General features: G+C 38.5%; 1 protein-coding gene across 10 annotated transcripts; it reads left to right on the top strand.

Annotated features, from left to right (window-relative positions):
- Positions 1–212: 212 nt before the first annotated feature.
- On the top strand, positions 213–190,897 carry TAFA2 (TAFA chemokine like family member 2). Of its 10 annotated transcripts, none has more exons than XR_003990601.1 (8): positions 483–1,398; positions 45,263–45,315; positions 135,256–135,362; positions 165,194–165,346; positions 166,354–166,478; positions 179,814–179,922; positions 181,174–181,422; positions 188,728–190,897. XR_003990601.1 is itself a non-coding variant. In XM_030479859.1 (6 exons), the coding sequence occupies exons 3-6, from the start codon at positions 135,257–135,259 to the stop codon at positions 188,737–188,739; spliced, it is 396 nt and encodes a 131-aa protein (XP_030335719.1). In that variant the 5' UTR covers positions 483–1,398; positions 45,263–45,315; position 135,256; the 3' UTR covers positions 188,740–190,897. The 10 variants fall into 10 exon arrangements, 2 of the variants coding, with proteins under 2 accessions (XP_030335720.1, XP_030335719.1); XR_003990600.1 differs by having other exon boundaries at positions 179,814–179,932; XR_003990602.1 differs by lacking the exon at positions 179,814–179,922 and adding an exon at positions 178,997–179,179.
- Positions 190,898–243,793: the final 52,896 nt, after the last annotated feature.

Raw genomic sequence — 243,793 nt, 5'->3', positions numbered from 1 at the left:
GCACTGCGCTCCTCCGCCACCCCCAGGCACGGATGCACGGACCGAGCCGCCACCCATCACTCGGGCACCGCCCGGGGAAGGGGCTCGGCCGCGGCCGCGGCTTTCCCGCCGCCGGAGCTGCCGTGCGTGACTCCCTTCTCCCTCTGGAGGGAGACACAGCCCAGCTTTCAGCTGCCGGCGCCGCCGCGTCTCTCCCGCCCCTGTTCTCCCGCGGCCCCGGCTCCACTGCCGCGGGGGAGCTGCCCGGCCCGGCCCCGGTGCTCCCTTCCCGCCCGGCGCCCAGCGTAATCCCGCCGCAGGGAAAGGGGGGTCCCGGGGGATCCGCGGCGGGGATCTCCTCCTCTCCCCCGGCCACGTGCGCCTGTGCTGAAACTTCGCACCCCCCCGCCCCGCCGCTCGGGAGGGACCGAGAGGAAAGGGGCGGGAGGGGGGAGCCAAGCCGTGGGGGCGGGCGGGAGGTGGCCCAGCCCCGGTGTGCACGGGCCGCGCGGGAGGCGGCGGGCGCTGCCGGCGGAGCCCCACTCCTCGGCCAGACAGAGCTGCTGCCTCGTAAAGGGGCTGGGGAGGAGAGCAGCGAGGAGCCGGGTGGACACCGGGGAGAGGAAGAGTGTCCTTCCCGACTCCCGCGCAGGGCGCGCCAGGAGCTGAAGCTGCCTGTCCGACCGCCCGGGGCGGCTCCGCGCCCCTCCGCGGTGCGGGGCGGTGCGCGCAGGCTGGGCACGGAGCGGCTGCTGCCGCCGCTGCTACTGCTGCCGAAGGTGAAGCTCTCGCTCTCCAATTACTTTTCCCAAGAGAGAGAAGGAGGCAGCAGGAGGGGGAAATCGTGCTGTGTGCGAAGGCAGACCAATCAGAGATGCTCTAACGGAGGGATTGCTGCAGGACGCGCCGGCTCTTCCTCCCTTCCTCTGCCGGCGGGGCTGAATCGGGACTGCACGCAGCTGGCGGAGGGGCCGGAGCCGCACCGGGCTGCAAGACTTCTTCACCCTCCGCTTTTCCGAGAGCTAATCCATACTCCGTCCTCTTTTATTTTTTTTTTAATTATTATTTTTAATACTCTGAAATCGTGCACGAGAAACACTTCAAGTCTTCCCTCCTTCCCTTCCCACGTACTTCACCCTTCCTCTCGCATCTCTTAGCCGGATTCCTGGTGTATTCATTCCCAGAGAGGCGCGGGTTCACCCGGACCCCGGCGGACAGTTGCCCGCTCCAGCCCGGCCGACCCGACCCGACCCGACCCGACCCGAGGGGAGCCGAGCGAGGCGCCGCTCCGCTCTGTGCCCACGGGCGCTGGCGGGGCGCGGGGCGTGTGCCGGAGATGCGCGGCCGGTAGGGCTGGAGCTCCCCTACGACGGGAGGCGGCTGATCCCTAGGTGTTCCCAGCAGGAAGCGCGGCTGCAGGTAGGTGAGGGGAGCGCTCCCGGGGCGTGTGTCTGTGCGCTGTGGGGGGAGCACACACACCGGGAGGTGCCCTCCGCGGCTGCGGAGACCCCGCGGGGCGGCGGGCGGGGAGCGGCCGCGGCGGGGCCAGGCGCGGGGCGGCTGCTGGGGGCGAGTGGGTGTTTGCACTCCCGCTGCCCGGAAGTTGCAGAAAGCCGTTGCGAGAAGGCAGGAGCTGCTCCACCGCCCTTCGCGGCTCGGGCCGGGCGCCGGGGCAGCTGCTCCAGTCCTGCGCCGGGCTGGTGTTTTGCGGTTTATTTTAACTTCATTTTATTCAAACGGACGCTTCAGCGTTTTAGCAGAGCTGGGGGATGGGTGGGGAAGGGGTAGGGGAACCCACCCGTTTTTCAGCCCAACTACTTGTATGGGAAGGGTGGCCGCTGACTCGCAGCCCCCCCCGTGTACTTAGGGCTTTGCTTTGCACCCCGGACGCTTATCGGCCGCCTTCGGAGCGAGGAGTCCCTGTAGGAAGACCTTACAAAAAGAGTTCTTAAAAGACTGTTCATGGCTTCAGTTCTTTCTGTGTGTAACGCTCTCCAAGTTGTGGTGTAGATAGTATAAAACATACCTTGTGTCTCCACGTTGCTTTCTTTGTATTTCACTGAACTCATTTACTTACTGGATATGGTGTAGGTTCTGTATGCCACAGTGAGAGGGCTTTTTCTTTATTCCGCCCTTTTTGTAGCTTTGCAAGCGAAAGTTTTGAAATAACATGCTTTGTTCCTGTGGAACTGTAGGATCGGACACCAGGTTATCTAGGCAAAGAGTGAAGAGCAGTAGCTTGCATTGCTGTGTTAGGAGTTGCCATGCATGGCTCTTATTGCTTAAATAATTTTAAATTATATGTGTACTTACAGTTGTTTTTTTCCGGCTTTTCCTTGGAGATAATCAGTGGTTTTTTTTCAGAGCGCTAAGTACCTCAGTTCTACCAACCCACCCTCCAGTAGACACCGGCTCAGTATTTAAAAAACCATGCTTTGACTCCTGCAGAACTATCAATTTGAATAATAAATATACTCCCTGAAAGCCCTATAAAGCATTCTGGGTGTTAGGGTCTTCGCACAGCAGTGGATACATTTAAATTACTATTGACTAAATGATAATTGTTATCTGGTATCTCAGTCTTACCAACTAGTTTCAGACATTGGCATTTAGCCTGCAGTATGTTTAACACTTTAAAGCTGCTTTATGGGCTGATCCGAGTAAAGTCAAATGGATAAATTAAGATTTTTTTTTTTTCTGTAGCATAGGGTAAACACTAGAAAAATAGTAGTTCAGTGGTGCTAGAAATGTAGCTTAGCTGAAGTTAGGAAAGAGCACACTAAGGCAGTTTTATCAGGGGTGGCAAAGGTTACATCTTTCATTATACTTTTTCACAGTAATTGTGCAGTCATTTCATACTGATGCCTAAATTGGTCTGTGAGTGGTTAATTAACAGTAGTAAAGTAATTCACATAAATTTCGTTATTAATATTTTATTTCAGAGAGCTGATACTGCTGAAGCAATACTGAAAGCTCTGTGTTTTCTGGTTGCATAAAGTGCCAATTTCCAAAAGTACAGTACTGTTATTCATTTAAATGTAAACTACCTAAGTGCCATAATTTCAGTGGAAAGCTTTGCTCAGTTTGTTAGCAGATAGCAAATGAGGATTACTATTCACTGGTTCCACATGTCGTTTGAACGTAAGGGGGCTTTCAAAACTGTGGTATTAATTTTCGATATGCTGTTGGTAGTGGGTGACTTTGAGATAAAATCTTGATACCGGTCATGCTGTTTTAATCAGAGAATGACGACTAATCTGGCAGTTTGTTATCATACTGGACATACAGGATAACCTTTTTACCTGTCTCTTCTTATGATCTGAAGGATCTCAGCTTTATGTGTAGATGCTTGTAATGCACTTGATAATTCTGATGGGGAATGCATGAAAAAACTTGTTCTGAATAGAAATAAATAGATGTGTGTACAGATGGATATTGGAGATTGCTTTTACTAGCAGGTTGCAAAGTGATGATTCATTGAGCCATATCTAGATTTACATAAAACAAATAATACATTACACAGAATTGTGGTGACACAGAAACATGTAGCCACCAAGAAGTTTCATAATTTTGTCACAGGTGATGGCAGACTTGATAAAAGACATCTTTACAAATGCAGGCAAAAACATCATGTGGTTTTGGTGAGCAAAACGTACCATGGAATTTTTCAGACCTGAGCATCTTCGCACTTAAATTTATTGCTGGCTGTATAGTGCTACTAACCAACCTGTGTAAAGCTTAAATAGTGTATTAGAAATATGTTGCATTAATTATGTTGTGTGTTTTCCTTACTATAAATAAGTAATGGAACAATGCAAACTAGTTATCACACTGAAGGAAATCACTGACTTTGGAAGACAGAAAATCATATTACTTAATACTCATGTACACAAAAATGTGATCACCATCTTGAAGAATTATTCTGAATGATACAGCTATCAGTGAGCAAGCAGTTCTGGTTTAACTTCTGCAGGATTGTATTAGAAATGCTTCATTAAGTCACATTATTCTGCAGCTGTTTGTTCACCGAAAATTAGAATAAAAATCCGGAAGTTTATCCAGCAAAGCAGTATTATTTCCTTTGCTAAGTACTGAAAGTTCAAACAAACATGAAAAAAAAACCATTTAGCATTAGTGTTCCAGGAACACTGAGTACATCCTATTTTTGTGATATATGGATGGCATTTACTGATGCAATTCATCAATGTATTTATTATTTAGACGTCATCAAACAAAGAAGATAAATGAAAGTAAACAAAGACTGCATAATGGCACAGAGGCTAAAGCAAGGGAAGACCCCACAAATCTAATTTATTAATGTTCAGTCTCATATTTACAGTCTATATTTAAACATCTCATTTAAATGTCTTTGTCTCATTGATTTTCTACTACAGCTCCAGATAATTCAGGGAGCAATAGCTTTTCATTTGAAAATGCATTTTCCATTTACCTTTTGAAACACTGAATTTTAAAAGCATTGAGACAAAAAGTTGTGTTTGGATGAATATAACGGAAGTGTCCTGTGCTAGCAGTGCTGAATACTGACCAGTCCCCGTTCACGACCATTTTTATGCATTAAGAGGGGCATCCCAAACTGATGTAGACTTTTGTTGCTCCTTTGGAGTAGTTGAAGCTCTGACATTTGAACCAGCTGGAGTTTTGCTACATTATCCTTAGATCACTGAATTTAAGTGTGTGCTTTAGAAGGATTTTGCTTACTTTTATTTTTTTTTAGGATAGAAAACATTTACACAGTATAATGAGCTTCACAGAATCCACTGTAAATGCACACCTTCACATTTGAAATACTTTTGAAAAACAGAGGCCCACTCTTGGAGCTATTTCAGCAGGAAATTTGGCCCAGTGATTTGGTTTTGTAAGCTGTTAATGTGTACTTCAAACCACTCCTCCTCATAACTCAGTTCAGATGTATAAAACTCATCATGCATAGGAATGAATATGAAAACATCAACAGTAATGTCATTCATTTTTCCTGGTGACAGCTACAGAGCTGCCTCCTTTTGCTCTGGGTAGAACTCTGGAAGATAGTGATTTTTGTGCTTTAATTCTTTATACACCGTTGCCAGCCACTCTTGCTTATCTTATGTGGTCAGTTATTTATTGAAAGAGAAGACAAAATAATAATGGCCACCTAATGCAATTTTTCATACTGCTAGTGCAAAACGGTCACATTTTTAAGATAAACAGGGTATTTTTATAGAGCTTCCTTTATGCACTGTGTTTTGAAAAACACTGTGGAGGTAGATGAGAGAAAATAAAGACATGGTGCTTTACGCTGCTTGTTGTGGCAGGACACTACACATTACACATTACATAAAGTGGGATGAAGTCACTAAAAAAAGCTTTCTTATTTTTTTCTTTAGATACATCAGGACACTGATTTGTAGAATGCATTATAGCTGTATCTGTTGCGTGAGTAAGCACCTACAGGAGTAGCTCCTGTATCTTTTGCAGTATGGAAGAATCACATACTTACATGTGTAAAAAGTGGGAAATTGTTTTTTTTTTTCCACCTTGTTTAAAGCTTATCAAACCTCCTAATCTGTGCTATGTTAATAGCGTGCATTTTCCAGTAGCCTCACTTTATACCTTGCTAATCTCGTAATATGAAACTTCAACACAGGTCTCTTGGCACCAGGACAACGTTGTGTACAGCCACCTCTGCTGTGAGCATCCCTTTAACAACACCAAGGGGAGAGATACACTACAGGTTAGCGCACAGGTGAAAGCACACAGAGCTTTTTTGGACTTTGTGGATGTTTGGTAATCTTCCATGCTTAAATCATGACTTGTAGCTAAGGCTGTGTTTAAGGTGTTTTCGACTGACAAACTTAACAAGTAAATAAATGCACAAGCACAGTTCAGCAAACCTATTTCGTTGTATAAATATCATTAAGAAATGGGTTGGTAAGTATGAAATTTTTTTGAAATAGATAAGCAAATTTTTAGTCTTGGTTGTATGCGGGCCTGTCTCTGTGGGGAAGATTTCCTGCCTCTGTTGGAATATTAAGATCCAGTATTTGAAGATGAGGTACTGGATTAGATGGACCACTGGCTTGATCCAATAAAGCAGTTTCCTTCTTGAAATGCAAGGAGGCGGTATTGCAGTACTGATTATTTTAACTGACTTACTGGAACCAAACTGCAATTGCTTAGTGTACTGTTTTTGCTTTATTTTTCCCTTTTAAAAGTAGGATATAACAAATTTCTAAAATAAATCTCTCAGTAACATGCAGTCTCACACCAGCTTTTTTAGAGACAGGAGCACAGACCTGGCAAGTCTCTCGCGTTCACAGTGATAGTCTGTTATCGGATTTCTTCCACTCCCCCACTGCCGTTTCTGCATCACATATTGATAAGGCAAAGCTGTGGCTTCCGGTCCATCTTGTCACAAAACAGTTGGCTATGGCGTGGGCCTCTGCTCGCTTCTGTCTGACGTGTCATGTCTTGGAGCAGGGGAGAGGGGATGGTGCAGCCCTTGGGTCACCGAATGGTTTTTCGTGCTCACCGGAGCATCTTTATGCAGGACACTCTTCCTGGTTACAGGCTTTCCCTGTGGCTTCTCCCTCACCACGTGAAACTACATGTATGAGAGAACCTGTCCCAAAGCCTCTGATGTGCGGTTTCGGCCTGGGTGCTGCCTTCTGCCTTGTGACTGTGCAAATGGGAAATCTGTGAGCACCGCATTATAACTATGCGCTCTAGATCCCCTTTCAGTTGAGACTTTTTTGGTGCTTGTTCCCATTTGAGATGCCTTTTTGGCCTTTTGAGTTCTGGGCTCAACCATAATTCATTTTTGGCTGTTGTGTCATTGCACTCAACATCACTGCAAAGTAACACAAAATGGCTCGATGGCTCTCAGGAAAGGTACTGGCTTTCTGTGCTGTTTGTATGTAGGAAACTTTGAAATTTGGGTTTTTTCCAGTAAAGGATGAAAGTCGGTGCCATCTGAAGCTTGTCTTGTGGTTTATCTAAAATGAGTTAGTACTCTCAGTTAGGTTCTTACCGCAGAAATGTGCAAGTTACAAAAGTCACCACTAGCAAAAATTAGGGTGTGCTGCTGCGCGCACGGAGAGGCAAAACCTAGGGTCTGATGATGCAAGGCATTTCAGCTGGAGGGATGTGGCTTCATTGGGACTAGTCAAATTAATTATGTCCTTGAAAAGTTTTTTGAAGTGAGCCTGAATAAATGTTGCTAACTGCTTGCAGTGATTTGTGTTGAAGGCATGTAGGTGGGGTGCTGTTGAGATGACTGTGTTTGTGTCTGTACTCTGGGTATAAATTTAAGACTGGAGCTTTGTTTCGATGGCTTGTCAGTCCTGCACCTTTTGTAAACATTCAGTCCCTCAAATTCAGAACAGAGACTATGTATCAGCAGGTAATTTTCATAAAGATGCTACGAGTAGCTACTGTGTATTATAGTATTAGAAACTATAATTACAATCATGTAAATTTCCAAACATGGTGTTACTGGTGTGGCACTAAAGTAAAATATCACTTTCTGACTAAGTATATAAGGCTATGGTATTCCTGCAAGAAATGAGGTCATGTTTAAAGTTAAATTGCAGAAAAAAGATCTGTTTCAGCACCATCACAGGAGAATACCCTCTCTGGGCTGTGCTGTGCTGTGTGTTTATTTCGCTATGAAATTTTTTTGTCTATGTTTTGTAACAAATAAGCTATACTTAAATAAGATGGGAATTTTTATCCTGAGGTCTAGTAATAGCAGCGAATAAAGTGAGATAAGTTCTGGTTTATAAGCTTACTGGGCCTAAGACAGAAGAAGTATTGTATTTGTATGCTAACACAACATGCTATAAATTCAGATATAATCAGCCAATATGCTGACACTTCTTGTTACATGATTCTTCCATTTCCTGTTCAATCTAGAATCATGAGGGATATTCCTTGCATTGGAATTAAGATAATACTTAAAACACATTACTGCCAAAGTGTCCAAGCCTTCATAATCAAGGCATTACATTGGTATTTGTACAGTGGATATTCAAAGAAAGAAGTAGCCATGAATCCTGGAGCCAGTTGAGCTTCTGACTTAGGAAATTTTTTTATTTATTTTTGTTTTTTCCCCAGTGCAGGTTCATTTTCATTTATGGCAACAAGTTTTTATTATTTTCTGTTTATAAAGATTTTATAATTTGATTGTTCTGGTTTAACCCTGGTAGGCAGCTCAGCTCCACTCAGCCGCTCACTTACTCCCCCTCAGTGGGATGGGGGAGAGAATCAGAAAGGCAAAAGCGAGAAAACTCATGGGTTGAGATAAAGACAGTTTAATAGGTAAAGCAAAAGCTGCACATGCAAGCAAAGCAAAATAAAGAACATATTCATTTCTTTATACCTGCATGCAAGTGTTTAGCCATTTCCAGGAAAGCAGGGCTCCATCACATGTAACGGCTACTTGGAAAGACAAACGCCGTAACTCCAGGCATCCCCCCCTTCCTCCTTCTTCCCTGCAGATTCTACTGCTGAGCATGATGTCATATGGTATGGAATATCCCTTTAGTCAGTTGGCATCAGCTGTCCTGCATCTCCAATCTTCTCACTGGTGGGGCAATGCGGGAAACAGACAAGAAGACCCTGATGCTGTGGAAGCACTGTTCAGCAGTAACTAAAATACCTCTCTGTTATCAACGTTTTGGCCACAAATCCAAAACACAGCAACTTACAAGCTACTGTGAAGAAAATTAACTCTGTCCCAGCCAATCTCCAATGCTTATTCTTTACTATTCATGTCATGCTCAGGTCCCACACTATCCAATACATCCTCATTAAGCACCCCCCTGCCCTTCCTGCCCTTTGACATATACACAAGTCTGTGGACCAGCCCTGTATTATTTCCATAAAATGTCCATTGAGTTAATTTGGTCCATGACTTGGGTTCTATCTGTTATGGTGATCACTCAGGACAGGAGAGGTGGTGTGCTGTATGGAGTCATTGGTCACCAAAGCCAGTTCATTTTGGGTCACTGCTGCAATTGCCTGCTTTTTGTGAGGCTCATCCTCCATTGGTTTAGGTGGTTCCTGCTATAGTACTTGCTATTACATGTAGTTCAAGTCATGGGTTACAACAATTTAGAGGTATTTCGGCTACAGTCTCCACTTATAATGCCTTTGGACCAGGTCAAAGGGTTTGACATTGCAATGAACTCCTCCCTTTGCCCCAGTGACAGCAGGGACTTATCCACAGGTCTAAGTCTCTTCAGGGGTATACCTGCTATGGCGTGGACGTAGCTATGGTCACTTTGAGGTGTACCTGATCTGGTGTGGCCTTATCTATGTTCCCTCAAGGGGTGTACCTGCAGGGTTGTGGCCTTATTGACGGCCACTTACACAAATCCAAAACACAGGATCTTCACAGCACCTTATGAGCTACTATTAGGAAAATTAACTCTATCCCAGCCAAACTCAGTATGTTGATAGAAATATTTCTGGTGGTTGTATCTCAGATTTTGCGTTACCACATAGACCAGCTCGTGGTAAACACCTAACAAAAAATATAACTTTTTGGTAACTTTCTTCTCCTTTTAAGATGCTTCTGCCTTATCTGGGAATCTGAGCCCACATGCTGTAGTACTTTAGACGTCACTTTGTGCTTTTACATGACTGTATGAGGTTTTAAGGGGCTTTAACCCTCACATTTGTACAGACTGGTGTGGCATGCATCTAGTTGTGACCATGCAAATACACAGCTGCCTGCTTCCATTCTACTCATGTTCACATCCTCTCATGTAATTGTTGGGGTCGCTGCTTAGGTGAAAATGTACTAGGAGAAAGTTTAAGCTTAGCTCAGCTGTTTTGAGTTTCTTTTGCATCGCGGCTGTGGTGTAATTTTTTTTTTTTTAAACAGTATAATTATTCTTTAATGTTTAATGTTTCAGGTTTTCTTTGGAGTTCCTTTGATTTGTTGCATTATTATAAATGTGTATTTGACATCCGGTGAATGCACACTTCATGCTTTTAAAAAACGAAGTATGCTTTTAAAATCATATTCAGAGGAATGGGTACTTAACAGTTACTATGTTTTCTTATCAGAAGAGAAATTACAAAATTGTTAATTATTCACCTATATGAATTCTACATAAACCCCCTCTGCGAGAAGAGTGCTGACAAAGCTTTCACTACAGCTGCACGAATACATCCAGTCTCTTTAATATAATACCTTACTCACATTCCCACTTAAAAAATTGAACTCCCAATAATGACACTCTTATTCTTCTCTTCCTCATCAAGTCCCAGTTGCTCATAACCTAACTTTTTCTTCTCTAGCTCTCCTTGCACTTCCTTTTCTTTTCACCGTTCACTTCATCTGCATTGATGTCATATGATCTTTCCGAATGTCAAGTAAATGCAGACTGCAGTCAGCATTACCAAATTACTTTCCTGCCAGAAAAGTCTCTTTTCATGTGCCATGACCCATTATCACACAGTTAGCTGCAAGTCATTCTGATTCCCAAATTTACAATATATTTTCTATTTAATGAGCTATTAAACATCATGCACTTTTTAACTTCATCTTTTCTGACTAACTGCATTCCTCCTGATAATTATAGCTTTAGAAAGAAACAATTAATTTGAAACCAATTCTGCAACAGAAGTGACATTATTTAGATAGCATTCCTCCGGATCCATGCTCTAGGGATTATCTCATTAGAATCCATTTATATTTGGAAACTCCTTGAGACCATTATATCAGTCCAATAGCCACCACGTTGTCGTCAATAATATAGACAAGACTACAGAATATGCTGTTTTAATAAAACACAAAATGGAAGTAGATATGTGGATGGATGAATAGTTATTTTTGCTTTAACTAAATAAAATCAAATAATTTTATGCACTTTCTCCAACCCAGGAGAAAGATTTGAGTAAACTTGAGTACAAACACAAGTACTATTTCATATGTGTTGCATACATGTGGACATTTTAGAATCTGTATATTATTCTTACATATTCTTTGATAATGGTAATATTCAATTTGTTAGAATAATTCTTCAAATTTAGTAGTTGCCTGATAAAAAGTTTCCAAGAATTGCAGATGACTCAGTAACTATGAGTTCAACCTTTGTTGCTCTCAGGTTCCATTACATCTTGTATTTATTAAAGCCCATAATATCTACCAGTTCAGGCTATATAATCCTGTTTTTGTGGTTAATTATACTTAGTTAATGGATATAAACTAAATGTATATGCATTCTGCCAATAGCTTAGTTTATGGTAGATCCCAGTAACTTTTCATGAACTTTAATATTTTTATTTTTCTTCTGCTACTTACGGTTCCACTTTAGCAAAATATGGAAATGATTGACATAAGGAAACTTTGTCCATGACCCTGCCACGGCAGTAGCTAGAAATGTACATTTTAAAAAGTCTTAATCTTTCAGGTTTGAGCCTTATGTTCAAGCTGCAGTTAAAGTAAGTCTCTGTTGATAGACTTCCTTCATTCATTGTGTATTGGAGCTCATGCCTAGTTCTCACAGTTACTTTGTGGGAATGATGTTGAAAATGTTCTTGGGGGAAAGTCTCCTTTCAGTGAATCAGTAAATGTTAAATGTTCATTGAAAATGAGTGCAATATACCTATGATTGAAAAATGTGTCGAGGGGTTTTGGAGCTACGTGGAATCCTCATCACCTTCATAGCTGAGGGACATGATGTGCATCTTCTCTGTTGGATACTGTGAGTTCACAACTTAACTGTGCCTTACATACCTTTGCACCCCTTTTTGAGTAAATATCTGAGTTTAAAGATGAATAAGCAGTTGAGCAGATTAGCTTCAGTTCTCCCCTTATTTTTCCTGAAGCTGGAAGTTTTTGGTTCAGCACTGCTTCAGTTCACTTGCAATCTTTTCTGATTTCTTGACATAGTAACATGACAGGCCTAATTCTGTCAGCTGAAATAAAATATTTCTTGCTAGTGAATGTTTAAGGTGATTCAAAGCCAGATTTTAAAAGCAAAATATTTTTTATTCCACCAAACTTCCTACACATTAAGCAAAGAAATAAAAGGCTATGTATACCCAATCCTAACTAAACTTTTCTATTTTATTGGAAAAAGGAAGAAGCTATGATTGGATTCTATGTCCACAGCTACTCTGAGTTGCATGTTTCAGTCTCTCTGTGTCTTTTTTTCAGTGTCTTAACTCAAGCAGTTGTTGGTAATTCATGGTCTCCTTCCTGGAGAGATGAATTATAGCTGTCTGGTTTTTTTAATTTCTGTATGTATTCTGGTCTTATCCAGAAGATCTGTTTAACTTTTATCTAGCACCTGGAAATAAAGTATTTTCAATTAGTGGGCAAACTATTGTGAGTGGAAGTTACTATCTCTCCATGGATATATTTATTCTTCTTTTTATTTACAGCTAGTACTTCCACTTGCTTATAAGATACATTTATGTCCTAATAACTGTTGTAAAAAAGTTATGAACTGATGGTATATGAATAGCTATGTGATGGTCAGAAATATATCAGTCTACATTATCAAGAGAAACCGTGAGATAAACATGCAAAATTTTGCAGTATATACAATACTTGCCTGGTTCAGCAGTGAGCTGTGGAGCTCAGATCACAGTGATGACAGATTGTAAAGATTTAAAGGTGCATCTTTCTCTGTGTTACCACTTTTTATGTTGTTGTTTGTTAGTTAGTTAACATTTTCTCAGTTGGCCTTTGCCAAAGGATGAGTCAGGCCTTCCATAATGATTTCAGGTATTAGATTATGGATAATTTGGATTTTGGGGATAGAAGGGGTGTTGGAGTTCTCTTCATAATGATATGTTGGCTCCCACAATGTGATTATTTCTAGCAAGAATTATTATTTGAAAATCCTTGTTCTCTTTAGTCTCTCCTTTTCCTTTGTATCAGGAGAATTCTTGAACTTCATTGTCCATGAAATAAGAAGTCTGTGATTGGAGCACACTGGAAAAGGAAATAGCGTAATGGACAAACAATTTCTCTGGTTTGTTTTTTATCAGCTGAGGTTCTCCACTGACTATGGTCCCAATAAAGACATTTAGCTTTTATCCAGTAGTTCTCTTTTGTGAGGGAATACAGAAGTTGCCAGTGTTTCCCATGACAATGTTACAGGAAGACTTATATAACACTAATTCTGCAGGCATTGAACAGTCTTTCCTATTTTGGAGGAAGGAAACTGTACCTGGCCTCTGCCTTCTGTTCTATTTTTATTTTGTGCTCTTCTCACGTTTGTTAAAGACATTTCATTACTGTTTTCCAGAAATGTCGAACCATACATTGGAGAAAGGCATCTCTTGCCTATGCCTTTCTGTGGAACCCTGGTTTGTAAGGCCTTTTCATTCTTAACTATTGTAAATACTTTCTAACTGAAGAAGACAAAAACATAATTGGCGAAGAGGAGAATGATGAAGAGGTTGTGTATGTCCTTACTTTTTTAATTTAAACAATCTTTAACTTTGGCTTCTGTCCACAAAATACTTTATTTGAAAAATGAAACTGAATCTATAGTTCCATTAGATTTTTTGCCATTCTTTTTTTCCTTTTTAACATGTTAATTGAGTGAAGTAATGTCTTAGATCAGTAACTACATAGTAACAATTAAGGATTTCTACATACTTACATTCTTCTGCAAAAATTGTATTTCTAAGTTAAGCATCCCTCACCCCAGTGAATAGTAACACCAGTTACTTTAGTACGGGTGTAATAGGTGAGCACAACTTTTTGCTTTTCTTTTTACTAGCATAATAATTTATAGTGGCAATTTTCCATGAGAGTTTTAATTTACCAGTTAAATTTCAAACGAGCTTGTCATAATTCCTGATTTAGATCTAATTTTTTCCCTTTCTTTGTCATGAGGGCACTTCCTCCTAGCTTTGAATGCTTTTGAGCCCCTCTCTCTCTTTGACCATAGCATAATTTTGCCATTCCATAGTATACACTGACCTTCAACACCAAGCTTCCTCAGCCAGGTCTAACTGATTTTGCGACCAGATGGAATAAAACAGCCAGAAAAAAAAAAGTCCAAATTTATTTTTAATACTAAGGATCAAATATAGCAAAATATAAAATGGATTTCAAAACAAGGGCTGTCCTTTCTATCTTACTCTTCAGTTTATCTCTTCCGTTTGGTAGCCTAGGTTGGTTTGGCTTCTGCAGTTGCTCAACAATGTGTGTAACACAGTAGCTTTTTGAGAAAAAGTTAAAGGACTAGAGAAACGGACACCACAAACAGGACAGAGATGCAGCTAATTTTGCAACTGCCAGCAGTCCTGTCATTAATGTTGGTTATTAAAATAGCATCACATTCTGTCGTGATTAACTCCATATGTTCAGTTTCTTTGCTAGCCTTCAGACGAGCTTTCAGACTGAGTACTGCATACCTGCTTTTTAATTTCACTCGGAGGTGATGAAGGAAGTTTAAAACCTGCTCAGATGGCCTAGATCTGTCGGAGAAAAGAGAGTCAAGCCCTTCACATAACCATTGCAGATACTCTTAAATTCACTCTATGTATCTATCTCATATAATAAAAACTCCTTGGGTGGCTGATTTTGATTGAAAAGGTGAAGGTGGAGCCACCTTTCAGGATTTTCAACACTAATAAAACTAGTAGTTGGAATCTACCTCTTTACTGATATTAGCAAGTCTGGAAAGTGGAAACCAGCTACAGTTGTGTTTTGCCACCATCTTGTGTTACTTGGTTGGCCTGAATACCTTTTTCCCTGGAATTAAATTTTATGATTTGGAATGATACAGCTAGGTGTAGCAATATCTCATAGGTCTCATAGTATTATGTTTCTTTACTTGTTTGAAAGCATAGTAGTAATTTTATTTTATTGAAGTTATTCTTTTTAATCTCGAAGCCTCTTCTCAAAAATGTATTAAGTCCCCTGGTATTTGGAGAAGAGTAAAGTGGTGCATTATCAAATAAAATTCCTGAGCCAGCACACAGAATCTGAAAAGAACACCGTTTTAGACATCTCTCTCTTTCTCAAGAATAAAACCGAAACACCCCCAAATAACCAAAGAAACCCACCACAAAGCACAAACTACACAGGATTAAAAGTAAATATGCCTTTAGTTGCAACTCATTTTGTTGTTAGATAATGAACCTATGCAAAGCTACAATGTCCTATTTTAGAAGCTCCTTCTTCAGAGACTTAAGCAATGTGCAAGGGATAAAACACTTTGTATGTCAACTTGTTGCTTCTTTGTGAAGTCTGTAGAAGAGTCCAGTGCTGCTTGGTTTTTGGTTTTGGGAATTCGGTCATAGCGTACCAAAAAGGAGAGAAGAGGCAGGATTCAGCTTGAGATTGACACTTAAAATAAGTGTCCAATTGTAGCTATCTACATCTGAAGGAGCTGCTTTAGCTTCATAGTCGAGGGAGATCCAGGGTAAGGTTCAGGTGCGTAACATAATTTAAAACACTCTGGAGTATCTTGTCTGGCCTCCAAGTGCTACATTATCTGATATGAATCGGATGCAAGATGCTTTGCATCATACCTGCCAGTCCCTTCCCTTGGACATCTCAGATGACTCTGCATGGTTGTGGTTGGGCGTCTGAATCTTGTTCCTTATCAATAGACCTGTAGAATGATTTAGAGTGATTCTAAACCAGATACCTACTTTGGGTCAGCTGAATTGTGCTTCAAGTCACACCAAATGGGTCACGTTGAATAGGTTGCCTTAAAGGTGTATTTTATCTATCTGTAGTGAGCATTTTAAATGTGTCAAAGTATCTGAGATACTTGGATGGGATTTATAGCATTGTATCAGATCTGTGACATGTCAGATGTCACGTTTAGTCAAATGAACTAAGTACTTGTATTTCAATGCCTAAATGTAGGTGTCACAATTTCAAACATATCAGTACCTATGTTACTGATAGGTGCTGACAGAATAGGAAGAATAATAGCATTACATACAACAATTATGAACTTAATTAACCTTGGAGGCAATTTCTGCTAAAAGTTTTATTTTCATCTCTTTTTTTTGTCTATCACTTAGTTATATAGTCTAATGCAAATCCTAATGTGTGAAAAAATACCTCTCTTCCAAATTGAAAGGCTGGATCTTCAGCTGAGGACTGAAAAAATCTCACAAGTTGTGAGCCTATTAGCCAGACTGGGTAATCTAAATTTAATGTTTCTGATAATTCTAAGAGAAATAAATAATCAGAGAATAGCTTTTTAAAAGTAGGTCTGAAAAGGGTGATTTCAGCTTTCTTTCTGAATCATGAAGAGCATGACATTGATTAAATTTTATTTCTCAGGTCAACTTCTGTTGCTGAGAGTATCATTTAGAAGGGTAGTTAACTTCAGAATAAGCATTTGTTAGACTATGGTGTAATTGGAGGAAACAAGAGGAAGAGTTTCCACATGGATGAATAAGCGTATACTGAACGTGTGCAGAAATCTGTTTATGGAGTTTCAGAGAAATAAACCAAATGCCAAGTCCTGAAAGAGGCATATTCATTTTTGTGGCAGTGGCACTTAGCATAACCAGTCGGGAGTGAGGTGCTGAGCAAAGATAAAGATTTCTCTGTCCTTTACTTTGGTTCACTTGCAAGACTGACCCCTGCTAGAGAATCTTTTAGTCCTTAGTCCTTACTACACCTGCCTCGTAAGGTCTACAACTGTGAGTCAGTAGGTTGTCCTAGCTGGGGTGGTCCATGTGTCTTGACCTATGAGGAGTGGGAAGTATACAATTTCTAACATCTGCTAGTGTTTTATCAAAATAAACCATGAGAATTTTATAAAGGTTTCCTTGTGATTTTGATTTTACCATAAGCCACTTGACTGTGATTCATTAAGTTTATTTAGTTTTGGCTCTCTGTAAAATATAGGTCTACTGGCATCAGTCTCCGAACTCCCATTGTGCGCATTGGAACTGCATAGAATCAATTGACAGAAGTGGGAAAAAAAAAAAAACTACCCACCAAAAGAAAACAAAACAAAGCAATTCACTTTCCTTTGTCTGATGGGAGTAAGTAACATAAGAAGTACACCTGCTTTACTACTTCTTAGATTATTAAACTCTTTACTCCAGAATTAGAGAGAATCTTAAACATAGGAAGTAGTTTTGCTTATAATTTATATAGTGAAGTGATTCTTAGTGTAGACAACAACACTTGAAGTCACTAGGTGAAAAAATGCTTGGGCCCCAACCTTGACATGATTAGGCAATGTACCCTCCCTCCTCATCCCATATCCCACTCTTCTTTTCTTCCCCAGAATTCCTTTCTTCACTCCTCACTATCAGCAAAATAATTTTTGACTCTATTTTAATTTGCTGAGTCTCTTCAAGGCTCTTTACTATTTCTAGACTATGAAAAACCTGCCTTGATTCCTCCAATACCATATTTGATAAGCTCTTGTTATTAGCAGAACATCAATATCTGAATAATTAGAGATGAAACATCCAGAGTACCAAGTAATGCAGTTTTCTAGCTTTCTAATTAATTGCAAGACACATGAAAAAGTTAATTGTGGTTGGAAAGATCCTAAGTACCATTTCATGAAGAGTTCTTTTGATTGCAAGAAATGATGTAAATAACCAAATATGTAATATTTAAAAAAAAGGTTTCTCATGCTACTTATAATACGGACATAAAATATTTTGTGCAGGTAAAATTGTAAGCTCTTGCAGGAATTTAAGGAATTAATAAACATTATCCTTCTTATGTATTTAGCTGTCTTCTTTTATAGTAAAAGAAAAAAAAGTTCTAAAATTTGTTTTCAAAATGCTTATGCAGTGAAAAAAAAAAAAAAATGAAAACATTTAAAAATTCCTAGAATGTTACTCGTGATAAGTTGCAATAACTGTTATCGCAGGCTTCAAAACTAATGATCTAATCTGTCTTTAAATGTTAGAGTGGATAGATAGACTTAGATTGATGGGTACAGTTTAAAACCCTAGGGCCTGTCTATAATAGCACAAATTAGCATCAGCGATTTGTGCAGCTGAACTCGTGGTGAATGCAGTTTAGGTAAAAATGCACCAGGACAAAGTTCATCCTTCATTCAAAGTGACCATTGCATATTGGACCAGGTTTTGACCAAGCCATGAGCCTGCATCTGCCTGGGAGCCCATGAGCTCTGCCTGTGAGGATACCATCTATAAAAGCAAGACATCTTAATGTTAGCAGCAAGGCTGTACATCTGCTATTTTTACAATTTGCTGAGTTCATACAAATCCTTTTCACAAAAACAAGTACAAACAGCTGCCCAGCAGTACTTGTGCAAAGTGGAATATTTCTGCTGAACCTATTCCACTCCAATCTCTGTATCCCATAGATGGGATAGAAGTACTTGAAAGTCGTAATGCAGCATGGTCTCTAAGAAGCAGTTCACATGCTGTACACAGGCATATGTACCTGCTGTAAACAAACACAGACTTTGAAAAAAACCAGAAAATAAAGCTGTTATCTACTTTCTGATTATTTACATGGTGGCTTTTGGAGGACCCATTTAATCAGAATGCATATATATATTGTGTTTGTAGTGAATATCTGTCAAGAGTCATTAAGTTATTTCTCAATAGTAAGCAGTTGCATTTTTAACTTGGTTCACTGTTTGCATTAAATTTGAAGCATTAACCTTTGTAGCTTTTGGCAGGTTTTATTTCAATTGCTATATAGATGTATTTACAATCAGCCCTCATTTTTGTAGTAAAAAGGAGAAAGAACTTTGGAAGCCCTTCTGAATTGTTTCACCTTTCATTTCCTTACAAGCCTTCCAAAATGAGTATACCAGCATTATTTTCTAGAAGAAATTTTGCTACTCTTACTTAGTTCTTCAGTGTCATTTCCATAGCAGGATAGAAGAGAGCATCAGAAAAATCTCTCAGTAGAATCTTGACTTTCATCCTACTTCCACTCTAAGTGTAGACCAGGAAGTCTGCTTCCTGGGGAGCTTGCTTGGTTTTTTTCTAGTGTCCAGCTGACCTGCTGGACTCCATCAGCCGTACTGCTTAGCACTAATGGAAATGAAACTTTAACATGAGGAGACAGCAGATTTTACCTCAGGTGGTGCAGATGTCTTTCTTGGAGCCAATAAACCCAACCTTCCTACCCCCTCAAAGCATTGTCAAAGCGTTTTTCAGGTCTGCATTTTCAGCTGATGCATGCCCATGATATTTTATATCAGGGATACGAAGTCCTTACATCTTCCACTGACCTCAGTTGTAATTTGCAGTTCTGCAACTGTAAGTGGAAACTTTCTGTAAGCACTAATTAAGATCGCATGTGTGAATTGTGAGGCAGCCTGCATAACTTGCTATCATTTGTGCATGTAAAGAGATTATGTGCATACAATTCAGCCCATATGCTGAAAAAACAATGCTGTACTTTAATCAAATTCCCTAGTTAAATCAAATTTAACCTGCTTGTTAATCCACCTGCCCTGATGACTCCTGACTCGGATCTATATGAAACTCTTCTCTACACTAAAGAAGTGGATGTTGCCAGGTCAGAATTTTGAAAGAAATTTGGAGATTCAGCTTTCTTCAAAGGCAATCAGGAAGTCCTGGAAAAAAGGAGATGAACCTTAGTAAGGTTTGTATTCAAGTAGTCTACTCAAAGAAACTAATCCCTATCTCCGAACAATCTTCACCTAAATAATGTTTTTGCACACCTCTACTATAATGATATCTGCAGTGGGTTTTATTTCTGCAAAACATTCCCGAAAGTCGTTTGCTGATTGAGTAGTGTGTTATGTGTTGAATTTCTTTTATCCCCTTTCTCTTACATTTAATCGAAATTTTTGACTTCAAGCCAAATGTGATTTAGAGCATTTTTCGGTCTCCATCACTGACCAAGCTGTTGTAGGAACTACATCCTCACTGTACAGAGGATGAGTTGGCATTTCTAGTTCAGATTATTTAGTTCAGTGATTGTGGCTATTATGCAGTACAGGTGACAAGAAGGACCTTCACCTTTGTGCTTCATTAGAAAGCTTAGCTGGTCAGGAGATGCTGTTGTGTCAGCTACAAGGTTAGAATCACTGTGGATTTGGATGCATGGGAGAACTGTTACAGCCTTAAGATAAAAAGGTTCTTTAGTGCAAGAATTGATATTCAGTGCATTTTTAGTTGAGGCATTCACTTGGCATTCAATCCCTAGTGAAACAACCTCAAAGCAATAATCACATTACCGAATCAAAACAGAATTTGAATAACTTTTTCTGATCTAGACAAAGATATCAGGACAGCCGCATGTTATTCTGAGGACCAAATCTGAGTTTTCTTGCAGATGCTTTTGATTGCTTCATAAATATGCCTAAGCTTGGGCTGCAGCAGCAGAAATTCAGCTGATCGAATTTGCGTGTTTTCCTGTAGTTCAGGACTAACAGACTTTGGTCCTTCATATGTGTTGAATTTTTTGGAATTCTACAGAGGAATGCTTTTATGACATTGCCTGTAATAATTGGAAGTGCTGTATTTCCACATCATAGTTTGGAGAGCAATCTTCAAGACTGTGGAAAATGAGAGTTTAAATAGCTATGCAGTTATGTATGATGACCTGGACAATTTTTATTGACCTGTTTTAATCTTAAAGGAAGAAGTATCTCCTTTATCTCCTTTTATAAATCTTACCTCACTTACACATTCTGTTTGATTTCATGTTATTGCTCTATTATTGATGCTTCTATATATAGGAAATATACCATCCTCTGTCAGGGATATATACGGTGTCTCTTGTACCAGGTGCAGTGGAGCATTACTGAGCCCTAGTGATCACTTACTCAAATTGGAGCACCTCATCCTGTAGGAAGATTGGTAAATCAGGCTTCCTTTTTTTAATAGGTTTGGGCTGAAAGTACTCTTTTTCAGCCCTTCAGTTTGTAAGACAGAAATTTCTCCAGAAACAGTACAGAGAAGTTGGGTAACAAACTTGTTCTTTGACATGGGACCTGTTAAAGTTGAAGGAAAACATACTCCATGGGAGACAGCATCCACCATTTGGGAGCTGCTTGGGGGAAGCAAACTCTTGGAAAAAGTCGTTGACACTCTGAATAAACACTGAACACTGATGAGTACTCCAGTGCAGTATGCAACACTTGTGCTCTGAAGCCAAGTAAGTGCTTTCAGAATCCTTACTTAGTCTATGAAAATTACCAACTTCAGTTATAATGTGTCCTCAAAAGGCTTATGGAGAGACAATGTTCATGAGATGGTAGTTCTGTAGAGAAAGGTCATCTTCATGTAATCAGAAAGTGTTTTATAATAAACGTAGGGACCACGTAATTGAACCTGTGCAACTTGAAAGGAGTATTAGATAGAGGAGTGTGACAACATGTTAAAAATAAATAAACCCCATATTGTTTTCCAGTTCAGAGCTCAAGATGTGTTTTTAGAATAAAATGTGTCCTCAATGGTTAATTTGAAATAGAAAATAAAACATTAAGGATGCCTTTCTGTTTTTGACCTTTCCCACTTCATGCATCTCAGCATAATATATACAATGTAAATCTGTTTAAGTAGTTTAGGAACAAGAAGCAGGATCTTAAGTGCTGGAAGGAGCTGAAAACTGAATTGAAACTTTTGGCTGCCCTTCAAGAACTTCCAATCCACAAAATTTTAGATCAATGAGCTTAGCTCATCTAGAGACTTCTCAAACAAAGTGGTGTGTGTACGGATCTGTGGCCTTAACATACATGTTTTCTGCACTGCGCCTGTGAAAAATGGATCAAATACTAGATTTCATAATCTGCTTTCTTTGATTGCCTAGAGCAGAAGACTGTTCATAAAAAAATTGTTTTGCTTCTGTTTTCAAAGTAAATTGGCTGCGATTCTGGGGAGTTTATTTGAATTGAGATCTTTTGGTAATGTCCTTGACGGAAAAGTAATACATAGCTTTTTTCTTTGTTTGGCTATTTTGAGGCCTTTCAGATGTAGCTAATGTTGATTAGATTTTTTTCTTGCCTGTTGAAATCTATGGCTCACCTGCCTTGATTGTTACAGACAGGGAAAAGAGTCAGCTTCTCTTTAGAGTGCTCTTGGGATATTTATTTACAATTCAGCATCTATCCAAAATTGTAATTTGGGGTGTGGGGAAATGATTTCCGAAGTGATGGATGACATTTGTTTGTGAAGCCAAACAGACGACGAGTTATTTTCATGGTCACATTGAGAACTCAGCAAGAGCTATTGCAAGGGCAGAAGCAACTCTGACACCCTAAGTGCTGGTGATTGTGCCCAAATTTAGCTAGCTGCTTCCTGGAATGTGGGATGCCCAGGACTAGGGTAATGTTTTGAATAGGCAGTGCCAGCAGCTGGAAAGAACACAAGAAAGTTAAAAGGAGTTGTGAGGGAACAGAGGGAGCAAAAAGGCTATAGATACCAGTACATCAGTAGTTTTTGCTTGGAAGTATGTTTCAGTCAATGAAATTTATTAGTAAATGGTCTGGAAAGAGGTGGCAGATGACCCAGCTTCTGTTTGCAGTGCTTTTACTCCCGAACATATAAATGTGTGAGACTTGTTTTGACATGTGAAAGGGAATTAGTCCGAAGTCATAAGTAGCTATAGAATTTGTTGGGAATTGGATGTGCGGAAGCTGAGGCGTGTGTGGCTGTACCCTTCTCCCTCCCATAGACCACTCAAATCAGTGTTTAGCTGCTTTGCTCACTCCCCACGAAGAGCTGACCTTGTTCTGGCTGGCCTTGTACTTTCTCATTTCTTTGTCTGTCTTAAAGCCAGCAGGCTCTCTCTATGGAAATTCACTGCTAGGACCCTTTCAGCAGATGTCTTACATGGCTTCAGCAGCTCTTTTCCACTGCCCTTCTGTGGCATCATTAGACTTTTACCCTCACATTACAAAGTGAAAGCTGGGTTACTCAACTTTCTTGCGATGTGTAGCAATTTGAAGGCTATTTATAGTTGGACTTCAGAGCATATGGAGTGAGCATAGCCAGAATATTTATGACCTTCAGATCACTGCCCTTTTTTCACTCAACCCCCAGATTTACGTAAGACATTGTAGCCTTTTATTTTTGAACCAGAATCTGTCCTGGTGCATACTGTGATTATACAAGGAGGTTTTCTCCTGGAAACTGCAGATAAGTTAGGCTGCTTTCTGGCAGCGTAACTTCATAGAAGTTTTCACAGTTTATAACTAGATTAAAACTGTGAGAAGGGCACTGTTTGTTCAGTGTGTAAGGGAAACTGAAGTTGGGCTTGGGAGATGGTATCACCTGCAAGACACGCTGAGAAGTCAAATAATAGTATTGTCAAGGGAATGCAGCAAATGATGTCTCTATCTCTGCCAGCTTTGGTGAGAACATTTGACAGTATGTACTTGCTACACTTCCTTATCGGAAGACAATTCTTGCTGCTTTAGCAAAAATCAGGCTCAGTTTCACCAAACCAGGTGCCGAGACCTCTTTTAGAACACTGCCTGTGCCACTGAGTAAGCAGAATTTTTCATGGCTGTTCAGCCTCCGAGAAAGGCTGGGAAACTTATCCTGCAATGTCATGGGGAAAACCGTAGACTCAGCAAACCTTTCTACCTTTTATAGCTCAGATTTTAAACCTATGCTTTCTGGCAACTTGTGCCGTTCTAAAAGACCTCAGACCGATGTTTGAATCCTCAAGGCTCAAAATCTCCGTCAAGGGCTTTCTAAATGTTCTACTTGCAGAAGTGGCAAGACTTTGAGATCTTCGTACAAAACAATCATGCTTAGGCCTGTGTTTCATTTCAAATAAAAATTTTGTTTAAGATTTGTTAAAATTAGCAAGAATTGTGACAAAGCTTCATGTGGCAGTCTTGTCTCTGAGTACTTTCACTCTTCTGAGAAAAAAAATCTTTGTAAATAGATATGAAACCTAACTGTATGGTATTGTAGTGGCTATGTTTTTTTTGGTGAGCATATGATTTTGATGGGCATTTTGAGTGTCTCATCCAGCATTCACTAGAAGTTATCCGGGTGGAGGGATGATCTATATTCAGGGCTTCTTAAGAGATCTTGTTTCCCCTGTGTAGGGACACTTTCTTGAGAGTATTTTTTAAAGATTACTCATCCTAGGTAGGAGCTAGATTCCTTTGACTGACATTCCCAGTGAAAGTTACAAGTGAAAAAAACCATTGACTACTACCAGAGAGTATCAACTCTACTTCATTTTCATACTTTTGGAATTTGTCATTGTTCTGGTAGTGAACGGAATAAAACCCTCTTTCTCCAAAGTCAGAAATCTGTTTGGGACTTCAGCTATAGTTTGAAATAACAGGTGTGGTGACTTAAACTGGCCTTTGGTACTGGCGGTTACTTTGGTTCAGCTTCACTTTATGTAATCATTCTGGAATGGAAGGCTGTTTGCATAAAATTGTCAAAAGGGCATTGAGGAAGGACTTCTTCATTTCCCTGGTTAGTTCCTTGCCATCTGTCTGCAGTGTCATGACCACCTCTAGTTAATTATTCCTTCAGGCTCACAACAGATCCTATACCTTCCAAGATGATGCCCTGGGGAGGTTATGGCTTTCTTCAGGCACTCGACAGAGCATGTTCTTTTAGCTGAGGATCTCACTCAGACTCCAGTAATTGAAAATCATGTCATGACTCCTAGGTATTTGTCCCATATGCTTAGCAATGTGGGTTTTAGGGAATACATTACAACATGCTTCCAGGATCAATTAGGGGGTTTTTTAGTGCTTATCATGACAGATTTGGTGTTATGATTAAAGGTGGTGCTACTGACCTTTTTTTACCATATCTTGCGTCTTGACTACCTGAGAAACTAGTAAGACAACAAGCACAGTAGATTACAAACTTTCAACCCAAATTAGGTGATAAATACGGTGACCTACACTTTCTTCACATAACAAAACTAAAGAAAAAGAATATTAATTACAAAGATGGAAATCTTAGTGGTCTATCAGGAAGAGCCCTGTAATGTTCTTGATATCAGCATGAATATGACAGGCAAGTGACATATGTAATTCACAATGTTTGTAGGGATCAAGTTTTGTAGTCAGCTGTCTTCCATGCAGGACTGATCAGCCAGGGATCAGGAAGTTTTCCAAGTGCCCTCAGTTGGACAGAGTGCTGAAGGAGAAAGAACGAACTCCCAAAGACCATGGAGAAAGGGGGTGAAAGGAGAGGAGAATCAGGCTAGGTCTTGTAGGGAGATGGAGGTTGTTCTTTGCATGGTATGTGGTTGAGCTGTAGAACTGTTTGCTGCAGGATGTTGTGGACTCCTTAAAAGTTTACATGGCTTCAGAAATGGTCACTTCCTTGAAGAAAATGCCACCAAGTCTTATTTTAAAAACAATAATGCCCCCTCTGCCTGAGGAATTAACTGAGATACAAATTGTTAGAGATTGAGAGCATGTTCTGGGGAAATTATCCCTGTATGTTTACCCTGTTAAAAGCTCTATATAAACTTCTTACAAGGCTCCTGCTGACAACGGGTAGAAAGTATTTGCTGGAGGAGATGTGCTTTCAGTCTGACCCTGTACAGTTGCTCTCATGAGCAGGTAGACTAGGTTTCAAGAATGAGAAACCTGTGAAGAGTGGATGGCCCTCTGGTAAGGGAAAGGACTCATGTCAGCTTTCTGTGGATTTATGGTAAAGTAGAAGTCCTCAGAAAAGATGTGAATTCTGAATGATGCATTTTCTTGACAAGAGAGGGTGGCAAAACACCTTTAGCTTTTTACCTGGTAAGGATGACTCTTGGTATGATTACAGGTTGCTTGGACCAGGTTCACTCCCCATAACATCTCAGTCCAAGATTTGGCTCTGTAGGAATTGTCTCTTTGGAGGACCTTTGAGCTTGCTATTTGGGAGATTTTTTTTTTTTTTTCTTCTTCCTAATTTATTTTGTTTCTCTGATTAAGTGTGAATGTGAGGAATGATGTGGAGCCACATGGATAAAAACTGTTACACCTCTTTATTGATGTTTCAGTTGTTGATTTTCTTTAGTAATAGAGCTGATTTTGAGTTATTTTAAAAGAATCATGCCAGGCATTTGTATTTAATGGTGGATTTTAAGCACAATTTAAGATGCTCATTTAAAATTACAAACCCTTGCTGTTTCTTTACTCTAAATGTGATTCACATTATTTACAATTTCTTCAAGACTTGACATTAATCTATTTTTCAGGGTTCCATAACTGAGATCAAGACAAGCTCAAATCAGAAAGTACCAGTGACAATGGTGGAATATACCTTCCACTCTAGACAGAGGTCCCGACTGAGAAATACAAGACAGAAACTGATTTTTTAACAGAATGTTTAGGTTAATAAAAGGTTATCAGTCTTGAAAAAGGTCTCACAAGCTTATGCTTAAGTTTCTGTCTTAGTCAATCAAAAGTGGATGGAACAAACTTTTCAAAATACTTGCTTTCAGTGAATGGGGTTTTAAATTTTAGATTAAGTTTTAAGCTTTTTTTCAAGATGCTCTTTTTATGTGTTGCATATAGTTTGTTTAAATACAGATCTAAGAGTTCATAATATCTAGTGAGACTCAAAAGTAGTCTTTAAATGTATGCTTGAGATGTTTATTGCTGTCTGGGACTTAGCCATGCAGCTCTTAAGGAAATCTTCCAATGGACTTTGGAAATCAATACTGTAAGAGTGACCAGAACATGCAGGTGTACCTACATGCATTTCTTATTTATGCATACCATGACAATGTTATTGGAGTGGAATGACTGATTCCCATCTCAACCCGACAACTGTGAGTTCTCTTCAGAGCTACATTAGGCTGAGATTTTTCTCCAGTCTTTTACCATTTTCTGTCATGGTTTTGGTTTGTCAAACATAAATTTACTAGTGAGGTTCCTCTATAGATGTCATCACAAGAGCCCTACTTACATGTGACATTTTGCTAATCTTTTATGAGTCATTACACTTGTTTTGACTTTCTCTATGTATAATCATTGCAGAAGAGAAAAATACCGAGAAGTATAATGTTTGCTTCACCTCTTCTAAAGCCTTTACACACAGTCCTTCAAAAAGGGAATGATGGAAAAGATCAGTGAACAACAGTATGAAATAATGTAGCACTGACATTTGGAGATTGTAATTTACACAGCATAACCTTTTTATTTTACATATCCTGAAATACATTTTCACCTGATTTACAGGTTCAGTGATGTTGTAAGGAGAGGCTGAAATGTGAAATGGGATGCAATCTGAGAAACAGATTTGGTTGAGGATAGAAAGGGATCTTTTAAAACATAAAAATGTTGTTAGTTTTTGAGGCAAACATCCATGTATTTATTTTCAGGACTACACAGAATGTTTTAATGTTACAGAAATGAAATTACTTGACTTTTACTTTGAAACCACATTTTTCTTTTGAAGTGTCCTGCATTCTAAAATGATTGAATAACGTGACACCAAAACTATAAAAAAATGCCCTTTTGGCTCAAATGAAACTTATGAGTTTAAACACAATTTTTGTAGTTCTTTCTTGTTTGCTGAACAGAAATTTTTTTTTTTTTTTTTTTTTTTTTTTTTGGCTTCTTTATCACCTTAGCTACAAACTTCAGTATTTGTACAGATCAACTGAGGGATGCTATTTGATACATTATGTGGGGCCTGGCCATTTTATCTTATGTTGTGTAAATACAATGGGATTCTTTTGCCATATAAGTGAAAATCACATATCATTCCGTTTTTTGTACTTGTAGGTGGTTATGCAGTTGCTTGGGAACTAGCTTATATATCCTGGTTCTCTAGTTCTAAATGAGTTCTCTAATTACCAGCAATCTTTTTTGACATCTGCTACTTGATTTCTGGAGGAAGAGGGGTCAGAAGTGTCATTTCCTTCCCAAAGAACTGTTCTGCAGGGTGAAAGAGAGAGGTTTGGGGGAACTTCTCTCGCTCTTCCTCTTCATTCATTCTGCAGATGGCCTTGTAATATGTAATACCTTGCAATGCACAGTACAGCATTCCCATCAATGTCCCATTCAACAGTTATTAAAAATAAATATATAAGTCATGGCACTGTACCATGTTGCACACCTATGATTAGTTAGTTAACCATCTTATCTCCTAAATTCTTCATAGTAAAGTTTCTCATACAGTAAGTATGATGTAAATTATTCAACCCTGCTATACAGTTTTCTGTTAAAAATACCAGGAATTCAAATAAGCCCAGGTTATCTGTGGGTCCTGAGGGAACTGGCAGAGGAAGCGGCTAAGCCACTGTTCATCGTATTTCAGAAGTCATGGCGGTCTGGTGAAGTTCCCACTGATTGGAAACAGGGAAATGTAACCCCCATTTTTAATAATAGAAAAAAAGAAGACCCTGGGAATTGCAGACCAGTCAGCCTCCCCTTGGTGCCTGGCAAGATCGTGGAGCAGATCCTCCTGGAAACTGTGCGAGGGCACAAGGAAAATGAGGTGGTTGGTGACAGCCAGCATGGTTTTGCTAAGGGCAAATTGTGCCTGACAGATTTGGTGGCCTTCTGCGATGGGATTATGGCATTGGTGGATAAGGGAAGAGTGACTGATGTCATCTAACTGGACTTGTGGCTGCCTCATCCCTGGCAGTGTTCAAGGCCAGGCTGGACAGGGCTTGGAGCAACCTGGTCTAGTGGAAGGTGTCCCTGCCTGTGGCAGGGGGTTGGAACTGGATGATCTGTAAGGTCCCTTCCAACCCAAACCATTCTGTGATTCTATGAGTTCTGCAAATCTTATGAACAATAATTTTACACAGTAATATTTTTATCTGTCGTCAAGAATAGATCCTATGGGATTCCACTAGAAACAGCACCACTGGAGAAAAATTATTTTTTGAGATCTCTCATTTAATCAGTTTTTAATCCATTTAAGGTGTCCTGAATTGATTTTTTTTGTAGTGCATTTTCACCAAGATGTCAGACAGTGCTGTGTCAAAGGCCTCATAGATGTCCAACTATGGTATATCAACTGAATTTGAAAATGTCCAGCTTCTGAGGATATATTTCTAGTCTATAAGGAGTTTAATTTGGAGTTATTTAATGAGATTGAATCTAATACAATCTACTTTCTGATTGAGGGCTTGATCAAATATCTCTAAATCACTTCCAAACAAATGTACTTTACCAGGGCAGCTTGTGAGTCCTGTAGCTGTATTTTATACCGATGCAGTAGAGAGACTACAGACTTTTACTTTTCTACATGCATTGCTTCAGCCTAACTCACTCCACCTTAATATGAAATAGCATCTTGTACTGAAAAACTGTTATTGTTTTTGGTGTGTGGCATGCTAATTTTAAACGTGGTTGTAGGCAGGAGTATGTAATGTGGCGTGCATTGGCTAACCTGTATGGCATCTCATCTGCCTGTTTTAGCAAGTGTCTCCCCTAAGATTACTTTAAACCTGGAAGATTTTATGGCAGACTCCTAAATTTCCTAGTTTATCGACATTCCCTGGCTTTAAGCTGAGCTACTGCTAATTATGGGTTGCTCTTCTTGTATTCTGTTTACAGAGAAAATGATTAGGGAACACTTACAAATTATGCTTATTTTATAATGCTGAGAGCTTCCTGTACAATTATTTTCAAACATGCACATGAGTGTGTTTGTGAACACATTTAGAAGAGGCTTCCACTCAGATACTTATATTTATTGAATGACAGAATGAGATGCATCTGTAGAGGGAGGAAAAAGCAGATATATTCCTATGCAAATTATTCGAGCTGATGGAAGAATCACTGAAGAAACAAAACCTGTCACACCTTACATGAATTTAGAGTGATATCTGTCTGACCCATCTGCACCCATATCTGTGCTAAGTGATTCATAATACTTACGGACATTCTGTTTTTAACTAATCTGTCTTCAAAGCTTTCTGGTTCCTTGGTCTCTAAACTTGAGAAATTCTCTGAATTCTCTTCACGCGTAATCCTAGACATTTTGAAGAGTATAAAGCTGTTGATTACAGAAGCTGTATTCAGCTGCTCCTTTTTCCTACCTTCATGCTGAGGCACTGCCGCCAAAACCTGAAGAAATATGTTTGTAGTTCAGTAAAATAGATAAAAACTATCTGCAGATCAATGTTTTTCAATGATAGCTTCGATATTGTTGTGTCAGCATTGCTATTCTAGCATGAAAGATAATCTAATCCTTCGTGAAACTTCTGACATATTAATAAAACCAAGAGAAAGGAAAAATTACTTACTCATCAGAAGGTTCTCAATATCTTATAAGTTCTGTTTAATTTATGGGGCAGTTTACAAATAAAGAGAATATACATCTGTATGGACCAGTCATATAGTTTTCAAATAGTGGCCTGTACAATTTGTTTAAATAGATCTGCATAGTGTACATTCTGTCACTAACACAACCTGATTATAGCTTTCCATGGGGGCACAATGATTAGAAACTCTTCATGTCTGACGTTGCATTTGATTGTTTAAGGTATGTGGTTAAGGTTATTATTTTTATCTGTCAGGTTGTTTTTTCACTTTACTCTCTTCTTAATTTTTCTGGTTTAGAATGTGGATTTGCTGCATAATCTCCTGTTTCACAAGAGTGTGGAAAGCAATTAAGAATACTTTTGTAATGGTTTGGCTCACAAAACCTTTCCCCTGAGATAATTTCAACATGCTGAAAGCAAACTCTGATTCTTGGCAGTGGAAAGAATTGAACCTTTTAAAAAGCAGGCTCCCAGTAAGCACAGTTAAGTTATTCGACCAAGCGAAGGTTGAATTTAGCCTCTCAAATAAACAATTCTGCCAGCTGCATCAGTACTGCACTGGTCCCAGATTCCCACTTCTTTGATCTGGCATGGCAAATTCATGAAGAGGAGAAGGCGAGATTCTGCATTTATTTTATAGTTTGTTAGACGGAGTATAGACTGAGGCCAGTCTCCACAGTTCCCTGGAATGTCAGGAGTACTTGTGCAGAGATTGTGGGGAGAATAAAGCATTTGTCCCTAAATTTATTTGTATGTATTGTCACCTGGCCTCTGTTCTTCATACCAGTCCAGTCTTCTTCCTGCCTTTTGCTTTCTTTTCTCCATCTTTCCCTCCTTTCTTCTGTGCTGTGACTCCCACTTTACACACCTCCCACAGCTTCTACAGTCAATAAGGACCATAGGGCACATCCAGAAGGCAGTTCAGAGCACTGACATCAGGTGCTTCAAGCCATCCTGCAGATGATCTGTACTTTATCCTCATCAGTCTTCAGAAATAAATCTTTTCATTGAAGGGGGCTGCCTAGAGTGCCTTAAGTTTTGAAGAGGGTTTTCTGTGTCACCTTTGTGCCACTCTAAAATAGGGGTCGCGTCTCTCATCTAAGAGAATGCCCCTTGTTTAATTTGTCTTTTGCACATGTAAGAGGAAACCTGAAGCAAAACAGTCAAACTTCTGCAGAGCAACACTGAACAACATAACTGTTGATTGAGTCCTTTTCAGTAATTCTATTTAAAAATCGGCCTGGAGAAACCTTGTCTCTTTTTTGAGCTTTGTAGTTAAGGTTTAAAACTACATCCAATCAAAACTTCTCCCTTTGTGTCCTTGTAAGATGCACCAAGTTGCACGCAGAAGGTAGAAGTTATGGTGGCAGCTTTGTATTTCAGATCTTTCATGTTAGGACTTGTTATTACACTGTGCCTCTGGTTTGGTTTTTTTTTGCATTTGCTACGTAGATAAGGAAGTGCAAGGATAAAACTCCTGGATTAAAAAAAAAAAGAAAAGGTAAAAAGCAGAAGTTTGCCGCATAGAGACATCTGTAAGTTTTATTTCAAGTATTCAGGGAATGTTTTGTGGAAGATGAAACAGGTGACCCTGCTTGAGCAGGGAGTTTGGACTAGATGACCTCTGGTGGTCCCTTCCAGCCTCAATCATTCTGTGATTCTGTAATGCAGTAGCAGGTTATCTTCTTCTGATGGGACGTGGACATTCGTGTTTATTTGCCTTAACAGAGCCACTAATGGTATTTCCGTTTGATTTCTGCATCCCATAAAAAGACGCTGACCTCATCCCCTGTTCATCTTCACAGCATTGTGTTTCTTGCACTTTGAATTGCTGAAATGACTGTTACAAAGATGCTTCAAGGGCACATGGTAGAACTGGGGAAAGAAATTGCATCCTTTTCTCACTAAGGACAAGGATTAGGTGAGAGTTTCAGCGAAGAGAGAACTGAGGTGGAAGAACTCTCAGATCCTATGATGAGATTAATGGACCTCACCAGGAAGTTAAGGACTTACTTAGCAAAATATTATGGACAATCATGCTTTCATAGGGGACCTCTCAATGTGAGCATCAGCCTGTGTACTTGATCTGAAGTGACAACAGCTCACATCTATTCATCACCTGTTCAGGAACATAAAAGCATGTCATGTTTAAACAGCGTACAGCCATGAGAGAAATGGAAAAAGATGAATTTTGAACTGTATTTCCAGAATACATATGGTCCACATAAAAGTACTGCAAATTGGATTATGTATGTACTTAAATATTTTGTGTCCAAACATCATTTTATTCCAGGTATTTGTCATGGGGATAAATATTACACAGAGAGGTCTATTGGCTTAGAAACAAGGATGGAAAGGTAACAGAGCAAATATGCTGTAATGCTGAGTTGAACACTATAATTTTTACCTGGTTGAATTTATTTCTAAGTTATCATTATGATAGTGATTGTGGCCTAATATCTGTTAAAAACTCAGAATACTCCAGATAGTGGGAAGAAGATTTGCAGTTTCCAGAACGGCTGAAAAATTATTTTCCAGGAATTAGTGAAGATTGCTATAAATCTTACTGTAGTTTATGTAGAAGTAGTTTCTTAATTGCTCATATATAAGATATGTAGTGGGGCATATAATTCTAACATACGTTCCAAGAATTCTTGAAAATTGTTGGTGACTAATAAACGTAATAATAAGGAAAAACCCAAGATGATTAATGAAGGAAAATCTGTAGCAAATAATCTTTATGAACATAACAAAAGAAAATTAAAGAATAATTTTGGTCTAATCTTGGAGCAGAACAGATGTGCACGTTGGTAGTGCAAATGTTCATGCGTGTTCTTCCTTTCCTTTTAGTTGGGAAAATAACCAAAGAGTTGGTTGAAAAGGGCATTAGTTTCTTTGTTGTCAGTGAATCCTCAATCTGTGGAATATCCAGATGTTTTGGGGGGTTATCATTACTGTGCAGCTGGAAGGGGAGTAATCCATTATCTGCATGACTGTTTTCAAGATAGTGACAATACTTCATTAGGAATATTTGGCAATGCGTAAAATGCCAAAAAGGGAATATTGACAGTGTATCCTTTTTTGGATTTGTTAATGCTAATTTTAACATGCTGTTTTAACACTCTGGTTTCAAACTAATGGAAGTTACTTGCTTCTAGTTATTTAACCAGTTTTTAGGCTGCTACCTGATATGAGAGAGATAGGTTACCTCTTAGTCTTGGGACCATAGGATCACAGGGTAATTCAGGTGAAGGGGCCTCAGAAGTCCACTCCTGCTCAAAGCAGGGTCAAGTCGCAAGTCAGACTGAGTTGTGCAGAGCTTTATCTAATCTTGTCTTGAAAACTTCCAAGAGGGGAGACTGTACAACCTCTCTGGGCAAACAGCTCCACTGTCTGACTGCCCTCAGGGTGAAATTTTTTCCTTAAATCCATTCTGAACCTCTCGTTTCTGCTTATTCCTGTTGTCTCTTGCCTTCACGCCATGAAGAGCATGGCTTCATCTTCTTGTTAGCCTCCCTGTAGGCATTGACAGGCTGCTGTTAGGTACCCCCAAAGCTTTTCTGTGCTGGTCCTGCTTCCTCTCATTGTAGTGCAAGTGCTGCAGCCCCAACCATCATGAGGGTCTTCTGCTGAGCTCCCTCCAGTTTGTCCATGTGTTTCTTGTATTGGACACAGTTGGATGAGGTCTAGTAGGTGCTGAGTGGAGGATTAAAGGAGGATGATCACTTCCCTTGATCTGCTGGCTATGCCCCTGCTAATACAGGCCAGGAGGCTGCTGGCTGTCCCTCCTGCCAGGGCACAGGGCTGGCCCATGCTTTGCTGCCCACAGCAGGGATGTTTCTGCAGAGTTGCTCCCCAGCCTGTCCGTCCCCATCCTGGGCTGCAGCAGGGGTGCTTCCTTCCCTGAGGCAGCTTGGCTTTTCTCCTTGCTGAATTTCCCAAAGTTCTTTTCAGCCCATTTCTCCAGCCTGCTTAGGTCTCTCTGAAAGGCAGCTCTGCCCTCAAGCATGTCAGCTGGCCCTTCACTAATAGGTACCATCTACAAACTAGATGCCTCCTCCAGAGCATAAACAAACTAAACAGGATAGGTCCCAGACTACACCCCTACAGTACTGCACTTCTTACTGCCTAGGATCTTGGACCCCACTATTGCATGGTCAGTACCGCCATGCCTGCCACCCACTATCACATCCCCAGCTAGCTCTCCCTTGTCAGTGAAAAGCAGACGCTGGAGAGCATAGTCCTGCTTGGCCCACCCAGTACCAGTATCAAGACATTCTCCCTGACACCTTCAGAAATCTTGACCACTCATATCCTGCCAAGATGCCGTTTCAGCAGATGTCAGGGAATCTTGAAAGCTGTATAATGGAATTTTTTCAACCACTTCTTTTAATCTACTAAAACAGTTCAGAGTTTCATTTGTCAGTTTTTAAGACAGGAAAATATTAAGGCATGCCCCTCCCAGGAAATTTTCTCTGTAACTCTGTAATAAATCTTCACAGATACAGAGATACGAATGTTTTTCTGTTCAATATTTGCTTTTGTATGTTAGGTCGTGATTGGCCCCTCGCAATTTTTGTCTTTAAGAATTACGAAGGTGGGAATGATGGAAAGCTACTTTCTGTGATTGAATGCTACTTCTAGTGCTTCTAGAAGAAGTTTTTTATGATATGATTATAACAATTATGACAGTCTGATGTTGTGTGCACTGAAGTTTATGTCATGAGGTATTCATTTAAGTGCAAGTGACAGCAAAGAATCAATGACAAATCATTTGTCTGTAAACATAACTTTTCTCTGAAAATGAAAAATGAAAAGTAATTTCATTCAGTGGTATAAATTAGCTCTGAGGCCTGGCCTTACATTTTGATTTCATTGAATGAAATTATGTTAGCCAGTCATCATTACTGACAGGTTGAAACTTTGAAAAGACCTGGATATGGGTTATTGAAATGAGGAACAGAGTGCAGCTGGGCTGAGCAGAGCAGGCATGCTGCTTCTAGAATCTTGTGTCACCAGATATTCTGTCTTCAGATCCTAATTCTCTCAGTTAAACCTTGGGGAATAGAATATGTCAATTCCTGCCTCAAATTTAGCAGTGAAACTAATGTTTTCCCTATGTAGAGAGACTTGAATAAATTAGAGATACCAACCAAATATTGATTCTGTTAAGGCTGAGTTTCAAATTAATTTTAGTTGTCCATGTAAAGAGCTTTATGAATAGATTTAAAAACCAAAGTGTATTAGAGCTGGTAACTAACACCTAAAATAAGAAATTGAAACTCCTGATAATGTAATTGTATATTTGAGGGTGGCAGAAATATGCATTGGAGAGAAACTGCATGATGCCAGTGGCATTTCTGTTCAGAATCTCTTAAAACATAATATTATTCATAATTTTTTATTCAGGAGAGGTTGGCACCATATTCCCTTGTTAACATGTTAACTCTTAATAGCATTTTAAACAATTGTTGGATTCACTGCTGTTGCTAATTTGCTATTTTTTAATAGGAAGTTGTTGGTGGCTAAAAAATGTTTCATGTTTGGATATTTGCTTCTTTTGCTGATCTTTTCATTAAGTGAGTTGGCTGCTTAAAAGGGGTTCTGAAGAACATTAGTTTTTTCTCAGGGTGATAGTTACATTATAGTCTTGTTGAGTTAGATAATTAAGGGGTTTTGAGTGTGAAAAAGGCAAGCATTTAAACAGTTTTCAGGATTCTTAGATGAATATGTGTATTGCAGAAAAGCAACAGCTCCAGTGGAAGTTTGAAGAAGGCTTCTAGACCATCATATTTTGTAAAAACAATTTACTTGATTTTGTAAGAATATATTTAAAACAATAGAGATTTTGTAGAATCTCTCATTTCACTATAAGCAGAACTTTGTATCTTGCTACAAATGGATCTCTGTGTAAGTAAGTTGGTAGGGTGCATATTTAACGTTTTCTTTTTCTTGAGTATAGGGGTGTTTCAGCTTTTGGGCAAAGCTAGTTCTTTTTGAGAGAGAAAAATTCAAGAGGCCAAGCTGAACATGGCACTGCTTTATGTGCGAAATTGTTCCTACAGCTTGAGTATTGACTTAATTTGCCCTTCACAAATATGCACTCTGTGTTAATATGTTGTTTACAATGTACTAATGTTTCCACAAAGCCCACTGAAGTAGAGCAAATTGTCCCATTTCATTAGTACAGGATTCTAACTTTGAATAATTTTATTTCATGTCAAATAGCTTTTTAGCTCTGCATCATCAGTGTAACCAGTATTTATTGTTTTGTAGAACAAGTTGTTTCTGTTTCCCATTTGTCATCTTTGTGCCTTGCTGACTCACTCTAGCCTTTATTCTGTGGTCTCAAACCATTCACACTCCTAAAGGGATTGCAGCTAAATGTAACAATTTGCCTTTATGTTTGATTTTCATTCTTTTTAGATATCATGGGTAAGTGGAGTCATGCAAAGAGGTCAGTTCAGGATACCACATGAATACAGTTTCTGTCTTTATGTAGAGAGGAGTAAGCACTTTTTTCCTATTTACTCTGTTCAGGACAGGAGAAAGTTGTGTTTCTTATATTATTACATGGCATACAGAAGCTATGGGCGCACTGTTGTTCCACACGCACGGCCAGCACACTCATAGTAGTTCCACACACATGTTCCACACACACAGGTAGTGCTGCGCTTTGCGATGACTTCCAGTCTGGTTCTGTATCTTTGCTCCTCAGGTGATGGTTTATGGCATCAATATATTAATACCGTTTTGAGGGGTACAAGCTCATCTGCTTTACATGGAGCGATTCATATGCTTAAAGCTAAGAATATATTTAGATGATATGCAGAATTATGAATTTGTTCAGGTGCTGGGCTGAGATGTGTTTGTTCAGGCAGCTTGAGGAGACTCTTTCTGCCAGCCCTGCTCTTGCTGTGTGTATCTGATGGTCCTGTAAGAAAATACATGATGGAGATTCTGAGTGTAATGAATATATTTTACCACTAGATGGTATTGTTATATGTGATTAAGTATTTGCTTTGTGCTAGGGGATGCTGAAGGGAAGAGGATCTTTAATGGCTGTTAGTCGTGGGAAGGTGCCAATAGCTGCTTCTGAGCAAAGTGCAGATGGCCGTAGGAATAAGGCTTAGCAGTTAATTAAACCGTAACTTACAATTTTTTTCCCTGTGACTTCTAGGCTTGATTGAATAATGCAAATCTTTGCCACTGAGTAACTTCAGCGTGTATGCTGACAAAACACTGGAAAGTGGGGAAGGTCTTCAATTGCTATCATTCATTCAATTGCTAACAAGCTACAGGACAAGAGATAACAGCCTCAAGCTGTGCCAGGGGAGGTTTAGACTGGATATTAGGAAAACTTTCTTCACAGAGAGGGTGATCAGATATTGGAACAGACTGCCCAGGAAAGTGTTGGAATCACCGTTCCTGGAAGTGTTCAAAAACCATGCAGATGAGTCCCTCAGTGATATGGTTTAGTGGTGGTCTTGGTAGTCCTGGGGTAATGGTTGGACTTAAAGGTCTTTTCCAACCTAGCTGATTCTGTGTTTGTTTTCCGTGATATTTTACTTGTTGTCCACTGAGGATTTGCTTTTCATTAAACAAACATCTGCTTGACAAAGAATACTTTTTCAGGGAAGGTATGAGAATGGAAGATTCCTGTATGCACAGGAGCATGAGAAGATGTGACTTAACCTGTGCAAGGCAGTGAGACTCATGTGCCACTTACCTGCCAGTGAATTATAACTTTTTAAAAATCCAGAGGGAAGGAATTCATGACATTCCACCATTTGTCCACGTTATTATGCATCCCATTTCTTAAAGAAAAAGATAAAAGGAATTACCAGCTGTTAATTGTTTGGGTTCTTAGGATGCTTTGTTCTATGAAGTACCAAGAATGTCTGCATGAACTGTTTTATCTCACTGTTGTGTGAAAAGCATTATTCACTTAGTTTGGGTTAGGAAAGCAGCTTCTGAGCACAGCAAAACAGACTGCTGCCTTCATTTGGAAAACTCTACATAAACATGAAGAAACATTTTGTATCTTTTTATAATGACTTTGACACTGCCTTACAGCTTTGTTTTCTTAAAAAATATTGTGAGAAAGCATTTTATACTTCAGCTGATTTGGAGTTTAAATTTCTTTATCATGCCAGGCTTTGTTCGAAAGTCTGCTGATTTCCTGCTTGAGTCACAGGCAGATGTATTGCGGGACCTCAGTGCTGTGACTGATGTTTGCATTGTTCCCATGCTGTTACTGTGGCAGTGCTACGCTGCTGCAGTAGTAGACCAATTCCAGTTTTCCTGGGAATTGTATGAATCCACAGCACAGAGTTCATATTAGTTCATGTATTTAGAAGCAGCTTTCAATACAGGAAAGTGGCAGTCATCTGAATATTTTTCAGTCATGCTGAGCCCTCCCAGCATCCTTGCCAGCCACCGGCTGATCACAGTAATCTTAGGGGAGACACATGTACAGAACTCACAGTGTTGCAAGGAGAAGGTGGAGCTCTTGGTGCTGTTCCTCAGTGATGCTCTTTGTTTTTATTAGACTTGAAGGCTTAGCATGTTTACAGTCTATGCAAACCAAAGTGCTTCCCTGGGTGCATGGCAGCAGGCTCAGTAGCAACCATTAGTGGCATATGGTTGGTCTTCTTCCCCTTCTGGCATGTGGTGCTGCCTTAAAGGCTCTCTCCTGCCTGCAGTGAGCATCTGCAGGTCAGTCAGGCAAGCCCCCGGTGCTTGTCCATGTCGTGCCAGCTATGCTGATGGGACACTACAGGCTTCCTCTCTGCACGGCAGCCAGGTCTGATCTTGAGAAGGGCCTCCAAGGATGCTCTGAGAGACATAATCATCTCATGTGCTGCAAGCAAGGTAAAACATGATTTAAAGGACTGGGTTCCCAGCAGGTATAAACTGCTCCAGTTCTTATCCCAATGGAAGACCTGGCAGAGGAAACTTGGTATCAAGCTCAGAATAATTACTAGGCTAAGATGATCTGCAGATGGCAAAGTCCGAAACAGAAATGCTGCACTATGCAATGTTGACAACCAACCTGTAACAGAGAAATATATTTCGTATAAAAAGTCACTAAGAATATTTTAAAAGAACATAAAAACTACTGGGATTGTAAAATGTCATCATACTCATTTCCTGCATCAGTTTCTTCTTGCATTTTCTCCCTTCGATTGGGTAGTGCTGCTTCTTTTTCCCTGGATTTCATTTTGCTTCTTGTTTCAGTTAACTTCATGGTGCTGTTTATAAACATTTGAGAGCAAAAATGGAATCTGCCTCAACTTCTGTGATTAGCTGGTGTGTGTTTTCTTTAACAGTTTTCTGGTGAGAACCTTTGGAAACTGTTGTAGCAGTTTTGTTTTCAGTGAGGGAATACACTGAGATTTTCTTGTACTATTGATATCAGAGGTGGATTGTAGTTGCGGAGGAATACCTGATCAAAATCTGTAGCTATTTGTTATTTTTTAAATGAGTGAATTTTGGATTGCCATTTCTTTTATCTTTTAACTTTGTGTCTCTGACAAGAAACAGTAAAATCTTAACCAGTATAACAACTAACATACATAGTGAGTGATTGCACTTATGATTAATACAATGGTATAATTGAGTTCTACCAAAAGACTTTCAGGAATACAGATGTTTTAAGTGCATTGCAAAAAAACCCCAAACAATACCAAACCTGCCCTGAAAGATTTTCTTTCATCCTTTTCCACTTCTAAACTAAGTTAGACATAAATAGTTATACATGGTAAACGTGAAATCTATAACACATGATCTAAGAACATTCAGCACAGGATTTCTTAATCTGCAGGAAAGTCTACTGATTTTATGTTAAACAATGCTAAACTAGACAATACTGTAACTCGTATGTTATCCATATTATTTTTAATGATGCATATGTAGTCCTGGTAATTATGAATTAGATCTTCAGTGACCTGTAGGGAGTTTAACAAAGGCACTGAGAGAAAATCCTGCGATTTCAGTGACTTGCTGGCTACCTTTATTAATTAAGGCTGGAGAGCACATTGTAACTGAAGAAAAGGAAAACATATTTTCCTTATTTTCCAAGATTTGCTGGCAAATGCTGGATAAAATGATCAAGGACAGCATCTGTTACTGGAATTGCTATGGATTGGAAAACTCACTTGTAGGCAGTCTGTCCTACAGGAACAGTTACAACCATCTCACACAGAGTTCTTGGGGATGCTCAGTATTGGATTTCTGCTTTACCACTCTCTGATGACAGTGCTAAGCTGTGCATGCCCAAAACTTAAAACTATTAGTAATGATTCAAATAATCCTTCATCTAAACAATCAGATTCACTGGCAAAAGGACCTTGGGTATTGCCTCTGACTTCTAGTTTGATTAAAACCTTGCATTCGCTGTTAGTATTTCATAGCTCTTTTGCTCAACCTGCTAAAAAAGAAGTTGTATTTTCCTCTAGCGCATGTGCACTTAAAGTGTACCACGTATTCCCTCTGCACGTTTAGCTACGGTGTTGTTATAGTGCTAATATCAACGGCTTTGATTTATATTCCTTTAGCAATACTGCCTAACTTCTTGTTTGCTTTCTTTACTACAACTGGATACTTGGCTAAAGGCTTTAAGGATTTTTCTGTAATAACTTCCAATCCCTTTTTATTCTGCAGATACCTTTCTTTTAGCTGATACTCTATCAGTTTGGTTCTTTGTTCCAGGGCTTGTCAGTCTGCATTCATCTACATTTGCTTTTGGCAAGACCAGGGTCTTAAATGATAGAAATCTTTCCAGTTCCGGTTTCCATAATAATATGTTGTGGTTCCTCATCTAGTAACATTTACAGAATTTGAAATCTTCCCCTTTAACACTGCTTGGGTCTTTTAACAGGAGGAAAAAAAAAAAAACCAGTAAAAAAAAGGAGAGAATAAGGCATTCAAGGACACCTCTCTGACTTCTGTAGCATCTTTTTGTTATATTCTTGTATATATGTTTATGTCTAAAATTTGAACAAAATCTTAAAATTGACATAACCTTTTGGATAAAAACATGCACTTTGTGCGCTAGATTATTCATGTCCTTTGTTGTAAAAAGCTCATCTCAGGTATAATTTTTTGGTCCTAATTCAACATAATATGTAAGTCCCTTTCTAACTAAAATGCTGAAAAATGTTTAACATTTCTTGAATGTAGTGAATGGACTTGGTTAAAAAGCTGAGCATTTGCCTGGAGGTCCTTCTGATGCTTCATTTGAAGCCTGTTTAGTTTCCTGGCAGAGACACTCTGTGGCTGCTCCAGGTGTGGGGCATTGGACTCTCCAGTCCCTGCAAAATCCTTGTGAGGATGATGCCGAAGTCCCTGTGTGGTGCCCTGCAGCCCTCCTTTTTCTGGGGACACTTGGCCTGCACTGTGGAAGAGTTCTTTGGCTCCATCAGCCTTGGCACTGTTCCTCGTCAGGCAAAATCTCTTCTGCCAAACAGTTGGATTTTGAGGGTAATATAGCAGGGTGGGAGGCAGAAGCTAATAGGGCAGGGAGCTAAACGCCTTTGGTTTTCTGAGGAGATGTCAATGCTTGCTTGGGTTCTCTAATGCTTGTTTTGTGGATGCAGCTCGTAGTGTCAGAGTCATGGTAAATAGAAGTACAAGAACACCAGGTAAATTTCTCAGTTTGGAAATGTTATCTTTCTTAATGCAAGGTGTTAAAAAAGTTTGCTGAATGGCATGTCCAGCATAGAAGGTGAGACAATAATTATCCTACTTTCTAAGAAGGTATTTTAAAAACCTGAGAACAAAAATGAGTATAAATTGTGAAAGGTCTCTTGCTAAAAGGTATTTCCACTTGAATCTTCTACAGCCTTTCTGATTTCTGCCCTTTGGCCTCCTTCCAGTTGAGTGAATGTCCTAGTCCTACACCAGGGAAAGCTTCACACTGTTCCATCAATTTTTTGTCAAACGATTCTCCAGATAAAATGTAACTGACGTTTTTTCCATGGCCTCTTTTTCACCCTGTCAGAACGGTCAGAGCAGCAGTCAAACCATCAGGCCACTGGTATGGAAACACACCATGCTGGTATTTTTGGTAGCACATCCTTTTTTTAGGGAGATGTGCAAGGGACACTTAGGTGTAGGGATTTCTTCCCATCCTTTCCTGAGGAGATGGCAAGGACATTGAGAGGGGCTATCTGCAAATGAGGTCTAATGTCTCCAGCATGACCATCACATGGAAGGCCTGTCAGAGTTTGGGCCCTTCCTCATGTTTATCATTCCCCACCATGCACCTCATCATTCACTTCATATCATCTGTGAGATCACCTCTTGGGGAGAGTTGTTTTCGTCAGTGCTCAGGGGGAGGGTTGAGGAGAGCGTGGACAGTGCTCAAGACCATGTTAGGTTTATTTGACATTGCCAGTTTATGCTGGGCATTGAATATTGTTCATCCTGCTTATTGCTCCACTGCCCATTTTAATCTCCTGTCTGTCACTCTCTGGTGTCACAGGACCACAAGGACAGGACTCTGGGGATTGTGGAGGTGGACATGCCACCAAGTCTGCGATGAATTCATTGTTTTGGCTGGTGTCAACATTAGTTCAGCATGTGATATGCTTTCCACTGGATCTGTTCAGCTTGGTTAACCTGTCTCATTTATGACTTTCCTTTGTCATAAATGACATCTGCTCCAACTCATTCTTGCATTTGCAGGCTTAGCCTTTATTTTCAAACTAGAGTTGAAGATATTGTGAAGATATGATGAAGAGCAAAGGAGAGAAGCTTTTTGGTTGATAGCTTTTTAACAAACAGCAGGATCAGAGGGGAAGGTTTTCTCAAGGAGACTCAGTCACATAATCCATCCTGGCCCAAGACAAGATTAACTGAACCTAAAGCATCCTGGGCCACCTTTGTGCAGCCTGTTTGTTCATGAAAACTTGCAGTGTTTGGATTGGCCTTTATCACAGAAAATGTTCCTCACGCCAACAAAAAGAGAAAGGCAAACAGCAGGGTGGCCTTGGGTAGTTTAGAGTGGAATCTGAAACTTTCAGGCATGAGATGAGTACCGAGTTACTTGCTTGACTGAAAAATTATTGCTTTATTGTGACCTCTAGAGGAGCACTGATTGTGGCTGTAGTTGAATCAGCAAGAGAGCTTTGGGGTTGTGGGAGCTGGAAAACGGTGAGATTCCCCTGGTGCTTGTGTGCCATGGCCCTGCAGAGTGCACGGGGAGTCAAGCAGGGCTGAAGTGCTCTTCCTCCATTGCAGTCCCTGCCACGCAGCATGGCATCCCTGCCGCTCCAACCCCTTCAGGTGGTGGTGTGGAGCACACCCTTTCTCCATTGACCTGCCCCTCATTTCCAGTAGTCCCCATTTTGGAAAATCAAAATGGTATAGCTGCCTCTTAGCACCTTCCTCCTGCCTCTCTATCTCCTCTGCTTTTCTAGATTTCTTGGGGTGGGAGTATCCTCTAACCTAAGGATTGCTCAGCTTTCCTTGAAGTGGTAGTAGTTTCTGGGTCTCCAAAGAAGTTAGGTGGATGGAGAAGTCCCAGAAAATGTTAAACAGATATATGCAGCACTAAACTGCTGAATTTTGCAGGAAGGGAAGAGCTGGAGGATGAGGGTAAACAAGCTCTTCTCTCAGCCTGTGTTGTCAGTAAATTTTTATAGAGTTGAAATTTATTCTGGTGTCAACCTCACGTGGCTGTATGTAGTGGGGGAAGGATGCAATAACCTGCTTAAATAAAAGCCGTTTGGCAATGTGTAAAGCCACCCTTCTTTTTTTAATCCTTAATGAATGTTTTGTCTTGTCACACTACTCTTCCGTTGTTAGCCCTTTTCATGCTGTTCTTCATCTGAATGATCCTGTGCGTGTTAATTTTTCATAGAGGGAGACAGTGGGAGACAAATATTTAGTCAGAACTCCCTTTGTTTGTCAATGTACAGAACTGATGTGTCAGTTAAGAGAGAAAAACATTACAGCTACCAGTCCCTTGCTCATATTTCTGTTAAATTTTTTTTTTTTAGGCACAATCTTTACTAGCTGATTGGTGTTTGTTCCTGAAGGCAGCTAGAGAAAAGCCCACCCAGGCTTTAGGGTGTTTGGCGTGTTGCTCAGGCACATGCCGCGGCATACCCCGCTCCCTCCTTACAGCCTGGCCTGGAGGCAACATCAGGGACCACTGGGGAGGGAGGCAGAGCAAAATATCTAATGTGGCATCCTTAGGCCACCAAGCAGCGGTGTGTGGTTCCTTTTCACTGATCATGAGGGCGTGCAGGGAGTTTCTGTGAGCTGGCAGTTGCAGAAATGATTTCTAACGAGTGCAGCCCTTTTCTGGTGTAGAAGCACAGGCTGGGTAGAAGGAAGATGCTTAAGAATTAAGGCAAGCTGTACTGCAACAGAGGAGCAACAGAGAGCTTTCCTTGTGAAAGCTTACGTAGTGCTTGAAATAATATGGAGGAAATGCATAAAGCAGCCAGAGCTGTCTGACTGCAGAATCTTTGAACAAGAAGTGATGTTTGTACATAATTAAGTCAAATCTGCAATGTCAAATGCAACGAGAGGTTTTGATACGTGTTGTAACATACTAAGTGGAAATCTGAGATTCTGAAATATTTTCAGTCTAAAGTAGGACTGCATAGTGTAGACATACTTTGTTTCTCAAGACACTTGGAAATTATGGCATTTCTTGGATGTTTATTTCAGATTTTCTGAAATCAGTGAATCAGGAGAGAAATGCTGTAACAGAAGGAAATATATAGTCAAAGAGGAATTTAGTGAGAAAAGTAAAAAACATTGAAAGTAAAAGGGCCTGGTATTTTAGTAACAAAATCTAAATATGATACCATTGGAGGAAGGTATGATTGGCTTATAGGAGGAAAATATATAATTTTTAAAAAAATACAAAATGAAAGATAACTTCAAATTAAAATCAGCATTGTGCAATGCAGAATTACAAATAGAAAACTGGCAGGAAGCATCCTGCCAGTTGAAATTATTATGTTATCTGCCAGTTATCTGTTGAACTCTAAAAGGAAAACCATTGGCAAAACTGGCATTACAGTGATCTTTTAAATCAGCTGTAGGCTCACATAAACTGAATTAGCAGACATGATGTTGAAAAGAAAAAATATCAAGTTCTGATTAACCTGTGTTGGTGCTTTTTCTCAGCCTCACTTCCAGAAAAGATCTAGCAGTAGAGTTAGGAGGCATCCTCGGCAAGTGTAAGTAATTTGTTTACTCATTTGCATGATTACACAATCAGGTTTACATACTACATGTGCGTGCAGTGTTTGTGTGCATATATAAAATAATCATTCCTCTTATATGACATTGATTTTTCTCACAGTTTTATAATGATCACAGCTTTTATGCCTGGCAAAAAAAGTCTGCCTTAAAGAGAGTCAGACAGAATAACTGTGTCAAATAAGATTTATTTCAAGGAATATAAATGCAGCTGCCTTTACTCACGCAAAAGTAAAGACTTAAAAGAAGTGTTTACAAACTCCTTTGCTGGCTTTCTTGCCTGGCCAGAGCTGAGCCAGCCAAAGACTTCCACAGATTGAAGCAGCTGCAGAGGCTAAATGAAGTTTTTAGGTGAACACTTTGAATTGAAGCTGGATAAAGGGTTCATGAAGTAATTTGAACTCTCAGTGTGTGTGTATGTAGTATATAGGTAACAGTATTTTACCCATTATCAGCCTTATTTATGAGCTGTACAGTCTCTTCAGTGGTTTACCTGCTGCAGCATAGACTTATACACAGCCACAGTCACTTTGAGGTGAAGCTGTTCCAGCATGGCCTTGTCCATGGGCCACAGTGCCTTCAGAAGTAAACCTACTCCAACATGGCCTTACCCTATGGCTGCAGTCCCTCCAGGGTGGTACCTGCTCTGTCATGGACTTATTCATGGCCACACGCTCTGAGGTGCTCCAGCATGACCTCACGCACAGCCACAGATGCTTCTGGGTGTGCCTGCTGTAGCATGGACTTCTCCATAGACACAGATGCTTCAAGGTGTATCTTCTCCAGCATGGTCTTATCCTTGGGCCACAATCCCTTCAGAGGTATACCTGCTGCGGCACAGACATAACCATGACCACAGGCGCTTCGAGATGTACCTGCTCTGGTGTGGATTTAGTCACGGCCACAGGTGCTTTGGGATGTCCTGCTCCCATGTGGGCTCGTTTGCAAGTCACAGTCTCTTTGACTGGAGTTCACAGTGGAGTTCCAGCCCCAGTACAGCAGCACAGAAACAGCAGCGATGCCCCAGCCATCTGCCAGCCTAGGCACATCACCATTGCTGTTACCAAAATGTTCCCAGGCACAGCAGAGTAAGATGATCAGCAGTACAGCAGGCAGTGAAAGCAAAAAGCAGCCACTAATGAGCACTAGACTTCAATTTACAATAAGGCAAGCAAGCCCCATGGCAAGCACAGAAGCCTATCAGTTAATAGCTGAACAGCAGTAACAGCTAAAAATTCAACCTAGCAGGTTCCAGTCAAACCTGTCATTATCTGGAACTCTTTGAGCCCCACGTTGAGCGCCAAAAAGGACTGTTATGGTTTAACCACAGCTGGCACCTAGGCACCAACAGCCACTCACTCACTCCCCACAGTGGGATGGGGGAGAGAATTGGAAGGGTAAAAGTGTGAAAACTCATGGATTGAGATAAAGACAGTTTAACAGGTAAAGCAAAAGCTGCGCACGCAGGCAAAACAAAACAAGGAATTAATTCACCACTTCCCGTTGGCAGGCAGGTGTGCAGCCATCTCCAGGACAGCAGGGCTCCCTCATGCATAATGGTTACTTGGGACGACAAATGCTATCACTCTGAACATCACCCCCTTTCTCCTTCTTTGCTCAGCTTCATATGCTGAGCATGACGCCATATGGGTGTGGAATATCCCTTTAGTCAGTTGGGCTGAGCTGTCCTGGCTGTGTCCCCTCCCACCTCCTTGTGCACCCCCAGCCTGCTTGCTGGTGGGGTGAGAGGCAGAAAAGGCCTTAACTCTGTGTGAACACTGCCTAGCAATAACTGATAATACATCCCTGTGTTAGCAATGCTGTTTTCATCCCAAATCCAAAACATAGCCCCATAGTGGCTACTATAAAGAAAATCTTTATTCTCTAATCCAGCCAAAACCAGCACACATACATGCCTGCGTTTTCTCAGCTGTAATATTTAGAAATTTTGGCACATTTTTAATGCTTTATAAATGTGTCTGGGATTTAGGGACGACTGATAACCCTAGCCCAGATGCTCTTGCTTCAGCTGCTGCACATCAGCATTTCATAGTAGTCTCATCTGGGATTCTGGACATAGAAATGATCTTATTTGGAGCTTCTGAACACGTGTGCTGTGTTGTAGAGCCATGCATTATTTGACACTTCTGGAAGGTCTTCTGGGCCTGTACCATCCATGTGGTTTATGCATGTGCAATGGTTCTGATCCCTCTCAGAAGCCAAAGGTTTAATGCGCATGTGCTTTACGCTGCACACACATTGCAGCCTGAGAAATTCTGTATACGGAGCTTGATTCTGGCCCCACTGGAGTCCTCAGTCATTGTTGTCAACTTTGAGGGTTAGATTCAAGTATTGTACTTTTCCCGGATTGAAATGTGGATTTTTTCTTTTCAGGTTAGTCTTTAATTTAGTGTGGCATGACAGTCCTGGCAGCTGGACACTCAAGTTTTTCAAAGAAATTGTATTCAGCATAGCTTATACATTTATTTCTATAACCGGATCATTCTTTCTGGTCAGCACCTTTCAAATGCTTTTCTAACATAAAACTGATCTCTTTTTCTGGTATTTTCTCACATGACATAGGTGCTGCCAGTAAGATAATGCTTTTTATTAAGCATTATCTTCTTCCCACTCAGCCTGTCCTTAGTGGCCTGCGTTTTTCTTGACCTGGAAAGAAAATACTGAAATAAAAGTATAATTCTTTAATGAATTAATGTGCTGTAGATTCATTAGTATTTTTGTAGAAATTATTCTCACTTCATTAACTTGCTCTCCCCTTCCACCCATTTTTTATAAGAATTATTATGAAGCCAGAACTTGATTAGTGCTGCCTTTGTCAATTCAGGTTATTAATGATTAGTTAATTCTCTCAAGAAATCTATTTTTACTGTGGCACAATTCATTTTAAGCCATTGAATCTCATGTTTAAACATTTTAGTACTTACTTTTCAATTATGTAGTCACAGTAGAGTAAAAAAACCTTAAATACTTTCTTAAAGGTGACTTATGAAACAGGAATGATTTATGTCTAATTTTCACAGCTCTAAAAATAGTGCAGAATGTTACACATTCTGCGCTATGTATGTGATACAACTCGTGCAAAACAAAGAGAAATAAGTGGGATTCTAGACTTAACTTTGAATATCACTTCTGTAGAGGAACAGAAATAAGTAACTGCTTACTTAAAAAGAAGTTTATTCTTTCTCCACTAGTAGCAGAGAATTATAAAGGTGATTTTCTTGTTAATAATTGAAGTCTTGTCAATATTTTCATAGTGTTTGAAGAGACCTTTTCCTTCAAAAATTTGCATTTTTGAGTATCGGTTGTATTTCTAGAATGACCTGTCCTGGTACATGAAACTAAATGTACTGTGCTAAAAATGAGTGGAAATTTAAATATGAATCAGTGTGTACAAGATGTAAGACAAAGTAAATAGACAGTTGCTGGTTGGGTTGTCTTTTTCTTACATCTTTGTGGAACTACAGTCAAGAATAACTAATGTGTGCTTTTTGGAAGTTTAAGATTGCCCTATTTACACTTTGTATACTGTATGTGGATGTTGAGAAGGGAAATAAATAGAGCTCACTGCAGGATGTATGTGAGAATATGCGTCAGGTCTCCAGGGACTATTTGTATGGCTGTAGGAACAAACGACGTAGTCTGGGGAGGGACCAGGACTCATGTTTGAGGAGAATATTTTCTTACTAAGCCCTTGCATTGCAGTGCAGAAATAGCCTTCTGCTATTTCTGTCTCAGGACTGTCTGAGGAGACAGACTCTACAGATGAGAACAGTTGGAAGTGTCTTTGCTCACAGCACTAGGGTAGCCAGCCCTTTAAGAGAAGGTGTAGAAGTATAACAATGTCTGTAATAGTCTGCAAGAGACCCACTACCACTTAAGCAGCCTAACTGAGTAAAAGATGCAGAGACTGAGCTCATGATGCTTCAGAAGCCCCGTTCTCCACCCTTTCTCTGGTGACATTGAAGTGTCATCACAGCTGAAATCTCCAACTAGGACTCCCTGAAGTCATTGCTTTAGCACACAGGGCTCTCAGGCTCCCTCAGCTGGCTCTGTGTCCTTTTGTTTTATCTCACACTGACAAATCAAATAAGTAATTAAGTGCATATTTTTAGTTGCTGACTTGCAGGATCAGATAATGAAAGGTTGCATGTTGTTTTAGGAGATTGTCTGCTTGCTGGTATTGTTAAAAATACTTGATTTCCACATTTTTTTCAGGGCTTCTCTTATCCCTTCTACAAGTTACATGCTCCCAATTCCACCTCATAATTTTTCATGAATTAGTACTCAATCTTAAGATTATTCTGCTGGGCAGATTTGTTGGTCTGATAAGGAGTGACTTTGTAAGTATTCTCCAGACATGGAGAGTATCATTTATTCAATGGGCTGATACGCCGCTATTATTTCATTTCTGTCCATTGCCTGCTCACTGTTGATGTCAGATTTTTAGATACACCAGCCAAATTTACAGGCTTCCCTTTCTTCAACAGTTGAACTCCAAGTACTTACGTAGTCTGCACCTACTGTTCTGTGTGGTTTTTTGCTATTCACGTGCAGTGCACCTAGAATGAAATCTCATTTATTTTGTCAAAGTAAACAACAAGTTTCCCATTCAGAATTTGTTAGTTGGCTAGACTCCCTGTACAAGTAGTACTTTTGGTGGTATATTTGTTATAGCATAGTGGTGATATCCAATATAATTTTAAATTTCCGGGGTTTTATGTAAATCCATTAAGTACCTCTAAGCAAACTTACATTATGTTGTCACTTTTTGACAACATAGTGTTAAAACCACTAGAACTGGGTTGGCTGTTTCTGATGAATGGTTCCATTACTGAACAGGGCTCTGGAGATTAGATATGCTGAATGGCAAATTCTTTTTCTTTCTTAATTCATTTCTGTGACATGGTTAAATAGACTATGTGCTATCTGAACAAATTCGGATTTCCAAGTATTCCCAACATGCTTTTTATCAATAGCTGTGCTCTACAAACTTATCAGTGCTTTTTAACTGCTTCATCATTTTCTTTCTAATTGTTAGTTGGGATAAAGTTGCTTCATGTTCAGAATTTTTCTTGATTCTGTCTCTTTTGTAATAGTTCCCCCCCCCCCCAATCATACTTAAAAAATGATTTCTTCTTCCCCGTTCTCAAGGATTAACTCGTCTGATTTTCATTTTCTCTTTTCATTTCTCTTGTGGATATTTCACAACTGTCCATATCATTGTCTATATAAATCACTAGTTCCCATTTTCAGCAAGGTTTCTTTTTACTTTCAAACCTCCAATCAGTTTCTCTGAACCTGAACTTGCATTATTGAGCACTTACAGAGTAAATTCCCGTCCCTACTGAATTCAGTGGGAGTTTTGTCGTTCATGTCAATGACTTCAATGCTTCACTCACGGTTAACATGCATTAGGTTTTAATTATAATGCCTTTTAGGCACCTCCAACCTTCTTCCTGCTTCATGGCTTTTAATTACTTCCCAGTGAGCACACTATTTACTCCTCCTAATTCCACTCAGCTTGATTTTTCAAAGCGTTCCTTTTCTTATTGCTTGTCAGTACACAGGAGAAGGATGATACCTTAGGAAAGTGTAAAGATAGCCAAAAGGGAATTATGGTATTACATTACGCACTCCTTTTGCAAATCATTCTGTGAAGGCAATATGCCTATTGATTTTGATGGACTTTATGGGAAATGTGGACTTCTGCATGCCACCCAGTGAAGGAATGGAGCCGTATAGAAGACAATTATCACACCTCAAGCACAAACTGGTAACCTGTTAAAGAATAAAGAAAGGAAGAAAAAGATTGTCTGTGACACACCTTGTGGTCCTAAGATAAGGAAATTCTAAGCTCTTTTCCCCTAGGGAATACATAGTAAGAAAAATGATTAATAGCAATTGCATATCAAAGTAAGACAAACTGGATTTATGGTCAGCTGTTGTTTATCACTGTGTTGGTGACAGTATCATGTTTACCAAAGTACAGTGGCTTTGTAGTATTTATTGGCTTGCTTCCTTTTAACCTTTTGAATACTGGTTAGACAATTTTGCTAACTACATTAATTTAAAATTTTCCATGTCCAAAGAATTAATGGAGATTAGAATTAACCTCTATAAGTGAAATAAACCTGAATCACTCTTATTTTCTTGTGGCTTATCTACAGTTCTGAAGTTGCAGATTAATTAAACTAGTAAGAGAAAGAAGATGGTTTTCTATGTATATCTGTGCATCTCATGATCATATGTCTCATTTCTCACATAGGACAGTATCTGTAATTTGCTACAGGTTTGTATAATACCTTGGAGAAAAAGACCTGGTGTTACTGGTTTCTGTATTGTCTGACCTCCAAAGCTGCTGCTTCTTTGCTACATGAAACAATGCTCTGTTGGGTCATGAAAAGGACAGCAGTAATGGTGCTAAATTTCTCTGAGCACGATGTTCTACTGAGAAACAGAACTACTGGGAACAGCAGCTCAGTATCATGACCTGTGGCTTTATATTGTGGCTTGCAAAATGTAACTGGTCAGTAGCATCTGTGAAGAACCTATATGTACATCTGCAAATCATCATATTGCACTATGTCAGTGCATGAGTTTCTTGCATGGCAGAAGCAGGTGAAGTGGAATACCACATCATCAATCAAATGCTGAATATGTGAGACTTAAAGTGTCAGTACGCTTCTTCAGGAGTAATGTTTAAAAAAAGTAGTAAGAGCACAGGAAGAGAATATGTTGCTTGTAAGTGTGTAAGCACAAGTAATGGCATTGACATGTAGTCAGATAATAACAGTCATAGAATCGTAGAATGGTTTGGGTTGAAAAGGACCTTAAGATCATCCAGTTCCACCCACCCTGCCATGGGCAGGGACACCTTCCACTAGACCAGGTTGCTCAAGGCCCTGTCCAGCCTGGGCTTTAACACTGCCAGGGATGGAGCATTTACCATTTCTTTGGGCAGCCTGTTCCAGTGCCTCACCACCCTCACAGTAAAGAACTTCTTCCTAATATCCAACCAAAATCTCGCCTGTTTAAGTCTGAAACCAGAACCCCTTGTCCTGTCACTACATCCCTGATGAAGAGTCCCTCCCCGGCATCCTTGTAGGCTCCTGCTCTGCTATGAGGTCTCCAAACAGCCTCTTCTCCATTGAGGTTATGTTCTTTTTAGAAAACTGAGCAGTTTAAAAAAGTTTTGTCAGGATCAGTCCCAGATAACTGAAGAGTTATCTGAAATCAGCACGTATTTTTCAGACTTCAGAATTCAGCAAAGTAATTCTTGAAGAAATGTTTATTGTGCAATGATGAGAGCAACAATCCCCTTGTAGAATTATTTTTTCTCTCTGAAGCATTGCTGGAGACTAGATTGCTACTGCATGCATCCATTCCATCATTATGGGGTGTCCTGTCCCTGTCCTGTCTATACACTGGAAATAGAGAACACAGTGCTCTGACAATTCAATCTAAAAACAGCTTTGACAACAAACAGGGGAAGATAGATAGCTTGCTTAGTAGTGGGCAGGGCAAGAATGCGTTCTCATTTGTTTGTTACTGTGGCTTGTGCTCCCAAGCTAATTAATTTTTTAACATAACTAATCTACCCTTTGTCGTCTTGTCTTTGCAGAATTTAGATTTTGTCAGTCTTGAGCCATACATCAATCACTTTGCCTCTTAAGTACTAAAATGTCAACATCAATATTCTGAGATTTCAGCTGCTTCTTTCATGTCTTTTCTGGTGGGCAACACTAGCTGAGCCCTCTAAGTTGAAGTAATTCTGTAGTAACAGCTAGAATTAGGTCACTGAGGAATTTGTAGATACTGTGGTTTTTCTGACAGTTAAGTAAGTGTCTGTATTTTTTTTTTTTCTAGTGTTGGTATAGGTGACTAAGCATCTGCATCCTTCCCTTCAAAACCTAGGAAAGACAATCCTGGTTTCCTTGAGGCCTGCTGCCTAGTACTGAGACCCTGGCAAAGAAGTTTGAACAAAATATTGTGGCAAAGAGGTGAGGGTTAGCACTGTGGGATTTGAAAGAGGTCCAACTTTTTCAGATGACAGCTCTTTTGTAGTAGATGTAATAAGTGACACTAGGGTAGATACTTCTTTTGGTAGTGGTAAGAACATTTTTCTCGCTCAACAGCTTATATTGAGAAGTTGTCTTGTCCCTCTCTTTTGCATTCTGTCTTGGTGTTTGGCCATCAGCACAAGAAGAGCAGTGAAGAGAAGCTTGGAGTGTGCTGCTGTGACAGGAATTTATTGCTGCTCCATTTTATTTTGTAGAAAGCAGGTTCTTTTCCATCTTGGTGCCACCATGTAGAATAGAACCTAACCCCCCAAAGTCTTGTTTGCTTTGAATGAGCAACACTTAGATTGTTTCCTGAGTGTTGCTCATTCAGCTTTTATGTAACAGACTGGAATGTCTTCTGAAGGAAAAAACCCCAAACACACACAAAACCAATCTCAAGCCAACAACTCAATAAAACTGGCTCCTGACAGAAAACACTAATGTACTTCCCATGTATTTAGGTATAGATAGTGCTGGCTGCTTTGGAAAAGCGATTGTCAGGTTCACAGGAAACACAGGTTTAAAGTTCCTGTGTTTGCCTCTTGTAAGGTCTTTCTGGTGTCTGCTGTTGCTGTGTGTGGTAAGGCAAGCTGCAGATCCACTGTCTGGAACAGATGTGGTGAGGTTGAGGGAAATAGGAGGAGACTTAAAGCTTCTGGATGTGGCTCTTTGCTTTAAAGAAGTCATCTGATCCTCCATTGCCAGCTGGTGGAGACTCTGTTCTGCATATAGGGGAGCAAGGAGAAGCTTATAGTACAATGACTTGTTTTTTTCAAAGGTTTTCTATGCACTTTCTAGATCTTAGACGAACTCACTGCTCTGATTGTTGCCTTCTGGGACCTGAGGACTTCAGAATACTTTCCAACTAATGGATTGGCTAGAAATTCTTAAGAGTGGGAAAAAATATTTATCTATTGCAAAGAAGAAATTTGTTGCACAGAGGTGAGATAGGACAGCTATAGACCAACTCTGTCATTGAGTTTAATCCCCTGCAGTTACTGAGGATTATTACAATTATTACAACAGATGTCTTGTTCAGAGGTTTGCAGAACAGCTGTCTCATAGGATCTGATGTTTGCAGAACATCTGCCACACAGATAGTCACGTCATCCACCATGAAGTGATTCCTACTGCTCTGTGACAAATGCTAAGTCAAGACCAAAGTAGTGAGAGGCCAAAAAGAGACAACTACAGTGTCACAGTAAAAAAAATGAGAGAGATTGAGGAATTGCCCATGTCCTGTGTCTTTGAGATGACAATAATTTAGCCAGCTACAACTCCTGGATGATCCCAAGAGGCAATCACATTGTCAAAAGTCCAGTTCTTCTGGAGGAAAAGTTTAAATTCCTTCTGATGTGAAATCTGACTGTCATTTGAACTTGTAGTGAAGATGTAGCATCTATGCTCCTGGATCCTGCCTGTCTTGTTCTTATCTGGGGTAAACTCCAATGCTTCAGGGAAAAAAAAAAATAAAATAATTAAGCTGTCCCTCAAAATGAGTCCATACAAACAGGACCCAGCTTCCTCAATGTGCAGTGTTTTAACTTTCCACCACCCCTTGGCTAATATAGCATCCATCTTCATTAGTGTGAGCTATCTGTGGTTTAAAGCTGTCAGAATTACCTAGCAGCACAATTTCATTTGAGAAATTACTAATTTCAGCTCTTTTACACTGTTGTTCCAAGTCTAGATCCTTGTAATGAAATGAGAAAATACTTGTTGGTAATGTCAGCACTTTAGTTTATTACTTGTTTGCATTTATTCCCCTGAAACTTGTGAACCTGTTTGCACTAAATTCTGCTTGCAGAAATGTATTTTCAGAAAATGATCTAGAAGAATATTTTGAAGGAGAGGGTTGCATCTAGTGCCATTTCTGTTCCCAGTGAACTGGGACACTACTGCATACATATAATTCCATATACTGCATGTCATCTAACATAATACTTGGTTCAGTATCCAATTTTTCTTTTGCATGCTAACAAAATAGTACATTAAAAGAAGTCTGCTCTGTTTTGTTCATTAAGGTTCTGAAAGCTTAAATACATCAAGGGATATTTCTTGTAAAGTGTACACTGGGGGAGATCTTTAAGATTAAAATAGGTAGTTCTATGGCCTGATGAAGCTTCTTTGTTAAATTCTGTTCTTTTAGTAAAAAATAATAAATCCTAAATATGTTTTCAAAATCTGGGATTTGTCTCTGTTTGTCAAGTCAGCAAAAGAAAGTTCCTATGTAGATGGCACAGCAGATGAGATCATGTTGTAGTGAAGTTGCAACTTCTTCCTATAATGGATTAAGAAATGACAGCTGTGATGATTGAAAATATAAGGCAAGGGTTTGTTCAGGTCCTTGGATGATATTCTGGTATAGGAATGGGAGTTACACTGATGTAAGACCTCTGATAAGATCCAGGAATACCTAAGATTACTAAAACTAATTAATTATGTGTTGGGTTCCTTTTTCAGTAAGGGGGCCTAATCAGGTGTTTTGCGTGTGTTTTTTATAGTTTGTGATCTTGTTTCCTGTCATATTAATGCCACTCCATACTAAGAAGCAAACATTAATTAGTACATCATTTACATTAGGAAAAGCAGAGGCTTGGGCAATTAATAAAATTTAAGAGAGGATTTTATCTGGAGCTGTTTGTGGGATTTCCCAGTAGTGCATCTTTATATGGTACATTTTTACTCTCATCTCAGTTTATGCTATATTAAAAGTATCCATAAACAATTATTTTGGTGTCTTTAAAAGTGTGACCTAAGGTGTATGAGGCAGTGCTCAGAAGCTTTAAACAAAAAGACAGTTAATACCAAATTCAGCAGGTCTTTACCATTGTCCAGTTCCAGGTGGATAAATCACACACCTCAGTGATCTTATGGTCTCCAAAGATACCATGTTGCCTAGTGTATTGAAAAATTCTTTAGGATAATGTTTTGTCACAGATTTTTAGGAAGTACTGGGGCTTTTTCCTGTCTTTCCCACTTAAAGCATGATTCTACAACTAACCTATTAGTCACATTGTCAATGGTTTTGTAGGAAAGAGGGTCTCAGGCGACAGTGTTGTGTCTGTCAACACGAAGGAGAAATGCTCCTGGTTTCCTGTCTTTGTGACATGTCACGCATGCAGATACAACCTGCCTACAACCCGCGGGCAGCTGAGCGTGGACCAGCCCTGTGCCCTGCAGCAGGGACAGCCAGGAGTCTTTGGTCTTTGGCAGCAATGGCATAGCCGTCAGATCAAGGGAAGGGATTATCTGTCTCTATTCAGCATTTCTTAGGCTGTACCTAGATACTGCATCCAGTTTTTGGCCACCCAGTGCAAGAAGACATGGATAAACTGGAGTGGGTCCACTGGAGGCCCATGAAGCTGATTGAAGTCTGGAACATTTGTCCTGTGAGAAGATGGGGGAGCTGGGTGTGTTCAGCCTGGAAAAGAGATGGCTTCAAGGCGAGCTCACAGCTGTCACCCCATACCTAGGGGTATGTTAGCCAGGAGACAGATTCAGGTGCTTCACAGTGGTGCATGGTGGGAGGACAGGAAATAATCAACATAAGCTGCAACATGAGGTGTTCAGACTGAATATAAGGAAAGAGTGTTCCTGTGAGGCAGTGGAGCAAGTTGCCTGAAGAGTCTGTGCAGTCTCCATCCTTGGAGGTCTTCAAGACCTGACTAAATAAAGCCCTGGCCAATATGGTGTGACTTTGGGCCTGACCCTGCTTTGTGCAAGAGGCTGAACTGGATATTTCCTGAGGTCTCTTCCAACTTGTGTCCTCTGAGATGGAGGTAGGGGAATGCACAGTCCTTACTTTGACCTAGAGCACCTTTTTCATCCTTCCCAGCACTAAAAATTGTATCAGTTTCTTATTTTAAAACACAGTCAAGACATGTTGTTGGTGCCATTTTATGTCACCTTTTGTTGTTAAGACACTTGCCTAAGAGTAGGAGACCTTATTTCATGTCTGTGGTCTCCTCAGGCTGAGGAGGTTCAAAGTCCTATCTCCATTTTCCCAAGAAACTACATATAACCTCCAGGTTACAGTCTGCATGTACCATGCACCTTCTCTCTTCCTGAAGCAGTGGATGTGCATAGGTGAGAATGAAAATCCAGGGATTGGAGAGAAGCGACAGAAGTGGGTGAGCTTTGCAGGTGAGTTAACACTGCAGGAACTGCCTGTCTGGGTTTGGTCCTGGGTTCCAGGGACTCTCTCAAGTGCTGCACCTGGGTTTTAGCTGGTAGCCATTTATTTCCACATGAGCATTCATGGAAGAGAAATCCACATCTTCTAATCCAAGAAAATGTCTTAATTGCTAAGGCAAGGAACTACGCTTGCTTGTTTACGCTCTTTTCCTTCTGCTCTTTCCAGTCCCCATCAATCTTTCTTACACTCCTTACTATACAGCTGGAGCAAAAGGAGCATATCCTTTGCATAATTCCTACCAGTTCCACAGAAACCTGTATTCTGAGGGCAAGAGCCTTGTCCCTGAAAGATGAGAAGATGTTTGTATTTTCTCAGGCTGCAGAAGCCTATGAACCCATCCACTTGCTGATACCTCCAACTATGGGGCAGTATGAGTCTTTTCCTGCTCAAACCGCAGGTTTTGGATAAAGTTCGTAACGGCTCTTTTGCTTTGGCAAGTTTTCTACAGTTGCTGTGTATTATGGTTGCTATAGACGCTTCCCAGATCACACCTCTGATAGGAGCATGAATGCTGCCTTTATGGAAGCCCTGCTCCTGTCTTGCAACTTGCAATCCAGTTAAGAATTTTATATCCTGAATTATTTATGGTGATCAACAGTGGCTCATGGTGAGGCTATATTTTTAGAAGTATTGCGGATTTTGATCAGGAAGGACCCTCTTCTAGAAAATATGCAATGTTCTTAATGTCTTCAGCAAAGGTATCTCCACACTCAGTGAAGTCACTGAAGGGCAGCTAGCGGTTTATCTGCATTTGCAGTTGTCAAACACTGCTCATGGCTTCAGCCCCCGAGAAATCCATGGGGCTGTTTGTTTTGCTTAGGGAACAGAATATCAGCATTTACTGAGAAGTACAAGGTGGAAATAGTTTCGTTAGAGGGTGTTAAATTTTGTAGTTCCTTCATCAAATGTGTCAGATTAATAGGAAGAAAGTGTTTTAAATAGTTGGCTTTAATTAGAAGAATGGAGAAGTCTACCAGCAACAATAATGCATTTTTGGTGACCAAGTGTCTTAAGTCATTTAGAAGTTATTCCATTTCTCTTAATTATGTTCTCACTTACTGAAGTTTAATCTGTTTAGAAAAATACAGGTCTTAATGGTATGCTTCACAGAGCACAAATTATGTTGCAGGATTTTTAAAATAATTCTTTATTTTCCAGTCTCGCCATTTTGCTATTACATTCCGTAATGCTTTTAGCATCATTTGATACATCTGGTCACAAAGTGTCATGTTGCTCTTAGATTTACCAGTTGGTAAGTATTTGCATCTGTTACAAAGGCTCCTTTTTACAGTCTCTGTATCATTGCCAAGCTGAGACCTTGATCAGCAGTAAAGATACAGAGATGGTGATAAATGCTTTTGTCATCTCAAGGACTGATTACTGTAATTCACTCTTTTAGGTACTCTCAGCCCATGCTGTTAGAAAATTGCAACTGACACATGCTGCCATGAGGATTCTCTTCAAAATGAGAATTCAAAATTTGAATGTATTACACTGATTAGTAAATAAAAAAAAAAATTAGAATTTTTAGTAGAAAAAATAATATTCATTATTACATGTATTTGGAGGATCTTAGAGCATTACTAATATGAGCCTATCATGTAATCATTTTGCTGTTCTGATCTTTCCTATAGATCATCCAATTTACTGAGCTGTCTTGATGAAGTCTATTAAGATTTGTACATCATCAAGACAGTAAATTATCTATTGATATTCTCTAAGCAGAATTTGTGTTGTTTTTCAATCAATGTGAAAATGCTTTGTATTTACTTGAACATCTGAATTGCAGGGTTTCCTATGCCTGTTTTCAATTTGCAAGTGTATAATTATGGGCTTGGATGAGTCTTCCTGAAAGCTAATTAATCACAGATTGAAATTCACCAAATGACAGTCCAGATTCAATGATAGTTTTGAATATTAAAATTTCATAGAAGATATAGTGTCATTTTTACAATTTTCTTCCAGCTATTTTAAATTTTGACAGAAAAAAAGAGAAATAATTCTTTTTCTTCTTCTGAGCAAGTCTCTTTTTCAGTGTTACATGGGTGAGAAAATCCTGGTTTTTAGCTGTCCTAAGCAGAATAATCAGAGTGGTTCTAGTGTCATGGGTAATAGTGCTAGTGTGATTATGTATGCCATCAGCACTGTCTAATTAGCAACCTTATTTTAGTGAAGTCTTTTTCCCTCTAAGAGGAAGCTGAACCTCTAAAAAGTAATTTTGAAAGGTCAGTTTCAAAGGAAAAGCAGCTTATGCTTTGTATTACAATGACTAAATGAAAGCTTTCCATTCTAGCAGATTCTTGGTTGCCTGTTTTTTGGTGACAATAAAATAAAGGCATACAGTAAAACACAGACTTTGGAAAAGCACAGAAAATCCACTCCAGTGGATCCACTGGATCAAACATATTTCTGACAATTTAGATTTTAGCCTGGGCTGTATAGCATTTCGTTTCAGTCTGCTGTGCCTAAGGAAAGCATCTTTGAATGCATTCACTTGCTATTTGAAATATTTTTTGATCAAAGAGAATATATAGGCAGGCGGGCTCCAAAATGTGGGAGCTGGGACCTGGTTTGTACTGAATAATTACTGCTAGGCTTTTTTTCACCTGCCCCAGTTAGGTGAGGAACCAACAGAAAAACATGGCAGTTTATCAAGCCTGTTGCTTGTTGAAGAGAAATACACTATTTGCACTGAAATGGAGAAGGAAGAGGAGTGTAGAAGCTGGGTTTCTCTTTAAGAATGAGACTCAAAGAAAAGGCACAGGCTTAGAGCCACACTCAGGAAATGAGGTGTTGCTGTACAGATTTCTCTTCCAGCTTAAAGCTCTGAGACAAGTTAAAGGATTTTCTACATGAGATGCTAAAGTAGCCAAGAAGGACTTTAAAATATTTCCTTCTTGTAACCTGGTTTCCAGCCTTGTAACTAAGGGGTTGAATTGTCTTGCTAAAATAAACATGTTCTGTTTTGTGAAGCACTGTCAGAGTCTCAGGCTGATAGATGGGATATATTTTCTCTCCAGGGCTAACTAATATATGTAAAGCAGAATATACAGGCGTTTTCATCTGCATAGTGGTATATAGATGTGAGATGCAGGGAGCGTGGAGCCTGGATGTGTCCCCTTGGGGCTGCGAGGATGGGTTAGCTGAGCCTGGCTGTGGGGCAGAGCCAGCCACTGCTGCTGCTTGTCATGTGAGAAGCTGACAGCAGAGACCAACCCTGAACCAGTGCAGTAAGGTAGACAAAATAACTTACTTCAAACCAGATACTCCTCCAAACATAATAGAAGGATTTTCTTCTCTTAAAGAAAGTCTCTTAAAACTTACTGCAGAAAGTAAAAAGGCTCCTTGGGGGACCCTTTAACTGGGTGTTTGGTGTTTCGGTGTTTGGCTGCATTTATATTTTTGGGCTGTAAATTCTTTAGGGTGGAAATCACATGAATTTACATTTAGTTGTGTGCTGTGTGCTTTTCCTGGAGTTTAATTATAATATTTGCAAGAAGTCATCTCTTCACTAGGGAAACCTCCTATTTTCAGCCAAGTTAATGTGGAGCTTGGCCTGTATAAGAGCTGTGGGATTTGAGCTGAGGACATCATATTTTGGCGAATGTCAAAATATATTATCATAGATTTATAATATGAATTATTCATCTGAGATCCACCTTGGTCATTACCTATTTTGGGAAGTTAGTGTTTTTTGATGTGTTTGTTTTACTGTTTACTAAATTAACAGCGTTCCTGAAACCATCATTGTTGAAATAAGTTTTCGTGTCCCAGTATCTTGAAAAAATAAGTATTTCATTTTAATAACTGTTTAGAAGGGAGGGATTAAAAATAGAAAGAGTTTCTGCATTATAAAGTTATTTTGCTTTGCTTTATAAACTTGGAAAGCAACAGCTTCAAGTCCTCAGTAAATCTGTCATGTTCTGAAACATTGACGTAGCTGAAATCTGTTAATGTTTTGTCAAAATTCTGGAAAAAACATATCCTATACCAAATATCTGTCATTGTTCTATTTATTACAAAATATTTTTTCATTTTCTTCCTTTATTCTAAGAAAAGGTAACTTTTTAGCTCAAGTACTGTGGTAATCCTATGTGAGAGTGTTTTGTGTTTTTTTCCCCACATGAAACATTTAAATACTAAAAGAATATGATCCCTTCAAAGGGATTTCTGTATATTCTGTATATTCTGTATAGATATCTACAGGATAATCATTGTAGAACTAGTTGAAATTTGTCTCCTTTAACAGCCAATTTGATGGTGTGTTCAAATAAACTCTTCTTTGAAGTCATATTTCTCGCTACTGGCTGGCTTGCTAAACTTCTTAATGTCTGCTTCAGTTCATTAGGCAACGATGTGTGTTTCCAATGACAAAAGCTATAAGCTTGACTTGTGCTGACAGTAGCAGTCTATCAGTCCATGCCATTGTTGCTCCTTACGTAAGCGAATGAGGAAGCTGAAGCAAGAGCAGGGGATTGTGGCCATTAACTTTTCTTCAGCGTGTCCAACATTTTAGTGTTTAGTCTTGGTAGAACTTCTTCTATATTGCAGTTTATAGCATTGAATTAAGGAGACAGGACCTTGCTCTGAATCTTATCACTCTGAATATTAGGAAAAATAGGTAGGGAATTATAATGACAAAAGAGGTATGCTTGCAGCTGTGTAACTGAAATAAAATTCCTCTTCAGCTGACACAGCATCAGTGGTACTGAGAAATCAGTTTCGTACTGATAAAGGTCATGTTTCCAGATGGGGAAAAGAGTTAGTGTAGTAGATAATGTGCAGCTGCCCCTTTTTATGGAGAAATCAGTTTGGGAGGGCTGGCTCCCTAAGCTGAGGGAGCAAGTGCGGCCTGAATTTTACTTTTCCACAGTTCTCTGAATCACTAAGAGGTTGTTCTTACATCCTCTGAATGTAGAATAGTTTTTATGTAGTTGCTGATGCTTTTGTAGATCTGATAGGGGTCTGTTCTGTTTCACTGTTTCAATGTTGAGATTAATATATCTCCACATGAATATATTCAAACGTTTAGAAATGTATAGTATCCAGCTGTGGGCTTCTTAAACAGCATCTCTTTCAGTGTGTGTTACGAGAGACTGTTTGACAATATTCAGCTATTAGTTCTAATACATAAGACCAAATGTTATTCTAAAACCTTACCTTTTAATCCTTGTGAGAAAATAAGTCACCTCTTAGGGACTGGCAGAAGCAGACAGACTGGATCCCCCACCTTGTTGCAGGGTCATGGAGTTGGATCAGCATTCTTCAGCAAAGGGATCTCATGTTTTCCAGTTCAGTTAAAGCTGTTGAATTTCAGGGTACACAGGGTAGTCTAGCTGCTTTTGCAGGTATATTAAGGGTACAACTGTACAGGAGCAGTCCCTGTTCCTGTGGATGGATGGTATTTAATTTTTGATTTGGGCTAACAGGGCTATTTTTGTACGGTCCTTTTTTTTACAGTATTATATTTTAATTGATATAAAGGCACCTTATAGTAAATAAAGTGACTGTGTTTCTCTAATGCTCTCCAAATATTCCTGTATCAAGTAAATGCAGTTTTGACTTTGTGTGCGCTGAACAATCATTCAGATCTGTGTCCTTAAAGTAATACTTTTTTGTATCCATCATTTTTGCTATTTGTTACACACCAGCATTTATACTTGAACCATGGCAACCTGAGTGCTGTGAATGTCATTGGGCACTATGAAGCAATGGGGTTAGGAAGCTTGGAATTTTTAATAGAGTTTTAATTTCTTTCACAGTTAAAAAACCAAAAAAGCATTTAGATAAAAAACCAGGGTTGTGATTATGAGCTATTACATGAAAATTAATATAAAATGTTCCTGCTGTTAAAAGTCCCAGTGCTACAAGGTAAGCCCTGGGTAACATGTCTCTTTCATAGGACCAGCACTTCAGAAATATCTCACATTCCTTTTCTAAGATGATCCCATGCTGTCAGACCGGTCTTTGTCCAGTTTTTCATGTTTATTTTAGAAGTTGTAGGTGTGGGTATCTCTGTGAGTGTTCTTGGAGAAAAAATAAGCTAATGTGTTGGGGTGTAGAACAGACATAACATCAGAATATCCCGTTCAGTTTTCTTTCTTGAAAAGACATTCTTGAACATTTGTGTGTCTGTTTATCTTGAATAAAGCAGTTTTGGAAAACATGATTAGTGACATGACAGCTATGAAACCTGTGACATGGAAAACGTTGGGAGGCCAAAGAGACGTCAAGCTTCTGAGTTAGTTAGCCCTTTATTAGGAAGTGTACAGCAATTCATGATGATGTTTCTATATATACCTTAAAAATTAATGAAGCCCATCAAGAGAAACAGGTTTTAAACAGATCAATATAACATACTGCTCTTTTAATAGAGGACAAATCCGAGACAAAGAAGATAGTTAAGTCCTATGACTAATTTAATGTGACTTTAGAACCAACCCATTGGGGGCTCCAGAATTGTTCCTGTAGAAATTTTGTTTTGTAATATTTTTGGGATCACACATGTAACTAGTGTATAATTCTTAAATCTTACTTCATTAACTATCTGCTGCATCGTAAAAGTCTGTACATGAAATGATTAGAAAAGCTCTGGTGTTCAAAAATAAAAGCTGTCCAAAATATTTGGTGGAGGAGTCCATGAAAAGTATTATGTTCTAAATTCTACAGTTTGTGAAGGAAATAACTATAATCCAGTGGATAAAATATGATTTCAAAGTATATGCTAAAAATATAAACAATTAAGGAACAGCATGAGAAGATTTCAGGATTGCTTTATTTATCTGTGACTGTTTTTTTCTAAGGAACTCATGCACCACTCATTTGAAAAACCTCACGGTTGGAGTCTAACTTTGCCTGTATCCCATGAAATCCCTTATTTGCATCATCTCCCTGTGTGAGTATGGGCTCACATGGAGGAACTTCTGACTTGTTAGTAGAGTTGATATCTGAGCAGGGGATATAAGTCATGGTTTAAGGTCAGCCAACAACTAAATACCACCCCTCCCATCATGGTGGGATGGCGAAGAGGATTGGAAAAAAGGTAAAAACCCATGGGTTGAAATAAGAACAGTTTAAGAATTGAAACTAAGTAAAATATAATTAATAATAACAACAACAATAATAATAAATAATAGGAAATAAAAAGAGTGTGGGGAATAAAACCCAAGACAGACAACTATTGCACAACACAATTGCTCAACACCTGCTTACCAATGTCCAGCCCATTCCTGAGCAGTGACTGGTCTCTCCTGGCCAACTCTCCCCAGTTTCTATACTGGGCCATGGTATGGTGTGGTATGGAATACCCCTTTGGCTAGTTTGGGTCAGGTGTCCTGTCTCTGCTTCCTCCTGGCTTCTTGTGCCCCTCCTCACTGGCAGAGCATGAGAGACTGAAAAGTCTACAAGCAAGCACTACATAGCAACAGCACACACATCGGTGTGTTATCAACATTGTTCTCAGGCTAGAGCCAAAACAGCCCTTCAGCTACTAGAAACAAAATTAACTCTATGCCAGCCAAAACCAGGACAGTTAAATTTTTTTTTTAAAGGTACAATTTCTCATACTCAGCCATTAGCTTATACTTAGCTTCCTTGTATAGAATAATAATCATGTTCCAAATACAGTTTTGACCGATCATTAGTAATTTACAGTTCCTTAACACTTCTTTCAGGACCCTCAAATCTTTATATCCTATATTAAGACAACGCGTCTGTGTGAGAATCAAGAATAATGCATTTCTGCAGCCCAGGTAATCATCTGCCACAGCATATCTCAGTGAATGTTCATGAGATTGCAGTAAATTCTTGTTATGATTTTTAATTTGTTATTTAAAGCAGTCAAAAGTGTGATGATAGACATTTTACGCAACAAGGTCCTTGTTTTGGCAGAATAAGCTAAAATTACATTATGAGGTAGCTGCAGAGTGTCATAAGGATGAGGGGTAAAAGTGTTAAATGAAATAACAATTGATTTTTGTGATGAAGTAGTCTCTTCTGGAGTTTAAAGCATAAGATATTCTTTGGCTAAAGCACTTGACTGGACTCAGGAAGCAAGTCCAAATCTCCAAATCAGCGAATTTATAGTATAGTCCTTAATGTGGGAAAATGGAACATGAAGGGGGCAACTGGATCATCAGGCAAGCTCCATAGTACAGCATCCTTCCCATTAATTGATTCATCTCTAGGGAAATGCCTTATTTCCCTGTTCTTTGGCTCCTCTGCTGCAAAACAGGATTAACGTTTTCCTTGCTTATATGTGGGAGGATGCCATTTTTAATTATAGCATTATGCTCAACAGAAGGATAAAGAAAGTCAGATCAATAAACAAATTAGTAAGAGCTGTTAATAAAAGCTAAGTTTGAACAATTCAAACATGTATAATATCATGTGTGACTGTCACAGTTCTACTCTCTGTGCCTTTTACTGAACTAATGGATTTGGGTGGTAATTCTTAATTCATCCATGAGTCTTGCTGTATATTGAGAATATGAGAACAGTTGTACTGGCTCAATCCAGCCTGGACTTCTTTGGTGGATGGAGACCTGTGGAACAGCAGAGAACAGGACAGGCTGTCAGAGGTCCTCCTGCTGATTATACCCTTGCACCAGTCTGCATTTAGGGATTTTTTTTTTTGAATCAGAGGTTGCATCTTTGTGTTTAATAGACTGTGATAGTTTTCTTGCATGAGTTCACCTAACTGAACCCGTAGAAACTTTAGATGTCTACATACCTTGTGACAGTGATTTCCATAACTGTATGCTCTGCCCAAACATTGCTATTTGTATTCCTTTTTAACTTTGTGTTATTTCATCTGATACTTCTTAGTTAGCATTCATTTATTATGAAAAAAACCCCAATGGGTGATAATTTCCTTCTTGCCATGGCAAGCCCATTGTTCTTATATTTTAACTGCTATTTTTCATGAAATCATGCATTTAATTCCCACTTTCAGTTTCACTGGAGGGGATGGAGCCTTCAGGAACTGTAGAATACTATCCTGTTAAGCTGCATAGCTTTCTGACACAACAGAGCAAAATGCAGTTTTAATATTTCAGTAGGTGAAAAGAGAGAGTTCAAAGAGTATAGGCAAGCAAGGATGAAAATATGTTGACAGTGCATGAAATCCCTGATGTGGATTGCTTTATGAAATAAAATGATTTTTCAGGGATGCGAAAGGGGCTGTTAAGACCTCCAGCTATAAGCCCTCAGGAGAAAAAATCATTCTTTTGGTTTTAGCAGTGCTCTCCAGCTGAAAGAGGGTTGGATCATTTTTGATAAACATCTTGTAGTGCAAAGAACCATAACAGAGGCTATATTGATGCTGGTAATCTGCACTGTTTTTTGATTCTTTATTCACCCTTTGCAAGAAATTAAAATAGATTAATAGAAGGGGAATTTTTAGAAGAAAGGAGCAGAATTCAAGAAACAGGACTGACAAATTGGTATTTACACAGTCGTGTAATATTTGTCAATGAAGAATAGAGTATTACAAACTTTTTTGATGCCTTACTGAAGAATTAATTGTTATCCGTAGAGTGAGAGCCCCAGTGGAAGCAGTGGGCTTCCTATTTGTTATATACACCTGAGGCACAAACAAGAATGAAAGTGTTCAGTTTGATTCCATCCTACAGACACAGTTCTGAACAGGTTGTTTTGTACTTTGTGCTGTAGGAACACCAGAAAGCACTCTGCCTTGGAAAAGTTGAGGCTAAGTCTTCTGCAATTCATGAGAGAAGAACGGAGGTGCTGATATCTGTCTGCTGCTCGCTGAGGCCTTGGATGAGGTCTTCTAGCACTGCAGAGACCATGGCCTGTGAAAAACCTTCCTAGTAGGCTTTGGAGGGACAGTTATGTTGGTTCCTGCCTTCTCAGCTACTCAGAAAGCCAGCAAGAACATGCTTTATCATAATGAGCAATTGTTGTCTGTAAATCGTCTCCTAAAAAGTCCTCCCATCACTTGGCTGGGGGTCATGGTATAGAGGGAATTAAGTAAACCTGCATCCCAGTCAGATTGCTTCTGGCACTTAACAGGTGATAGATGTTTGTGCTTCCTTGTATGGACAGAGTGAAGTGCCCAAATAATGAGCTCTTCTTTACTAAAATAAATAGGCTAGATACTTGAAAGTACTTTTATGAAAAACAAATACTTGTTATTAAAATAGCTGAGAGATGGTTGCAATCTTTGACTTGAGCTTATATTTATGGCTGAGTTCCCTAGGTGGAGAACTAAGCTGAATGACTTCCTAATCTTCTGAGAATCTTCTGAAGCCTATCCATTCTTTGGATATGACTTCTGGGAACACTTCTGGAAAAATGAAGGTAAGATATTGGGATGGATGCATCTCTTTAGAGAATCTGATATTCTTATGGAATTTGTAAGAAGCCTCCTTGAAATACAGTCACACAAAAGACCCCAGAGTACAGCAGCCAACACAGTCATCCCCCAGCACCTCTGGCTCCAAACAGGAAATAACTGCCTTGGAAAAAATAACGAGCATTAAGAAAGTGCTCTTAGAGGAACAGCATTGGTTTGTTGTGCTTACAAGTAGGCACCCATCAGGAGTGTGTAGGGGTGGTACTGCAAGCTAAGTGTGATATTTGTATGATAGTCTCTTTGAAGTAGTACAAGTGCTTGGTCCCGCAAAATTCACTGCAGATCTCCAGAATTTAATGCATGAAGATGCCATTTCCATTACATATTTATTATTTTGCTAGCATCTGCCTGATTTTCCACCCCTAAACATTGCTGAATGAAAACAATGAGAAATTTTGTCCAGTGTCCTGCACAGACAAGCTCTAAACCAGATATCTTGCTCAATATAATGTCCTTGTTCGTGTGAGTTCTTTAAACAATGCTAGCCCTTCAGCAAACATCTCAGAACAAACACAAATACTACAGGGAACTCAGCTCCTGATATTTCTAATGTTAAAAACAAGCACATAAAACATTTTTACCTCCTGGAGATGTGCTTTGCGGCAGACTCAATTCACCACTATAAATGAGTTTGATTTTCTTTTCCCGATTTCTTAATATTTATATGTCTACTTCTCAATGCATCACATTCGTGTCTTAATTGCAAGAATATATATGAATGGTAGTTACATGTTCCACCTTTGTTAACATGGTATCTGAGTGTTTCAGAATTTTAATTTATACTGTAAGACATTTATTTATCTTATTATGCCTTCCAGTTTTGTGGGTGCGGTCTCCATGTAAGAAGACTGGCTGGGTTCCCTAAGGTCCTGTAGGAAACTTAGAGTAGTTTAAAGAACTGAGGCATATTCTTCTAAATTTGCAGCTGTCGGCCCAGCCACTGAACTCTCTTTTCTTTCTGATTGAATGTTTGTTGCTCAAGATAAAGAAAACAAATGACGTAACTGTTACAGAGCACTGTGCTGTACTGAAATTAACTTACAGGGGAGGATTCATAACATGGGATTCAAATTATTTCTGTATCTGTATCTCTTGTTCATAGGGGTGCAGATATTCTTGCTTTTGATAAGAGAATTGTGAGATACAAATACAGAACTGTTTCCTTTCAAGCATGCAGACACCAGGCATCCATTTCTTCTGAAAATACTTGAGCAGGGAACACTTGATTATTTGAAAGAAAAGGACATTTCACAACCTGAGAACCCAAGTGGCTGGAACTGGTGAAATCTCTTGCTGAAGAGGTACTGAGCAATCTTTAGATAGAGGAAAATGGGAATTCTTTGAAAGATCTGTATTTCTGTGAAAGTTAAGATTATAAGGGGATAATGTCCTTGATATAATACTTTCACTGCTAAGATCAAGAGGCTTGGAAAAGTGTCTGTGCAAGTATATGTGACAGAGAGAGACAGATTGTTGGGTGCAGCCGTTCAGTTAATTAAAACATTGCAGCTGTTCCATTATTATTTCACCTTCAGGTATGACTGTATTATATAATACCTATTTAAAGGAAGCTTATGGCTCTTAGGATCATAGGGTCACAAGTAATTTAGGTTGGAAGGGACCTTAGGAGGTCAGTCAGTCCCTGCCCAGCCTGGGCTGCTGCAAGGGCTCTTCCTTCCCCAGGGCAGTGCTTTGCATTTCTCCTTGTTGAATTTCATGAAGGTCCTTGAAACTCCCGTCAGCCCCTTTTTCCTGCCCATCTGGGTCTCTCTGAATGGCTGGCCTACCCTCCAGCATATCAGCTGGTGCCTGCAGCTTGGTGTCATATGCAAACTTGAAAAGAGAGTGAACTCCATTACCTCTTCTGAGACACTAATAAAGATATTAAGCAGGACAGGTCCAAGCATAGACCCCTTGCAACTCCACTTACTGGCCTCCAAGCAGGGTATGACCCGTTTACCAGTACTCTCAGAGCCCTATCATCTCAGTGGATTTTTACCCATCTTCAGAGTGTAATGTCCTAACATTTGTAAAGGTGTTGAAACAGTGTTGAAAACCTTTCTTCTAAAGTTGAGGTAAATGACATCCACTGCTCTTTCAGTGTACATATGCAGTCATTTTCATCTTCATTCTGTATGAAATTTAAATTGGGAAACAAAACTATGATGGAGTTAGTATGCACATCTGGACAGAGAGGACAGAAGCAGTGAGAACATGGTGATGGGCAGCCCTTTTCGTCAACAGACCAGTGAGTTCTTTTAGAAGAAATTCTTCACTGCAGGGGTGGTGAGGCATTGGCACAGGTTGCCCAGAGAAGCTGTGGCTGCTCCATCCCTGGCAGTGTTCAAGGCCAGGTTGGATGGGGCTTTGAGCAGCCTTGCCTAGTGTGAAGTGTCTCTGCCTGTGGCAGAGGTTTGGAACTAGATGACCTGTAAGGTCCCTTCCAACCCAAACCATTCTGTGATTCTATGTTTCTGTTGCCTGGCTGCTTCAGTTCAGCTGGAGAAACCATGTATGCTTAACACCACTTCACACTTAAATATGTGCTTAGCTGTTGTGTGGATGTTAAATATGTAAGCTCAAGGGTTGTGCAGATATTAATTCATCTTTCTACTCAGTCTTGTTGGCTTCCTGAAGACAGTATTGATGTTAGACAGTGGCCACAGAATATGATGTTTAGTGCGTGCACGTGCAGAAGACCCAGGAGTAGCTGTACAACTTTGTTACAAAGTTGTGAATCAGGCTACGACACTACTGGAGTTGTGGTAGAGTAGAGATAACTCACACTCAGAGAACTGATTAGCTACACCACTACAGTAATCATCGTAAAATAGAGATAACCTGCACTTGGTGAATTGATTAGCTTATTTATAGCTGGTGTGATCTTTGAGTAGCAGTTCTCCTGACATATGCTTGAGGATATAACTTGCAATACTACCCCCATGAATGAACTAAAAAATAGTTAAATTAAACCCAAGGAAAAATAATAGTTTTCCTGGATTATTGCATTATCAGGAGAAAGTGGACTTTGCCACACTTTGCTAAATACCTGGCTCTTATATTGCTCTTCACAGCTGACTGTGCATTGCTATGTCTAATGGTATCTTAATTTTAGTACAGGTAACGTGTTTTGAAAGGGAAAATGAAACAAAAAGTCACACTTCTGCTTAATCAGCCTGCTATAAAATTCTGGCTCACTAGGACACAGACATATTAAGAGTGAGACTAAAATGTACATCCCTCAGGTGATGTGTGAGGGTGGCATTTGAAAATTCTTCTATGCAAGAAGAGTTAGTTCTTATCAGCTGGAAGTGTTCTGTATGTCCTGATGAAAGCTAAAATGCTGAAGTAGTGACTAGGTTTCTTTTCATTGTGTCTCAAATAAAGAAGATTAAGAAAATATGTAATGTGCATTAGTGTATGTGTAGAGAATGTCATTGATTGTCTTGATGATGTGCAGATAGTACTTTACAGTAATTCCAGTACCACTAGTGGAATATTAATGGCATGCTGCTTTGAATCACTATCAATCATAGTGATTTGCATTTCATTTGCATAATACTTTGCATAGCAGTCACATATTAGTCACTAAATTTTATACTGCAAGAATGGTGGATTAACAAAATGATTGTAGGAGCATTGCTCCAGAGAAAGGAGTTTCTATTTGTTCCACTGTTTTCCAAAATATTTTGTCATCATGTTTTTTAGAATATGAATATTATTTTTATCAGGATTACTAGCAAATCCTGGATGGACCATGTCAAGTTCCCTGTTAGTCTCATTCATATTTATTACATTTTATCTAAGCTTATCATGACAGGTTTACTTTGTGGTCAAAGCTATGTACTTTGAATATGACTATTAAAATACTTAGCATATTTTGCATTGACAACAGAGACCTTAAATGCAGTAGCCCAAAACCTGAAACTAGCCATAAAAGCTATTGATTTGATATCAATAGTTAAAAGCATTTGAAAAATATTGCAGTACAGATGTATTACAAAATGTTCTGAAAGCTTCTTGATTGATAGCTGGCACAGATAAAAGGGAAGGTTTCTGGGATAAGAACTGTGTCCAGTGTGCACCTACAGTGATTCAAGTGTGTAGGAGACTCAGACCAGAGGCTAAAGACAGCCACAGAAGTTGGCAAATAAGGTGGGCTATTTCTGGCTAGGAAGAAAACTTGCTGGTTGTATGCGTTTCCCAGACAGCTCTGTTGCAGTTCCAGTGCACTATTCAACCGCAAGCTGGTTATTCTTGAAGTTTATTTTTATTATTTAGCTTTGGCTTTCTGTGAATTAACCTCTTGGGATAGATCTATGCTCAGAAACAAAAACTGAACTTGAGAGTTTTAAGCTTTGTCTGGCCTGCCAAGTTGTGGGCACACTGCAGGTCTCTCAACACTGACCCTTGTGCTTAGGGAGAGCTGAGCCTGGGCTTGCTGCTCATGGCCTGATCCTTGGTCATGACCTGCCTCATCCGCCCAGACCTCATAAATAAGTATCTGGACTGAGCAGGTTTTTTTTTGTTTTTGTGCTGTGGTGGTTTTTTTGTTTGTTTGTTTGTTTGGTTGGTTTTTGTTTGTTTGTTTTTTGCTTGACGGTAGGAGTAGCTGCTCTTGAGAATGGGTTCAAACCTAAATATAATGGAAAATATCATCGTATCCCTAGAAGCTTGACCTAGAAACATCAAACTCAAGAGCAGCTTTTACACTGAGTTAAGTAGTGATAGAGTGAATGCGCAGTGTGTAGTACTTTGCTTTGACCTCATGCATCTAGATTTTTTGTAGAGATACTTTGTGGGGCGGTACTGCATAGAAATCCAGACTGGCCACAAATTTCCTTCAGCTTCACGATGAGGGAACATGATTTCTGTCAGAGTGTCTATCTTCCTAACTTCAAAAGAGTATAATGTGCAGAGAATTTGGACTCCATTGGCCCATAGTTAAATTTTTGGTTGTGGCAGGTCACTGCATCAAGTTCAAACAATGTATATGCTGAAGATATCATCCGTGAAGTATTCGTTTCTTTTTAGTTGAAAGGTTAGATACATTTGCATTGACATGGCAGGGTTTAAATTAATGTAAGTGCTGTTATAATGTCAGTAGACTTTTTTTCCTCTATTTATTTATAGATTCCAAAAGAGCTATTACAAATCTCAGTAGAGCTGTCTCCTAGAGTTCCAGTGACACCAAAGCCGTTCTGTTGTTAATAAACCTTCCTCACAGCTGGGCTTTGACATCATGAGAGTTCCCAAAGAACCTTTTTCCTTTCAATGGAAGATGTACAATTATTTTTGAAACATTTACTATTTTAAACCAAATTTTTTGTCTTTGAAGAAACAATTTTTCACATATCCCAGAAGACCTCTCCTCAAGCAATGTCTTTGCATGCTTCTTTGAGTTCTTAAAAGAGATTTCCTATCTAGAACTTGCTTTGCACTGGTTGATAATAGACATTTTGCAATGCAGCCAGCTATTTTTTCGTGCCCAGTAATGAAGGTGCTTTTAGTAGGCCATAGGTATACTTCTGCCCTTATTCTTAACTGCTCCCAGTTGAGAGGTCACCAACCTCTCACCTGTTGGGTTCATACTTCCCATATTGACATAAGAGAAATTCTGGGGGAAAACCAAGTAGATCTAATCTCAATGTATATGTTTGAACTGAAATCATAGAATCACAGAATGGTTAGGGTTGGAAAGGACCTTAAGATCATCTAGTTCCAACCCCCCTGCCATGGGCAGGGACACCTAGACCATGTTGCCTAAGGCTCTGTCCAACCTGAACACTGCCAGGGATGGAGCATTTACCACTTCTTTGGGCAACCCATTCCAGTGCCTCACCACCCTCACAGTAAAGAACTTCTTCCGTATGTCTAACCTGAACTTCTCCTGTTTAAGTTTAAGCTCATTCCCCCTTGTCCTATCGCTACAGTCCCTAAGGAAGAGTCCCTCTCTGGTATCCTTATAGGCCCCCTTCAGATACTGGAAGGCTGCTATGAGGTCTCCATGCAGCCTTCTCTTCTCCAGGCTGAACAGCCCCAGCTTTCTCAACCTGTCTTCATATGGGAGGTGCTCTAGCCCTCTTATCATCCTCGTGGCCCTCCTCTGGACTCGCTCCAACAGCTCCATGTCCTTCTTATGCTGAGGACACCAGAACTGCACACAGTACTCCAAGTGGGGTCTCACTATACAGGAATTATATGAATTCAAATAGCCACTGGCTAAACATAACTTGCAAGAATATAGGATGGTAAAATGTTTCCTAGATGGGTTTAATCTAGGTTGCAAGGCCCCAATAGAGTTATGTTACATATCTGTATAAAACTGCCTGTTATTTGCATGAAGGTTCATCTCAGAAGCTCTAGTACCATTAGGGAATAATATATGTAAGTAAGTCATAGAAATTAAGACTTGAATATCAGTCTTAATTCTAAAATTCTGGGATTTTTAATGGAAAACCTATCTTGGGAACTTTTTAATATACTTCCCCATATACATGTACCCCATATATGAAAATTAGTTCAAAGCAAGTATATTTTATCTCTAAAAATCTGTAAAGGAAGTACTCTAGATGCTATAATTTTCTGATATATATAAGGAGTGAATGAAAACTATTCCTCACCAAATACACCATGTGGCCCTTCCAGATACCAACTTCTGTTGCCAGGTGTTGCAACTGTTACTATTAGGGAATTTGGGGCTGCACTGATGGGACTACCCTGGGAGACTGAGGAACCAGGCAAATCTCAAAACTTCAAACAAGGCTTTACTTGTGCTCAACAAATGGAAATAAAACATTAGTCAAGCAAATTAGCCAGGCCTTGGGTGCACAAGGCTAATGTGCTTGGCCTTGAGGGCTGAAGTGTTTGGTGGTTCTCAGCTGAGGTCAAGATGTCCTGACTTAAGAACTCTTCAATGGGAGAAACTGGAGCTGAAATGAGTGTGTTCTTTTTTTCCCAAGCTCCACTTACATCACTGACATTGGGATAATCATTTTCCATGGGTCAGGACAAGTCTGGTCCAAAAGATTACCTCATCTTTTAGCAGGTGGGAATAAATCAGTTCCAGCTTGTCTGGCAGGTGTTACCCTCCAACAATTGTCTTTTCAGATAGGTATGCATGTTTGCAGACTTGTGCAGGTTATCTAATACTTTCAAGTAGTTGTAGACCGGGTGCTGTTATCTTAGTTTTACTATTTTTATACAACTATGCCAAGCAGCCAAATGTTACAAAATAATTCACCTTCTAACCTAAATCAAGTAGTCTTGTGGTATGCCTGGGCACAAACCAACTTGGATATGCATCATGTTCTGCCTTAAATCAAGCAGGTTTGTAATATAGCGATAGTGAAAGGAGGATATGTTATGTTCACAGGTAGGCCCTCCTGCTGTACAGGGCTAGATTATCATGCTATATTGATGGTACTATGTTGAATTTGCATTTTCAATTGGACTTTCAGCAATCATGCTGAAAGGGAAAATGAAGGGAAAAGCCATACACCAGTAGATTTCTTTACATTACTACAGTTTTGCCAGGGAAAGTCAGATTACATCTGTTTTTTGTGAAGCATCTAGAGGTAAGAGTAGCAGTGAAGAAAATAGGTGTGACAACAGTCAGTTTAACTTCAGAACCCAAACTGTTATTTAAAGATCTGGTACACACAGTGGATGTGAAACTTGTGCATTCAGAGTATAGTAAAATCGGTTTTCTTAGTATTAAAAAAAAATTCTATGTCTTATAACATAACTGAGCAATAGTCTCCAGTGTGCTCCCACAGGATTCACTCTTAAGCCTTACCAATTTTTTGTCTTGTTTTGAAATTTTATAAATAATAGAAGATTTTCCTTGCTTTACAAATTCAAACAAGGGATAATATAAGAAAAAAATGTTGGAGAGTATGTGATTTTAGAACATAAACATGCCTTTTCTTAATAATTAAAAATTCAAAAAGAATGGCTCTATATCAAGTTGGACTTTGCATTTAAACAATCATAAATAGTTTTTCATACAATTCCAAATACTGTAATAGTAGAGATGAAAATAAAATAAAGTCACATTTTTTTCATGTAGAATTTCACAGAATTCATCCTGTGGATTTGCAGAGGTCTACTTTGCTGAAATTAATTAACTTTAATTCAGATCCAGTATTAACTGAACCAGATGTTATTAATAACACTTTAGAATATAAATGTTAATTTAATAAAGAATGATGGATTCATTTAACTCAGCATGGTCATCCTCTTTGCTGAATTTTCTCATTTGCTTTCAGTTTGCAGAGTCTCATGGCACAAATCAGGACTAGGTCATGCACGGTTGCTTAGTGGTTTCTTAATTAGTATTATAACCTATTTGCTTTGTTAATAGCTTTGCATTTGCAAATATTGTATCCCATTTTGCCAAGGAATCGTCACTGCTGCTATTCAAGAATAGGCCTTTAAGGAACCAATAGAAATGAAATCCTGTATAATCTTGCAAACCATGTTTGTCATGTTCCGTGATCCAAGTGAATGTTTTTTATTGCAGTTTTCTTGTCTATTGTTCTGTAAACCTGGACTGACATATGACCTGACTACTAGACTGTATCTTTAAAGGTGGTGCTATCATTTCTTGTGAATTTAGCTAGAACATATTAAATGCAAAAGTTCTTGCTACACATAGGCCAAATGTGTAATCTCTGCTGTTTTCTCATTTCTGTTATAAAGGGAAAACTCTGTGCTATCAGAAAGAAAATACCTGTAGAGTGGTGAGATTGCTGCATTGCTTACTGTTTGCAAGCTTTCTTAAGACACCCTGTATTGCATTCCTGAGAAATGCAGATGTTGATTTTGCGCAGTAATGAGAAGCCAGACGTTGTGACACACCAAGTCATACCAAGTCATTTCGTGGGCAAATGTTCACCATGGCTTCATGATGTACAGCTGTGTTGGACCAGTGGGGCCGGTGGTACTCTGCTGTGCTTGGTGCAACACGAAGTGGGCTCTGAGTGTCCCTTTGGCTGGGTACTCCTGGGCACTGATACAGTACAGTGAAAGACTATAATTATCTACTTTTGAAAATGACAGCCTAGTTACACAGAGGATGCAGTTACTAGTTTAAATGCTTTTGTGTATTTAGGAAGAAATCTTATTTTAACATTAAAAATTACCAATATTCATTAACTAGAAAAAAAGATCTACTTTATTTCCTCTTTTCTTACGCCATATGAATAAATTGAGTCATGTTGAATAATTTGAACTAATGTCGGTCTTGTTTAATGATTATTCAACAGTTCATGAAAGAGGCTACAGAGTATAACAAAACCAGAGTACGCTCGCTCAGCACTTGGTCGAAGGTTTATTTGCAGTTCATGCTGCACAGATGAGTAATAGTTTGAAAGCGCAGATGGAATTTAAGGAACAGCAAGTTCAGTGGGAAAGCTACTGTATTGAAGAGAGGGAGAAAAATGAATGAACCAACAGCTTGAGAGAGAAATATTGAGATCCAGCTGGTTATTACACAAATTATTTCAGCCTCTCATAGCGTATAAACTGTGAGGACAAACAGCAAATGTTTTGCAGGATTGGCTGCTTCTAACTGTTCTCTTAGACAAGAAGTGCCCCTCAAACCTAATTAAAACACAGGTTTCTTTTTTTAATTGAATGATGTTTTATTGGGAGTTAGTGGAAGACAGAGACAAGGATCTATCTAAATAGCAAAAGGCAAAGCCAAAGGACATGAATAGAGCAAAATCAAGTAGATTTTAACCCCAGGGTTTGTTAATTCCAAAGAGGGATTAAAAAGCCAACCTGGTGAGAAGGGCCAGTGGGAAAGGCAACCTGCTAGGCTCACCAGTTTGCAAGTTCTGCTTGTGTTGAGTGCTTGCCTCTTAGTAGGACTTGTTTCTGTTCGACTCCTTCAACAGCATTTTTCTTCTGCATCCTTCTGGGAAAGGCAGAGCACAGAAAAAAGTCTTGCTGCTCTTTCCCAGAAAGAGGAAAAGGAAGAATACTCCCAGCTAGCCTTCAGCCACCTGCTTCTTTCCTTGAGCTGTGTCCGCTTGTCACTCCTTTTGCATTTACCTGCTTCCCAATAATGCTAAAATTAAGTTGTGTCTCAACTCATGCCTGTGGATTGTAAACTTTAGCTCTTGACTTATTTCATTACTTGGCGATCTGCTTACTCTAAACTTTCCAATCTTAGCTGAACAGTACAGTCTCTCATCATAATCTAGTAACTGAGCTACTTTTTACTTTCTGATTTTCACACCACAGTTTTTTTTGAAAAGTTTCATTCAATAAATAAGATCTGATAAGCACAAAAATGTAAAATTTGATTAAAACAAGTTTTTGTAGAACATTTACATATTTTATATTATTGTTTGAGCTCACTGATTTTTAATATTTCAGTAATAAGTATGTGGCAGATTTTTTAAGCTAAGTTATAAAACAAAGAAAATTATTTTTGAAGTACTAAATTCCATCTATATGAAATTCTAAGAATAATGTGAGATCCATCATTCAGAACAGGAAGAGAAGGCTTAGCAATAAATTCATACCTTCAAGCACTGATTTAAAAAGAGAGAGAAAGAGAAGATTAAAATTATATAATCAGATGAATTAAGACTATAATTTATTGCTGTGCTTTGATTTATCTCCTGCTGTTAGAGATTGTCTTATAAGTGAAGCCACTATGGCTGAGCATTTAAATTCAGATTTTATAGGTCTGAATGTTTTTTACCTCAAAGTTGTATGTTTCTATGTATTTAGATTCTCATTTGTTAAAAAAACCCAAAAAACAAAACCCAAAATAACTCAGAGCTTTCAAGGTTATTTGCTGAGAATAACTAATTTTGTATGCAGTTTTCATTTAAAAAAAAGATATAATTGTAAAAGCCCCAAACAAATAATTGTGCATCATAGTGTGGTAATCTTCTATTTAAAATAAACCTACTTCATGATAAGGTTTCTGTGGACCTTGCTGTAGGAGGTGAGAGTCTTTCTTCATAAATAAGAGGAAATAAGTAGTAAGTTGTTCATGATTCTTGTGTGTGTTTATTGGTTCCCAAACTCAAGAAAAACACTTCTGATTTCTCTCTTTCCATGAGCTGGGCTATTTCTTTCAGAAGCATATTGAGATTTACTGTTCTAGCATATCGGTCTTTTGTTTCTTTAATTTTATAAACAGTGTTGGTTGTTCTTTTCAATTTTGAAGTAATACTATTTTTTGGTTTTGGTCTGTCGATCTTTGATGGGAAAAATATTTTAAAAGTCAATTTTTAACACTTTTAAAAAGGAGCCTTTCTTTATCCAGTCTGTTGAGGATTTTTTTCATGGAGCTCATGCTTCCTAACAGACAATAAAGAAAGTGAAGGCTTGTCTTCTTTTTAAGGAAACCTTGATGTTGACAGAATCAAAGAAGAGCTGCTTTTTGAAGGAATCGCAGCGTGCGATTATACCTTCCAGCTAAGAGTTTATGATTGAAAACAACTGGAGAGGACCTTGCAAGGTCATCTTGGAGGATTTAATAGGAGAAGATCCAAGCATTTTTATCAAGAATCTGTTGGTTCATTTTCTGGACATAAGATAATAATGGTGTTTTCAACCCTTATGTACGAGGAGTCCTCTGAGTCTCTAGCAGGAGTTTGAAAATGAAAAAGAAATGCTAGTGCCATTCAGGGAAAGAATACCGATTCTCCATGGTTAGCAGGTCGCATCTTGTAAAGACATGTCTATAAAGTAGTGAATTGCCATGCAGATGTGCCCAAGAGGTGCTAGTGGCCAAGAGGTGCCCAGCTAGTCGGCTTTACTGAGAAATTGGGAGTAACAGTGCATGGAGTGCTGTTGAGGAAGTTAAGTGCCTTCTAGTACGTAGACTAGTTTTGTCCACACTAACCTGAGCACCTCTGTGTGGGACTGCTCAGAGCTCTTACTTTCTTAAGTCTTTAATAATAGCGGAAGACTGGCAAAATAAAAATGATTATGCATGAAATACAGAGGTACATTCTTTGTCATTTTCCCCTCGGTGGTACAGTATCTCCTAGGTTAATTTCTGAAGTCCTGTTTTCTCCTTGCTCTCTCAATCCAGAAACAGAAAATAAAGTCTGTGCTTTCAGCACAGGTTTGATGTGCTGCTGCTGCTAGTGCAGAGGAACTCAATTTAAAAGTCCTAATTCTTATTAGTTTCTTTAAGCAGACAAAACAAAAGGCTCTGATTCCCCAGCCTGAGTGAACTAACAGTTAATAGGGTGAGAAGCCTAGATGTTGGCTTGTCCTTGTCTTTTCAATCTAACAAGCAGTTTCTGTCACATTCAGTTCATACTCAAGGGCTGTGGAGAGGAGAGGCTTGCAATGGAGGGCATGGCACGGCACGGCTCCTGTTTCTGAAGGCCTTCGCAAGTGTTGAAATGCTGTCACTTCAATGGTCTTGTCTTTTCTAATGTCGCCCTTGAGCACTGAGTCCTTTGTGAGAAGTTTTTGCTGTTGTGTTTTTCAAAGAGGTGTCAGGGAAATACTGTTTATCTTCTTCTGTCAAATCTTTTTTATTATTTAGTCTGAGTAGCTCAAAACTTACACTTTTTAAATCATTTTTTGATTTCCCTTTCTGCAGAAGAAATAGGTGCATCCCACTTGGGCTATGTTGTGTCAAGCTTCTATGTGTCAACACATAGAGAAGGAGATTAAAACAAAAGGGATAACTTTTGCTCCTCATCTCTGATACAAGTGTCCACCTTTCCCTCAATCAAAATTTTGTAATGAAGTGTGTTAAGAAGAAGAAAAGTTTAGATATGCTTTGAAATAATTTGTTAAATCAAGAAGGGTGGGGATTCAATGGGTTTTAAGTTTAGGCTTGGAGGAGGACATTAGGGGTTTTACCAAGGGTACTTTTAGTGGTGTGCAAATGGCAGACAATGAAACGCAAATGAAAGGGGCTATATGAGGGTGACTTTATATGCTGGATGTCTCTGAAAAAAAGATTTTTTAAATGTATTTGAGATAAAATGATGAAATGTGAAAATAGTAGCAAAGAATGAAGTATTTTAATAAGATCAGCAATCCATAGGTAATTACATGTAAATGAAAGTAAAATGTATTAAAAAGCAGGTAATTTGTTCTTTTAAGACTAAGCTCAAATCAACATTCTTAGCAATGGAATTCATTTTTTCTGTCTGTATGTACAGTGTTCTTAGGGGTCTGGTATTTTGTCACTGAAATACTTGGAGTTTTTATCAGATTCTGTTCAACAGATTACATAAGGAACTTAACTTAAGAAAATAATTTATTTCTGCCTGATTCTGGAAAGGAGCAATATGTAGATGGCTCCAGTGCATTCTGCTTTTCTGCTTTTTAAACATTTTACCACATAAATGTTTTTGCCACCAAAGATAAGAAAGTTTTAAAATATTATTTATCTTATTGATCTTTATGATGCTTCTGAAACTTCAAATCATTATTAGTGCTTATAGATATCATTTCATTTAAGTTCCCTTATCTACATGGAGTTTGATTAAACAGAGTAGTTTTCATTAATGGCAAATCCTTCATAAATTCCAACTTTCTATAATATTAGAGATTACTGGGAGATTAATTAGTATGAGATAGCTCAGGTTTTCACTGTTTATGGAAGAAAATTTTGTTGCCTTTGAAATGAATCTCACTACTGATATGGTAGGTATGTCATAGCTGGAAGTATTGCACTGTCCAACCTCACTGAAAAAAAATACAGGCTAAATAGTGTTTGACCAATTTATTCCACCATTCTGGTGTGGTTTGTTGTTCTTTGATGACCCCAGGAGTTGTAAAAAAGTTTATAGAGTGAAATTTACAACATAATAATAAACTTGACACCATTATACAATTATTTATATGACTCTTCTGCTGGGTACTGATTTGCCATAGCAAAAATCAGACTGAAGGGATTGTTAAAACAAATCTATGCAATGCTGAAACCTGTGAAACTGAGTAACATTACGCAAATGTTTGGTGAGACATACTGCCCTAATTACCAAATTAAACAGGCTTGTGCAATCAGTATTTTATTGGCTAGAGAGAAAAAAGAAACAGAAATCATACTGCCTTAGAGATCACCAAAAGATAAAGTGAATCCTCCACTAAGGAATATGCAATAATTCTGCCCCATGCTGTAGTGGGGGTAGCTGCTGCCTTACCAAGCAAGCATCTCATAGCTCTGCAGACCTGATCTTGGGAGAGTCAAGCTTGTGGTTTTGAACTAGTCTAAGCAGGTAATCGTGGCCTAACTTTAGTCAATGGTAAAAAAACCCATTAAAACCAGGTAAAAACAGGCAACTCCAGAGAATGATTCATCATGTGGCCTATTTTGAAAGTATATTTCCCCCTGATCTGGCTATTTTTCTCCACTGTCTGGATTTGTTGGTTATATCTTGATTACATCTGCTGTGCTTTACTGGCCCTTTTCTCCCTCTCCAGACTTTTGGGTATTTTACATGATCTAAATCTACTTCTCCAGTGAATCTGTACTGCTCTATGGAAAGACATGTGCTGAGTCCTGGCACTTGGGCCACAACAACCCCATGCAACACTGCAGGCCTGGCGAAGAGTGGCTGGAAAGCCGCTCAGTGAAAAAGGACTTGGGGGTGCTGATTGCTGGCTGGCTGAACATGAGCCAGCTTGTGCCCAGGTGGCCAAGAAGGCCAGTGGCATCCTGGCCTGTATCAGAAATAGTGTGGCCAGCAGGACTAGGGAAGTGATTGTCCCCCTGTACTTGGCACTGGTGAGGATGTACCTCGAACACTGTGTTCAGTTTTGGGACCCTTACTGCAAGAGACATACTGAGTTGCTGGAACAGGTCCAGAGAAGGGCAGCAAAGCTGGTGAAGGGTCTGGAGAACAAGTCTTATGAGGAATGTCTCAGGGAACTGGGGTTCTTTAGCCTGGAGAAGGCTCAAGGGAGACCTTATTCCTCTCTACAACTACCTGAAAGGAGGATGGAGAGAAGAGGTGGCTGGGTGCTTCTCCCAAGTAACAAGTGATAGGACAAGAGGTAATGGCCTGAAGCTGTGCCAGGGGAGGTTTAGACTGGATATTAGGAAAAGTTTTTTCACAGAGAAGGTGATCAGGTACTGGAACAGGCTGCCCAGGGAATTGGTGGAATCACCATCCCTGGAACTGTTCAAAAACCATGTAGATGAGGCCTGTAGTGATATGTTTAGTGATTACGGTGGACTTGGCAGTTCTGGGGTAATGGTTGGATTTGATGATATTAAAGGTCTTTTCCAATCTACCTGATTCTATGATTCCGTAGGACCAGGACCAAGTCAATGAAGCCCACTTGAGTATTAGGGAGGTACTGTAGGGCCCAGTCCCGGCTTCTTGTATAGTTTACACATAAAACTATTGCTGAATAATATGCTCTGGAAGCTGAGACTGGAATCCAGAGTTTGTACTTGCTGATTATTTGCTCAGTAAGAGATGGCAGGAATTTGGATAAACGGATTTTGTAGATGCCCCATTTTGACGAAACTGATTGAATGGTGCCTAAATCCTATTCCTGACATGGCTATCAGCCTTTTTGAGAGAAGCAAGTAGGCATTTCCCTGCAGGCTGCCTGCATTTTCAAGTAATTAATCTACTTAAAATCTTCTGAATCTAGATAAGACATTTTCTAGAAATTTTTTTAGCTACTGCAAATACCTCCTGACTATGCAATAAAAGCTTTAACCCCACCCCTCTAATCATTGACTTGCTCTTAGAACAAAAGGATTGTGAATCCAGACATGACATCTTAAGGTCAGACAGCCTGCATTTCTGGAAATAAAGTATATGGTGCTTAAAAAAGGGGTGCAGTTTGTCCTTCCAAGTACCCAGAGCACCTGTATAGATGTTAAGGTCAGTATAGTAAATCCTAAAAGCAAAGTAAAATATATTTATCTTCATGCGCAATCTAAGTCCGCTACTCCATCTTTAAATCGTTCATTTGTATTGACCCGATTTTAATTACAAAAATCAGATCCTCATGAACTTTTCTGGGATGATTCTTTATAAAGTACTGTAAATAGGATTAATTTTCTAAATCACAACCCCTGGGAAAAATGTTTTGAAACAATTTCTGTGAACATTGTAAGAATGAAGAAATCATAGTTTTTACGTAGACTCATTTATTTATAGTCAGAAACAGTTTTCCCTAATCAAAGAGCAGCTTTACTTCTTACTGCAGTTTTTAAGTGTGTTTTTGACACACACACTATATTAAAGGAGGTAATTATCTTGTCTCTTAATCTTAAGGCACAATAAAACTATTTAGGAAAAAAAAGAGTGTAATTTATCAGTTGGAGACATGAGAAACCCAATCATTTGTATTCACATTTCTCTCTGCAACCAAAAGAAAATGGTCACATTTCTTGAACTTTGTTTGAAATGGTATAAAATCGAAATGCTTCATAAACACTGTGAACCAATAGCAGATTAGTTTTTACTAATAAAGTCTCTCACATTTCTGATTTATTTGTTCATTCCATTTGTTCATGCCACCTAAAATAATCATGGATGAAACTGTTCCTAAAAATATATTTAAACTATTGTTGTAAGAGTATTTATCACCTACATCATATATGTATCTATGTCTTGAAGTTGCTTCAGACAGGACATCAGGTAAGACTTAACAGGAGATCTAAAGCATGATAATTTGCGCTGTGCAAACATAAAATTTGTATGACCAAAATGCTTCAGAGACCATTAGTAGTAACAGGTTTTTTATCAGTAAAGTGGTAGTTTTTGCATATTAGTAATGCTTTCCTACACATTTGAGATTAGTTCTTAGAGCCTCTGTTTCTCTCATTCTCTTGAAGGTGTAGTAGCTATAGTTGGCAGCTCAGTATCTTGTCATCCCACTAAATCAAACTTTAAGAAAAATGTGCTTGGTAGTAGAGTGAAATTAATGCTTTGGTTTGCTGAAAGATAATTGCTCAGAAGGCACGATCATGCAGAGGAATATACAGTGCATATCACTTTCTTGAGCTATTTATTTCTACTCACATTTTCATTTACAGAGAAGCAAACTCAAGTCTGAATTATTTCAAAATGCCAAATATCTAATGAAACAGTCTTTGATCATTGCAGAAGTACAACTGAGAGACAAATATGTCATAATCCATTTAATAAATGTGCAGTGTAATTCAATCTTCAGTATTTCTTCTATTTACACTGTGACCTCTATGTAAACCTGTAAATGGCTCTCCTGTGTGTATGGAGATTGCTTTGTACTAGCCACCTTTGCAGCATTCTATATTGCTTTTGTACCCCAATTGTTTAAAATACCTTTCCCAAAATAAAAGTAGAAGAAACAAACATCTACAAATCCTTGCCCTAGAAAGGTTAGAAACCTATATTCATTCAATTTTCTTAGTATGCCTTATCCTGACTGGATTGTGCAAATGGTTCTTGTCGACTCCAGGGTGCCAGAGTGACAAAACAATATACCAAGACTTAATCTTTTTCTTATTATGAAACAGTTATAGCTGTTGCAGTTAAGGTTGAAGCTAGCTTCCATTACAAGCCTGATCTACAACTCCTATCAACCACTTGTCCCCAAAACAAGCCATTCCCCATGAAATTTCATGTCACATCTCATGCAGAGTTAAATGTTTCTGTGAAGGCTAAGGGAAGAATACAGAAAAGGACGTTTAAAGTTACAAAGCTTGGTTCTCTGCTGCCATGAGCTACTTCTAGTCATCATAAACAATGAATGTGTCATGCGTTGTGTATGTATATATATTATTAATGGTATTGCTAGCCCTGCCTGTTGTCAGATTCCCTAATAAGTCCTGTCATAGGACCCCATTTTCAGTTTCTTATAGCTTTGGTAAATGTTTACTGTCTTGGAATTTTGTTTCAGGCTGATATGTGTAAAATATCAGCCAGCTCGATGCAGTTATTGAGAAGAAAGACACTTGTGCAGCATATAAGTCCTTAGTTTCTGTGAAATATTAAACTGTGTTTTAACTTATGGAATAGAATGTAAATGAGCCTCCCCAAAAAAGTGAAAAGAAATCTCAAGAACTGGTTCAGAAGAGGAAGAAACATATACTGTGTGATCTTCAGGTACGTGGGCAATGTCCTGTGTTGACACTGGTAGAGAATAAGCATTGTGTTCTACTTGGTGAAGCTGACAGCAGATTTCAACAGGCCCAAATACATACCTGAAGGAAAACTAGCTTCAATAAATATTCAAAATGTTCAAAGCTTTTTAATGGCTTTCTGTTTAATATCACAGTTCTATGATATGAGAATAAGTTGCAGAAAAGTATACGTGTTGTTCCCTCTCTCCCTACAGTATGCACTGGCATTGTTAAACTACATTTTTTTCTATTGCTTGATCAAATTATTATTTTAATTCAATTAAGAACCAGTTGTAGTAATTTCAAAATGTAGTCAAATGTAAAAGAATGCTTTTTGAAATTCTTAGTCTTCCTTATAAAATAATTTGCTTTTGTAGAATAATCAAGATTTACACCTTGAATTCAAATTTATCAATACCCATGGTAATAAGCTTTCCTTTTTCATAATGACAGAATCTAAATGTGAAAGGGGTAGAAACATTTTAATATTTGCCAAATTTAAACAAATATGTCTAAAACCTGTTAGACCTCTTTGCTTGATCTTAGATACTTACAACACTTTTAACTCCCCTTTGTAATTCATTAGAGCCTGCTGGCAACTGTGGGTGTTTCTTTTGTGTAGGAGTTTCCCCATATAACTGCAAGTTTTGCCCTGGAATAACCCTCTTTTATTTCAGTAAGATCTATAGAACAGGTTAACAATTGTGACAAATTGATAGCTTCTTCTGAAGCTCACAATCTTCCTTTGGATTAGCTGCATGAAAACAGTAAAGCTCATTTTCAGTCCTGACTTAAAGTTACTACTGAAGAGCTTTTGCACTTAACTCTGTGTGCCATCTAGCTTCTCATGAACAATGTTTTCATAATGAACATATGAATAAAACTCTCAATTTCATTCTTCAGAATCTGTTCCATGTTGAACTGGTAGAGTTCTCAACTTCTAGCTACTCAAGAGATACCAAGTATCTATAATCTTCATCCTTTTAATAATGTATGTAGTTATTTTGCACTAAGGAATTAAAGAAATCACTCGTTATGTTGTAGTACTGAAGAAAACAAATAGCAGAAGCTATGCTTCCTGTTGTGCTTGGAATGGGTATGTCATGGAAATTATCTAAAACAAATAACAATAAATACACCAAATTGGGTCTTTTATACAACTCAATATATGGCTATACTGTGGAAGTCTAATTACTGTGATTGATAATAGCAGGCATTTATTGCATGTCTTAGGGCAGCTGTACAATGTGTAGTGCTTGAATTTTGGTCGGCCATATTAATTATTAAGTAGAGCTCCTCACTGATTTATTTGCACTGTTCTGTTTAAAAATTGATGGTGTGTAAGGAGATGGTCTTATCAGGGCTGAGAAAAACCAGAGCTCATAACTTTGTTTAGAACTGTAAGATGTAACAGACTGTGATCTTCTTAGGATGAGACCTCTGTCAAATGAATGTCAAACTGTAGTCCCTTTCCTGGGAAATTAAGAGATGGAATTTTTTTCTCCATTAACTTTACATTAGAGCATTAGAGTGGAGTGGTATGTTTTTAACAATGGGAACACTTTTTTTTTTTTTTATTCTTTACATTTATTAAACTAATTTATATCTTAAGAAATGTTTTACCGTAAAAAATTCTTGTTCCACTATTAAGTCGAAGTGTGAGAATATAATAAAAGATACGTGGGAGTATGAATCTTAATTTCCTTAGTGCATTCAGAGATCGATGTATCTTCCTCAAGGTTTCAAAAGTTTGAATTAATTCAGTATTTTCTTATAAATTGTAATCTTGGTTAATTTACTGTCCTGTATTTTCACTGCTATTTGTAGCAGATAGTCCTGGTGAAGCTGGTAGGTGTCTGACAGTGAAATGCAAACATTCAACAATAGGCTTAATTTGCTTGACAGCATCTTTAGATAATCTAAACATTTCCTTTCAGAACATGCATAACTTTAGCGGTAGGGCCATGAAAGCCTCCTGGGCAAAGAATTAATTTGCAACATTGTAATAAAAAAAGCAGTGTGTGTGTCAAGGGTATGCAGTTCTTCTGTTATCTGGGAAAATTCTACTGCAGTGTCTGTCTGCAGCAGTGTACTTGCAAATCTGTTCTGCAGTGAGGATCCTCTCTTCAGAGTATAGATTTGAAGGATTTGTTTTCAGACTCTCAAGGATGTGATGAAAAGGAATTTTTAAATATCTTTCTAAAACAGAATTTAGGGTCTTTGTTTATTTTTCACTAGTTGAGGAACCTCCCATAGTCATCAGTAAAGCATTTAATCTAAGGGAGGCTGAAGAAGAAGGGACTGATGTAGAGCCACTCAAGAATGACATAAATACAGCTGGTTCCCTCTTTGGGCAGGGAGAACATTTAGGACTTTCTAATCTTGTCTTTTTTGCGAAAAATGGAACAGTTCCCAGTGGGATCTGAGTCAAGATTCGTATTTTTAATGATATGAGGTTTTGGCTACTTCAGTACTAAGACTGGATTATTTCAGTAGTGTTTTGGAAAGGAAAAATGCAGGCAAGGCTTTCTTTGGTTTTGCTATAGTGAAAGCTGTAGTCATTGGTTTGAGAGGCATCCAGATGAATCTATACAGGAAAGCAGTTTAAAGGATAAAACATAAATTAAAGGAAATTCCTTTAATTTATTTTTTCTCCATATCTATAAGCTGGAAATAGCATGTGAACTGACATGATTTTTTAAGTGCCTGTATGTGTGGAATAGAGATAATATATACATGTAGGCATATTTAGGCATATACACATAAACATCTATGTGTGTATATATATATATAAACTCCAAATAACAGGCTCATTTTTGAAAAAAGATATTTGAGAAATTATGGAGTAATGTTACCATCTCAGTTCATAATATTTAGGCATATAAACCACACCTTTTTCTATGAAGATATTTTGCCGTGACCTAAAAGTTTTTCATATATATCTAACAAAAAGTACTTTTAAATTCATTCATTCAGCAGAGTTCAGCTATTCAGTGCCAGAGGAGATTGGCCTCAAAATGTGATCCCAAAATAATGAGGGCTCAGTTTCATTGCCCTTTTGCTGCTTTCTCTCTTTTTCTCCATGCAGAAGAAATGTTAACGCTGACCAAGCATGTCCACATTTAGAAAATAAAAGGCAACTTCTGTTAGTCAGCTTCATCATGCCGTACATAAGAATGTGATAGAGTGGTGATTACTGCTTGATCCATCTGCGTGTGTTATGATTCATGCTAATGGAACGTGCAAATGCTCTGACAAAGAGGAACGTAGTGCAACAAATTCATTTAGAAGACATCCTTCAAAAGTCTCTTGTTCTTTCAGCCCTTGAATATTATTGTTTGAGTCAGTGACAATATAAAGCCAAAGCTGGGACAAGTCAACTGACAGCAATATACCAAGTTATGGTAACAAATGATCAGGAGTCTGACAAACATCGTTATTAGAATTTGCCTAATGTACTTAGTTAAATTATTTGACATAGCATTATGCTGGAAACAGTTAATAAAATAAGAATGTATAAGGTAGAAAAGATAACATCAGCAATGGGATTATTTCAGAAGCGTAGTTACCTAATCATATTATTTTCTTGTAGATTTTCACAAATCCATGGCTTCTGCACTGCTTAATATGGGGCTTAAATGCATGGCTGTCAAAATGAAATAGTTTGGGAAAAAAAAAAACCCAAGATACTTTGACTTTCTTTTTTGCATTTTGAAAACATTTGGGTGGTATTACAATAATAAACTCCCCACAAAACTGTGGAAATTGCCTGGTTTGTGGTAAAATTCTAAGTAGGAGTTTTTCAGATGAATGTGAAAATCAGAGATCTGAGTTTCATATCTGAAAAATTGGGCAGTTTTCTTGTTTTCTTTTGTTGTGCCTACGTTCTGTCTTTAAGGCTGTTTATATCACACTTGATTAAAGAAATGCCAGCGTTTGTTAAAAATGTATTTCTGTATTCATAGCTTATAGGTAAGGTGGTAACAGTAGTCTCACATCCAGTACATTTTGATGCAACTGAAATCCATTTATTTTCTCTAGAGCTTCTTTTTCCTCCCGTCCCTTCAAGAAGTATTATCCTTTTAGTAATTTATCCTAATACTTATCCTGTCCTATCTATCTTAATGTTTTCTGGGAAATAATCCTAATAAATAACTCCTAAATATTCAAGTCAGTCATTTATATATAAAAGGCACTTATTTATATGTAAATTTTGATTGACCAGTTTGGGAATGCTCGTATGTCTCCAACCATTATTAAAAGTTCTGGAACAAAATTGAAAAGCACAGCTTCCGCAATCAATCACAGTCGCACCATTGCATGTGCAGAACAGCTGTGCTTGCTGGGGGGTCGTGGTGCAAAAGGGAGAAAAGCTACCCTGCTGTGAGGCAGTGCACAAGGTGCCCTGCTGGCTGCTCTTTCCATGACCCAGAAGAGCATTTTGCTTTTGATGTGACCTAAAGAACCAGAGAGGAACAAGCTGGAAGCTGGAAAGGCTGTTAGCTAATTCTGAGCCCTTAAACGACCATCCCTGCCAGCAGCATACAAGTGACTGTTTCTACAGCTGAGGTCTGAAAATGCAAATTCTTTTAAATGCAAACTGTAATCATTAATTGTATCAATAAATCAAAATGCCTTATTGTATATTAGAAAAGGCTAATTTCCAACACACAGTCAGTTTGATTTCACATTGTAGTTCTGGAATTATTTGTAATATTTCAATTTAATTTGCAGAGTTTTTTTTCTTTTTTTAGTAACTAATAATAATATTTTAAAATATTGTACACAGAATATAAATAGAAACAGCAATTTACAAGGCACACAAATTAGTAGATGTTCCTTACCTTTATTTTATTTGATTGGATGACTGTGGTTCTTTGAGTTTATCAAAGCAGAAGGTCTTTAACAAAGAAGTAAGGGGGTGGTGGATAATTTGGACTATACGGAGGAATGAGGAATGTTTAGCAAGGAGTGTGTTCTTGGTTGACCAAGGCTACTGTAAATATAAAATGTCTTGGAAGAATCTCAAACCAAAATATTGTGGTTTTGAACTAAAAATTAAAAACTATTATGTTTTAAATCAAAAGGAAATAGTTTGCTTTTTTAAATTTTAAACTAAAAAAAATGTTTTTGTAGATTGATTTTGAAGCAAGATAGTTTTTAAAAAGTTGTGAATTGAAGCAGGCATTTGTTTAAAACATCTTGATTTATTCAGCATGATTTCAGTAATTGAATGGTTTTCTGCTTACGGAATGCTCTGCAAAACAACAGTTTTACTGGGAAGTTTCGTGGAGCTGTAGTTACCCTACAGTGCATTTTTCATCCTATGTACAGCACATATAGCTGTCACATTCCAAAGCTCATGGTAAGAATAGACTCAGTCTAAATAAAGTGATGAGATTTTTATAGCTGCCATTAATTTTTGTGAACTCTTTTTGCAGTTGGATGGCCAAATATTTCTTCCTGTATTGATACGTGCAAATAATCTTAATCAGCTGACCAGTACAGGATACTAAAGGATGTGTGAAAATGTGTTCTTCAATCTAGGTTGTGTTAGTGCCTTGCTATTTACAACTCCTAAGGATCCTCAGGATGGGAGAATGGATTGTTTAGTGAAATAATAACAGGCTTTGAAGATTTTCACCTCTAGGGCATTGATTTATGTCCCGGGTTAGGTTGGCACTGTCTGAATGGAGTTATCACCAGAGACCTTTTGTTTGGCCTACGAGAAATGAAAGTCCTAAATTTGTAGTGGATAGCTGTCCAGATCACAAGAATACAATCTTGTGTTGAACTGATTATAGTCTTTCAAGTTTCAATAAAGAGACAAAGATTAAGTAGACATGAAAACTCCCTGCATATACCTGGTGAGCCATCTTCTTTGTTAAGGCACTTTGTCAGGATATCCTTGACATGCTGCTGTCACCATGCCCAATACCTGTTTAATCAGTAATCAAAAAACCTTCAGGACTTGAAAAAAATGCAACACTATCTTAAAAAGGCCAGGTAAAAGGTTCAGGATGAGAATTTCTACTGTATAGAAAACTCTTATTCCTCAGAGACCTGGGGGGGGAGGTGGGGGAGAGGGCAGCAATCTCAAACTCACAGTCTCCTCAAACAGTTGATTATCACGTGTCTGATTTCGGTGAAGAAGCAGTAAAAAGTTGCACACGTCAATCACGTTTATATTTTTGTATCTGCTGCACTACAGACTGATGCAAAATAGAAGGTTCACTGGATAGAAGCAATCCATGCTAAAATATGGGGAAAATTCTACTCCAGATTGGCTAAGCAGGATATTAAATACAAGAATAGTAACCAGCCCACTGAAGAGGGGGCTAGTTCATAACTTAGTGGAAGGAATAGTAAAACTTTGTTCTGGATTTGCTAAAGATAAATTAGCTTGGGGAGAGAGAGAGATTGAATCTGACTGGAGCTCTCTGTGAGAAAGGGTAGTTACTGTACAGCTATAGAAAAGACAGAGCCAGAGTCTTTCTGGACATGCACAGTGGTAGGATGGGGGGCAATGGATGTGACTTACAACATGGGAAATTATGCTTAGATAGAAGTAATTTTATTTTTTTATTTTTCTTCCCCAGAAGGATAGTCAAGCAGTGCAAGAGGTACCTGAGCAATGAGGGTTTTCAAATGTCGGGATGCTCCCAAACCAAAAGATAGTGATCCATAAAAGCCAGCTGCTGCAAGAGTTGGAAGCACTCAGATTCCCAGGACATGCCCTTGAGGAAATCCAAAAGCGAATGGGCTATGTCTCCATGGGAGCTACAAAGGTCAGATCTTGAACCTGAGGGCTCAGGAGTGTCAAAACTGTCTACCAGGGACAAGCATTAATCAGGAAGATTCTCTGAAATATATCAAGTAAGGGAGGATACTCCTTGACTTTGGGTTCCTAAAGCAGCATTTAAGAAAACCAGAAGACTCTAGACAATTAAAGGTATTTATCTATTTATTTATTTATTTATTTATTTATTAAAAAGATCTTGGCAGCTCTAGGCCCTCCTTAATCCTTGCTGGTAAACTACATGGGCACCTATATACTTGTGGCCATGTAGCTGCACAGTCCCCGCCTTCACTTTTTGTAGGAAATTATTAAGACTCAGTGTAAGATCTTGTGGAGGAGGAAGGTAGGTTAATTTTAAACAACACTGTTTTAATTTACATTCATTCTGTCACAGATTTCACTCATTCCTACTCTCACCCCCACATATTCAACAGCACTGATACAGGTCTGTCAAAGTGGTTTGGTCAAGTTAACTTGCTGTGACACAAAGGACATGGAATGCTGGCTCCTGAATCCTTATCACAGCATTTGGGTTTTCTTGATTGGTGATGACAAGCAGGATTCTGACCAGGCCTTTTATATCCTTCAGGATTCAGCAGTTACTATGGCACAATACTTTTGCCGCAGAACTTCACTTACTTTATATACTGTGATACATAGCACAGGCCTCAGACTCAATGGAAACATCCCATCTCCAAGTGTTTCATTGCTGTTACCTGTGAACTCGGTAGTCAGTACAGGCCATTCTTTTAACCCTATTCTGATGTTTCCTCTGGTGCTTTCTCATGTATATTTGCATCCCACTTAATATTTGCATTGAATACAATATTTCAGTTCAGGGCACATTAATTTGTTGAGCAAGAAGGTGAAATAGAGGAAAGGATAGGAAAATGCAGAGCTTTGAGAGGCCTAAATTTAAATTTTATATGGGCCTGTGATGTGTAGAAAGGGATTCTTACACTATGAACAAGAATAGTGACCGTTTACTGAGTACATATCTGGGGCAACAAACTCCTTAGTGCTCTGCAAGGTGACTTGGTTACATATATGGGACTTGACAGGCTCCCAGTGGACATCAGTGAAGTTTTTTCAGTAGAATGGAAACAGAATAACAGTAATGTTTCACATTACAAACCAGAAAGGAGACCTTCTTGCTAAACTGGAAAAATACTGGATTTTCTACAGTCATTTCTCTAGTTGATTCATTTTACCAATTAAATCACATCTTGTAGAATAGATGCAGCTACTATATTTACACCACCATCTCTTTTTATTGTGTAAGCTACTAAATTGGTGATTGGTTCTTTGAAATTAATTGTTTATTACCTCATTTGGGTGTTTTTTCTTCATCTTTCTTATTTGCCAAGTCAACAAATCGCCTCATTTTTATGAAAGCCAGCTTTTAACATAGGCTGGTTTGTTGCTATCATTAAATAAAAGGCATTAAATGATTACTGCAGCTCTAGGGAGTTATACAGTGTAGTTTCAACCTTTAGCGAGTAAAACTTACTACATTTGCAGAATTTTGCTGCTGAAATCTGTTACTAGCTTCATCAATTGGCACAGCAGTATACTAGAAAAAAAAAGAAACTAATTTTCTTGGAGTAGTGCAGTGATAAAGTATGTGGCATTGTCTTTTGGAGAAAACAAAGCTCAAAGGGAAATACACTGTGGCTTGTGTTGCCCTTGGTTTTCTTTTCTTTTCTGGTTTCTTCCAGGTTCAGTTTGGAATGCTCAAGTGGTTGTTTATTTAAAAATGCCTTGAGGATCTGTTTGGCTGTACAGTTTGTATAGATCTAAATGGATTTCCCCCCCCAGATTTCCTCTTCTATAGGAGCTTTCCCCCTCCCACTCCTCCTACTGAGAAACCTCTCTTTTAGAGGTGATGCAGGAGGTAGCAAGGCCAAGTGGAGCTAGAGAAAATGGTTGCTGCAGCAACAAAGTAAATTTGGCCAGGCAGCTGGGACTCCTGTAAATTGTATTTCAGAGGCAGCTGGGTTGGGTGAGGTCCCTAGGGCACTGGATGTGCTGGCAGGGAGCAGTGGAGTAAGGGAAGGGGCAGGGCTAATGGCTCAATTAAAGCAGGAGGGATCCGCTGCCTACCTGCTGCTTTCTGAGCAGACACAAGCTGTTCTCTGTGTGTGTGTGAAGGGTGTAACAACAGGTCTGAACCAACATGTCCTATTTCTCTAAAGGGCTGTTTAAGAGAGTTTGTCACTAGGAAAAGTCCAACTACAGCTTCTGGCTGGAGAGCCTGCATTGAGCATGAGCAGGGCCAGCCCTTGCCTGTTTGCAAAATAGTTGTTTCCCTTACTGAGTTTACTGAAGGAGGGCTTACCTATTTTGCAGGCAGAGACCTTAATCTCCTCCTGGAGTTGTTGTCAGAGCATTTTCTGATTACAGAGAGGTACCTTAGAATAACTGTTAATCACGTTCAGCTCTCAGGATGGGTTCTGCGCTTCTCTTGTCAGATTAAGGGCTAACAAGATGATTGCTTTCTCTTTGAGCTACTCATTGGACTCTGCTTATTGAGACTGCCATTGCTACTTTATTTGACAGCCTTAAGCAAGCCTTTGAGTTGCTGTCTGTACTGTCTGTACCCATCTTTGGTTTATTTTGGCCAGCAGGTGCAGGGACAGCGAATGGAGCCGGCAGCCCTATGCCCTGCCAGCAAGGATGGCCAGCAGCCTCCTAGGCTGCACAAACAATAGGTTGAGGGAAGGGATCATCCTCCCTTATTCAGCACTCATTAGACCTTGTCTCAGTGTGTCCAGTTTTGGGGCCCTCAGAGCAAGATACAAACCAGAGCAAGTTCAGTAGAGGGCCCCCGTGGTGGTCAGGGTGAGCATTTGCCCTGCAAGGAGTCTGAAGGACCAAGGCTTGTTCACTGCCTCAGGCAAAGGTGGCTTTGGGGAGACCTAAAACCAGCTTATTGTTACCTACATGGAGGTTAATGAGATGATGAAGCGAGGCTCTTTGAGAGACTGAGAGATAATGGACATAAGCTGAAAGATGAGAGGTGCAGACTGGATATAAGGAAAAACTTCTTTTCACCATGAGGCTGCACAGGGCAGTTGTGCTCTCTGTCTTTGGGTGTTTTCAAGACCTAATTGAATAAAGCCTGAGCAACCTGGTCTGAGCTCAGAGGTGACCCTACTTTGAGCAGGGAGTTGCACTAGAGACCTCCTGCCTTCTGATGTCTCTTCCAGCTTTGTCAAACTAAAATAACCTTTCCTTTGCTGGTGGGAGAGGAAGTAGATGAAGGAGGATGAAGAGAGAAACTGCTTGTGTGCCTAGGCCACCAGATGCGGCTTTGGCACAATATTGCCACTGCATGTGGCTTGTACCGTTCTGTTAGTCTGCCAGGCAGATTCATTCCTGAGGGATTAACCCCGTGGCTGGTTTTGTGAAAGTCTATTTCTCAGAGGATTATTTATAATCCAGAGGAAATCAGGCACTAATGGACTAATATCAAACATAACATATTTTTTCACTTGTACCCTGCATCAGTGTTGCAACCCTCAAGTCAAGCAGTGTTTCTATGAGAGGCCGGCTTTTCTCATGCCTTGGACTGACTGTCTCTGTGGCTTTGCGACAAACAGGGTGGTGGTATTTCCATGCAAGAATTTGCTTTCAAATAAGACTATGCTTTTGTTCTGTTATTTTATTACCTGACTGTGCTATATTCTATTCATTATATGAAACATTTTTGTTCTCCAATATGATCTTTTGCATGCATGTGGCTCAAAAATATACCTTTTACCTGATCAGATACTTCTTAGCTCCTTTAATGCTCATGGGTCATGGAACATTAGGCACCAAATAAGGGCTGTCTCTAATAGTGCAGAATGAATGGTCCTCCTGCTGCAAGGCCTTACTTATCACTGTCATAAAAGAAGCAAAACAATACACCATGGTGGGCACTGTTTTCTGCTGCTCAGAGAAATCAGCGAGGCATTTGGAGAGAGATCCTTGCAGCTGTGTCACTAAAGAACTGCAGCTCTTTTTGTAGGGAAATGGGAGTGCAACCCTTTGGCACCTGTATTGTTGTGAAGCCTCAGCTGCTATTGTGAAAGACCAGGATGGAAAAACAAGAGGCTAGGAAAGGAGGTGGCTTTATTTGTTATTACAGAAAGCCTCTCTGCTCAGAAGCTTTTGCTTTTGATAAAAGAAGAGCTCATCACTTGTAGATTGCTGTTTCGAAATTTAGAAAACACAGTAGGTTAGATTTCTTTTGGGGTTTTTAATTTAGTAACATTTTTCAACAATCCTAGGAAATAGGTTATACCATCACGTGGATTCGCACTAGAGGATACAGGATTTATTCGCTTGTGTTCCAAATGTCTAGCCTGTAGATGTCTTTCTCTAGTTTTAACAATCTACATACATAGCAGAGGAAAAAAACCAAAGTTATAAATGTAAGCTTGCATCTCTGTATTCATTGAACCTAGTGTAGACACTGATACAATTTTTCAGTGATCAGTTGACCAGATTAGCTCATAAACAACCAGCAATATCTTGCTAAGAAGTGCTGTAGAATTTCCTTCAGATTGCTTTCATAATGTTTTTGAAATCAACTTCATTTGAAAAAGGTTTTGTCAATACACATCATGTTAAATCCAAGTGGGACCACACATTTAACATTTTGCTTTAAATTAATTTAATTTATATGAAAGGTTGCATAATTTTGCAGATGTCTGTGTAGATGAATTTTTAATCTCTTGTCAATTAAAGACAAACTAGTCTGTTCCTTTAATTTGAGAAAACCTGTGATTCATTATACAAAACAAGATACCCTTATCTCAGCAAAAATGCTATTTTTATCAAAATTAAATTTCAGCAATGAAAGGGTTTGCTGAACTTGCCACTTGCTTAGTCAGAAAGATTTTCTGCTGTTATTTATTGTGCTTTCATAGACACATGTTCACTCAGAGACGCACACACTTCGTATATTCTGTCCAGACTCTATCAGCAAGATTTTACTATCTAAAGAGCTGATATCGGATTATGCTAACTTCCTGAATTTTCTGTATTTGGAGTTGATCTCTTTGTAGGATCTGATTTTCAGGAGAACATATGTTATAGTTCTAAGCTTTAATTTATGGCTCAGTTCTCCAAAGCACTAGTGCTACCTGTTAAGCTTTCACCAAACAAGGGATGTGAAGTGTAATAAGGAATGAATCTTTTACTGTTTCTCAGTATTTTAAGTATAGAGCTCACTGCCGTTAGTGTTAGAAGTAAAGTTTGAAACTGTTGAACTATTTGAACATCAGCTGATCTTAGAGAATTATGCAGTTAGAAGCCTAATCTAAGATTCACATTGTGTTCTAGTACAATAGAATACAATATCTAATACAATATGTATTCTAATACAATACAGCACTACATCAAGAAATACCAAGAGTTGCTTAAAGTGCTATACATATCAAAATAAGAATTGTCTGAAGGAGAATGATATTGTATATGAAACTCAATTATGACTGTACTCTAGATTGTACATGTGATAAAAAATAAGTATTTGCAATTTAATCAGAAAAATAAATACTAGAATTAAGCATTTAGAACAAGAAAACTGAAAAAAATCACATAAAACAGCTTGCATATCAAAATATCATCAATAATGTACAAAACAGTAGATCAGAGTAATTTTTGATGAAAGCATTTTTAATTGGAAAACATTGGTGGAAATGAACTTAAACTACTTGTTGGAGATAGATAGTTTCTTGATTAGTTTCCTGGTTTAAAATAGTTTTGAAAAAGTTTTAAAATTGTGGAAACAACCCACTTTGCCATTTTCCAAATGAAGAGTTTAGTCTTTCTTAACTGAAACAATTGTTTTGAAACATGTATTTATTTTATAGTAATATCAGCAATGGAATGAGAATTTTTAAAATGAAATATTTTTGACTTGTGAAGTATGTCTTCCGTTGGCATTTTCAAGTTGCAAAAGATTAGAGATTTTGGCCTTTATTTTCCTGTCTGTGGGAAAGGAAAGCAGTTGAAATAATGAATATTTTTGTGTAGTAGGAACTAGTTTCCCACAGAGATCTGTACATGAAAAGAGACAGCATGCACTAAGGAATGCACTGAGTACATAAATATAAGGCGAGCTTGAGGCACATGTGGTCAAGAGAGGAGATGGCCTTTCCAAACTGTTTGACCCTTCCTGTTTTAATATGCCTAGATATCTCTTGAGTGAACATAAAGAGAATAGGCAACTGTTGATAGGAAACAACCAAGGGGGAAAAAAAAAAAAGAGCTTTGAGGGTCAAGGGCTCCAAAATGGATTGAGTGGGCTTAGGAAAAGGGTGTGGAGCAGAGCCTGTCTTAGAGAGCCCATTGCTTTCAGAAGACATCTGGTGGTGATCTGCTCAGAGAGGTGAGCTGATGAAGGATCCTTGCCATCATTTTCTTGCTCCTAGTGGCATTGATGGCCATTATGCCATAGCCAGGAGGAGGACGATGTGTTGCAATGAGTTTGTGGGGCCTCAGAGAGAACACAAGTGGAAGAGGTGGGGAGACCTATGCATCCAGAGTGTCAGCAAAAGGATATGGAGGAGCTGGAAAGCAGACAGTGACCTGGATCTCTTACGGTACATGTGTGCTGTCAGTGAAGGCACATAAATCAGGCGCCTATGAACTGGTCCACAAACAGCATGTGTGTGCCCGCTGCCTTTGACGGATTTGCCAGATGATGTCCTAGCATGCCACAGGAAGAGGTCTTAACCAGAGGCTGGTCCTCTTAAGGAATTGCAAGTACTCTGCCAGTAGAGGGGAAAACAAAGTAGGAACTTATGATAAATCAGTACAGTTTGGAAGATAGGAAGGGACAGACAGATATGTAGAAAGTCAAGAATCTCCCAATGGCGTGAGCTAGGGGAGATGCCAGGAGACAAGTGTATTGCAGTATAGAGAAAGTAAGGAAAATAAAGGTGGGGTCACTGTAACAGGGAAGAGAGGTAAGAAATGAGAAATACGGGAAAGAACTCTTTAGACATACTAGGTTAAGTACAGAATAACAGAAAATAAGAACCAGAAGAAGTCTACTAGTCCAAACCCGTGCTTCAGTGCAAGGTTATACCTAACTTACTAACTTAAATCATTTATGTTACTGTATTTCTGGTATGATTTCATGAGAAGCATTCAGCATCATTTTAACAAGTACTGTATTGCCTTAGGGGTCTTCTCCTTGGAAAGGCAAAGAATAACTACCTTCAGACATTAGTTTTAGCTTGTCTTGCAGCAGCCTCCAAAATTACCTCTCCAAGTGAAAGTGAAATTAAAACAAACGTATCAAATTCCTTCACTAAAAATCTTGAGAAAGAATACTTGCTCAATTTAAAACTTAGAGAATTTAAGCGAATAACTGAGAGAGCAAAGAGGATTACAGTACCACAGCAGAAGTGTAAGCACATGAACTGTTCAGAATGAATTATGCTTAGGCAGCTGCTTGTTGCAAGAGAACTTTTTCTTCTTTCTGCTTTTTATTTTGAGTATTTCTGCCTTTTAGATTTTATCTTCATCAAATGAATTAATATAGCCTTTATAAAGAAATAGGAAACAGTATCAAGTTGCATTGTTGTATGTGCCAGAGAGGTGGATCAATGGTTATTAAAATTTCCAGATTAATTTGCATTCTTCCACTGACTTGGTCTTTGGAGGAACAACAGATTAGCCCTTGATTACTAGGGGTTGAACAATTCACAGTGAATAATTTATTTTGCAAATAACTTATGACTTAGAATAATTTATTTCCCTAAATGAATTCATTGTATGCTGTACAGGGCTTTTAGGTGAACAGTTTTCATTCTATAGATTATTCATTGGCTGTACAATTTCCATAATTACATAAATTTGTATACTGAAAACAAGATAACAGATCAAGTTACCTCAGTCTCTTTACCCTGCTACTGGATGCCCTGCTATGGTAGAGGTTTAGCAAAACTGGAAATCTGCAAGAATCAATAGGAATTCTGCAATTTGGGGCCAAATTACACAATTTTCAATGACTTCTTGCTATTCCAAGTATGTATTTTTGCTAGGAAACATTACTTTCAACTTGTATCTGGTCAGCATGGACAAATGGTTATGGTGACTATGGAGCTGTGTGATACATTTGCTGTTTATCTGCAGATGGCTTAAGTACAATGTTTGCTGCTGGTGTTGAACAGCTTTTCCAGTAGTTTTGGCAGTTGCTTGTAGTGGCTGAAACAGCAGTAGAGTGATGGAGAGCAAGGACAGCATGCCCAAGAGAAGCACACAGAACAATTGTATCTCAAAGACTCTGTCTTAGATCAGTTTTATTCAAGACGAAATACATGGCTGGAGGCAAGCATGGACTGGTGGGTGACAATAATGGTGTAGATTTGGAATGATTAGCAGTGGCTTCCGAATTTGAGAGTAGCAAAGACTACTTTGAGATTTATGTAGCTCAGCATGAAGCCATATACCACTATGAGAGCTCTTAAACTAGTAGTGTGTGATAACACTCTCCATAATTGCTACCATTCATATTACTCTCTAGGTAGCAGTTAAAGTATAGGTAGGTTGTTTAAGCTCTTGGGATGGAGATAGATAGAGAGAGATATATATATATATATACACACACACTGATAGAGAATCCAGGCACTGGCTCAGGCCTGTGTAGATTTGAGAATGTGGGACTGCAGAATTATAGTAGCTGCTGATAAAATCCGCATTTCTCTTTGCTTCTGCCTCAGGCATTTGCAAGGTCCAGGTGATCACAGTAGAAGTCCGGGTGGTCTGATTTTTTTTTTCCCCCCTTGGAATTTTAGGAATTCAGTTCTTTTCTCAGCAGACGTTAAAGTGGTGTGATTATTGCTGCTGTCTTGGGAGACTCAGTTGACCTTTCACTATCCTAACTGAGAGGCTCGCTTGTTACACAGTTGGATTGAGGAAGAGAGGTGTTTAACTGTTGCTTGCATCCTGAGTAACTATGCATTTGGGAGACTGTAAGAGAAATGGTGCTATCTCTTGACAAAGATAGGGTTTGCTGAACAATAGTTCCTGGAATTACGGCTGCCTGATGTGTGCTGCAAAATACATGGCAATGCAGAGAAAGCCTTACTGCAGTTTGAGGAATAATGTTTGGAGACTTTCCAGGATTTGCAAGTGGCCAGTGAGATATTGATGCAAAATTAAAATCTGTAGGAATATCCCATCAGAGATATTTTGTAGTCTTCTTTTGAGAAAGTAAGGTTTCTTTCATTTGTAGTTCAGATTATTGAAAATTTCAGGGATTAGTTTATGAGTGCTTCATGGGCTACATCATAAATTCGTAACACATACATAGATGCAGTTGTCTTACATAATCACTAGACGCCATTCCCTGATGTCACCCAAATACGTTTGCAGCGTGCTGCAAAGCTGAATCTTGGTTTTCTTTCCTTTTATTGACTACCATTCTTATTCCCAATATTAATACAGTGGAGTCTAGATCATAAATAAAATGGATTCTGCAGGCTACCACAAAATTAACAGTGAAAATCATTACTACTTTTAAAATTACATCTTGAAATCAACAAAAGAAAATACTTGATGATTTGAGATATAAACCTGGGTCAAGTATTTGTGTGTGTGCAGAATTAACCCACTAAATTCTTCAGAAATCCCATAAGTACATTTTTTTTTCATAAGGGGAAATTGTTTCTTCTCCTGCCATTCTGCGCTATGACTTAAAGCCCAAAGGGTTTTCTTCCTAAATCATCTATTCAGATCTGTACGATGGAAATATATTTAAATATAAAATTTTAATCTTACTTTGCATTTGAACTTTTAAATGCTTTTCCAGGAAAGCAAGTGTCTCGTTAGTCCTTTTAGCCATTCGGCTGTAGTGATCTGCAAGTAAACAAGAATCCTTACATCATTACCTTTCTTTTTTGAAAGGATTAATTATATCTACATACCTTTTATAACCCAGTATACATCTAGATGGACTGAGTCATGCCACTTTTAAAATGTTATACAATAATTCACTCAAGTGCATTGGGTTTTGTCAATGTCCATTCTGCAGTTGGACTTGATCTTAAAGGACTTTTCCAACCTAGTGATTCTATGAAATTGTTCTGTTGTCACTGAAATATTTAAGTAAGAGTATGATGATAGAATGGGAATTGGCATAGCTGAAACCTAATGGCTATATTCATACTATTCTCTTTAGCCTTTCTAGGGCTTAAAAAAGAACCAAAGACAATCATGACATGTTGCACAGTTTGGAATAGGAGTTCATCTTCCCACTTAAAACATTGTTTGTTTTTAGAAAGCTTCGTATAATTTCTCTTACTTTACTCATGAATATTTCATGAAAAAAATCAAGGGAGATTTCATGTACCTTTCACTGATTTTTAAAGTAAAATTCTTTACTATGGGATTTTATTTTTCTTCTTTTTTGTGGCACTTTGTACAGATTTTATGAAAGTTTTATTAGGTTATTATTCGTTAAAATCAAATTTACACTGAAAGTAAAAATAAAAATACTTCTATTACCTTAGAAACCTATGCAAATGTGCTGAATTAGAATAGCAAGAAAAAAATGTGATAAGAACTACAACTTAAACAACAAATGTCTACCAAAACATTTGAACCTAGCAGTTGGGCACTCAGACACAGATTAGAACTTGCAGTGCTCAGAACTTTCAGCTCAGAGCAAGGAGCTGTGCTTGGCAGCCCTTGGTGAAATTGAAGGTCCAAAATGAATTTAGGTTGGATGGCAGCTACTGTGGGGGGAAGGGAGGGGTGACAGTGTGTGTTGCTTGGAGGGGTCTGCACAGGTTACTAATTCTATTTGGAAAGTTCCCTGCATTCAGCAGTGCAGGACCTGAAAGCAGTGCTGGCACAAAGCAGAAGGTTGACCTGTAGTCATACAGTGATGCATGACAACACTTTTTGAAATGTCATCATTGCATTACCTCCTTTACTTCCTCATCCCTGAGACCCTCTCCCTCCCCATCCTCACCTCTCTGTGCTTCAGTGTGATCTAGCCTTGTTTCTTTGGGAATTTGAGGAGTTCACCCCTTTTCATTCCTTTTTTTTTTCCTTCTCTTAAAATTGGCCAGGTACTGGGAGTTTACGTGTCATGTCTCCTGGAGTTCTGGCTTATGTTGCTGCAGTTCCTGTGGAAAGGAAGAGAAACAGAAAGGAAGGAAGTCTGCTCTCTCTTCTATTCCATGTCACTAAAAATATTCACCCCTCATTTTTTTTGAGTGTACACCCTCAGTTTCCACTGTCTATGGCCTTTTAATCTTTGTTCATGAGAGTTAGTGCTTTTTATTTGCTGAACTAAAGTACCCTGAGGTGCATGGTTAGTTTTTATATTGAGAAAACTGAGCAGTTAAGGTCACTGGTGATTTGAGTGGAGCAGGTGCATAATTGCACTTGAACCTCTTCCAGTGTTTTATATTTTTGGCGATGTGTAGCTAATCCCTGTAGTGTGAAAGCAAAGAAGGCGCCTCTCTAGGAAAGCAAAGAGAAGCTTGGACACTGATGTTGTTAACCAGTTTTTCCAGCTTCCCTTCATAGCTGGAAAGGCTAACTGCTCTGGACCGAATGACAAGGTTAGTTTGCCCTATAGTGTGATTCAAGCACTACAGAATAATCTCTATTGCTAAAAATCCTGAATTTATTGTGAAGGAACTATCTTGCAGCAATTGCTGAGATTAGATATTTGCCATGTTATGAAGAGTGCAAGAGAGTGATCTGACTAAGCTGAATTTGTTTATGGATTAGGGACTATAAAGGCTGGGACCAAGCAGAGACATGAAGTTGTACTACCAGTTCATTTTTCCTTTGTGATGCTTCAGTGACTGAAATAGAAATCTCTGCATCCAGTTTTGCAAATCATATTTTTATCTTGTTTATAAAGTGTAGTACTACAGTTTCCAGCCTTTTTCAGATGCTTATCTGAAAAGCAAAAGCACAAAGAAGTATTACATTCACGGATCATCCATGTTTGATATCTGGCAATCTTGAAAGGGTAAATATGAAAGCACAAGATGTACAAATCATCTGGCTAGTACAGAATGGAAAAACTAAAAAAGTTTTAGAAACTCTGGAATAATAATAGTCATAGGAAGTTTAGCTTAATTTTTTTATATAAATCCTTTACTGTTGTGGGGATCATATTCATAATATACCGGCATAGTCTTATAAATATTTGAGTTGTACTGAATTAAAATAAGGTTAGCATAAAACAACCTGAAGGTATAGGATGAGTGACTGGTTAAGTCATAGGATCTAACATTGACTTGTACTTCTGATTTTTTTTAGCAGATTACCAATGGTACATTTTTTTGCATTTCAGAAACAATTAATTTGTTACTAAGGTTTGCTCCACCTCATTTCAAACAAGAATAAAGAAAAAGTGTGTCACTGCTTTGAGAAATGGAAATGTTACAATATGTAGCAAATGGTCTTTTGGATGGGTGTTAAAGAGTGATGTTCTCATTATGGAGAGTTTGGAACTGACTAGTGGCACCTTGATAAGACAGTTTTATGAGTATGTAACACGACAAGTAGGCATGATGTTGTGGGACGCGGAAGAGAAGACACCTGTCAATGATTTTAAACTAGAAGTGAGGAGATTCAGGCTGGACATCAGGAAAAATTTTTTTATAATGAGAGTCCATAAATACTGGTACAGGTTGCCCAGAGAGGTGGTAGATACACCATCCCTGAAGACATTCAAGGACAGGCTGGATGTGGTTCTGAGCAACCTGATCTAGCTGAAGATGTCCCTTTGATTGCAGCAGGGGTTGGACTAGATGATCTTTGAAGGTCCCTTCCAACACAAACTATTCTACAATTCTACAATTCTGTATGTTTTCCAAGATTAGCAAATAGCTAAGTAACCACTGAACCAATAATTCATGACATATTTGCTCTATAGCACGATTCTCATTTTTAGCAGATAACAGCAATGCTAGAACTTCGACAGGCTAACTGCTGGTGTAGCAGCATCCACCATGCATGAAGAGGCAGGGTTATAACAGTGTGAGCCCAGAGGGGAGTAATTGCTGGCTACAAGTCTTTCCTTGAGCTGCCTTGCTGTATGCTTTTGTATTTCCAGCATCCTTTTGGATTCTCCTTTGATGAAGGTTGTCATAGAATCATAGAATGGTTTGGGTTGGAAAGGACCTTAAGATCACCTAGTTCCAAGCCCCCTACCATGGGCAGGGACACCTCGCACTAAGCCATGTCATCCAAGACTCCATCCAGCTTGGCCTTGAACACTCCCAGGGATGGAGCATTCACAACTTCCTTGGGCAACCCATTCCAGTGCCTTGCCACCCTCATTGTAAAGAACTTCTTCCTTATATCTAACCTAAATTTCCTCTGTGAAAGTTTGAACCCATTACCCCTTGTCCTATCACTGCAGTCTCTAATGAAGAGTCCACAGTGCCTAATGAAGAGTCCATAGTTATATTTTGACTATTTGGATTCTTGTTGGTCTTTTAATCCTGCCATCCTCTGCTGACTTGCCATTTTCTCAGTAAACTGTGTCTCACAGTGGTATCCTGGGAAAAAAAATCACGATATGCTTCCTGTTACATAGAGGCCAGTGCCATGAGCATTGCTGTTTTTAGAACTTTGTTAAAGCTAAAGCTTGTAAGCTGTTCTGCGTTCTTTGGTCTTGATCTGGTACTTCTAGATGTCCTGGGATTTGACCATGCCATGCCTTTGTCTTTGGTAAAGTTTAAAAAGTCTTTTCAACTATGATCTATCATCTCACTAGTAAATGACTTACAAATAATGATATTGTATGGACTGTGCTCATTTCAATGTATAGAAACTGGAAGCACTGAGAACTTGCATCCAAACCCCACATTTTGTTTTTTATTACCTCACTGCTTGGCCCAATTTGTAAAAAATTGATTCTTGTTAAGTACTTTTTTGAAGTTCTTAATTGAATAGAACCACTTATATACTTAAAGTTAAGCTCCTTGCCAAATGAAGACCAAAGAGCTTTCAAATAGGCCTCTGGAGCACTTCCAGAGCAGATACTATTAGGAGTATCGCTTTATCCTTGAATTTGTAATGTAGCTTCTGCTTTCTTTGAATATTACAAGAAAGCTTTTACAAGACAAAAAGCAAAAAAGCAGTGTAATACTATAGAAATGAATTAATGAATTGCTAAGTTACAAAAAGACCCATAAGTAATTTTTGTCATACTTGACCAGCTCAGCTATTGGCCACTGTGATTCAGCCATTTACTTCCAAGTAGTTCTATTACTTGGCCATCATAAGAAATAAACAGAAAATAATAGCTGACATAAAAAAATAGCTGATATAAGATTTCTATTTAGGAATCAGAAAAGATTAATTGAAAATAATTATTTTTATTAGCACATAATGAAATCAGACAGGATTATTTGATCCTGTATTTTGAATTGTGTAACTGTCCTAGTGCCACAATGCACACAACTATACCAGAAGATCATTCCGAGGCAGCAAAGTAAGCAAGAAGAAAACAGAAATGAAAATTATCATAAGGATTTAGTCAACTTACGCAATTTTATGGAAAACTCATTTGGTCAAAAAATCAGAAAATGGAATTCAAATTCACAAATAAATTTACTTTCACCAAAAATCACAGAAAGTATTTGCAAATTATTTCTCAGTTGCATTCCGAAGAGAGGTTTCTAAGAAGATCTTTCTTCAAAGCTAGTGAAAAATTAGGCTGCAGTGTGATAAGGGGGAAAGGTCTTCTCTTAGACTGATAAGTCTATAAATGGTAGGGGGAAAAATTACGATTTCTTACAGTAGGAAAAGGTCATTGGTGGAGTCGAGAAGAATCTCTGCTAAGCCCATCTGTTCAAGATGTTCATATATGATCTGGAAAAAGAGGTGAATATCAAGGTGATAAAGTGTGCTGATACTAATCTATTCAGTGAAGTGAAAATGGAAATTAACTGAGGAGAGTTGCAAAGGATTTCACAATACAGAGGGACGGTGTGATAAAGTGCCAGGTGAAATTCAGTGTTGATAGTGATGCACATTGGGAGAAAAAGCTAACTTTACATAGATAATGGTGGGCTCTGAATGACTTATTTCTACTCGAGGAAGAAATCTTGGAACTATAATAGATTGTTCTATGAAAAAGTCAGCTCTCTGCTTAGAAACAGTCAATAATACAACAGTGCACGAAGACAGCACATGAAATGAAAAGAATTGTTAGGAAAGGAATAGAGAAGAAAGCAGGCAACATGATTATGGCATTATACAAATCTCTCATCCATCTTTATCCTTAATAATTTGTACACTTCTAGGGTTCTAGTCTTGAAAACCATATAGAATAATTAGAAAAGATAAAGAGAAAGAAGATGTGACTCATGAAAGGTGTGTAGTGATTTCTTTAAATACATAAAGAGTGATTTCTATGGCAGTGTACTTCAACCTGAAAAAGAGACATTTGATTAGCCCTGTGCTGAAGTTTTCTGTAGGTAAGGAGAGTTTATCATGGAATTACCATTATGTGCTATATTTTATACTGTCCCTTAGTTATCATTATTCACCATTGCCAGAGGCAGGATATTGAGTTATATGAATGTTTGATCTGACATATCTGTCTCTTCTCTTTTTGTTACGTCTTGTTCCTATGAAGAGAAACAAGATGAAACATTTTCTTGTGATTCTGTGTTCACTTGTCAACTAAGAGTGGACCAGATTTTCTGGATTGGAAAAAAGTTATATGTCTTTCTGTCTGTCTATCTGTCTATATATCTGCACAATAGTTATCTTGACCCTGACAGTATAATCTGTATAATCAGTATCATCTGTTGAATTCTTGAAAGGGAGACTTTTCTTCTCCAAGTATGACATGATAATAGCACATGCTAGGGAGGGAAAGACAATGAACTACATATATAATTTTATATTTTACTTAACCTCTGGAAGACAGTTTGAAGTCATAGAATCATAGATTCATTTATGTAGGAAAAGACCTTTGACATCATTGAGACCAGCCGTTAACCTAACATTGCCATGTCCACCACTAAACCATGTCCCTAAGTGCCACATCTACCTTTCCATTTTATTTGCTTACCACTACACTATTGTATATGATTAGTTGCAGTTTGGCCAGCTCACTGTTGTAACCAAGATTTGCATTTGAGATTTCTGTTGAATTAGAAGAGTCAACATATATTAATATTGCAGAACTTGAATTAGGAAGAGGACAAAGGAGATACTCACACAGCCATAATCTTTTACAAGTACACAGCAGTCTAAGTAAAGCCTAGTTTAGGGTCAGTAAAGTGTTTAGTTACATGAAATGAGTAACACTGTGTTTACATTATATAAATTCTTAGACTAAAGTAAAAACAGCTGTCATTGAATATTTATGACCTAAGAAAATAAAGAATTTGGTGGATGAGAGGTATTTTTGGAAAGTAATTTGCAGCGCAAATTCTGATTAATTTAATATATATATACACACTCTTTTGGAAATAAACTATTTTGGATTAAGTTCTTGTTTTAGAATAAGAAGATGCACATATGGAATTCATCTGATACAGTTAATATCTTGTAAATAAACACCTTTTCCCAGTGACTGTTCCTAGCTTTTAGAATAACTGTTTAATAATCTTGCACTTATCTTCAGTAATGAGTAGTTCAGTGATATTCTATGTACCTCCCTGTGTATGTCTTCCAGGTTCAGTTCCACTCTATATTTCAAGTCTGAACCCAAATTGGTGAAATGAAAATGGCTAGTTTTAAATGAGCATATTGGTGTGAAAGGCATCTCTGGAGTAAAATGAAGAGAAGATAACTAGAGACATACGTATTTCTAGAGTAGAAAGTAAATAGAAATGACACACTAAGTCATGATGTGGATGCGTGGGAAAAGATTTGCTAGATGCTGACATGGCATGCCGAAGTAGGGAAAGGTTGACACATAGATAAATATATTCTGTGAACACCAAAATGGCTCAGAATATGGATGTCATGAATCAAAAATCTAGAGTTCTTTGAATGTGTCAGTAAACAAGGGATCAATAATCATATCATAGAATGGCTTGGGTTTGAAGAGACTTCAAAGATCATCTAGTTCCAACCTCCCTGCCATGGGCAGGGACACCTTCCACTAGACCAGGTTGTTCAAAGCCCTGTCCAACCTAGCCTTGAACACCGCCAGGGATGGGGCAGCCACAGCTTCTCTGAGCAACCTGTTCCATTGTCTCACCACCCTTACAGTGAAGAATTTCTTCCTAGTATCCAGTCTAAATCTACCCTCTTGCAGTTTCAAGCCATTCCCTGCTGTTATATCATTACATGCTCTTGTAAAAAGCCTCCACCAGCTTTCTTGCAGTCCCCCTTTAGGTACTGGAAGGCTCCTAGAAGGTCTCCCCTGAGCCTTCTCTTCTCCAGGTGGAACAAACGCAACTCTCTCAGGCTGTCTTCATAGGAGAGGTGCTCCAGCCCTTTGGTCATCTTTGTGGCCCTCCTTCTGGGCTCACTCCAACAGCTCTGTGTCTTTCTTCTGTTGGAGGCCCCAGTGTTGAATGCAGTACTCTAGGTGCGGTCTCATGAGAGCACAGCAGAGGGAGAGAATCACCTCCCTCAAACCTGCTGGTCACGCTTCTTTTGATACAGGATACAGTTGGCTTTCTGGGCTGCAGGCACACATTGCTGGCTCATGTCGAGCTTCTTGTTAACCAACATCCTGAAGTCCTTCTTCTCAGGGCTGCTCTCAATCAGTTCTCTGCCAAGCCTGTAGCTGCACCTGGGATTGCCTTGACCTGTGTGCAGGAGCTTGCACTTGGCATGGATCTGTGCCATGATCTTTCCAGGCGCAGATAATGCTTAGCCTGTAGTTTCCTGGCTCTTCCTTTTTTTCTTTTTTAAAAATGAGGCTTCTGTTTCCCTTTTCCGAGCCAGTGGGAACTTCACCAGACTGTCACAACTCCTCAAATATGATGGGTAGTGGCCTAGCCACTTCATCCACCAGTTCCCTCAGGACCCATGGATGCATCTCATCAGGTTGCATGGACTTGTGCACTTTCAGGTTCCTCAGATGGTCTTGAACCTGATCTCCTGTAGTGGGTGGTTCTTTATTCTCCCAGTCCCTGCATTTGCCTTCTGCTACTTGTGTGGTGTGGCTGGAGCACTGGCCAGAGAAGACCGAGGCAAAAAAGTCATTGAGGGTAAAAGATGATCCAGATGATATAATATAGTTAGAACTGTGAAAGAGAAAATGACAAATTCCTTCAACAAAGACCCATATTGGTACCTTATTAAAACATTGCTGGCTAGAAATCAATGGTTTGTTCTTATAATGCAGTGTATTTAAAAACAAAGTCCTGCAGAAGTCTATGATAAGCCTGTGCTCTTCAGCATATTCATAAATTTTAATTTCACAAACTCATAAATTATTCAGAAAACGAGATGAGTATTGTAGCGACAAAGTTTGCAGACAAGACAAAGTAATGCTTAGTATTTAAAACAGTCTGTGATGAGATTCTGATGGTACAATACTGAGTTACTGGACAATAAAATGGCAAATGAAATTCAATGTCAATAAATACTAAGTGATGCATGGAGAAGAAATGGTCTTAACCACACATACAGAGTAATGACCTCAAACTTGCCATTACTATTATCATTTAGCAACATTAGAATCACAGCAGATATTTCATACAGAATGTCATCACAGTGCTGAACTAGTGTTCAGCAGAAGTAGTAGATGTAAAGAAGAAGTAGATGTAAAAAATTTAGAGGTAAGTTTTTGAGAACAAACAATAAAACTTTATTAAACTACTGCAGTTACATGTTCTACAAGCTCTTTTGAAAACTACATGCAAGTTTCATTCAATCTGTCACAGAAAGGTGTAGCAGAACTAGAAAGGGTACAGGAATTTAAGCAAATATGAAGCAGAGGCATGGAGCAACTGGCCTATTAGAAAAGACAATGGAAATCAGGACTCTTTCATTTGGAAAACAGACAGCTGTGAAGAAATGTGAAAATTTGTACAAAATCATAAATGACCACTGTTTCTTGTTGCACTACAACTAAGAAGCACCAGCTTAATGTAGCAGTTTAAGACAAAGAAATGGAAATGCTTTTGTAGATAAGTAAATTCTGAAACTCACTGCTATAGGATATTTTGAAAGGCAAACACAGAAAGTGTTTCTGAAAGTGATGAAACTAAATTACAGAAGATAGTGCATTTATAGTTATCATTTTTAATTGTCTTGGTACAAAATAAGAGCGAATCCCTATATTGTTGGCTGCTATATGAAGGAAACATTCTGTGTGAACTCTGTCCTCTGTTGGTGATTTTTCAATACAGGACAGTAGCCAGACTGAGCAGTTTTGAAGTTGGCTTGTCTCAAAGTTCACAAATGAACACAGTGGACCTTATTCTCAACAGCTTTGTTCGCCCTTCCCCATGCAGTCATCAGCATTTATGCAAAGAACATCTAAAATAGCACCACTGTTCTTTGGAAGAGTACTTTTTTTGAATGGAATAGTGTTCATTTGCTTCGTAGTAACTTGTAATTGCGGTGTTTTCTATTTGGGATGAAAACAGTGTTGATAACACAGGGGCACAGGGATGTTTTAGTTATTGCTGAACAATCCTTACACAGCATCAAGGCTTTTTGGGCTTCTCATGTATGCTGCCCTGCAAGTGAGTGGCAGGGGTTGCACATGAAGCTGGGGGGGGAACACACAGCTGGGACAGCTGGCCCCAGCTGACCAAAAGGATATGCCAGACCGTATGACATTGTGCTCAGCAATAAAAGCTGGGGAAAGAAGGAGCAAGGGGGGAATGATGGCATTTGTCTTCCCAAATAACCATTAGACATCATGGAGCCCTGCTGTCCTGGAGGTGGCTGGACACCTGCCTGCTGGTGGGTGGTTGTGAATGAATTCTTTGTTTTGCTTTGCTTGTGCATGCAGCTTTTGCTTTACTTGTTAAACTATTCTCTCCCCTTTACCTTTCTGATTCTCTCTGCCACTCCACTAGGGGGAGTGAGTGAGCGGCTGGGTGGGGCTGTGCTGCTGGCTGCAGTTAAACCACAGCAGGCAGTTTTACACTACTGACACCCATCTAATGCTGTTTCCAAACAGCAGGTCTAAGTCCAGTATCTTGTTTTCTGTGAAGATTCAGGCATTTAGACACACTGCTCATTGCATCCGAATCCCTTCAATAATGATTCCTTTTGTGCAAATTATTTTTTAATGGTTCATTTTGCTAGAGAGCAAGCAAATTCTTTTTAACCAAAAATACCTGACAGAATTGTATAGGTTCAGATTCAGCATGCATTTTACAATTTTACTCCAGCTAACAGAGTTTATATAAGGCAATGCTTTCTCACACACTGCAGAGATATCATGTACATATTGTTTACTTACAGGGTTATATTAATACTTAATTATGTGAGAAGCAGTGACAAAGCTGGGTAATTATGCTGAAAGGACAATATAATTATCCAGGCTCAGCCCTTTTGAGGAAAGGACTTTTCCTCCCTTTGAGGAAAGAAAAGGAACGGCAAAACTGGAAAGTTTATAGTTTGACAGCTGTATTTTATCTGCAAGGAATTTCCCTTGTGCTTGGATTCTCTTTAAAGTTACCAAGGGACTTGGTCTTCCGTCTCCTTTGTGCAATGTAGAGATACTTAATCTCCTGCTAAATGAACTAGCTGGAGTAACAGAAGCAGTCTGGCTGTAGAGGCACAGAGCTGTTTAGGCTGGCTGCTTCATTACATACCATGTACAGGTCTGTCCCAAGCACTGGGGTTGCTAGTTCCAGAGGGACAAGTGAGACTATAGGCAAGGTAATTATCTTTTTTTTTTTTCCTTTTTGAGTGCTGCTTCAGCAAAGCAAGGCTTTCAGTATGTTGCTTTTAAATTACAGGAATCATCGCCAAGATCTGTATTTGAAAATACATGACATTTTAAATGGAAAGATTGTGTTTAGAACCGATAACATTTCAGAACTCTCCTGGAAAGATATCTAAATTGCACATTCCAAGCAAAGAAAGGATAAGAGGCTGAAAGGAGGGGAACATGCAGGAGGAAGAATGCTTCAGGTCACCACCACTATGTGGGGTTTTGTCCATTAGAAGTCAAATACACCTGCTGTATCCGTGTCCAGGTAATTAGATTAATTTCAATAGGAGTTTTATTAGGTAGATTATGTAATAGAGATTTCCATGCATTTTACTTAGAGTTGATTTTTCCTAATAATCATTTCAGAATCAAAATTTCCAATTCATATTGGTGAAGGAAGATGCTTAACTTCACACCTGAAACCTAAGTGAAATAAAAACTGCAGCTGCATTTGTCACTGTTACAAATTGTGATAAAATATCTAGGAATCAGGACTGATTTCCATGTGGGTGCTATTTTTGCATTGCTTCTGTCTCTGAGTAAGAAGGTGAATTAATTGAATACTGTGCCTGAAAAAAACCCAGAATTGATTACAGTAGCAAATGAAGCCCTTTTAGTTAATGAAACCCACTGTATTTTTAAATCATGGTGTTATCAGGCCTATAAAATGGGAAGAATATTGCAGTGCATTTTTCTTCTTGGATTAGGGTCAGGTCTACATTCCTGGAAAGAGTGTCTCAGTCTTTAGGACTTGCTGGTGGTGGGAATTCACTTTTTGTCAAGGTAGAATCAGTGACTTTTACTACTTTAGTGAATAATGTCAAACTTATTCTTACAGAATAAATTACGTCTTTGTAATATCTGAATATCTTTGTAAAATAATAAAAAAATCAACATTTAAGAAAAGCAATATGTAAGTGACTGAGTCCTCTCTCTGAAAGTTCTGGTCTGTGATAATTTCAGCTCCTGTTGACAGATCTCCTTGAGATGTAAGCATTTGTATTGTGATCATTATTGTTGGAAATAGAAAGCGTTACCTGCCAGACCCTCTCCATTGATAGCCATGTGAATTGGAGAAGTGTTCTCCCTCGTCTGTGTATTCTCTGTGTGTTCTTCAGAGGGCAGGAGAGGAGGCTGACTCTATCTAACTGCATTTCTTGAGAGAATGGATTGTGTTCCCTAAGCTTTTTGGGTGTAGTGTTTTTGGCCTTCCATGACAGAATGATCAAGACTAACTGAAATGTTCAGATTTATTAGGACATAGGACTGGTCCACACCCATTATAGCTCCATCGCAGTGATATGGTGGTACCAAAATAACAGTACTGAAATGAGAACAATTGGCCCTGTAAGATCAAAGTTTTGTCATATGAATTCTCAAAACTGTGAAATGAGCCTTAAACTAAAATCTGACATAACAGACTAATTTCTATGTTGTGTCACACCACAGACAGCTTTGATTTCCATGTAGCTAGAGGAGACCTAGCTCGAGGCAGAAGATATGTTTTTGTTTCCCATTCAGGCTGTGGAGGTAAAGATACCACATTTTGAACTGGAAATGGTATATTTTGCCCTAGTATCAGCCTGCATACATTTCTTTGCACTTAATTATTTAGGTAGTGTCTTTGATTCTTTTCACCTCTAATTTTAATGTTGGCATTTCACCTAGATTTTGCTGACATTGATATTTTCCTCTTTGATACTAGTTCTTACTTTTGTATGCTTCATTCTTAAAGCAGCAGCAGTGAATTCAATTAGGTATTAAAACCAAGGATATTTTCTTTTTTTTTTTTCATTTAACTGTCAAAATTATGTTTCTATCAAGCCTTTCATTTTTTATGTGTTTTGTAGGTTACAATTTTTTGAGCCAACCACAAGTCCAAAGAACCACTCTAAGCACTGGGGAAGGAACCAGTACAGTCCGTTCAGTGATTTGCTCTGCCTATTTTGTAGTAATAGCCAAATTTTAGGCATCTGCCTAGCTTTGTGCCCAATGAATACCTTCAGTAAAACTGCTAGGAACTGGTTATTGAAATCCATCCTATAGGTTGGAAATTCTGTGGCAGTTGCCCCAAATGTGGAAGAAGCCATGCTCTGGTATTGCTGAGCTGAAAGTTCGACAGAGCCGGCATGCCACAAACAGTGCCATCCTCAGCTGCTCATATGGGGCAGGTACCACTTGTACGAAAGTTTAATAGTACCATTTAGATGACAACAGAGTTTGACTTTGTAAATAATGGGCTTGTAGTGTTCTATGGTTAACAGGCAGATGAAAGCACGTATCACTTCACTTGAAATCCATACCAGACAGTTTTGAAGATTGCAAGCCTTTTCAGGCAAATTATTTTGGTATCCTATTCCCACTGGATGCTTGTAAGTAAAGACTTGCCATAGCTAAAATGGCATTGCATTGTTCTCTGGCCAGATAGGTTGTGGCCATAATCTGGCATTTGTCAGATCTCCTGACAGGCTTATGCACGGCCATTCACATGTACAGGATCTAATGCATTCTGAACATTTAATTGGCTGTGCGGATGTTCTGTCTTTAGCATTATTTTTGTAAACAGCTTTCCGTTTGACAGAATATTGCTATTGTAACTGCTAGGGAAACTAACCGGTAATAACCGATGCTATTACAAGGCAGTTAATTTGCAAAAGGCCAAGAATTAACAGTTTTGCTATTTATGTGGCACACTGATTTTTCTGCAAAAGGAAATCCACATTGATGAATAATTTAAATCCCAGTCTCCCTGCAAGTCTATAATCACGTGCCCTACAGAGACTGGAGTACATTCTACTGTGAGCATTGTGCAAAAGATTAGTAGTTCCATGGTAGCAATGCTGCTATAACAGTGTGAATTGCACTTTTAATTTGTCTTCCCATCTGACAGAGCATCTCATTATGCTTTACAAAATCTATTTTTAATTATACTTTTTAAATTCTCAGTTGAAGGATACTTACAGAAAAAAGGTGAAGATTAAATAAATTGTTTCAAGTCATATCAGCAAATAAGTTTAATGAGAACGTCCTTTCTTCTTGCATTTGGAAAAGAATGTGCATTTTATTCCCACCATGTTTAGTTCTAGTCTGTCAAAACCAGCAGTGGCTGGATACAATTTCTTTACAATACAGTCTAGATGTGAAATATATGAGAAGCCCTACTTTGTGTGTCATAAAATTATTCAGGCTCTCTAATAACTAACTTGTTAGCTATCTTGAGGCTAAAAAGCATTTTATATAAAACCTTATATAAGATGAAAACTTTTTTTTTCTTTTTCCCACAAGTAGCACTAAGCAGAAAATTACTACTTTTTGTTAATCAGATTAAATTGTGAAGGAGTGTGCACACAAGGTTCTTAGGCACACATTTTATATAACAACATCACATTTCTTTCACTACTTCTTTTTGCCCTATTTGCTCTTTCTTAACTACATTATTGAAATTTAGGAAGCATAATAGCCCATCTATTTAATAACACATCATTATTGTCCCATAGCATAATGCATACTATTCATTCTCTCATACTATTCATTAATCCATTGTATTTATTCTCTCCTAGTCTTTGTATAACTATGTAAAGAGTCAGACTTTCACTGTACAAATGAATAGCATTTTGCCATGTTCAGAGATCCCAATTATTATCAGTGACCTGTTAATTTGATAGTTCGGTTGTTGTTAGGATTTCATGTTACTTGGACACTATTTATTATAGCTCTTGTTTATTTCTCTAGGCATCAGGTGTTAGAGTTAATACTGTGCTAAGCACAGTACAAAAGCCGTGGACTGACAGTCTCAAAAATATTCCAAACTCATTGAAAATAAGAGTGATTTGTTAACAACCAGCAGACATTTATAGAAGGCTTCTGTGTGAGTAGGGTTATATTTATGTGAAACAACTGTATTTAATACTTTCTCTTATAAAATATATGGGCCATGTCCTTCGAGGTAAGGGGAGGTTTAGGAGGCCATTGCCAGGGCACTTTGCTTATAACAATTCTTTTCCAGTGGAGCGCACCTTGTGAGCCATAGCTGCTGATGTAGCTTTGGCTGAGGGCTGCCCATACCTCAGTGGGGTGGCAGGAGCTTGCTTTGCTGGGGGACAGAGCTCAGATAGGTCAGGGCAAACAGGCTGCTTCAACTCACGTTCCTAGCTGTATTCCTCCGCTGTATATGGGTTGGCAAGAGGTGGTTCTACTGCTGGTTTGGTTTTTTTTTTTAATTTTTTTTTTTATTTGCAGAAGTGATTCTAAAATATTATTTTATAGTTATTAATGATTAGCAAGCCACAGTTTTTGGGTTCAGATGCTGATTTGAACTTCAAAGAGTGCTGGGAGATGTTTGGACTTACATATCTGATTTGTGTCACCTACTGTTCTTTCTCATCTTGTTTATTTGCCAAGCTACAAAAAATGTAAATTCTTTATTTTTTACACTGTTGTTTTAGGTCACTCTTCATTTTGCAGCACCCATATATTTAGCTTAGCAGTTAAAGTAGAATAAATTTAAAAATGAGTTTTTATTATATACTTTTCTTACTTGTATTACTGTAAATTATCCATATTTAAAACTAATAAGAGAAGATATCTATAATGAAAGGGTAAATAATAAAGTCCAAAATGGACACCTGTTTTTATTAAGACCTCGTGTCTCATAGGAACAGTTCCACAGATACTGGAACACATGCTAAGTTTTAGATGCAGGAAGTTGTCCCAGTGCAGAGTTCTACGCTAGAGTGCTCAATGCTTTGCATATCGGGCTGCTAACTGTGTACATGCTTATGAGCTGATCCTCTATGTGTGTAGTGAACAGTGTTTAGACTTCATAAAACAAGCATTTTGGAAAAGCAGCCTCACTACAGTTTTAAAAACAACTTTCACCATCTGCCTGGGAAAAGCAGTGGGTCGGTTTCTTGTGAACTTGGCAATTAAATATGCTAAAATATAGTAGCAGCAGGATAAAGATGTTTGCCATACGTATTAAGAACAAAAACTAAAATCCAGCTAAATAACATCAGACAAAGAGCTGCCATCTGGCTTGTAGTCACTGGGTATATTTGCAATTTATGTTAATACTACTCTGACACTCAGTGGCATAATCAAAAGCAGTGGTTCCATTTCCAAAACCCAAACTACTTTCCTCCAAACTACTATCTACAAAATATTTAGATGGACTTTCAGAGAAATAATAAACATATGCATCAACCATTATGGCATTTTCAAGGATTTGTCATAAATACCTTCTCCTTGCTCAATGGATGTACAGAACAAAATCTAAGAGTAAAATCAAGTCAGGGTATTTGCATAAAAGTTGAAAAGCTCAGATTTATTTAAAGTATATTGACAGAACTTGTGTATTGTCCTGAAGAAATAAAGGATCAGAGAATTGACTGTTCTTTTCTCTAAATTGTGAAAATTCAGTATTTTGTCTCAAAATTAAATTTTGCCTGCCAGACAAAGGCTATATATGCAGTTAAAACTTTAACATGAGAGATACCAGAATTTTGCATGGCAGAATCATCAGAGGTTTGCATTACAAGATGTCAACTGATGTAAACAGAGTATCTGGTTAATGTATTTTTAGTGGGATGGCTGCCTCACTCAGATCATTCAGCTTTCAAAGGAATACAGGTCTTTTCTGTCTGTTCTGATGAATAATTACTCATGTCTTCAAATTGGAACACCTTCAACCAGAGAACATACAAAACTGCTATAATTCAAGAACAGATTGTGACCAAAAGTTGAACATGAAGTAGACTTATGTTTTATTTCTAAAACTCACTTCTTCCAATACGTAGAAACCATATTCTTCAGCACATTCACATGACTCCAAGCTATCTGAAACTAAGGCAGAGCTTCTATGACAATATTTTTTTATTACGTAGTCTGCATAGATTTCAAATAATGGGGTTTTAATTTAATCTGCATTGAAAAATACTAGTTTTGGGGTTATAGGAGATTAATGTTTTGTATTTAGCTAATTTTCGGAATCAAGGATTTAGATGCAATAGGATTAAAATAAAATGTGAAAATACTGAAAGAGTTCATTGAGACTGTTCAGTATGCTTCCATTCAACCTTCTGATTTGCACTTCTTCTCCCTATCTGCAATAGGAACAATCATTATGCCTTGTGGCAATGTTCTATCTCCAACTGCCAGAGTAGAAAGGATAATGTGCTGGCGGAGGCAGTGACCACTGCACACGTAGGGCAATGTAGATGTAGTTATATACAGGGGAAAGGGCAGAAAAGGTGAGGTTCTGTGAAAGCTCAAGATCTCAAGATACCATTTGATTTTCATCAAGTTTTCATTTCATAAAACCTAAATGAAAGTGGTTTGCTGTTGCTGAAATACTTTTTCTTTGGGGGGGGGGGGGGGGGAGTTGATGTATTTTGTGTTTGCATTGAACAAAATATTTGACCAAAAGAAAGCACCATATTTCTTTTACAGACAGTATAAAATAGCAAAGAAAAGGCCTAGAATCAGTCCTCAAAAATGAGAAGAAACATCTGCTTCTGCACAAAATTCCTGTAAGACATAGGTCATCTGCGTTTAGGTATCTCTTTTTACCTTGAGAAATTTGATCATGAGGTGAATGTGTGAATGGCTTGCTCCGAAGTGTTTTGTATCAAACATAGTAATTCAGAGAGTGACTTCAGTCTGGTGGGTGGGATGTTCACATAGGAGGCGAAATATGTATTTTTGATCTTGCAATGAATAATAAAGTTTCTAGGGGCAGCATTAGCTAAAGAGTCTTAGGACTACCATATACTACTCATTGAGATAAATTTGTGGAAGATGGAAGGTTCATATTCCTTGAAGGGCTTGAATGTGGATTTACCACAGTCTGGATGAATGACTTAGGCTGTATTATTAAATTAAAAGTTCTGTTGCCTTGTCCTTAATTTTGTGTATTTAGTTTGATTTATTTTTTTCGCTTCTAACAGCTGTCTATGTGACGTCAGTGCAAATTTCTGCATAGTTTTTAATCAATGAAACTGTTTTTTCTCAGCTAGTTACAGAATTTTCCTCCTGCTATACAGAAATAAACTCCACACCTCTTTAAATGTATTTCACAAGCTGAACAGAAGAGTTAGGGTGGTTTTTTAAGTTAGTTTGAACTAAAATTCTCTTCTGGAGTTGAACTTTGCTAAGGCACTGTGGTTCTCTGATCGCAGTTTTTGTAATAGGCTCATCTTAATTTTTATCCCCTACTTTTCAGATCATTAATGCAGGTATACCTATTGGCATCACTCAAGCTAGAAGTCAACAATAATAAAGCATAACATTTTCATTTTTAAATAATATTTGGCAACAATCATATTTAGAGGAACAGATGACAATAAAGAAGAAAAAATACGAGGTGCAGTGTTTTTGGTGTGGAACCTCCTTCTTGTACTCATCTATGATGAGTATTTCTGAATTACAGCAATCATGAGAAATATCCCATTTATCTTCTGCCTCACGTAGAAGATTTTCATTACAGCTGAACAAAGAATTGATATTTGATGAGCTTAATCTGGCTGACAGTGCACTGCAAATATATAGTGGTTTATATTTATTGGAGCAATACTTTTTGGCTGACTTGCTTTCCCTCTACATTCCACTGTTTGTTCATGTAAATGCTTTGCACATCTTGCAGTTAATGAGATGATGAATAGTTTTAAATGACTGCTAAAGTTTCAGGTCATGGCGTACAACTTAAGTTCATCAGCTCTATTTTATCTTAGGTGGAGTACAGTGAAAACACAGGATTGGAAAATGACTCTGGTCTCATTTAGTGTTCAAAGAAGTGTCCTTTAGCCATTTGCTTTCTTTCAAGTAGATTTTGGTCCTCCTTTTTGTACTGAAGAAGCTCGAATTGCCACCATCCAATACTATATATTAGACTGAATATACAAGAGCAACACAGGTACCACTGAAAATACATAAAGATAATAACTTTGAAAATTCATGGCTCTTCTATTTTCCAGAAATATGTCATGAGAATTCCTCCTCATTCCTGCCATTTGCAGGAGACTGAGTCTTAGCAGCGTTTGGGTTTGAAAATAAAAAAAAAAATATTCATTGCTGTGATACCAGTGAAGCAGGAGGATCACCTCCTATTACCTATTAAAAATCAGAAGAAAACAAAAGAAGTAGACTAATTTCATACACTTTCATTTCCATTTATCTTAATTTTTTTTATTAAATATATGTATTTCTGTGATAAGTAATTTTCATCATTTAGGCAGCATTTTTTAATTCACTTGTGAGCTAACCCATCTTGACCTTGCAATTTAATTTTCCTCTGTGAAATTTCATAACTTACATAAGGAAATGAGGGGAAAATTCTCCTTTCCAGAATTTGTGATTTGTTTTATGCAAAATCTTTATATTCCCAGCTAGGCATTTATATTAATTAGACATGAATGACAATGATGTAAGTGAATTATAATAGTTAATGTAGCTATTCAGAATACATTTCCATACAGCCTCTGTTGATAATTTGAAAAAAGGAGGATGAATTAAATACATAACCTACACTGATTGTTCCCAACCCAAAAATTTTGCAATACTTGCCAAATCTGATTATCCAGAAATTTAGGTTCATCTTTCTCAAGTTCTCAGGGCTTTAATACACGGAAATGGATCCTTTTGGTTTTTTGCCTTTAGAAATAACATTTTCTCTGCAACTACAAAGGATAATTAAAATTGCCATACTTATCTAATTATTGGACTCTGGGAGCTTTCAGAGAAACACCAAAAGGGCTCAAGAAAACACTGGGGGACCTAGGCTTGCTTCACTATGCAGCAGGGTACCGAGATGGAGGCCCATTGTTATCAATTGCAACTGCAAATTATGGAAGGAGGGATATAAAACCAGCAAACATCCTTTCTTGCATCAGTGCCATAAAAAGGGTTTTCACCTTTTACTGGAAAAGATTATGGAAAATGCAAGGCAGATAGCTGTTAAAATGAAACAGAATTCCCTGTTGCAGAAGGAAATACACTTTGGCTTAGACTGAACTTTGTTTCTCTTAAAGTTATGAAAGCTGTGGTGATCTTCCAAAATTAAAGCAACTTATAAAGAACTGCTGATCTCAGTGTAATACATTTAGTTTCCTGCAAGTCTACCAAACGTATAATCGTTTCCTTTGATGGTGATGTCAGCGCAATATCCGTAATTGTGACTAAAATAGTATGGAAATATTACTATATCTGTTTTTTCTTAGTAAGTATTGTATGTACAGTACTATAGCTCTGCTCTAGGAAATTATAATGATCTCTTATTAAAATTACATAATGATTTAAGAGAAAAAACATTCTAAACCTTTCAATCTCACCATTTATTCTAAGAGGTTTTCTGCTGTCTTTCATTTATGGCTCTTTCGATGTTGTACTAGCTAATTCTCATTCTCATCTAATGACCCTTTTCAAGTCTTGCTCATTTAGAAAATAATGCTCTCTTAGCATAGGAGACACATGGAAAGACTTTCTAAGACTGCACTAAAAGAATGGCAGTGGCCTGTACTGCTCTTGTATGTTACTGAATTTGGATTGTTACTGACAGCAGAGTAGGCATTACTTGGCTTAGTTCCTAGACAGTTCCAATTAATTATTATAAAATGAAGAATGAAAGAAAAAGAAAAAAGCTCTTTTTAATCATAAATACTGCAAACACTGGCTTTAACCCCTTCTTTTGAAACAAGAGGCATGGAATCCTGAGCATCTTTGTGCCTAATACTAATGCTGTTAATGCAATTGTCATGAAAAGTATAATGACATAACCCTCCGTAATAATGAAATACAAATTAAAGTAAATAATTTTTGTTTGTTTCACCAAGCATACATAAGAATGCAAATACAGAGTGTCTTAGAAACAGTTAATCCTGTTGTAAATATGGTAACATCTGAGGATTTTCTGGGCCAAATCTGTATTATAGAACAAAAAAACCTCTTGAGTCAGATTTAGTTTAATAAACTTCTAATTTAAGGACATTTTACATTGCTAGGCTGGAATAAAAGAATTTTAATCTGATTATGAATATGACCTTTATTTTTTTTTTTTTTTTTTTTTAAGTCAACTGAAGTGTACTTGGCCTTAACTTAAGTCCTGTCTGGTAAGGCAACATGAAGCCAGTGCCTTCCCTCTGGGCCATGGGATGTAGGCAGGTGTGCAGTGCAGTCCTTGCTGGTCCTAGATGGACAGGGTCTGTCCCATCTCCAGTAGGTAATTTCTTAGGCTTTCCCTTTTGGCCGGTTCTTTTCTTTTGTTCATCTAAAAGGGTCAACCTATGCATCTTAGTGTGGCTGTTGGTTGTGTGGCTTCCAGACTCAGGGAAAAACTGTCAATAATCCAGTGGCTGAAAATGGCAGTGATAGAGCCAGTAAAGTGTTTGACAGTTTTACAGTGAGTTGTACTTTCCTTCTACAGTAGATTTGCTTCTAGGTTAGTTAGTACCCAGTGTGAAACAAGACAGAAAATCTCTTGTCTTTAATTTTCTGCACTGAAGGACAAGGGTTTCGCTGTTTCACAAAAATGAACAATTCACTGAGTAATTGGAAGTAATTTATTCTGTACTCCATGCCTCTAAATTAGGGGGATGTACTGCAGGTAGCTGTTCCCTGATTTTGGCACAAAAGCTATCCTTCCCTTTGCTGTGGTGTCACAGTAGGAATAATGGCCCTAAAATGCAGATCAGAACTTGTTTGATGGCCTCATGAGTGACAGGTCCCTTTCAACATGCCTTTGAGGTTTGCTAAGAATCTGAAAATGCTTTTCAGAATAATCACAACCACGAGGGCATCTTATCCAAGTATAAAATAACAGTGATAATTATCTCATTCCGCATGAGATTGTAAGGCTGTGTCTACACTAGCAAATAGTTCGTCTTTACAGAAGTGATTCTGTAGACTCAAACTGTTGTTGCTGAGGGTGTGATATCCACATTGTATTCATTTAGTGGAGTAGGAGGTTTTTTTTTATCAGCTCTTCTCTGAACTGAACACCCCTAAACTGTTGGAGTGTACTGTGTATACTCTTGGGCTCATCTTCTGCTTTATTTTAATCTAAAAGATATTAGTTTCGTGTCCTCCAGAGTCATTCCATGATGTGATCCAGATCATTGTAAATGGAGACTACTTGAAAATTTGTTTGAAAAGTGGAGTCCAGCTCCACACCGAAATGCAATATAAATATAAATGCACCCCATAAGAGTCTCTGCTCCACGGCACTAGAAGAACAGCACACTACTGATTTGCTTTGTCATTCATCCTCTTCTTGTGCTCTACCCAAGCTACATACCATGCAGCATGAGGCTGGGTACAGACTTTTAGGAAGTGCAGGTTATGACTGGCTATTTAATGAGCTCCTTGCCATATTAAAATGCTATTTCAAGGCTGGCATAGTAGATGACAAAGTGAGTGCATTGTTTATCAAGGTACACTCAGATGAAACTCAGGATTGTGTGGTCAATATAGCTCTTACATAACTGATGGTACCCTTCAAAAAAGTGTGTTTGAATAGAGGCTGGGAAATTGATCTGATTTTTCAAGGAAGACTGGGTGCCATTTAGATACTTCAGCCATTATTAAGCAAATCTTGGCCTGGCTTGAATCCATTCATCGCAAGTCATCACAGGAATACTTGTTTGGGTTTTTTGGTTTGGTTTTTTTTTTTTTGTTTGTTTTGTTTTGTTTTGTTTTGTTGTGTTTTGCTTTGCTTTGGTTTTTTTTTTTTTTTATTTGGTTATTAATAATTTCTTTTAGTTTCAGAACACCAATGAGGATGTAAAGACTGAGAGGAGACTTCAAATTTGTGATATAGCATGATTCTCAAGACAGCATTAGTTTTGTAGTCTATGTGACAGATCAGATAGCATGCCAGGATCAAAAAAATACCGGTATTTGATAATTCTGTTCATGGACAGAAAAGCTGCTGAAATTTTCTACAAGTAAGTTAAAAATTCAGATTTTCCTTGTGTGCCTACATGGGCATACCTCTGCTGAGCACAAGGCTCTGTATCTGGATTATCTGCTGGACTTGGTGTTCAGCTTCCTCAGCTGGTAGCTGAAGATTGTTTGTACAGGCTGGCTTCCTTTTCTAAGCATCTCTGTGAGTGAAGTCTTTACCTATGCGCTTGCTCAGGAGCAGAGATTTGGTTTATGTACCAGATCCATATTTATGAAGAGCCTGGACTAACTTCTGTCTCACTTTTTTCCCTGGAAAAGTCTGTTAGGTCTTTACATTCAAAGAATGGAGGAATGTGTTCCAACTAGGTTTACTCACAGTCGACAACTTTCCTGTGTTCCTAGTGTGTTATGTCAGCTCTTAGAGCTATTTTGGTCTCAGCACAAACAAGCTTCATATTTTTCTGTGGTTTGAGCAGCCTGCCATTTCTTATTGACACTTGAACCTTTGCCTTCAAGTGTGGCCCAAAATGTGTAGGCATCAGGTATAAAACATAGACTGGGCTCAAACCTACCTATTATTTGTCAGAAGTGCTATGCTGCCTATTGACAGATATAATTGTCATGAAAATAGCAGGGGGGAATTTAGACTGAGTCTTGCTTCCCTGTTCATCTGCAGAGGTCTGTCACAGTGTTATTTACCAGTATAATTCTTTGGAAAAACAAAATTTAACCTTCAGTAGGGAAGTAATGCATTAGAACCTGAATGGTTCCTGTCAACATACAAAATTCCAGGTCTGGCAAAATTATGTAATGTAACACCTCATCCATATTCTTACATCTCTGCAAGAATCCCAAAATTAGTCCTCTGGTATTGCTTGAAAGGCATTATGTTTAAGATAGTAGTCACTTTAAATGTATATAATAAGAAGAAAAATTTTTAAGTTCATGTATTCACACTCTTAAAATGCATGTAATGGTATTATTTGTTCTGTTTTTATCCTAAAATGCTTAATTTCTGAAAGTACATAGGTTTTGTTGTCGGTCTCTTTCAGAAAACAAGAATCCATATCTTGACAATCATGATGCTTGCCACTTTTACTTTTCCATAATGTCAATGTATAAAACAGGATGACAATAGGAAGATTTTCAATTTAAAGCAAGACTGATAGAAAAGAGAGTGAGGGAGTCTTAATCATGGAATAGTCACCCATGCTCAACAGTATGACTTTAATTCACTGAAGTTAGTCAAAAAGCAATATTACTACTGAGTGGTCCACCAGTATAGTACTGTGACTGTTGGGGTCATCTTAAAGTTCATGACACACAGGTGGCACTTATGCATCGAGGATGTTGAAAAATAAGGAGGAATATTCATCTTAATCAGTTTTTGGATGGAACCCAGTATGGGTTCAGGTTATTAGTGAGGAGCCTTCTAGTTTTTTCCTCATAGGGTATTACAGTGACAAATGCTGTGACTTCTCTCTTCTTTTTTTTTTTTTTTTTTTTTACGAGAGTGAGATGACTTGGAAAAAACCACTTCATTAATGCACTTGGAAAGAACTTGCTTATAGTTTTCTTCTTGAAAAAACTAACACTTGGCTTCCTGTACTAATGTACAAAAAAGGAATCATGGTATTGACATAGAGACAAGACTGGAAGAGATTTCCTGAATCACTGAGCTGAGTGTCCTGATCCTGCCTCCTGGCAAGACAGCATCTATTCCATTTCTTATGGGTATGTTTCTTGCCCTCACCTTGTTTATTTCCTTTCCTTGGTCTCTCTGTTTCCCTGCAGCCTTTGCTTTGTTGCACAAACCAAGCTCTTTCAAACTCCTCCTATGGTAGAGTCTTCATTCCTGTGACTGTTGTAGAAGACTGTCTTCATATGTTTTGTGAGTTCAGTTTTTCTTCTGTGAAGATGGTTGGCCAGAATATATAGGCTCATACTTGTCTTTCTGTGTCTTTATTAGCAATATATCATTTAGTAATTTATAGGATTTGCCTTTTTCACAGCCATCTTGTGTCATGTTGGTACTGAAGTGCTCTTGCTGATCAGCTAAAATAAACTAATTGTTTTTTACACGTTGTTTCAAATGATGAATTCCCAACTTCTAGCAGAAATGCTATTAATCCCTGATACTCCCTTTCAGTACGACTTGCTGTTATCGCACCTGAATCCACCTTTCAGTTCTTGTAGTAATCCACAGAGTCGTCGGCTTAATGTGTAAGTAAGTTCTGGAGTGACACTGTAGAAAATGCTTTATCTAAATCCAGACAAATTATACCTACTTCATTTCTTTGTCTGGAAAACCAGTTATTATCAAAAAAGCTGTCAAGGTAGTCTGGCACAATCTACCCTTGGTAACACTGCTACATTTTATCCTATGTTCTATTTACTTCTGTCTGTAATTTATCTTTTTCTTCAAAGCCTGTTCTAAGCTCTTGCAAATTGAAGAGGTCAGACTAATAGGCTTATGCTTGCCCAGATCATTTTCATCCTTGCTTTTAAATATGGCACTTCAGTTGCCATTCTTCACTAACACTTGATGCTTTTTCTGCCTTGATAGATTTGGAGGCTTATCTCTGCCACTGCAATGGCCTTTATGAAATCGCAGTATACCTAGTGATTCAGGTCTCAGTAAGACATTTTGTTCAAAGCCCATTGAACAGTTATCCTTTTTTCCCAGTTAAACTTTTGATTGGTTAGTGAGATATGAATAAAGAAAATTCAAATAACCATCTGCAAGAGGATCACACATAAGATATAAGCAAATACTACTGCCGTGATGATTAAGTGAACAGATAGTACCACCTATGACTTAAAGCTCCCTTAAGCACAGAAACTGGGAGAGAAAGAGTTTAAAGTGGCATAATAATATCAGAAAAGAATTATCTGAATTGGATCCTAAGTACTTTCTAATACTGAACACTTAACTGTAAGAGCTTATTTCACAAGGGTGTAGGACACCATTGGACAGATTAAAGATATTGGAATATCTTGGATGTTTAAATATCCTGAATGTTTTATGTTAGCACTTAAAACCGCAATGGCACACGCATGTCTAGTGCTAAATTATTTTATATTTTCAGAAATACATAGAAGTACAGAATCTAACCCCACAAAAATTCACGAAATTTTCTTTCCATGTACTTAGTAATGTGTCAGCATCAGTGTTCTTCAGGTGAACACTCTTTTGCTGGTCCTGATGAAATAGACATGAAAGAAATTTAATGTATACTCAAATAAATTCATCTGTATTTTTTGAGTTGAAGCTGGCTAGGAGGGCACTGCATTTCCTGTTTACTCTTTGCTTTCTTTATTGCTTTCAGTTAAGTGTTGCATCTGAAAATTAATGAAGGTGAAAATTACAGTCAGTTGTGTCTAGAAAGAACTGGTGATAATCTGGATGCAGGCGAGATGAACACTGTTAGCAGTTTAGAGAGAAGGCCATTAATCAGTATCATCTGAGTTTTCAAGGCAGTATCATTGCAACCATACGTACTGTTTTGGAAGAAAAACGTTTTCTCCATAAACTCTCAGGGTTTCTAGCTGTGAGGTGGAATGCAGCTAGGTGGCTAAAGCATTTTATATCTCTGGCAATTTAAGCATCCATGGTTATCAGATTTTGGAAACAATAATATGTATGTAAATTTCACATCCAAGTGCTAGAGATACTGTTGGCAAATGTAATTATCTGTATGTGCATTTCTCTCCAATTTCTTGCTACTGGGAAACTAATTGCAGTACGTAAAGAAAAATGGTGTTTTTTTGGTTTACTGCATATTTTCATATTTTCCATAACTTTTTTTCCCCCCAGATATTTGAGATATTTTCTTTTCTTGAAACTGTCTCTTTTTATAAAAGCATACTCACTAACTCACTAATCGTTTTTCAAGAAATCACATAGGTACGTACATCTCTAGGATAGTATGAGCTTAAATTTAAGTAGGTGCTTAAGTCACACTGGTTTAAATAAAAGACAAGTGTGGGCATGCATGTCAATCATACGCTTAAGTACTTTTGGGAAGAAGAATTCATTTTCCTCAGTGTCTGAAGTCTTAGCACAGTAGCCTTTCTAAAGCCCTCCTTATGGCACTAAGCCTAAAATTCTTCAGTCTGCTTCCCCTGGTAACACTTCAGCTGAAAGTAACAGTGACAACCTTACTGTACTGATCTACCAGCAATGGTTTAACTATTTCTGAATATTTCTCAATAGTGGGACTAAGCTATCTAGGGCTACTTACTCTGTTATTAAAAGATCCACACTGGTCAACAACAAATTTTTGAACACCCCCTTTCCCCCGCCTCCAAAACCCAACACCACCCACCCCTTTTGCTTTGCATACAGAGACTTTCCATGTGGCTCCTACATAAGACGTGCATGCTTTGCTAGGCTAAATGCCTATTGTCTTTCCTTCCTTGCCCACCTAGATCAAAGACAGTAGCTTATGAGAACAGGTCTGTGTTTTTCTCCCAGCTTCATTTCAGAATCAGAATGCACTTTGTGTCTGTTACAGGCTGTGATGTATGAAGCAGAAAGAAGATTGATTTTCACAAGCTACCTTGTACCTGAAGTAATGAGAGTGGCAAATTACTTGTTCACTGAGCAAACATGACAGGAATGTCATAGAGGGAATTTATATGTATGCAAACACACATGGGTCACATCGCTGTTTTACAAAGTGACCTTACCCACCAGAGGGGCATTTTAAAATCTGCTTTAGCTTACACAGGAAAGGCTAAAGAAAACTGCAAATACCTGCATTGCGTGGGATGTAGAAACTAACACAACTAATAAATAATGTAAGATTCAGCAGAGTACGGAGCATAATTTAAATGACTGCATTATTTCTGTACAAGAGACTCGGGGTCAGAAATCAGTAGTGATTTCTACTTCTCATTTAGGGTTTCTCTGAAGTAGCAAATAAAATATTTGTCATGAAAAGAAAAGTAAGAGAATGTGAGACTAATTTTCTATCTATTTTATATCAAGTTTTTGTCTCTTAAACATTTCATCAAGATTCAGTAGAGAAGTAGGCTTCCACTTCACTGTATGAGCACTTGCATTCACAGGGTGTATGTGTTTGCAGAAGACATAGATCTTACTGACACTGAAAGTTTCTACATATGTAAAATGGAACGAATGAATTTTGAACAGCTTCACAGAAGCTGATGTTTGTAAAGAAAAGAAAGAAAAGGAAAAACAGGGAAAAATGCTGTTACTTCTAGGAAACAGATGAGAATTTTATTTGTGTATAAGCTCTTAAGGGAAGAATGAAAGTTATTATTTCCCTTTTTTTTTTTCCTTCAACAGTAACGATTACATGAGGTTACACTTCACTTAAAATAGGAAGGCAAGGCAATTCAGCACTGGCCATACAATGTAAGGTAATTTCCATGTGATTCTCCTCTATTGCTGAACTGTTGGAAAGGTGACTGATGTCAAGCCCAAAAGCAAAAAAGGAAGAAAGTAGAAACTCAGGAGTTTATGGATGCTACAGTGCTACAGTGAAATTGAAGACAAACATCTGCACATGGCAGTATCTGTACAGCCAAATAGATAGGGCACATCCACTGTTGGAAGACGCCTGACAATGAGGTGGAGCAATGATAAGGAGAGCCTGTGCAACCTATTAGTGTATTCACAATTTGCTTCTGATAAGCCATGGAGGCCAGGGGTAAGGATTTGTGCTGACACAGCAGTTTGTGAAGCTTCTCTTCAGGTGTGGTTTCACCCTGAGGAAAAAAATCCTACATTTTTAAACCTATTTTTGTCACTGATTACTGCAACAGTCTATTCTTGAGTCCATGATACCAGACTGGTGATGGTCTCATGGAGTGCACTTCAGGGAAAAGGAATCTTAGGGAGCAAAAGTAACAAATTCTATGAATTTATTCATTGTGTTATGGTTTTAATGAAGAGCTGGTCATGGCAGCGTCATCTCGCACTCAGCCATTGCCTGTTTGAATTATGTGGGCGATGTCTTTTTGTTTTATTTTGAATGTGTCCCTGGAACCACAAAACCAGCTATCTCGCTTTTTCCTTGCCTTGTGAAGCACATTGAAAAATGAACTCAAACATGGTAGCCTTTCATGTCCTTTTTTGCATGAAAGTGCTGAGAATTCCTTGGATTTATTTCCAGTATGTTGGAGTTAGATACTGAGGACATTTTTGTTACACATGAAGTTTGTATTTTTGTGCACAATTCATAGTCAAATGTAGGCATCTCCTACATCATGGCTATTCTCAGTTTTGGTCACCTTTGGCTCACATGGCACTACTGAAGGCTGTGAGGATCACAGTGAGGGAGAGGTTCTGCAGAAAGGAAAGTAAATAGAAGAGGAAATGGTCTTACAGAGAAAACCATTCAGGTTAATAGCTACAGTTTGTCTGTGGAGCTCTGCATCACCTCTAGTAAAAGTAGACCTCATTTCAGAACTCATTTGTTCTATTTAACACAGCCTGTTATGTTAGTGTAATAACAGTACAGTAATGGACTGAATTTTATTTCCTGGATGCACTTACTTGGCATGGATCAAGGTTGCAAGAGGCTAATAGTTATATTTCAGAGCAAAGGTCAAATGCTGTTTAGTTCCAGTGTCTTCTCAGTGCTCTATCATGGGCTGTTTTGCAAATCTGCAAAAAAATAACCAGTTTCTCAGCCCAGGTGATAATGCATGCACACAGATACCAAGCATATCTCCCGGCCTCCCCTTGTTATCTAGCTGTTTGCCTGCTTTGCTGATGAGATGCATCCGTCTGAACCCCGAGTTTCTTGGACTACAATCCCTTTATTTTTATTTCTTGGGCTGTATTGCTGCAGTGTGGCTTCTGTGTGTGTAGCAGGACTGCTGGGAGCAGAGTGCGTTGCGCCTTTGTGCTTATGCAGCCACTCATCTGTCCTTGGACTGACCGTTGTGAGTAGCCAGTGCACACAACTGCAGATCTAGTGCTATACTGCATAATTAGTTTGAAACCTAACATCATCTTCCAACTTTTTATTTGAGCTGCTGTATGTTATGAATACTTTAACTGCTGAGATATTTTTTTGTACTTCTGCTGATGGTGTCTGAACTGTTTGCCCCAAGCTTAGAACTGCTACTTTCACTGAGTTTTCTGTTAATTGTGCCTTTTATGGGACTGCTATATGAAAAAGTTACAATTTTTGTCCTTCTAAAGGCGGATACCACAAATAAGTAATGCAGAATAGTGCAATAGGCTTGTGGTACAGAAATGGTGTAGTTTTCCTCCTGACTGGAAAACGCGGCAATGGCATTGAGCCCAGGTTTTCTGTATTAAAGCTGAAACCCTTCCTTTACTTTGCAGAACAGTCTCTTCTGCATTCAGTGTTGGCTTACTCCTCTTTGGTGTGCTAAGCTGTGGGTAGGGGTTTGTATCTTCACTCTGCCACCTACCCTGAGGGACTGCTGTTCAGAAGCAGATAGGTTGGTTTTCTCTCTTTCCTCCTACTACTACTGTTTTTCCTTATGTATCTGCATTTTCCGCCCTTCATTTGTTGCCAGCCTTGCAGCACATTGAGTGAATATGGCATCAGTAGAGCACGGGAAAGAACTGTGTTAGATTCAACTTTGCTTAATGGTGCAAATCCCACTGGGTTTTGAGCAGTGTTGGGTAGGTGAGGAAGAATGATTTGATTTTAATGAGAGATGACTTGGCACCAGCATCATAACAGATACAGCATGAGAATCCAGGAGGGAAAGTGTTAATTCATATTCTGTTCACAGAGATAGCTGTGAAAGAGCATATGGTGAATGTGCATTCCAGTTTCATTTCTTTTGTTCTTATTTACAGTGACAAACGGTGTATTTCCCTTTAGCTTTGATTACTTCATAAACCTGGAGCTGATGATGAATATGCAGTTTACACTCCAAAGGCACTGGAATCCACGCAAGAAGGCAGAGCTTGGTGTGGTTCACAGCACACTGTGACCTCCACCCTGTTTATTAATCAGTCAGGCTTTCAGGGCACATCCACCATCCTAGATACAGCACTTGCTTACTCCTCTCTCTTTTTCTCTGATAAATGTGATTATCTGAACATCTGGGAAACACACTATAGATGTGTGATTTCTGTCAAAGGATGCTGAATTCTCTTTGCTCTGAATTCAGGCTTAAAAGGGTTTGGTATACTCGTCAGTGGGTTCTTAATTTGTGTCATAGTGTTTTGTTATGCGCAGCCTGGTGTGGAAATTCATCGGTGCTTAACAAGGTCTCATCAGTCTCCTGGAGAGCAAGATTAGCAGTTTTTAGGGAAGTGGTCTGGTTACAATTCTGGAAATCATGAGTGGAGTTGTGGGGTGTGGAGGGAGTTGCCTTATCAGTGTGTGGTGTTCTGTTAGAAAGCAATTTGCTCAGAGGCAAGGATTTGCTTTGAAGGAATGGAAAGAGATTTGGGACTTTGAACAGGCTGCTGGTTAATTCTGTATTAGAGCAGTCTGACTTTCACAGATTTGTGGTTGCCCAAGATAGTGTTGTACATGAACAGAGCAAAAGAGATGCTCTAAAAGCCTTTGGGCTTCTTATGAACGTGGTAGGAGACAAATGTGCAACCATAGTGAAGCAATGCAGTTTTTTCTGCTCAGAAAGGCACCCTAGTTCCAGGCATTACAAAACAGGAATAATATTGTATAAGTGATCAAATTTGAGCTTTTCTAGTATAAGTAATTTGAAATAGGCATCACTGTCCTATTGACCTATCAGCAGAAACATGACCATTGTGCCGAGCTTTTTTTTTAGCCAGCTCCCTAGGGCTCTTCTACAGAGAAAAGTGAGAGAAGATTTCATTATTATACCCCTTGCCATTCTCTGCGCAACCGTAATCCTTAAGCACTAGCGCCTATATTCCTGAACTTGTCTTTTTGTCAGGTGGAGGGGTATTTTATCTTTGGAGGAGGTTACTGAGAAATAAGTGATGTATTACCTTGTGCTTGAACCACCAACAGTGGCTTGCTGTCACAGTGAAAACATCACTAAACAAGATGAAAGTAGCTGTGTGCAATTTCCCTTGGTGCAGTAAATCAAATCTTTTCATTACCCAAAGATAGACAGGAGAGAAACTAGTGAATCTGCCCTGCTCAAGTCCATGTTTCTGAACCACTCATGACTTCCTGACAGGATTTCTCTGCAGGAGGGTTGGTATGTGTGCTAGAGGTCTATTCAAATCTGTTATTGCTTTATGAATCATGGGCACAATCCAAAAAGAGCTGCAGTCCCAAAAGCTAAAAACTCCTCTGCACGGTCAGAGAGAACCACATTGACCATGACTGGCCCTAAACACACCAGTGGAACTGCTCTGCTCATCAAAACCTGCTGCATAGCTACTTGGATTCATCCTTCTTGCCAACTTTGGGATCTGCTGTGGTTATGAACACTCCTTATACCTTGAAAGAAATGTGATGAGTGGAGGAATTATCTAGGGTCCTAACCAGACTGGAGGAATGCTGGTGGACCAGGAAGGGAGGTTATACAGATGCTCTATATCATGTACCTCATTTAGAGCTAAGCAGAATTTAAGACTTAAGGGCTGTCAGCCAAACACTCACAAAAACTTCTTGAATTCTCCTTCAATTAGATAAAAAGTGTTTTTTAAATAAGTCTTAAGATACTTATTTTTGTGCATTTTTGTTTTCAGGATGAATAAGAGATACTTACAGAAAGCAACAAAAGGAAAACTGCTAATAATAATATTTGTTGTAACACTGTGGGGGAAATTAGCATCTGGAGCAAATCATCATAAAGGTAAGAAATTCAGTTCTGTTCTATTATACTGTCATATTTGTGGCCTCTATCAACAAATTCAGAAGCGTCCAGTTCATGTGAGCTTTTTCCTTATGTATTTGTGTCTCCTGGTATTGGTTCACTAATCAGTACCTCCAAAGGAGGAGTCTTTTCAATGGCAGACTTCTGTTAATTTCTTGAGAATTTAAGTCAGTCCCATTTTCAGCATTCTCTGATTTTAGGTCATTTTGTAATGATGATAAAAAAAGATGGTAATGTAAAAAAATCGAATAATGAATACTGCTTGTCTCATAAAAATAGATACATCAGATAGTGCATATGTGTGCTACAAATGAATTCCTGGAATGAGCATTAGAAAAAAACAATTTTTTTGTGTGTGTGTTTCTGTAAACCCCTAGTGCAAGGAACAAGGGATGCATGTACTAATATCTTCTTAAAGACTAATGTAACTTGAAATGTGATCTGCAGTGATTTTGAAGTCTACTTCTCATCTTCATGTAGTGTCTATTGGGTGTGTATCTACTTACTCAAGACAAGAATAAACTCTTAACAACTTGGGTAAAGTAAGAGTGGAACATGAACATTACCAAGAGCTAAGGAGTTAAATACTGGGGAAGGATTCCAATAAAATCAGTCATTTCATCTCTCTGTGTTCATGTACGTTTTATAATATTCCTCTGATGACAGGATTTCATGGCAGATATTTTATATATCTGGCGGCTAGATATTTTTCTGCTCTGTGAAGATATCTTATTTTAAAATACCTCACATATTAAGTACTTCAGGAAGCAGAGGCACTTCCTGCAAAGTCTTTGTGTAAGTTACAGTTTGGCTGCAGACAAAACAGATTCTGATGTGGTCCTACAGGCCACAAAAGATGGGCATCATGCCAGCCCGGAACCATGCTGACACCCTTTGCTCAGCTTTTGTTCCCCCTCCAAACCAGAATATGCATTTGTGCTGTGGCTGGCCAGTTTAGTTGTGTATTGGAAAAGAACCAATGCATCCTAGCTTGGATTTAGAATTCTTTCGTCTTTGATTTTGTTTCTTTAATAATTAGAAAGCCCATCTCCAGGCCATTTTGATTCCATCCCCAAGGGCTGGTCAAGCTGTGTTTGCCTTTTTGCCTTACTTGAATTCAAACTTGGCCAAGTTATGTTTGCTACTTCCCCCCTCCCCTTAAAAAAAAAACCCCAAAACCCCACAATCTGATGAATAAAACTTGTCACCAAGTATTTCATGGAAACAAATTATAATCTTCAGGACTCTTTGGGGAATTAGTGCTTCATAACTGAGAATCAAATGATACCCCACCAATTTTAGCTTTCCAGACATATTGATGGAAGGGAAACTCCAGCAGAGCTATACCATTAATTATCTGGACATTACTTGGCATTTGAGCAGCAGCCCTAGAGTAGAAATAACTTGAGAAATACTGAATTTGATGTTTTTAGATTAAAAAAATATGCACATGAGCTCCCTTGTGAAATCAGGTTATTAGCTGTAGGGACTTCCTTACATCCCTGCAAGTTAACAAAAAATTTTGATCCTTCTTTTTCTTTAATTTGTAACTTTTCACACCTTTAGCAAAATATATGAAGTCTTGCAGGGAACAATAATAATAAGAAGCATGACTTGAATGTCTAATTTGGAAAAGTAGTTATTGTACATGTTCAGATTCTTTTGGCAAGAAAAATATTCAGAAAGATGTTGGCTTGCGGATTTAGTAGATCTTCAAATCACTTGCACTCACTGTATACGGGGGATTATTTTAAAAAGCACAAATCAGAGTTACACAGCTCAACTAACATTGATTTCCAAAGATACTGGGAGTTTAAGTTCCCCTTGTGTCACAGAAAATCTTCCCCCTACTCTCTTAGTAGAAATGGAGCTAAGGTCCATCCAAGGAGAACTGATGCGGTTCACCTTTGCATGGTGTTTCCAAATACTGAGAAATATTATCCCTACCATCATTAATCTTCATTCATAGAAGTCCTTACTAGCATATTCACATGACAAATGCTAATGACTTTGAAGGAGCCCCTACAATTTCAAAAATCAATAATCTACATTTGAAAAAATCTTTACTTTCCTATTGACTTGTCATACTATTCATTAGTTGCAACAATTCTTAAACCCATATAACTTTCAGAAGGCTACTGTAAAAGAAAAGAAAAAGAAGCAAATATCAATGTGCGAAAAATTGTTTAATGAGCATTCTGTTCTCCAGACAGACTTCAGCAGGTATATAAACAGCTCACTCTGACAGGCCATCCCTAGGCTTATTGCGCTTATTTCAGGGGTATGGCACAAATGAAAAATCCCCGGTCAGCAGCCAGAAAAACAGGGGCCGATGCAGGGCATGGGGAACCAGGCTCTGAAGTCCAGTTGAGCAACCACCAGGATTACAAACTGGGATTTCAAATGACAGCTTTTCAGTGTCAGGTGTGTGAGTGCAAAGTCCCTCCTTCTTTCGCTTGAGATAACTGCTTTGGACACACTTCTGCTCCCTTTATCTTGGCTGATTGTTAAAGTTTCATCAGCCTGGACAGAAAGTCCAAGAACTAAAAGAGATAAGCACTCAACAGCATTTAAAACAAAACGGAAAGCTCACATTTTTTTCTGCCACACACAGGATTCTGAGTTCTCCTGCATAGTTCTTGGGTGCGCACATACTTACACTCCATTTATCCTGTCTTCTGGAAAAAAAACAGGAACTCTGCTTTTTCTTCTGCATTTTGCTGGGGACCCTGATGTGTGATGCATGCATTACCAGAGCACATGCACCTGTGAATCAGCCTGCAGTACCAGATCCATTTGTGCTGCAGTAGCTATGTATGAAAAGACAAGTAAAGAGTGGCATATCAGTCTCCCAAAGGATGTTATCAAGGTTATGAGTCTAAAAACTGATATACCTTGACAGTGGCTGAAAAAAAAAAGGCTGATCCTGATGCTGTTACTCCTTGCTAGCCCTTGGAAAACAAATAGACCTGTGCAAGCATATAGTGTTCATTGACAGAAATGGCAGGCAGGCATCAGTTCAGCATCACTGCCTGTTTGCTCTTTCTGTCATAGGGAACATGAATTGGTTTGGTGACCATTGTATCACAGCCTGTGTTTAAGGTTTCAAGTGTTGGACTGGTCCTTTTGAGAAAGAAATACACTGATAGCCCCTTGCAAGCACTCCTTTGTAGACAAGAGGATGCTTCAAGACAAGAGTTTCTACCATAAAACTAAAAACTCTTTCAGAATTTGGATTTCTCTGAGCTTCTTGTGATTACTAAGTTTTTTTCCTAGATTTATAACACAATAAAATAATCTAAATAAATTATGGGTGCTTTTGAATCTGTGAATAGTTCAACATTCATCAAAATAAAAACTTAATGTTAATTTTGAATCCCTGGCAAACAAAAAAAAAAAAAGAAAAAAAAAAAGAAGTTATTTAAAAATATGGCTCATTGTGAACGCTTTCTTGCCAGAAGGAATTCATTATGGAACCAGAAAACACTCCAGGTGGCTAAATAAAGTAATCAAGTATTTTTTGACTTACTAGATGAAAAGGCATGATAATTTATTTTCATTTTAAAAATTTCACTCAGAAGCTGAACTTACTCATCTGATGCCTATCATATAGTTAAACCAAACTAAACTCTTTATTGTTTGTGATGCAGAATTGATGCTCCTATTTGTGACTTTGCACCAAATTAGAAGCCTGAGGGAACGTCTTTCTATTCACAAGGAGAAAATGAATCTTGGTTTTTCCTTGCAGAGTAGAAGCTTTTTTGAAGCCTAGTTGAATGAAGGAGCCACTGAGCTGCTTTTGGCTTGTAGCATTTGTCAGGGCTCTCTCAGTGCAGTAATGCTAACGCGGCACTGAATCAGCATATGACAGGCTCCTGGCTCTGTCTGACCCCCAGGCTATGGAATTGATTTGTTTTGAGGAGAGATAATATAGCACTTTGTTAAAAGCTACGGTAATGGCCTGCGTGCATTGCCTCAATGCCCTCATGCCCGTTTCATGCACAAGGGGTGAAATTCACTGATGAGTTAGGACAACTGCTTAGATGGTTTAATAAGTGATTTATCATAGGATCATAAAATCATGGAATGGTTTGTGTTGGAAGGGACCTTAAAGATCATCTACTTCCAACCCCTCTGCCATGGGCAGGGGCAAAAGTGCATCCAGATTGTACATCCAAAGAGCAAAATTTAAACAAATTAGGCTAGAAGCGATCTATTTCTAAAAATAGTTTCAAGTAATCAGCTAACTATACCATATATGTAGATAGTGAAAACCATGAAATGCATTTCAAAAGCTAACAAATAACTTTAATTTATTCTGTACTTGCAACAACATTACATTTTGCATATAAATGATGTCAGGGCTATTCCAAACCTTAATGTCTCTCCAGTATTTGGGGTTCTTTTGCATCACTAGAGCAGTGTGAGGGACTTGAAGCACACTGGTGAATCTGGTGCTATGCTTTCCAAAACCTTTAGTGTTGTGAATTATGACTTAAAGATGCCATTGATCCTCTGATTCTTGCAATAGATTTCCTCCTAGCCAAACTTTCTTCTTACAGTTATCCACTGACTGATATTCATCTAGTAGCCTATGTGTAACTCTATTGCTTTATGTGTGACTTCATATTCAGATGTCAGTATTTAAAGTCCAGTACGGGCTTGCACTCCTTAGATTCCCAGGGCAAAGGTTTATTGTCAGTAGTACTACATATTATGACATGGATAAATGCACCTTGAAGTTTACTAAAGGTGATGCCTAAGTGGAGATGCTTATGAGCACTTATGATTAGTTCTGCTTATTTGTCTTACCAATTTGCTGTTTTCTGTATGTTTAAATCTGAAGCAGCAGAACAGAAGACCTTGTTTTTCTTGTGCTGACTGCTTGCTATAGACCAAATGAAACTGTCTTGAGTGGGCTGAGAGAAACCTCCGGAGCACATGGCTGGCTGGTCAGGTAGAAAAGGAGAAAGAGGCTAGCTTTCATAAAGCCTACAGCAGGAGCAAAGACTGAGAGACAGTTTAGAAATCCGTTGAAGAGACAAGCAGCCAGCCTTTTGATGTTATGGAAGGAAAGGGACTTGAGGAGCCAGATGTGACTATGTTGAGGTCTTCTATTTCTGTTCAGCTTTGCTCAGTACCACTGAGTTTTCTCTGTTTTAAAATATATTTGTGTCTAGTTTATAATAATGACTTTGAATTATTAGTCTTGCTGAAGTTTTAGGGTACTCTGTATTAAAGGTCCACAACAGGCCTCTAACTGACTATGGTCACATTGCATTTTGTATGAAAGAAGTTCTTGAACATTCCAGAATATATGTAACTGGTTCTGCTGCTGGGAATCACACTGGAAATTTCAGTCATTCAGAAGGGCTTTGTTAGCCCCTTAATCTGGTATCTTGTTATTGCATTAACAATGTACAGGTTACTGACAACAGTGTGCAGAAACTTGGGTAAATACCTACAACATATTGCAGCTGAATAATGCTGTCTAGTAAGGAAAATTAGGGGCTTGCCTATAATTTTGTTGTTTAAGATCTACATTCCTAGAGTTATTTTCTTTAGTTCGCACTTTTTTGAAATGCTTGTTCCATAATATTTGGTAAGGGATCTGACCATGTGGGTGAATTGTTTGTGTTCAGTATGCACCTTCTGGTTGTGTGTGCCTGTCAAAGGATATAAGAATTGTTCTGCATATTCCCAGGTTCTTTACTGGATAGATAGGAGAAAACTGATGAGGGGATTTGCAAGCACACAGATGTATGTATGTATGTGGATGCCTTAGGACCTACCAGGTGAGGCTGGAAGATGTCAGTGGGTTCTGTCCAAATATTAGATGGAGGCATCCACTTATCTACTGTTGATCTGTCAGTCCTGCTTCATCAAACTCTGCTGTCATATTTGCTAAATGTGTCAAACATGGATAATCTTATCTGTTGTGGAAGTTTGTCCCAGAGATAGATTCACTTAAATGAGAATGCTTTGTGTGCAGCTTTCACTAGCTTAATTCTGAGCGTAATTAATGTTTAAATATAGAAACAAAGGAAGATGATGGTTATTTTAGCAGACATGGGGAAGAAAGATATTAGGTGTTCTTATCCAGCTTGGGCATTAATTGAAAGTTTCAGTTATATCAGGATCAGAACCTGATCCCAGAATTGCCATTTGCTTGAAGATAAAATAGAACAGTCAAACACTTTCATACCGGTATCTGTCACTGCAACCTAAAATGTTAATACAATATATGTTAGAATTCAGTAGATAACATTTCTTGGCCTTCTGTCAGGGTATAAAGGAAAATAATTTTCTCTGATTGCCAAGATGCCAATGGTTCTGATGGTTCACTGGGACATGGGTGCAGAAGTCATGTCAATAGCAGAGTTATGCCTATTTCTTTTCTGTGCTGCCATCTGCAAATGACTGCCTTGTTTTTTGCCCCTGTTTCCATCACCATTGTGGTGATGAAACTTGGCTGTCCTTGAGGCAGCCATAGATAGAGAAGTTGGAGAGTCACAATGAGATGTCATGTGTTTTCCTTTATCATGGCCACTTAAAAATATTTCTGCTTATATTGGGCAAGTATTATGGTTTCTTGATGTTTTTCTAAGACAAGTAAAAGGGAAGTGCTTAGCAGTTCTGTATTTCGGGCCTGATCTTCTAATCCCAATGTCAAATTTGGATCCTTTCCTTAAATACATTCACATTTTGTGTTGTGGTAGAAAGAAGATGATTGCACAAAAGGTTATATTCTTGTAAAAGTTAGGTGGTTGATTTTACAGTTTGAAATACAAAACTTCTAAACATTTCATTCCTTTCATTTATTAGTACTGTTATCTTTCCTTCAATAGCTGGCTTGCCAATCAATTGGGCTTTTTTAGCTAATTTCTGGTTTGGAAGATTAAGCTTTCATTTGCTATTTTTTGTAAGGAAAATACTGTAAGATGTTAGGACTGAAAAAACACTAAAAGCATGCTTACCGTGCTGTTGCTTTTCCTATCATGAGTAAATGTTGACATTTCCCTAATATGGGAATCATACCTACTTTTCCAGTTTTATGTTCTTGGTTTCAAATTAGTCCCGTTGATTTGTTATGTATACTAAGTAACGCATTCAGTAAATTCCTTTACCCTTACACAGTGTGCTTACATTTGCATGCCACTGTTTTGCCTAAACCTGTAAAAATAGTGATTCGTAGAACTCGTTAAAAACTCGTCAACAAAGTTTTAAGTTGACAAGCAGGTATTCTTTATTGCGGTGCCAGAGAACACGGGGGATAGCTCCTCCTAGCATGTTCTGTCCGAGCATCAATCAAACTGTGATTATATTGTCATTAGTCATACATATTCATTATATTGTATACATATTCATGAAGTTGTTTATACATGACATCACATTCCTAGAACATTCTTCCCGCGTGCGCACTTTATTATGGTAGTGGTCTTTGAGATCTTTAGTGGTCATTTCTTCATCATCCTCCTCTTCATCACCTTATCTTTTCCTTGAATTCTTGTTCTGGTAGTCTTTGAGGTCTGCACAGTAGATAAGTGCTTACGCCAGTTTAATTAGTTCGGTAACACTGCTGACATAAGTGAGTGATTTCTTCTCGTCCTTCTGCTTATCAGTTAACTTAGCTACAGCACATCCTGAACATCTGCTAGTTTCAGACACTCTTTATCTACAGCCCTTATTTTGCTTACAGTAAATTTTATACGAAGGTCATAAGGTTCTAGAACTATGTCAGCGACAACAATTTATCTTATACAAGGATCCTTATTATGTTCTTTTGGTTGGGCTTTTTAGGTTTGGAAAGTTTTGTTGTTACGTACAAAGCCAGCAAGCTTAATGTTACTTAAAACTGATTTTTTTTTATTTACTATTTTGGACTTCCTCATCTCAAATAGTATGAAGGAAACTGTTAGCCCCTCTAGATAGTCATCTCTATTCAATTAGTTTTGGTTTAATAGTACCACTTTCTTGGATCTGTTGATCAGAGTTTTCCTTGTTGTTTCATTAACTTAAGTGCTCAATTAATGTAGCATATAGTAGTATATTTTGGATAGCATTTCCAAATTTAAAATATCATTTTTCTGGGCTTACAGTTATATTCTTATATTTTGAGTTTTTCAAAGTATACTTATATTCTGAGTTTTTCATTTGCCTAAATGTATAGCATGTCATAAATAATATCTTGAATAAACTTTTCCTTAGACTAGAAAAGGAAAGCAATGGATGTTAGATCCAACTGTGATCAGGGAGGAAGAGAAGGATTTTTAATGACCTGGAGATTCCTGTGATACACCATGAAGCAGGATGCTGTGGCACAGTAAGCCGATGGGGTTGCTATATCTGCCTGTGCCCAGTCCCTAGACCCTTCTCCCTTTCTGGAAACATTTTTCTCATTGACTATATTGGCTACGCTGTCTTTAAAGAGGATCCTTCCAGTACAGATGGGTAGGATAGGAGTTGTAAATGGGAAAATTATTACAAAATTTTAATGGTAAATGTCAGAGTGAGTTTGCACAAATCAAACCTTTTGAGGAAATGCCATTCTCTGTCTATTTATATAAATTCTTAATGCTGGTGACAAGAGTCTACAGAGTTACTCTGAAAGTGTGAAACCTTATATGCAGGAAAGCTCTGAATGTGCTTTCTGGTTGAGGTTTTCAGCCTTTGAATTTGACATGCATTGTGGAAGAGCTGTGTTGGGGACTTCTGACAGCTTTGGAGCTCAGATGGTAGGATTATCTTGAAGTATATTGAAGGTCATTAGTAGTACAAAGTTTATGCCTAAGACCGTGAAGCCAAATTTCTTTGGCAGAGGAACCAAGCAGATTTTTCTCCATTGGTATGACAACTTTTTTCCCCCTGTCTTTTTCCTCAGAGAAACACTCATAAGATTGTATTAATGTCTGGGACTATCAAACAAGAATATAATTACAAAGAAAATCTGAACAGTTTACAGTTTCTCTGACATTGTATTTTCTCCAAATTCAGCATGTTAAGATTGTGTCTTTTTTATAGGTCAAACATAATGTGTCAAATATTACATTATAATTAGATTCTTAACAGTATCCAGATATGTAAAATTACTGTAATGGCAGGATTAGGGCAAATTCTTCAAAGTCCAGATCTGGTTTCACGTATGGAGGCCATGTATCCCAGTGCTAGTCTTAGGATTGTCTGCACTGCCCCTCAGTCTTTCCAACATACATTCCATACATGCAGTATGGAATACCAGTAGATACCAGCCCCATATGTGTGCTGTTATCTACTGCACACCATCATTATTCAACTTACGGGATTTCACATACTCAGGTTGGGAGGTTTGTATCTGGAAGATCGCATGCCATGTGGAGATTATTTCTATAGCATTCAGGGGATATGTTAATCTAATTTTCATCTGCATTAATTTTCTGCTGATTATGTCTAAAGACTATGCCCTTCTGTCTTGACATTCTTCACTGAATTTACTCTATAGCAGTCTTAAGTGATTGCCTGTACAATGTCATATTTTAGAACAGCTGTTCTTTGGTCATGCAAGTGCCAAGGAAATGTTCAGAAATAGTCAGCTATTCTGGGGAGTATCAGGAGAAAAATCCTTTCTCTGTTTTGGGTTGGAATCTGTGAAGTTTCTTTCTGAACAAAAATTTTTAGTTCTGTTCTAAGGAGGATTTACCATTTTAAGGTTCACTGGGGCAGTCTTCCACTGTCGTAGAGATTTATAATCATAGAATCAGTTAGGTTGGAAAAGAACTTTAAGATCTCTGAGTCAACTGTAAAGGACTTGATGTAAATTTGTAAAAGGGCCTCATCTTTTCAGAAGGTAAGGGAATTGATCTGAGCCTAAGCTGCGCAAACCAGCAGCTCCAAAGCAGCAAAGCCTGTGTATGTGTGCATGCATATGAGCATGCCTATGCACACAGAGGTATGAGAGACTTGGATGAAAGAAAAATACACAAGGTCATAATCACTGATGAAATAACTTACGTGGACCATTCTAGTGTTTTTAAAATGCTTATCATTTATTCATGGGAGCTTTGCAAAATACTAGGTGCTTTTCAAACTTAACTGAAAACTCAGGGAATTTTCCACAGCGTCCAGTTTTAGGCATCTCCTTAGGTGCTCTGAACCACCCTTTAGAGCTCATTCCTTTCACAAAGTGGGAACTCAAGCTTTCAGTGTAGGTGTGAATAATTCCCTGAATTCATATATCGAAGAGTTTGCAACCTATTGGAAAACTTCTGGAACTTTTGGGAAGTCTCTTAGCAGGAGGACTCAGTTTGGATATTGTTCTTTTATCTGCCTAGTAATTCTTCTTCTGTACTGGGATCATAATGTCAGAATAAAATTGTAAAGGTCTAATTTTATTTCTACGGTTCAAATGGAGTCTCATGTTGCAATTCAGAAGCCAGTGAAATTTGGTCTGTGACAGATTCATTTATATCTGCATATCATTCTGCAAATGTCACCCTGTTATGTTAAAAAAGGTTTGGTTGTAAAACTTGGATTTGATGTTTGCTCCGTTTCTCCTTGTTCAGCTAAAATACACAGAAAGGAAGAATTCTTGAAATTTGAAGAGGTATAATATAGAAATTTTGACCTTTCCTTTAAAGTGTGAAAGTACCATTTAACTGTGACCAAGAAAAAAACTCTTCTTCACATAAATGGGAGCAAATCCATGGTATACTTACAGGAGAATGGAGGCTGGCTTGGGGGTTTAGATGACAGAAAGCAGGAAAATCGTAAAAGATCAGTCTGCTTTGTGCAGCTCTCTTTTTTCTGTCTGTAGTGATGAGTAGGCTGAGGCAGGAGCTGCCAAGTCAGTCTTGTTCTTTTTTTCCCCGTAGATTTGTATAACTCTTGTACCCAAATTGTTCTCCAGCAAATGCAGTAGACTTAGAATTCTTTTTGCAAAATACTTCTGGCTTCAATAACGAGTGTCCTTGAATGACTGAAGTATAAAGCTGAATGCATGGGTTATTCTGGGTGAATGCAGAGCTATGAAAAGGATATGCCTAAGAAAAGCATTCTGTTAAGACCAACACAAACCTTGGGTGCATTGTGTCGCTATATTTTTAGGTGTAAGGTATTAGAATTGCTTCAGATGAGTCTGTGCTCCAGGACTATGTGTGAGAGGCGAGCTAGGTCTTATAGGAGACTAAGTTGCTGGGAAGGTCAGAATTTCTAGGATCCAGAATTTGAACCCAAGATTATGTATGTGTCTCTTGAGAGGAGAGCAAGGATGAAGCATTTAATCCTGTAAATCAATCTCAGTGAAAAGAATGAATGATAGAAAACACTGAAATCATCATTAGATTCCTTCAGTGAGCTGGAAGACTAAGGAAAACCAAAGTTAAGTTTTAAAAAGGCGACAACAGAAAGTATTGTACCTATGAACAACAAAATGAAAAGTTTTTTAAAATAAAATACTTATTTAAAACTTTGCTCAGTTTTTTTTAATGTTATGAATATTTACTACTGATAGAAATGAAAGATTGCTGCTAAACTTTCATCTAAGGTGCATTGGCATGTGTCAGATTAACTGTGGAAATTTTGTGAAATAGAACCCAGAAGGTGTGCTAACTGCTAGACACTGCAGAGTGGAAAGTAAATATATTTCTAGTGAGTGAATATTGAGAAAATGAGCATCTGGAAGAAATGGGAATTTTGGATTCTTAATTGCATCATTCACCCCAGAACATCTGCTAGAGATATTAAGAGCAAATATAACTGTATTTGAGAGAAGATGCAAGTTTAAATAAGGAAGGAGGAAGAGTAATATAGTGCCGTCTTGTTACACTGCTGCATGCTGTGCACATGAAGGCTGTGTAAATCTCTCTTCTTCGAGTTTTGGTTCAAAACCACCTTGGGAAAAGAAAAATATTGTTTCCATGACTATGTTTACCTTTTCAGAGCATGGGAAAATCCAGAAAATCTCATTTATGATAAGTAAATAATCCATATTTTTGCATATTTCGTTTCTCATCATAGCAATACATAGTATACTAGAGAGCTGGGTTGCAGAAGACAAAGGGCATCCTGCAGAGGTTATGCCATTCTGAGAAAAGAATCATCTGAGAAAAGAATTAACCTTTCATCCTGCTTTACGCCACTCCGGTTCATAATATAGTTTAAATGAACACAAGGGCTTCTTTACTCTTTGCTGTCACACCAGCCTGGAAACTGGTCTTTGGGGATGAATAAATGAAGTGTAGGCAGGCCCTCTGCCTAACATTAAGGAAGAAGATATGATGTGATGGGATGTAAGCAGCTAGAAAGTGGGGAATTAGGGGGTTCACCTAACATCAGTGCAAGTACAGTGCTCACCAGTCTAATCTTATGCCTTTCTTGACTTTTCAGTTTTTGCCCTGCATTATTAGATGCATTTTCTGCTGACCAATTTAAAGACAGGATATATTTCTCACCCTCTTTCAATGTCACAATATTAGTGTCGTTACATTTTCCTGGGTTTTCTGAAAAACAGTTTGCATAGAGGAAAATAACTGAAGAAAAGAGGTTAGCTACCGGAGAGGGGTTGGTATATTGTAGTTCACAAATCTGACTTAAAACGTACATGTTAGAGAAAAAGAAGGAACTTTTAAACTTGTGTCGTTTTTATTTTTCTTAAAAAAAAAAAAAAAAAAAAAAAAAAAAAAAAAAAAATACCAGAAGGACCACTGCCTACTATTGCCTGTAAAAATGCCATATTCTAGAACATTAGGTATAGAAATACCCCCAAAATGTTCAGAATCAGTAAGCTATTTTTGGAAACAGCAAAACACAAAAATCTTTTACTTACTTTGGACTAAGACCTCCATTAATAGATCATAGAATCATAGAACAGTTAGGGTTGGAAAGGACCTGAAGATCATCTAGCTCCAACCCCCCTGCCGTGGGCAGGGACACCTCGCACTAAACCATGTCACCCAAGACTCCATCCAACCTGGTCTTGAGCACTGCCAAGGATGGAGCATTCACAACTTCCTTGGGCAACCCATTCCTGTGCCTCACCACCCCCACAGTAAGAACTTCTTCCTTATATCCAACCTGAGCTTCCCCTGTTTACGTTTGAACCCATTACCCCTTGTCCTATCGCTACAGTCCCTGATGAAGAGTCCCTCCCCAGCATCCTTGTAGGTCCTCTTCAGATACTGGAAGGCTGCTATGAGGTCTCCACGCAGCCTTCTCTTCTCCAGGCTGAACAGCCCCAACTCTCTCAGCCTGTCTTCATCTGGGAGGTGCTCCAGCCCCCTGATTATCCTCGTGGCCCTCCTCTGGACTTGCTCCTTCAGCTCCATGTCCTTTTTATGTTGAGGACACCAGAACTGTACACAATACTCCAAGTGAGGTCTCACAAGAGCAGAGTAGAGGGGATGATTATCAACATGTTATAGGCATTTAGAAGTTGAGGGTTTTTGCTGAAAGTCAGAACAAGACTAAATTAGAATAGTCTGAATTGCGTATGAAAATCATACTAATTTTTTGTAGTTCATGTGGATCACATGGAACTCCCATTTAAAACTATCACACTAAATAGTGATGTAAGGAAAAAAGCATGTAAAAAGTCCCACTTTGACAGATCTTGGCTGTCAGAGAAGCTCTCCTAAAAATCTGTTAGGTTGTCCAAACGTATCTGTAGGAGTGGTTATAAACTAATTTGCTCTTTCGCTGGGTGCTAGGTATACAACAGACTACACTTAAACAGCATTATGGCTCACACTAAAAGTATGAGAAAATGGCAAATTATGGTTTATCCTAATAAAGTTGTAGGAGATGAATGTTAAACTATAAAATATCACTCAATTTTTCATAACAGTGATCACTGAGGGGTAACAATTTCAATAGTTTTTAATGAAGTTTCTTATGTTTGGCATTTATTTCGTATTTTATTTATTTTATGGAAAAATCTCCTAGGTTCATGCATAGCAAAAATGAATAATTAAGGAGGAGATAGATGGGACACATGAGATTTCTTTCTTAGAGACAACCTAGAGAAAAATGTGGAAATGTTATGTTACAGCTATAGAGTGGGATTTGTAAGCTTCAGACTATTTCTGTGTCCCTTTATTAAAGTGAATTGTCCCCAACAGGGAAATAAATCGATGATGTATTTTAAATCTAGGAAGTCTGTCTGAGTCTTCTAAGTTTCTTTTTAGTTTGAAGGAGAAAGTTCGCTGTTTAAAGAGCTTTGAAAATCAGTCTAGATTCGCTGCTACCATAGCTAGTAACATTTTAAAAGCTGAAATAATAGCTAGGGGAGTATGTTTCTCAAATGTCCTTTTGCTTCTTCCTCTGACTTTAGTGTTATATTTGGACCTGCAAGTCACTCCTCTGTTGAGCCCTGGCAAATGTCTGAGATCTTAGATGTCAGCTTTACAGTGGAGTATAAATCAGTGGATATGTTTTAGCTTGGTTTAGTTATACACATACATTGTCAGTCCTAGAGCAGACATGGTCACAGAGCACTGACCTTCTGTTGGGCCTGTTTCAGTGCTGTGGTTATGTCAGATCCTCATGAGGGCAATCTCCCAAAAGAAATGACTAACCAGGGACCAAGTCATGTCACTGCTGATGTAGCTCTTTCCCTTAGAGATGGATCTAATCTCGAATGCCTAAAATTCAGGGTGTGCTTCTTCCTCTGCATTGATCAGACAGGTATGTCCAGCTTAGATTAGATGCCAAAACTATAGATATCCAAGGTATGGTGACAAGTGTCTTTGCTTTTATAGAGAACAGTGGAAATCCCAGTTTTAAATTGTTTTAATAATATAATAAATGATGGTCTAAAGATTCAGAAAGTGAACAAAAATGTCAAGATGCATTGCTATGTTAAAGTTTTCTTCTACTTAGAGATACTTTCTTACATGTCCTTGACTATATATATATGTGTGTATGTATGCATATGTATAATACCTGAAAAAAAAATAAGCAGGGACAAAAGTCTCTAGTTTGCAGGTTCAAACTCTGCTGTTGCATTGCTTTTGAGGTTCTGAACCATGCATGCATTGCTGAAATTTGGTTTCTGTTCACTCAGCTGACAGCATATTCGTGTGTTGGTAGACTCTAGAAATGTCTGTATGGGAAAGGAAACGTAGATGAATGTGCAACTCTCTTGGAGAGGTGAGACAGAGGATCAGAAATAATCAGATAGCATCTGTATTATGCAGCATGTTTGCTAAAGTAAAAATCCAAGTGAAGAGCAGTCCCAAACCACAAGTATCAGAATAACTGCATGTGAAGTAAAAGGAAATTCACAGTGTCCATGTCCACTTTTTTATTGTGGGTCTTGTTCCTTAGAAATTATAGGTACCCAGTCATAATATAACTCCTAGGCAATGTAGCACTTTCATGTAAAGAATCAGGTGTTAAAGCAGAGCTGTACCACTGAAGTCAGGAAAGGCTGGCTCACTCTGCTGCATCTTCAGTTTCTGATTTCCCCATCTTTTTATTTTATTTTACAACACTCTGCTAACTACAGCTGCACCTGGAGGATATGTGCTAGGATTATTCTCAAGATTTCCCTGACTTGTGAGCCCGGTAAAGATAAAACTCCCGCTAGATTTGTGTATGTGATCAGACAAGGTATATCTCATGAATGGCGTTTTGTCAGATTCTACAGTGTATCTCCTTGCTGTTCTGCTTTTAAGCTGGTGAATTGAAGGGGAAGGCAATTCTTGTTTTGTGACAGTCTTCCACATGCTAAAGAAGATAATGCTTGGCTCCCTTCACAACATATCAGCGCCACAGACCTGGACAGCTATTTAGCGCTCATCTATTTTTTTCTGGTGTGCATTTTAGAACTAAAGCAGTAAAAATATTTGTTGTGAGTCACTGTAGATACTCCTGAGTAATTGTGGGTAGTTGATTATTTCACTGTAACAATTTCATCTAACCTTGAAATGAGGCACAGCCTTACGGATATTTATAAATGGCCACTCTTCTGTTGTCATTTTTGACACGTTGTTAGGCACTGGAAGACAAATATAGCACACTACTATGTATTGTACATGGCATTCAACTTCGCATTTGGGACTTTGAGAGTATATGCAAACTAGGCCACAGAAAACAACTGCTCCTCAATCTACTAGTGTTTCAGTTATTTAACTAAAATGCAGTCTTCAGAGCAATCTGAAGGTTGAAGTTTTGAGGTTCTAATGTTGACCTATGTTAAAGTAGAAAAAAGATAAAAGACTATGCAGCCATAAAAATGTATATAGCCATTATATGGGTGCTGCAGTTTTATGTGCAGGTGATCATTTGCCTATATATGAGCTTCCTTGGAAGTTCCTATTAGCAACATTTGAATTAAAATTCGACCATTTAATTTTTTTTTTTTAATATATATATATATTTTTTTTTTTTATTTTCATTGGTCCCTGAGGGGCTACTTCTCTCCTTTTCTCCCCTCACCCTCTCACAGTGGTGAGAAAGACGTGAGAACTGTGGACACCTCTTCAGACTCTCCCTTTGGCATGAGTAGTCTCTGGCACCAACAAGACACCTTGGAGGGTGCCTTATTCCTGGCAGCTGTGGGAGCATTGCTCCAGCTGTTGTGGGGGAAGGATGGATCTGGGTGTTGGGTAGCATGGCAGAGGAGGAGCTGTGGAAGCTGTACCCGATGGGGGGTGGGAAGCTTGCCTTAAACAGCAGCCCCTTCACCAACCCTGTCAAGCCCAGCAGCACAGCACAATAGCCTTCTTCCTGCTCCATGGTAGGAGGCATGGTTGCAAGGCCGGCCTGTGAGTCTCTTGTTCAATGCAAGAGACTTGACCTCTCTGGAGTAATGTAAAATTAGTTTACTAATTAATTGCCTACATCCTGCTCCATGCTTTTTATGGTCCTGGGAAGCTCATGCCCAAGAACTGCCAAGTTCTGCTGTGCTCTGTGCTTGTGTCTCAGCAGTGGTCACCCAGGGATACACAAGGTGCCTGGCTTATTTCAGGGATAGGCAGTAATGAAAAGGGATCCTGAGCTGGCATGGCATGGCCTATTGCATCCCTGGGTGCAATGTATGAGCTTCCATAGAGGTACAAGCTAAAATGCAAAGCATGACACCATGTCCTTATACTCTGAAAAAGTCCCTGAATAATTATGATTCCTCCCCACCCCAATCTTGGTTTTTAATAGGTTTTTCTTGAAGGTGTGAATTACTTCGGATGCTTTCGTTACCTGCCAGCTTTTACAAAGCATGCTTCTGGAGTTCTGGGAACTGTGATATTTTTGCAGCTTCTGACTTTGGACAGCAGTGAGAGTGGTATATATGTTTCCTATGAACAGCTTCTATTAAACAGAGTTCCTTCAGAAACAAGTGCCAGGGAGTCTGCTAGGAGCATCTTAAAAGATACCTTTTCAACAAGAAGAGATATCTGAAAGTATTATCTACTGGGAATCCTTGAGCAAAAATATCCTTGATTGCGTAGCTCCGAATGGCTCTCCTGGCAGTTTCTCCTCTCCTACTTTACATGTTGAAACGTGCTTTCTTTTCTTCTGTCTTGAAGAATAGCCAGCCTCTTCCCAGGCCATCCAGTTTCAATTGATAGACTCTGTCTAGATACTTAGTGATTAATCATGCGCATGGCTTAGAGACTTGCTATTTATAAGGAATTGATAATGTAGAGGGAAGGTTGTAGCAGGGGAGATCACTCTAAAAGAGGGGATTTCACAGGACTAGACATGTGCGTTGTTAGCAGTTTTTTTCTAAAAGTTAAGTTCTTCCCCTGACTCTGCACTTCAAAGAGCTTGCCTGTGGCTCTACAAAAGCAAGCTGAAACTTAAAATTAAGATCTTTCAGGTGGTGAACTGTGTGCTGGCACATCCTACAGAGTTTCTCTTAACATATGTGGGAGAGTCCAACGCACTGTGGGGAAGTCCTAGAAGGGAAGGGTGGAAAAGAAAAAACCCAACCAACAGTTAAATAGTTTTCAGAAACGCAAGTGTGCATGTATGTGCCTGCAGTTTGTGGGAGGAATATTCCAAGGTATAAAAAGTATTTTGGTGTAATTTACAGACTAACTGAAAATGCATTACAGAGCTGCAAAATGGAATGTGATGTATTATAAACATACATTACAAAGTTAAATAAACTTGAAATTAGTACAGACATACCATTCTATCCAGTTATGAAAATAGATAAGACAAAACAAAACAAAGCCAAAACAAACCCCCCAAAAAGAAAAAATGACACACCAACTAAAACTCTGTCTGTAAAAAGTGACTAGCCAAACAGCCAAGCAAGCAAGCAAGCGAAGGTCTTGGAGAAGTTTTAAAATGTGGAATTTCAAAATTAAAATTTTTTTATAGGTAGGTTATGTTAAATTTCATCATGTATTTATGTGATGAATGTACACACACGTGAATGTAGAAAAGTATTTTCAGGTTCCTATGGTATGTTTTTATTTAAATATCCTTTCTAAAGGAATGGGTGCACAGGTGTATAACTGCCTTTCTGCATGGAAGAGGGTTAATAGAGTGACTCAGTATTCTGAATGTTATGTTTGGAAAAATCCTGCACAATCAGAATCTTGAAGTTGGCAGAATTTTTGGATTTCTACCTTGACCTCACTGTGTGGTTTCTATCAGGTCACCACTAGAGTCCCATAGTCCTACTGTTATAGTGTGTATTCTAGGTTTGATCAGCTTAATACTTCTTTGATACAAATATTACGCAATGTTGATATGCATCCTTAAAAAAAATTCTCTGTGCTGCTTATTTGGAAGTCCTTGCTTTCTCATTGCTCTTTTGTGGAATTTCTTACTTTCCAAATAAATTTGTGGGGCTGTTGCTTTTCTAACCTTGAAGAATCTTAGCATGGGGTGAATAAGAGATGCTAAACATAAATTTTCAAAAAGAAAAGTGTAATAAAATACAAATACTTTGATGATGGAACTCATAATGACTTTCAGGTGCTTAAATATGAAATGACCTTCTTATTACCATAATCTATTACCTAAATAAGTTTCTTCACTTAAATAAATAAATAAATAAATAAAAGAATTAAAAAAAAAACCAACAAAACTTTAATTGTGGAAGCAAGGTTGTGCTTAAGCCGCTAGATGTGTCTGAGATGGAAACAGAGCATAGGGACCCAGCTGCATCCTTCTTTGGGGAAACCATTATTGTCCTAGGCTTCAGCCGCTGTCTCCACAGAGCACCTAAAGTCCACTGAGGTGCTTGAGCTAATAGCCATGAGAGGCCTGGAAGCAGACCATTTAAAAGGACTAGTGAGTTTGCCTCTCCATCTTGTTATACTAATCCTATTTCATAGAGACTCCCATGCACAGCGCTTTTCTTAAGACGTTACTTCAGGTGAGGGTTGTGTGCCAGTGGGTCATGCAAATATGTGGGGGTAGAAAAAACTTTATTATCTTTTTTTTTTTTTCTGATGCATCCCTGAGAACATGTTGTCATCTAGTACAATGTGCCCTGAGATCATTTGGGTCAGCTGGAAAGAAAAGAAAATTAATAACGAGAGACATCTAAGGAAACAGGGGAAATGTATTCCCCTTAATGGTGTAAACTACAGTCTTCTGAAGCCCTGAGACTCAGGAATAATGTGGGGGTTTTTGCATTCTGTCAGATGCTGAAGGCTGCTCAGAGACATGTGCTACTGCTTCTTGCTGAGTCAAGATATTTGGCAGAAGGCCCATAGAGAGAGTAGGAGAGAATAAAAAGTCTTTGTGCCAAATGTTCTTTTGAGTGCCTGAGAGCTGGATTGGTCTTTTTTCTCTGTGAAATCGTACCCATATAATCTCAAACCTCAGCCTGGTAATTTACAAAATGTCTGCACACTTTAATATATCGTTTGCTTAACATGTTTGATAACAACCTCAGAGATACTGGGGCTTTTGACTTCTTCTGGTATTTATAAACTGCGCCTCGCCCTGGGTGTTTCTCTGCGAGCTCTACATAAGCTCATCTTGTGGATGGTGTCAGCCCGCAGCTGCTAGAGAAGAAACGTGGGAGGCGTCCTGCCTGCAAAATCAATGCAGCTCCATTTCAGGCCTGTAGGGAAACATGCAACCTTTGATGCCATCAGCATCCTCTCATCTGCTCCACTGCTCAGCAAAACGGGGTGGCTAAGGTGGAGTGGCTCCTCTTTGGGCACTTGCAGCGGGAGGTGTGAGAGACCGGATGGGCTAGCTATGGCAGGTGAACATATAAAGAGCTGCAAGATCCCAAAAGATCACTGCTTGTGATCTTGTCTCTGAGCCTTCTGTGGTTTCATGAACCTAGCGATCATCTGACTTTAAAACTGAAAGCAGGACTAGGGAGGGCAACACTCTAGGCTGAGAGGGGGTCATATGAAGAAGAGGGAATTATCCTTCAAGCTACTTCAAAATTAGTTGTGTTTTGAGTTCCTGTGTCTTTGGCTAAAACTTTGGTGTGAAGGCATCATTTGTAGCCATTGCTATAAAAAGGTTCTGACTTTTGTGAGAGAGGAGGTGAACTTATTTGAGTAAGACTGGCTCACTCCTGCCAAAGGACTGATTGAATAAAATTCTCAGTAAGGCCAGGAGGATAAAGTCAGGTGGCTGTGAGCTCTCCAGGTCCAGGAGATCCTACATAAAGTGCTCCATCTGTGGTTTTATGTTTGTAAAGATTGTGTGACCAGCTGGGACTGTTCCAACTTGCTGTGTTACTCCAGTCAGTCTTTTTCTTTCTTAGCGGAGATAACTCAATCCTTCAGTCCATTTCAGTGCACAGGTTTTGCTATGGGAATATCTGAAGCTTGATCTTACAGGGTCATTAGTCAGCTCTTCTCAGGGGAATGCTAGTTTTCTTTGATTTTTTTCCAAAAGGGAAAAAGTCTTCCCACACAGATGGCTGTAACTGGTGGTTGGCAAGCAAACTGATGGATGAGATTTTTCTTTGGCACTGTGCAGAAAAGTATACTTGGCAATGTAACTGTGGCAAACCATTCGTTAGCTTGGTTTTTAAAGGCTACCAGAGATGCTGTCTGCCTAGTGTTGTCGTATGAACTTTGCTTACCATCCTTTCCCCAACTGGACTAACCAGGTTAATGGCATGGTAGAGGCAACCCAATGAGAGGAGCTGGGCTAACATCTGCTAACAAGAATCACTTTTATTTTATTTTAAAATGGTTCTCTCAGAAGAGAAAACACCACATTGAAACCAAAAAGGACAGGAAGGGCTGCAGTTAGCAGGATCTTTTGAGTATGTGTTGCCTACAGGCGGCACTGCAAAAACTACCAGTCCAAGCAATGAGCTGGTTTATAACAATTCACTTGAGAACCTGCCCCAAGATGCAAGAGACGGAGTAAGAGAGAAATGAAAACTAGTGCTGTACTTTTAAGGTAAACTGATTCTCCACTGGTGTAAGTAGAGCATAGTGGGTGATCTGTCTGTTAGACTTTTTTAGTGCCCAAGCTGACTTGGCACTAAAGTCACCTTTCCTGTGACTTTCGATGGCTATAGCTGAGGTTCATGGAAATGTGAATGCAGTAATTAAGACCTCGAAGTCCTGTCCATAAGGTGTGTTTGTAGTTATTTGGGAAATATTGGCATGGCAAGGAGTTGTCCACATTATAGTATTACCCAAATCAAGCAAAAAAAGGTCTGCATGGCCTATGGTGTGGGATGGGCTGCTGTCATCAAACAGGGTGACTGTTCTGCTTGACTCACTGCAGTGTTTTGGCATGTGTCTCTCTACAGCTATTGATCTGCTGATCTAGAGGTAACCTGTCTAATATGAGTGAATTACCTTGACAGTCTGTGTACATTTCTTAGAAGCAAAGGTTGAGGGTTAAATGTGATTTTGCCAAATGCTGCCTCTGTCTTCCTTGCCTTTTTTTATGCAGGTCAGAGAGTACAGCAGCTGAGTAGATGTGAGGCTGCTGCAGCTTATTATCCCCAGTTTCTGCCAGTGGGGAGGCTGAGCATGTATTCTCTTCTTAGGCACATATGGATAAACATATAGACTCACATATGGACAGTACAAAGGGAGCCAGCCACACAGATCAATGTATATAAAACAGAAAGCTTTTCCTGGCACCCATGACAATGCACACAGCAATGATACAATGGATGGCCCAGTCCTCTTCCATGGCTGATTAGGATTGAAGTCTGCTAATGGAGGGAGATAGATACATTTATGTATACAAATACACAAAATGGATCACTCCAATAGCTGTTCTTAGACACTCAGCCTGACTGGTAGCTGGTCTCAGGTGCCCTCGTATTGCCAGTTGCTTTCACTTGAATTCACGAGCCCATGAGGTTTGTGATCCCATGCCAGTTGCAGGTAATCAGATCTCTTAATCTGTCACCAGCTAGTCTGTCTTAAATTTCCCTGGCATTCATACATACCCACTCAGAGAAGAGAGTTCACTCACAAAAAAAGATAGAAATGGGATTTAATGAGAGTGGAGGATAGCTTGCCATGTTTGAGCACAAGTCTTAGCCAGGCAACAACAGGTCTGTTGCTGTTTATACTTCACTGGCCCCTCTTATCCTGCCCACTTTATTGTTTTATGCTTGTTCCTCCCCAGTCCACCCTGACAGCCTCTCATTCCTCTCCCCTGGTCCTTCCACTAAGCATCCCATAATGAGTCTTAAACATTTCCACAAAATGTCTGATGTCAAATACTACACAATCTCAAAATTCTGCTCCCCCTTCATCTGAAAACAGGTCCTAGACCCCTGTTTGCAGTAACTGACTTTAGTCTGCAAGGCTTTCTGAGAGGCAGTTTCTTGTGTTGACTCACCTTGGTGGGTTTCACATGGGGCCCATGGGCTGATCGCTCCCTGGGGATGGGGCTGAGATCACCAGGTCAGGGTGCTCTGTTGACACTCATTAGGATTCTTGGGCTCCTCTGGACAACCAAGGCCTTTGCATTTAGTCAAGGTAAGGGGCAAGGGATATTCAGCACATCCTAAGTTCTAGGTATTTGGAAAAAGGACCATCAGGAGACATAGAGAGCTGCTTCTTACTACAGTAAATTCTCTTTTTAAAAGTAAAATTTTAAAAAGAGAATTAACTGCTGGTTTTAGTTGTGTACTACTTCTAAACTACGTAAATGTTTTAATATGAGTGGATCGATGGAATAGATAGCTAAATAAGGTTTTAAGTAGCCATATGAAATGTAATGATAGTGTAGAATTACCATTTTTTCCTGCTGATTCTGTAGTGCAACCCCGTGTGTCATCTGGAAAATAAAGCAGCATGAGTGCCTTTCCTGAGATGCACCACAAACTGTGCCATGCCTCATTGTCACCACTGAGGACACAGAAGTTACTGCTGTGTCTGCAATTGATTTTTCAGTTCACTGGCCAAACAAAAAAACCCCAACAAAACACAAAAACCCCACAAAAAAACCAAAAAACAAACCTAGGTAAGGTTTTTTTCCAAATAAAGTAAATTTTGCTTTGTTTTGAAAATTTTTACAGTTTTAAAAATCCCTGGTTTGTCATAGCCATAAAAGATGTTGTATTAAAATAAAGTTAAGAAAATGTGGAGACAGTTTTTTTACCTCCCCCTCTGAGGATTCATACTTTTAGGTTCAAAGTGTAACCAAATTTGACTAGATTTCAAAAATAGTTGCACTGCTTGAATACTGAACTTTTAGTAAATGGACTCTTCGATGAAAACCACGACAGCTGTTATGATGGTTTAAAACATGATTTAAGAATCTTAATTCATCATGCTTTTCAGTCATATATCTAGACTATATATCATCATTTGCTTAATCACCGTAATAGGTGCTACGTATGCAATCATCAGAATAAATATCTCAGTTGCAAACCCAGATGTCACCTTTGTTGAAAATAAAGAATTTCATTTTATCATTGAAGTTGTGATCCAAAACCACTGATCAAACCAACCACCTGATTTCAAAGGGATTTGAATCTGATCTTTAAATGTCATGTTCAGTAGAATTCCTCTCAATGTGTGTCCACCAGTGCTTCTTTGGGAGTCAGTGACTTGGTGCATGCCAGAGGTAATAATTGTAACTGTTACAGGAGATGCCTCTGCTTTCCCTCATGTCTCTGCTGCCAGTTCTCCTTCTGGCCCATGGAGCTGAAATGAAGATGTGCTTTGGTTTGTGTTCATACAAGCAAACTGAAGCTCGTGTTCCCAAAATCTTGTCTGCTTTTTCCCCAATTACTGTAATGACTGGTAGAATCAAAGGTTTTATGTTTAACAAAAAGCTTCACATTGCTTATGTTCTTAGATATACAGTTGCAGCAATATCAGCCCAACTGCAGATAGAATATGAATAAACTAAATTCAAGTTTTTCCTTACCAGCTGTTAGATGGATATAACAGAGTATATTAAAAAAAAATTGAATTAATTGAATGAAGGGACTGTACAGTGTGTTTCTTTTTATATATCTTTGTCTGAAGTTTAAACAGAAAACACATGGAAATCCTGGTTTATCTGTGGTTGTATTAGCTTTTGATTATTTAGATGTGGTAGCTACTCTTATTGAACTATTGAAAAATGCAACAATACTGTATGTGTGTGTTCTTGTGTGTGAGAAATTTTGCAAGTTTATTTCTATCCTTCCTATATACAGTGACACACTGAGACTGATGTGACATATTGAAATTGCTGAAGTGTAGCAGAAATATAACCTACATTCTTTTCCATGTCAATCAGAATGAACAAAGCAAATAGAGTATGTGAACAAGAAAACCCGCTTTTTTCCTGGTCACTTAAGAATAGGACAGTGATTTAGAGCCTAATCTGGAAAATGTTACATTATAACCACTAATTTTATTTATTTTTCTGATAGCAATAAGCTCTGTTTACACACTTGTTTGAATACTGTGGTATAGAAGAGTGACAGATTACTCAGGGAAACAGATGAAGCAGGTTGATAATCTGCTGAAATATTGTTTGTTTTTCCTTGCAGATAGATAGTTATTAAAATAGTAATTCCGTTATAGTCCTTAATGCAGTTGCTCGTGTGGATATGGTTTACATGAATAAAGACTACTTATGTGTCTACTTTGAAAGACTGGGTTACTATAGTATTTCATATGGGATATCTTCGAATTATACCCAAGATGACAAAAAGGCAAAAGTTTGTATAATATTAGGTGTAATATGGATTGAAACTCATGGCTAAGAGTAATTGCTGTTCCTCTCCTTATTGCTGATCTGTTGCTTCTTGTTTCAACTAAAGCTTTGTTTTTGTGAAAAGCTTTAAAACCCACACAGACACAATCAAACAAAGCTTTGCACACTTTACATAGTCTCTCTGATCTCGGAAGAATTATCTACAAGAGAATGAAATACATTTATTTCAGATAAGAGTGCAGAGATGCAGTGCCTGTAAGCCAATATACGAGTTGTTTTCCACAGTAGTAATCATGTATCTACAGAGAGGCTGCCCACTCCTGTTGCTTCCCTATGGCTGAAACTGCTTCTCACTAGTCTCTACACCCAGTTGTGAAGCTAATCCTGCAGAGAACTAACCCCACCAAAAAAAAGAAAAAAAAAAAAAAGGCATATTATTCTGCCAGTCCATATCCCTGGTTTACTGTTGTCACCATCAAATGAGAGTGTTCATGTAAGCAAGGGATGAAGGAGTGTGGGAAAAGGGATCTTCTTTTTTTTCCAGTAGATGTTAGTCATTAGATGGGTTTAGCTGTATCACCCAGTTGTGCTAGTGTCTTTGCAGAGAGCATATCATAGAGCCTTCTTGACGTTTGTTTGGTTGGGTTTTTTTCGCTGTTTGTATGTAGCTACTGCAATCTAGACCATGACAACATGATTTCTTCCTCTTCGTTAATGGCCAGCGTATGTGTTGATGCATGACCTGTGCAACTTACAAGAAATAAAAGATTCAAATGGCTGAGAAGATGGGTATCAGAACTGAATACCAGTGTTTCAGTGGTGGGGCTAGGGAATAGCAATGATAACAAACAATGGAATTCAGAAGACTTTCCTTGATTTAATGCTAGGTTTGTGCATAACTTAGTGCCAGATGCACCATGAAAATATGACTGAAATGTCATTCATCTGAAGAAAAACAAATAAATAAAATAGCCAGGAAGGGACAAGAACAGGTAGCATTTATATATGTTTAAAGGTCTTTGCTGTGTATGTTTAAACATAATCTTTAAGTGCATTCAATTTTATGTAGAATAAAAAATAGTAATTACTTAGCTTTATTTTTTTCCCAGGATCATGATTATGAACATTTAAGTTTTTGCTGTACCACTATCATACTGATTTATGAGATAGCTATTGATGATTTTGCTACATGAAAAATGCTATGAAAGTGGCAGGTTAATTACAGGATATGCTGTTAATGGGTGAAATACGGTTATGACTGTTTTCCTAGTTATGCACTCATAATACAGTGTTACATCTTCTGGAACATAATATATACATATGTTACGTTACGCATAATCATCAGGAAAACTTCACAATCTGTACACATAGATATCTCTGAGTCTATTTCTTCAGTCCTTCACATTGATTTCAAGAAGGATTACTTGCAGTAGCAGAGCTTTCAGGACTGGGTGTTTGCAGTGATTTTGAATAATGAATTTCTGTAGAATTCCAGAAGTGACATTTAGTTCCTCAAACATTTTCTGCAAAGCAAGCAGCATACTTTGAAGTCTGTACTAGGAGAAAAAGAAACAAAACCAAAATGTGAATCTCCTAATGTACCATCCTTCTTTCACGAAATGGTTCAGTGGTTTAATGAGGTTAATTTGTATTAGGTTGTGGGAAATCCTTTATCTACTGTATAGAGGCTTTCATTTCACATGAATGTGACAGATACTGTACTTACTGCACTGGAACTTAATTATTTGATAGCATAAGGAGCTGAAATCCCTACATTTCCTCTCAAGGAATATTCTTTGCATACTCTAGATGGTAAATAGAAACTAGAGGATGGTTGGCCTAGATTTTCAATGCTTGAAATATCTTTGTGTACTTTTCTAGGCTGTTTTAGTTTTATACCTCAAAAATTTCAAAGCAGCTTTATTAAAGATTCCCCAAATACTATCAATATTATGTGATTATTTTTTCATTCTTTACCATTTTTCACCTTTTCACCCTTTGAAATCCTTTTCTGTGTAGCACATGAATGTGACTGTTTGTTTAATTTAATTTCACTCTTTTTCCGTAGAAGTCTTAAAATGCCTGATATTATCTCCCTAATTACTACAAAGCAATTCTTTCCAAAGTTTTGTTTCAGTGTGAACTTTTCCCTCACAGAATTTTGCAACAGCTTTTTTCACTGGTTTCCATTCCAGATAACTCTAGGTGCACATTGTACTTTATTTACTCTTAGCAGGCATGTTATGACATTTCTGTAGACCTGGTAGAGCAGTGTAAAGCTATTTGACAAGAAAGTGAGGAGACAAAATTTCAGGATCAGTGATACACATCAGAATACAAATAAGGACTGAAAACTAATGTAGTTTTAAGGACGTAGGACGAAGTTCACCTACTACCACTAAATTTACTTTCTTTTGTAGATTCAGTGTCTGGGTTTTTTATGTACCCTTCATATAATACATATTAGTGAATTTCTGTTAGCCTGTGTAGGTATAAGAGATGTAATTGCCTATCAAAATAAAAATCGATGTGATATTACATATGATGTGAAAAGCAGCATATGTTTGTTCTACTATATATTATACATTCAAAATATATCCTAGAATATTTTTTGCCATATTCACAAAAAGATCCCAATCTTGCAACTGTTTTAGTGAGAAAAAATAATATATTTGTTTAAGTTGTTTTATTGGTATATATACCACTGAAATTGTTTGGAAGATAATTAAAAGTAATTTTTACAGCAGACTGTACTAGTAGGTGTAAAAATATTTGCTCATCATCAAAGGTATGAAAATATCAGAGATTACAAAGTACAGGCAGGTAGTGTGAATTGCTTTCCTCATCCTCTATTGAATTAGAAATGATAAATAGTTAAAAAACAAAGAAAAGCAATTTTATGCAAAAAAGAAAAAAAGAAATTCCTCCTAGATTTCTGATTTTTATGTGACATTTCAGCATATCACAGTATGATGGATCATGGGTTAATTGTTCACATTGTGTTATATCATTTCTTCTGTAGTGCTGCATGATATGGTGGAGTATAATCTAACCTAACATAGTACGATGCAGTGAATGATCACAAAGATCACAGACTGTTCAGTGGACTTTTTTCTACTGAAAATTGCCTGAATGAAATGTTTAGTAGTTTATGCTTTGCTGATGAAGAACTTGCTGCTGCCAGTGGCTTTTGCCTCTAGGCACATTCATGGGGTCCATAGCCTATATCAAGTTTGTTTTCCTTCTTCAGGCTTTATGGGAACTTCTGCAATAGTATTGTGCAATAGTAACTGAGTGCAATCAGAGATCAGTGTTTGCCTGAAAGCCTGTTAGTACAGCTTTCTCATGGATGCTCCTGTTTATTGTTTGCCATTTGGAATATAAAAGGTATCTATCTGAAGCATTCATTACATAGGCTTTGCATAAAGCTTACAAAAAATTTAACAGCAGCAGAAGTCAAGAACAAAAGGGTACTCTTAAAACATGTAATGCTTTGCATAATTGATATTCCTCCCTATCAAGTTGTAAGTCAACACCAGCTAAAAGTTCAGATTTCTTTCAGTTCTTAAAAGGGGCCTATAAGAAAGATGGGGAGAGACTTTTTAGCAGGGTCTGTTGTGATAGGATGAGGGGTAATGGTTATAAACTAGGAGAGGGGAGATTCACGCTGGACGTGAGGGAAAAATTCTTTACAATGAGGGTGGTAAAACACTGGCACAGGTTGCCCAGAGCGGTGGTGGATGCACCACCCTGGAGACATTCAAGGCCAGGCTGGATGTGGTTCTGATCAACCCGCTCTAGCTGAAGATGTCCCTGCTCACTGCATGGGGGTTGGACTAGATGTCCTTCGAAGGTCCTTGCCAACCCAAACTATTCTGTGATTCTGTAATTCTATGATTCTTTCTGATGGAAATGAACTATCCCCAGAAATATCTGATCTGGTATCAGTAACCGCTGAAAGTTTAGTTAAAATTACTTTTTCTGAACTCCAGATCTTTTGGTAACTGGATGCTGAAACAGGAAGTGTAGTTTGGTAAGCTCCCCTCTTAACAAGTTGTTCTTCTCATAGGGCTCCAGTAGCATGATCCTGGTGATCAGTTAGAGCAGCATGGGTGAGGGTGATGGTTACTGGATATGGGATAATGAAGATTGTCCTGCTGCCTCCTGTGTTTGAGAAACTTGGTACCCCATGTTCCCAGACTTCCTTTGCAGAGCCAGGCAAAAATCAAATGTGACTCCTTCGATTTTATTTCTGGGTTTTGTTTTGAGGGCTGTATCCTGCCAGTTCTTCTCTTTTCATCTGTAGGAAGGTTTTGGGATATCATATCAAAAACTGCATCTGCCCTGGACATGAAGTCTGGAGACACAGATTCTGAAAAAATGTGCATGCATGGATGTTTTAACACTGAAACACTTCCATTTCAAAGTTTCTCCCTTGGGGTGAAAAAAATCTTGGTAGAGCTATACAGCTGTTTATGGGAGTCCAGAAATTAATATAGTTTCTAGGTTAGTTTTATGTTTCTGCTTCCTGCTTCACTGGAACTGTCCCATATGAAGCCTTCTCCAACTGTTTTTCTCTAGCCAGTGTTTTCTGCATGAGATAGTTATACTACATTTGGAAAAGAAATCAACTTCACATTCTAGTGTTAGTACCATTTTAATTCTAGTTTCATGCATGGCAGATTGCCTTACAGAGCCAAGTTTAATGAGGTAGTATGATGCTATCTCACAATATTGTCAAATTGCTCATCTTCTTATTTTCACAGCTCACCATGTTAAAACTGGGACCTGTGAAGTGGTGGCACTCCACAGATGTTGCAATAAGAACAAGATAGAAGAAAGATCACAGACGGTGAAGTGCTCCTGCTTCCCTGGGCAGGTAGCAGGTACCACCCGGGCAGCTCCTTCTTGTGTTGATGGTGCGACTATTTCTATTGCTCCCTTTCGCTGTGTGTTCCTAGGGGGTTTTGCTGGCTTAATTTCATCAGTGAGAACCACTCCATTGCAATTAACTATTTAAAATAAGAGTAGGAAAGCTGCTGCATTTTGAAGGGCATGCCCAAGGTGAATGAGAAGAAGATGGGAAAAATGAATTAGTTGCTATTACTCTGTAGAAATGCTAAGCAAAATTATTAGATGCCAGTGAAAGAGACCTCTTGAGAAGCTAAATTTGATCTAACTGAGTGCCCTAGGAGCTGTATGAAATTCACTTAATTAAAAGTGTTTATGCAAATCTATATGAGCATATAATTTTCATGTGTTGCAGTCTACATTCTATTTATATATTTATTTTTATTATACAGGAACAAACAAATAAACAGAATACAGTTCTGGATGGTTTTTAGTCTTTTTAGACCAACACTATTTTTCATATTCGCAGTGCAATATTAATGTTTTACTTAACAAATCTGGTATAGGCTCATATGTTTTACTTAGGAAAATACTAGCTGATTTTTCAGCAGGATGGATTCACTCATTACATGATATCTTTACTGTTGATGTGTTGTTGGCTGTCAGAGAAGCTGTAAATATGTCATCATTAGGGAATAATTTTAATAAGGCTATGCTAGACTATATAGCAGATCAGGCAAAATACAGTAACTCAAAAGAAGAGATTGTACTTCAAACTTTGAATCTGTCTGAACAAATAAAAATGAGTACTGAAAAGGAATGCTTTGAAATTAGTTCCTGAACTGCAGTAAATTAGGAAGAAAAACATAGTAAAGAGAATGACTTGAAAGCACATAGCACTTTGTGCAAATTGAGACCTCATTTCTTATGAAGATTCTGACCTGGCTGAAAATCACAAACTAGCTGTTAGTCAATATATTTCTAACGTTTTCCTGGAAAATAAATGTTGCAACACAATGACATTAAAACGTTCATTTCAGCAACATGCAAATGTGTTTGTTTTCCTTTCTTGTAGCTTCAATAGTGGAGCAGAAGTGGTGGTGCCACATGCAACCATGTCTTGAAGGGGAGGAATGTAAAGTTCTTCCAGATCGTAAGGGATGGAGCTGTTCCTCTGGGAATAAAGTGAAAACAACTAGGGTAGGTATGATACCAACCTGACATGTTACCAACAAGTTTAAAAAAAAAGTGCACAGGAAATTTGGTGCACATAGAAGACATGAGTTGAGAAGACTAAAGTAGTGTGGGAAGAGTCATACTGGGATTGGACTTCCTGGTCCTGCACGCTTTTCTCAGCCTACTTTGCAATTGCTTGAACATGGTAAGCAGTGTGCCAGACTTTCTCAGGTAAGCAGAGGAGATAGTAGAGTTGACTCCTTCTTCAACTACCAGTAATGATCAAATGTGTTATAATATGATATGTATTTATCTTTGAAACCAGTTGTACAAAGTCTATACACCTTGCTAAGCTCTTCATTCACAGAATAGCAAACAAACAAGCGTATTTTTATCAGTAACATGGATTTACCATGTTTCTACATAGAAGCTGCTGAGTATGGTAAGTATTGAGTGCATCACTACAGTACAATCTGGTTCTTTCTGTCTTGTATGACTGGGATTTACTAAAAAATTTTGAGAGTTCCTTTTCTCCATTTGACACTTTTTATATTATTGGTTCAAAACTACATTAACAGAAATACATATAACATTCATCATATACAATGCCTGAAAACAAAATTAAAGTGCTGTCATCTCTGCTTTTTAGTGGCTAAGAGAAACAGGAGAATAACAAATTCTTCAGATAAGCATTAAGCACTCAAACTTCCTAAAACTACAGTGTTGTATCTCTGTAGAGTCAGCACAGTTCTTCATCAACATGAAACAGATTAAAATGCACTCTGAAGACACATGTGTGTGTGTAAGCATGAACACCTACACCCCATCATACATACTGATGATTGGCTTTGCTTTTCAGTATTTAGTAATTGTCTGCATTGTCAGGCCGTAATTGGCTAGTGTGGTATTTACTGTATGCAGGTGTTTGTGTCTCCCTGTCATTTTATTGCAATCTTCCTTGCATAGGCACTAAATTTCTGGTACACTTTGGTTGTAGTGAAATGTAGCGTGTGCGGGGTAAATTATATTCCTTCCGTTCCACAGAGAGCTCTACATGTCTCATTTTCTGTATGTATAAGTCTTTAAAGCATTTTGACATTCTTTGAAGGAAGGATAATTCCTGAATGTTTGATATACAATTCCACTCCTGAATCCTTTCTCAGATACGTTTCTTCTGAAGCTAACCTTGCTTGAGTGCTGCCCACACTTAACTTTGTACATGCCAATGCAAATCTGATTATATGCATGTAAAATGTGTGCGCATGTATCATATAAACAAAAAGAACTAGATAGAACTTAAAAATAGGAATAGAAATAGAAAAAAAAAGTGTGTGCTTTGAAATTTTTCCTGGCTAGTATTACATGGCACTATTACTGTTAAAGAATGCATACCATTTTATACATATTGTGGGTATTTGACAAGCAGTAAGTGAAGATGTGGGTCTGGATTACATTTGCATAGGAAAAAAGAGGCCACAAAAGGGGGAAATATCAGTTAGAATCACCTTGAGGAGATTTCTTCCTAACATTTTCTCAGAAGATAGTTTCTTGTGCATTGGTCAAGGTTACGAAGTTCTGTTTGCTGTGAGGATGTGAGCAATCTAAAGAAACCCAAGGCCCTTGTTCTCAAGGGCTTATGCTTCTGTTGCAGACTGGCCTGGCTTTTTTCAGGAGTTGGACTTTTCTTGTCCAAATATCAGTTGATGTTGCCATGAATGACAACAATCCTCAGGACTCATTTCATGCATCTTCAGGAGTGATGTTATGAAAAAGCCAGACCTTTTTTGTATTGGCCATCATACGCACTGATTCAGTACAATGGCTACCATAACCTGCTTGCAGACCTACCACCACTAAAAGGAGAAAACTAATACTCTTAAACCCCCCAGTATTTGTCCTGCCTTCTAGTTCATCCACATACTGTATGTCGTGCCTTTCTTAGTTCATTTCCCACACAGCTGCAAAGCTGTTTTGAGACAATAGCAAACTGGAATTCAAATTTCTGACCGAAAATTGGTCTAAGCTATTGAAACCAGGTGGCAGGTGAATGAAGGTCTCTGTCTTTCCAGATGTTTCTCCAGATATTAATAGTCTTAATTCTGATGTCCAGAAAAATATAGATTGCTTTTGGAAATGTGAGTGCTTCTTTGTGTTAAGAGAATAGCATATTATCAAAAAGCAAGTACTCTTCCCTAACATGTAGTAACTACAATATTTTTGTAGCTCCTCTTTCTGCTCCCCAAAGTCTATATAAACAAAAGGAAAAACTCTAAAGTGCTCTGTGGTTTCAAAACCACTTTTTTGAGAAAAATAAAAAGAACTGCATTGAGAGTCAGTGTTAAGAAGTAATGAATAATAAGTGTCTAATTGTCAAATGAAATAACCCATATGTGATTATCATGTATAATGTAAAAGCATAAAGACCACAAAGGGAACTGAACATCTTGGGGGACGTAAGTATATTGCAGAAGAGCCTTGCAAAGAATTTCCTGAAAGGTCTAAGAAAGTCTATATTCACGTCCAAGCATTTTCTGTAAGTTGGCATCCTTCATGTTTAGAAAAAGTAACCCAATTAACTGCTGAAGTACTATCCTGTCTTCTACAGGATACCAAGTTCAAAAGCAGCACCTACGTTTCCACATCTCGAGCTGTTATTAGTTAAGCATTATGTTAGAGATAAAACCAGTGGAGGTAGGAGGTATTTTGCTTGTCCACCTCTGTTAGCATATTTAACTACACTATTGTAAAAAATGATGATGCCAAATTCTTAATACCTGTGGTATCAGTCACTAAGCAAAAAGGCCAAGTGAATAAGGAGAGAAAACAAATTGATTTTTAAAAATGTGGTCTGCTTGATGTTTTGCACTTTGTTCAGATATGGGGATCTAATGAGGTAATACATGAATAATAAATTAGAAATAGCATGAATGTTATGGTACTCAGAATTCAAATGTTAAGAAAACTCAGGTGGAAATTATTTACCATCAGAATGCAAAACCAAGTATTATGGAAAGATTAAACTGTTTTTCCTAATCTGTCTGCATATTAGTGGGAGAGGGCTGACATTAGGAGTTACCATGGAAAAGGAATAAATATGGGAGGTTAAGTGTGAATAAGCCAAGTACTGAGTTAACTTGTGCTGGTTTAGAATTGACTATTTTTAGTCTATGTGGCCTGCAGGAGAGGGTAGGAAAAAAAAGACAATGATAATTTAACTAAAACAGAAATTTTTTTACTGCATGGACAGAAATGCATGTTTGTGTTCCTGAGCATTATACCACAGCAAAAGAGGATGTTCAGGAACACATTAGGAGAATTATGAGATGATTATGTGCATAGGTGAGATTTACCAGGCACATTGTGGCATTCCTCTCCAGACTGAGAAGCTGTGAGGGGAAGCAATCGAATATTTTTCTATATGGTTGGCAGCAGTATTTTGATAAACATAAAAATTTGATCATGATGCCCTATTTAAATGATGACAAAAATGTTTAAAAAAAGGGGAAAATACAAAGAATTATTATTTTTTTAACTTTGAAAATATCTTTTCTTCTCACAGCCTTTTTCTAATATAATTGTTTACATTGAAAAAGTAGTCTTAGCTGTGTTTCCTTTCCTTTTTGCAAAATAAGGAAAATGTCTGTTTAAACCAGAGGAATTTCCCCAGCACCTGAAAACTACAAAATATAGCAGCATTACATATAAAATTGACAATGACATTAAAAAAATGCTAAGCCTTTGTACTAAACAAAGGAGCCCTTTACAAAGACTAGAAGACAACATTTTGCAGTCAGATAAGAGCTGAGGAGAAAGAATTTCATATTTCTCTCAGTTATGGTGCATATTCCATGCAGGAGGTCTCTGGATAGGGGTTTTTCAAGGCCAGATACAGATGCCAGGCTTTACTTGTAATAGAGGCTGTCTTTGAATAAGAGCGCCAGAAGCTGCATGTGACCTGCATGAAAGTGCATACTGCAGTGTCTCCGGAGATCCCTGTCCCCCAGGCATCCATCCTGGGACTAGCTTGGAGTGTGTCATGGCTCCTGGGCAGCCCATAAACTTGTGTCTTTTCTATAGAAACTGAATTATAGGAACACAAGTAAAGTGGTGCATCCTGGGTCTCATCTTGAGATCCTGGAGCTGTGACATGGCTGAAAAAGTGCACACTGGAGTGGGGAAGTGTCCCTCAGCTGATATTTTGTGAACATGTAGAGAAGGATGCATTGATATTTTTCATGTGAAATAGAATAGAGTAGAATAGGACAGAACAGACCATTTCAGTTGAAAAGGACCTACCACAAGTATCTAGTTCAGTTGCCTGACCAGTTCAGGGCTGACCAAGTCAAAGCATGTTAACAAGGGCATTGTCCAAATGCCTCTTAAACACTGTCAGGCTTGGGGCATTGACCACCTTTCTAGGAAGCCTGTTCCAGTGTTTGACAACCCTCTTGGTAAGGAGGTGCTTCGTAATGTCTAATCTAAACCTTCCCTGGTGCAGCTTTGAACCACTGCAGTAATGAAATAGTACCCTGTCCTTAAGCTTTTAGTTTGACTTAGTAGAACTACTCGTGGAATGGGGCAGTTTAACATGAAGTACTATTTTCAATATGTGGAGTGGAATTTACTGGACTTTGCAGGGGTTCAAACTCTTCTAGAGTGAGGTGAGTAGCCTGAGCTCTAGGGTATCTTTTTAGTATTGGAGACAATTGTTCTATTTCAGATGGCTATTCATTTTGTCCTAAAATAAATCAGATTAATTATCTTCTGGAGGTGCTTATGTCTCCCTCATAACTCTAAAAGAAAACTATGATGATTAGCTTAGCGCCTAACATTGAGGAAGTTAATGTTAAATAGGAAGATGCTGGTTTGGATAGAATGTTGAATAGGAAGATGCTCTCTACAATGTGGTCTTCAGTGGAAAGAAGAGCAAAAAAGCACCTTCATTCTTTGTCAGTTTCTGAAGCTTTGGATTGTGGTGACTATCAAATGCAATATAAGAGAATTTTCAAAAATATTCATGTTCTTAAGATGCACAGCTATGAGCTATGAAGACAACATAGTCTTCATGAGTCTATGAAGACAACATACACCATAGTATGGATCATACTAGGATAAGCAACATGTTCAGTATCTATTATTCAGCAAAAATTGGCAGCCAGTATATGTCCTCTAGAACTGACTTGTTGGTATGATGCTAATAATAATACTTATATTAATAATATAAAAGAACCAAAACCATCAGGTGTAATGCATAACAGGTATTGATTATTAACCTCTGAAAATCTCTAGAAGGTGAAAGTGAACAACATTCTCCTATGAACAATTGAAAGGTTTTTTTTCTGACAGGTCATCTTTTGGAAATGAGCATCCAGCTTCTGGAATAGCTGAACACCCACACTTTTATGAGAGGTAGAAGCAACTGCGATTGTCACTCTGAAAACTGGCTATTAGTTTTAATATGTGGGGAAAAGCACACCGCAGAACAGAAAGAAATCAATATCTAATATATTACTATGTAACTATATGCCAAACCAATATTAGAAATTGAGTACTGGGGGAAAAATAATAGTAATAAAAAAAATATTACAAGGACAGAAATAAATCCATATTGAGTATATTTATCTACATTCCAAATCCAAATTTGCTTTCCAAATCAATACCAGAGATAGACAACTAGTGTGAAAAGAACAGAAATATTGTCAGGATGGAGAGAAATCCATACTGAGAGTGTTTATCTACATTCCAAAACAATATTGGAAAAAGCCTGAAGTCAGATATTTGTAATATTCCACTTAATCTAATTTTACATTATGGCATCCAGAGTTTAAAAGAAACTCAAAATTGAGTAACATCTTTGGAAGAGGAGAAAGCATACCATCCAAACACACCAACTGGCTGCACATGGAGCCAAATGGCGTTTAGTGTGTGCATTCCACTACTCTGAATCAATGCAGTTCTGTTGCTATCTATAAATACTGCTTACATTTTTACACTACCTACTCTTTCTCACTTGCAGATGCTGGATTGTTTCTAAATTAATAACAGCTGCTAAAAGGAGAGGCAATAATTTTATTTATGTTTCGATTTATAAAATACGCTGTTCGTAGCCTTTCCAGTACAAGGAATGAGCTCTGTTAGCTACCTTTACATAGTAATGCTTTGCAGTGGGCTACTGAGATTCTCAGTATTGGGAGGCAGCATTAGTGGTGACTCAACTAGTACGAGTGCTGTCGTAACTACTGCTTGAGTAAGACAACATAATACAAGAGAGCTAAAATGTGTCCCTGGATATGAGAAAAAAATGGCATTTTTCTTGTAACTAAGCCTGACATCAGTGTAAGCAATGCAGCTACATTAGTTGTTGATCTGTGCTTCTCTGCATGAGCAATGGGTGTGTGGTCTCTTTAAGCATCAGCAGAGGGGAAAAAAATGGAACAAGTATTACTGGTTTTTCTGCCAAGGTTGAACAGAAATATTGCCACTGCGGTAGCCTCTTCACTCACATATTCATTCCTCTTCCTCCTCCAGGCTTTTAAACCAGCAGTAGCAATGATACATAATTTAAAAAAGCAGAAATTCATCATATAAATATGACATTTATGACATTGTATAATTATACAATATAACCTATTGTACCTAGATTATTCTACAATAGGCCAGACTTAATGGTAGTTGTGGTCAGTCAGTGCTAATAAGGCAATGTATTTCTCACATGGCATTTTTTTCACTGTAAAACTGCTACTAACTTTCATCACATGAAAGAATTTGCCTTTTGCTGTGAGACATGAAATCTTACAGGATAAAGCAATGATGTGTCAATAGCAAATCATGATAAGAAGTGCTTCTCCTAATATTATTTAAGGGGCCGTATGAATAAATTAAGAAACAACCTCACTATATAACAGCTCTATTCCCCTGCCTCACTTCAGAGCCTCTGTCTATAGATTCCTCACCTTCTACCTTAATTTCAGATAAAGATTTATAGGAATAATACACATATATACAGTGACTAGCAATACCTTGTGGTGCATAAAAAGACTGTGATGGCAATATAAGTAAGTACATAGACTGTAGCAAAATAGTACCCATGGAAAAGAGTGATTGCACTTGTGACAGCCTCTATGTTGCTATGGCGTCTCTTTCCATGCCTTTGGCTAATCTCTCACTAGGAGAAATTTGCAGCTGTCTCAGCATTTTTCTCATTGCTAACTCACAAACTGCTGTATCTGTCTGTCATTAAAATAGCCATAAGTGTTATGTATGCATTTCCCTAAAAACACATACCAAGTTTCAGGGGGCAAATGAGTTGGTAATAGAAATAGGATGGCATTTTCTGAGGTCAAGTTAGCTTTTTATGTTAGTCATTAATTATTATTTTGATCTAGCATCACAATTCTTTCATATTGAAGCTCTGTATTTTTTGTAAGACACCTACACTCTAATCTTCTGGGACACTTGGATATTTTACTAAAAAATGTTAGCAGTCCAGCCAACACATGTTACAAGGAATCATCAGTATTCATGGCTATGCGATTTGCTGATTTTCTTAAAAATAGCCACTATACGCCAAATTTACTTATTTAATGTGAAGTTGGTGAGCCTAGTTCTGTCCGATGAAAAGGTTCCTGTTGCAAATCTACATTTGACAAAAGTTTAGACCTATAGCTGGATGGTGATCATTTGTAGGTCACAGAAATATAGACAAGTAATATTCCTTTCCCCAAAGAATGTACTTAAAAATAGCCACAAACTCATGTTATGGTGAAAAGGATTGAAGGAGTAAGTGTGATGTGAAATGTTATAAGCAAAGCCGTAGTCTAAAACACCAGCAAAACTTGTTGGGCAAGTGAGGATAATCCAAACATTGAACACCCAAGACATCTTCAGTCTCAGATTTTGTTTGGTTCTGTTCTGACTTTGAGTCCTATGGATACTGATATTAAGAACTGAAAGTGAGGAACATCAGCAGTGTTGTGGTTTAAGCCCAGCTGGCAACTCAGCACCACACAGTCATTTGCTCAACCTCCTCCTTCTGCCCTCCAGGCAGGATGGGGAGGATAATCGAAAGAATGTAAAACCCCTTGGGTTGAGATAAGAACAGTTTAGTAACTGAAGTACAGTATACTACTACTACCACTACTAATAATAGTGGTAAGGGAAATAACAAGGGGGCAGAATATAAAGCTAAAAGGGGAAAGGAAAAAAGAAACCCAATAAACACAAGTGATGCACAATGCAATTGCTCACCACCTGCTGACTGATATCCAGCCCAACCCGAGAAGCAATTGGTCTCTTCTGGGTAACTCCCTGCAATTTATATACTGGGCGTGACATGCTGTGGTATGGAATACCCCTTTGGCTAGTTTGGTTCAGGTGTCCTGTCTCTGCTTCCTCGCAGCTTCTTATGCCCCTCCTCACTGGCAGAGCATGAGACTGAAAAGTCCTTGATCAGGGTAAGCAATACTTAGCAACAACTAAAACACTGGTGTGTTATCAGCATTGTTCTCAGACTAAAGCCAAAACACAGCACTGCAGCAGCTACTAGGAAGGATTAAAAATAACTGTTACAGCTGAAACCAGGAGAAAAAGAGAGAATGGGTTAAAGGTACTATGCATAGGCACAGCACTTTTGAAAAGAAGGAGCCTGTTAATGCAGTACTTGAAGGAAAATTTCTAAAAGCAGAATAGTATTTTATTTTTTTATTAGCAGCTTTTGCCTAGAAGGTTTGCAATTTTTTGTTATTTTTTTTCCCTTGCTGCATCTCTTTGTGAATACACTGAATCTTGTCTCTAGTTATTCCGAAGGGTTACTCTATTTTTTTTGTGAGTAGACACACTGTACAAATCATGAGAAATGAAGTATTTTGCAATCCCTTCATCATACTCACAGAGTGTTAGTAATATATGATGTGGTTTATACATTTTTATGAGGGAATAGTTTTTCCTGAGGTAAGACTGCAGCTAGCATCCGTTGTAAAACACCATTTTAGCTTCTGCAGAACCTGAAAATTAACAGAATTACTCTGAAATCAAAGAAAAATAGTTCTGCAATGTTTAAAGAAAATACAAATGGATTTCGGTTGCATGTCATTAATTAACTAATCAGTGATTTTTGCAAGCATCACTTTCTTCCACGTGGGAATCCTCCACTCCATGAGACCAGCCAAGAGGTTTTCTGCCTTTGTCCCAAAAGACTCAACTTGTGATTTATTTTTCTTTCTTTTCTTTTCCCCCCAATTTGTCCTTTGCTGGCACATTTGAGCTATTGACCTCATGCCTGAAGAATAATTTTCTGCCTCTGTGATGGCAAATGAGAATGAGTTTTGAAGGCTATATGTAAATTACTTGTTTTCTCCACTTCTCCATGAAGTGGCAAAGACCTGATAACCAAAAATCAAAGATGTTTCCACTCTCATTTCCAGCTCCATTCTGCCAGTCTCTTTGCCCTTTCACAGCTGTGCAAGAAGAGCTCTGAATATCTAGAAGTGGGTTTTAGTTTTCCTAGAAAATCTGTCAGCTTCTGCTACCTACCCCACAAGTTACCATATAGGAAGATGATATTCAAATGCCAGTTTCATGTGAGTCATGCTGGCATGCTGGCATGATTCTAAAACTAGTGCTTCTTCCTTGTCTCACCCTCCTTTGCAGTCTGCAAGGGCTTCTTCGGATTGTTTATGCAAGTCAGAAATGGTACATTTCAGCTCAGAGGGACTGGAGTGTTCCGAAACCTTATATTACCTACTACTTAAATAGCTGCAGGCAGAACTCTTGCTTCTTTCCCTGAGTATTTGGCACAGGCTTCACAAACTGTGTATCACTGCTTAGTTGCAGAACTCATATGCAGAAAAGTGCAACCCAACTCTTCAAAAGGTAGTACTTTCAATTCTCCAAAGTCCCATAGTTTTCTTGAAGTATTTCCTTATTCATTAGGACTGTTTATAGAAAACCTCAGAATTACCATCCTGTCACAGCATTGCTTTTCTGCCCTCTAACAGGGAAGGAAGGAAATGGATGATGATCAATATCAAGCAGAGAAAGTTAGTCATACAGAGCATTTTGCACAGTCACCGTTGGAGGAATGAACAACTCTCAAATATCTGAGGTTACTTAGATATTATTCCCTTGCAGAGCAAAGTGAGCATCGTTGTAAATCTTACTTATTTCTCCGTAAGACTAATGAAGATAGTCCTGTCCTATCTGAGAACTGTTCAAAATGAAGAAAAAATGTATTTCAGGCAAGAATAAATGGAAGACTGATGTCTAGGACTAAATTAAAAATCAAAAGGACCAGCATAAAATTAATTTCCATAAGAATTTCCAAGTTGTTAATTTTTTTCATAGCTTGTCGTTTACTCCTTCCACCTTGGTGAACACCAAATTAATCTTAGGAAATACACTACTGCTTTGTATGGCAAAAGGCTCCAACTTTAGATCTGCTATAAAATGGACTTCGAGCTCTCTTCTGCTGCATTATTGGCATATACAGATGATTCTTTCTCAGATCTTACAGTCATGACTATCATTAATCCCCTTCCATATCTGCAGTAAGAAATATCACAGAGCTCTGAAGTGGAGATTCTGGGTAAAGCTACAAAATACACAATTCACCATGATGTATTTGTATGGTGTGACCTGTAGAATTATATTGGCAAGACCTCTAAAATCAGAAGTGAACCCAAGTGTGTCTCCAGTTTGTAAAGATGGATATGATCTCAAGGAAACAATGGATTGTGTCTATCAACATGTATCTACAAACTCAGCAGCAAAAGAAGATCTGAGAATTTTAATGGAGCTGCATATTTTAAGAGGTCCAAACCTGCTTTGCCTCTTCAGGTTCAAGAATGCCAGAAAATATTACTGATGCCAACCAGCTCATTCTTCATCTTTAATTTAAGCCTTGTGGCTCAGGAACTTGTCTCTGCCAGAAGAAGAACAAAAGACTACCTCTGCTTGTGCTGTTACTAATGCAGGCAAATGCACAGAGTACTTTTTCTTCTAAAATTCTGAGATCACTCCGTCCTGCCTCTTTGCCATCTCTCCAGAGTTGGCAAAACCAGAGTATAGTAAATTTATACTCTTCAAGGCATTGTTCTAATTCTAGTTGTTAATAATTATTGTTCAATATTTTCAGAATATGAAAAAGGAACAGGAGACTTTCTCCTAGAATGCAACTTGGCAGATTTGAAGGTGATTACTTGCAAAGCAAATTTCTTTTGGAGAGCTATTAAAGAAATTACCAGAGTCCTTTTTCTCTCTTGACCTTAAAGCAAATCATTAGTACTTACATTCCCGAAATTTGAAGGTAACAGTTAACAACGTCTTCAGAGCCTTTTGGTCTTTCCTTCATTATTTGAGATTTTAGAATATCAGTGTCTAATTGTGATTAGCTACTCCAGTTCATTCGTACTTACCTTGTCTTGGTTCACATGCTAGTCAGAAGATAATGAGAAGATGAAGATATGAAGACAACTGGCCAGGTTCTTTATGGAAGACAAATTAAACTGAATACCAAAGCACATTCTTCATTAGATTTCTAGACTTCATTTCCCCTTTGACAAGATACATCTTTTCTGTGTACTCTGAGGTTCAAAAACAGTATGAAGACAATCCCCACTCCTCCTCCCCCAGAGGAGTTACAGGAAATTGTAACTTTCACCTGGAAATTTCCATAATACTCAAGCAAGAAGACATTTATGATCCATTCAGGAATGATGCTAATAGCATGCATCAGTTTATCATGAGTTCATGGCAAATGCAAGGCCAAAACACCAGAGCCATGATTTTCTGGAGTTAACACCAGTTTGTTATGCTATGTTCTTTCAAGAATGCTACAGGAGCTTGTGACCATTACATGTAAAAAATGCAAGAGAATGACGGTGAAATTTCATCATCTAAATGCAAGTCGATATGCTCTCTGTTTTGTGTTCAATTTATCTACTTATGAAATTGACAGTACTAGTTGCTTTTTTCCCTTCTTCGTCTCTGAGGATCAAGATGACTACAGCTGTTAGTTGGGAATCAGCAACCATAATCTTGACCGCTTCTTAGTGATCCAGACTTTATGTATTTTTTCCTAGGCAATGAGAAATCCTTCTAATTGTTCATCTATGACAGCTTTTACATGAAAAGCCCTTGAGTCTTCCTTTTCCCAGTTCTGTTAAGACTTGAGAGAGTGTGACAGGGATTTTGCTGAAATCCTCCAAATCTGCCAGCTTTCTTCAGTTTCTTATCTGTATTAGAGTGCTGGCGTGATGGGTACTTAAACTGGAGAAAGTTAAAATTAAATTCCCTTAAAATAATTTTATATTCTCTGAATGGGTACCCACTACTCTGTCAGCACTCACAACTTTGGCTAAAATTTCTCCAAGCCTGAGAAAGTCTTTTCTTCATGTGGAGATTCTAAATGGATGCAAAGAGAGAGGAAAATGATCAAAGGGTTCCAAGTCGATAACTGATTCATTGGTTTTAAACATTTTTTTTCCTGCCTGGATATTGCTCTGCTGTTTTCTAACTTGTTTTTTAGTTGTCTTATATTCCCTCAGCTGTGGCAGTATTCCTGGAGCCAAATGTGAGTGCACTACCTCAAAATGCCAGCAGTGGAAGCTGGTAAGCAAGTGGGGGAAAATCACCAGAGGAATCACTGAAGCTTGGGACAAAGGCAGAAAACACATCAGTACTGCACTAACAGAGCAGCAGGTACCCTCATAGAGAAGATATAATTACAGGTAAGGAAATAATTTACATTTCTATTCTGGTCTCGTCCAAATGGCTTCTTACTCTCCATTTAAAATCCCAGAAAAAGGAGCACACCATAAACATCTGAAGAAGAAAAAGATAGCAAATGTGATGAGTTTAGAGTACTTGATTTTTTTAGTGAGGCTAATTCGAAGTTCAATCTTACCAAATTTCTTGGGAAAATGTATTAAAAGTGGAAATCCGTTGTATCTATTTGGCAATTTAAAACCTAAGCCTAGTTGGCAATTTAAAACCTCAGCCTAGTTTTAAAACAAGGCTTGGGGATTTTTGGTTGGTTGGGTTTTTTTAGCTTTTACGTTTTTAGTACATTGAACACAGAAAGCTGCTCGCTACAGGTTTTGCTTTCCGGTCAAGAGCAACAGTAGGCTTTTCTTTATGTAAGCGAGGTCAGATAAAGCCAAAGACAGAAAGACTCTATTCCCATCCCTCCTTCTCCATTTACATTCTCACAGTTGGAAGGGTAGTATGACTCTTTATTATGCTTCAGTTTCCTTATCTGTAAAAAGGAAGGAGGTTGTTTTTATTTCCCACTTTAGATGACTAGATGGAATAAGTGGTGTAAAAGAGAAGAGAATTACATTTATTTAATTAATTGTCTTGCAGTCTTTTATGCCGCCATGCTGCAGTCCCACTATGGAGTTCTGATCACCACAAAAACCTCAAGAGGATATATCCTTGTCTGAATGGCTACAGTTATTATCTGTTACAGAAAGTAAAATAAGGTTTATAATTAAGTCTTCTTTTAATATAAAACTGTTGTCTGCAAATGAAAAATTTTGTTGTTAAAACAATTTACCATAAACTTAATTTCCCCTCTGTGTTACAGAAACATTGAGAAAGTTTAGGTGTGTGCATTTTAGTGGCATTACCTTTTAGAAGAGAATAATAATGAAGTACATTCAAAAGACTAATGAATTAGATTTAACTTTGACATAACTCATATGTCATCATCAGATATACACTGTGATCATTGTCCCAGTGAGTTGTATCAATTAAGTTTATTTTGTAAACTATCGAGTTCAAGGAAATGTGAATACAGAGCCATATAAACTTGCTTCATAGTATTTAAATGTGTAGAGATTTTATTAAAGCTACAAGTAATCAAAGTTATGAGTTTAATCTTGTTATGTATATTTCTGATGATCTGGAGCACGACATTTAAGTTAAAAAGCCTAAAGGAAAAAGAAAAGGAAAATAGTAATCTTTTTATAAGCATTATTTAAATGAATTAGGTGATCTCTTGAGATGCTGTGCAACCCTTTTTGAAAGCAATCATTATCATCAGGTCCAAAAACTACCTCAAATGTCTAGATAAGGAACTAGCTGTCTGAATTGAATCTTGTGTTTTGAAATGTGTCATCTGTTACTTTATGGTTTTTCCTGTAACCTACTGTAACCATAGAAATAACTGTAAGTAGAGTTCTCAAAATGCTCACTTTTTTTCAGACTTTAAACTTTCTTGTATTTTTGTTTGGTTTGTTTGTTTGTTTTTTAACATTTTTTTTTTTATTTTTACTTTAAACATATATGGGAAGAACACACTCAAACCTTTCATTTGTAAGGAATCGTATTCTGACTTCATGGCTCTTTTCTATACCACAGGTCTATCCATGGACTTATTTTCAAAGAACTTTTTAATTACTGTTTTATCATAGTTAAAGATTACTGCTATACTTGCAAAAATGAGTGCTATCAATCATTTTCTATTGCATTTTGCTGAAAAATCAATGAGTTTGAATTTGACTACATTTAAACCTTTTCCTTTGGGGTTACTGTTATTGCTTGTGGGTGTTTTTGAGACCATGCTCTTTTGCTAAGAGAAGTTGCTCTGATTCTGAAATATGTTTTTTCCTGTCATTTTGTACTTTTCCTTGTAAGTTAAAGAAAACTCCATCTATCCCAGTTTTGTTTTCTGTAACTAATTCCATAACAGTGTAGTACTTGACATGTGTTTGTTTCTTAGGCAAACGTGTAAAACTCCTCGAGTCCGAATGGAGACGTAGAGAAAGGAGGTTTCTGCTGTGCCTGATGACAATTTTTGTTTTTTTCCACACACACAAAATATTCTGGCTCCACGTCGGAGCACTAGTTGTGATGAATCCTAGACTTGGTCGGATTCTAAGGAAGGGACAGAACGTTCATTGAGGAATAAAGAGTCAGACCACTCCAGAAAATGTGTTCCAGCCCTGGTTTATTACTCACAGAGCAGCAGGTGTGTACAAATACAGGTTTACACAGTACTAACAGGAATTGTTGTACCTTACTCCTCACAGTAGTTGTTTAGTTTGCTGCAGATGCCCAGGAATCGTGGCTTATTTGGGCAGAGCTTCTGGAGGGTGTTTGGAGAGACTGCATTGCTCTCCTAAGCAGCCTCAGTCTGTCAGTCACATGCTTCTGGGAGCCTTAAAATGTCTTTCTTCACTCACCCTCCCTTCAAACGAAGACCCAGTTGATGAACTTAAGTCACTATCATGGGAAAGCAACAGATGCTTTGGAGAAGAGAACAGCACTTAGAATGAAGTATGTCTTGGTACATCGAGTTAGGTGTTGCTTTGTTGTTGAAAGCTCAGCATCCTATAGGGGATTACTGAAAATTCAAAAGAAGCTGAGAAGGGGGTATTTCCACTATATTCCTGAGATTGCGAGGTGTTGACTAATCTTAAAACCATGTTTCAGATAAAGAACTGCCAGTTTCAGGAACGTATGCCATGCTCCAAAGTATTTTTCCTTTACCTATCTTCCAGTCCTAATTTTATTTGAAGCAAGTGGAAAACTCAATTTACATGTGAAAGGTTTTCAAAGCCTTTTAATTTTAATTAAAATTTTTAACACTGATTATCGGGGTCTTCACTTTATAACCAAAAATCTCCTGCTGAAATCATTAAGAGCAGTGAGGAAACAAGAAATACAGGATTATACTTCAAATGGCGTTGTGTGAAAAGAGTTTTCAATATGTTTGTTTCTTTTTAATGGAAGGTCCTAAGCACAAGAATTTTCACAAATGCAATTCTGATTAGTCACAGTATAATAAAAGTATGAAAGCAGTAAAAACTTAATTCTTGTGGTTATCAAAGACATGGGAAACATTTGAAACATTTAAGTGTACTGGGAAATGTTCTGCTTAATTAATAAAATGAGGCAGAGATGTTTACCAAAGGATAGACCTGAGGATCTAGAATTGTAAATTGCTCCATTACAGGCTTGGGAACATGTTTAGACTAATGCTTTTTATACTGTAGTGCTGAAAATAAAGTTAAGGCAAAAATATAAAGCTCTCGAATCCTGATATCAAAAGCTAGGTAGTGAAAAAGTTTTATGAGCAGGAATGAAACATTTGGAGACTTGAAAAAATTTCTATCAATATGTAACCTTCTTGAAGATAAATGAATCCGTACAGTTATCACTAAATATCTGTTTTCCAAACTACTGACAAATCACTCACATTTTGCCTTTTATCATTAGCCCAAGTCAAATAGTGGTCTGTGATACTGAAACAAGGGCCTATTTCCTAATTCGCAGTTCTCTGCTGCAGTTACTTTATCAAGCATACCCTTGAATGACCTTAACATTTTTCCTACTTTTGAAAAGATTTCTTGTGCCCCCAGAAACTTACTTATCTAGCATGCTTATGGTATTCTATGAATCTAACTAAATACCATATTCACCCAAATCCATACATATCTACTGTGAGCTGCTTATGCATATAGGAGCCCTCTTGGAAAAAAGCTCATTAACAGGTCTTCTGTCCAGTTTTCCCATTTCTTTAGAAAATGAATTAGAATTCTCAAGCTTTGAGGAAGTTCTGAGCCTGACCTCTGTTAATATTTGCAAAGTACTTTTGATTATCACTAGTACAAGGTAGTAATAATATATCAGAAGCACCTTCCAAGCTTACAAGTTGAACTGTTTCAGTTCATGCACAAGTGGCAATGCAAAATGTTATTTGCTTTTATAAGCCACATATGAATGATAGTGCATGGCAAAACACATTGGATTTTGAAGTTCCAGGAAATAGTGTGCTTCCATCTGTTCAAAAGATTCATTTCCAACCTCGACCTCATTTGCAGAGGGCATAAGTGGAAAAAATGCATTGGCAGATGTTTGTTTCTGGTTGTATGGGCCCTTCTGTTTCTGCATTGTAATATTCATATTAGGTATTCAATACTGAAACAAAGTTATTTGTATCATGAAAAAGACAACTGATACAGCCTTCTTCAAGTCCATTCCTTGTTAGGAAAGGTTTGCTAAAAAAAAACAACCAAAAACCCAAAACAAAATTGTCAACTGTGTTTTAATAATTTTTTTAGTCTGTTTATGTTCAGTATAAGAAATAATATAAAAATAAGGATATGAAATGGATGGAAATGTATACTGCATACAACTAAGGGCTGTCTTGGTACAAGATCTCTGTCTCATCTCAGTGTCTTGAAGGACAATCCATAGCTAGGCATTTCTTCAAGCCATTTCTTATGCCTCTTTCCTCAAGCATTTATTTAAGGGATTCTTGTGACATTCTCCATATTTAGTTTATCTCATGATGGTCATTAAATACATTTGTGATATCCTTTTAATTTTTTCTAGAAATCCCCACACCATTTTTGTTTCCCGTAGGCTTTTAATATTTTATAGAAGAATGGTAGGGGTGACAAGATAGCTTTTCTTTGTCTCATGAAATTCCACTTAGCTCAGGGTTTGCTAAAAAAAAAAAAAAAGATAGCTTGATGATTCTTGAGTGTGCTTAGATGACACTCAGGCTGTGACCACACACACAGTCCTGTACAGTTGGTGGAACAGTTCTAAGTGAAAAGAAAATCTCCAGTATTAAAGTCTTTCTGTTTCTTTGGGGAAAACCTGGAACAAAGGGTCCATTGTACTACTGAATTATCTGTGGAAGGAAGAGACACTGTCTTAAGAATTTGCCCTTTTTTTATTTGCATTGCTACATAGTCCTGACAGCATTATAATAGGCTTCCTTCCAACAGTCCTTCCCCACTAAGTTCTGTTGTTTACTGTGCACAGTGGAAAAGAGACAGAATTGAAGTTGCAAGAGAGGCAAGTTGCTAACTTTCAAGTTCTTGACTTGGCAAACTCAAGAGTCTGTTTTTAATATGGATTTTGTGTATGGTTTGCGATAAACACAGAAAAAAGAGCTGGCATCCAAAAAAATCTTGAGGTACAAAATTGTGTTAGGAAATGTTCTGGTACACACTTATTTTAATATACAATATATTGCTACCTGTTTTCTTCTTACAATATTAAATACTAATTGCTTATGTGCCTCATTTGCATGTATAAACTATTCTGTAGTTGGCAAATAATTAGTGATAGATTTTTTTCTCTGAAGAAACAGAAGATTTGTACTATACCTGTGATCTTGTAATTTTCATGCTTAGGTGCCTGAAAGTAGGGAAAAGTACTTTACTGTTCAGGGAATATTCACTCAGCCATTCTTTACGTCCTGTAGTCTTGATTTTCCTCCCTTCGTCTTCCAAAGCAGAAGGAAATTTTGAGTAAAAATATCAGGCTGGATTTTTCTTGGGAATCCATTCTTACAGAAGAGACGGTATTATCTGCTGTATTCATCAGCTGTAGGGATTTCACAAGTGAGGACATTTTTCACCCATTGTCAGCAGCACTGTTATGGAGGCTGCCCAGGGCTGGTAGCTTTTCTAATGCGCTGCCTTTGAGGTCTTTTCATCTCTGGTCCATTCTGGGTTGCCCCAGCAAAAATGTTCTACCCAAAGACTGAACCTGTTTCAAACATTTAGTGAACAGAAGAAATGTGGAAAACTTCAGTTGCATTTAATTATATATTGTTGTTTTAAAATAAAACAAGTGAGTTCACATACAGTTGCAGACAATTTACAGCAGCCGCTCACTAATTTAAATTAAAAAGTCTGCAGCTGCTGAGTAATTATACTTTAATTGCATATGTAGTACAAGAAAGTGAAGAGAGTCTAATGCATTGTATTTATGATATAACAACCATGTGAAAAAATACACTAGCATAAAGGGAGTAATTATGTTCCAAGAATGAACAAATTAATTCAAATCAACACCTAGGATACTAAAGGTTTTATGTCCTTTTTTTTCATTTGTATTGTTAAACAGCAGCAAAGTTAATTTTCCATACATATTAATTATTAACTGAAAAATTTATTAGACTTGATTAGCACCCATTCAGCGTGTTACTGTTCTCTTAGGATTTTAAAGATAAGACACATACATCAGTCCCCCTTTTCCTATAAAGACCTTTGGCACAATAGCTTGCTTCCCAGCCACTCAAACCAAATAGCTTTTACTATATCCAAAATTAAGCATTTCTGGGAATACAAACACTACATATTAGCTAAAATTTCATTGCTTCTTTATGAAACTGCCTTTAGCATCTGAGAGACCTATTCTTTCCCTAATGTGTATGTATATGACTTCCATTTATGTTAATATCTGGTCTGTGCTTCCGCATAACATAACAAGTATTACCTTCTTAGAGACAAACATGGACCACTGCGTGTGTTACTCAGAGTAGCATTGTGTGACCTGGAAGTTAAGGGAACAAAAGAAAAGAAAAAGAAAAAAAGAAAGAAAAGACAAATCAATAAAGAAAAAGAGGGCAGGCAGAATAATGAAAATTCTGGCAGGGGAAAGCAGTTAAAAACTCCCATCATGTAATCGTAAAAGCTAGGAATATGCAGCTTGACTTTCTGTGCAGTCTGTATAAGCAAAATGACCTTTGTATATGATTGGCCACCTGTTACAGAGCAGAGATTTGAATGGCTATCTGGGTTTTTTCTTCTTTATCTCACCTATTTAATCTATGTAACAGTGTATGTTGCTTTTATAGGGATATTTTGACCACATAGTTGTAGAGCTGGGGGGTGTTGAGGGGGGAAGTGGAGCAGATAGGTGTGCAGATTATGATTTTACTGAGTCTTTTTGTGACTAAAGAAAAGACATTTGCACTTCCAAACAGCCATATAACTGAGCGGTCATGTATGTGTGAAAGTACTGCTTTTTGCTAGCCGCAGTTTATCACCTTAGCCTATGCAATGGCAGAGCTGGATGTAATAGAAATAATAAATCGCAGAATGGTTGAGGTTGGAAGGGACTTCTGGAAGTCCACTCCCCTTCTCAAGCAGAGCCGCTTAGAACTGGTTGCCCAGGACTGTGTCCAGATGGCTTTTGAATACCTCCGAGGAAGGAGGCTCTACAACCTCCCTCGGCAACCTGTTATAGTGCCATGTCACCCTCACAGTAAAAAAGTGTTTCCTGAGAGGGAACCCCCTGTCTTTCAGTTTGTGCTTATTGCCTCTTGTCCGGTCACTGGGCACTGATTGAAAAGACCCTGACTCCATCTTCTTTGCACCTCCCTTCAGGTATTTGTACATGTTGCTGAGATCCCTCCTGAGCCTCCTCTTCTGCAGGCTGAACAGTTCCAGCTGTCTCAGCCTTTCCTCATGTGAAGGTGCTCCAGTCCCTTATTTGCTTTACTGACCTTTTACTGAACTCTCTCCAGTAGCTCTATGTTTCCCTTGTACTGGGGAACCCAAACTGGACACACTACTGCAGGTGTGACATCACCAGCACTGAGCAAAGGTGAGGGACCACCTCCCTTGACCTGCTGACAATACATTGTATAATGCAGCCTGGGATACCATTGGCCTTCTTTGTTGTGAGGCAGATTGCTGGGTCATAGTCAACTTGGTCTCTCAGAAGTCAGCTGGCACCCTCTCTTTTAAATATCTACTCTGTGGGTGTGTAGGCAAAATTGAGAATTCAGCTGAATTCCAGTGACCATGCCTGTCCAGTTGTGCCTCTGAGGAAACTGTTCTCTGATTCTGCTTTGGTTTTGGTCTACTCTGGAAAAGTAAGAAGATTTGACCCTGCATCTCTATGGCCTCTTTGGGAGTCTCACACCTTTGATCTGTCTTCGGTGTGCTTTGCATCTGTTGATTTGCCACAGGTTTTTTATGTATATATCTCTATGTCTGTCTATATATAGAGAGACAAATATCTCTTGCTCTCACGTGAAGCTAATAAAAATCCATCTGCAGACACGATCAGAAGATGTGTAGTTTACATTATGTAGCTCAGTGGCACTTGGATTCATGAGTAGAATTCCAGCTTGTTACGAGAAAGCAAAATATAAATATCAATAAGGTGCTGTGTCAGCTGTTTGAGCTTTGGTGCTGGGCATAGAAATATGTTGCCTGATTTTTAAATTAATTCTTCATCATTTTTTCAAGCAATCTTCCACTATAGAATAGGCTACATGAGGCTGTTTACAACAGCAAGAACCAAACAAAATAAGAGCAGTGTAATAAAGAAAACCATGTTTCATAAAAATCACAAAACAGAATTTTATTATTGTCTTCTTAAGTACAGTTCCTAGAATCAAGTTGGTGAAGGCAAACCAAAGTTATGAGCTCCTTGAACAGTCCTTTTAATATTCTGCTCTATGTTCATGCTCTGCAGAGCCAACAAGAGCTGTATGCAGTATTCAGTTTTGCTGAAGGCAAAAGAATGTTTCATCATTAAGGAGCATGATCCTTCTCTCTGTGAAGAAAATGAAAAGCATATGCCCCTTGATGTCGTAAAGTGTTACTGTGACCATTCCAGTGGGTTGCTCCTCAGCATTTGGGATGTTGTCCCCTGACACAATTTGATACTAAAATGTTACGTGATCATTAATTGTATCCACTGACACAGCAATCGTCAGTTATGTTATTTTTTTTAAATAATAGTTTTTTTTCTTTTAATATTTAAAATCCAAATCAGACACAAGGAAGGTTCAATTACTGTGAAATGCTTTGTCTCCCACTCTTTCTCTGTGGTCCTTCCGTTCCACTCTTATTTCATGTTAGGTTGGGTGAAACCACGCTAAGTGAACTCCTTGGTAGTTATTTTTACCTTGTGAATAACAGGATATCTCTCTCTTGTTTAGGTATGCATGACTTCTGTCCTGTTTCTCCACTTAGTGCTTATTGCTTGCTAGGATGCATTTAGCCCTTAACAGGACATTGCCTTTTCCAACCTAAACAATTCTATGATTCTATGACTGTGTTTTAAAGTAGCATGCAAAGAATGGAACAGCCCATCTCCAGTATCAGTCACTGTTATACACAATGGCTAACATTTTAAAAGCATAGTTGTTATCATACAGAAGTTCTAACATTGAGAAAGATTAACAGAATACAGTTTTTTTTTCCTTAAAACCAATGCTTTTGACATTCATGGGTTGGTAATTTGTGACCTTCAGATTTTTTTTATCCTATTTTTAAACAATGTCTCATTTCAGTTTTATCTTGTCAAGTCCAATTCCAGAAAATCACTTAAAGGCAGAATTTATGTTGGGGAACAATCCCATATAATACCTCTGGGAATTATTCATTTATTTAAAAACAATTGAAAGAGATTTGCTGGACACAGATCTTGTATTTCAGTCTCAGTTTCCAGTACTTCGGAAGTAGATTCTGTATATACAGTTTTGATTTTCTGATTTTCTTTTTCTTTACAGGTAACCCGATAGCTAAAGACAAATCAAGTCAGTCTCAAGGCTGATAACATTAAATACAACACACAGGAATTTCATTCCTCCAGGCAATCCTTGAAGTGAAATTTTATACTGCTGGGGTGTATCCTTCAGAATCAATTGTTTCAATGAGAACCTGGCTTGTAATCAGCAACAACCTTGAGATCAAAACTACTGGGAAGTTATTTGGAACTTCTGTGTCACAAAGATTTCAACTGATTGAACTGTGTACACTTGTAAAATTGCACTTGCTGAGGAATTTGCAGCTGTAATCACGAGAGTTGATATTTAAAATGTGCAGAAAACCAACAATCTTTTGGATTCTCCATTCCAGACCAGTGGCTTTTCATCTTGATGAAGTCAACCTCCAAAATGTATTGGTTCCTTCTCTCTAAAATGAACCCTGGTCCACATTCAGATCGCTGATGGGACTGCACACTGCTTTAATTAAATTTCTGTTGCAGAAATTGTCCTCTGGCATGGCACAGTTTTAGACATTTTTATTTGTATTCTAATCTTGGAGCTTTCAAAGTTACATATTTCAACATCTTGAAGTTGCTTTTGTTATAGGAATGGAAATATATATACATTGTTAATAATTATTGTTGACAAGTAATAGTTATCTGAATACATCGGTAATATTAGAATGTGTAGTCAGGTTGACATGTTTCCCTAAGGCTAACCAACTACTGCAGCTCTTTGGCGATTAAAAAAGTAGTGGTCAAAACTCAGTTACCACTTCCATTATAAGGCATTTTATAACTTTAAAATACACATTTCCATTTAGTTTGAAGGAGATGAGTGTTCCTGATATGTACTTTACTTTCCCAACCTTTAGTTCATTGAAATTCATGGTAAGCATTCAATGACAGTATTCATCCCTTTTTATAAAGGTAGGCAGGGATGTTTTGCAATTATGAAATTGGATGGTAATAATTCAGAATTTTGGGGGTGTTTTTTATTAAAAAATAAAATCTCTTGCTTGAACCTAAGTACTGTTGGGTGCTTATGTAGATGTCTGCTCAGTCTGTTTGCTATAAAGGGAAAAAGCCCTAGTGCCCTCTCAGATTTACAGTTTGTGGGTATTTTGCTTGCTTGCAGTCGTCCAATTCAGATCTGATCCTTGGCAAAATCACATTTACTTTTTTATTTTTGTTTCAGTAGCAATTTTTGAGCTTAGTGATGTGCTGTTACATGAAAAGAAATCCTCAATATTTAAAGGCCTTAAGCATCTATGAGCTTTTTTCTGGGTTAGTACAGAATGTATAATTTTATACTCCATTTAATGTATATTGTACCATCTGTAATATTGATACAACAGAAATTTGGCAATTCCATCTAGTGACACTGCATAAGCATGCTGACTGGAGAGGGTGAGGGAGTTCTGACGGTATGCTTTGGTGCATTGAAACGAAAACCACACACACTTAATGGTAGTCAAAAATATACAGGGTGAGCTTATTTAGAAGTCCTGTGTGGTTACCAGACTCTCAGAAAAAGAGGGAAATGATTTTATCATCACAAGCCATTGACATGGCTAGGTAGTTATATATTAAGTTCCATGATGGATGAACACCCTGGAGTGCTCTGCCTATCACAGTAGCTCCTGCTGTTCCAAAACCATTTCATTACCTCTGCTGTATTATTGCACAGAAGAGCTTAAATAAAATAAATGACTGTTGGGAATAAAATTGAGAAGTATATTCTATCATTCTGCTGAGAAATAATAAAAAAATTTGGCGGGGAAAGATACTCTTTTCTGATTAAAATTTAATTAGGATAAACTAGCAGCAACTAGGTATCTCAGTATTTTAGGATGGATAAATATTGTATGGATTTGTGCTAACAGGTGCAGGACAGAAGGCAGCATCTTAAAGAGGTTGTCTGGGACAGTGCGAAGTGTAAATGTGCTGTTTTGTAAAATCTGAATATAGCCTCTCTTTGGTCAAAAACTACATCATGCTTCTCAATATTTGTTTTCTTTGTTTCTTTGTTCTTAAGCCAACAATGAAAATACTGTATAATATACAAGTGTACACATGCATATCAATAAGTGAAAATAAATGGATTTTCAAATATACTGAATAGATTATCTGAAGTAGATTAATGTTGTGAGTATTCATAGAAAGTGAATAAAATTGTAATATAAAATAGAGTTTTTTCTATGGATGTGCACTTTGGAGATCTGTTCTGTTTACCCATGAAAAAAATATTCTTTTTCAGTGCATAAGAATCTCAAGGGCTATCTTAATTTTGTATTTCTTCAGTAGAGCTGGGAATATATCCTACCACTTCGAAAGGTCATTTTCCAAAGGAAACTGATATCTAGCACAACTGTTCTAGCATTGTCATGGGACATTCTGGTGGGCTTTCTGCTGCTCTTAGGCCAGACTGAATAGAAGTGGATTATTTTTTTTTCCACAAAATGGGAATCCTAAAAAATTCTCATTTAGATCATTTCTGTAGCAGCAGAACATGGTAAGCGGTCCTGAAAAGGTTACATTTCAGGTTAATTTGTTGAACTGCTTAAAAGAAGAAGAAACCAGCAAGCCAGATCAACAGTGAATTCTGCTTGTGCATCTTGAAGCAAGCTGTGAACTATAGTTCAGCTGTCAATAGTATCTGTTTTAGTGCTGCCTTTGCAAATGGAGTGTAGGTGACTACATCAGCTGTGGGCATTCATGTTGTAGGCATGTGAGATGAATACTGCCGCAATTACTCCTGTATTCTTTACTATAGTAGTATTATACTACTTCCCAGATTATTTGATATGCCCAGTTCATCTGATTACAAAGATGATCAGGCGTTATGATTAGAGTGAAATCCAAGCTACCCTTTGAATTCAGCAGTCATCAAGAACTCTGAACTGCGGGAGAACATGGGTTCCTATTCTGCAGTTCCATGTGGCAATGCACTAACATGGAAAGAAAACTCATGACTTTATTCAAACCTTTCAGATCAGTTGGATCAGTTCAACAGAATATAAAGGAAATCCTGATATGAGTCTTAGGGAAAAAATTTCCAAATCAGAACTAATAAATCTAAAATTTAGCTTAAAAAAAACATTCAAGACCATATGTTGGTTGTATCTGGTTTATTGGTCATAACTAAGTGCTAACCCTTGAAACAGCACTGCTGTAGGTGCCACTGTTACTAACTTTAAATCCACCTATTATTCTGTATCCTTTCAATCTTCCTATTTATCCTATATCTTTTAAATCATGGCTCCTTCAACTCTGCTCAGTCCTTCACCAAACCAGTGCAGCTTATATATGCTTTAAAACTGGAGACAGAGTGCATCAGATAGATAGATTTTTTTTGAAACTAAAAATCTACTATAAAGCATGTTATTTTGTTAGGTTTCATAAAAATATATGCAGGTGTTTTTTGCTCATTATAATTGTATAGCTGGCTTTTCTAGTTTCCAGGTAATGAATGGATGTCTATAACAACAAAACAAGATGTGATTGGCATCCTTTTCTGCTGATTTACTGCCTCCTCCTTCGTGCCTTGAATTTCACACATCTTTTGTTAACCAAGATCCTGGCAAGGAAAAGGAGAGCAATTTTGGCTTGTAAGAGAAGTGTTGCCTTAATCTCTAGTTCTTTTTACCAATAGTTAGCTCTGTATCAAATATGTCACACCTAAAAAAATCTGATGGCATTGAATGGTTTCTCATGGTTTCAGTGGTTTATTAAATTGAATAATAAGAATTACCTAATCACTTTGTTAGTCTTCATAATATGATTTGTACCCTGAGAAACTTTTCTATTTATTCTTTTATAGAATGAGGAAAGATTTCAAAATTGCATTTTTATCTTGTTTCTGTAAGAGCTTATGTAACTTTCTGATACTGCTTAACAGTCAGTCATTGCAAATGACAGCAAAAATGTCTTCCATGGCTGTTTTTCATTTTCTGTATTCATCTGCACTATTTATGCAGTGATTACAAGAAATAGTACATGAAAAGGCTGAGTTTCTCAGAAGTTTGTTTTGATAGGTGATGACAAGTGTTGCCAACATCTCTTAATCCAAAACTAACTCAAGACCATCTAGCAGGAGGACCACTGATTGTGACAGGTGGAAACTATTGCATAAGAGAATGACTGTTATTTCTCTGATTGCTGTTAGTGGAATGCCAGGCTAGGCACAACCATTGCAGTATGGTTTCATCAGCAGAGAATTCTCCAGCCTTATGTCTTAGTATTTAGATCTGATATCTAGAACTCACAAAATGTACACCATGTCTCCATATAAAGGAATTGTCTTAGTCTGTTTCTCTCTTTACGATTAATTCTGTATGCCTTGCCAATATTTGGGTGTAGAGAATATAATCCTTCTTATTACTGACGTGGAGTTTGGCTCTCTCTGTTTTTGTTCTTTTTACTTTTCTTTGGTAATTTTCTCTTTTCCTGGGATCCAGTCAGTTCTTACAAAACTTCAATAGTGATGAGAAAAGTTTCTTAATAAATAGTGGCTGAACACAGGCTCTTTGTAGTTCATGGAGAGAAGAGAGAGATGATGTGTCTTATCATTTTCTCTTAAAATGGTTTCCAGCTTAAACTATTATTTCAGTCTGAACAGAAGCATTTTTTCCTAGCTATAAATGGTCTGTGTTTCAATATGCTCTCTGATCATAAAGCTGATGAAATGGTCCTCTCTGTGTGGCAGATTACATCAGCAGAATTTACAAATGGAAGATGATGGTTTTGCTAATGTCCATGGGCAGGTAGAAAGAATTCGGTCCCAGATGCTCTGACTTCATGGCAAAAGCAACTCAAAAACAATGCCTCCATATGCTGTAATTGCTGGAATTATTTTTCAGGCATATTCCCTTGTCTTCCCTCATATGTAGAACTCATTAGATTCCTAGTGGGAGAACATATGGAGAGGAGAGATGATGGAAAACGTTGTAAAACAGATTGTGTATTTAAATGTATATTATAAAAGACCTCTGTGCACAGGCAAACTTAGTGGAGAAAGTTCAAACTCTCTCTTTCCACTTCATAGGGAGATCTACATTTATGGAACTGTTATCTCAGTGCATTCACAGACACTTACAGATGATGGGTTAAAGCCTGGCTTTAGCGGCGCTAGTGGGAATTTTGCTGCTAATTTGAGATCAACTCTGTATTTCCTACATTATTTTTCCAAAATTCAGTTAAACTATAACTGTGTAAGATCTCTTCACTAATAGGCATGATGAGAAGTCAAAGTTCCACTTGTACAAATCTGTTGGCAGGATCAGGCCTTTGGTTGTGGGTTTGTGATTTCAGTGTCAGCATAATGACGTTTATGAGTAACTTGTCTGTGTTTCACAAAAAGAAGTGATAAAGTTTCTTGAATCCAGCTCAGCCGACTGATGGATGGGGATCCTGTCAAGCATAGAGCTCTTTTAATGATTACTGAATATTAAGAATTAATTCTTTATCCTTTCTTATAGTTAAGTAAAGCACAAAATATTATACACTGATGTTTGTGATGCGTTTTTAATTACACTTATGGCTCTTGCCTGTTTTATGGTAAGTTTTTTCTCATTTTTTCCTCAATACTGACCATGAAGCTGGTTTCAACAGAGAGCGTTTGGTGTACTATAAGGAGTCCCAATGGAGGAGGTGGGCGCTAGCAGAAGTTACACAGTGGACAGATGAAAGGTGGGTAGACCTCTGTCTGGGAACACCATGACTTTACTGCAGTGGCTGCTGAAATATGGCCTGTCAGCTAGAGAAACACTTCTGCAGACATCATTGTTGCCCAGCTCCCAAAGAAAGAATTGACAGGTTATTTTTTATTGCATGGAGTTGAATCAAATGTCATACCAAAATGAACGTTGGAAGAACACAGAGAAACAGTGTGAGCATCTCTTGGAGTGTGGCTCTACAGACGTTAAATTGTCATATATGTCCACAGGATGTTTCCACCTAGGTTGCCTTTCTAAGAGGAGACACAAATGGCTGCTTAAGTAGCAACTGTAGTAGACATGTGTGTATTTGCCTGCAGATATCCCTGTCTAGAGTCAACATGTAGTGTCCTGTCTAGAGAGAGCACCTCTAGAAATTCAGATCCAACCCTCCTCCATTACTGCTGAAGTTGGACTCTTGTTACCATACTGTTCATCTAAGTCAGAGTTGCACAGTATGCTGCTGGCAAGCTGCACCACTTGCCTTGCACCTTTCAGAGCAGAATAGTTGCTCTGACAAGCCTCAACAGGAAGCAAAACATGCTTTACCGTACATGCTTTTGTCTTAATTAGATGACCCTGATTGTTCTATATGTTTTTTTCTGACAGCTAAAGAATAAACATTTATTATTAGGTGAAATTTTAAAATTCACCATTTTACACAGGTCTGAACAACGCACTTAAAAGATGTATTTTGCAGCTTCTTATGTGTTTGTCCTGTTACAATTTATTCATTTGTGCTATGTATGTATGAGCCTCTCTGTCAGCTACTGGTGGCACCTTTAAAAATAGAGTCGTTGGTTAGTGATTTTTTAGTCACTGCAGGAAAATGCTCTTTTGGTTATAAGTCTTTCATTATAATGTTGTGTTTTTTCCACTCTGTCAGTAGCAGCAATAGAAACTAGATGATAAAGTAGTAAAAGAGCTTTGAAGATGTACGGATTTAATTACTCTCAGGCAAAGAGCTAGACCTTGCTCAGGTTAAGGAAGGAAGTTATAGCTCCTGTGTGTAAGATTGGTTTCCATCATTCAGAATTTCCAGCCCTTTGCTTTGATTCAAATTTGATTATTCAGAAATTTGTGCAGTAGTAATATTAATATAAAAGATTAATATCTACTCGAAAGATGGATCCTTAAGTACTGATGTATGCAATGCAATATCTGGGATATCTCAAATTCTGAGCTTTAACTAATGTTCCTAATGGATAAGGAAAGTAGCAAGTATTTTAACCATTTTTATGTCTTTGGAAGGAAATACAGATATGGCAGAAGACTGGGAGCTAAAGTGCTTACTGGAGTTCTGTTAATGATGTGTTTATTGCCCAAGTCCATATAGCTTACCTCACATTTTGTAAAAGCATGTAACATAAGGACCTCAAACCAATCAATTTCTGCAATTAGCAGTTCTGAAAGGAAACAGAAAACGAAGTTCAAGGCGTTTGTACCCGGGTTAGTTCCACTGTCTTTAGTGAAGTTATTCCCCAGGGAAATCTGGTCTTAAGCATTGTAGCTAAATGATTTAGAAAATTAAGCTGTGAACACCTAGATGAAAGGGCATATGAAACTCCAAGGACTTGGGTAAGAACTAAATACAGGTGACAAAAAACTTAGAAGTCCTTTACAGTTTCACGAGATATCATATTGCTGTATAATTGTGGGAATTACATGGTCCTGATCTCAACAAAGGAATACATGAAATTCAGTCCTGCTCTTTGTCTTGCATAAAACAGATACAAAAGGCAATTTATGAAAGGTATTTGGCATAAAACTTTTCCTCTCAAAGTCCTGGTGCAAGGTCTTTTCTCCATGCCTCTGCTCCTTAAATCCTGAAAATAGAGATTCCTGACAACTTCGCTGGTGACTGAAGCTTCTTATGGACGTCTGCTCAGGTTTAAAGTTCATACTGACTACCTTTGCCAGCTGTTCCAAAAACGCTATCACTGGTTCAGCCTCCTGCCTGTCTTCCCTTTGTGGTTGGTCCATATAGTCAAAAACGTGCTTTGTTAATATTGTCTTTAAATTTGAAGTATTTGATCATGTGCAGCAATTCCAAAATGGCATTTCTTACCTTCTGTCACACTTGGATATTATTAAAATATCCTGAGTAGTCATACACTCAGTCGACTCATTCACCATAAAGAACTATGATGCCTTAAGCTACTTTTTACCAGTCAGAGTGTTGTCAAGGTGACCTTTCATGCTGTTTCAATTGCATAGCCTTGCCATTATTTAACTATTAGGATGATGGAAAGCTTGCACTTTGCTATTTGAGTGGCAACATTTCTAGACACAGGGCCTGAAAGAATGGAATATATGAGGGGCTATAATTAATGTGTCACATTAAGGAGTTAAGGATAAGCAGCCAAAGAAAGACTAAACCTGGTGAAGCAGAGCAGCTGCAGTTTAGTCTTGAAAACTAAAAATCCATTTGCAATGCCTTCTCGAATCCTAATACCTCTTTGCTGGTGTCAAGTCATTAGCGGTAGCTCATTTTTCCTGCGCTGTGTCTTGACCATCTGTCATTATTGAAATATACAGGAAAATACAGCCTCTGGAATGCCATTAAAATTCCTCTCAAATTTAAATATTAGTGAGGTCAATACCGTATTGTATTTTTACCTTCTATTTTAAAAAAATAATTTTTTTGTTTTAAAGTTTTTGCATATATATTTATACGAATAGAAAGAGTTAGAAAACACTGAACATCTGAAAGCTCCTTTTGTTTGTGTGTGTGTAGAAATAATGAGTGGTTAAAAAGTTTTAAGCTGTACAAAAGCCCACTAGGGACTAATATACTAGACCAGAATTAGTAATACACTAAGAGTTTGAAAGATTATGGATACACTAATTCTTGCCTACCCAGGACATACTCACTGTCTAGAGAGGAAAGGTAAGCTAAAGCAAATAGGACCTGTTGTACGCTGCTTTATAATTCTGCATATGTATGTCTCTGTATGTCTTCATTGTAGGGCTTTTGTATGATGTAAAGGCAACATGAAGCAATTATAGAAGGAAGTGAAAAACCCATCTTTTGGGAGGCAGAGGGGTGAAAAAAAAAAAGGGGGAATAGTAATCTTTGTTCTCTTCATGGCCATGATAAACTGTAATGATTTCATGATTGTGATTAAAGGTGTTCTGTCTACATGAAGCTTGACTCATGTTGACAGAAAGCAAAATCATTAGAAAGATGTGGCTGTTGAAAAACCTTTTGTCTTCACAATGGTATTGAAAGAGGATGAATATCACAGACTGTGGAAGCTGTGTAAAAGCAGAACAGGAAAACGTTTTTTTTTTCCATCAGCAGTTAGGTGATTTATATACATGAGTTTCATTAACATTAATGGGAGTTACCTGCCTCATTTTTTATGAGCCTGATGTGAAGTTAATGGCAGTCTTCCTATTGTCTCTAGTGGGCTGTGGATCAACCACTAAGTGCACAAATGAGTTTGGCTGAAATATTGGTGCTTGTAGGCTTAGAATTTCAACATGCTTCATTCACAGTAACAACAAAAATTGCTGTGTGAATGCCTAAGAGTGTGAGCTGAGGAGTTTAATATTGCAGAGTGTGCTGATCTGTGTGCACTTTGGGGGATCCACACAGACTGCAGAGATGCCGGAGCCAGTTTGCAACGAGCTAGTGTGAGAAGGAGCAATAATCTGCCCAGCAGCATGAGCTGATTTACTTTTCAGAAAACTGAGTGGGAGTAGATGTTACGGGGCCTGTGGTCTGGACTACATGATGAAGGAATAGCAGTACCATGCGGTGCTGTACTGCCATCAATAATATGGTAATATGCAACCATGCTTTATTGAAATCTACTGTGGGATCTATGTGCTATGCTTTGCTCTGTTTTCATATATATATATTTAATGGTAGAATCATATTTTCTTTGCAGTAAAACTTTCATTATGCTTTGCAGTTCTGATAGAACTAGACTGTACTGTTTTTTCTTCTGCAAGGAAGGGAAGGAGTCCTGGTATCACCAGCAGAACTGTAAGGACTTCTGTCCATGTTCATATTCCTTACTATGAGCCAACCACTCCTGGGACAGATGACTAGCCTCACCATCAGTGAAGAACATTTCTGGCCACACACACACTAGCCAGTATAAAATAGCTTGCCTGTAGATTAGGAAATTCTCTTACGGCGACTCATGTTCATGCTAAAGTATTCCCAGCAGTGCCAGGTTTCTCCTCATCACAGTGTCACATGGGTGTATGCATGAAAAACTGAGATTCTAGTAATATTAGGGGAAGCTAGATACTCAGGGCTTTAAGACACAGAGGGTTTCTCCTCCCAGTCTGCCAGACATGGCAACTGATGGTCCCAGTTCCAGACCCAGGCTGTAGCAAGGCTGGGCATGTACTTTGAAGACACAAATATACACATAGTACAACACAGATCAACATGGGCAAGAGATGGTGCCTTTATCAGCACCTACTTAAACATGCATAAAGCATGCATGTAGCAAAGACTGCCCAATTTCATCCTCCTCTCTGGCTGATCAGGGTTGAAATTTGCCAGTGAGGCCTACCCAACCCCCCCCGTCTCCCAGTTCCCAGGTGCTCCCACATCTGCAAGTCCATCGAGTCTTCACAAGCTATCAAACAGGCATATGACTTTGCAGTGGAGTGGCAGTACTTCACCAGGACAGTGCAAAATCAGGCCTCTCAAATTAATCCATCCAACCCCAAAAAATGGCCTAATCCAAATGGCCCAAATGCATCTTTATAGCTTGTTTCAGTTGAAAGGCACAACAAAATGCACTTAATTTCCTCCTCAGGCTGAGATTTTGCTATGGTCTTTCTATCTGTACAACATCGTGAAATGATGCAGAAAGAACTGGGGAAGGTGTTGTATGATATTGGTAATCCTTCAGGTGGGGAACAAACAAGTACCCAGACATGGGATTTACTATCTAAATTCACATATTTTAGGGCATGCACAGCTCAAGTAACTGCAGGAGGAACAGAGCAAGTACTCCTCACTTGTTCAGCTCTGGTATGGCTCCATGCTGTGCATAAGAGAAAAGGTAGGTACAGGGAAGAAAACAGAGATCTCTGCCATTCAGTTTGTCTGTAGGAAGTTTTAAAATCTTATTTACAAGCTGTGCTTTAGTTTTAATTAACTCTTGACCCCTTTTTTTCTTTTTATATTAAGCATTGTTTGGTCATTTAAAAAAAACACTTTTATACCTTATTAGCAATCAGCAGGTTAAACTGCACTTACCTGGAATATTTTTATTGCATATATTTGTAAGTTTAATAAAGTTCTGCATTTGTATTAAGGACTTGTTTTCTGCTTAATTGTAAGGAAATGGGAAACTACAGTAATGCCAAAGGGTTTTATTAAAGTATCAAAAATCAGCAAGCAACCTGCACAAGCCAATTAAATAGCATTCAATGTCCCTGAAGTAGAAAGCATAGATGCTTGCACTTAAATGAATACTTTCTTTGACAAATCAACCCTTATACAGTCAAACTCATAAAATATATCAGATGCAGTAGACTAAGTGCAGATTAGCAGTCCCCTCAACATAGAAATTAAAATAAATTAGACACACCATCCTTTAAAAACGTTATATCAATACAGAAGGTTTTAAAGTTATTTCCATTAAAATATAAGCATTTGCAATCAATGACTGATCTAAATCAGCATGTGTACTGTAGACGTAAGCATTCACAGGTATGCCAGGTTTTTCTTGCTTGCATTCACCTTGAAACTGCATAGCTTTCTAGGTGCTGTGATAGTGATGTGGAGTACACTGCAGTATATGAAGCCCACTCCACAAGAAATACTCCTACCCTTGGTGATGCAGATGCTTTGGTGCCTGACAGCTGGCTCAGCCCCTCTAAAAGTTGGTTCTATATGATTAACATCGGGTTGTACTTACAGAAAGCTCTTCCAATGGATTCCGCTTTTGACTTCACAGCAGAGACACAGAACTGGTGAATGCGCTTAGCCAACAAAAATCCCTATCACATTAAGACGAGTTGTTCCCCATGGTGCGTCATGTAGCTATTCTTCATACAGTTCCATACGTTACAAGTAAACCTGGGATGGCCCTGAAAGCATTCTTGTGTGAGAAGTTATAATCAGTAGAATGTGGGTACTCAGTGCTATATGCTTTTTAGACAAATTTATGAGGACAGGCTGGAAGTATTTTGCTCACTGTCTGTGTGCTGGTTGTAGTTCCAGTAAGCCTTACGTGGGCCAGAGAAAAGCCTAATAACCATTACAAATTAGCCTAATTCCTTGCAGTCTGGCTCTGAATCAAAGTGTGGTTTCCATTTCCCACGGATTTTTTCCCCCCAGTGGATCTTGCAAGTTTGTTCACTCTTTCACTCATTTCTCTTGGATGAACATTTGTATTTCAAAGTCATCCTCATTAACATACTTTACTGGCAGCTTTATCGCAAAGGTAAAATGTTCATGAAGTCTTTAGTCTTCACTTTTAAGATGACTCTTTATTGTAGGACAGAAACATGCAGTATGATCTGTGGGCACTATTTTTCTAGCACTAAATTTCACTTAGCTCTTTAGTGGATTGGCAGAGCTTTTAGTTTTCAGTACCTTTAGTAATCAGTTGTATAACCAAAAGGATTAAGGCAGATCTTGCTTAAAATGCTCAGCAAACAAATGAGATTTTTTTTTATGGTTACATCACCATTACAATTTACCCTTCGTGAAAGCATAAGAAATGAGGCTCAAAGAGTGTTTGTTTGCCCCCACAATGTTTAATCTCCTCAGTCCACGTCATGAAGTGAACTGAGGTAATCTAATATATGTTAATGAAAAATACCAGCTAAAAATATTAATGAGTATCACACCTGAGCAACAAACAAAATATGTGCCATTATTTGATCTACTTGTATTACATACAAATTTTAGATTAGATAAAGATTACCCTCTAGAGAGGGTAGTGAAATTGTTTAACTTGAAAGGATTTTAAACATACATAGCAGATTCTGATTGGAAGTTAATATACAAAGTCTCAACCAGTGCAAAAAATAGACTCGTGACCAACATCCAGCTGTATTTAGTGTTCTGTATGTGCATATTCTAGTATTTAAATTCCCTAGTCTGTATTCATCTTTGCAAAACAAACTGTAATAGTATATAACATATAGTAATATATAACTTACTTTCTTGGAAGAAGGGAAATAAGACTCACTCATGGACAGACAAAGATAAAGACATCCCATACCATTGTAAGAAATTTATGTACCATTTTAACCATCTTACTGAGATGGCAACCAACAAGACAAGAAAGAGTCTATACACAACTTTTATATGACTTTTCAAGTAAGATGTATATTTGTCCTTTTTTGGTTCATGTATGTCCACCAGCAATAAATGCTTTGTTAACTGCTTCACAGCTCTTTATTGCCATGGACATAATTTAAATGGAAAGAACAACCTTGTTCTCAGGACAACTTTAGGAAGTGTAAATCTCCCACACAACAAAACCCTCCTTAACTCTACATTACTTTTAACATATTTACTTTTGGATAGTTTCATGTCCTCACAAAGCAAGCACGTCATTCGAGCATCCCACCAGCTTCTGCATGTTCAGCATAGTGAGAATTTTCCTGTGTTATGAATGACTGCTTTTAAAGGGCATCAATTGCTCACCTGAATGCAAATCAGAATCTTGTACACATTAAGTTTTGTTGTTCTCTTCAATACTCAAAATGCTATATGTATGGAAGGGACATAATTTTGTCAGTAATTGTTCTGATTGCTCTGAATTCTTGCATTATTGTGTATCTTTTACATTGTCTTCCACATTTACAGAAAATTTTAAGGTAAGGCTAAAGGAACTAGGAATAAAAATATGAACCATTCACAAGCAGTATGGTATGAGCTAACCAAATTAAACAGGAATAGCTCAAGCAGAGTTTTAGCTACATCTGAGCTTTACTCAGGTGCATCCAGATGTTTATGGCTTTTCATTTCTGCTTCTTATTGCTGGTTAAACAGTTCCCAAGCAGCATCTCCAGTTTATAATCAGCTGACTTTGTGCACCGTTTCAGCACCATTACTGTGAACTTTCCTTCCTACCCATTACACTAAATAGGATATCATGGGAGCTGGCAATTCTGCCTTCCCCATCTTTCTACCAATGGAAAGCTCCTTGGCACAGTCGTAATTCTCACCAGTTTTCAGATACCCTTCATGCTGTGGAAAGTAGGTTTAGCTGACAGAAGTCCATCCCAGAAGGTCACAGTGAATTAGAAAAAATTATACAAACAATGAATTTGCAAGCAACACTGTTAAGGCAACCTAGAAAAGCAAGTACTCCAAGAGTCTGCTCTTGAATTACGATAGATCATTGTCGAGAGAGGAGCTATTGCTACAAGTCCAAGATCTGTTGCCTCATCCACACCAGCTAAAGAGGCTGACAGCTCCTCTGAGTGTATGGCTCCTCCCTGAAAATCACCCTCTTCTTCTTTCATACTTTGATGACATTTATACCAACATTTGTCACAAAGTGACATTCTAAGATAATTTGGGTTCAGGCTCAAGGGACTGAGGTTTGAACTCAAAAGTTCTTGAGGTAAAAACACCCCAAACTTCTACACCATGCATCTATCCACAGTTGTGACTTATAGCCAGCTGAAAAGAAGTATCTGTAGACATGACATGTTTACAAACTTTTCAGAACCTGCCCACCATCTTGGCTGCTTTCAGACATGCAAATGAACTTTCTGATGTACAAAGTTTTTTAGGATCATTCAATTCAGTCAGGACAATTGAAACCCCAGGAGGTCTCCAGTGTAACCTCTGGCAGAAAGCAACATCACCTCTGAGATCAGACTAAGTTACTGAGGGCTTCATCCAGACTAGTCTTAGAAATCTCTAAGGATGGAAACTGCAGAACTTTTTAAGTAAACTTTTCACTTGTATTTTTGTAAGAAGTCTAATTAGAAAAAAGGGTTTTTATTGTATCTTTATGCAGGGAATATTAGTATAGAGAAAGTTTCTGACAAAATGGACTTGACATCTTTTCCCTATTCTATTGCTCAAAACATCCATTTCTATTACTCTTTCCTTTTGTTTGCCTTCCTCTTGTGCCAGCTTCTCTTCCATTACATACAAAATGCTGCAAAGAGCCATGGCATGAGGCATGCATAAATTGGCAAACATCTGGCAGGCTTGCTTTGTTGGGAACTGTAGAGCACCTGCTGTGTTGTATAAACATCACAGTCCCAGTTTTTTTTCAAGTCATGGTTGAGAATATATTTTTCCTTATTTTGTTTTGACAATCCCAACCAAATATTTGGGTAACTAGGATGAAAAAGTAACTTTCCCAAAAACTAGTTTGAGCTTGTGCCCACTGTCTGCTTTGGTAACCTTTTATTAAAAAACCCCAACGTATCCATGGTATCACATGTTGCATTTGCAGTTTTGAAAATTTTGTAATACAGCAGTAGTGAACAAGAACTCAATCCATAACTGTTCTCAGTGGGGTACATGTTTTCTCTATTTTCAAAACCAAACCAGGTCCATAAATCCTTATCTGTTTTCTTCTGCTTGTATGGAAGAACCCTCTCCCGTCAGTTCAGAATTTGCCTCAACTTTCTGCAGATTCACATTCTCTCTAGTGGTCTTCTATTCTGCTGAGCCAGAGAGGGGAGCAGGATGAGGCTGCTGGTGCTGCCTGTGTTTGTGTGAGTGCTGTGCATGTGGATAGCTGTATGTGTTTGTATATATGTGGTGCATACATGTGCTCTGTGTGTGACTACTGGAAGTCCATGCTCAGCCTCATCACTGGCTGGGTCCAGGCTGTGGAGCTGCAGCAGCCTCACCTCCCTCAGGCTGCTCAACCTGGTCTGATTTCTCCTGACATTCTCCTTTTTACTCTGGGCTTTAAGCTTGGGAGCTGATAACACTGCATTGTTTCAAGAGCTTTCTCCTTCACTTCAATGATATGTTTCAAATTCTCATAAAAAGTGGAGCTTGCTGCATTGGTAACTGTGAATAGGAGAAACTCTGGTATAAGAAAAAGAAACAATCTCATATAGAAGCATTTACAATCTCTGCCTACTTGACCGCCACTCCTGCCCCCCCCCCGTTAGAAGCAATTACCTTACTGCTTTTCTCTTTCTATTTGTCTATCTGTTTGCTATCTGTTTATCTGTGATTCCTTAGCAAATAATTAAGATCTTGTGCTGTCACGTCAGATTGCAGCCAAAAGAGAAAACAAAAAATACTAGGAAAAAAAAAAAATTCACTGCTAGAACTCCTAGTAACTTTTCAGTTCTTATTTGTTTTAGTGGGTCGTCACTCTGTCCTAGTCAGATGTCAGGAAGGAAGGAAGATGACTTTTTTTGCAAGGGAAATATGCTCTGAAATCTGGAGATGGTTTCTTCAGAAATAGAAAACCAAAACTGAAAAGGAAGTACAAGTTTACTCTAAAATATCTGAAGAGAAACACCATTATATGACCGAACGGTCAGCTTTGTAGGGCTACAGTTAGGTCATGGCATACAGGGTGATGTAATGTGGTGCCATTCCTCCAGCTTCATCTTCCAATGTAAACAGGGGAATATGATTTCGGCTAAAATTCTTTATATATCTACAGTCAGCTGGTAAGATGTAAAGGTTATTACCATGTACTTCAGTTCTTGAAAGGAACTTTACTGTGCTCAAGTGCCACAAATGAGCTATGTTTCATTTGTGAAAACGCATAATTTGCTTATGGTACTATCAGAGCGAACTAGCATCAAAAAAGCAGAAATCAGCTGAGAAGTATCATTTCAATTCATTTGATTTTGGAGCTAATTTAGAATGGCTTCCTGACAACAGGCTGTATTTTTATCTTTATCTTGCATATTTTAAGGATTATGCATATTATTAAGTATCTGGTCCTAAAAATGATAAATCAATTTATGCTCATAAATGTCAAAATTAATAAATCATGCACTGAACTAAATCTAGCTGGTGATGTCTAGTTGCACTTTTTCAAAGGCAGATTAATTTACATACTACAGGCACAGGATTATTAAGAAAAGATGAAAGAAATCAGCATTTAGGTGGGGAAGATGGGACAATTGGCTTGTCAAAGTTAATTGGCTGTTTCTGTTTTAATTCACCCAGCTATTGGTTTGCTGCTAATATGGAAGAATTTAGTCTAGATTATCTCTTTTTTCTTTCATTTTGGGTTTGTTTTTTTTTTTTCAACTGACTAGGAAAAGAGGCGTACTCAGTAGGAGCCAGCTGAGCCATGAAGATTGTGACAGAACATGGAGTGGCAATGGTGGATTGGATCTTGCCTTCCATTTTGACTTTTCCAGCCTAAAAATACTCTGTTCTTTCAACCTCTTTTATGCAGTTTGTGTTTTCTAAACCATTTCATCATTATTGCTGTCTTCTGCATTTCCTTTGGCTTATTTGCATCTTTCTGAAAGTGTGCTGCTGAAAACTGGACTCCAGTGGATGCCACTCTAGTGTACAGCAGGATGGTTGCCTTCTGTTTGTTACATACCATTTTCCTACTAAAATCCCTTCATTGCAACAGCAGCACACTGTTGACTTGTATCCAGTTTCCAATCCTTATATACTCCTGATCCTTTTTTGCAGTGTAGCTACCTAGTCACTTGTTTCCCATGTTATATGTGTGCACTTGAGTTTCCTGTAGTACGCATAAGCGTTATTGAATTTGGCCATATTGATCTCAGTCCATTTCACCAATTTATCAAGATTATTTTGAATTCAAAAGCTACTCTCCAAAGTGCTTGCAGCCCATCCCAGCTGAATTATCTACAAATAGTATTAAGGGATTTTCCACTTTTCATATTGGTCATAAAAACACTGACTAGAATTATATGTAGTGCAGCCTTACGTCATCCCCACCTAATGTGATCTTCCAGTGTGATGCAACCCAGTGACAGCTGCCTTAAAAATGACTCTTTTACCTGCTATGCATCTGTGTTCAGACAGAACCAAAGTGCCAGACACTGATCATTCTCATTAACTCTTTCAGTGGCTGGAACCATTTTCTTTTGCTTTTTCTCCTGAGAGAGACTGTGCCAAAAACATTCCCCAGTTCCATACACAGCTCAGCTTGTGTTTCTGCCTTGTTTACTGAGGGAGACAGAGCCAGAAAAGGCAAACAGCTTAGTCATTGAAAAGGTTTTGTCTCAAGAAATGGATAGTGGATGCTTAATGTTACTTCATTGTTTTTAGGAGCTTATAAATTGGTTATTTAATCATTTGTTCAGTATAATTCTGCATAACAAAGTTATGTTTACTCATTGTTAATTCCCCAGGTGTTTATTTTTCCTTTTCTGAAAGGTAAGATCAATATTTTTCCTTCTCCATCCCTTTCAGATTTCATCTGTTCTCGATGAAGTCTAGAAGATATTCACTAACAATTCAAAGATAGCTTTGCTCTACGATAAATTTTCTCAAGACTTGTGACTTGAATATATGACTTGAATATATGACTTTCCTGAATACTTAAATATTCTCTGATGTATTCTTATTCTAGTCTAGCCTATGTTCCCATCCCATTGTTGCTAACAATAATCTTGTGAAGCATCTGATCACTATTAATCTTTTCGTGAAAAACCAAGTGAAAAACCCTGGGACATTTCTGCCTTTACGATGTCACCTGTTAATAGCTCAACTTCTCCATAAGGCCCAAGACATTTTACATGGCTTTGCTAAGCCTTCTAATACTTACTTATATATATATATATGGGGGTTTTTTGGGTTTTGGTGGGGTTTTTTTTTTTTTTTTTTGTTTGAAACTAACCTTTGCTAACTTATTATCCATTGCTGGATTTTATACATTTACCCTTATCCACAACTGGTTTTGTCTGTTTGTGCTTCTGTACCACTTTCTTAATCACCCTAAGCAATTTTACCTTGCTTTGGGTTTGTTGGTTTTTTTAATCACTTTTTTATTCCAAAATACACAGAGGGCTCCCTGTGAGCTGATATTAGTCTTATCGTATTTCCTTTTTAGAATTGTTTAATTTCAGTATTGTTTGGTTTTGCACTGGTTGCAGTCCCAAAAATAATTTTCCCCATTATTCCCTAGCTCAGGACTTTATTTACCAAATACCGAGTTTATTTAAGTCTGCTTTTGTTTTAGGCTCATTGTCAATAATATCCTACTTTTGCTTACTGAGAAATCATGAATTCTAAAGAGATGAAAGCTACTGTTTCAGGAACTATGGTTTTGAAAAAGCTGGGGGTGGATTTTTTTCAGTGTTCCTGCTGGGGCATCATGCTACTGAACAGGATTAATCTGCCATGGTATTTTGTGATACCAAACATAAGAGAGGAAGAGGAATCTACAATGAGATAGTTAGCTGAAAAGTGCTAATTCTGCATTAGGAAGAATGGTTTGGAAAGGGTTTAATAATAAAAGTAACATTCTAATTACATGGTCGGCTTTTTTGGCACATGTATTAGGTGGAATGTTATTTCATCTCTCATTGAAATGCAACCATTCCAGAGTGGGCAGAATGCAACAATACCAGATATTGTAAGACTGAAGGCAATAGAGTCATCAGGAAGGCTGAAATCCCTTTTGTGGAAAAGTGTTATTTGCAATTTACAGATTATTATCTTTGAAACTGACCAGGAGTTCCGCTCCTCCTCCTGAAAACAGGTATTATTTATTGATAATTCATATTAGAAAATGAGTTTTGCATTCAAATATACCATAATTATGATGTGTTGAAAGCAGTGTAATATCCTCTAAATGTAGAGTAATAATTCATAACTGAGCCTGTAAATAGAGGTATTACTGCTGGCAAAGAATGTATGAGCTCCTGGAGAACTTACAGTGCTTCACTCTGGGAGTTAAGAGAGGACCATGTAGCTTATGGCAGTCCATGTGTCTCAGGATCTGACCAGGTTCCCTGTCTCACTTTGATCAAAATTCAGTTGTGAGCAAAAGGCATTAATAACATATACATCGAGCTAAAAATTTATTGCTAGCCCAGTTAATGTTTTAACAGTCTAATAGTCCAAACTTACATAGAGGATCTTCATCGATAGTATTCTTCACACTTTTACGCTAACCCTTCATAGTACCTCCCCATTGTTCAATTGTGTTGTGCTCACCTGTTCAATGTCCCTGTGGGTCCAAGCTTGACCCTTCAGTATGTCTGAAGAAGAGTGGAGAAGGGAGGTCTATAACAAGTCATCAGACTCCTGACGTCTTTGTCAGATGGAGTGTGATGTTCATGGTATGGGTTTTTTCATCAGTCTTGCATCTGCTTGGATTTATGCTTATATGTTTTCTTCACACAGACTTCTTATTTTGTTGCTTATTTTAATTGTTTCCAGATCATTCAGTTTTACTTTTTGCTTTTTCCTTTACAACTAGTGTCACATTACTTGTGAGACTGCACTTGTATTGTGACTGCGTGTTGACCACTGTCATTGGTTTTCGCAGCCTGGGACCTCAGACCATCCTTCCAATTTTTGCTCTATAGTCCTAGATTTTTTCAGTCCACATAGAACAACTGCTTGTTATTATGAACTAAAACTAAGCTAAAGCAAATTTTTGCAATAGTTACTTCACTCCTGGACAACTGATATCATGGCTAAGCCATGCCAAGACAAGTCCTGACGAGTCCTCAGACCCAGCACTGTAAGGGCAATACAAAGCCCATGACCTTTTGTCAATAATGGCAAAATTGTATTTACTGGGCTCCTCTCTATCAATGAAGGGAGTGTGGTGGGACTATACTCCTAGGTGACCCAGTTAAGTGCTGTTAAATGAATCTGTGTCACCATTTCTGTTCTTTTATGTCTTATATGTGATTTGCCATTTATGTTTTGTCAAGTAACATTTCTATGCCTCAATTTCCTCAGTTTAAAATGCAAATAATGCTATTTCCTGGACTGTCATTTATAAAGTAATTTAATAGCTCTTGAGGATGTGTGTCTTATTAACTACTAATATTACCAAATTGCTAGTATAGGGAAAGTCCTAAAACAAGTTTGCTACCTCTGTTGTAGATAATTTAGTAATTTGGTATGCCCATGGCAGGGGGGTTGGAACTAGATGATCTTAAGGTCCTTTCCAACCCTTACTATTCTATGATTCTATGACATTTAGAGGCATTAATATAACCTTTCCCTTTCCAGCAGTTATTTGTGTTTAAGGTACCAAGAGAACTAATGGAGCTCTGGGAGACGCAGCATACCTTGCAGCTGAACTGATTTTATTTGGGAGTTCTGAAGCAGGTAATAATAACGGAGCAAGTCTGTTGAATCACTTTGTCATACTGTATTAATTTATCTTGGGTAATGGAACTGCAAATTGTGGTGTGTGCTATAATTTTTTTGGCAGCTATAAAATGCAATGTATCTAAATATTCAGCAAAGAAAAGATGAGAAGCCTTAAATCCTCATCTACTGTAGAATTAGTTATTACTTCTCATCTTGCCTTTGGCCATGAAAATCAGCCAAGAGTCAGATGGGCACTGTTATATTGCTACAGCATGTATTTCTGCTGAAATGTTTTTTATACTTTTCAATGGTGCCATGTGAACAGTATGCAGACACACTACTGGTAAACACAGGGTTAATGAGCTGTGGTGACATCAAGGAGTTCTACCCCAACATACCAGTAAGAAAATCAGATTTAAGGGAGGGAAAAGAAAAAAAGAAACCATAACCAAGTGTGATAGAGGAGAGCACAGGCTCATGGAGAGTCCTCTGTGCCTAGGGATGACTGTGTAAAACAACTGCCTCTGTGGTGACTGTTTCCTTGTGTGCTTTTGCAGAGAGAGGAGGGGTCCTATGACCTGATCTGTGTTTTGGGTGGAATATCTATAAGCAGAAACCAGGGAATATCTAAGGAACAAGTGTTTCACTTTGTTTTCAGTTCTGCATCTGTTTTTCCTTCTGATCACTGATAAATCCAGAGAGGAAGGATTTCCATGTCAATAGTTGGAGGACTAAGTTTCCTACCGTATGTGTAGAAGACCTTCCAGATGCTGCATGAAGATAAAGACTTTTTGTCCATTTAAAGCTTCAGGAGAGGAAACCCATTAGAGCCATGAAACAATTTACAGTTAACATGCACTCGACTGGGAGCAAAAAAGTACAGATTTTATTCATTAGGGCAACCACAAGAAATGCTGTCATATTCTCTGTAGAAACAAATGTCTCCCTGACCTCTAATGGTTCCAAATAAGAATCTGACTTATAAGACATATCACTGTACATAACTTATAGTATGTATTATAAGTTATATTATGTATTATGTTATGTACATAACATCTGTTTTATTATTTATTGTATGGATATTTACCAGTTATACTAGTTTGCTTTTATATCTGTAGTACTATACAGTTTCTAAATGATTGTATAAAGGAATTCCATTCAATGTGGTACATGCACAAGTACAGCAATCTTTCCGATAATGATAATGAGCATCAACATTTTTATTAAAAGTAGCAACCAGAAAAGGGCACAAGTGGACATTTAAAAAAATGCTTAAAATCAGACATGAATAAACACCACCTCTGTAGCTATAAATGCTGATTGAAACACTGTGTGCCCTCCTTTCATCTCTTCCTAGCCTCCCCTATTATGAAGGCAGTACTACTGATTCATTAAAAGAGAAAGGCTTAGCTTCTAGGTTCATAATGGTAGTTTGTTAAAAGGAAGGGCTCAGCTACTGTTCTTATACTAGTGTTTAATGAGCTGATAGGTCTATAATCAGAGGAGAGAAAGGTATGAAATGTACCTGTAATGTTACATGAATGAGTTGTTAGCCATTTTTAACTACTGCATTTGGTACATTGGAGTAGAATCAATGAGATGATATAAACTTAGCAATAGGGCATTTATATGAAAAGCAATCCTAATATATAATTGGTAATAAAATATCTAATAATGTTCCAGGGTCTTAACACTGAGTTGGTGAATGATGTAAGTAGAAGGTAATAATTGAGAAGTCAGAGCTTAGAATGTTATTGTCAGACATATGCGTGGATATGGAACACCCCCAAAAAATCTGACTGCTTGCAGTGGACCTACACATGCTGACTCAGGGTGAGATGGAAATACTGTGTCATGTCATGGGCAATTTTTAAGGATATTTTCTATTTTATTCTCTCTACTTTCTGCAGCAATAGAACTGGGAATTTTAGCACATGCTGCAGTTTTTGGCAGCAGCACAATATATTTCTAAAATATTCACTAAAGAGAGGATGAGAAACCCTGAATCCTCATTTACTTAGGAGTTTGTTATCATTTCTCACCTTGCCTTTGGCTATGAAAATAAACCAAGAATGAGATGGCTACTCTTCTGTTTACCATTTAATATATTTCTACCATAATTCTTATACAAATAAATTTTATCCTGTGATGGGTTATACAAAGCTCATATCAGTCAACACAGAGTTAGTAAGAAGCAGTAACTCATTGTAACAGTGACTGGCATCAAACTGAAAGGGAGACTCTAAAACAGGAGAACATTACACAGCTGGAAAATCACTAGATAACAGTCCCTAAATCTTTGTGAAGGGCATCTGGCTAGCAGAAGTCTTTCTTGAAGTCTGGTTTCTGATGTTTCTTCACTGTCTGGGTGATGGATCAATTCTCTGGGGATATTAACCCAACAGGAGACTGTGCCAGATGTGTTTTCAGTTCTAACAACTTATGGTACGATTTCAAAATGTCTGCTACCAGCTTTCCAAGGAAGTTGATAGAAGCAGAGAAATTACTATGGGAGAAACTAAACTGATGTAACTCCTGTAGGTCAACCTGCACATGGGCCTGTGATATCTTAGCAAGCTCTATGGTGTCAGTATGCATAAGTGTGAGTAAAAAGCATCTAGCAAACCTCAATGTTACCACCATCTTCATCCTTAATTCCTGAAACCACAGGTGATACATTCACTCCTCAAAGGCAACCAGTTACACTCCTGACTACCTTGAAACTAGATTCACTGACAACCCTTGATTAAAACCAGAGTGCAGAGGAAGGTTTACTGCTGCTTATTGAACTCACCATACAGTTTTCAGCTGAGGAAAGAACATACTGGGTTTTCTGGGTTTCTCTTAACCTTCCTAACTTTTGTCTGGACAACATTTAAGACAGAGCAAAATGAAACTTCATAAATGTCAGGCTGAATTTCCCCTTTTGCAGGGGAATCCTTCTGGCTTAACAGGTCAAAAATTAATGCCCTAGATTTGAAATACTTGTCACAGAACTGCAGCCAAGAAGAAAAACCAAACCTTGCCAACATTGTTAGTTAGTGAAGATGGCTAATAAAACCAAGCACAGCAGCAGTAGTGGCTTCTCCAAACTACAGTTTAGAGTGCACTCTTCTGGGATGCTCTTGGTTCTTGTCAGGCTGGGACAGGCGGCTTAATAGGGGGGAACATATTGCAAAAATAATCCACTTGACTTTCACTAAGCCACTAAAGCAGTCAACCACAAATGAGCATTTTTGAAATGCTGTCATATTCATAGTAACATGCCATCCATGTAAGCAGCAGAGGAGTCATAAAGCAAGCTCAGACACAAGAGTTTTGAAGCAGAAACTAAATTAGGCTTAACTAAATTATTTCCTCCTACGATTTTTACATGATTCCCCATGATTGCTTCTTTTGTCCAAGGAATTTATCTCAACCTCATGATTGTTTGAACTCATCTACCTAAACAAAAACTTCCAAAGATATTTCAGGAACAATAAAACATGGCCTTACAACCAGTTATGTTGAATGCATTTCCTAGTCTTGTGAAAACAGAAAAATTCGAAGTATGTAAGAACTAAAAGCCCTTCATCCACATAACCCAGCTGGTAAAGATTTGCAGGTTTAGGAGTTCCTTTTGAGTGCCAGGTGGATATCACCTTTAGGAAAAATAAGAAAAGGAATTGCCTCTGGATGCAGGCAAATTAATTCGAAAGTTCTTGCTATTGAGTGAGGCATCTATCTACCATGTGATAGATTTAATAAACTCTACAGTTTTCTGCAATAGCACTCTACTTTGTGATAGGCTTTTTGGGTTTTTTTCCACCCTAAATTTAGTCACGGTCACTTTATACTTATTTGTTATCTCTCTGTTCTGCTAATACATATCATTATAGCCTCTGTTACGCTATATCTCTGGAAAAGATGCTTCTGACAAGTGGGTGCAAAAAACCAATAGAAAAATTATTAGAAGAGAGATATGTTGTACAATTGCAAACATGCTGAGTATTATACAATCTCCAGAAGCAAGAAAACCATCCCAGGAGATATTTTTCTTTGTAATGAACTGTAAAGATGTTGGATTTAAAGATTTTTGATGCAACAGAATTTTATTTATTCTTAAAAAAAAAAATTCCCTTGAAAACTGCCTCCTTAGACAGAGAAGGAACACCATATATTTTTTTAAGAATTGAAAAATCAATAAAAAAAGAAAAGCAGGTACCTCTGCTACATGATTTCAAAATAATCAAAACTGATATTGCAGGAAAGAATGACACACAGCAGTAGGATGTGTTTTGAAACAGCAAAAGTTTCTCATTGAAAGGAGGGGATTAGCAAAATTTGTTATTAAGGGTGAGACAATGAAGAGTAATCTTCACTGTTTCAGTCAAATTGACTGGATTAAATAGAGTTGAGGAAGGCATGTTGCTTCACTGAACTCTCCTATTTCACACCTATGGAGACATATTTTACAAAAAGGGAAAAGGGGAAAAAAAAGAAGTCCTTTCCTTCTTTTACATGGGCTCAGAATATTCAGACAGGGAGCCGATGATGTTCCCTTTGTGCTCAGGTTGGGTTTTGCTGGGATATTATTAATTCATAAAACTGAAATTCATTGGATGCTTTCCACTGAGATGTGTCTGTTGCAGTCTGTGGTCTGTGTCAAATTAAGTTGTGTGCTTAGTAAATGCCTGATGGTGAGCAAAGCTGGTGGGAGATGATAAAGGCAGCACTTGAACTGATATTGACAAAGTCAATCTGAGTCAGTCACTGTCAGTGTCTTTTCTGAAAAATACACCTCAACCAGCCTTGGCACAGCAGTGGCAGTGCCTATGCCTTTGGAAAGGAACTTGAACCAGTCTGCTGTCTTACTCCCTGTGTTAAATGACTAAGTACTTCATGTTTCAGCATTCAGAAACACTCATGTCTTCTCACTTCCCAATGCAGAGGCCTGATTTCAGTGACAGGATGGGAAGGAGGCTTCCTACTTCAGAGCTCTGAGAAAGAGTCTCATCCCTTGCAGAATTGAGACTCATGTTTCTGAAAACTGGTAATCACTGGATAACAGCTGGGGAAAGAATCCACCTTATTAAGGTGCTTGATAAACTGTGCATGTATTAACTGCTTTCTTTCGTGTTTCATTAATGTCACCAGCTTTTGTAACCAAACAAATAAGTCTTGTTCACCACGGTGCAGGTAAACTTGTTTCTGGTGTCTCCTCTGGGATTAATTTTGCAGAAATAGCCCTTTTCCCCAGAGAAATTTTCTTCCTTTTTCCTGCTTTTAGAAGTCCGTAGTCTAGGAGAAGCCTTACTGTGTGGCTCCTTGGATTGCTTGTAGGAGCAAGGTAAAACTGTATAGACTGGATGGCCCATATTTCCTTCTTTTGAGTTGGAAAGAAATTCTGTTTCACACTCCTTTTCCCTTCAATCTTGTAAAACTGTAGAAGAAAAAATTGAGAAGGGAAATTTATATTATGCAGGTGTCAGGTAAAATCACATGCTGCTGCTTCCTACAAGAGAATGGTATAAAAACTAATGTAGGTATGGGGACTTAAGAAAGGAAACCTTGCACTGTTCTGAAATGCTGGAGGAATTATGCCTGTGACTTGCTCTCCTCATTTCTTTCACTGAAAACATAACCACAACGATACAAAGATAAGGACCAACTTAATTTCAGCTTCAGACAAGTTTAAATGGCATATTTGAAGTGCGACTTAGAGTGTGGCTTGCTGTGCCTACCCTGAGCTGGTCAAAATTGAACGCAGGCTTACCCAAGGAGGTAATGAATAGGGTGATGTGGAACTGAAAAGAAATCTTCTATTCTCTGGTGGAAGCAAAGCCACACAGCTGGTCAAAAAGACAAAATGGTGTCATATCAGTAGAGGGTTTTCCCAGTTGCCACAGAACAGTTCTGCCAGAAAAGTCATCAAACTCAAAAAGGATGGGGGAAAGCCTTTAAGTTCAGTGAATCCACATTTGTTTAAAAATGGCATGTTTAACACAGTGAAGCCTAACTTGCTCTGACCTTACTATTTGTACTGTGCTTTTAAAAATTATTAAGCATGTTTTGTAGTAAGCCAGGATCAAAGACAGAAACATATTAGAGACTGGGAACCTCTTTTTCCAAAGCTGTGAAAGATGTGACCACTTACCAAGCATTGATGTCCAACCTGGGAGACCTTGAAGTGGGGCAGTGGAAAAGTTACAACTGTGGGAAGGGAGTTCACACAGGGAAGGTGGGGCAAGTCAGTACAGGAGGACTTCTGCTATGGCAACTTAGCCACATGTCTACCACATGCTTCCTGGGAGGAGTAGCATATGCAGCATTACACCTTCAGCATTTCAGCCATGTAGGAGATCTTTCTGCACAGGGACTAAGATTCTGCAAGGTTGTAAGTTTATATCCTTAAAGTCAGTTTGCTGTAAAACTTTCAAAAAATGGAACTGGTTTAGAAACTGCCTTTTTGTGATCCTCCTCCCTTGTGAAACTCCAAGTACTGCATCCGTTTTGAGAATTAGCAGTAAACCTGAACTACTGCTGCTGCCTGTCTGTATCAGGTTTGGTTTCCAATAGCCTATTTAAAGCAGATCTCCAAAGGGCAGTAATGGAATGATTGTTTGGTGTATGTCTACCATTTGTTTGAGTATATTCCTCTGTGCATGTCAACATTTTATTTTATCACTTAATGAAAAAATCAAGTAGTAGGTTTTTGCTACTTTCTTCCACATCCGACACGTTTATGCTTTTTGCTGCATTTACGTGCGAAAGAACATTCTTATTTAAATGAAGCTTAAGCATTGTCAGTATGTGGAAGTGAACAGTCCATGTTACACATTGCTATCTTCAAAAACATAGTGTAAAGATACTGTGCTTTCATTCTCCTGTACCATTCTAGTAATACAAATAGAGTAACTTAACTAATTACAAGAAAGAATAAAATTCTGTAACTACTAATGCGAACAGAATAAACTACAGTTCTATTTGCAATGGAAAACACTACTATATAATTTTCTCTTATAATACATTACTAGACAGTTTTTTATAGTCTTGATCTTTGAGTTGAGTTGAGTAAGAAGAAAACAAGTATTAAAACTTTATAGGCATGCACCTGTGTAAGTATCAGAGAAGTGGACTACAGATAAGGTACTTTTCCAGAAGAAAACAGCACCACAGCTTCTCTACTGCTCTACAAGATACAGATGCTGAGTAAAACATTGTCATGCTCACTACCAAACATGGAATATCAGTGTGCAATAGGAGAAGATAAGTGGGAACAACTGCATTCATCACAGAAAGTATGAGACTTGATACGCCCCTAACGCATTCAAGAAATCAATGCAGAAGACATTTGTGATGTTTGCAAAGCAGCACACTGACCTCCCTCCTTATACTTCTTTCCACATCTTCCACTCTCTGAACCACTGTGTTTCGCATGAACTAGAAGATATTTCAGGGAAGACCTTTCTTGATCTTTGTTTGTAAAAATTTTGACCTAATATCCTCCTTCTATAGGATTGATAATTGTAGAATATTGTAGAAATGCGCACATGAATGTAAGGTTCTGGCTGCCCTGAATTTGTCTCTTCATGTCTTTGTTTTCTAATTCTCTTACACATGAGCAAACCCACCATTAGTTACTGATCTTTTTCTTAGTCTTGTTGTTTGCCATCATGCTGTTTAAATAGTTATCTTGCTGTTCTACCATTGAAAATGTGGAAAAGTAACCAAATCTTAGTATTGCAGCAGTTTCTGCTCTGCCAGTCTCTTGAAATTTATCTTGGAAAATGTTAAAAGCTAATGTGACTGAAATTCCACAGTATCTCATTCATCAATAACAGATGACTGTTCTCAAGTCACAAAAAGGATAGCCAAGGCCTCTACCCTCAAATAGTGAAATTAGAGCATACAGTGATTGATAGAAATAGTGTAATCAGCAATGAAATAATGTTGCCCAATTTAGGCATTCAGATATGGATCCCCAAAATAATGCCACTTAAAAGCAAGACTAATACATAAACAGTTAATTTTCCTTTCTTCGTTACCTGAGTCACATAATAAGTTATTTCTGTGAAAATGCTACCAAAAAAAATCTTCATTTTTGAAAAAAAAACTTATTTAAAATTACTCTTTGGAATCAGCTTTCAGGTATTACATAAAAGTATAGTTATTAGTTATATATTTTACAATTAAAATTACAAAAAAGCAAAATATTGTGTAATACATAATGTAATATTTTATACAATAATGGTGCAATATTATGATACACAATCATATAAGTAATAGTCATAAATGTAAATATCTGAGAGTTGAGACATAAAGTTCCCCAAAGACATAAGGAATGAACTTTGTGGCAATTAAAGATCAAATGGAGTTTTGGGAATTACAGAATCAAATAGAAAATGCTTTCATGCCAGTATTTTAGAACAGTGTATGGGGAGCTCAAACTTGACATACTAGCCCTAGAAAAAAATGTGAATTCAAGGAAGAATAGGCTAAGATATGTACGGGTATGTGGCAGGAGACAGTATCTACTCTCTTGAGGGTATCTGGTCAAGGACCTTTTCAAAACAAAAGGAGATAATAAGAAAAGGAGGAAGCCATAAAAAAGGGTATACAGAGGCACAAACCTGGCATGAAAATAAGGGAGGCAAACAGAAGAGTAAACCTCCTCAGACACACTAATTGACAGGCTGTTCAGAACCTGCAGGCAAAGTGGCCCTTTGCATCCCATAAGGATAGAAACCTGAGTGTCCAGGATGTTGAGGGGACTGATGGGGGATTGAGCAGGGGAAAGGGTGTGGGGAAGAGCAAAGGGGGAATAGGAAGAAAGGGGTGTGAAATGGCTGGTTGCTTGCAAAACAGAGCTATTCAGTGCATTTGTCTGAGTCTGCAGATTGCTGCAATCAGTCCTCTTATTAAATCCTTTCTTAACTACTCCTCTACGTAATCTCACTATCCCATGTGTCCTGCAAGGACTAGGTGCCAGTTAGAATCGTAGAATCATATAATAGTAAGGGTTGGAAAGGACCTTAACATCATCTAGTTCCAACCCCTCTGCCATGGCAGGGGCACCTCGCACTAAACCATGCGGCCCAAGGCTCTATCCAACCTGGCCTTGAACACCACCAGGGATGGAGCATCCGCAGCCTCCCTGGGCAACCCATTCCAGTGCTTCACCACCCTCACAGGAAAGAACTTCTTCCTTATATCTAATCTAAACTTCCCCTGTTTAAGTTTGAACCCATTACTCCTTGTCCTACCACTACAGTCCCTAAGGAAGAGTCCCTCCCCAGCATCCTTGTAGGCCCCCTTCAGATACTGGAAGGCTGCTATGAGGTCTCCATGCAGCCTTCTCTTCTCCAGGCTGAACAGCCCCAATTCTCTCAGCCTATCTTCATACGGGAGGCGCTCCAGCCCTCTTATCATCCTCGTGGCCCTCCTCCATCAGCTCCATGTCCTTCTTATGTTGAGGACACCAGAACTGTACACAGTACTCCAAGTGAGGTCTCACGAGAGCAGAGTAGAGGGGCAGGATCATCTCCTTTGACCTGCTGGTCACGCTTCTTTTGATGCAGCCCAGGATATGGTTGGCTTTCTGCGCTGCGAGTGCACACTGCTGGCTCATGTTAAGCTTCTCATCAACCAACACCCCCAAGTCCTTCTCTGCAGGGCTGCTCTGAATCTCTTCTCTGCCCAACCTGTAGCTGTGCCTGGGATTGCCCCCACCCAGGTGTAGGACCTTACACTTGGCTTGATTAAACTTCATAAGGTTGGCATCTGCCCACCTCACAAGCATGTCAAGGTCCCTCTGGATGGCATCCCTTCCCTCCAGCGTATCAACCGAACCACACAGCTTGGTGCCGTCGGCAAACTTGCTGAGGGTGCACTAAATCCCACTGTCCACGTTGCTGACAAAGATGTTGAACAGGACTGGTCCCAACGCCGATCCCTGTGGGACACCATTCATTACAGGTTTCCAACTGGACATTGAGCCATTTACCACAACTCTTTGCGTGCGGCCATCGAGCCAGTTCTTTATCCACCGAGTGGTCCATCTATCAAAGTTGATGTCTCTCCAATTCAGAGACAAGGATGTCGTGTGGGACAGTGTCGAACGCTTTGCACAAGTCCAGGTAGATGACGTCAACTGCTCTGCCCCTGTCCATCAGTTCCATAAACATTCCATCTGTTACTGGGGGATTGGTGAGAACAGATCTGGTGCCAGCAGCTGGAGTCAGACTAGGGGTGCGGGTGCCCCACAATCCATGGTATCAGCTACTGGAGCAAGAGGGGTCTCAGCATCAGCTGCTGCAAGGGGTGGGGGAACTCTGCCTCTTGTCGCTGGTGTGGGAAGGGTGTGTATTCCAAAAACACAGCTCCTGGGAGTGACCAGCATGAGAGAGGTGAGTGAGCGGCTCAGTGCTGTTAGGCGGTGTGGGACCGTGGTCACAGCCCATGTTCCTGGAGATGGCTGCTGGGGAACCAGTGTCTGTGTCTTTCCCAAATGGTGTGTGTGTGTGGTGTGGTTGTGTCATTTGATAGCAAACCTCAGGCTGAAAGAGCGGGCAGCAAGAGTGGGCCTGGGTCTAGGCAGGGGGATCAGGTGCTGAAGGGTCTGTGCTGGTATTCTGGGGACCCACAAATCCATGTGTATGACTCCAGAGAGAGCCATGTGTGTGCTTTCACTAGAGTGTCATTGGGCAGGTGTGTGTGTGCTCGCATGTGTCTGGGGTATGCGCTCACCTTCACTACTAGGCAGAAACTCTGCTTTTTCAGGTGTGCCGAGCTGGGATCCAGGGGTCACTCAGGAGGAGTCCTGGTCTGGAGCTGTTGGAGATAGTGTCTGCTCCTAACATCCTGTAATAAGAACCACAAAAAAGCTTCTAAATAAGGAGAATATATAGGACAACTCCATCTTAGAAAAGGTATGTTGTGGAGGATTATAAAACCACAAATGCTTTGGAGAAGGTGAATAGGGGCTGATAACTCCATCATACAAGAAGGAAGGAGCAAACAGTTGGGCCTGGTGAAGATAGACTCTGTTCTTCCACACAATTCATAACAAAACTATTGCACTTGATGTCACAGGAAGCTGTGAAGCCCAGGAGCAAAAATGGATTCAAAGACAGATTAGTCAAGCTTATGGAAGGCAGTTCCCTTGGTAGTTATCAAATGTGATGGCCAGACGCAATCTCCAGCTCATAAAAATCTCTAAGCACTCATTGCTGGAAGCTGTGAGGCTATGCTTGGATCGCACTATTCCTATTCTTCCTATTGCAGTCTTACCGAAAGCATCTATTAGCAGACTACTATTGAAAGCAGGGCTGACCTGGTTTGGCAATTTTTATGCCCTTATATTGCTGAGGCCTGAGCAAGTTGGCAGTTCTGAATTAATCTTTACTTGCCTTGTGTATTGCTGTAAAAGCTTCAGTTATAATCCTCTAGTACTGAGTGTCCTCCAGGTCTTGGGGATAATGTTTACCCAGTTTGTCATAGCCTATGTTTAAGTTTGTTCATTCACCATATGCTGTATCTAATTGTTGAATATATTCCTTTAAAAGGCTGTGATTTAGGAGAAAGGGGAAGGCTGCCGTTTTCCTTTGTCAGGTGGAGTTCTCTTAGGGTAGAAGGTGAGAGCCCTTTTCTGCGCAGCTGGGTATAAAGGTGAGCAGAGGGAACTGGCAGAGAGAAAGGCACATTCTGCAGAATGCCCTGGTGGGAGCCAGTCTGGGAGGTTTCTGAGAAGTAAGGTAGACTGAAACACGGCCACAGCTGTGATGGAGAGCAGTTTTTTCCCTGCCATGGTCCAGAGGAGAATCATAGAATAGTTTGGTTGGAAGAGACCTTTAAAGGTCACCTAGTCCAACCCCCCTGCAATGAGCAGGGACATCTTCAACTAGATCAGGTTGCTCAGAGCCCCACCCAACCTGGCCTTGAATGTTCCCAGGTATGGGACAATGCACTGTAGAATGGGGAATGTATTGTAAAACGTAGAATTGGGGAAAGTATTGTAGAATGCCATTGCAAGTTACTGGGCTGAGAACAAAACTGATCTACGAAACACACAGGACTTATGGGGATTTAGTTATTTTTTCTTCACTCAACAGTTCGGAATTTTTCTATTTAAAATGTTAGAGTTTTCTAATTTGACTTCAAGTAAAACGCACCTTTTGAGATTCAGATTTGTTGGGGGACCTAGGTGTGCTTGCTTTAGGAATAGCACGTAGGAAACTCATCTCAGAGCTTTGACACTTTTGGAGTCCTGTCGTATGGTCCAATGTAATTTGGATACTACAGAAAAAGATTTACTGAAAGAAGGGAATCTAGACCATAGTGAATATGGCATTTGTTAAATCTGTTGTTGTCTGAGCTAATTTTCCTTTCCACTGGCCTCATCCATAGCAGTACCCTTTTATGGCAACTGACCATTCAGACTGCATTACAGTTAAACTATGAATGACGGGCTTTTGGTGATGGCATAATATTGTTTAGTTCACCTTTGTAGGTGAATTCCAACATAACATGGCTGTTTGCAATCAAATTGTTTTCCTATTTGTAGTCTTAATTTGTGACAAGGATGGGACTAGAAATATGTCTCTTTTGTATTTAGCAGCAACTTGAAGTAGGATAAGTATCTGTAGAAAGTTGATTTTGGAAAAGGAAGAGAAAGCTAATATGTTTGTGCATGGATTGAATACTGCCTGCAATTACAGCAAATCATTCCCATACTAGGGAGTCAGTTTAGTTTAGGAGACCTTCTTTGATTAGTCTGCATGTATCTGAAATGTAGTGACAGTCAAGTGAGACTCACAGCAGGGAGGAGAGAGGTGTGAGAGAAAACAGCTACAAACAGAACATGCCAGCATCACTGGAGAAATGATCCTTAGGAAAAGACAGATTTTTGGGCAGAAAGTCCCACATAAGATTTTAAAGCAATGAAAGCAAAACCTGCAGGGCGGGAGGGTGGGGGAGTAGGAGGGGGAGGCAGGAAGCAAGTTATCATTGACAGGGATAATACTGCTGTTGTGGGAAAGGCTGATAACAGTATGTGTGTATTGGAATGAGACTGTAGAGAGGTTGCTTTGATTTTCATTTATTTTAATCTGAGACCAGGAAGTAGAATAATGAATTAATGCATTAGAGAACTAAGAATTCTGGCATATCTAACTGCTGCTCTGAAACCTCCTACTCTGAAATTCTCTAATTAGAAATTAGCTCTATCATGGAAACTTGATTCTAGGGTATGCGAGAAACTATTTAGAGGATGAGAGCTAAACGTGGGGAACTGACCCCAAGTAGCAAGGTTTTTGAACTGCTCAATGAAAGGATTAGGACAACAATAGCCAGGAGTGGAGATCCCTAGGTCTGTTGAAAGAAATGTTGGATTTGGAGCAGGACAGACTGTGATGTTCTTACTGCAGCTTTTCATGAAAGGAACAAAGAGGAATGCTGAGGTTACAATAGTATTGCAAGGATTATGGGACACAAGCCTTTTTTTTTATTCTCCTGGTATTGCAGCAACTTAATGAAAAATAGAGGAAATTGCTCAAAGTTGTTGCATCAATGACTTTTTTCACTGGAAGTCTGTAGCTGCAGGGTGACTTGAGACATCCAAAGGCTCTTGAAATGCACATAAGGCAGGAGAATGCTCCTGCATCTATTCTGTGTTCAAATAGCTCTAGATCTGAATTTTGTTAGCCCTACAGAGAAGCTGAACTATGTGGGTTTGCTGAATGTCTATTAATTTGGAAATACTTGCACTGAGCTCTGCTGCATGGCAGGAACACATCCTTCTAGGTGGTGAAAGTGAAGTGGTAAAAGGTGGTAAAGGAAGTAATTTAAATCTTGCAGAAAACAAGCTACTGATTAGAAGATAAAGGCAGGCAAATTCATAGAAACATGAGTGAGCTTATTTTTAATTCATGGCAAGAATATCTTATTCTGGAATATGGCTGCTTGTTCATCATGCAAAATTTTCAGATCAAGATTCAACATCTTTCTAAATGTATAGGCTCTAGCTTGCCTGGGATTATTGATTTGATGGGGGAAAGAGTGGGTGGAATTCAGTGACATATATTATGCAGGTCAGATTACATTAGCCCTTTAATGCCTGTTGGCTTTAATGTTCTTGAATCTATGGAACTTTTTTCAGTAGAGTATCTAATAATGCTGACATTTTAAATTGTCATCTTCAGATTACAGAGCTGGAAAAAAATGGGACTTTTTGTCTATGTGTTTGCTGTTTTCTTAGCAAGCATGAAGGTCAGAAACTTTTTTTCTCAAATATAAAATATTTACTTATATAGCGAGAGGTCCTTGTTCTAGAGAGGAGGAATTCTTAACCTGTTATTGTTAAATCTGGTATCGGGTAAAATTCATACTATTTTTGGGGGGAAAGGCTTTATAAGAGTATGATGGCTTGCTAGCTGTACAAAAGTCATTATATATTGCCAATAAACCCTGTTGTGCCCCAGGTCTATTAGGGTTCTGTAGCAAGCTACCTCGATCTTGGAATTGTATACACGGTTGGATACAGCCCTGAATTGGTAGAGGGCCTGTGTAAATATGGGGTGCCTACCCAAAATGCATGTGGCCCTGGGTAGTGGTAACTGCCTGACCTTTGATGAATCATAGAAAGGATTCATGGATTATGGAGACATGAATTGGAGATAAAATTATTCTAGTCACCCTAATGTGAATGTGTATTACAAGGGTTTGGTAGCTAAAAGCTGGCAGGAGCAGTCCATCTAACATATCAGTCTGTAGTGTATTGATTGCAACAGAAGCCAGTGTGCCTTAGTCAGGCTAGCAAGGTGGACTGTGCTTCACACATATGGTAATTAAGCAATATAAAGCAGTACAGGCATCCATTGCTGTTTGGCACAGCTCTGGTGTGGCATACAATTATACCCTACTGCAAGCAAGAAGGGAGTTCTCCTGAGTCCTCCAACTTAATTTTGCTCTTGAGTGAAGGGAATGATGTAATCTGTGCTCCCTGTTTCTTCATCATATTAAAAATAATTATCTTAATTCAAGTGTAATTTAACCCTTTAAGGCATGGTGTAAATTGTTGGTGTCAGAAATACGTACACTTTTTTTACTTGATTTTCAGCATGGTTGCATCAGCTTTAAAGTTATTTTGATAACAAATTGGTGATGTTGCGATACCTAGCTGATATCGGTGGCAGATGCATACCATAACGTGTCTATGTGTGTCTGTAGATATATTCATCTAATGGATCATTATGTTTGTACAGGTAAACTGTTTAATGCCGCTAGAACATAGATTTATGTCTGACTAAATTATGGTAATAAAACTTTAAGGTATGTTATCAGGAACCCACAGCCGGAAGGCCATGGAAGAAGAATGGGATTGTAACATAGGCTTACAGAAGTACCAGAGCAGGATGATAACGAGAGCTTTAGGAGTGCAAGCATAGACAGATAACAGAAGTCCTGGTCTATAAACACAAATCACAGTCAATTACAGGTCACTAAAATAATGTAAACTTGGAAGCTGGGTAAAATAGAGTCTAAGGTTAAAAAAAGAGAACAAAGAAGTCTCTACAGACCATGCAATATGAAACACAGATATAACATGGAATTAGAGCAAATGGTCTGTATTAGCAAACATAAAAATAACCCCAAGCAAACCCAAGAGTGACAAAGAACACCCCCCGATACTTCACCTTAAATGTACTTACAGTATGATGCACGATCTCAAAGCATGCTCTCTTGTACCTCTTGGTACAGATATGAAAAACAGTGTGCTTGTCTTAGAGCCCTTATCTACATTTGAACATATTTGACCATGATTGAAAGTTATTGAATTAGCATGGCCTAATGAGTCAGCTGAGTCTTGGCAGCTGATGGTGAGCCTGTTGTTAACAGTCACCTTCTGTGGCTGTAAAACAAAACCTGTTAAGTTTAGCCATCTTTTTGGTGGATGTGATTAGGTGTAGAGGAGAAATGAAGGACTGCAATGTGTTCAGCTTTTCAAAAAATAGTTTGCCTTTTGTATTTCCATGCATATATTTTCTTTGAATATTTCTTTGTTTCACTTAGAGCATAAACTTTTAACTGTTTTAGTAGTATAATGGACTCCTGCTAACTTTGTTTGCATCCTAAACTGCAATGAAAAATCTAAGGGACTCAACCATGTATTTGGTATAAATGTGTCAAGTTTATCTTGAAGGTTTTTAGCAAAATGTGATGCTGCTGGTTTCTAAACAGGAAACTTTTCAATGTACCTTTAAATATCTATGCAATGACAGCACAATATCAACAATTCCCTTGGAACTCATAATTTTAGTATATATAACCAATATCTTTTTACCAGAAATTCCTGTTTATTACAATGCAATAGTCTTATTATCCAGTGTACTGTTTCTGAGCTAGCGTGAGAAGCAGAAATGATGCAGCAAAAGCTTTTTTCATAGTTTTTAAACTTGTAAGATTTTATGAAAAATAGAAAATGAAATTTCTAAAATTGTGTTTGTAGACTGGCTTATGGGTAATTTTTGAGAGGAAAAACAAAGAAAGTTTTTTTTGCTGGCAATGTCTTGGATCAGTATGTTTGTGATCTTTTTGGTGAGGCAGTCCATAGCATGAGTCTCTGTACTTGCATATGAAGCAGTGCTGGGAAAAAGTGATGGAGGAGGTGAAGATTCATGTTTAGGGAAGACCAAAGTAGCATTTTAGGGTATTAATTTTCAAGATACATATAAGGGGCTAAAGAGGCAGATAGGCTACTTGAATCACTTTTTTAGAGCATGTAAGCTGAAGTCCTCTGAGCTCAATGAGAGTTACTACATGTTTGCAAACCTAGTGCTAGACATTCAGTTTCTTACACTTCTGTCGCTGAGGGTTTTCTGCCTGGCTGCCTCTCCTTGGGTTGTCACTGAAAGATATGGGGAAATTGCTCCATGTTAATGGATATAGATAGGAAGTAACAAGCAATTGACATCTTTTTCTCAGTACAGGTAAGGTGGTCTCCAACAATTTGTTTTTCAAACTTCAGAAAGGGTTTCTAACAAAACACAATCTTTCTTTTACAAATTTACAACCCAATCTCCTATTTGGCCTAATTTGACCTTAATACCATTTCTCTACCTGTTTAATTTAATTTAATCATTTCCTCTTAATCGATCTATGGATATTTTGTGCTCTCTTTCCTGTTAAATTATTCTCTTCCACACCCTCACATTACTTTCATGATTTTGGTCGCCTCAGTTTTCCAATGTCTATTGGGCTATGTTTCTTAGAATTGAAGCTAGCTAGTCTAAATTCTACTAGCTTTGTAGAAACAAATTATTTTTTCTTTGCTGTAAGCCAAGATACTTCTGTATGTGCTGCTCAAAGTCTTATTGCCCTTTCTGTGCAACATGCTATTGTGTAATTCACAGTTTACTATCCTGGAATAATATTGTTGCTTTAGTTTCTTTTTTCATGTTTTGAAAAGTAGCTTCATCTTGTTTCTTCACCTTCTAGCTATTCATCTGAACCTAAGGAAATTCTGTACTGTTTTTCTTTGCCTTTGCTGTAGAAAGGTCATTTACTACACTTCCTAATTTATTATCATCTGCTAATTTAATTATTGTGCTGTTTAACCTCTTTCTGATTGTTAATGAAGATGAATCTCTTGCATCTTTTCCATCTTTAATGTTGATGATTTGTGTGTTAAAAGAGTACAAATCCAACACCTATGGACCTTGTAAAACACCCTAAGGTTCATTCCACTGATATTACTATATTGTTACTCTTCTGCTTGTGTTTTTCTTCATCTGGTTTTCTGATGTTGACCTGTTTATTTCCAGGCCAGACTGATTAAACATCAACAGATAGTCTCCAAATACTAGCAAAACTTTTGTAAAATTCAGAATTGACTCCTTGTGCTTGCATCCCATAACATATTAAGTTAATCCAGCATAACAGGTTTTTAATAAAGCGAGAGTATTTCTTATTGGTCAGTTAATGTCTGGAATACAAGTATTTTTTAGGTTACTTACCTTTTCTAGACTCGAAGTAAAGTTTGCTAGGCAATAACTGTCAGGCTCATGTATTTAATTTTGAACGCTAGTTATGTATTAGTTGTGTCTCAGATGACTAGGCATCCTCACATTTCTACCTGGATCTTCCAGCACTGGCTGGTAGGATGGATAGGGAATTAATTTACTGTGTGTCTCATGGATTTGCTAATTTGTACTCCTTCCCATTTTCTTGCATTCCTGTTGCTGCCTTTTATTTGTAGATAAGCTTCTTTTGCAGTTGTCAGTTTTCTCTTTCTAAGTAAATCAAGAAAGATACTTTGAGGGTAGTTCAGCCTTTGTACTGTGAAGTGTAGTTTTTAATTCTTTCACCCCGACAGTGCTCTTTAGAGTGTTTTGGTGATGTCAGTTCACAGCACTACAACTTCTTTGGTAGTAATAATCCACTGGTCTGAGATGTTTACTTCACAGGTTTATCATCTCCCTTGTGAAGCTGTCCCCTTGCAGACCTCTTTGTTAAGAAAATTACAATGGACTACTTACATGTGCCAGGTAAGTTGAAAAACAGATAACCTAAATTATCTGTTGGGCCTTGTTGTGGAAATCAGAGAATAAGAAAAGCTACTAAAAATGCTTTGAAGCAATGCTTTTCTGAATTCTTCTGGCCCGTGCTGAGATTTGTGATGATGTTCATTTTCAGCAGAAATTTAGTAGCCAAGATTTCTGAGCTGGATGCCTTTTGTTGTTGCAGAGGAAAGTAGGTCATTACATATACTGTGTAGGCTGGCTTGTCTACTTTAGGCATTTTTATAGTCTTTGGACAGGGAAAGAAGCAGCTCTTTCACAGTACTGTTCAAAACAGGACCCTGTATCAGATATTCTCTTTGTAAAAGCCTATTTTGTTTTATAATGAACATGGAGCACTTACAGTAGATGATGTGGATATCTCACTGCATCTCTAGAAAACCTCAAGTTTTACAGTATTCCTAGACTCACAATGAATTAATGGGATTTAAAAACAATATAAGATTAGCTCTCAGATGTAGTGTCATGAGTAGATTCAACTTATGAAGAAGTGTAAGTATTCACCAGCTGTGGGAAGGCCTTGAGTTAAAAATAATCTAGAGAACAGAAAACGTTTGTTGCATCTACAAACAGAATCACATCAGAAACACAGGGATTAAGTTCTTAACACAGAAAAATCCAGTAACTTTAAAGATAAACCCGGAAACATCGGTTTAATCAAATGTCACATTGATGCTGGCAATAAAGATTGTTGTTAAAATGCCTTGCAGAGCTTCATCTATGAGGAAAAGAGTTCTAGAAGATCGATGACATCAAACGTTAAAAGAAGGCATTGTCTCTGCTATTGGTTGTTCATGGGCATCTCTGCTTTTATTAGTACATTTCCTCTGGTGAGCAGTTTTATATGGACTATGGGAAATTAAATGGTGCCACTCAGAGATCAATATCTGCTGTCTGAGGTTGATGACTCATTAAGTTTTTGAAGTGAAGCTGGTCCATTAGCACCTAAGACGTATATAAGGACATACATATGAAAAAAAGAGGGTGTGTGTATATATATATGAAACAGTTCTGCAGGTGTTTCTGAACCTAAGTTGAAAATCATCATTCAGTAGTAGGAAGATGCTGTATCATGTTCAAGTCTCATCTGCAATGTTGCAGAGATTAAGGAGTCATGTTATGGCAGCTTTAATTTTCAGAATGCACGTTTTTATTTAGATGACTTAACAGAGGCAGTGTCTATTTTCCAAAAGCAGTGACAACAGCAGCTTTTGCAAGATTTAGAAGCATTTAATAGAATATGAACAGCAAGGATTACTGTTTGGAATAGTAGGTAAGGATTAATAAAAGATTTTTGCAAATGCTGAACTGGGACCAAAACCACAATCTGATAGTCAATTAAAAGAAATTAGGTCATTTTGAGGAACCATCAAGTACCACTGAAACTACATGCCTGACTTTTCTGTTAAATCTTCCCCTTCAGTCAGTTCGCAAGATGTGCTTTTTGAACAGACTCAGATATGCTAATAAGCATTTCAGCTTAAAACTGTTTGTCAGCAGTTTTAAAATATTCACAATTCAACTCATTGAAATTGCTTTCCTAAGGTTTAGTGGCATGCTTGGGAGCATCTGTCACAAAGCTTTTCCATAAAGAATCACACAGTGTGATAGCTTAGTTCCTATTTCAGGTGACAAAGCAGCGCAATAAATAGTATGAGATGAGGTGATTTCACATTAATTTCTGCTGTTGAACACTTCTTCCTATACAAATAGTTGCTCTGGTATTCAGCAACAGAAACTGTCCTCAAAGAAATGGCCCAGCTCCTCAGCTGCTGTAAACTTGTTGATGTTCACTGACTGCAAATTCATTTGAGGTCTAGTGTAGTTCATAGAATCCTAAATGTGTGATGCAGTAAGAGAGTCCAGACAGTTAAATATATTTGGAACTGTATTTTAAGTAGCATTTGCCTCATATTATTGTCTATCACAGTATCTAACCCCACGTTTATTACTTTCAATAGGGAAACATTTTTTTGAAAAGCTTTGGAATTATCTGAAGATGAAAACTGTAATTTACCCTTCTCTGCACACAAGTTCAGATGAGTACCTGGGATGTAGTTCTCCTGTCAAAGCTTATGTTTAGTCGTTTCAAATTGCAAGGAAACAATATAAATCCTTTAAGTACAATAAAACTATTTATAAAAAAACATGGGGAGAAAAATATTTTTCCTACAGTTCCTTGCACTCCAGCAGATTGCTTAGAGTGACTTTTAGCCACTTCACATGTATTTATGAATGGGGTGGTGATGTTAAGAGCTGTAATTTATTTTATATTTCTAGAACCCTCCCAATAGATCATACATACTATTAAGTGAACTGGATGAATGACAACTGAATATAGGCAGAAGTAATGTGTGCTTAAATAATCAAACATAGTAGAGTAAATAAAGACTAAATGTCTCCATTTGGCTAAAACCTTGAAATGGGGGTGCCAATTTAATTGCTAATGGTGCCCTGGTGTGAGGTAGTCTGAAAATACACTGTAGCTGGTGAACTGTGAAATAAATGAGTGAAGTGTAAATCACTCCTATTCCAGAGTGGGACTCACACTTCTGATAGGGGACATGGTACAGGCATTTCTCTCCTTTGTCTCTAATCCCCACAGATAGCACACTGGGTCTGGCTGGGATGGAGTCAATTTTCTTCACAGCAGTTTGTATGGTGCTGTTTTGGATTGTGATTAAAACACACCTTTTTGGGATTTTTTGGCTACAGCTGAACAGCACAGCACTGAGGCTTTATCTTTTTTCTCTCTGCCACCTTCTGCCCCAGTGAGTAGCTGGGGGTGGGCAAGAAATTGTGAGGGGACACAGCTGGGACAACTGATCCAGATTGGTGAAAAGGATACTCCCTACCATAAGATGTCATGCTCAGCAGTAAAATGGGTAGGAAGAAGAAACGTGCGTTTTGTCTTCTAGTTGTTGCTCAGAGACTAGCTGGCCGTTGGTCTGCTTGTGGGATATGGAGAGTGACTGCCTTTGCATCACCTGGGTTCCCCCCTCCCCCTTCACTTATTAAATTGTCTTAGTTCATGTGTTTTCTTGCTATTACTCTTCCTATTCTCTGCCTGTCCTACTGGGGACAGGGAGTGAGTGAGCAGCTGTGCGGGTGCTTAGCTGCTGGCTGCGGCCAACCAACCAAAGAGAGCAAGCTGCAGTAATACTGAAAATGTCTCTCATTGATCCAGTTCCTAGTAAGGCTTCTAGTAAAATGGGAAATGGCTAAAGAAATGTGCTCGGGTCCCTCCTGCCCCACCAGTAGGTCTCAGACTCTTCCATCTTCTTATCGTGCTCTTCGTCTCTACTGACTTTTTCAGCACAGGTCTGGTTCTGAAAACTGCAATTCATGCCTTTGAGTTGTGTGAGCTCTGTTAAAATCAATCTGTGTGAGAATACTGATCTAGTATTCGGATATTTTCATGCAGTTCCTTTGCCCTTGGTGAAAGCAGAAAAAATCAGAAGGGTGAATGGTCCCTACTGGGCTTAGCACTGGAATATTTGTCTTTCGTTCTCATGGTGTCACTAGTCTGGATTGACCAAGTGTAACATATTTTCGGCCCAGATATCAAACATGGTGGCAGGTGAGGACTGAAGTGTGTTATTTTACATGGTCAACATAGGAAACAATTATCTTGATGTATAGACTAGAGCCTCTGCATTATTGGTTTTTAAGGGAAGAACAGACATGGAGTGGGGATGGTTACACAGAGAGAATTGACAAGAGCTGATAAAGATAGATAGAAGCAATGCTATGGGGATCTGTAACTTCAGATGTCATAAGTTGAAAGACATCTGAGAAGTAAAAGATAAGTAGTTTGTTTCTTAGAGCATGTAGGCAAAACTTTTCTGAACTTAGTTAATTCTCCAGGGAAGGGAGAGGTTGCCTTTGGTGTGCCATAATGGCCAACCCATGAGGATCTAATAAGAAAGGAAAAACAAAACAAAACAAAAGCAAACCACCTCAGCTTTCTTTTATAATAAAACCTTCTATGTTTCAGATGTAATCTGATCTCTACCAAAGCAGCAACAGCTAAGCCTTGTATCTAGTTAGCAGTATGGTTATTTAACCCTGAGAGTCTCCTGTGGCTTTAAAAAGACTCTCTTATTCCAGCCATGCTACTTTTCTCTGCTACGGTAACCCTTGGGGAAGCTGTGTAGTGTAAGACTGTATTCAGTCTATATTACCAACAAATCTCTTTCACACTTGGTCAGGTCTCTTTGGATTGATTGTCTGCATTTACACTCTTGTTTAGAGCGTCCTCAATTTGGCCTTGAGGCAAAACAGCAAATCATATGCTGACAGCATCAGTCTTGAGATCTGTGATGGAATGTTCCTGCTTGTCTTTGAAATGAAATCCTAGGTGCATCCAGCATGCTGCAATCACATTTGCTATGGGGAGGGCCCCAGCAGCTGCTGTGCAGCCTGTGGAGGACAGCACTGTCACATCTGCCTGCGTCTGCCACAAGGTGTGATGGGGTATTGAGGCTGCAGGATCTAAACTGAGTGAAACCTGCTTGCCCTATAGCTGGATTAATCTCAGGTTCAGCTTGAGAATGAGTGCTAATGAGTAACACGGTTGTAGCCACCTTGCAGGTTTCTCTGTGCTTTGAAGTTTGGGTGGCATAGACTTTAGCTGATGTATAACTATGCTGGAAGCCTCCTAGATAGACCCAGTGTCATGGGCAAGCACTGTTCCTCGATGATTGCTTAATTTTTTGTAAAGAGAGTTTAGTGAGTGACTGAGATTATTTGTTGGCCAGTAGAAAAGTCAACCATTACTATTTCCTCTTGGCAATCCTACAGTTGTAGCATATTTGCCTGGTGTATTTTCTAATGTCACTATTTAAAGTAACTCGTAAACTAGTTTCTGGGCTGTTTCCATGGCTCCCAGATGGGAAAATGCTGATTCTATGCCTGTATAAACTGCAATAGCACCTAAAATATAGCCATATTAGCAAAATTCTGATGAGTGTAGATAAAGCTTAGATAGCTCTGTGGTGTCTTTGCAAACTTAAGAGACCAACAGCTCGAAAAGACAAAAAGTAATCAGCAAATCCTAAAGCCAGCAAGTTCAGACTAGAATAGATCACTATATTGAGTTCTACATGCGGCTGCTGATGAAAACTGAGCACAAACTGGATATCAACTTGCTGCCATGGTAGGCATGACAGTACATAGCTGGCTGACCCAAGTGGAACCATTTATTGTTTTATCCCTGTTAACCTGAAGAAATTGAGGTACACTTGTTGACATATACAGCACTGAAATAACGTTGCAATACAGGAATTGAAGTTGTGGGTGGTACAATTCCTACTCTTTATCTGTTAATTCTATATATCATGCACAAATTGAAGATAATCTCTCAAGAGCAGTAAAAAATGCTGTCTGCTAAAAGTGACAAAAATAAAGACAAAGTACCCTTCTTTTAGAAGGAAATTCTAGTCATAGATTTCTTTCTGCAATAAGGAAAAATCTCTGACCCAAGAAAAAAATACTATGTTACCTAACCAATTGCATATGTTATCAGCTGGTGTCAAAGGGACTGCAGAGGAAGTAAAGATAAACCAGATGTAGGCATGATGTTCTTGTGGGCAACTTTTTTTTTTTTTAATCTAATCAGAAAGCACATGTCAAAGTGTGATGTTACCCTGTCCAAAGACTGTCTGAAGAGTCATTTATAGACATGTTACATAAGGGCTTTGCTTGTTTACTTTGTGCTCTTTTGGGAATTTATATTCAGACTTCTGAAAATGGATTTTTCATGTTCAGAGGTGCATACTAGAAAGTAAACTTTTTTTAGATTTAGCACTAGTTTTCATTAACAGAGCCACTAATATGTCCCATTGAAATATGGATTTATTGTCAGGAGGTGCTTCTTGTGTGAGGTTTATTTCAGTGTTTCTGGGAGCTCAGAATAGCTGTGTGGGTGCGTTAGAATCTGCTGCAGAAGCAGGTAAGGTGTTTTCAAACATATGATTTCTCTTTCTGCTTTCCTTCTGTCTCTTTCTGTTCTCTTTCACACTCTTTGGCTCAGATTCTGATTTTTTTGCTCACCTTCAACAGTGCTTGGCTCTCTACTTTGTATTTGTTGGCCTGCTCAAGACACAGGTCTTCGTTGTGAGCTGTGGTCTCAGAGTACTTCCCTTTGTGTTGCAAGACATTTGCCTTTTCAAGAGATATGTATTTTTGTTTTTTAATAGGCTAACAGATAGTATCTATATATGAAAAGTGACAAAAACAGTATTTCTCTGCTTTCTCAGAATAAGGCTTTGTGTAACTCAGTTGAGCAGGGGAACATTTGAAAGTGCTCACATTTAATATGTAACATCCTGCATCTAGTATGCCCTTCATGACTCTTTGTCACCATGATGTAGACGTATCTTTTTGTCAACGTGAAATCCTTATGCATGAGCTCACTTTGAAATATGCAGATTGCTTGGCCCTTTGCTCCTGAGTTAATTCTCTAAACTGCTCTGTGGTTTCTGAGATGCTGCCCGAACCTCAGCCCTCTTAGTTTCTGTGTTATGCAAACTGTTGACTAACTGATCCTGATTATTTTTCATTTCTTGTAGCTTTCTCTATTCTAATAAACTGAGGATGTCCAATCAACATGTTCTTAACTGGACTGAGATATCTCTCAGGTTCTGTTTTTTGATATAGATGTTATATATGTTATCACCTGGTGTTTCTAAGGTAGTAGGAGAGACCTGCACCTGTGTGAGAAGGTGCTTCCAACTGGCAGAACTAGAGGACAAACTGAGTTGCTTCTCTGTAGGTGGAAGGTGTTAATCACTTGTGTGGGGTTAAAATTAGAGATTAAGATACTGAAATTTATGGGTGTAGAGGTCAGTGAGGTCTTAACTTCTGTTATGGCAAATAGATACCCAGCCAATGCCACCAGTGGAACCTGGGGAAATATTTAGGTCATCAGATGCTAAATACGAACTTTATGATGAGCTGAATTGCTCTGCTGACTGTATCAATTATGGTGGCATTTAGACATCCATTTTGTACATAGACATTAATATTTATATATCTTAATTTGGAGTTATCTCGGCATTTAGATGTGTTCCAATTGCCTGAATATAGATGTCTTAGTGCCATTAGAGATGACCCCATGGTAATGAAGGCATCCACACAGATCTACCATATAGGATGTAACATCTACAGGAGACTTCTGTCCCCTGCAGTGACAGCCAGAGGGTTGCCAGCGCACATTAGGGCATCTGAAATGCCCCCAGACATCTGTGTTTAGACATCTGAATCCTACTCTTTTTTCTATGTATCAACATTCAAGTGGTGAAAATGGAAAGTCTTCCTGGTGCCAGCTTGCACTGCAAAGAACTGGAGCGTGCATTGTTTTCCCTGCAGAGTAGTTCTCTACAATCTTCTGCTACATGGAGAAAATATGTTCTTCAGACTGGAGGAAATCAATCCAGAAAGGGCATGAATAATAGACCTCAGAGCTGAGCTCTTTTTTGAGGGTGATCCTTGATGTTCTAGATAGATGTCATGGCCAAATGGAAAGTGTTGTGATTAGTTTTCATTTTTAAGTTTTGCTTATTTGGGACTGCGGCAGCATTGGTTGCGATATTACCAGCATTTGTCTATCGCATGTTGTGCAGAGAAATAAATAAAGTTGGGTGCATTACCATTTTCTGTAGGCAACAGAAATCAGAGGGCAGCAGAAATCAGAGAGGGAGATAGAGAAAGCTACAAGTTTCTCTACAAATTTCCCCACTACTACTGCCTTCTACATTACATCGTATGTCTCTTTCCCTACAGAGTTGGCCAGCAAGGAATATTTACTTTTCAAAGGGATTTTCTTTTGTTCTGTTTGCTTTGTATTCACTCTGAATTAGAGCAAACAAAAACAATTTCAATCTCCTTCAAACCTTTGAAGGTATCTGCCCCCACAGCTGGGAAACTGCTCTCAATGCCAACATTGTGCTTTTTTTCCCAGTGAAGCACTGTGGTCTGAGGAGCTTCCAAGGCTCTCTGAACATTTTGAAAAAAAATTATTTTTTGCAAAGCCAGAGCAGATAAGAGGTATTAGAGCCTTCTGGCTTGGGATATTAGACAGAAGATGTCTTCAGTAAGCTAGAGTTTTGAAGGTATTTTTAGATTATTAGAATCTTTATGGCAGACCTCAGGGTCAGAAAGCCACTACTTCCACATTACTTCTCTTTGTAGCACACATATGGTAAATGCAGACAATGTTGCCTCGAAACCTTGCCTTCAGTGCTATGAAAATTACTTGTCTCCAAGATATTTAAAAAAACATAAATTTTGGGCTTGGTGAACCCAATATTTTAATAAAAGTTTTTCTCCCTTAAAATTTCCCTCTATTCCCATAGCAGTACAAGTTTTCTCCATTCTAATTATCGTTGACTATAATTGTAAGAATGAACCTGGCTCTTAGTTAGTACAGTGGAAAACAGAGGAAGGAAATTTTAACAGAAACGTGACTTTACATTTTTTTTCAATGATTTTCATATTCCTAGGCAGGCTTTGCAGGTGAGTGCTGCTGCTTCTTGCCTGCTACAAGAAATAACTCAAAATAAATTGTAGATTTTATTTTAGCTCTGGTGTGACCCTGTTATAGTCCCAAAGAAAGATGGGAGACAGGATGGAAGAGAGTGTGTGAGGATTTATGCATCTCAAAATTAGTCTTGCCATACCAGAATAAACATTTTTATGTGCGCATTACCTTTCAAAAGCTTAATAGACTGTTTGAAACATTAATTCATAGTAAAGTCTTACTGTTGCTATAAATAAAGCCCATCAGATATTTCAGTCCCAGATGGTTTCTTTATTCCAGTGAAGTGCTGTGGTGACATTTCACTACGTCACTTGACTCAGCTCCTGGAATCATCAGTGACATTGGTATCAAATATGCTAAACACTACAGCAAATCCCCTTGTGAATAGCAACTGAAAATGGAAATGGTATTAAGATAAAACCCTCATGCTACTTTGAGATTAAAATGGTCTTTTTTGTGATCCTTTTTGCTGCTTCTATAATCTTTGACTGTTCCCAGAAAAGTAAATTAAAGGCAGTGGCCTAAATTTCAGAAGTGATTAGGAACTTCGTGCTTTACTTTCAGGGGGCCCAACTGCTGCTACCCAAAACAGAATTTCTGGGATAGTATCTGCCTTTCCTGTAATGTGTGACGCTGGCTTTCACTAACATGTAATTTCTTTTAAACTTGAAGCTTCTGGGAGCAGGAGTTTTAGATGCTTTTTTTGAGTATGTTTCCTACTTCAGGATCCCTATACAACAAAACAGACAACTCTGCCAGATAGAAATAACATGGCGTTCAAGCAAACCCCTCGTGCTTATAATCTTTGGTCCTCCTTTCCCTCTTGAACTGTCCCACTCAGCCACTTACAAACACAAACTGTGCCATTGAAAATTTATTTTCCATGCTAGCTTGGTACTGTACATGTGGGCATGATTTCTATGTCATTTTTGACCTCATTCAACCCCAACGGCTGGAATGTCCCAGCATTTGAAAAGCCCCCAAATATGTAGTACTGTCTTCTAACGTGCACTCTGTGCAGATGCCTGGCTAGGAGTATGAGATCAATATTGACACTGTTTATCCCAGTTATTCCTTAGGTCCAAAAGCTGTAACCAGAACCGTCCAGAAAGGGAAAAATAGTGTGGAGGAGAAAGAGGCATATTAGAAAAATGAAATCAGGTAACAGAGGTATAAAGCAATTGAAGCTGTTGGTTTAATGTTTGGATATTTCCTTGACCAGCTCAGAAGTAATGCATGGTTTTCCTCAGCAGTAAAAAATTTTAAATGCCTCTTTTGCAATATCTTTTACTGGCTAAGCATAACGCTGGTAACAACCCTTGCAGGGCTGGTGTAGGATGCGCCACAAGAAGTTCTGGGGCACTGGCTTCTGAAAAGATCTGACAAAGTGCTGTATTTTAGTCACCATGCATCTCAGAGTGCCCAGAGCTCTTGTCCAAAATAGACGCACTGTGACGCAAGGTAGTCCCTGTGTCAGAAAAATTATAGACGACCACAGACACAGGTTGTAAAACAAAAATCTAGTATTTACCAGGTGCCAAGGACAGAAAGTAAATAGTGCAGTCCGTCCTGAATGTTTCTGCTGCCACTGACAAGTTAGACAAGAGAGAGGATGTCTTGCTGTAGCTTCCAAGACTCTAAAGCCATTTCAGAAAGGAGTTTCTGACAGGGTATGCTTAGCAGGTCATAAATTATCTTCTCATTTCCTTGGCAAATATGTAGGTATGTAAGTCTCAGTAGGACAGACACACAGGAGTTGCTTAAGATCTTCTGAGGTGAAAGATAGTAAGCCTTTTATGCATAATCTAACTAACCTGTTTTCAACTTTTTACTTTCTGACTTAACCCTTTCCTGATCATACGCATAGTTGTTATCTGAAAGACCTCCTGTGCACCACATATAATACATATCCAAATGGAAAATCTGACAGCTTCTCTTTATTCCCCCCCTCCGCCTATTCATGCTTTTGTCTCTTTTTTTAGGGAATATCTGGTATTTGGTTTTTGAATAATCCTTTTCACTTTCAAATCACTTAGAGAAAAAGAATAAGAGTATTACAGGGTTTCAAAGCTATAGTGACAAGATGAGAGGAAGGAGCTGTGGTTCCAGTTGATATCTGGCACTTGGTTTTGTTTAGAAATATTTGTTGCTCTGTGTTGTTTGACTGACACCACGAAGGAGGCAGTATGTTTTAATTGCCAACTGTCTGTCCTAGTTTTGTGCTGATGTAAACCACTGCCACTAATTATTGTATTACAAGAAAGTTTTTTCTCTATCCAAATCTGTCCCTAATTAAGACTCTGTCCTTGTTAAAATTCACCCTACATCATTTATTTCCCTTGTTAGTAGCTTGCTGTCCCCTCTTCTGCGGTACTCTTCTATCTTTTGTGTTGATGTTGACAATATCTTAAGGTTATAAAGTGTTTGGGGGCAGAGAGGGTAGTTTCTGGCTTTTCATTTTAGGATGCTGAAAAGGATTTTTAGGGCTGCAAGGACTTCCATATATGGATTTTTTTTTTTTTTTTTTTTGTTTCCACAAACGTGACTCTAGGAATGACCACTAATAAAAATAACCTAATGCAAAAAAGTCTAGTTCCTAATTTTATTTCTATTTTTACTTCAGAAACTAAAATCTGAAAAGATTCATTTCAGGATGAACACAGTAAAATGTATCATGTCTTTTAAGGGTTTTAAATGAAGTTGAATAGACATGAAAGAATGAAATATCTATCACAGAATCATAGAATAGTTAGGGTTGGAAAGGAGTTTAAGATCATTAATTCCAACCCCCCTGCCATGGGCAGGGATGCCTCACACTAGACCATGTTGCCCAAGGCTCTGTCCAGCCTGGCCTTGAACACTGCCAGGGATGGAGCATTTGCCACTTTGGGCAACCTGTTCCAGTGCCTCACAACCCTCACAGTAAAGAACTTCTTCCTTATACCCAACCTGTTTAAGTTTGAACCCATTACCCCTTATCCTACAGCTACAGTCCCTGATGAAGAGTCCCTCTCTGTCATCCTTGTAGCCCCCCTTCAGATATTGGAAGGCTAGTATGAGGTCGCCACACTTCATTGAATAGAGGGAATATTTGTAGCTTCCTTGGTACAAAGACGTATTTGAACCTAGTATGAAAGAATGCTGTCTGAGTGGTATGTTCATCTCATTTTTGAACATTTCAATAAAGAATGTTCTAGGAATTGATTGTAGAGATGTATTTTTCAACAGAAAGCTTAAAAGATTTTCCCCTCATTTTTGAGCTAGGTTTATATGATGGTGGGATGAACAGGCTGGTGATGCAAATTTTGTTCGTGGAACAGGAAAAAAGGAAATTAGTGTCAGAAAATATGGCCTTTAGTCTCTTCAGTGAGATTTTGAAAATCATTATTTTTCATGTTATGGGGTTTTTTTTCACATTAGAATTTTAATATTATATAGCTACTTTTAACTCTCCAACCATCTGTAACTAATTTCCTTTTGTCAAAAAAAAAATCTGCTAACATCTGTTGATTACAATTGCAGGCATGTAGAATATTACCACAAACTTAATATTTGGTTAAAAGCTTGGAACTCTGGAATGATATTAAAATTGACATGCAATGTATTATATTTAGACATGGATCTAGAAAAACATAAATTTAAACAATATTTCTGTTGACATACTCTCAAACCTTAAAGGCACATTACTATCTTATTTTAGTTCTAGCCTTTTTAGATACTCACCAGCGTTAAAAAAATAGTAATATCCAAAATTATCTCTATTATTCTAACTTGAAAATTTTCCAAAATTTTAAAAATAGTTGAGCTTCTGACTAATCTTGCTAATAATTCAGGCTTATTTTGATAATGTTTTACTGATCTAGGGAAAAAACCTCAAAAGGGAAAATATATAGCAACTGAAGAACACAATTTTAGAACAGCATCATAGAATAGTTTGGGTTGAAAGGGACCTTTAAAGGTCACCTAGTCCAATCCCCCCTGCGATGAGCAAGGACATCTTCAACTAGATCAGGTTGCTCAGAACCACATCCAGCCTGGCCTTGAATGTCTTCAGGGATAGTGTATCTACCACCTCTCTGGGCAACCTGTTCCAGTATTTAAGCACCCCCATTGCAAAAAATTTTCTCCTCACGTCCAGCCCGAATCAGACCCTGCAAAAAAGCCTCTTTCCATCTCTATTATAGGCCCCTTTCACGTACTTGGAAGGCTGCTAGAAGGTCTCCCTGGAGCCTTCTCTTATCCAGGCTGAACAAGCCCAACTCTCTCAGCCTTTCGTCATAGGAGGGGTGTTCCATACCTCTGGTCATTTTGGTTACCCTCCTCTGGATCCTCTCCAACAGGTCCATGTGTTTCCTGTATTGAGGACTCCAGAGCTGGATGCTGTACTCCAAGGGGGGTCTCACCAGAGCAGATTAGAGGGGCAGAATCACCTCAAAACCAGTTTATTTTGTATGAAAGGATTCATGTTTTGAGAGATAAAAGTTTAAAACCAACGGCAGGTCTATGCTAATGTGCAGAGATTACAGACTAGAAGTGGCCCATGAGTTCTTATTCTCCAAAGTAACTAAACTGTTGGAACAATTCCCCCCCCCCTCCCCAATTTGTTTGCATAGTCTAAACTGTAAAATGTTGCTACAGTAAAAATTCTTAAACCAATGAATTTTAATTAGAGTACTCCTTTGAATTAATACTCAAAGGTGACTATGTATGCTCTTTGCCATCATAACATAGCATATGAATTGTCAAAAAAAAAAAAAGGGAAAAGCTATTTCTGCAGTTATGGAAGAGGGTAAAAATAGATTTCCTTGGTGGGGATCTTTGTGCATATCAAATGTACATCCTTGCTAGCAATGCAGTGTGACTCAGTGTGACTGAGTAAGAATTGGCACTTACATTTCTATTGATGAATCATAGAATAGAATCATAGAATCGTAAGGGTTGGAAAGGACCTTAAGATCATCTAGTTCCAACCCCCCTGCCATGGGCAGGGACACCTTGCCCTAAACCACGTGGCTCAAGGCTCTGTCCAACCTGGCCTTGAACACCGCCAGGGATGGAGCATCCACAACCTCCCTGGGCAACCCATTCCAGTGCTTCACCACCCTTACTGTAAAGAACTTCTTCCTTATATCTAATCTAAACTTCCCCTGTTTAAGTTTGAACCCATTACCCCTTGTCCTACCACTACAGTCCCTAAGGAAGAGTCCCTCCCCAGCATCCTTGTAGACCCCCTTCAGATACTGGAAGGCTGCTATGAGGTCACCACGCAGCCTTCTCTTCTCCAGGCTGAACAGCCCCAACTTTCTCAGCCTGTCTTCATATGGGAGGTGCTCCAGCCCTCTTATCATCCTCGTGGCCCTCCTCTGGACTCGCTCCAACAGCTCCATGTCCTTTTTATGTTGAGGACACCAGAACTGTACGCAGTACTCCAAGTGGGGTCTCACAAGAGCAGAGTAGAGGGGCAGGATCACCTCCTTCGACCTGCTGGTCACGCTTCTTTTGATGCAGCCCAGGATACGGTTGGCTTTCTGGGCTGCAAGCGCACACTGCCGGCTCATGTTAAGCTTCTCGTCAACCAACACCCCCAAGTCCTTTTCTGCAGGGCTGCTCTGAATCTCTTCTCTGCCCAGCCTGTAGCAGTGCCTGGGGTTGCCCCGACCCAGGTGTAGGACCTTGCACTTGGCTTGGTTAAACTTCATAAGGTTGGCATCGGCCCACCTCACAAGCGTGTCAAGGTCCCTCTGGATGGCATCCCTTCCCTCCAGCGTATCAACCGAACCACACAGCTTGGTGTCATCGGCAAACTTGCTGAGGGCGCACTCAATCCCACTGTCCATGTCACCAACAAAGATGTTGAACAGGACCGGTCCCAACACTGATCCCTGAGGGACACCACTCGTCACAGGTTTCCAACTGGACATCGAGCCATTTACCACAACTCTTTGCGTGCGGCCATCGAGCCAGTTTTTTATCCACCGAGTGGTCCATCTATCAAATTGATGTCTCTCCAATTTAGAGACAAGGATGTCATGTGGGACAGTGTCGAATGCTTTGCACAAGTCCAGGTAGATGACATCAACTGCTCTGCCGCTGTCCATCAGTTCCGTGGCTCCATCATAGAAGGCCACCAAATTGGTCAGGCAGGATTTCCCCTTAGTGAAGCCATGTTGGCTGTCACCAACCACCTCATTGTTTTTCATGTGCCTTAGCATGTTTTCCAGGAGAAAATGTTCCAAGATTTTGCCAGGCACAGAGGTGAGACTGACTGGTCTGTAGTTCCCCGGGTCTTCCACCTTCCCCTTCTTGAAAATGGGGGTTATATTACCCTTCTTCCAGTCATCGGGAACTTCACCTGACTGCCAGGATTTTTCGAATATGATGGACAGTGGCTTAGCAACTTCATTCGCCAGCTCCTTCAGGACCCGTGGATGGATTTCATCAGGTCCCATGGACTTGTGCACGTTCAGGTTCTTAAGATGGTCTCGAACCTGATCCTCTCCTACAGTGGGCCTAAGGTCTTCGTTCTCACAGTCCCTGCATTTGCTTTCCAAGACTTGGGTTGTGTGGTCAGAGCATTTGCTGGTGAAGACTGAGGCAAAGAAGTCATTAAGAACCTCAGCCTTCTCCAAATCCATGGTAGCCAGTTCTCCTGATAGCTTCTGGAGAGGGCCTACATTGTCCCTAGCCTGTCTTTTATTTGCTACGTATCTATAGAATCCTTTCCTGTTATCTTTTACATCCCTTGCCAAACTTAATTCTAGCTGGGCCTTAGCTTTCCTAACCTGGTCCCTAGCTTCTCGGGCAATGCTCCTGTATTCTTCCCAGGCCGCCTGTCCTTGCTTCCACCTTCTATAAGCTTCTTTTTTCCCTCTAAGTTTCCTCAGCAGCTCCTTGTCCATCCATGGAGGTCTCCTGGCCCTCCTGCTGCACTTTCTTCTAGTCGGGATGCAACACTCTTGAGCACGTAGCAGGTGATCCTTGAATATCAGCCAGCAGTCTTGGGCCCCCCTGCCCTCTAGGACTGTATCCCATGAAACCTTACTAAGGAGGTTCCTGAAGAGGTCAAAGTC

This window comes from Strigops habroptila, chromosome 3 (genome assembly GCF_004027225.2).
Source record: "Strigops habroptila isolate Jane chromosome 3, bStrHab1.2.pri, whole genome shotgun sequence".
Classification (NCBI taxonomy): Eukaryota; Metazoa; Chordata; class Aves; order Psittaciformes; family Psittacidae; genus Strigops; species Strigops habroptila.
Note: the sequence above shows the minus strand (reverse complement) of the source record. Positions and strands in the feature narration are given on the sequence as shown.

What these genes read in the sequence shown, in the direction of transcription:
- TAFA2 (XM_030479860.1), top strand. Translation starts at nt 135,257, where the DNA reads ATGAATAAGAGATACTTACAGAAAGCAACAAAAGGAAAACTGCTAATA. An exon ending in TGGAGCAAATCATCATAAAG is followed by an intron (nt 135,363 to 165,193) that starts GTAAGAAATTCA and finishes TTATTTTCACAG; the next exon opens with CTCACCATGTTAAAACTGGG. An exon ending in AGCTCCTTCTTGTGTTGATG is followed by an intron (nt 165,347 to 166,353) that starts GTGCGACTATTT and finishes CCTTTCTTGTAG; the next exon opens with CTTCAATAGTGGAGCAGAAG.